We start from the raw sequence: 272007 nt of genomic DNA, 5'->3' as shown, positions 1-272007 counted from the left end.
GGCCTCACACTGGAGGCAGCAAGCGGGCCGCTCCGGCCTCTCCCCAGGGACTCACCCGAACCTGCTGCCCGCGGTCAGGGGCCAGGAGGGACGGGCGGACGGGGTCCTTCATCCTACAGATGCCGCGAAGCCTTCCCGCCTCGGCGCCGCGGGCATGGACAGCGAACACCGGCGGCTCAGGGCCCCAGGCACGAGGAGGAGGCGTCGGTCCCTGCGCCGAGGGGGGCCAGGCCCCAACACTTGGGGGGCGCGGCCTGAGCTATTTCCTGAGTCGGGCGATCGGGCGATGGGGTTCGGAGTCGCGTGGGTCCAGCGTGCAGCTGGCGACCTGGGCGGGGGCTCTGCTTCTCCGGGCCTCATTTCTCTCCCCCGAAAAATGATAGCTTGAGACTAAGCCAGCAGTTGTCAGGCGTGGACTCCGAGTCACTAGGGGGCTGGTGGGGGTGCTGGCCAGAGCCCGGGTTCCCAGGCCCCCCTGATCCAGGAGCCCCGGGGTCGGCCCAGACCTGTTCCCCAAGCCTGGGGCTCCGAGCGCAGCCGCTAGCCAGAGGGCTGGGGCCACCTGGGCTCCTGCTGCCCCGCTCTGCTCATTCGCCCCTGCGCGGGGGCGGGGGGGGGGTGGCCACGGGGCTGCACTCCCTGAGCCCCCACGCAGGCCCCGTTGCCCCGGAGTGGCCCCTGGAACAACCCCGAGCTGCTCAGGAGCCCGCGGCAGGCCCGGCCCCTCGCCCCACCCTCCGTGCGCTTGCTCTGCTCTTTGGGGACAACACACGTCTGTTCCCGTGTCTCCCCGTCTTGCCTTCCTCTCTCTGGCGCTCATCTCCGGGTCCTGGAGCTCCGACGTACCTCCACAGCGTCTGCCTTCCTCTGAGAAGGGTCCCCAGTGAGGCTCCCCGGCCCCCCCAGGGCAGCCCAACGCGCCCCGCTCCTTGCGCACAGGTGCGAGGAAAGAGGGTGGACACGGCGCCTTTCTGGTCATCACCTGTCTTACCTGCTCCTCCCTCTCTTCCATCCCCAGTCGGGTTTAGATTGATTTGTTCGGTTTATAAAGAGGCAAAAAAGCCAGAATAATCCCCAGGGAGGAGTCCTCTCAGTCCCAGCAGGAAGGACTGAGGTTAGCTGCTGGGAAGAACTTCCAAAGGGCCAAAGGGAGGAGCCAGGAGGGAGGCCGTGGGCTGGGGGCCTGGCCTCGGTCCACCGTGATGACGCTTTCCGCCTCTCTGGGTGCTGCTCCACACACCCCAAGTCCCTGTAGCGTCTGGGGTGATAGCAGGGTTCCCTGAGGTCATCGTGGCCGCCGGGGCAGGGCTGGGCCCTGGGCCCCCAATGCTGGGGCGCCCTCCTCCCGCGGCTCGGCCCTGTCCCTGCTCTGGGCCTCGTGCCCGGCCCCCAGCCATCCGGGTCGCGGGGACGGCGTCTGCGGGGCTGGGGGTGACAGGGCCGTGCCCGCCGCTGGCTGCAGGCTGGGCCTGTGCCCTGGGCGCCCCGCACCCCCCCTGCTCAGCCTGCCCGCGGCCACAAGGGGGCTCCTGGCCCAGGCGCTTCCTTCTCCCGGGGGAGCTGCGGGTTCCCAGCCGCCACCGAGCTTCAGAGGTGCCCCTGCTGCTGCCACCCTGGCTCCAGCGCCCCAGCCCTACGGGGCCCCCGGCGGGGCACAGCCGCTGCCTGTCACACTCCCGCCCAGACGGACCTCTCTGCTGTGTCAGGGAGTCTCCCCTCCATTCCTCCTGCTACTGGGGGAGGGCTGGGGCTCCAGGACCCCTTCTCCTGACCCCCAGGCCTTAAGTATTTATCCCGCTCCCCATCCTCTAACCCGTAGAGCTCACGTTCTGCTCGGCCTCACGGCTCAGGCCTGGACTGATGGCAGCGGGACAGATGTGAGCTAGACGTCAGGAGGGACTTCCCGACAGAGGGGCTTGAGCTTCTGACAGCGACTGCACACGGGGCACCTGCCTGTTTCTGGGGTGGAGCTCGGCTCTGTGGGGTCGCCTGTGATCCAGCACCCTAAGGCTCCCATCCTAGGGAGGGGGAGGGGAGGGCGCCGAGCTTCAGGGGCCCGAGGATGTTCGGGGCCTGTGGGTTCTGGGGATGAGGAAGAGGCCCGTGTGACCTTTCAAAAGGAGCCCTGAGCCCCCCTCCCGGGCTGCGGACGGGGCAGAGGGAAGGGCGACCTAACAGCGGCGGGCGCGTCGCTCCAGCGGCTCCGGAGCCCCTGGGAAGTCCTCAGGGTCAGACTGAGCATCGCGAGGCAAGGGCTCAGTGGGCGCAGGGCCCAGATGTCGTCTGCCTCTTGTCTGTCCTCAACGGAGAGGGCCCCGGGCCGGGGTCTTGGACTGCGCCCCACCTCCAGGAGGTGTGTGGCCCCTGCGTCTGCGGGGGAGGATGGTCCCTGCCTCCCAGGTGGGTGTTGCGAGGCAGCGTGTTGCGGGGCCCTCGGGTGGCACAGCGTGCCCAGCGGGAGCTTCCGTCCTCTGCCGCCCTCCCCAGCCTCACTCGTCCTTGGAGAAGGAGCCGTGCGCCCATTTCCCAGACGGGAAAGCAGGGCCAGGGGTGCAGGGGTGTTGGGAAGGCCCGAGGCCAGGGTCTCTGCTGGAGGATCCCTCCTCCTCCCCGCTGACTCTCCTCCCCGCTGCCCCCGCCCCACCTCTCTCGTTCCTTGTTTTGCTCTCCCTTCCTTCCTTCTTCCTCTGCTCCCCTTCAGTTCTGTTCCTCTGTTCCTCTGCCTTCTTCTCGTCCTTCCTTCGTTCAGTATTGTTAGGTGGAGGGGATTATTTAGAAAACCAAGCTGCGGGCAGCGCAGGTGGCTCAGCGGTTTAGGGCCACCTTCAGTCCAGGGCGTGACCCCGGGTCCTGGGATCGAGTCCTGCGTCGGGCTCCCTGCATGGACTCTGCTTCTCTCTCTGCCTCTCTCTCTCTCTCTCTGTATGTGTGTGTGTCTCTCGTGAATAAATAAATTAAATTTTAAAAAGGAAAACAAAAGGTGGTGATGAAACTGGGTCCGATTCAACAACGTGGGCTCTGGGGAAAGCGCCGAACAGGGCGGCTGGGCTGCGAGGAGCAGCGTGACAAGTCCTGCCCTCAAGGCTTAAGTGTGGTGTGTGTTGGGGGCGCTCACAGGAACAGCAGGGAAGGCTTCACGGAGGAGGCCACAGTTGAGCTGGGTTTTGAGGGATGGGCTGAAACCTTTCCCAGTTCATGAGGCGGTGGGAAGAAAGGTGCTCTTGCTGGAGGACCCCTGTGGGCACAGGCTTGTTGCTAAGAAAGGGCACAGAATGCAGGGAACTGCCAGTGATTTTGTGGGGTTGGATCCTGGGGAGCCTGTGGGAGACGGAAACCCCAATCCAGGAGAAGTTAAGCAACGATATGTAATGGTTCGCGCGCTGGACAGCAAGAGCTGGGGGGGCAGAACAGGGTCTTGCTCAGGACCAAATGAATGACAAGGGCGGGGTAGGACAGGGGACATTGAGAGGAGTGGCCTGTGCTCCCATTTTTCTCCCTACTTGCTGCCTCTCCTCCCTGGGAAGCTTATCTAACTGACCCTGGGCCTCGGCTGCCTCATCCGTAAAATGGGGAGAGTGATGCATCACTTACCCGAAGGTACGCAAGACAAAACAGTGTGGATTTTTTTTCTAAATTTATTTATTCCTGAGACACACACACACACACACACACAGAGCCAGAGACACAGGCAGAGAGAGAAGCAGGCTCCATGCAGGGAGCCCAATGCGGGACTCGATCCCGGGACCCTGGGGTCGCGACCTGGGCCGAAGGCAGCCGCTCAACCGCTGAGCCATTCAGGGATCCCAAGAGTGTGGATTCTTGAGGTGCCTTCCAGGCTTGAGAGCCGGAGTTTGGTGACCACTGTGGACTGGGTGCCCAAGGAAGTCTTCGTGGGGGAGGAAGGCCTGGAGCCCTGCCCTTAAAGAATGGCTGACGTTGAACCAAACAGAGAAGGGTGGCGAGGGCTGGGGAACCGCGGGGACAAGGTCAGAGGGGGACAGTGAGTCCGGAGGACACTTCGTGGCTGGTGCGTGGGGGTGGGACGCTGGGAGGAGAGGAGGTGCCCTGGGCGGGCAGGGAAGTGTCTTGCACTGGCAGGAGGTGCCTGAGGAAGACTCACCGCACTCCCACCCCCCTCTGCCCCCAGCCCTCTGGGGCCAGACTGAGCTAGAGGGAGCCTGGAATTGGAGGGACAAGGTGTGTGGGATGACTGGGGACCAGGGACATGCAGATGAGATGCAAACAGCATGCAAGCCAGCCATTCCCTGCTACACCCCTGCCTGAGGTCTGTTTGTGGGGGGTGAACTAGGGGAGGGTGGGGGCACCCGAGGGTCCTGTCGCCTCCCTGCCTTCCCCCTCCTGCGAGGGCCCTCCTGCCGCAGCACCTTGCTTGGCCTTCCCTGCTCTCTCTGGAGCAGGAGCCCCCCTGGAGCGGAGCCCTGCCCTCTGCCCATCCCTGCAGGACTGGCCCAGTCCCCCGGGAGCCCCCACACCTCGGGCAGTTGTCTGCTCCCCCGAGCGGTGTGGGGGGCAGGTCAGGAGGATGGCCCGAGGCCGAAGGGGCTGCTGGGACCACAGACAGTGGGACTGGGGGTCCCGGAGCCCGTGAGCACAGCGCCCCAGAGATCCTGAGAGACGCCATCCAGCAGAGACCCTGACTGACGGACGGACAGACAGCCGGAGCCGTCCTCGTGTGTCCAGCCTGAGACACCGCGCGGCCAGCTTCCCCTGGCCTGTCTGCCTGTCCCTGGCCGACGGTCCCTTTGTCTGTCTAGCTCTTTGTTTGTTTGTCTCTTTGTTTGCTCGTCTCTCCGGCTTCTCCTTCCCGCCCCCTCTGCTGTCTGTCTGTTGGTCCCGACCGCTCCGTCTGTCATCGGTCCGCCCTGTCCATCTCTCCAGCGAGACAAAACGGCTCGCTGGGGCTTGTGGGACCCCTGGGTCCTGGCCTCCTGGTCTCGGACAGGTTCTTCCTTTGCCCCCTCTGGGATTTGGGTGTCGGTTCCCTCCTTTCTGGGGTGGCCCCATCTTCTGCGTCCTATCCCATTTATGAGAATGAGGGGTGTGGGCGGGCAGGCCGTATTTAGGTGGCTCGGGGCACTGGAACAAAGCGTTTAATTCATCTGAGAGGCAATACTGCTTTTCAACCTGTAAGGATGAAGCGGGCAGAAAATAATGACTGCAGCACGAGGCACAGCGGTTAGATATTCAGAGGGACTTCCCAGAAGGACGGTGTGGGGAACATCAGAGCGCAGGCTGACAGATGTAGCAGCACCTCCAGGGTGTCCTGTGGGGGAGCCCCATGGAAGCAGGGGGGGCGGGCAACGTGACCCTTCAGGGCCGTGTGGTCTCAGAAAATGTCTTGCGATGCTGTAAGGGAGCAGGGCCTTGCCTGGGAGCCTGGCCCACCCGCGCCTGCCGGCCCCTGCCCTGGGTCCCCACCGGCATGACCTCCAGGCGGCTGCGGGGAGCCCCCGGGGACCCCCAGGGACAGGGGTGCGGGGGAAGTGCTCCTCGCCCCACCTCCGCCCTACTTCCCACCCCGTTCCCGAGCGCAGGACCCCCCCCATCCATGAGAGATGGCTGCTGGGGACGGAGTGATGTATGTAATGCAGATAAAATGTCAGCAATTCTAAATGGGTCCGGAGATGCAGCCGCGGAGGGGAGGAGGGGGAGGGGAGGGAGGGGAGGGAGGGGAGAGGAGGGGAGGGGAGAGGAGGGGAGGGGAGAGGAGGGAGGGAGGGAGGGGAGGGGAGGGGAGGGGAGCGGATGGGGAGGAGGGGAGGGGATGGGGAGGAGGGGAGGGGATGGGAGAGGAGGGGAGTGGGGAGGGGGAGAGGGGAGAGAAGGGGAGGGGGGAGGAGGGCGGGGAGGAGGGGAGGGCCCGCGGACGAGGGGCTGGGGGCTGCGGGGGGCAGGCGCCCCCTCGCCCGCGGAGGCCGGCGGTGGGCCGGCGGCTGGAGCCCAAATGAGATTTTGAAGAGGGGCGCGGGGGGCGGGCGCGGGGGGCGGGCGCGGCCGGGCCGCTGATGTATGGCGGTTTCATAACTTCCTCAGTATTAAAGGCAGGTTCATGGGGAGGGCAGCGCCATCAATCACGGGGCTGAATGGGCTGGGATTTGCCGAGCAGCGCTCGCTGTCTGCTGCGCCCGGCGCGGAGGGGGGCGGGGATGCCCCTCCCGAGCCCGCGGCCCCCCGGGAATGTGTCCTGGGGGTGGGGCGAGGGGGTCCCCGCGGGTCGCGCGGGGGCTGGGGGCGGGGGACCCCGCAGGGAGGAGGGAAAGGAGGGGGAGGCTTGTGGCCGGCGGGGGGAGGGGGGAGGGGGGAGGGGGGAGGGGCGGGGGTGCAGGGGCTGGGGGTGCCGGGTCGGGCCTGGGGCCGGGGGTGGGGGGAACCCTGGGGCCCGGATCGCGCCTTTGAACATGAAATTGGTCGCATGCAAATATGATGCAAATCGCATGCAGATGAGCCCCGGATTTCCCGGGTCCAGAGCTCAGGGTCCTGCTGCTGGGACTGAGACTGGGGCCGCCCCGCCTGCAGTGGCCCGCCCAGGGCCTGTTCCCTTATTACTGATGTCCTCAGACGGACGACTCAGGGCCTCCCTTGTTACGAGGTGAGGAAGCCAAGGTGAGGAGGGTCCCCCCGGCTCTGGGTGGGAGGCTGGGGCCACCCCAGGGGATGACAGGCCTAGTGACAGTGAGGGAGCTGCGGGCTGGGTGGGGGTCCGAGAGGCAGAGGCTCGGGAGCGAGGCAGGGCGATGGACAGGGATGTCCACAGCCTTGGGGACAGACTCGGAGCGGGTAAGGGGACGGTGCTGCGCGCACGTCCTTCCAGGTGCGCTCTTGTCATCCCCTCTCCCAGGTGAGGGGCGGAATGATCAGCCCAGGTCCTGAGGGGCCCGCTGGTAACTGCCGAGCCCCACTCGAGTTTCCTGGAAGCCGAGTGCCCCTTTGAACCCGCCGCAGGAGCATCCCCAAAGATCAACAAGCGAGCGGAGATTCAGGTCTTCAGCAGATGTTTATTGAGCACCTAGTAGGTGCAAGGCAGTGGGCCGATGCCAGGAGACAGGAGACAGTGCTGACCGCCCGAGACGCTCTAGGGGGGCCGCGAGCGTTGTAGCAGCGGGTGAAACCCTTAGCGCTTGGGGACCAGGTCACCAGGGAGGTGCAGGCCACAGGCGCGTGGGCCCCTGCGCAGCAGCAGCAGAGGATGAGCCGCGGAGCGAGCAGAGAGGTGTAGGGAAGGTCAGGCCGCAGTGGCAGGCTGAGGCTATGAGAGGGCGCAGCGGCCAGGCCAGGCGTGTCCGTGTCACCCGGAGGGGTAGGGCCGGTCACTCGTTCCATCATCGAGCCGGTCCACTCGCATCCCTTGCACATCAGAGCCTGCAGGGCTGTGCTGGTGGCTCCGGACGCAGAGCCCGGTGTGCCCCTCCCCCGGGGAGCTCCGCGGGCAGCAGTGTCCCCATCAGTACCTGGTGCCTGGGCCGTGCAGTCCGACCCTCAGCACTAGCGTGAGGTGCAGGGGACGGAGCCCGAGGCAGAGCTGAGGGTGCAGGTGCTGTGGGGGCGGCAGGCTCCTTACTGTCACCATCCTCGGGCTCTGCGGGTGGAACACAGAGGCCAAGGGGCCCGCGAGCCGCTGGGCGCCAACCTGGGGAGACAGGGAGCAGGCAGCGTGGGCGGAAGGGGGGCGGAAGGGGGGGCTGGGCTCAGAAGGGCCGTGAGGCCAGGAGGAGGCAAGTGAGGAGCCAGAGAGCCAAGGGCAGGAGAAGCAGGGCTCCGGGGCCTCAGGTCCCTGCCCTGCGGCTGGTCCCTGGTCCCCGGGGGCCGCGGGGCCGCAGGCTGTGTCTTGGGCCCCCTTCCCGCTTGGCCACGTGGCCCTCGTCCCAGCCTCATCTTGATTCCTCTTCCCAGTTGTTTGATTTGGCTCGAGCCGTGGGAGAGGCTCGCCCGGCTTCGCCACAGGCCTTGCTGCGGGCCTCGGGACCGTCCGGGCCCCTCGCTGGCTGCCCGTCCGACGGCTGTGGTCTCCTCGGGATAATTGCTCTGGACAACTCGAACACCACTCAGACGGATTGCCCGGCCTCCCGGCCCCGACATCTCCCACCAGTGCATCAAGCCAAATTACTCGGCACCCCCAGCCCCGGGCTCTGCTGAAATCCAATTAGCGAGGAGAGAGCGCGCCGGCCTGACAGCTCCTCCGATAATTGCTTCCCGAGTAAGCGATGCAAATCAGCCCACGCGGCCTGTCCTGCTCCTCTCTGGGGGACCCAGGCGTCCGGGCCCCGGGACACCCAGAACACCTGAGCTGGACTCACTTGGAAGCCGTCCCCCGCCTTCAGTCCGGTGGCCGTCAGCCCATAAGCTGGTCTGTGCTGCCTCGGGGCTGAGATGGGGCGTGGGGTGGTGAGGCCGATCTGGGGACCCCGGCCCCGCATTTCCATCTTGCCTGAGGCGGTGTCACTCTGCCCGTCATCTCAGCCCTTGAAGTAGCCTCTGTACCCATTTGCCAGGAAGGTAGAGGAAGGCGGGGACACAGGAGACAACCCTGTGTGGCCCAACCCGTCGCCCACAGCCACGGCTTCCTGGGTTCTCCTCCTCTGGGACGGACCCGGGAGGGGGATGTGTGGGGCCTGTGGGGAGCCTTTCTCCCTCTGTGGGTCACCTCCCCGCCAGGCCGGGGAACTGCACTGGGGCTTACGTCCCCACAGAGCCGGGATGGGGCTTCCAGATACGTCTGGAGGACTGGGAAGCCTGATGGCACCTTGAGATTCTGTTCCAAGGAGGACAGGCTTCGGGATGCAGTGGCCCTGGCTCACCCACCCATCAGGGACCTCTCTCAATTCCCGAAATCAGGGTCCTTTTAAGGGCCGGTTAGTACCTTTTTCTTAGTGCTTCTCCTTCCTACATCTTTACCTCAAGTTTGTTCTTTCTTACAAGATTTTATATATTTATTCCTGAGAGACACAGAGAGGGGCCGAGATCCAGGCAGAGGGAGAAGCAGGCTCCCTGCGGGGGAGCCCGACATGGGACTCGATCCCGGGACCCCAGGATCACGCCCTGAGCCAAAGGCAGACGCTCAGCCCTGAGCCCCCAGGCGTCCCTACCTCAAGTTCTTTCTCTGACCTCTCATCCAATCTCCTGCCGGTCTGGGGGACCCGAAGGGTACTTCCCTTGCAATCCTAAACGTCTGGCCCCGGGACCCGCCCATATGGGTCTCTGTCTCTGTGGAAACCTCCAGGGGTGTGTTGCCCAGTCTTGTCCTCGGTGCTTGTGTGTCCTACGGCTCTGCGGTCTGGACCCTGTGTTCTCAGGCTGGCGAGACCCTGACTCGTGGTCCCGACAGCAATACCTGACCTCTGTGGGGCACGCTTCTGAGCCGCCCCGGACTGAGCTCCTGTGTAACGAGGTCATTCAACTATCAGCAAAGCAGGGATGGATTACAGCGATTATCCCATTTTACAGCCGAGCTAACTGAGGCACAGAGGAGCTAAGTGACTTGCCCAAGGTCACTGCTAACAAGCGGCAAGGCCGGGATTCAAGTCCAGGCAGGCCGAGGCCCGAGAGCCCACTCCCGAGGCCTCTGCTACAGCCCCGCCTCTCCCGTGCTCTTTGGATGCTCGCAGGGCCGAGAGGGAAATGCCCAGGGTGGTGGAGCTGGGGGGTACGGCTACACTGAAAGGCACACGCCAGGAAGCCTTTGGGGTCCCCCAGGGCGCAGGCGGTCAGGGCTGGGGCCTGGGGGCACATGGGCCTCAGTTCCTCCAATGGCCAGCGCCGGCCTTCTGCTCTGGGGCCTGCAGGTGCACAGGGCCCCACCGCCGGCAGCCCGAGCGGGTCCGAGCCGAGCACCGGAGGCCCATAGATGGCGCTCGTGGCCCAACACAGCCTCGCCGCGCCCGGAAACCGAGGGGCACCGGCTGGCGGCTTAACCCCCTCGTGCCTGGGCCCCTGGGCTGGCGGCAGCACAGGGCCCTGCCCCAGGCCCCGCCGCCCCAGGCTCCGCGCAGGGCACGGGTCTGCCCCTGCCCCGGCCCCACAGGTTCTATCCGTGAAGCACAGCCAGCCAGCCTTTGGGGACACCTCCTGGGGGGGCAGGACACCTGCCCCAGCAGGTTGGGAGGGCCCCACCCTTGCTGACTTCCATCTCACGGCCTCTGCCTCTTGAAACTCTGGGTCTCCGTTTCTTTTTTCTATTTTTAAAGATTTTATTTATTCATGAGAGATGGGGGTGGGGGGCTAGAGAGAGACACAGGCAGAGGGAGAAGCAGGCTCCATGCAGGGAGCCGGCCGTGGGCCTCGATCCCGGGACCCTGGGGTCACACCCTGGGCTGAAGGCGGCGCTAAACCGCTGCGCCCCCCGGGCTGCCCACTCCTTACTGTCTTAAGAAGCAGTCTTGGGATGTGGAGGGGCTGCCACCATGAATAACTGGAAGTGGCTGGCAAGCAAGCGGCTGTGGGGTAGGGCGGGCAAGAGGGCGGTCCCAGGGATGGGGAGGCTCCTTGGGTTTTTAAGCAATAGGATGAAAACACAGTATGGTTCTCCCCCCACCCCAAATTTTTGTTCGGCAGCATACAAATGCATAGATCTATGAAGACAGAGGAGCCTGAGGGGACAGTCAGTTCTCGAAGCCTGGGATACTCTTATTCCAGACATTCCAGAGGAAGAAGCAGAGGCATGGGGATAGGTGTGCACAGAGCGAGACGGAGACACAGATACAGAGAGCGAGCTATACAGGAGAGTGCGGAGGGGCCCCTGGGTGGGCCAGTCAGCTAAGCCTCGGACCCTTCATCTCAGCGCAGGTCTCGATCTCAGGGTCGTGAGTTCCAGCCCCGTGTTGGGCTTCACACTGATAGTAAAGCCTACTTAAAAAATGAGTGGGAAATATCAGAAAGGGAGACAGAACATGAGAGACTCCTGACTCTGGGAAATGAACTAGGGGTGGAAGAGAGGGAGGAGGGAGGGCGGTGGGTGGGGGTGACTGGGTGACGGGCACTAAGGGGGGCACTTGATGGGATGAGCACTGGGTGTTATACTATATGTTGGCAAATTGAACACCAATAAAAAATAAGGGGGATCCCTGGGTGGTGCAGCGGTTTGGCGCCTGCCTTTGGCCCAGGGCGCGATCCTGGAGACCCGGGATCGAATCCCACATTGGGATCCTGGTGCATGGAGCCTGCTTCTCCCTCTGCCTGTGTCTCTGCCTCTCTCTCTCTCTGACTATCATAAATAAATAAAATTAAAAAAAAAATTAAAAGAAAAAAAAAAACGAATCAGGGCAGCCGGGGTGGCTCAGTGGTTTAGCGCCACCTTCAGCCCAGGGCGTGACCCCAGGGTCCTGGGATCGAGTCCCTGCATTGGGCTCCCTGCATGGAGCCTGCTTCTCCCTCGGCCTGTGTCTCTGCCTCTCTCTCTGTGTCTCTCATGAATGAATAAATAAATAAAATCTTTTTTAAAAAAACAAAGCCCCCCAAAATGAGAGAGTAGGAATAGAGATACATTCACATAGAGAGAGGCAAAGACCCAGAAAGGGAAAGAATCTGGCACGAACACAAGCTCAGGAAATAGCCCACTTTGTGAGGTGGATGATTAACTCTGTTCCCCAAGTCTGACAAAGGTGGGGGTGGTTTCTCACCTTTGGTGTCAGGGGGTCGCTGCTTACAGTTCCCTGAAGCTCATGCTGCTTTTGTCTGTGGTGGGGAGCAGGGGAAGCTGGGGAAGGGGGTAGCATCCTTGCTCTCTCACCTTTTCCTGTTCTAGGGTTCACCTGTTCACCCTTTACCACCTGTAGGGAGCCCCTGCTTCCTGATCTCAGGCATGGCTGTGCTGAGGTGTGCAGGGGGTGGGAGGAATCCAAAGGCAATTAGCCTTATGGGGTGTGAGGTGTAATGGAAACCTGAGAGGTAGGACACAGAAATATACCGAGATGCGGAACAAGATCAAAATCAGGAGGGGGACGGCTCTGGACATTGTTCTGACCTGGGGAGGTAGGAGGGTGCAGCCATGGGATTAGGAATGTTGGAGGGAGGTGTTGCGGACAGAGGATCGGGAGGGATGGGAGGCTATGGGCTAGGTAGGGCTAGGTAGGCTGAACCGCGGTGGAGGGGGGGGAGCAGTCAAGTGGGAGAGGCAGGGATGGAGACTTAAGCTGGGGCAGTGGCGGGAGACGCAACAGTCTTCAAGCATCACTAAAGAGTTGTTGGGGGATCCCAGAAGTGCCCCTGGGGATGTTCTAGACACCTGCTTGGGGGGCTGCCAAGGAGAGGTCTCCTGTCCGTGGGGCAGCAGAAGGACCAGAAACGGGTCTCTAACCATTGGTAAAGCCCTCAGGTGCGCTTCGAGACGAGGGTGGTTAAAGTCTCTCTCTCTCTTTTTTTTTTTTTTTTTTAAGATTTTATTTATTCATGATAGACACAGAGAGAGAAGCAGAGACACAGGCAGAGGGAGAAGCAGGCTCCGTGCAGCGAGCCCGACGCAGGACTCGATCCCAGGACTTGGGGTCACGCCCTGGGCCAAAGGCAGGCGCCAAACCGCTGAGCCACCTGGGGATCCCCGGTTAATGTCTCTCTCTCTTTTTTTTTTTTTTTTGTTTTGTTTTCGGTTAAAATCTCTTGATTCTTGGTCCCGTTGGCTACAGTCTCGATGCACTTTTGGAAGGGCCTTGCCCTCCGGGGCTGGAAGCCAGGGCCTCCGAGCCTTCCTGGGCCTGCGCTCTCTTAGGCTTCCCGGCTTCCGGCCCCGACGTAGCGGATGAACTACAATCCCCAGAGTCACTTAGGCCCCGTGCAGCACGCCTTCCGGGGATGGGAGTGTTTCCGGCGGAAGTGGCCGCGGCCGCGCCAATCGCCTTCGCCGAACAAAGCCGACTACGACTCCCAGTGTCCTCCGCGCCCGGGGGCGGGGAAGGGAACCGGAAGCCGGATGGAGAGCGGAACCTGGTGAGGAAGTGGGAGCCGGGGGTCGGGGGTCCCGGGGGCGGCGTCGCGCTTCGGCGCCGCTTGCTGCCTCGGGGGCTTGGCGGCGGCGGAGGGGGCGCCGCGGAGGGGCCTTCCCGGCGGGCGAGCCACGGCGTGGGCAGCCCCGCCCCGGTGCCCCGCGTCGCGCTCCGGCCCTGCGCGCTGGCGACGCCCCCGCACGGACCTCGTGTCGGCGTTCAAGGCTCCGGGCCTCGCGCGCCGCGCCGGGCTTCAGGCTCCTCCGGTTCCCGCCGGGGCCCCGCGCGCCTGGCCTGTGCCGTTCGTCCTGGGCTTCTCGCCCGTCCGGAGGCGCCTGCGGTGCCGACCATGGAACGGACCCGTTGAAACAAACAAACAACCAGACGAGGTAACAGTTGGTTGTAGGTGGATGGAACTTGTGATTTTCGTTCTATAGAGAGCAGAGGTAAAGGCTTGGCGGGAGAGGAGCGCAGAGGTGAGAGCAGGAGTAGAAGTGGATTCAGGGGCCGCCCGGACTGCGTCTCGCTCTCGCGGGGGCCCTGGAACCCGAGCCCCACACAGCCTTGCCGTCTGCAGCGCAGGTCGCTAAAGGTCAGAGGCGGGCTCAGCCTAGGACGAGAGCAGTCCCGGGGCTGGGGCAGCCCGGGCACCGACCTTGGCACTCGCCGGGAGAGGCAGAGCGGCCGAGACCTGGGAGTCCTCCAGGCCCCTTCTCGGCCCTCCCGGAGCCCCGGCGGCTCTGCTTAGCCGTCTGGACAGAGCAGCAGACTTCGCAGATCAGCCCCGAGAAGGCTTTCCTAAGACCGGCCCTGACGTTTTTTTTATTCTCTCCCACTTCCCCTAGGTTCGGATCCGAGATCGGGTTGATGGCTCAAGCTCCTTCCGTCCGCACGAGGGTCCCACCTGGGAGAAGATCCCGGCCCTAGGGGAGGCCCAGACACGATGGAGATCCACCCAGAGCCCGGGAAACCCTCAGACGACCAGAGTGCCAAGTGGGCAGCTGAGCCTTGAGTGAGCTCGGGCTCTAGAGTGCGTCAGGAAGGACTCCTTGGCAGAAGGTACTGTTTTTTTTTTTTTTTTTTTTTTAATGATTTTATTTATTTATGAGAGACACAGAGAGAGGCAGAGACACAAGCAGAGGGAGAAGGAGGCTCCACGCAGGGAGCCTGATGCAGGACTCGATCCCAGGACCCCGGGGTCACGCCCTGGGCCAAAGGCAGCCGCTCAACCGCTGAGCTCCCCAAGGCATCCTGGTAGAAGGTAGTTTTAAACAGGACTGGAAAAGGTAGGATGGACAGAGCGAGCAGGTGTTTGTTGGCTCCCTAATAAAAGGTACGACCTTGAAGATACAAAGGGAAGTTGAACAGGCTTCTGATCTGTCAAGTCGAGGCAGGGAGGCGAGGTGGTGTTCAGCCTGCATCAACCATGAGGATCACCTGAGGTCTCACAGCAGACCCACTCGCGCGTGCGGCACATGCCACCGTGTCCTAAGGGGGAAGGCGTTCCCCGTGGGATCATTGGAGCTGCGTCTCCAAGGGTGGGCATGGCTTGGGTGTATGGAGAGGCGGGGGAGTCACAGTCCCGGTTGACTCCAGGAATGTGTTTGGTTGGGTTTGAAGAAATGGCAGGTGCCAAGTTTGGGGACTTGGAGTAGGAAAAGCATTTTGAAAGCGCAAGTGGAATGCTCAGGCTGGAACACTGGGTTTGGCCGGGAGTTAGGAGGAGGACTGGAAGGCATGGTCTATGTAGACGATACAGCTTGCTGGAGTGCTCCCTCTGCCTCCTCCCCCCTCTTCTCTCTCCTGCTTCTCTACTCTCCCCCCAACCCCCACTTGCATGTAACATCTCATTCCATCCCTCACATTACTGTTATTGAGTGGATATTATCATTATTTAAAGATTTTATTTATTCACGAGAGGCAGAGGGAGAAGCAGGCTCCACACGGGGAGTCTGATGCGGGACTCGATCCCGAGTCTCCAGGATCAGGCTGTGGGCTGAAGGCGGCACTAAACTGCTGAGCCAGCCCCCGCCCTGGGCTGCCCTTGAGTGGATATTATTCCTAGTATTTAGATGAGAAAACCTGAGGCTCTGGCCACGGTTACATAGCTTGTAAGGGGCTGTCCTAAGTCCGGTAATCATCCTGCTGGCTGCTGAGAACTCTTGCATGTGGGCAAGAAGCTGGGCTGGGCCTGAGGGGGTTGTTGGAAGAGCAGGGCGGCTGACTGAACCGCCTCGGGCAGGATGAGGAGAGTGGTTAAGAGCCTAGCCTCGAGTTGGGTAGTTTGGGTTCAAATCCCAGCTTCATTACTTGCTAACTGCGTGACCCTGGGCAAGTTGCTTGATCTTTCTAAGCCTCAGTCTTCTCACCTGTAACATGGGAGCAATAATCCTTGCCTCATGGGGTTGTTACGAGGATCAATGAGGTGTAGCTGGCACAGAGCAATTGCTCACCACCTGGAAGCAATTGTAATTAGCCTTCTGTAATTAGTCTCTGGGCTCTGGCTGTGCACCTGCATCTCATTCTTCAGCACATTGGTTTCCAGGACACAGCCCATCCTGGCCGAGCTTGTTTCATTAAGGATGACATTAGAGTGCTGAGAGTTTGCCACCAGTAAATGTGTATTGAAAACCTCCCATGTGCTTGCCATGGCCTTGGAACTAGTGATTCAAGGCTTACGCCTGATGGAAAGGAGGTTTGGAGTGGGGGCTGGTGGGCCGTTCTCACCAGGTGACATAATAGGAGGAGGGACACTTGAGGAAGCGGGAAGTGGAAGGGGCCTTCACTAGCAAAACTGAGATGAGCGCAGCCAAACCTAGAGGGTGGAGGGTGACTGATGGTCTCCTCTGAGCCCAGGAGAGGGTAGCCCTGGCCAGCCTGGATCCCTCTCACTCTACAGCTGAGGGCTGATGGAGCCTCTGTCCGTCTCTTTTCCAGGTGACAGTCACGTGGCTGTGCCCTAGGCTTATCCAGTGGGGCCCCTCCATGAACCTGCAGGTGCCCTGATGGAGCCCCAGCCTTGCCTTCGAAGCTTGGCTGAGGGCTTCCTGGCGGAGGAGCTGCGGCTCAATAATGAACTGAGCCAACTGCAGTTCTCAGAGCCTGTGGGCATCATCTACAATCCTTTGGAGTATGCGTGGGAGCCACACCACAGCTACGTGACCCGCTACTGCCGGGGCCCCAAGGAAGTGCTCTTCCTGGGCATGAACCCCGGGCCCTTTGGCATGGCTCAGACTGGGGTAAAGGGCTTGGCTTCCCCTGGTGGGTGGAGTGGGAGGCTCCCAGGTGGGTGTGGGCTGTGTGCTGCGGGGAGGAGCATGTGCACGCCTGTGGACATGTTTGGGTACCGGCCCCCTGGTCCCCCCCCATACACATGCTGGCTCCTGCGGTCGCAGACACTCTCCTGGCCTTGCCGCCCATAGCTAACCGAGCACATTAACGGTAGTTCCGTTTCCCCTGTGAGCCGTCCTCTAATTGCCTCTGCGAGCTCTTCCTTCCGCCAGCCCCATCCTTACCTTGCCTTGCCGGATCTGCTCTGCCTACAGTGTGGTTGGGGTCGGGAGAGGGACCAGGAGTACTGGGTCCTCAGGTGGCTGGTTGACAGGCGAGGCCTTCAGCCCACCCGCTTCTGTTTCTTAGCTGAGGAGGGGTTCAAAACAGCGGGCTATGAGGCCTGCCTGCTTCCCTTTCAGATGGCAGGATGAGTGAATGCCCTCAGTGGGGATGCTGGGCCATGGGGGAGGGGGAGAGGCTTCAGGGCAGGAGGCTCAATCGCTTTTATTGACCCCAACTGGGGGATGAAAGGTGATCAATGATGATCGATGGAAGTGACGGCCTGAGGCTCGGGGCTGAGAGGGCACCCAGAGAGCAGTGGTCAGTCCTGTCCTTGTGGCTCCTCTAACCCCGGCTGTCTGCCTATCTCAGACCGTCTGTCTGTCCCCAGTACTACGCATCACAGCCTGTGTAGGGCTGGATATTCCCATGTACCCTCTGTACTTGGTCCCAAAGGCAAATGGGGGTAGAAGCAGCAAATAGATCCTCTGCACCACAGTCCACAATGAAAAATCGGAGAAAGATGGGCAGGATCAAACCAGAGGGCCAGAATCTTTGTCTCAGGCCTTTGGGTGAAGGGGTTGGGGGTGGGGTGTCCAGGCTGGATCTTCACAGAGGGTGTAGAGGGCTCAGCGGGTCCAGAACGCAGGCGACGTCTCCAGACTGAAACCCTCCTGTCTCTCCTTCCCGGCAGGTGCCCTTCGGGGAAGTGAACGTAGTCCGGGACTGGTTGGGCATTGGGGGGACTGTGTCGACCCCGGCCCAAGAGCACCCGAAGCGCCCAGTGCTGGGACTGGAGTGCCCTCAGTCAGAGGTGAGCGGTGCCCGGTTCTGGGGCTTTTTCCAGAACCTCTGTGGACAGCCCGAGGTCTTCTTCCGTCACTGTTTTGTCCACAATCTATGTCCTCTGCTCTTCTTGGACCCCAACGGGCGCAACCTCACCCCCGCCGAGCTGCCGGCCAAGCAGCGAGAGCAGCTTCTTAGGGTCTGTGACGCAGCGCTCTTCCGGCAGGTGCAGCTGCTGGAGGTGCGGCTGGTGGTGGGCGTGGGGCGGCTGGCGGAGCAGCGGGCGCGGAGGGCGCTGGCCGGCCTGCTGCCCGAGGTCAGGGTGGAGTGGCTCCTGCACCCCTCCCCCCGGAGCCCGCAGGCCAACAGGGGCTGGGAGGCAGCGGCCAAGGACAGACTGAGTGAGCTGGGGCTGCTGCCGCTGCTCACGAGGTGAGGGCCCCTGCGGCCCCACGTCACCCGGGAGCCGGCAGAGGACCGCAGGCCCCGGGCCGGAGCAGCCAGGCCCCTGGGCTCCCTGCTTGCTGGGACCTGCCGCCGCAGGTTTGACACTACTGCTTGCTCCCCCTTCCTTTGAGCGTTGTTGCCTCTGGTCCTGTGGTAAGAGCGGCACGGGGACTTGGCATCTGCTCACCTCACGGGTTCCTCGGGCGCCTCTGGTCGGTGACGGTGGCCTGAACAGTGACCTGTGGAGCCGTCTTTGCTGTGATGGAGACCCTGCCAGGACCCCCACCCGTCCTCACAGAACAGCCTCCTTCAAGCTGAGCCTTTTCCTCCGAGGGGCTGGAACAAAGCGAAAGACACGGATGTGAAGAGCGAACTTCTTACGGGAGACTGAGGCTGGATCAGAGGAAGAATTCAGCGTGGCGGGAGCCACGGGGCGGGCGGGCGGACACGGACCAGAAGACCTGGATTTTCATCTCGGCTTTGAGACTTTATAACTTTGGATAAACTGAGGAACCTCTCCAAGCTGAGGATCCTCGTCTGTAAGAGGGGGATCCCCGCTCCGTGGCGTTGGTGGGGATTAAGTGAGAAAACACTTGGAAGTGCCTTGGCGCAGTGCCTGGTGGGTGGGTGCTCCTTACACCTCTTGCTTTCTTGCCTCTTGGTGGGGGCATCACTACACCGCACTACAGAGGGCGCCCCCCACCCTGAAGCTCTTGCTGGGTGAGGGGCAGATCCTCCCCCTACCAGGGGTGGACCAATAACTATGAAAAACCCAGCCTCTGGTTTTTCAGCCCAAGCATTAAAAACTCCTCAACCTGGGCAGCTGGGTGGCTTGGTTCAGCGGCTGCCTTCAGCTCAGGTCGTGATCTTGGGCTCCCCACTCAATGGGGAGCCTGCTTCTCCTTCTTTCTTTGCCCCTCTCTCTTCTCTCTCTCTCTCATAAATAAAATCTTTAAAAGAAAAAACCCAGCTCCTAAACCCTTTTGTGTTGTCGTTTTCCCCCCTCCTGCATGTCTGGGATGGAAGTGGTAGCTTAGTTTTTCCCTTCTCTTACCTCTACTCCGTGTGCAAAGAGTTCCCCTGGGTATCTGGGGAGATGACGTAAACAGGCCTCTGATTGTTTTACCAGAGCCTAAGGGGCTCCGTGGGTCTGTCTGCTACTGGGGCCCTGTGGGGAGCAGGTGATGGGTGGATGGAGCCTGCGGTCTCCACCTAACTCATTTCTTAGGTCTGCTGGATGACTGGTTGGCGTGCCCTAAAACGGGGCTGGGAAGGTGAAGCAAACTGGTAATAGAGTGGGTCTTGGGACCCTCGTAATGAGGAACACATGGTTGGACTCCAGCTCCCAAGACAGGTCATCTTCAGCTTTCAGAATTCATAAGACTTTTAGTATAGGGGTGCCTGGCTGGCTCAGAGGAGCCTGAGACTGTAGATCTTGGGGTTTTGAGCTGGAGCCCCATGTGGGGTGTAGAAAAATATAAAAAGACTTTTTTTACTGTAAGTGTCCCCCATTTGTATAATAAAGAACTTGACTGGCTTTTGTCCTTGGTTCTTGGGAGGGAGTCTCTAAACTCTTGGAATTTCCCAAGTGATAGGAGTGTCTTTGTCGTTCACGGCAGGGGTGGGGGCCAGACCACACACCTGAGTGTGCTGACATTGGCTCTGGAGGAGGACTAGGACGACGCCAGAAAAGGCCAACCGTTTGATGAGCGGGTTGGGGCTCAGAGCCAGGTGGTATCAGCCCGAAGTGTGTGGGGTGGGGGAGGCAGGAGATTGAATTCCCCCATGTGGTCAGTGGTTTCAGTTGATAATACGCAATGAGAAACCCTAATGAAAATTGGACACGCAACCAGCCAGCGTGCATCTGTTGGGGCAGCCCGGGGGACTCAGCGGTTTAGCACCACCTTCGGCCCCGGGGCTTGATCCTGGAGTCCCAGGATAGAGTCCCGCGTGGGGCTCCCTGCATGGAGCCTGCTTCTCCCTCTGCCTGTGTCTCTGCCTCTCTCTGTGTCTCTCATGAATAAATAAAATCTTAAAAAAAAAAAAAAATGGCTTCAGTGAGCCTGTCGAACACAATGGCTGCAACAGCAGGGTGCTGTGTCCTTCCGGACGATACTAGAAGCTGGGTTTGGAGCCCTCTCAGCCCCTGCCCCTCGTATGTCTCGCTGGTCCTGGTTTGCATCCTGTGTGATGAAGCTGTGGTTCTAAGCGCGGAGTTCTGTGAGTCATTCTAGTGAATTGCTGAACCTGAAGCGGTCATGGGAACCCCTGAATTCGTAGCCAGTTGGAAGCACAGGTGGCCTGGGGACCCCTGAACTTGTAGCTGGCATCTGAAGTGGGAGCAGTTGTGTTGGGGACTGTGCCCTTAAACCTGCTTGGCAACTTTGCACCCCCACATGCCTTAGACCTCTTTCCTCCTGCTGCAGGGCTGTGGTGCTGAGCAGTCATCGCCCCGCGCCCATGCCCGGGGCACTAGGTTACACACCGAAGTAAGTGCACAGAGATAAAAGCCGTCGCTCCCCACTGCGTTTAGCTGAGGTAGAGAAAGCTCCCCGGAGGAGGTGGCACTGCAGGTGGCCGTAGACACCAGGAGCTTTGGAGAGCATCGTTATGGTCAAGGGGTGGCAAGTAGATTAGCACTGACTTTGCCCAGTTGGGAGAAAAAGCCAGGAGGTACGCTGGAGCCATCTTGCGAAGGATCTTAAATGCTAGACTCATCTTCGAGAATCTGAAGTCCAGTGGGGAAAGTGAGATGCATAGAACACACGCATTTAAAACATCCAGCGATGGGACACCCGGGTGGCTCAGCGGTTGAGTGCCCGCCTTCAGCCCAGGGCGTGATCCTGGAGACCCGGGATCGAGTCCCACGTCGGGCCCCCTGCATGGAGCCTGCTTCTCCCTCTGCCTGTGTCTCTGCCTCTCTCTCTCTCTCTCATGAATAAATAAATAAAATACTTAAAAAAAAAAAAAAACCCAGCGATGAACAAGTCGAAATGATGACAGCTGTTGGCGAGGATGCAGAGAAAGGGGAAGCTCCTCCACTGTTGGTGGAACGCAGGCCGGTGCAGCCACTGTGGAAAACAGTGCAGGGGTTCCTCAGTTGACCCTAGAGCTGCCTACGACCCAGCAATTGCCCTGCTGGGCATTCATCCCAAAGATACAGATGTGATCCGAAGGGGCACCTGCACCCCTGTGTGTAGCAGCAATGTCCCCAGTAGCCAAACTATGGAAAGAGCCCACATGTCCATCAACACGTGAGTGGATAGAGATGTGGTCTATATAAATATACAATGGAGCAGTACTCAGCCATAAAAAAATGGAATCTTGCCATTTGCAATGACATGGATGGAACTAAAGTGTCGTGTTAAGTGAAATAAAGACAATTATCTTACGATCTCACTCGTGGAATTTAAGAAACAAAACAGGATCATAAGGGAAGACAGGAAAAAGTAAAACAAGATGAAATCAGAGAGAGAGATAAACTATGAAGAACTCACAGGAGACCAACAGGGTCGCTGTGGGGGAGGTGAGGGGGGCACTAAGGAGGGCACCTGATGGAATGAGCACTGGGTGTTATATGAGCCTGATGAGTCACTGACCTCTACTTCTGAAACCAACATTACATTAGATATTAGTGAATTTAAATAAAAATAAATAGTGGAGGGGTAGGGCAGAGACCTTTTTTTAAGATTTATTTATTTATTCATGAGAGACACAGAGTCAGAGACACAGGCAGAGGGAGAAGCAGGCTCCATGTAGGGGGCCCGACGTGGGACTCGATCCCGGGACCTGAGGATCACACCCCAGTCTCAAGGCAGAAGCTCAACTGCCAAGTCACCCGGGCGTCCCTTTTTTTTTTTTTTTTTTTGAGAACTTTGTTTTTATGTAAACTAGTTGACTTAAAAAAATTAATTGATCTTATAAATAAAACACAGATCAACAGATGGGCATGAAGGGTCAGGCTCTGTAGAAGGCAGAGTGGGTGCAACGGGGTCAAGGAGGGAACGGGAGGCGATTACAGGGCAGGTGACCTGGTGGGACAGTATGGTCTAGGTGAAACCCTAAGACTGGGGGTTGAGAGTGGCGAGATGGGGTAGGGCCGGGCCTAGGGGGGCTGGAACGGTAGTGACCCGGACGGTGGTTTGAGACTTAGATGCCAGCAGAGCCACTGCTTCTAGTAGAGCTGTTGTTCTGAATTCTTGGGGCACGTCTTGCCAGCAAGAGGCCGCTGAGGGTGCTGCGCCTGCCTTTTCCTAAGGGCACCATGTTAGTCTGCGTAGCAAAATACCACAGACTGGGGAGCTTAACCAACACATTTATTTTTATTTATTTATTTATAGATTTTATTTATTCATGAGAGACACAGAGAGAGAGAGAGAGACAGGCAGAGACACAGGCAGAGGGAGAGGCAGGCTCCACGCAGGGAGCCCGACGACGTGGACTCGATCCAAGGACTCCGGGATCACGTCCTGGGCAGAAGGCGGCGCCAAACCGCTGGGCCACCTGGGCTGCCCCAAGCAACACATTTATCATCTCGGGTTCTTGAGGTTGGGAGTCCCCGATGCAGATGTCAGTAGGTGCAGTTTCTCCTGAGGCCTCTCTCCTTGGCTTGGGGACAGCTGCCCTCCCACCGTGTCCTCCCATGGCCTTTCTCCGTCGCTCCTCTTACAAGGACACCAGTCATTTTGGATTAGGGTTCCACCCCTATGACCTCATTTAACCTCAGTTACCTCTTTAAAGGCCACATTGGGGGATCCCTGGGTGGCGCAGCGGTTTAGCGCCTGTCTTTGGCCCAGGGCGTGATCCTGGAGACCCAGGATCGAATCCCACATCTGGCTCCTGGTGCATGGAGCCTGCTTCTCCCTCTGCCTGTGTCTTTGCCTCTCTCTCTCTCTTTCTCTGTGACTATCATAAATAAATGAAAATTAAAAAAAAAAAAATAAAGGCCACGTTGGGGGGTAGGGTTTTGACATACGAATTTGGGGGATTGGGAGACACAATTTGGCTCATAACGGGCATCTCATGCCACTGTTTTCCTGTCCCCACCAATGTGGGCCTCTAACAAAACAGGGTCCTCAGCAGGGCCCTTCCTCCAGTCTGGGGGCCGAGTGCTGGCCACCTGTGGGCCGCCGCTCTGCCCCTGTCCATTCTAGAGCAGGTTTTCAGGGCAAATGAGAGTCTTCAGGGAGGGGAAGCTCACAGTTTTCTACTGGGCTGAGGGGAATGGAGACTTGAACTGCTACAAAACAATACTGTGAGAAGTATTTTAAAGCCACAGTGAAGTCACTTGGGATCACCTAGAATTTTGTGGTCTGAAATAGGAGCCACGAGCCACGGGGGGGGCGAGGGGGGCTGCTTAAGTTAATGGGGCGCCTGGGTGGCTCATTCAGTTAAGCTTCTGACTTCTGCTCTGGTCGTGATCCCGGGGTCCTGGGATGGAGCCCCGCATCTGTCTGGGCTCCCCACCTGGGGCGGAGAGTCTTCTTCTCCCTCTGCCCCTCACCCCCCACGTGTGTGTGCATGCGCGCTCTCTCTCAAATAAAATCTTTTAAAAATTTAAGTTAATTTTTGGGCAGCCCTGGTGGCTCAGCGGTTTAGCGCCACCTTCAGCCCAGGGCGTGATCCTGGAGCCCCGGGATCGAGTCCCACGTCGGGCTCCCTGCGTGGATCCTGCTTCTCCCTCTGCCTGAGTCTCTGCCTCTCTCTCTCTCTCTCTCTCTGTCATGAGTAAATAAATAAAATCTTTAAAAAAATTTAAGTTAATTTTGAAGTAAAATTAGAAATTCAATTCCTCAGCCTCTAGCCATCAAGTGCTCGATAGCCACACATACACCACAGATAGGGAACATCGCATCATCGCAGAAAGTCCTATTGGGTAGCGCTGATCAGCAGATCAGTGGCTGACGACCCTGCCTGTGAATCAGGATTCACTTGTGGAGGTTTTAAAAAAGGCACGTGTCTGAGCTCCACTTGAAGAGCCTTTGATTTGGCAGGTCTGTAGGGCAGCCTGGTACCTATTTTTCTCTCTGTGCTACAGATGTGCAGCCAAGGTTATAAGGCAGGATTGCACTGGGTGCCTTGAAGGCAAGGAGGGGGTCCCTTAGATTCCTTTCCCCAGTATGTCACCCAACGCCTGCAGGTGTCAAGGAGTGCATGAGTCTCGCTTGCGAGATCTACCCCAAGTGCCCATCCAAGTAACACAAGTGTCCGCAGAGTTTGTTGCTTTAGTCCAGTGATGGTGGGAATTCTGGTTCAGAGGAGCAAAGGAGGCTTAGAAGTCCACCAGCTGCACACGCACAACCGTACACACACGTATACACAGTGATAGAGGCTAAGCTGTGCATGGGGTTGGGGTGATTCTGAGACTGAAGGATGGAGTGTGCTGAGAAGAAAAAGACTCTTCCTACTGTTTTGTTTTTCCTTACTGGAATAGAATGTTGCAAAAGAAGGGATGCCCAGGTGGCTCGGTGGTTGAGCGCCGCCTTCAGCCCAGGGTGTGATCCTGGAGACCCGGGATCGAGTCCCACATTGGGCTCCCTGCAGGGAGGCTGCTTCTCCCTGTGCCTGTGTCTCTGCCTCTCTCTCTCTCTCTCTCTCTCTCTCTCTGTGTGTCTCTCATGAATAAATAAATAAAATCTTTAAAAAAAGAAGATGGTGTAAAACAAGATTGAGTCTTGAGTTTGACCATTGTGTGGCCTTTCACATTCCTCTCTCAGTTCAACATTTATTAGTGTCCATCGTGTGCCAGTCCCCAAGCCAGGCACTGCAGGGGGTGACAGAGGTGAAGCAGATGATGCTTTGTCCTCACTGTACACTGTCCAGTGCTGGGCGATACACGCATCCCATGATACTATAATCAAAAGGAACGCGGGTTGTGAACCACGTCTAAGCCCAGCGCCCTGGGCACAGACCGAGGAAGCGACTAGCCCTCGGAGCGGGCGGGAGGCATGTGTGCCCGTAAGGGAGGGTGCTGGCCGCAGGGTTCCCGCATCACTTGCTGGCCTGCCACCTCCACTGAGTGGCTGTTTGTAAAAAGGGACCCCCGTGGCAGATCTCTAGCATTTCTCAGCCCCAACTGCAAGGGGCTGGGAAACAGGATGGGGGGCATGGAACTGGCTCGCTGAGGGCCGGGCGTGGCCCTCTGGGAGACTCTGATTCCATCTCTTGTTCCGTGAACCTCTGGGATGGAAAAATGCAGGAGGTTGTGTCAGGGGGTGTCCAGCGGCTAGAGCAAAAAAGACGGGAACCCCAGCCTGGGCATAGCTGGCCGAGAACACGAGTGGAACGAAGGGAATAGTGAGTGTGGCCCCAGCCCAGACTGAGTCTCAGCCCTTCACATGTTCTTGTTGAGGAGGGTGTAGGCCAGCTGTTTTGTTTTCTAATATTTCGTAATGTCCCAAAGAAGGAAATAGTTTCAACTGGAGTGTGAGACACTGAGGTTAGACGTGTGTGGACTTCCCAGCTATGGCCACCGGGTGATGCAGAGATCCACAGCTTTAGGGGAGGCTGAACTGCTTTCTCCTTCAGAGGCCTCAGTGCCAGCCTGGCCGCAGCCCAAGCTTACCAGTCAAGGCTGAGCTGTAATGTATTTGGGGGACGCTTTTGCTCCCTTTTTTCTCCCTCCCTGTTTTGACCCTTATTCTGTCTAAAACAAAACGTAACAAAATACCTGCAATAGACTGTTCCTGCATTTCTTCTCTCCCATTCTTCTCCCCCTAGATCCCATTCAAGGATCTCCGCCCGATGTCGGTCTCTGGGCCTGGCTTGCAGAGGGGGTGGCTGAGAGCCCAGAACAGTCCTTCACAGTGGCCTGTGCCAAGCCCGGTTGCCATTTCCATTTTCATTAATTGAAGCAGCTTGACCCTGATCATTTGAGGCCAGCAATTTCCTGTCTGCTGGTTGGGAGTGTGTGGAGGACACGCTCGGCAGGTCACTCTGTCCTTCCATCTACCTGGATGGTGCTAACTCCCAGTCCAGGCTGCAAAAATGGGTCCCCCGTGTTTGACAGGAGAGAAGCCCAGCCACACACTCGTGCCCAGCCTCCCCACCTGCGATCTCAACCGTTCTGTGTTTTTGGGAAGGCCTTCCTGGTGTCTACCTTCAAGGCTACCTGTTGTAACTGTGGCTCCCGTTTGTTTCTTGGTTCAGTTTTAAGAAATTTGGAGGCTGATGCAGTTGCCTCTCAGGCCCCCGTCGGGTGATGCTTTCCGCTGTGGCCTGAGAGAAGGAGGCGGCGGCAGGGGAAGGGTTTGCCTTCCAGCCCTGGAGACAGTGAAGAGGCTGCGGGTGTGAGAGTGAGCGTGCTTGGCGCCCTCCCTAGCTTTGAGGAAGGTCTGTGTGTCGCCCTGGGGGGTCCCCCGGTTAGCACCATCTTGTTCCCTGTGCGGTAGTGTCCCTCGGTGACAGCCGCTCCGGGGGGTAGGGGGATGGGCTCCCGCTGGAGTGTGGGTCTCGGGCGTGCCCCGCACACGCGGGGACTTTTGCGACCCACGGGATCTTTTTCGTCTCCGCATTTTTTAACCTGGGGGGTGCACTTGTGTACCCGGTGTGACCCCTTTCCGCCGCTGTCGCCTCTTTGTGTGGGCGCTTCCGTGCGTCTTCAGGGGACTCGTGTCTTTCTGAGTGTCCTCTGGCTCGGTTTGGCGGGGGGAGGAGCCCGGGCGCCGCGGAGCCGCCGGGGAGCCGCCGGGGCGGGGGGGGGGGCGCGGGGGGCGCCGCAATCTGTGGCTCGGAAAACAGATTTGCGGAGGAGGCGAGCAGCCCGGGCGCGCGGAGCGTGCGGGGCGGGGGCGCGGGCCGCTCTGGCCCCCAGCTCCTCCGCAATCCAATTAAATAACATTTAAATGCATAACCAGCCCGCGCGGCGGTGAGGCTGGAGATTGGAGCGGGCGCGCGGCGGCGGGCGGGCGGCGTTTTGTGGAGCTCAGCGATTCCGCCGCAATTTCCCCGCTCGGCGCGCGCCGTTTACGAGCCGCCCGCCCCGCTGCGCCGCCTCCGCCCGCCCCGCGTCCCCGCCCTCCCCCGCCCGCCCCGCTCCATCCGGCCCCATCCCCGCGCCGGCCCCCTCTCCGGCCCCCTCTCCGTCCCCCTCTCCATCCCCGCTCCATCCCCGCTCCATCCCCGCGCCATCCCAGCGCCGTCCCCTGCTCGGTCCCTGCACCTTCCCCCTCTCCATCCCCACTCTGTCACCACCCCATCCCTTGCTCCTTCCCTGCTCGGTCCTGCAACGTCCCCCTCTCCATCCCCGCTCGGTCCCCACTCAGTCCCCGCTCAGTCCCCCACGCCCTCCCCGCTCCATCTCCACTTGGTCCCCATGCCATCCGGCTCTATCCAGCCCCGCTCCATCCTCGCTGAGTACCCACTTGGTCCCCGCGCTGTCCCCCTCTCCATCCCTGCTGGTCCCCCGCCCTGTCCCCTGCTCAGTCCCTGCACCATCCCCCTCTCCATGCTCCATCCCTCGCTCCTCCCCCCTCGGTCCCCCCGCAGTGTCCCCCTCTCCATCCCTGGTCGGTCCCTCTGCCGTCCCCCTCTCCATCCCCACTCGGTCCCCACTCAGTCCCCCGCTCAGTCCCCCACACCCTCCCGCTCCATCTCCACTTGGTCCCCATGCCATCCGGCTCTATCCAGCCCCGCTCCATCCTCGCTTGGTCCCCACACCGTCCCCACTCCATCCCTGCTCCATTCCCCCCCTCCTGTCCCCACTACCTCCTGCTCCAGCCACTCCCCTGGCGCTGTGTGACTCCCTTTCTATGGCAGCTGTGGGTCGCCCTCCTGGGGCACCTCTGACTCCCACCCACACTCAGCCTCCGGCAGGCTGGCTGGGCTCTCCAGGCCGAGGCTCTGTTGCACCTCGAGTCTCCTTTTGCTTCCCCAGTTCTGCCTCTGACCCTGACTCCTGTTGGCCTGTGTGGGGGTCACCAGCCCCTGGGCTCCATTCTCTCACCTCCGGCCTCTGCAGCCCAAAGATCCCAGGACTCAGGGCTGCGGCTGGCCCCCCACCCCGGCCCCCACCCCCACCCCCACTATGGCCTCAGCCTCCAGCCTCCTAATGGGGTAGAGGACAGGTAGCACCAGGAGGAGCAGAGGAGGGAAGGGGAGCTGCAGGGGCCTTGTGGGGCCGGCTGACTGCAGGATGGTGGAAAGAGGTAGTGGTGAGTACGGAGCAGGAGTGACCGTCCCACCCTGGGAGAGGCCGCCAGGACTGCCACATGTGGCCTCAGGAGGCCCCAGAGTCCTGGAGGGAGAGGAGGTCATCACGGCTTGCGGCTCCTCCGAGGGTCCCTTGGGCGGTAGGGTCCTCCTGAGGACCGGAGCCGCAGGTCCCCTCTAGGGAGGCACACAGAGCGGCCACAAGAGCCGTCTTGTCTTGTCTCCTCTTCCTCTCCACTCCCTCTCATCCCGCTTGGGCCTCAGCATATGGAGCCTGCCATTTACCAGATGCTACGTGCCCCTGCGGATTTCTGGGAGAAGAGGGTTCCTGACAGGAGGAGCTGCAAGGGCGAAGGCCCTGAGGAGAGCGCGTCTGGCCTGTCGAGGAACAGTGATGGGGCTGGTGCACGGGAGCAGGGAGCGGAGGGAGACTAGGTGATGGTAAGGGGCCCAGACTGCGGGGACTAGTGAGTCACAGCAAGGCCTGGGACTTAGCTTTCACACTGAGGAAGATGGGAGTCGCTGCAGGGTTTTAAGCAGGGGGGTGATGTGATCTACCGTGTATTTCTACAGAAAATTCTTTTTTTAAAAAAAATAATTTACTTATTCATGAGAGACACACAGAGGCAGAGACACAGGCAGAGGGAGAAGCAGGCTCCATGCAGGGAGCCCAACATGGGACTCGATCACGGGACCCCGGGGTCATGCCCTGGGCCGAAGGCAGACGCGCACCCACTGAGCGCCCCAGGTGCTCCTCTACAGAAAATTCTTACTGCTCTGAGACTGGGTTGAACAACCAAGAGCAGGAGTAGGGAGGCCTGTTAGGAATCTACTGCTAGGGCAGCCCCAGTGGCGCAGTGGTTTAGCACCGCCTGCAGCCCGAGGTGTGATCCTGGAGACCCGGGGTTGAGTCCCACATCAGGTTCCCTGCATGGGGCCTGCTTCTCCCTCTTCCTGTGTCTCTGCCTCTCTCTCTCTCTCTGTGTGTCTATGAATAAATAAAATCTTTAAAAAAGAAAAAAAAAAGGAACCTACTGCTGCACCAGGTCAGAGATGAGGGTGGTGGGAGCCACCGACGTGGCAGTGGAGGTGACAACTACTCACATTCTGGTTACACTTGGCAGAGAGAGCCCGACAATTTGCTGATGGGCCAGATGGGGTGTGTGAGAGAGAGAACAGGGTCAGGGTGAGCCCCAGGGATTTGGCCTGCATGGCCCAAAGCGTGGAGTCCCCACCACGAACTGACGTGCAGACAAGGTCAGGGGGAACGGTTTCGGGAGGGGCCAGGGTGGGCATGTGAGGTCAGAGATGCCCGTAGGCAGCCCGGGTGGAGGTGTCTGGTAGGCAGATGGGTGCACAGGGCTGCAGTTCCACAGTAAGGTTAGGCTGCAGATACAAATTTGGGAGTCATCTGGGACACTGGATGAGATGCCCCGAGGGGTGAGCACAGATCGGAGATAGAGGACATCCAATGATCAAGTCCAGGCATTTCAGTATTTAAGAGTTGTGGATTTGGGAAAAAAAAAAAAAAAAAGAAAGAAAGAAAAGAAAATAGCCCCCAAATGCAGAGACATTGCAGCAAGAAAGATTTGGGGATGGGGTGGGGTGGGCAACGCCTCGCTGGCCTGTATCTAGCTATTCCCAGCTCACTCCCTGGGTCTCCACTTCATTCCCCTCCAAACTGCAACACCAACCTGCCTGAACACCCCCCCCCCCACCCTGCTCAGGGCTGGCCAGAGCCCCCGCAGCTCGGCATTCTGGTCTCAGAGCCAGGGAAGGAGAGTTGGGGTGAGTTCGCCCTTACTGCTTTGCCAGTAGGGAAACTGAGGCCCTGAGAGACAGTGTCTCGTCAAAGGTCCCGGTGTCAGAAGGTGGCTGGGGCCCCCGAGATGTAGCTGAGTGCTCTCTCTAGCCCCCGCCCCCGTGCTGCCTTTTGGACCACTTCTCTCTCTCTCTCTGTCTCTCTTTTTTTTTTTTTTTTAAAGGATTTTATCTATTTATTCATGAGAGACACAGAGAGAGGCAGAGACCCAGGCAGAGGGAGAAGCAGGCTCCATGCAGGAGCCCGAGGCGGACTCGATCCCGGGACCCCGGGGTCATGCCCTGGGCCCAAGGCAGATGCTCACCCGCTGAGCCCCCCAGGCGCCCCCTCTTTTGGATCACTTCCCAAGGAGCACCAACCGCCTACCGGGGCTGATTACCCCCGCTCCGTGCAGAACAGCCGCAGAGGACCCCGAGGGCCCCAGGAGAAACAGGAGGCAACCCCAAGAGGCTTGAATGAGGACCCGGCATAACTTTCCCGTTCTTCTCCTGTCTCTTCACTTCGATTCCTTAGGCTCCCCGGCATGGACTCTCTTCTTCCCCACTTGGTGCCTGGGTCTTGTCTTCCCTCCCCTTCCCTTCCCTTCCCTTCCCTTCCCTCCCCTCCCCTCCCCTCCCCTCCCCTTCCCTTCCCCTCCCCTCCCCTTCCCTTCCCCTCCCCTCCCCTTCCCCTCCCCCTCCCCCCCCCTTCCTTTCCCTTCCCCGCTGCTCCTACACCTTCCAGAAGTGTCCCCATCACCAGATCACTGTGGTAGCTCGGGCCCCACCCCTAAGGGGCCGTCACCTGTCACACTCAGTCTGTGAGCCAGTTCCAGCAGCCTCATCGCCATGTGTACCCCACATCCGACCGCATCTCCCGGTCTCCCCTGAGCGGTCCTAGCCGGATGCTCCTTGTCCCCAGATGCTCCTTGACCGCCAGGGCTCCTGCACAGCCGCCTCCTTGACCCTGCACATCCTCCACGCAGCCGTCTCTCGCCTGAAGTCCTCACCCCATCTCCCAAGTCCTTGGGCTGCTTCCTAGTCTCATGTCCTTCCAACGGGTCCCGCTGCCCGGTGTGACCACCCCCACCCCGGCTCCTGGGCTGGAGGGTGCAGGAGGGGCTGGGGCTGTCGTGCACAGAGCCCCGAGGACCGCTGTCGTGGGAGCCCATCTACCTGTTGTGCTGCTGTGGAGGGGCACGCACCGAGAGGTCAACGGGTAAGGTCGCAAGTGTCTCTGCGGTGGCCGGGGCACTCAGGGCTTTCGCCGTAGACCTGCTTCGCCTCATTTCCATCTTCTCTTCCATATGCGGCCTTCTCCCTCCTTCTCAGAGCTTCTTCCTGTCTGTTTCACCAACTGACTCTTTCCTCGGATTGAGGTTGAGAAGACTCTCTCGCCGACCTCAGGCTCTTGAGAGATTTGCCTGCTGAATGCACCCCTATTCCTGGCCCGGGCCTCCCTCCCCTCCAAGGCCCTGGCCAGGAACCCCCCGGGTGGGGGAAACACAGCTGCTGCCGTCCTCTCCAGCCTGAACACCCAGGTCTGCTCACGCCCCACTTTATCCCCAGTGCCTAGTGCAGCGCTTTGCACCCAGTGGGTGCTGGTTAAATACTGATTAAAAGGATAAAGGGATGGGGATCCCTGGGTGGCTCAGCGGTTTAGTGCCTGCCTTTGGCCCAGGGTATGGTCCTGGAGTCCTGGGATTGAGTCCCACATCGGGCTCCCAGCATGGAGCCTGCTTCTCCCTCTGCCTGTGTCTCTGCCCCCTCTCTGTCTCTGTCTCTGTATCTGTCTCTGTCTCTCTCTCTCTCTGTGTCTCTCACGAATAAATAAATAAAATAAAAAAGGATAAAGGAATGACTGAATCCGTGTCTTAAGTGTTCAGCTTCCCTGTTGGGCCCCTGGCCTGGCCTTCCTGGTGTCTTAAACTAGTGCTTTCAGACTCTAATGTGTGCGAGAACCATCTGGAGATCCTGGTAGGCTGGAGAATTGGATTGACCACATCTGGGCTGGGGCCTGAAAGTTGGCATTTCCAGCACGTTTCCAGGGATGCTGATGCTGCTGGTTCTCAGATCACATTTTGAGTAACGAGGCTCTTAGAGGAGGTGTCTCTCAGACAGAAGGAACACCCCACCTGCAATTGGAAAAGAGAATGATGAAGATTGAGAAAGACGGAGAGATAGTGAAAGAGGAGCTAAAGGGAGAAAGGAGCCCCGCCCCCCAGTTCAATGGCCCCCGAAGCCTCTCGGAAGCCGGCATCCCGACAGCCTCCAGGAGCGCAGCTGGCATCTCCCGCCGCAGCCTGTCTCCCGGGGGCCCCAGCCCCGACTTGGGGGTATCAGGCTCTGGGGACGGCTGCCACCTCCTGTCCCTGTCTCCTCACTTGCAAGTACCCCATGAGTCACAGGAAAGAAGGCTGGGAGAGAACGGTTTGGAGTGTTTGTTTGAACCCACAAACATCACCCAGATGACCTGTGAGCGCCAGGCACACGGTGAACGGAGGCCCAGCTAGAGGGGGGTGAGAGGAGCTGATCTGAGCGTGGCCTCGGAGGGAGATGGGGAAGGCTCTGAGGAGCATCTCGGAGCCCCAGGAGCTGGCGGGGAGGGCACTCGGGCAAAATGGGCTGGAAGCAGGATGGTTCAGGGCGTGTTCCTTGAACCAGGGGGCGACCAGCAGCAGGAAGAGGGGGAGGGAGGGAGGAGAAGTTGCAGGGGCTCTTTGGGTCTGCACTGAGTGGGGCTTTATTATTATTATTTTAAAGATTTTTATTTATTTGTCAGAGAGAGAGAGCCTAAGCAGGGGGAGCGGCGGGCAGAGGCAGAGGGAGAAGCAGGCTCCCCGCAGGGCCGGACCCTGGGCTCCTGACCTGAGCTGAAGGCAGATGCTTAATGGACTGAGCCCCGCCCCGCCCCGGGCGCCCCTAATTTGAGGAATCAGGGCTTTGATGTGAACGCAGGTTTGTTCTGCACACATTAGGGAGCAGGGGAGGGAGTTCGTGAGATGTGTGCATGGCAAGACGTGCTTCCAGGAAAGGCCCACGGGCAGGGACCCACCTCTGCGTGTCCTCCTGGCCGGCTGTCTGCACCCGCTGGAGGCTCAGGCAGGCTTGGAAGGCGGGGGGCTGGCACCTGGGTGTGGGAGGAGCTGGGGGTCGCCTCCCCTCCTCCAGTGTGGGGACAAGCTCGTTTTGTTATGTGGGAGGTTCCTGAACTCCTGCCTTACCTCCGGGTTCTCTTAAGCAGGAGGCCCTGATGAGGACAGACTGTGCTTCAGGAAAGGGAGAAGGAGGGAGATAAGGTCAGCTGCTTCTTTTTTTTTTAAAGATTTTATTTACTTATTCATGAGAGACACACAGAGAGAGGCAGAGACCCAAGCAGAGGGAGAAGCAGGCTCCATGCGGGGAGCCGGACGCGGGACTCGATCCCGGGACCCCGGGGTCACGCCCTGGGCCGAGGGCAGGTGCTCACCCACTGAGTCCCTCCGGCGCCGATAAGGTCTGTTTCCTCTGGGAGCTGAGCAGGTGGCGGCCAGGCGGGTGCACGCTGGTGAACGCCGGGGCCCACCCACGGGCCCAGGACTGCGGGTGCTCCGTGGCCTGTCAGCCCCTCCGCCGCCCCCGGAGTGTCTCAGGGCCTGGAGGGGCTGCCCCTGGGTGGGCCCATGTCGCCAGTGCCGTGTGCTTGGCAGCTTTCCTGCTCAGCAACCCCCAGCACTGTCCACGCGTCCGCCTTCTGAGAACCGACTTCCCGGCCTCGCGTGCCTGTGTTTCATGCACAGGCCTAGATGGCGTGGGCCCCCCTGCTGGCTGCCGGGGAAGGGGCAGCATTTCTGTGACTGTGGGCGGGGGCCGCACCCCTGCAAATCTGGAGGCCTCCCTAACGGGGACCGGGGGACCGTGTCTTTCCTCCCTGGGTGTCCCTGCCCTCCGTCGCTCGCTTCCTCGGGCTCGTTCCTCCCTCAGGCTGGAAACTATGCCAGCAGGGAGGGCAGGCTTGGTTTCCGAGGGGGAGCATGCGGTATTACTTGCATCTGATTTATTCTGGACCCGCCACCCTGCTGTGCCTAGGAGCAGGGGCAGCCAGGAGCGGGTCGATGGGCGGGCGGGGCCTGCGTGCCAAGGAGGCCACGCGGGAGTGGGAGCGGGGCGGGGACGGCTCGGACACCCCGCAGCCTTCTCTGGGCTCTGGGCCAAGCTCATGTGGGCCCTGCCTCTCCCTGGGCGGGTGTCCCGCCTGGAGCCCTCGGCTCAGTCCCGCAGCTCTCCTGGGGCCTTGTAGGGTGAAGAGCAAGGTCTGCGTCCTGGGTGTCATCACGGACACCCAGTGCGTGGCCGATGGACGTGGGAGGGGACTTCCGGGGCGGGTGAGGAGGTTGTAGGCCTCGACCTGGCTTTGTGCATCCTCTGCCGGCTGACTTAGGTTCCCCTGCGAAGCTTCGCCCCTAGGGGTCCTTTCCAGGGCCGCCCTCTCACCTCCCGGTTTCTCCTCCCTCACGCTCTCCTGGTGTGTTGCTGTCCCGTCACTCCGGGTCTGAGACGGTAGTCATCCCCCCGCTGGGGAGAAAAGTGGGGGGAAACAGCATCTCGGAAGACACTGTCACAGTTGACGTCAGCCGCCCTGTGATTCCCTTTTCCGGGGCTTTGGTGGGTCCCCAGATGAAGGGCTGCCCATCAGATGCAGTCGCGCTGGGTCCTGCTGGTCCCTGGGCGGTGGGGGGTGGTAGAGGGTGCGCAGAAACCCAGTTTGAGGTTTGGTGAGCAGGGACGATGGGAAGAGGGGACCGCAGGGGGAACGGAGGAGAGGCAGGATTCAGAGGGTCCAGCAGGGGCAGGAGAGATCGGAGGCGGGGCCAAGGCGGAGGGACGTGGGGTTCAGCTCGTGGTCTGTAAAGTGGGGCTCACGGGGCTGCGGCCAGAGGGTCAACAGGGGAAGTGCGTGTTCCGCTTGGTGCGGGTGGTGATGGTAAGTGGGGTGGTGCCGCCTGCATCCCAAGGCTTGTTGCGAGCCCCCGGCCTTGTGGACACTAAGGCTTCGCTGCTCTCAGTACGATTCCACTCGTGCGGTTCCTTCCACCGCTGACAAGGGGGAGCCCCAGAAGGAGGCCTGGGCCCCCGGGTTCCCTTTCCTCCCTCCCCTCCGCATCCCCTGGTGAGCGGAGCCCAAGCCCCCACCCGCCCTGCTGCCTCATGTGCCCTGCGGCCGGCAGGAGGGGTGCACGGGAGAGGGGGGCCAGGGGGAAGCCAAGCTGAAAGTGAGGGCAGGAAAATGGGGGGCAGTGGGGCCGCCTGGAGCCACGTTTCTGTGAGGAGCCGCCCCAGCTCTGGCTCGCTGCGTTTCCACGAGGGCTCTTCCTCCTTTGTCTCCCCGCCTGTGTCCTGGCCTCCTGTCTCCTCCCTCCTGCCCTGGCCCCTTCTCCTCATTCCCCGGACCCCCAGTTTGCCCCACGGTCCCTGCCGCCCCCTCTGGACACCTGCTCTGAGGTTCCATCCATTGTCCCTCCGGATGCGGCCCTGCAGGCCCTGCAGCCCCCTGGCCGCCATCCGTTCCTCTCCTGGATGCACCCCACCCCACCCACCCCGCCCCTCCCTTCCCCTCTCCTCCCCTCCCATAACCTCATCCCCCTGCCGTCCCCTTCCTCTCCCTCTGCCTCCAAGTCTCCCGGCTCGCCCGCCTGCTCCTATCTTCCTCTTCCATATTGGGGCTCCCTTTCTCCTTATTGACCCCTCTGCCCCCAGCCTTCACCCCTCTGCCCCCCCCCACCCGTTCTCTCCATGTCAGCTTCACTGCTTGGATTTAGGGCTCACTGCATGGTCCTCAATCACTTGCTGACATGATAGTGATCACAGGACTAAACTGTCAGGGGCACTTACTATGGACAAGGCAATTCCCGTACTGGGTCATCCTCTCAGTAGCCCTGTGACGTGCTCTTACGGTCCCCATTTTACAGATGAGGTCAGTCGGGCGTAGACAAGTTAAAGAACGTGCTGAGGGGCTCACCGGTGATACGCGCCAGGACTTGGATGCAAACCTGACCGGGGAGCCTGTGTCTTGACCACGGGAGTCAACGCAGGCCCTGGGAGACTGTTCTCACTCTCTCTCCTCTTGAGCTTAAGAGACCCCCTCGTTCTTTAAAGCTTATTTATGTATTTTAGGGCAGCCCGGGTGGCTCAGCGGTTTAGCACCGCCTTCGGCCCAGGATGTGATCCTGGGGTCCCGGGATCGAGTCCCACATCAGGCCCCCCACAGGGAGCCTGCTTCTCCCTCTGCCCGTGTCTCTGCCTCTCTCTGTGTCTTTCATGAATAAATAAATAAAATCTTAAAAAAAAGTCTATTTATGTATTTCTGAGAAAAAAGAGAGGGGGAGGGGCCGAGGGGGATGAAGAGACTCTCAAGCAGACTCCCTGCTGAGCGTGGAGCCCAGTGTGGGCCTCGATCCTGGGATCCTGAGGTCGCGACCTGAGCCGACATCTAGACGCCTAACCGACTGAGCCACCAGGCGCCCACGAGAACTTTTCTTTTCTTTTCTTTTCTTTTCTTTTCTTTTCTTTTCTTTTCTTTTCTTTTTTCTTTTCTTTTCTTTCTTTTCTTTTCTTTTCTTTTTTTCCTTTTTTCTTTTTTTAAAAAGATTTTATTTATTTATTTGACACAGAGAAGGGGAAAGAGGGAGGGAGAGAGCACAGGCAGGGGGAGCAGCAGGCCTCGCAGGGAGAAGCCAGTTCCCGCTGAGCAGGGACTTTCTTTGAGCAGCATCTTGGAAGCTCGGGCTTCCTCGGCTCGGCCCCTTCTCCTTTCTGTGCATGAGGCCAGATCTAATGTAACCTCAGGTGCTTATTCCAGGTGGCAGTGCTGGGGACAGCCCATGTCACCTCAGGTCATCACCATAATAACCGCAAGGCAGCCTCTCTTCTCATCCGCATTTTGCACTGGAGGAAACTGAGGCACGGGGAAGTGAGTAACGTGCCCACAGTCACACAGTCATGAGTGGCGAGGCCGGACTTGAGCCCAGGCCTTTGGCTCTCGAGACCCCGCCCCCTAAGCCGGGACCCTGCCCCACCTGGCCCTGGGGAGGCAGCCGTTGGTCCCCCCAGTGTTGCTGGCCCAGCCGCTCTGCGAGGATCCCCGTGCCCGGGCCGCAGCCTGTCTCCGTGGGCACTGCCCCCTGCCAGCAGCGCCGCGGCCCTAATGGGTGCCGGAGGGGATTTATTGGCTGCTGCCCCCAGGGAGCAGGGACAAGTGTTTTCCTCTCCAGCCCTGCTGGGCCGCCTCCGGGCCTGACAGCTCCCTCGTTCCGGCCCATCGCGGCAGCTGATTTACCTCGGTGGCCGGGATTTAGCTGCTGTCCTGGCTCCTACTATAAATCCCCCGGCAAGTAACGGAGCTCTGCATCACCGCGGCCGACAGGGAGCGGGTGGGAGCAGATGGCCTCGGCCGCGGTGCAGGGGGCGGTGCAGGGGGCAGGCACGGCGGGCGGCCACAAGGCCCCTGGGGCTCCCCCACCTGTCGAGGACCGGACTGCTGTGCTGGCGTCCCCCGCCCTCGGCCCGCGAGTCCGATCGCCGCTGCCCCACCTGACGCCTGTTGGTCCTGGCACCGCGGGAGCAGGAGAGAACTGGCTGCCGTCGCGGGCCGAGTAGGCCGCAAAGGGTTGGGCGCTGCTCGGCGCCCTGGGACCCTGTTTGGTGCATACGGACAGGACGGACGGAGGCTCTGCCCCAGTGGGAGCGCGGCTCCAAGAAACAGGCGGTGGCAAGACCTCCCCAGTGGGAAGCGGGACGACCCCAGGCTGTAGGTGACCTGAGTGGCCGCTACCGAGGCCTCCGCCAGACGGGCTTGAGTTGGGCTGCGTGAACCCCGAAGGGTAGAGGTGCTTCCCACAAGTGAAGGAGGGCGGGTTGGTAGCCGGTGGGCGGGCCCCCCAGCCGTCGCTCCCTGGGGCGGACTGGGGAGCACCCTGTGGCAGCTCGGCGTCCTCGCTGCAGGCGGCTCGGGTGGGGCTGGGGGGCCGTCCCTCTATCGGAGCCCCTTTCTCCCCTGGCTTCCTTGTGACCCCTCTTTCTCCGGGTCCCCCAACGTCTTCTCCCTGCGGCCCCTGCCCGGTGCCCCTGCTCCTTCCCACTCGCCCTGTCTTTCCCGGGGTGCCCTCTCTGTACCCAGAAAGCACTTCTCCCACTTGGCTGACCGGCCAGCGGCTCGGGCTCTGGTCCCACTCCCCGGACCTCCCTGAGCCTGGAGCCTGCCCCGGTGTCCGTGCCATTTTGTTCTCCTACTGCTCATCCATCTTCGCTGTCCCCCCGCCCGCCCCCCGCCCCGCTGCCTCCGCCTGGGAGATTACAGACACTGAATCAGCAGCCAGCTCCAGCGTTCTGCTGACGGGGGACTTTCTGCCTCTGAGGGCTCCTTGGTGGGATCAGGGCCCCTCCTGGAGCCCGGGGACTTGGGGTGAGGGGAGGAAGGCTGCGCAGGACGCTGGGTGGAGAGGGAGGGGTGTGGGCAGAAGGTAGGGGAGATGGGGGGACGGGGGAAAGGGGCACAGCCTGTGTGCAGAAGACAGAGGAAGGATGAAAACCCAGCGAGGGGGTGGGAGGGAAGCGGAGCGGGGAGAGAGGGCGAAGGGGGCAGGTGGCGGGGTGAGCCCTGCCCACCAGCCCGCAGAGCAGGCCCGGCTGGCTGTCCCCACTCCCGGAGCGCCCGCCCGGCCAGGACCCCTGGGACGGGGCTGCAGGGTGCAGGCGGGAGCCCACCGGCCCGGGTCCGGGGCTCCGCCTGGCGCCTCCCTCTCTCCCTCTCACGTGGTGGTTTGTACTTCATCTTGTTTGTGGGGCGGCTGGGCCTGCTCTCGGGGTTTAATGATCTGTGCCATTATTTATAGCTTTGCGCGCCGAGAAACACACTGAATTTATCGCTTGCTTCTATAAATAACCCTGGCAAACGGGTGCCCAGGGAGGAGGGCGGGAAGGGGAGGGAGAAGTGAAGAAAGGAGAGGTGGGGGGTAGGGCAGGCGAGGTCTCTGCGGAGCATGTCCCCAAAATGGGATGACGTGCGTGCTCAAGGACAGCAGCGGCCGGCAGGACGGTCCGGGTGCGGGTGTGTGTCTGAGGGCAGGTCGCCAGGCACAGGCCAGGGGCGCCCCGGGGGTGAGGAGGGTGATTTCCGGGGGGGGGGGGCGCCTGGTACATGTTGGCGGCAGTGAGGCTGCGAGGCCCGAGCAGCGGCTGCTGTATGGCCGGGCGTTGGGGGGACTGCGGGGGCCGGGCCGGGCTCAGGCCCCTTGCTCTGTGGCTGAGGCCGCGTTTCCCACGGAGGCCTCGGGAGCAGGCTGTGTGCACGTGTCCGAGGCAGGCTGCGCCGGCGGCGTCCTGTGGGGCACCAGGGCCACCTGCTCCGAGACCCAGAGGTCCGGGGCTTTGGGGCCTGGTGGCTGCAGAGGTGGGGGGCGCGGTGAGGCTGGGGGGCGAAGCCGGGTGCCTGCGGCTCACCGCGGCGCCTCCAGGACAAGGAGCGGCTCTGGGGACGAGGGCGCTGGCACCGCTCCTGCTCCTGCTCCTGCTCCTGCTCCTGCCCCGCCGCCCGCGCTCCTTCTGCTCGCAGCCGTTAGCTCCGGGAGGCGCTCCGCATCTCTAATGAGGACATTTGCATATATAACGAAGGCCCTTCACAGGTGTTGGAGAAGCTGCCCCTCCTCTCTTTTCCCTTTCTTCTCTCCTGCCAGCTGCCACCCTGACCTGGGGTTCTAGGGGTGCGGCGGGGGGGGGGGGCTCCTGCCACTCAGCTGGGAGAGGAGCGGCAGGGGTCCCAGGCACAGGCCAGTCATGGGGTTCCCCCCAGCAGAAGCTGCCAAGGCGAGCGCCCACTGTGGGTGCGCTCCGGTACCAGCTGCGTGGGCGCACGCGTGAGCCTCCCGCACTGCAGGAAGGTCGAGGTCCCCGTGCCGGCTCCGCCAAGTGTGCTGCAGCCTGTGGGGACGGCCCAGGAGGGCGCAAGCATGCAGAGCACGTCCCGGGCTGCCCCCCACGCGCCCTGCGCCGGGCTGCCAGCACGCGCTCCTTCACATCCACAGCCTGGCACCGAGGCAGGCAATTAGGGAAGATGCACCTGCACCAACACTTGTTCCGCCCAAACGCGGCCCCCTCCCCCGTCCCTCCTCCCTCCCTCCCCCCTTCCAACCCTAACCTTCCAGGGTGATTCTCAGGGGCCGCCCGCGCTTATCCAGGCCACGCCACTGCCTCCCCCAGACCTATGAAGCCCACACGAGGCCATCCTCCCGTACACAGACTGCGTTAGCAAGCAGGGGTGTCTCCTGGGGGCCCAAGTCCCCACAAGGTCACTCTCGGGCTATCCCCTCCAGCCCTCCGCTGGCCCAGCAGCCGAAGTGCCCGCGCCCCCCGCCGTTGGTCCTGCCCAGCCATGTGACCCTCCCCTCCCTGGCAGCTGCCCGGATGATGGATGCGCTGCCAGGCCGTACCTGTTGGGGGACAGGGACCGCACAGCTCCTAATTACCTCCTTCTCCAGCCGGGGTTGGGGGCTGGGCGCCTCCACGGCTTCCCCTCTCAATCCACCGGGGCCAAGGCTGGCATCCCGAGCTAGAGCCTGGCCTGAACGGCTCTGGGGTGATGGGGTGCTGGGCCCTAGCCTGGGGTTTGGGCTGGAGCGGGGGGGTGCTGCTTCCGGAAGGCTGATGAGGGGAAGGAAAGCACACTCTCGGTGACCTGGGAGGCTGCGATGGGACTTTGAATAAATGACCCTTCTCCAAGCCCTTCACACCGAGGGCGAGATTCAGGTTAAATGTGGAGGAGAACTTCCCGACTGTCTGGGATAAGATGCAGTCGAGCAAGAGACCGGAAGGCAGAAGTAGAGGTTTGGAAGCCTTCTCAGAAGGCAGGCAACTGAGACCAGCCTTTTCCGGCCTGCGGGAGGCTCTCGGGGGGTCACTGCAGAAGTAGGCCGCGTGACAGTGGTGCGGCTTGAGGAGAACGTGGAGAGGTTCTTGCAGCGGGGGTGGGGGTGGGTGACCCTGAAGTGGAAGCTCAAAGAGGTGGGCTCAAATCAACCAGCATGGGGGTGGGGGGGTGGGGGGGCGAGATGTCTGGGCTTGCTTGGGGACGGATGGGAAAGACCTGGGGATCCTACAAATGGCAGAGCTCCTCCAGCCTTCTCCGGTGGGCACCAGGACGTAAGGGGCAGCTGTGTGTCTTCAGCAATTCGCCAGGGCGGTGGGTGCCTGGAGATGGGCCAACAGACGGTCACAAATGGGTGGGGCCTCTACAAGATTTGTTCTGACTCTGAGACCCCAGGAGTCCCCAAATTAGGATTCTCCGTAGGTTTTTTTTTTTTTTTTAATTTTTATTTATTTATGATAGTCACACAGAGAGAAAGAGAGAGAGGCAGAGACACAGGCAGAGGGAGAAGCAGGCTCCATGCACCGGGAGCCCGATGTGGGACTCGATCCCAGGTCTCCAGGATCGCGCCCTAGGCCAAAGGCAGGCGCCAAACCGCTGCGCCACCCAGGGATCCCTCTCCGTAGGTTTTGAGAAGGGAAGCCAATGGGGCACCTGGCTGGCTCAGTCAGTAGAGCATGCGACCTCTGATGGTGGAGTCACGAGTTTGAGCCCCACGTCGGGTGTAGAGATTACTTACAAATAAATAAACAGGGGCACCTGGGGGGCTCGGCCAGTTAGGCATCTGACTCTTGGTTTCAGCTCGGATCATGATCTCCGGGTGGTGAGATGGCCCCGCGCGGGGCTCCACGCTCCGTGCAGTCTGCTCGAGACTCTGGGTCTCCGTCTCCCTCGGCCCTCCCCTCGCTCACTGTCTCTCTCCTTCCCTCTCAAATCAGTAAGTAAATAAACCTTTAAAAACGAGAAAGCAGTGCCTTAAAAAAAAAAAGAAAAAAGAATAAAATTTTAAAAATGAGTAAGAGAAGGGAAGCCAGGGAAGGTGGGCTGATTGCTGGTGGCTGCCGGGCCCCTCCTCCGGGGCCAGCGGACATGACGGCGTGGCGGTGATGATTGCCAGTCACTCTTCTGTGGGTCACAGAAATGACAGCCCCAGCGGGATTCATTAATCACAGTCCCCCCATCTTTGAGGTCCTCTTGGTTGAGGGAAGGGAGGTGGCCTGAGCTCCTTGGCTCCCAGGTGCCAAAGGAGGACAAAATTAACATTTTCCCTGTAAGGCAGGTGTCTGTCTCCCTTACGTCAGTCAGGGCCTAGTGAGCAGGAAGGCAAGGGGCATGTGGGCTCCCAATGCCCCCCGGGGACCCCTCTTCCCAATGGTCCCCCATCTCTACTGTCCCTCTGCCTTCTCTGAGTTTCCGTGGGCCTCAGGTGGTTGGCCTGTCCTCATCAGCGGTGCCCTCACACCTGTCCCCCACCTGACTCTCACTGCCCTTCTGGGCCCATGGGCTGCTGGATGGTCAGCCGTGGGTGCCCTTCACCACTGGCACGAGATCTGGGGGGACATGCCAGGTGAGGAGAGGCTCACTCTGCTCCGGGCTGTGCTCTCTGCTTCAAGGAGAGCTTTCTTCATGTGCACGCTGGGGTGCAACGCTCCTGCCCATTCAGGGCAGCTAGACGAGGGAGACAGAGGGGCGGGGAGCTGGTGATCCATCATCTCCCCCCTCAAGCAGACCAGGGTGGTTTTGTGGAACCAGACTTTCCTGATCTTAGCATCGCACTTAGGTGTATGTGGGGGGCATGTCTGTGCACGTGTGCACACTCACACCGTGCAACATGGGCACGCCCCTGCAGACCACACCCCGACACTCACAGTGAGGCTCTTGGTGTCGGAGCTTTCTTTCTTTCTTTCTTTCTTTCTTCTTTCTTTCTTTCTTTCTTTCTTTCTTTCTTTCTTTCTTTCTTTCTTTCAGATTCACTTGTCTACTTAAGATTGAGAGAGACACACACACACATAGCATGATTGGGGCAGAGGGAGAAACAGACCCCATGCTGAGCAGGAGCCCGACATGGGGCTCGACCCAGATCATGACCTGAGCTGAAGGCAGACGCCCAACCACCTGAGCCCCCCAGGCGCCCCCGTCTCAGGCTTTCTTTCAGGTGGTCTTCCCCAGAAACTGTTTCTAGGGTAAATCTTCAAATAAACCTCTTTGCGTGGGTTCCCCTCTGACCCCAGATGAAAACTTTTCATGACTCCTTGGTGCCCTCAGGGTGAGGCTCCGATCCCTAGCCTAGCATCCGAGGCCCTCTCTGATCTGGTGCTAACCTGACCTCCCAGCCTGGTCTCCCATAATCCTCCACCAGGAGTGTTTTCCTAAAAAAAATCATATACACTTACATTTCTCTTCCCGTGTGGATCAGGGGCCGTGCCGTCTTCCATCCACGGCTCTACTGGGTGAGGCTCACCTCCTCCAGGAGGCCTTTTTCACTGCCTCAGCTTTTACCGACTTCTTCCTTAGCTCGGTTTTCGACATCTGAAGAAATCTGCCTCTAGGTTGGCATGAGAGGCTGCTCTGTCCCCACGTGTGAGCCTCTCGGAGCAGAGCCTGTATTTATTCATCCTTAGTTCCCCTCTGCCAACATGGTGCTTGGCATCCGGGCACATAAGTGGCTGCGGACCTGGCTCTGGGGAACAGCATCCATCGGAATTGGATCATGTCCCTGCTCTTGCTCTTCTTGGCTGTTCAACCTCAAGCAAGCAGCATAGCTGCGCTGCTCACGATTCCTTTACCTCCTGCAGCCTTAGTTTATCTACATGGAAAATAGAATTAACGCTGGGACGCCTGTCCTCATCCTCACCACCACAAACACACCGAATCTTAGAGTATGGGGCTCTAACCCCCCTAGATAGGGGCACGGGAGGCCCCTTTCAGCACAGAGGGGCGGGGGTGGGTGGGTAACGAGCTCAATGGTGGCAGCAATTACACTCGGGTGTTTGGAGGGTCCTTGCTCCCTGGGAGAAAGCAGCTTGGCGTCAGGTCCAGACAGACAGCGTGGATTTAGGCCACTTCCTTTACCTCCTGCATCCTTGGTTTATCTATACGGAGAGCAGAGTTAATGTCACAGGCTGCTTTGGGCCATTGGAGAACCTTCAGCCGGTGGGAGCTTAATCCATGCCCGGTATGGGTAGGGGTGCAGTTATCTGGGGACCTGTGTCTGCGTCCCCTTCCCTTCTCCTTCCTCCTAGTCTGGGCTCTGCCCTGTTTCTTTTCTCCTTGATTATTGCCCGGGAGAACCTGCACCCACCTCTCCTCCAGTCGGCCTGAGTGGCTTGGCATCAGGCCTTGGTGGTGTCCCTGACCCGCGGCCACTGGCAAGGTCTGGGCTGCGAAACACCTCCGTGAGCTTCTAGGGAGCTCCTCTGGCCGAGTCTCCTGCACACATGCTGCTCTGCAGGAATCACGAGATTTCCCACCGCCCCAGATTCCCATAGTCCCAATTCCCCTGCCTCCGGGACATCCGGCCCCCATCTGACCTCTGGGATCTCTCCCAGCCTAGGCCATGTCCCCCTTGCCTCATTGCCCTTCCCTGGGAATACTGAGGCTGGAGTTGTCCGCAGAGGCCAGAAAAGTTCCTCAGAAGTATGAGGAAGGGGGAGGGGTCTTCAGTGAAGGGAGACCCCCTGTCCTATATTTCAGTCTCTGTCTCCTCTTTGCTTCCCATGGCACCCTAGGGGAGGGTTGGAGGAAGGCCCCAGTGTGCACCCCCGAGCCCCTATGCCCCAGCCTGCCAAGGACCTTAAAGGCAAGAGAAGGCAAGAGAGGCCTCTTTTGTAGGGAGCTGGAGGGTACCCGGGCATGTTCAGGGGACCCCGGGTCTGGCTTCCCAGGCCCTCTGCGCTCCGAGATCTCCAAGGACCTTGGGGGCCTCCAGACTTGGGAGCAACTGCTGTTTATGGTGTGTGGGGTTTATTCCTACCCCTGCCTCTCAGCCCCGGGCTCCTGAGGGAAGCGGGGGATGGACTGTGGGAAAACTGATGGAGAGGAACCAAGCGTCGCTTTGGGAGGATGTGGGTCGGTGCCTTCCCTCCCCGCCCTTGGACAGCTGGGAGGATCTAATAAGATCTAGCACTTTCTCCTAGGAAAGGAGGGCCTTAGAAAACCAAAGGGGACATCAGAGGGGAAACTGAGGAGAGAAGAGGCGTCAGCAGTTTGGGGGCGGGGGTGGGGGCTGGAGCTGCTAGAAGGCGGGGTAGAGAGCCAATAACAACATGCCAATCAGGGGAGCCCGGCTGACTCTTGATTTGGGGGTTATGCAGCCCTATGCTGGCTGCAGAGATTACTAAAAAACTTAAAAAAAAAAAAAAAAGAAAGAAAGAAAAAAACAGTGCCAGCCAGGACACAGAGATTGGCTTGGTCGTGAATGCCAGTGTCCTAGTATCTGGGTCACTGCGAATAAGTGTGTGAAGCCCTTGAGGCTGCGGCTGAGTCCCTATGTCCGTTTTTCTGCCTGGGCAGGCGTCTGCGGTGGGAGGCCCCGGGGCAGGGGGTGCCTGGGCAGAGCCACGCAGCACTTGCCCCGACCTGGGGCTCTCCCGGGCTGGCGCTCTCTGCTGTTAGTTTCCCAGCCACTCTTGATCTGATTAAAAAATATATACATACACACACATACACGCACACGCACACGCACACGCACATATGTATACACAGATTCACTCTCCGCTCTCCACAAGCTCCCATGCTCTCTCCAACCTCTCTTCCTTCTAAATAGTCATATGTGAACTCTGACCCTGGGAATCCGCTTGGGGGGAGCATTTTGGGAAAACATGATAGAGCCTCGTAAAGAACTCTGACAGCTTGCAAACAGCCTGCGCTAAATTGCCCCTTCAAGTCAAAATTAAAGCAAATGTCTGTTTTATGGCCGTGTTTTCTTGGGCTGCAGCTCTGGTGGGCGTGCGGGCCGCCGGAGTGGGGAAGCCTGCGGAGGGTGGAGGCTCTCGGGGTGGTTTGTGCCCGGGCTGGGGACCAGCCGTCCTCCGCGGAGCCCTCTGCTTGGCCGCCTGCAGCCCTCCCCCTCCACCCCTCCTGTCCTCAGAGAGTCCTTCTCCGGGGCCCCCTCGGCCCCCCGCTCCGGGGTGGTTGGGAGAGCTCTTGCTCTTTCTGGGGCACCAGCCGCCTAGAGGGCCGGTGGAGGAAGGCCTGAGATCATCCCGGCCCGGGGCTGGGCCTGGGGTCTGGACGTCCCCGGGGCCCCTGGTGGGCCTCGGGGTCACTGGCAGGCTCCAGATCGCCCCTGGCCTCGCGCTCTCTCCAGACCTCGTCCCCCTTCCTGTGTCGGGGTTGAGTGAAGGTGCTTTGAAGAGAAGTTCTAAGGCGCTGCTGCTGCTGCTGCTGCTGCTGCAGGAAACCGTCCTGGTCTTCTCTAATCCCTTCATTGTACAAACAAAGAAACTGAGGCCCCGAAGGGATGTGTTGGAGAAGATCCTTGAATTAGGTCAAAGGAAATCTGGCCTGGGCTTTGGTTTCCTCACCTGGACAAGGAAGTGCGTAATGATGACAGTAGCCGGTGGTTCTTGACCCCTGGATGTGCAGGTTGTCAGTGCTACGCATTCCCACGCGTCATCCCATTAAAGATTCAATCTCTCGGGGCGCCTGGGGGGCTCGGCGGTTGAGCGGCTGCCTTCGGCTCAGGGCTGGTCCCGGGTCCTGGGATCGAGTCCCGCATCGGGCTCCCTGCTGGAGCCTGCTTCTCTCTCTCTCTCTGTGTCTCTCATGAATAAATAAAATCTTCAAAAATATGTATTCCCATGAGAACACTCAGGTAAGGGAGGTTAAACGAGTTGGCTGAGGTCCTTTGGGGGCAACGGCAGACTCGGAAGCCTGGCAGGCCCCCTCCAGGCCCCGGCACCCGGTCAGTACTCGCGTGAGGACTGGATGCGGAGCAGTCAGCTGGGGAGTGGAGCCCAGCCCGTGACCCCTGGGCCGCCGCTCCGCTGCCCCGGGCTCCTGCTCAGCTGGGGGTGGTGAGGCCTCGGGCTGTCCGGAGGCCGCTGGGGTCCCCTGTCCTCGGGGTTGGGAGCTCGATGCGCAGCCCACACCCTGGATAAGGGGCCTTTGGGCCACCATGGGGCTTCTTGAAAGAGGCTTTGGAAGACCGAGAGGAGTTTCAGGTTCATTGTGAGGGACTCCGGGAAGTCGGAGGGGCCTTGCTCGGGGCAGCAGCCGCGCAGCGTCTCGGGAAAGGCCGTCCGTGCCCCTGCCCCTCAGGGAGATGGTGGGGTGGGCAGCCATCCTGGCTCAGCTTGCAAAGCCGGGCGTGACGCCCCCTCCCCGGTACACCACGTCCCTTCTACCCTGGTTGTTCCAGCCTCTTCCAGAGGCTTCGCTGCTCGAACTGGATGTTGGATCTGGCTTCCTCCTCAGAAGACAATTTATGGCGACATGTCGGAGACTCTGTTTTAATGAAGTTGCAAAAGTAGGTTAATGGGCTGTGGGTGTTTTTCATTCCCTCCCCCCTGCCCCGTCTCCACCCCTGGGCAGATGAATGATGCCTCTCCCCGCACGATGCAGAGTCGGGCTGAGGATCTCAGGCCCCGACTCCTGTGCTCACACATCCCTTCCGTGGCCCCCGCTGGAGCCGCAGCACGCTCCTCCCCGCAGCCGGCATCGCGCCCCACACGGCCAGCCCCGAGCCCTCCTGCTGCAGCCGTGGCCTGGAGATGCTCCGAAGCCTGCCCACAGCTGAGAGGCAGGAGCCGCAGGGCGAGGGCCGGGCCGGCTGTGGGACTCTGGGGAAGAAGGAAGCAAGAATTAGCTCGGCTAACGGGTTTCCTTCGGGTCAGAGAGGCCTGGAGGTAGGAGCTTAGCTCCGTGGACCTGGAGAACTGTGCACGCTGACGCTGATATTTTGGGGGAGGAACCGAGCTCCCGAGAGCCTCTCCTGTTGCTATTCCCGCCTCTCTAGGTCATCCCTGGTCTCCCTGGGCCGGGCCTGATACCGGGCTCCCCTCGCAAATGTTTGCCGAGTGAATAACGGACACGAGAGTGAGTGAGCCTCGGTCTCTGGGGCCAGAGCTCACCTGCGTTCTCGCTCCCCTGAAACAGCCCTGCCGCTTGGGGCTCTTCCCTTCCCACCTGTCTGTCCAGTGCTCGCCCCAGACTGCTCTCTTTGGGGAAGTTTTCCATGACTAAACTGCTAGAATAAATCTCCATTTATTTGTCTGGGTCTGGGATGAGGGTCTGTCATCCTGGAGAACACAGGTCCCCAGAGAGAAGGGTCTTTTCCCTCCAGACTCTCCCCTGCCTAAGCGACCCCCGGGCAGGGCTCTCGGGTTGGCGTTGGGCCCTGAGCCCCTTGTTCTTGAGGGCACACGCCCAGGGACCACCGAGCTGCATGGGCCCCTCTCTCTGGCCCTTCCTCCTGCAGAAAGCCACGGGTGTGCATAGTCTCTGGCCTGCAGTCACTCCCGAGGAGCGAGGACCCTTCCCACTCCCAGCCCCTTGCTGTCCACAAACGGGGTTTAGGGAGTGGGTTCAGGGAACACCAAAATGGGGTGGAGCAGGCCTTGCTGCCTTGCAATGAAGGTCAGATCATCGCCCTCAACGGGGCTTCCCGCAGGAGCATCTGAGCCTTCCAGGCCGGCCTCACTACCCCCCCGTCCCTTCCCTTCCCTGTTTCTTCCCTGACACAGACGGGACATGCTTCTGGAAGGCTCCAAGGACCTCCCTGGACCTTGCTGCACCCTCAGTTCTGCTGCAGGCTGAGGGCGAGGCGGGTGCACAGCGCTGGATGCGGGTTGGGGGAGCTCGGGGGTATCAGCCAGGGTCTGCTAGAGGGACCCAGCTGTGTGCCACCTCGTCACCACGTCCGAGGAGCTGGAGCAGGAGACCTGGAGGTTAGACGGTGGGAAGCCCGGCCTGAACCACTGGGGTCCAGCTTTACTCCGCGATGAGGATGTGACCTCCACTCAGTTGGAGCCAAGGGCCTCGGTCGCCTGAGATGCTGGGGAGGGGCCTGGGCGCCAGGGAAGCCCGGAAGCCATGGTCGTTTATGGCTGGTGAGGGAATCCTAGGGCTTGTAGGGGACGGGAATGCTGGGCTCCAGGGCCGTGGGAGCCGGGTACCGCCTGTGGTCGCACACCCGCCGGGCAGCTGCGGTTGGGCCCGAGGGGCGAGGGCTGTGGGGTGCGGCCGTGGCAGCTCGGGGAGGCGGGGGGCTCGCAGGTCCGTTCCCCTGGTGCATGAGACAGCAGGGCCACACCGGGAGCTGCCGTAGCTGGAGGGGCCGGTCAGAGCCGGGGAAACAGAGGAAAGCAGGGCCTAGGGCTTCCGTCGGGGGGCCTCACGGAGGGGAGAGCGGGCAGCAGGGTTGGCAAAGGGGGGACGGCGGAGTGGGGCCCTCACAGGAGTGGCCGAGCGGCAGGGGTGCGGGCCAGGTGAGGGCGGGGATGCGGGAGCCTCCGTGTGCAGCTGGCAGGTGTGCGACTCCAGGAGCCGGGCCTGGGGCAGGGCGCACGCGCTTCTGCTGTCTTCTTTGTCTGATCTTGGGGGGTAAGAACGTGGAGCGTTCTTGAGTTTTGCAGGAGCGTGTCTGCTGGGTGAGAGCACCGCTGGGGAGGGCACCCGATGTGGTGGCTTGGGGCCGCAGCCCCCCCGGGTGCGACGGGCGGCTCTGCGGGGCCAAGAGGCCTGGGACCCAGCTCTGCCCCAGCCCGGCCCCCGCGGCCTGTTTCCCCGCCTGCACCTGCGAGCTGAGGCCGTTGCCCTGGCCGGCCGCTCCGGCCCCTTCCCTCCATCTGCTACTTGCTTCATCCTTTCCAAAGTCCTTATAAGAATCGGCTGAGACCGTGGATACGGAGAAGCTTTGCCAAAATCTGAAGCATCCTCTCAAGGTGAGGGGCCGAGAGGCCGCCAGGGTGGCCGTGGGCCGCCGCCCAGCTGCGCGCTGGGGCCCCTGCAAGGTGGATGAGGGGAGCAGGCTCAGGCTCCACCACGCCGCCCCTGCCCCCTTCCCAACCCCGCCCCAGGCTCTGGGGACCCGGCCCTGCTGGGGATGGGGTGGGGCTCCCGGGGGGCAGGGGCACAGGGGGTGGGAGCCTCCCTTCCAAGTGGCTCTGAGCTGCGGCACAGCAATTACGCAGGAGGATTTATGTCCTTTTGCCTTTAATCGGAAACTCCGTGTCAAGAAGAAAAATTTGCACTGTCCTCCGGCCCGGCTTCCTGCTTTATCATTATTATTGGAGGAAGGTTGATTTGGAAACTTAAAGAAAAGTGGGGTTGGGGGTGGGAGCCACCAGGGAAGGGGAGTCATGGGGCAGATGGGTGCACTTCCTACTGCTGTCCTGGCTTGTCACTGGAGGGGGACACAGGGCAGGGCAGGGGCTGAAGGGCCCGGAGGGCAGGTGGGGAAAGACCAGAGAAGGACACTAGGGGAAAGGTGGGAGGAGGGGGCCCCCGGAGCTGGGGGGACACCCCGAGGGAGGGACAAGGTGGGCAACCACAAGGGGCCAGCTGGGTGGAAGGGACTGGGAGAGGAGGAAAGCAGGGCTGCGGGTGGACGAAAGAGGTGGCCAGGTGGTGGGGGGACGCTGCCCGGGAGGGGACAGCCAGGGCCTCTCGGGGAGGTGCTGTGGGAGGGAGAGAGCGTGGAGTCCCCGCAGAGGTCACAGGGTCGGGCGAGAGGGCGGCTGAGGGGGCGGCCAGAGGCTTAGCCCAGGCTCAGGGCTCTGGCTGTCAGGGCTACACCTGCTGACCTGCCCCACGAAGGCCATCAGGCCCCTGGGCCACCGGGACCGGCATCTCCTGGTCTCCTGGGTGGAGGGCCCTGGCCTCCCACAAAGCCGCAGGCCTCCCCTTCTACTCTGGGAGCTGCTTCTTGGGACGATGGGGTGTGGTGACTGGGGATGTGCTGAGGGACCCCCCTGGCTCTTGGGCCCGGCTGGGACTGCAACAGGAATGTCTGCAGGAGGGGCCCGCACTCCAGGAAGGACGGACACAAGCCCCGTCCTGGTGTCCCCCAGCTCTTGGATGGAAGCCCCCCGCCCCCCCGGCGTCTTACCCATCACCCCAGCCCCCCGTGGCCAGGAGTTCACGTTCAGGTGTGGAGCCAGTCCTGGCCCCGGCGACCTGTGCGCACCCCTGTGAACCTCAGCTTTTGCGCCGTGACGTGGTGACAGCAGGACGTACGTGGCAGGGTGCCGTCGGGGTAAGGAGCCCAGCACGCAGCGTAGGCCTGCAGAGCACACCAGGCCCAGCTGGGGTAGCGTCCCACCGAGGCAGCCCCTCCTGCTTACGAAGCCCTGACGAATGGGCGGTTCCCCGCTTGCTCTTGGTGACACGGAGGAGGGGGCGTCACCGTCCTCACTGCGGTGGGAGCCGCGCCCAGGCCCTGGGTGACTTGCCTCAAGCCCCGGGTACGTCCGGGGCAGCCAGGTGAGGGGGCCCCATCGCACTGCCCCAGGAGCTGGAAGACCTTGCCCTGGGCCTCCTTCCTCCCTGCACCCCCCGGAGGGTCCCGCACCCGGGGGCCTGGGGCCGAGCCCAGGTGCGGGCGGAGTGGCTCGGCTTCTGATCCTCCTGCAGCCCGGGCCGTGCCCACACTCCTGCACCTCCTCCTCAGCTCAACTAAGAGGTTTTACAGCCGTTTACGAGCAATTTCTGTCCATATATCACCGGAGATATATAGCCAGGCAAATATTAGGGACCCAAGCGGAGGTTTTAAGAGGCAAGTTTTACTGCTGCTGAAAGAAGGCGTGATGGACAGCCTGCGGAGACCCGCGTCCCTCCTGCCGGGCGGCCGGGCGGTGGCAGCAGGGACTGGGCTTCGGCCTGGAGGGCGGCCGCGGGATGTGAGCGTCCGGGCACCGGGGCGGCAGGAGGCGGCGACCCGGGCCGCCCGATCCTCAGGGAGCCCCGCCGTGGTCGTGGGGGGCCGTGTGCGAAGGGGCCTAAGGGTCCCAGCGGCCTGGCTTGGGGAGCCACCGGCCGCGAACCCCTGCGGAGGGCCCGGGCTGCGATGGGTTCCCCGCACAGAAACGGAAGTGGGTGCCAGGGCCCGGGCCGCGCCGCGTCTGGGTTGAAGCCCTGGAGCACTGGGGTGAAGGAGGGGAGCCCGGGGGGGCGGAGGGGAGCCCCTGGGCGAGGCGGCCTTGACCCCCGCCCGCCTGGCCCTGGCCCTGCCCCTGCCCCTGCGGGCTGCGGTCCGGGTGAGCTCGGGGCCAGGGGACCTGCTTGGCGTGCGGCATATGGTGGGAAGATGTCCCGGGGAATCCTCGCTCCTGATTTAAGCGGCTCCGACAGCTTTATGGCGCCTCCTCGAGTGAGCCCCCAACGTTGGCCGTTTAACTTTTTAGCGTCGTTTAACGCTTAGGCTCCGGCGGACAGGCAGGCCCCTCGGCCCCAGAGGCAGCGGCACTAAATCAGGACACTCTGAGGCCCCGATAAATAATTTTTACAGGGCACGCAGCCCATAGATCACCAGTGGGGGTGGGGGGAGAGCGGCCGTGATATTTCAAACGATTGTCATATGTGGCTACCCCGAGCTCGGATCCGGGTCGTCCGCGTGGCAGCCGGCTTCTAACCACAGTCGGCTCCAGGGCCTCCGCGTGGGGCGCGGGAGGAGCGGGGGGAGCCGGTGCCTGCAGGTGCCCCCCAGCCAGCGGCCCGGGAGCCACGCTCTGCGCAGCCTGCCCGTGGTCGATCCACGCCTCCTCTGGCACGGGGACGGCTGGAGGGCAGAGAGGGGCAGGAACAACTGTCACTTGCAGGCCGCCTTCCTGGTTCCCGGCAACGCCGAGCCTGAGGGCTCTGAGGGAACGGAGGGCTGGAGCGCCCCGGACCTGCAGGCAGCTCCGTCCTTCACACGTGTAGGGAAAGGGGCGGGGCTGCAGGGAGACTGGAACAGAGGGGCAGGGAGGGACGGGGCAGGGAGGGACGGGGCACAGAGCGAAGATGGAAAGGCACAGGAGCGCCCGAGACAGGCAGGGGAGGTGGGCAGCCACTACCCTGAGAGGACGCTCCACGACCGGGTCTTCTCCTGAGGCTGGCACCAAGCCCGAGCCACAGCGTGGGCCGCAGGTGTCCCCCGAGGGCCCCCAGCTGGCCCCGGGCCCACCTTCTCTGTGCCAGCACCACGCGGGCCCCGCCGGCCTTGCCCCTGCGCCCCTGCCCGCCCCCATGTGGGTGAGACCCTGGGACCCACAGGGACACGTAATCCATACGGGCTGGTTCATTCCCGTGTAAATCACGTCCTTTAGCTTCCTGAGAGCCTCCCGTGGGCCAGCCGCTCCCCCGCCGGCCCGCAGGGCTCCCCGCCACCCGTCCGTCGGGGCACCACCGTCTCTGCGCCGCACCCCTCCGGCTCCCCCGGCCCTCCACCGTCCGTCTGTCCCTCTGTGTGTCCCCTCTTCCCTCACTGGCAGCTCCGCGTCTCTGCTTCATCCTGGGAAGGGTCTTGAGGTGTGGGGCCAGCTCCCCTCTGTGTCCGTGAAGACGGACGCCACCCTAAGCACCCCCCAACCCCCGACGGCCCCTCTCCTGTCATTCTGGAAGAAGGGGCCTGGCGGTCTGAGCCCCTCGGGATAAAAGATGGGGGATAGTTTCCCTGTCCTATCTCTCCTTCTCCGTCCACAGCCCCAGTGGGAGTTGGGCCGGGTCTGTCTCTGGAGCAGACGGTTCGGGCCAGGCTCTCGTATGCCCGCAGGGGGATGACTGGAGGGGTTCAGGGAAGCAGAGGTCACAGGGAGGGATGAGGGCAGCGCGTGCGACAGCTGTGTCCCCGCGTAGATTCCACAGTAACGAGGAGCAGGAGGGGCGGAGGAGAAGAGGCGGGGAAACAGTCTCCACTGCCCTGAGTGCCCCAGAGCCCCCGCCGTCAGCCGCCCGGGAGACCCAGGTGGGCCTGTGGAGCGCCCGACCTCCCCACCGTGCCCCAGGCCAGGCCACGTACAGAGCCCCTCCCCGCCCCGCGGGAGCTCCCGTGGCCCATGGTTTCCCAGCACCCCTTCCCCTTGTCACGTCCCCTCCGGGGACCACTGTGAGTGCACGGAACAGGTGGGGCTGTTCCAGCTGCCGTGCAGCTGTGAGGATGCCTGACCGTGCCCCTGCCACCCCCCAGCAGGACAGAGGCTCTGACTCTAGTCCGAAAGCTGAGAAGGGTAGTGGGGGAGAGGGCCTGGAGGGGGCCGTGGGGAAGCTTACCGCTTGCCCCAGTTGTGCGAACATATGTGCGGGAGGGGAGGGGCTTGCAGGTGGCAAGGCCCAGCCTGAGAATGATGGAGTGTTTCTTAGTTCTCTGAGCTGGAGACATATGGGGCATATAAGACCAAGTGAAATGAGAAATTATTGCCTAAGACAGAGAGGATGTAGGGAAATAAGGGAAAATTCAAGCCAGGGGGAGCCAGTGCCACCCACCCCCATCACGGTCATGACCTGACCTGTCTGTGCTTGGCTGCATCAAAGTCTGAGGCAGGGGGGCCCGAGAACCGGCCGCACGGCCTCCAGGGGCAAAGCTGATCCCCCAAACGTGCATTTCCCTGATATTACCCAGAGCAAGGGGAGCCGGGAGGAGCGCTCCGTCTCTCCGGGTGGTTCAGCCCGCCTGGGCCGCTGGGGGACGCAGGGCTCCCACCCTCTCTTGCCTGCCCCGATCTCCTCTTCCTGCAAGGACGCCCCACGCCTCGTCTCTCCCGCACACTCCCCTCCCTCTAAAGTAGTCCATGTACCCAAACTCGTGGCCCACGCGAGTCCTTTCGGAGCCACTTGTAGGCTGGTGCCTCCGTCCCGCAGGGCTTGGGGGTCCATCCTCACCACCCACGCGGCCAGCGGAGGCCGTGACCTCCACCATGACGCAGGCGAGGCTCCAAGGAGGCGCCGCTCCAGGGGCATCCCGCTCTTTGAGGAAGGTGGCCGCCCTTCTGCTGATGGCAGAAGACAGAAGCATCTAGAAGGATGCCAAGGGGCCCCAGAGGGCCACTGAGTGTGACTGATGCACGTTCCCCGGGGGAGGCCACCTCCTGTGATAGCGAGCAGTGGCTGCGGCCGGACAGCGGGACGACCGTCTCCGGACTCCGCAGTCCAAGGAAAGATTTCCAGGTTTCAGTGAAGCTTCGGGGGGAGGGATGGTCTTGACCTTGTCGAGCCCTGAGGGAGCAGAGGGGTCTGTGCATCTGGAAAGGTTTACTTCGACCCTCGTAGGACTTGACCCCAAAGAGCGATGACCACTTCCTCTTTCCAGAGCCCTGACTCATCCACGCTCGCCCCCCCCCCCCCGCGTCCCCCCCCCCCAGCTCACAATTTCGTAGATGATTGTTCCTCAGCCAGAAATCTGGTTTTTGAACTCTCTCTCCCATTCTTTTCATGATCTGGGAATGAACCATCTTGGGGAACCAAATTCACCTGCATCTTACGCAGCCCGAAGAACCGCGGGGCGGGGCCGTTTCTAGCCGGTGACACAGCAAACCTACAAGGAGCCGGGAAGGCCCCTTATGGGAATGCCCGTCTTCTCTTCTTTGACCGTGAAGGGAAAGGATGTGATCCTGGGGGAAAGGGCAGGGCTGGTGGGAGCAGGGAGTGATGTCAGCCAGAGGAGCACCCCCGCCCAGCCGGCCCGCATCCAGACGTGCACATGATGGAAATGTCTTCGCAGCCAAGGGCCCCTCCCTCCCAAGGAGAAAATCCCACAAGTGGGGAACATCTGGATCAAACCACAGCCATGAAAGCGCAACATCAAACGAGGGTTTCCCAGCGACCCTCCCCACAGGCCCTGCTCCAAGAGAAATTGCAGATCTTCCTGCTTGAAGCTTTTAAGTGTCACAGAACCCGAGTTTGGGATCGCTCCTTATTCACCGGAGACAGATGTCCCTGAGTGAGCGTGGTTGGGTTTGATTACCCCCAGCGGGAGAGGGGGTGTGTGACCCGCTCCTGGCCGGGCAGGCCGGGCGGGGGGCTGCCTGGGATTGAAAGCCGTGGTGAGGGTGGTGAGGGGCTCCTTCAGGCTGGAGGCCGGGGAGAGACAGGGGACAGGTGGGCCGTTAAGACGCGCCTACATCAAAGGTCCCAGTAGGCGCCCTTCCCGGCACCGGCGCCTGCGGGGCAGGAAAGTGCTGGCTTCACCACATAACTCCACGCAGGATGGATCTCAGTCTGAGAACTTGTGGGGAATGTGGAGGGGGAGGGAGGGTGCTCCCCAGAGGGGAGGAAAGGGCAAAGGAGGCTTCTCGTTTCCAAAACAGCCTGCCCAGGCCCAGAAAGGTGGGGCCAGAGGCTGCCTCCCTCCCACGGGCCCCTGTGGAGGCAGATCTGTGGGGGCGGGGGGGGGGCTGCATTCTTCCAAGGTGGGGAGGACGGAGCGGCTGCAGCCGTGGGCACGTGGGCACGGGTCACAGGTGGCGGGTGAGGGGGCGCAGGGCCGTCTCCCCTAAGGCCGCAGACCGTGCGATTCAAGCCAGCAGGGCCGTCCCTTGCTATTGCCCGGTGTCCTTCCAGGCCCGGGCGGGTGGACTGCGGGGCAGATGGGTTTGGGAGCCCCCCCTACCAGTCCCCCAGAGCGGGCATCCCGGATCGGGTCAGAGTGGTCTGCCTAGGGGATGGCTGGGACAGTGTGCTGGGACGCGGACACCCCACGGCGACCTGGGTTTAAGCAGCCAGGGGGATGAAGGTGACCTCCCTTCCATTGGGAGGGGCAGGGGGAGCCGCGGCACCACTGGCTCAGCTCGAACTCGCCCCCATTTCAGGATGGCTTCCTGCCCGCCTTCCTGCCCTTCCCCAGAGGGGTTGGTGGTGCCCCATGGGGCCTGGGTACCCCGCCCCGGATCCTTCTCACGCTGCTGTGTAAAGATGCACTTGCAGCTTCCGGCCGCATCTACGCCAACTGGCTTGCGGGTGCGGACCTCCCACCCGGGCCTGGCACAGCGCCTGGCACGGCACGCAGCGAGGTTCCCCTGCGGGGGCCCCCTCCCCGGTGCCCAGTGTCGTGGGGAAACGAAGGGTAGCCCACGGGGGCATCCTGCTCCCAGCTGCCCTCCTCCGGGAGACTCCTGGGAGGATCCTAGGTGGCAGCTTTTTCTCCCACCTCTGAAATTTATCGTCCATAAAGTTTACCTTCGTTGTCATGTTTATTTTATCTTTTAAACTCTGGGATGGAGGGATCCCTGGCGGGCTCAGCGGTTGGGCCTTCAGCTCAGGGTGTGACCACGGGGTCCCAGGATCGAGTCCCACATCGGGCTCCCCACATGGTCCCTGCTTCTCCCTCTGCCTGTGTCTCGGCCTCTCTGTGTCTCTCATGAAAAAAATAAATAAAATCTTAAAAAAAATCTGGGATGGATGTGTCACATTTTTTCCTTCATTGTCTTAGTCTCACACCTCCAGGCGTTCTCTGGCCCTTCCCCTCCCGCGACCGGACCGCGGTGTCAAGGCAGGCTGGCTGTGGATTGGCCACCCCGCCCCAGGGCTGCGTCCCATCCGGGGCTCTGACGGCTGAGTGTCTGTGAGCCGCGGAGTTGGGGATGTCCTGGCACGACGGGGGGAACAGGACACACGAAGGGGCCCCCGTGCCAGTGAGGGGCGGACCCAGGTCTGAGGGCCTGCAGCCTGGGAGAAGGTGTGACGGGGGCTTTGCAGAGGGGACACAGGTCAGGAGGGTGTATTCAGAAAGACCGCGGGAGAGGAGAGGATGGAAGAGGCTGGAAGGGACAGAGGGAGGGCTCGGCGCAGGGGGAAGGGGTGTCCAGAGGGACAGGCTAACGAGGAGGGGACGCTAAAGCCACTTTGCCTGCTTCGGGGGCCCATGTGTGAGCCCCCAGGAGGGGCTGGGACGACTGTCCACATTCCTCTGCCCCTTGAGGATCTACCCACCCCTCGTTACCTGCTCCCGTCCCTCCCCAAACTCTAGGCCAGATGGGATCTGTGTCTCCCTGGGACTTCGAGGCCCAGCTCACCTGTGCTCAGGCACCGTGGCCCGATGCCAGGTTTGGGCCAGATCAGCTTTGCTCCATCCCCCCGAGGTGTTACCTGGGGCTGGAGCTGCCTTTGAAGTCGGGGAGAGAAGATTGGTGAGCTGCTGCTGAGCCTACAGCTCTGGGCCCGCAGAGAGGCAGGGAGGGTCTCCCCTTTGAGCCCTTCCTTGGGGGCTGAGGTGCTGACATATTAGTTGTCAGAAGGCAGGTGCTTCCCCCTGGCCGAGTCACCAGGCGCCCCGGGCTGCGGAGTGCCAGCAGGCGTGGTGCCCCCAGCCACCAGCAGGCGTGGTGCCCCCAGCCACCAGCAGGCGTGGTGCCCCCAGCCACCCCCACGTCCACCCCAAATTGTGTGATGGTGGCCGCTGTCCCGCCTTCTGGGGTTGGGGTTCCGTTCCCAGCTCAGACTGGCCAACCTGAGGCCTCGGGGCATTCAAGTGAGGCCTCGCCCGGAGCCCGGGATGTGGACAAAATGACCTCGGGAGGTAAGTCCTCACGAGCGGTGGGCGCTGGGAGACCCGAGCCTCTCCTGGAGCAGTAGGAGCACGCAGGGGCGTGCAGCCTCAGACTGGGGAGCGGGGGAAGCCGTGAGGTCGCCTGATAGCCCCACACGGAGAAGGACACCCCATGTGAGCACCAAGCGGGGCAGGGCTCCCGGTGGGGGTGAGGCGAGTCCGTACCAGTGTCTATACCCCAGTCTCCGGGCCTGGGGCTCTTGGGGGCGGGGAGCCCCGGCCACCACCGTGACACTTGTGCGCGGGAACTTGCTGGAATCTGAAATGGGATCCTGACCCAGATGGGCTCAGGAATTTGTTTCCTTTCCTTTTTCTCCTTCTTAGGGAAAGCTTAGTTCACTGTTGGGGATGAAAAATAACAACCAGATGAACGAGGGAAGGATCATCAGGAAAGATAAATAACACGCTCCAGATGTGGCTCCAGGGAGCGGCCTCGGAGTAGCCCCGGCTCCAAGCTGTCACCTTGCGGGGAGGGGCCCTCGGTCCAACGAGGCGGCGGCACCGCAGGTGTCTTCAGGGTGTGCGACTCCGTTTCTTGGAGGTCCTTATTGGTGACGAACCTTGCTGTTGGGGGATCCGTCCAGAAGTAATTCATAGTTCATAAGGGTTGTCTTGAGTATCCTGTAGACCAGTGATAGGGTCCATCGTAAAAGGGGACGCCGGAAGCGTTTAGTGAGTAGAGGCGCGTACGGAGTAATAAGTCCTGACACGACCCTGGCTAGTTCTCCTGTGTTTGTCTAAAAAGTGAATCACAGGTACATGTCCCGTGTTGTATCCTATATAATAAAATAATGTGGGGCAGCCCAGGTGGCTCAGTGGTTTAGCGCCGCCTTCGGCCCAGGGCATGATCCTGGGGACCCAGGATCGAGTCCCACATCCCCTGCATGGAGCCTGCTTCTCCCTCCGCCTGTGTCTCTGCCTCTCTCTCTACCTGTGTCTTTCATGAATAAATAAATAAAATCTTAAAAAAAAAAATAGAATCATGTATTACGATGTTGGAGGCTGTATGCTCACCACTTGCTCCTCCTGCTGCTACAGATGATTGCCCCGACGACGTTCATCGCATTTGCTTTTGCCCAGAAAAGGCGGGCATAGAGGCCTGGGGCCGACCCAAGGGGAGACTCCGTACAGTTGCTCAGGGAGAGGGTTTGGGTCCCCATCTGCACCCCTCTCTGGACTAGCTCTGTGTTCATCCTTCCAGAAGATTCGGCCAACGGGGCAGAGCGTGCTCAGCCCTTTAGCGTGGGGAAGATTACATTTCTTAGCCTGGTTGCCTGTCATTCACCTGCAAAAATCAGCACTGAAGTCTAGGGGAGGGAACCCGCTGGCTTGTGAATTCGGTAAAAATGCCTTTTTCACAAAAATAATGAATCTACACAGCGAACCTGTTTCCAGCGGTCAGGAGTTAACCCAAACGAGGACCTCCATAGCTGGAGAAGGGTCCATTCCTGGAGAAAGCCCCGGTACGCAGAGGGGGGCAGCAGGTCAGGGGTCAGGAACGCTGGCCCTCTCCAGGAGGGGCTTCTCTGTCCCTTGGGAGACACCCCGTTCCCTGGCTTGAGCTGGATGCGTGGAGGTGGCAGTGGGTGCGATCACCTGGGCTGGGGCGGCGGGAGGAGGGAATGACCTCCAGGAGGTCTAGCCAAGCAGAACGCTCAGCGCTCCTTCGCTGATAGACCGAGCTGCAAATCAGGAATTTATTAGGAGCTGAGACTCATTTTCCCACCCTTTATGGCCCTGACGACTCACAGCCAAACTCTGGCAAGGGGCTTCCTCATGGTTTTAATTAGACAATTAATTTTTTATTGGGTCGTTTGATTTCCGGAGCCGATTCCACTCTCCCTCTCATCCCCCACCTGCCTGCCAGCTGTGAACGGCCAAGGGGAGCCGGGGCGGGCTGGGGGCGTCAGGGAGGGGTGCAGAGAAAAAAGCCTCCTTCTCCCTTTGAGCTGATGTGGGAGCCAGTGGGTGGGGAGGGGGCCGTGGGCCTGGCTCCTGAGACACTATCCAGAGCTCCGAGCTGGGCTTGCAGGGCGGCACAAAGGCCTCCGCAGCTCCTCCCGGCTCGGCCGCTCTCGCTGGCGGGCTAATTAGTCACCGGGCTGGGGGGGCGGCTGCGGGGCGCGGGGAGCAGAGCCCGCAGGCAGGCGGCATCTCTGTGGTCCGTCGGGTGGTGCCTGGAGGCTGTTTACCCTCCACCAGGGGATTAGGAGCCTGTTTGAGTTAGAAGGGCAGGGAGAGGCCGGGGCTCTCCCCCCACCTGCTTGGAGCCTGGGGCGGGGCGCTGAGCCAGCAGGAGAAAAACAAGTGGGAGAAACGTGTGTCCAATCAATCTGCCGTATTGATCTCCCTGGCGGCCGGCGGCCGGCCTGCTCTTGAATGTTGAGCCTCTCCACTCCCGCTTTTCCCCTGCCACTGCCCCTGTGGTCACATAGGAACCTGGCTCAGAGAGGCGCGGAGAAGGAGAGAGGGAAGGGACGCGGGTTCTAGGGCTTTGGGCTGGGGTGCCCCCCTGTGCCACAGACGTTCTCTGGGAGCAGGGGTGTCCCCTCGCCATTCCCGACCATCCCCGCGCTCCCGCCTGGACGGGAAGGAAGGCTAGACTCAAGGAGGAACTTACCAACCGTCGGTGGCAGAAAGGAGCAGCCCCCTCTTTAGTTTCATGACTTGGCAAGGCCAACGTTTTATTGAGAGCCGCGTCGCTCAGAGGCCTTAAAATGGAATTGTGGGGAGTGAGAGGACTGTTTCCTCAGGTGTCCTGTTGGTGGGGACATTGTCACTTGTTGTTCCAGCATAAGGACTCCTGAAAGTGTGCAGACACACGCGCGCACACACACACGCTGACGTGGCCGCTTGGAACCAAACCGACAGGCATCTGTGGACCCGAAGTGGGCGCAGAGGAGGGTCTGGGGACAGGGCCCGGAAGACCAGGCCCGGAGGCGCCCCAGGAGCCCTGGGGAGGAGGGACGCGGCCCCGTGCGGGGTGGACCACCCAGCTCCGCCGCACGTCCCGCAGGGTCCACACCAGGAGACGTGTTGGTGCACATTCACCCCGCGTCGCGAGGGCCCGGAGACCCGAGGGCCCGCAGCCAGGTGAAGACCTCTGGATGGGAAGTTGCTCTGCAAACAGATGCTCTTTTTCCAGGAAGACTCACAGGGAGCGATCCCCCCTCTGCTCGGGTTTGAGGAGGCCCGTGTCAGCAGCGAGGGGACACCTGGGTGCCCCGTGACAGCCTACTGCCGCCCAAGCTGCGCGTGATGCTCCCGGAAGCCACGGAGTGGAGGCGATGTGTACGGGGTGGGGGGGCCCAGCAGGTCCCAGGTCCCCCAGGCACTCCTGCTTCCAGGCGCTTCTCCAGCCGGAAGTGCTGTGGTGGGGGGAGGTCGGGATCCACCCGTGGGGAGCGGGGAGGGGAAGGGAGGGCCGAGGAGAGAACGTGGGAGCCGAGAAAATGAAGGCCCCGCGAGGAGAGCAGGCTAACAGAGCCACACAAAGGGAGCAGAGAAGGCCCCGTGGGAGCCAGGGGACCCGCAGGCAGCCGGGGGCAGGGCACAGCCTGGGGAGGGTCAGTAGCCGAAACAACCGGCCGCAGGGAAGCAGCGCTTGGCTTGCCAGGCGGAGGACAGGGGTGGCCCTGGACCCCGCGCCTCCCAGCCCCCAAGCTTCCAGCACCGTCCTCTTGCCCTTTCCCTGAGCCCAGGGCGGAGACTGACGGGACTGCGGCTTCTCCGGGTCCTGGGTGGATTTGAATAATTAAGTCATCTGGATTCTTATGATTTACCATTTTCAATGATAAATAGACAGCGCCCAAGCCAGCCAGTTGGCAAAACTCTGGCTGCTAGTTATAATTTGTCAAGCTGCCAGCAGATTCATGTTTTATGCTAATGGAGAGAGACTCATTGACTGGGGGAGGCAGTGACCGGGTCAGCGCTTTCCTCAGGCACCCCAGGGGTCGGGAGGTCGGGGGAGAAAGGCCGAGGCTGGTATGGATTTTCTGTAAGGGTCAGGGTAATTTTATAATAATTCAGCGGGTACGCACGCTCTCGCATGCACGGAGGGTCACGTATGCAGAGGGATGTTCGGATCTGTGTGCAGCCTGCCCCCCACGCGGGCGTGCACACGCACCTGCTCCTGTGAGGCGGCTGGGCCCAGGGCGCTCCAGCCCGGTGCGGGAACGCTCGGACCCCCCCCACACCCCCCGGCAGCTGCAGTTCACCTGATGGGCACACGCTGTCACCTTCGGGCACATGATTCCGCCAAGGCGAACCCCAAGCCCGCTCAGCGCCCCAGAGAAGCGTGTCCCCCCGCGCGGCGACAGCGCACGCCTCGAGGACGGGAGGCGCCTCTGCAGGCCCCTTTGCTGACCACCCCGAGCGAACCGCTGGTTTCAGGGCTTTCCGGTCCGCCCATCCCACTGTAGGTTTCTGGCTCCCATTCTGATATTTTCCCAGGGGGGAAAACAAATGAACCCCAGGGCCGTCCTGTTTTTCAGCCAAGTGGGTCTGGGTAGCTGGCGGGGAGGACAGGGGCCCTGAGGCCAGGCGCAGGGAGGGCTGCAGTGAGAATCCGCTGAATCCAGACTTTCTTTTCCATTGATTTATTTGTGTATCTGTGCACACGCGCTGAGGCCTCACGGTGGCAGGAATTGCCGTTGACAGGACAAACTGAGGTAGAGGTGATGCTTTACACATAGTAGGTACGAAATGGATGCTAGAGGATGAACAGCTGGCACTGCTGACTTGGAGACGGAGAAAATTGCTCATTTCCCATCCATTCCTCTACCTCAACGAGCCTTTGTATCACCCCTGGCCAGAGACGAGGTGGGGGTCCGCGTGGACTTCTTACTCCTTTTTTTTTTTTTTTAAATTAAGTGCTATGCCTAGTGTGGCCTTGAACTCGTGACCCTGAGATCAAGAGCCCCATGCTCTACCAACGGAGCCAGCCAGGCGCCCCAAGACCGCCTATTCCTTGATGCAAGAAATCTGGGCCTTCGGTATGATTTAAAAAAAAAAAAACAACAAAATGCTAATTTCGTACCAATTGAAGCAATCTGGTCTCAACTCTGACCACCGGTGCCCTGCAAAATGGATCAATGAGCAAGGGAGAGGCGAGGCAGGCGCAGCTGCCCTCCCGCCCTCCCGCCCACCCGCCCAGGAGAGAATTTGAATTCACCAACAGTCACTTGTGAGCAGGGCTGGAAGCTGCGGCCGCTTACCAGCGGCGGCTTTAGGGTCTGCTGGGCGCGCAGGGATGGGCTCCGGGAAGGGGAGGGACATTTTACTTTGAAATCAAGTAAGAAAATCCCAGCACAGGGAGGTGAGCAGAGGCCGAGGCAGCAAGGAGAGCCCAGTGGCACGAGCGACTTGCGGCGTCGGCACCGGAAGGCGGCTGTGACGCTCGGGTCCGCGGAGGGCAGCAGGTTCCCCCCTTCCCTGCGGGGCCATTTGGGGCAAGGAAGCTCCTTGGAGCACAGTCTGCATCCCTTTCACCAGGGCCTGGAGCGCGAGGTCTCCCTTCTTCACCGGAGCGGACGCACAGGGCCGTGGGCCTGGCTCATGGGGTGCTCCCGGGGAGACAGCCAAGGGCCCGGAGCAGGCCAGCCTGTCCGTCGGTGGGAAGGGGGGCCCCTGCGCGGTCAGGCGTGGGGAGACAGGCTTTGTTTCTCCCCTAGCACGAGGCTCTGGCCTGCATCCCTGACCTCCCACCCCAGCGGCCAAGGCAAGGGGAGCCCCGTAGGCCTCACTCAGCCCAGGAGAGAATGGTCTTGGGGGCACCAGCAGCTCCGCCCCGGGCAGTCGGGCACATGGATGAGGTGGTAAAGATTTTCCGGGGTGCGCCCCGGGGATGTGACGGCTGATGGAGAAACCAGCTGACTCATCCTGCACCCGAGTAGCGAAGCTTCCTCCCTGTCTTGACCCCCGACTTCCCATCCCCACACCCGAGACCCGAGGCACCTCGTGTTAGCCTGCCAGAAGGTCTCGGAGCCAAGCCCTGGGGTACAAAGACAGGGCCCCCTGGGGTACAAAGACAGGGCGAGAGCCCGGCGTGGGCTCCGTGATACGGGAAGCAGAGCTCAGAGGGCACGGAAGAAGGAAGGAAGGGAACAAGGGGAGTAGAGGGAGAAAGATAAAGGGAGGGAAGCAGCGGCAGGAGGGGAGGGGTGCGGTGGGGTGAGGGGGGAGAAGCTGGAAGCCAAGGCCCCCCGAGAGGAACTGCAGGGTTCCCCGGGGACCCCGGAGCCAGCTGGTTGTCTGAGGGCCCTCCGGCCCATCCCCAAGGCCGTGCTGCCCTGGAAGGTCGGCCTGACCTCAGTGACTTTCCCCTTTCCATTATCGGGAAACAAAGGAGTCACCCAACTGGCTTTAAGCAACCCTCTGGAAAAAAGAAAAAAAAAGAAAGCACCCCCCGAATCAAGCCGGGCAGTGTCCCCGGAGCGTGAGCAGGGCCCAACAGGCCGCAGGCGCACCGCAGGCCCCGGCCGTTCTAGAGCCCCTCGCCAAACGCCCTCTTCGTGTTTACCGGAGGTCAGGGCCATACCCTAGGATCCACCTGCCCGGGTCGGAAATGTCCTCGTTCTCTTTCAAGAATGCGCGGCTTCCCTGGCTCCTCCGGCACCCCAAAACCTCACACCAAGCCTTTTACAGATTAGTCCAACCCTCTGTGGGGTGGAGAAGCCCCCGGCCCTGGAAGCAAGTTGTCTGGGGCGCGGAGACTTCTCTTCTCACCAACGAAGAAAATGAAGATGCCCTTCCTGTGGGTGGGGGAACCAGGCCCTCTCCTCACCCCTCTCTCACCTGCACAAATATGGGCAGGCCCACCCAAATTACGGAGGGCCCCCCAGCACACAGGACTCCCCTGACCTACGATCCACTGAGGCCCAAGGTCGCTGGAGGCGCCTGGGGGGGCAGGCGTGGAGGCTGAGGCCTCTAGGCCGCCGCCTCGGCTCCCTGTCCTGGTTTTGGAACCGGATCTGGACCTGCTGGGCCTCGAGGCGCGCGGGGCCAGGCCTGAGGCAGGTGTGGCCACAGAACAAGTCCTTCCCCAGGTCAGGCAGGTGCTTCCCGGAGAAGCCTCGGTGGTGAAGCTCCACCTCCGTCCCCGGGGTGGGGGGCAGCCGGTGGGGAGGCTTCGGCCCAGGTAGCCTGGGGTGGGCCAGTGGGGCGCCCAGGAGCCTGGGGACCCCAGCGAGGCCACAGCGGGCCTCCTTCCCCTCCTCCCTCCCTCCTCCAGTCGGGACCCCTGTTCTGTTAGCCCGGTTTCCTGCTCTCCTTTCTTTCCTCTTTCTGTCCTTTATTGCTCCTTTCTCCCCTTTTGCTTTCTTTCTGCCCCACCTTCCCGCTTCCTCTCCCTCCTCTCCGCCTTCCCTCTCTCCCTTCTGTTTCTCTTTTACTTTCTTCCCTCTCGCCTCTCCCTTCCTTTACTCCCTAGCTCCCCTTCCATCCCTTTGTATTCTCTTTCCTTCCCTTCTGTCCTTTCTCGTCTCCCCAAACAAATGAGCTCTGCTTCTTGCTCTTGTCCTTTATCAAACCGCCTTCACGGTCACCCCTCTCCCCCCACCCCACTCTCCGGGAGGCCCTCCGTCCTCCTAGCACTGAGGGTTTTGGAAATCTCTCCTTCCCTCGCCAGTCTTTTATCTTTGTCATTCTCAAATTTTCCAGTCCTTTGTGCTGTTTCCTCGACCTCTTTCTCTCTTCCTTTGTTTCTAAATCCTCTCTCTGCAACAGGCATCTAGCAAAATCCTGCCCCCTCCCCAGGTAGGGGCTCCTTCCTGGGCCAGGCCAGCCATCCTTCAGGCCATTCTTTGTCAACTTCCCTCCACTTGGGGGCCAATTTCAAGGGTCCAGGAATGGGGCTGTTCCCCCTAGTTGAGAAGTCAGGGCTGAGTCCATAGCTCCCCGCTATAGGCTCAGAGGAGCCTTACCAAACTGTCGTCTCTCCATCAATCCTAATAAAAAAGAGAGGGGAAGAGAAGGAAGGACGGAGTAAACGAGAGACAACCCTGCAGATCCTGGGAGGAGCATCGTGTGCATGTTGGGGAGGCAGGGGCATAAAGAGCTGGGTTCATCAAGAGGGTGGCAAATAGAAGCCCCAGTTGGCTTCCCCGGCAATTCTGGGATTAGGGTGGGATGAGATGTTCCTTCCATGCCCCTGCTCCGGGCTGGAGAGGTGTAGGGCCACAGAATGGGAGGAAAGAAAAGGGCTTAGTTTTGGGGTATTGATCACCTTCATGTCTGCCCCTGGACAGGTCCTTCTCAAGGCCCACAGTCCGGAGACCGTGTCCCTAGGCAGTGCCAGCCGTGGCTGCGGCCTCTTAAGCCTCTCAGCGGGGCGGGCCCAGCTCCGGGCTCCGGGCTCCGGGCTCCAGGAGGAGCAGGTGCCAGCAGAGAAAACCCTGGCGCCGCCAAACAAAGGCCTGGGCCGGCCAAGCGGCCTCTGGAGTTGGGACTGAGCGCCAGCCAGGGACACCAGAGCTGGGGTGAGGGTTGTCCCTCCTGGGATACACAACCCCTGCCGGCCTCTCCAAGAACTGGCCCAACTGTGCCTGCTGCCCCTGCCCGGCTGTTCCGTGCAGGACCCACGAACCTCAGGTGCCACCAAGACCGTCAGACCCAGGCCGGGCCTCCGGGTCCTGCATCCAGGGCTCCGGAGCCCCGCCCCGCCTGCCTGCTGACCCCACTCTCTACCGGGGAGGCCCAAGTTCAGCTGCGCCCTCTGAAACCACCCTCTGCCCTTGACTCCTTTTACGAGACCCATCTCTTCCTGGGGGGCGGGTAGGTGGGGGGCAATCTCAGCCCGGCCCCGGGTAGGGCCTCCTTTCCTTGCCCTCCCTCCAGTGCTGGAGAAAGAAAGAAGATTGTGCAGGGGGCGCTGGAGGTGGGGTTGGGGGCGGTGGGGGTGGGTGGGAGATGCATCTCTGGATCCTAAGGGGTTTAGGAGGAAAGAAGAAATTTGGGAGTTGTTCCCTCTCTGTGTCCTCCTAACCTAAACCAGTGAGAGGTCCGGGGGCAGGGGCTGAGGTGATCCAGAGCTGAGGCCCCCACCGTAACCCTGCCCCCGGCCTCCTCCCCCAGCCGGGGAGAGTGGGAAATGGCTATTTTCGGCTGCTACTTCTCGCCTGTCTGCCCAGACCCCTATGGGGATCTCCAAACGTCCCTAAGAGTTTGCTGGGTGGGCAGTTCGGGATGTCGATAATCCACCCTGAGGGGGTCACAGACTCGGGCATCCTTCCTTCAGTACCCGGAGCACAGCGCTCCCCCCCCTTAACCCTCAAACCCCGACCCTGCTCCCTGCTGGCTTCCCTCAAAAAACTTTTCTGAAGTTCCCGCAAGTTGCACTTGGAGAAGGAAGGAGTCACCCCAGCCTGTTCGGGGCTCAGGCCCCACTGCCTCCCGTCCTCCCCAGGTGCAGAAGCGACCCCTCTGCCACGGTGGTCCCCAGACCCGGGGAGGAAAGCCGCTCTGGACCCGCTTACCCGACAGACGCCTGCCCCAGCCCCAACGCCTCCGAGGGACGGAGGGCGCCTTGTGTCTGCGCAGGGGACAGGGATGCAGTAGGACAGACTGACGGAGGGAGGAGGGAGGAGGGACAGGGGCCTCGGGCTGCGCGCCCCTCCGGCTCACCTGCTCGGCGGCTCCTCTTGGTGGTATCTGCTCAAGTTTGTTCACCTGCTTCCAAGTGTCCCAGGAGGGCTGCAAAGTCGGGGGCGGCTGACAAGGTGCCCCCAGGGCGCAGGCGCTGATGCTGGGGATCCCCAGGGAAGCACCTTCCGCGCGTGGGCCGAGGCCGGATCCGGAGGGAGGCCCTGGAGCAGCGCCCGGCGGAGCGGGCGGAGAGGCTGCGGGGTGGGGGGGCTGAGGGGGCTGCGAGGATGGGCGCTGCGAGGACCCCCCCCCCCACCCCGCGCCCTGGCGACGCCTCCTGCCTCCTGCCTCCTGCGGTCCGTGCCCTCCCGGGAGTGCCCAGGCCCCTGCGTCCTCTCGGCCTCCTGGGGCGGCCACTCGGGCCCGGACGAGGCGGAGACGGGGAGGCCCTCCCGAGGGGGCGACGAGACCCCCGTCCTCAGCCCCTCCCCAGCCCCGCGCCCCCTCCCTGCCCGGAGCCCGGGGACAGACCGAGGACGGCAACTAGAAAGCCCATCGACTGGGACGAGGGACCACGTGGTGCGGGGCGGGCCAATGACCAGGACGCCCGGGATGAGCTAATAATGGAAGCAATTTGTAACTTTCAGTAGCGCCCGGGCCGGGTGGCGGGAGGGAGACGCGCCGGTCCCCGGTCCTCGCGGGCCTCCCCGGGCCTCCCCGGCCCCCGGCCTCCAGCCCGCCCGCCGCCCGCGCCCCGCTCCTCCCCAGCCCTCCTCGGTCCCCCCCGCCCCGGCCCTCCATCCCGCTCCTCTCCGGCCCTCCATCCTGCTCCATCCCTCTCCATCCCTCTCCTCCGCGACCCTCCATCCCTCTCCATCCCGCTCCATCCCTCTCCTCCCCGGCCCTCCAGCCCTCTCCATCCCTCTCCATCCCCCTCCTCCGCGACCCTCCATCCCTCTCCATCCCGCTCCTCCCCAGCCCTCCATCCCTCTCCATCCCTCTCCATCCCTCTCCATCCCTCTCCATCCCGCTCCATCCCGCTCCTCCCCGCCCTCCCCGCCCGGCCCGCTCCTCCGCCCGCCTGCCCGTCCGGACCGCGCCAGGTAAGCGGCCTCCGGCTGAGCCTCCCGCACCTGCAGGCCCAGCCCCTCGCTGCCCGGCGGCCACGCCAAGGCCGCTTTTGCTTGTCTCTTACTCGGAAAGGGTCCAGGCCTTGTACTCATTTACTTTTGGTATCATCTCTTTCCGATTTAGGGGAGGATTAGGTCCGTTTTTAAGATACCTTTCTGGGGGGGGGGGGGGACGGCGAGTGGTACTTCTGAGATCAATTTTATATTTTCTTCTTTTGGGGAGGAGCATTCTACTTACGGGGAGTTTACTTTTCTTTGGGGACGTCACACCTTCTGTTTTTGCAAGTTTCACTTCTCTGAAGGTGCCAGTTTCCCGCCTTTCTCCATCACATCCTCCTTTTTTTTTCCCATCCCATCTTCCAATTTCACTATTTTTTATTTTTTTTATTTTTATTTTTTTCAATTTCACTATTTTTAAGTAATCACTTAACAGATTGCAAGTTTCTTTCTTTCTTTTTTCCTTTCTCACTCATTTTTTATGCTATTGAATCTCCATGATTTTTTTTCTCTGTGTGAAACAGTTTTGTGTTGATTTCTCTCTCTCTCTCTCTCTTTTATTGTTGTTGGGTAAATTAATTTATTGTTTGGGAAACTCTATGGGGGTTTGTGTGAACAAGATGTCTTTGGATTAATTCCAATCATTCCTCTTGTAAAGAATAATTTCCTTTTAGTGTTTTATGCCTTACCCTCATTTTTGTTTATTTTAATCTCTCAGTTTTGTTCTATTTTACCTCCTTTTAAAACCTGACTTGTTCTTTAAATTTGATCTTTTGTATGTTAAGCCATTTTTAAAGTTTTTATTTTATAAACTTCACCATTTTATACATTTTCTTGACCTTCCCCAGCCCCCCTTGCACTCCTTTCTCCTCCATCTCTGGATGCTCACCTCCAACGTCCACAATTCCCAGCTTCAATTTTGACTCGCCCTCCCAGCCAAGGAGGGACACCTAGGAAGAAGAATGTCCTGCCTGGGTCAAAGCTACATTCAGAGCTCTAGTTCTGGGTACCTTTGGTAGGACCCCAGAGCCCGCAATATTAGAGAAAGCAGAATTTCTGTTTGACTTTTTTTAGTCTGGGGCTGAGCTCTTTCTCCTTGGCTTTATTCTGTGCAACTCTTCGGTACACAGAGTTGAATTTTTCATTCTCATCTTTTCTCTAAATTCTAAGAAAGTACAAGCAGATATTTTTTTTTTTCTCCCCTAAACGTAAGCTGCTAGCTCAGTGTGTACGCCTGTTGGGTTTCTTACCTTCTGGAAGAAGATTCCCAGGAGAAACACAATGTTTAGTCCTCTCTTTTACTTGGGACTAAGGTGGAGGTGGCAGGGATTAGGGCACCCCATTTTGATCTCAACCTTGGCTTGAATGAACACAAAGAAGGAGGAGTGAGCTGGCCTGGGGACTTGATCACTTCTGGTCATTGTAGTCTGGTTTAGCATAGTCTGGGGTAAATCTCGGCTCTGAGGAAATCCCCCCCCTTTTTTTTAGCATTACTGTGAAGTAAACCCTCAAAATAGTGTGATAGGGTTGAGCCTCTTTGGATTCATTGCAGGCACAAAAATCAAATTACAAGAGTAACCTGTTCCCCAGAGATCCACCTCCTGTGACTTTGTCCTCTTCTCTGAGAGAAGCAGAACCCAACTCAGCAGAAGTAAAACTGCCACCGCCCCTCCCCTCTGACTTCCCCAGCTCTGTTGTCACATTGACATTCTGGGCACATTTGGCCCAGCCCCCGTCCCCACGTCTCCCAAGTATGAATCTAAATTACTATTAATAAGGGGCCGCTCCAAGTTAATTGGCATTAAAAGAATTCATTTCAATTTGTTAATATTAAATGAACGCTCTGCACTTTAGCTCCCTTCTTCCCCCTGGATTCCCAGATGAGTGATGGGAAGTGGGGGCGGGGGAGTTGAATGAGGATTTTATTTCTGACTCTCCAACCGTGCCATTGTGGGGCCTCCCGTGGGGGCTCAAGAGCTAGGCGCAGTGGGGGCCTGATTGGGGGGATGTCCCATGGTCTTTTTTTTTTTTTTGTGAAATTCATCTGATTCTGTGGGAGCTGAAGGAGATGGATCAAAATGTTTGTAGGTTGTAGTGGGGGAGAGGGGGGAGTGTTGGGGGTTGAGATTGAGGGCAGGGGGGGAAGGAAAGGGACAGAAGTGAATGGAATGGTGGGGGCTGTGGGGGGGTAAAGCAGAGCTGTGAAGAGGGTGCTAAAGCCCATCCAGAGAAGGAGGAGCTGGGGTGCGGGTGGGAGACGTGGGGCAAAGCAGCTGGAGTCTGAAGCTGTCTAGCTGTGTGACTTCAGGCAAGTTGCCTGACTTTTCTCTGCCTTAACTTTCTCTTTTTTTTTTTAAAGATTTATTTATTCATTCATGAGAGACATAGAAAGAGGCAGAGATACAGGCAGAGGGAGAAGCAGGCGCCATGCAGGGAGCCCCATGTGGGACCCGATCCCCGGACCCCAGGATCACACCCTGGGCCAAAGGCAGGCGCCAAACTGCTGAGCCACCCAGGGCTTCCCCTGCCTTAACTTTCTTGATCTGTAAACCTGGGATCATTTGAACAGTAGCCACTTCAGGGGGTTATTTGGGCTTAAATGAAAGACACGTGATGCTTTCCAAGTGCTCGGCAAACAGCAGCTACGGGCGGTGCTAGCTCTTATTCCAGCCCGGAGGCTGAGAGCCTGGATTCTGGAGCGGGAAGGCCTGGTTCTGAATCTCAGCCCTGCCTCGGGCTGGCCGCATGATCTCGCGCAAGTGACTTAACCTCTCCAGACTACAGTTTCCTCATCTGCAAGATGGAGTTAGTGGTCCTAGTGAGTCTGTGTTAAGTGCCTAGAACAATGGCAACGGCGTGGGCAGCATTATGTACACAGTAGTTATTAATGTCGCTTTTTTGATCCGAGAAGGTTGGAGCCAGAGGCATGGAACCTCGTAGGGGTTAAGAGCTCAATGAGTTCTCTAAGACCCGGGTCAGATCAATTCCCCCCCATCCCTGGGTTTGGTCCAACAACTGGGGCAAACGTGGTGAGAGTAGAAGAGTGAGCCCCTGACACCCAGCGGGCTGGGGTGCCTGAGTTCTTTCTTGGCCTCTGCTGTGGCTCTTGGGTTGGCGGTCCCTCTCCGTGCCCAGACTTTAAGGGTCACTTCTTCCCACCCCCCGACCCGCTCCCTGCCCCGTGAGGGCCTTGGTGGGGGAATTACCTTCTTGGTCCAGTACCTCCCTTTGGTAGAGAGTCAGTCCCTGGAGTGTGGGCTGGGGGTGTGGAGGAGAGCACAGGAAACTGATGTTCCCTAGGTCCCCTCAAGCTATGAGCCAGCCCCCACATACCCAGCCCCTCCGGAGGGGTCCAAAGAGAGGTGACTTGCCAGAGTCATAAAACTGGAAAGTGGCAAAGTGGGAATCTGGACTCTCATCTGCCTCATGACTAATCTGAACCCCCTTCCATTGCCGCACACTGTCCGAGGTGGGGGGTCGGGCTCTCTGAAGGGAGAGACAGGACACTTGGAAAGTTGTGGAAAGGCGGAGGCCTTGGGGCAGTGAGAAGATGGGGGTGGGGAGTGGCCAAGTGGGGACGTTTCAGTTAGGGAGGCCTTGCTGGAGGTGGGAAGCATAGATCACGGTTCGGGGGGGAAGGGTGTGAGGGTGGGAGGTAGAGAAGAGGGTGCGAGTGGTACGCTGGGGCGAGAGGGCGAGACGTGGAGGGCGAGAAAGGACCATGCAAAGGCTGGGTGAGGCCCCGGGGACACGGACCAGGCTGGCTTTGCCGACACCCAAGTAAAAGCAGTTCCCATTTCTTGAGGGCCTCCTCTGTGCCGGCCCGGATGTCCTAGACGGGTGTGTCCTATGTGATCCTTACAACGACCCTGACAAATTAGCTTCTTATTCCTACTTCTGGAAAAGTCCTTTGCGGCTCAGAGAGCTTCCCCCTTTCAGGTCACACATTTGGTGGCTGGGTTCTCCTGGCCCCAAAACTTAGCCTGCGCTGGCTGCAAAGCAGGGCCTCCCTGCCTGGGTCTCGCCTTCCCTTCCCACTGCACCCCGACACCTGTAGTCACACTTAGTGGCTGGAGACAAGGGCTAGAGAGCAGGACAAGACCACGAGGAAGTGGCAGGTGGGCAGCGGGGGCTAAAGCCCGTCTCACATCTTTGTGAAGAAGATGGGTACAAGGGTGTTCTCTCTGGAGCGAGGCCTCCAAGTCACTGTCCTGTGACGGCTGTGATGGCCGTGGGAACCCGGCGACCTCGCAGAGATCACCTTGTTTCCTGGACTGTGGCCTCTGTTTCCCCTCCTTTGGGAGGGGAAGAGGAAGAGGGTGGCACAGGTGAGGGTCTGAGCCGTGGATTAAGACTGCCAGTTGGGGGCACCCGGGGGCTCGGTCGGCTAAGTGTCTGCCTTCGGCTCAGGTCATGATCCCGGAGTCCTGGGATCGAGCCCCACGTCAGGCTCCCCGCTCAGCGGGGAGTCTGCTTCTCCCTCTCCCTCTGCCCCCCCCCTCTGTTCATGCTCCCTCTCTCATGCTCTCAAATAAAAAAATATTTAAAATATAAAGAAAGACTGCTAGTTGTTCGATAAAAGCCCCTTCTCTCATTGCTGCTTGAGGGCAGAGGGGCTCCCAGCTAGACACCCCATTTCCCAGCCGCCCCCGCGGCCAGATGTGGCCACAGGGGATTGGGAGCCAATAATGTCACCAGAGCCTTGAGACGTTGGATGGGTTCTCCTTTCCGTGACTGGACCAGCTCGCCCAGACCGACCTCTGACCTCGCGGCCCAGGAGGAATCCCGGGGAGGAGGCTGCGACTGGCCCAGCCGAGCCACCGAGCTGCCGCGGCCCAACTGTTACCTGAGAAATAAACGCGGTTCTCTCTCTCCGCGATGTTTCGGGGCCTTTTTGTTACGGCAGCAGCGTCGCCTTCCTCCGTCCTGCGGTGACCTCTCACCCGGCGGTGCCCACCGCCCGCGCCGTTACATGGGGTCACGGACTAGGCCGGAGGGTGCCGTTCGCCGGGTGCCAGGGGTCACGCCTGTTGGCTGATACAGTCCTCGGGGCAGGGCCCGGCCGGAATCCCTGCTTTTCTACTTTACCGTGAGGAACCTGAGTAGTCCTCGCGCTGTGGTCCCGCCCGGCCTGAGCTCTCCGCTGTGGGGCAGGTCCCCTCCTGCAGACCGAGAAAGAAGGGGACCCTGGAGATGCTCTGACGCGGCCCGAACCCGTCACAGTGGCGCGGAGCCCGGGGCGTCTGTCGCCCCGACCTTGCCCTCAACCCCGGAAGCTTGGCTCACAGCCGTGCCCGAGCGGGTGCTGCTGCAGACTGTGTGCGAGCAGGAGCCCGTGGCTAAAACCAGTTCAAACCCCCTGAAGAGGGGATCCCTGGGGGGCGCAGCCGTTTAGCGCCTGCTTCGGCCCAGGGCGTGATCCTGGAGTCCCGGGATCGAGTCCCCCGTCGGGCTCCCCGTGTGGAGCCTGCTTCTCCCTCTGCCTGTGTCTCTGCCTCTCTCTCTCTCTATCATGAATAAATAAATAAAATCTTTAAAAAAAAAAAAAAAACGCCCCTGATGAGCTTAATCCTCGCCCCTTCCACTATGGATGAGGCTCAGGGGGAGAGGGAGTGACTCACCTCTCCCAAACTCGCCACATACTTAAGTTTTTCTGTAATTTCCTGAGATTCCAAGATGAATTCTCCTCCCTCCATATCAGTGGCCTCAACAAGCCGCAGGGAATGAAGTAACCCAAGCCAGGCAGGGCCCTGTGTCTCACCTGACCCTGTCTCCCTAACTGCCCCGGGGCCCCTCCTGTTGGATGTCTGCCTGGGGACCGCCCCCGCCCCCGCCCCCGGGCCTGCACCTTTTCTCCCGCCGCCTCCTCACCCAGATGGTCAAACACGCAGAGGGAAAGGGCAGCAGGGGCCGGAGCCAAGATCTCTGACTCCTTCGAGTCGTTCCACATTTATATCTCCCTCCTCCTCCGGGGCCCCTTCGGAGTAGCCCACCAGGGAGGAGAAGGGGGAAAACTATCATAAATTTCCCCTATTTATACAAGAAGACAGAATGTTTCTTGTGCCAGAAAAAACACAGAGAGGGAGCTGTCAGGGGAGAAGAGACCCAGCCCCACTCCTTCGGGGGCCAATTCATCTTCCCGAGTCGTGGTTTGGGGGCCACATAGCTCTGGCCTGAGCCGGCGGGGGGGGGGGGCAGCCTGACAGGGCTTGGGCTGTGTTTCTGACCTCGACCCTCCTGCCCCACCTCAAGGCCCCTTCCCCTTCTCATGCTCTCTCGCTCAACAAGCTCCTTGAGAGAGAATTCACATTCCCTGTGACTTGCATTCACAGCGTGTAACCACTGGTTTTATTTTATTATTATTATTGCTATTTTTAACCGCTGGTTTTTATTATTTATTTATTTATTTATTTATTTATTTATTTATTTAAACCACTGGTTTTAGTATGTTCACCGAAACGTGCAACTATCAGCACAGCCGAGAACACTGTCCTTACCTCAAGAGGAGGCCCGTGGCCTTCAGTTATCGCTGCCCCCCAACCCCCCCGAGCCCTGAGCAACCACTAATCTGCCTTCTGCACCTGTAGCTTTCCCTGCTCCGGATGTTCCTAGGAAGGGGATCCTAATGTGGGGCCTTTGTGCCTGGCTGATTCCACCCAGCATCGTGTTTGCAAGGGCCATCCACGCTGCAGGGTGCATGCACACTTCGTGTCTCGTGCCTTTTTACGGCTGCGTGAGGCTCCACTGTGCGGACGGGAGACATTTTGTTCATCACGCATCAGCTGTTGGATACTTGGGTTGTTCCCCCTCCTGGATATTATGGTTCTCTCCTGTCTCTGACAGCCTGGATCACAGAAGAGGGCTGTGGGCACCAGTGACTGTGTCCTACATGTGGCACCACCCTACACCCACGAAAGCAGGGGCTCAGGTCATGGCTTGTGCTAATTACATAGGACTAAGCTAGATTTTTCCTCCCTCTGTTAGTTACCGAGAGGGGGCTACTCTTTCCATTCTCTAGCAATTCTTTTTTAATTTTTAATTTTATTATTATTTTTTAAATATTTTATTTATTTATTCATAGAGACACACAGAGAGAGGCAGAGACACAGGCAGAGGGAGAAGCAGGCTCCCTGCAGGGAGCCGGTGCAGGGACTCGATCCCAGGACCCCGGGGTCACGCCCTGGGCTGAAGGCGGAGCTAAACCGCTGAGCCACCTGGGCTGCCCCATTTTTAATTTTTAAAAATTTTTATTTATGTTTAAATTTTTAAAATATTTTATTTATTTATTTATTCATGAGTCACAGAGAGAGAGAGAGGCAGAGACACAGGCAGAGGGAGAAGCAGGCTCCCTGCAAGGAGCCTGACGTGGGATCCCGAGATCATAATTCTCTTTTTAAAAAAAAAATATTTTCTTTATTTGAGACAGAGAGGGAGAGGAGTGCAAAATGGGGGCAGAGGGGCAGGAAGAGGGAGCGGGAACGAATCTCAAGCAGATTCCGCCCTGAACACGGAGCCCAACAGAGGGCTCAATCCCAGGACCCCGAGACCATGAGCTGAGCCTCAATGACCGAGCCACCCAGGCGCCCCTATCAACTCCTTTTTTATCGTTGTTATTTTGGACACTTGCTGTACTGTCAGGCTGGGGCCTCAGCCCGTCTCTGGGTCTTTCAGAGACACCGAAGTGGGTGAATGGACGCCTCGTCACTGGGGAAGGGTTCCTTGGGTCTGGTCCCCCACGGCCCTCCGGTGTCTCTCAGCTGAAGGAAGGTCGGTGGAGGCTCCAGGTCAAGGGGAGGTTTTGGAGGCACGACTGCGGCCGGAACACAGGCCTCCCACCCCTACCTCCTTGCCTGACCCTCTTCAGTGTCGCTTTGCGCCCCACGCGTTCACGCGTCTAGCAAGTCTTCATTAAGCTCCCAGAGAACTCCCCAGACACGGCCCCTGCCCTCGTGGACCTTGCGGTGCTGGTGGCGACAGAGAGCTACAAGTGAGCGAAATCGAGTTGTGCCAATTCTGCAACATTTGCGGACTGAATGAGCCAATGCACGGTTTGCACTTAGGATGCGCTCCGCAAAGACACTGTAAACACCCGGGTTGTGAGTCACTTTGTGCTGCCTCCACCTTTCCTGGAGCGATGTTGCCGCATGTGTCCATCACTCGGAGCGGGTGGCGCATGGATAACGCAGAAGGAGAGCTAAGATAGCTACCAGTTACGGGACTAGCCACGCGCGCAGGGATTTATGGATATCACTGACTTTCACCCTTTTAATTAGGGTGGAATGATCCCCATTTTGAGGATGAGAGAAACCGAGACTCCAAGAGGTTAAGTAATGATCCGAAATCCCACAGGCAGCAGTGAGTGGCAGGACGTTTGTGCTGGACTCTGGGGTGGGCTTTGTTTTCATTCCAGGTCTCCACGACCTAGACAAACATCTCCTTCGCAGTCCCTGGCACAGAGGAACTGGCCACCCTCGGCTGTCCTGCCCCTGCTCGGCCCGGGCCCTGCTCCACAGAAAGCAGGCAGAGGCTGTGTCCGCTGGCTGGGTGGGGGGCCCGCCTTTCCCCCCTGGCCTTGCTACGTGGGAGGGGCCCGTGGGAGGCCTGGATGTTGTCAACCAAGGACGTGGACAGGCCAAAGGGCCGATGACGTTGACAAGAAGGGGACCTCAACACGGCAGATAATCAGCAGTTGACGACCGACAGCCTCCCTCCCGGCCTCCCGCCAATCAGGCCGCTTACGTGGCCTTGATGACAAATAACAGACTTTCCCACCTTATGATTTTCACCTGCGTTAGTTCCCTTTTCACAACGAGCCTGAGAGGCATCCACGGCTGGCCTTGTTCCAGAGAAAGAAAGTTCGTGGGGCTTGAACCCAAGGGTCCCGCTCATTTTAGGTAATGGAATTTTCGCGGGGCTCCCTGTGGGCTCCCTGTGGGCCCCGTACGCCGCGGAACACTTCCCGACTGGGACTCGGCTATCTTCTCCACCGGATGAAGCAGGCATTGGTATTATCCTCGTCTTTTTGAAGGTGGGGAAACTGAGGCACAGTCCTGGAGCCCCTGCGCAAGGTGGGGCAGCCGGCACGTGGAGCGGGGGGGGGCAGGGGCCAGCTGCCGGCGCGCCCGAGCACGGTCCCGGCCCCAGGTGGCCCTGGCGCAGCCACTACGCCGGGAGCTCTGGCCTGTTTTCTGGTGGCCCCCCTCCCGCCCCCGCCCCCCTCAGTCTTTATGGCCCATTGGAAAAAGCGAGCCAGAGCCGTGGCTCCCAGGGTGACGATCCTTCAGCGCCTCCTTGGCACTGTCATCTCGCCTCCGCCTCCTGCCAAAGGCTCCAGCCGGGAAGCTGCAGCCCGTTGGCCACGGCCGGAGATTTCTCGGGAGGGGGCGCGGGCGGGGAGGCGCTGTCCCCCTGCTCCCTCACCCACAGCTGCCGGGGAGCCGCCGCCTGAGAGCAGGTGCTATGGGAGCAGGGGTTTGGACACACGCGTGGGCCGTGCGGCCGGAGCCGGGCGTGGACGCTTGCGATCCGAGCTGTCGGACGGCCCGGGGCGCGGGCCAGAATCGGCTTGTTCACTCTGTCGCACCCGCGGATCTAATCCCGGGCCCAGAGGCGCCGGCCGGGCTCCAGGACCGCGGGACAGAATTCCCGCCCTCCGGGGGCTGGCGGTGGGGACAGCGGAGGCAGGACCAGGGTGACAGTGACCGATCCTAAATGCTGGAGCTGCAGGGCCGGTCTCCGGCCCCTTGACATCACTGGCACCCCCGCCCGGAGGTTGCCCCCATCACCCGTGCCTGCCTCGGGGGCTCTTGACGGTGGCCCGGGCAGCCCGCTGTCCTTTGCCTCCTTTCCGCCCGGGTCACTACCTTCCTTGTGAAGGTGAAGTCACACAAGGAGTCTTAACTTTCCTTCCCTGTCGCTTGCCGCTTGGCTGCAGGTGGGGAGACGGGGCTTCACTGTCATGTGGGGGTCCTGGGTGACATGGGGGTTATCTGGCCTGCCCCTGTGCTGTCTTAGCTGCGTGACCCCGAAGGCTGCCCCGCGAGGCTGCATGGCCCCGGCCCCTGGCCCCTCGCTGTTGGTTAGGATTGGCCCGCGGGGTCCCGGCAGGGAGGGACGGAGGAGCCAGCTTCTTTCCCAGCCCCTGCTGTCTGCCCTCTTTCCTGCCCGCCTGGAAGTCGTGGCGGGGGTTTGGGTCCCTCTGCGGCCACCACTTTGCTGGGCAGCCCCTCTCTCGTGAGCCCAACACGCATCAGGCTCTGGTGGCGCTGCTTCTGTTTCCTGCCCCTGGGGGCTCTCTGGTGCCTCGTCAGCCCTTGCTGGTCCCCCCAATCCTGACTGTCTTGAGAACTATCATGTCATTAAGCTCTCTGAAGCGTTTTGGGATCCCTGGGGGCTCAGCAGTTGACCGCCTGCCTTCAGCTCAGGGCTTAACCCCAGGGTCCTGGGATCGAGTCCTACGTCAGGCTCCCCGCATGGAGCCTGCTTCTCCCTCTGCCTGGGTCTCTGCCTCTCCCTGTGTCTCTCATGAATAAATAAATAAAATCTTAAAAAAAAGAGAGAGAGAGAGAGAGAAGCCCTTTTGAATGTGTCATTCGTCTGCTGCTGGAGCTCTGCTGGCTCACCTGCGTGCGGAGGACGGTGCGGCCTGGAGATTACCTGTCTTCTCCACGCACGTCGCCCTCCACAGGGGAAGAGCAATGAATGAGGGACAAGCCTCTGCTAAGGTCATTGACTGAGGGGTGAGGAATCACTGCCTCTACTTCCCCGGAAAGCAGAAGCCAGAGGCCGCGCAGGCGGGACGGCGGGAAGGCCGAGGTCGGGCCTCGGGAAGGAAAGGGCCCGGCGCCGAGGGCCTGTGCAGGCCGCTCCGCCTGCTGTCTCCTGAAGGCTTCCGAGCCCGGCCGTCACCCCCGCACGGACCTCACCGGGGACGGGTCTATGGCTCAGAGAGGGCAGAGGGAGCGGATGGGGGCTCACCCCGTCCCCATCACCCTGGCAGTCAAAGAGAAGCCCCACCGTGCGGTCGGTCATGTGGTCAAGAGGCTGGAGGGCGACAGACAGATCGTGGCCTGGGGGCAGCACAGCGCCCGGAATCTGGAGCCGGCCCACAGATGGGAATCCTGGGTCCGCCTGTTACTAGCGCTGTGACATGAGACTTGGCCTCTCTGGGCCTCAGTTTCCCTACCTGTAAAAACGGGGCTGATGATAACAGCAACCTGCACCTCGGAGGGTCGTGGGGGCAGTGAGGTGAGTGGGCGGTGGGGCCCCAGGAGCAGCCCTGGCGCACACTGAGCACCCTGTGTCGGGGCTGCAAACGGGGCCTGTGCCTCTTCCCCGTCCCCGCCCCCTTCTTATTGCTCCCCTCCCCTGCCTTCCTTCCAAGGTCCTGAAAAAGGGTGAGCGACACCAGGGAGCCCCTTGACAGGTCTGCTGCTCCTCGAGCCCTCCGTGGGCACGAGCGGCCTGGCCGAGGCCTCGCCATCTCAGGAAGGGTGACGAGGCCTGGGGCATCCGGTTGGATCACCCACCCCAGGTCCCCGTGCCCCGTGGGCTCAGCCTCGATGTGTGCAGAAGGGCCTCTTCCCCCAGCCGCCTCAACTCCCCGGAGCGGCAGGGGGCCCGGGAGCTCTTGGTAACAGCACATTAAGCCCCTGTTTGTGGGAACTTTAATTTAAACACAAATTAGAGACGGCAAATGGCTCTGGCAGCCACATAGGCCATCCCGGGAGAGCAAGGAGTAAGCCAAGAGAGTCAGCCGAGGTAAGGCCCGAACCTACAGTCCCGCAGGTTCCCGGAAGCCCGAACAGGTGAAGGCTGGACATCCTGAATGAAGGGCCCAGGAGCCCCGCGCCCCTGCGGCCCTGCTCGAGCCCCACGCCAGCCCCCTTCTCCGACATTCTCTGGATGTCCTCTGAGCAAAGCTCCAGCCCTCCCTCCCTGCCCCCTCCCCGCTGTTCTGGAGACCTCGGTTCCTTCACTTGTCTTAGCCTCTTCCGTAATCTACTCTTCTGAGAAAGTCCTGCTGGTTGTCTAACCTCCCACTGCTCTGCTGCGATGGAGCAGAGTCCCTCCCGCTGAGAGGTGTTGGGGAGTTTCTGCTCTGAGAAGGCGGTGGAGCCGGAGATCCAGGGCTTCCTCCCTGGGTGCGCTTGTGAGAGACGCTCTCTCAGCTCCAGTGAGCGTGAGCGTGAGCGTGAGCGTGAGCGTGAGCGCTGGCTTTCCCCGGGGGAGTTTGAGGATCGAAGGCCCCAGGCAATGGTCTAGTGTCCTGTGACCCAGGAGTTCTCTGCTGCTCCAGGTGCCCGGGGAGGCGGGGGCGGGGGGTAGGGCAGCCCCGCTATCCCTGGGGGGAAGGGTCTCCGGCTCGGTGTTCACCCCGCCACACGGCCCAGGCCGCGAGAGGCTGTCAAGGCCTGCGGAGCCTGCTCGGTGGGACTGCGGCTGCTGAGCTGTTGTCACTGTCCTCTGGTGTCATACGTGCCCTGTGCCACAGCACCTGGAGCGTGGCTGAGGGATGCCAGCCCCCAGGACGGCGGGGCTCCATCGGGCGGCCTTGAGAACTCCAGCCCGTCTTCCTGGGGCTGAACGTGGGGGCAGAGGGGACAGGCCGCGGCTCTGCCCCAAAGCCCCACGGGACGGGAAGCCGCCGTCCTGCCGAGGGCCAGAGGGCACGCCTTGGCGACGGCAACGGGGAAGACGGGCCGGGCCGACCACTGCAGAACTTTCAGGCTCGGGGCTGGGGCGGACGATGCCTCCAGAGGTCGCCCCAAAGGGGAGCCCCATGGCCTCTGGTGTCGGAGGCCGTCTGCGGGCCTGGGACGCCTGGACGGGTGAGGGCTGTGACCCCGAGGGCCACCGCCAGCCTGCCACTCAGGAGTCAGAAGGTCCCTGTGCTGGCACACAGGGTCCGTGGCATTTTTTCTGGCCCAAGGCCGTCAGACAGAGGTGGGCAGCTGCCGCCGGGGCCCGGGGCCCAGCTGTGTGCCCCCGTCGCCTGCGTGCCCCCTGTCGCGAGCCCGGCTGCCCCTGGAGCACAGGCCTGCCCGCCATCTGGGCCACTCAGAGCAGAGCCCGCTGCCAGGGGCGAGCGCGTGATTTATGGCCCAGCTCGGCAGCCTGGGCCGCGGGCCGAACCTCGACCTCCGCCTGGCAGCGAGGCGCGCCTCTTAAAGGGCCAGTGCCCGGCAGCGCGGGCGGGCGGGGGTGCCAGCGGCGGGCGGGGGTGCCCTGGAGGAAGAGTGTCCTACCCGCCAGGCGCCGGCTGACGTCAGGGCCCCTCGGCCCCGCAGCAGGCACCTTCCCTTGCAGGCTTAGCCCGGGCGTCCCAGGGGTCTGATGTCAGTCCCTCCAGGGAGAGGGCACGCTCCGCGAGGGCGGGGGTCAGGGCCGCCGCGGGCACCCCGGGAGTGCAGCGCCCAGCACCTGCCCGGCCCGCAGCAGGGGCCCCGCGAGGATCTACCGGGCCTAGAAGAGTAAAGCAGCAAAGGGCCTTGCCCATGAGGAGCGGGGAGGACCACGTGCCTTCCTGCTGCCCGCCGTGGGCTCCGTGGGCTCCGAGACCCCGCGGCCTCTCCCTCCAGGCCCCTGCCCACCCCCGCCCTGTCATCTGGGACCAGCAGGGCCAATCTGTCGCCCAGATGCTCTCGCCTCCCTCCTCTCCTTGGGTCGTGTCTCCAAAGTCCTTCATGCAACGTTCTCGTCCTCCCATCATCCTCCCACAAGAAGCTTTCCCTGGCTGCCTTTGGCCTCCGCTCCCCACTCAGATGTTCTTTCCCCCATCGCTTCTCAGCATGGAAGTGCTTCATTCATTCATTCATTCGTTCATTCATTCATTCAGCAATATTTCCTGAGTACATACTACGTGCTAGCCACGGGGGGCTGAGAATTCATGAATGATCAGGGCAGGCATGATCCCTGCACCCAGGGACCCCCCACTTCAGGCGGTGGGGCAGACCAAAAGCAGTAAGCAAACGTGGAAGTGCAAATCATGGTCCCCGCTCGAAGAGGGCTGAGGTAAGCGAGGGCCGGGGCCGGTGGGGACCCGTTAGGTTGCGTGGTGGGAGGCTTCTCTGAGGAAGTAACACTTGAAGGGCAAGAAGGAGCTCGAGAAGGAAGGGGGAGCAGCACTCCACAAGTGGCTCAGTCTCCTGGGTGGGCACAGTGGCATCTCCGGAGGGAGACGGAGTTCTGGACTAAACGCCCCCGGCTCTTCCAAGTTCTGAAACTCCTACGCCTTCAGTCCGTGGCAACGCTGTCTAAGATCCTTGGAGCTGCAGCCTGGGCTCCCCAGGGAGCTCACTACACAAACCAGGTTCCACTCCAGGTCTACTGAGTCAGACTCTGCGTTTTAAAAAAAACTCCCCAGGGTGTGTATGCACCGTGACGTCTGGGCAGCACCGGTCTAGGTAACACCGCAGAGGCAGAGCAGTGTGGGGACATCATCGAGGAGGGAGGGGCGGGAGGTGGTGGTGGTTGCCCCACGGTTAGTTGAACCCGAGATGGGGTGTGAGAGTGTGGGCGGGTTTACGTGGGGCGTGTGTGTGTGTGTGTGTGTGTGTGTCCAGCGCTGGTGACCGTGAGCTATCTGAGGCTTGACACCTCCTGGCCCTTTCCCACACCTGGGAAAATATGCCTTGACCCCACTGTGACGACACCCCCTTCCCCCTGCAGCTGCAAGTCAAGCGAAGCCTGCCGGCGTCTGGGTGGTGAGGACCCCTCTGAAGCAGGCAAGGCGAGGAGATCCCTCGCTCCTGACCTCCGGCAATCCATTTATCTGACCTGAGCCTCATAAACGCGTCCTGATGAGCCCAATCGCTTGCTAATGGTTATGAGCTGAGACCTGGGGATTTATGGCTGCGGCCTCAGTGCATGGACTGGAGCGGGGCTGTGTGCAGAACAGGCTCTGCGTGGCTTCAGTCCATGACAGCCTGTGCCCAGGACCCCGGTGGGGACACCCCCGTGCCTTCACCTGGGGCAGAGCGCATTGCCCTGGGTAGGAAGACGTGGGTTGAAGAGAGAAAAGACTTCCGACTGCAGATATCCCAGGGATGAAGGGTCAGTGTCTGGGAAGCTGGCTCAGCCTGGTTGTGTGTGTGTGTGTGTGTGTGTGTGTGTGTGTGTGTGTGTGTGTGTTGAGGGCGGGGGAGTGGAATTGGAGCCCACCAAGCCAGGGTTCAAATCCTGGGTCTGTCACCAGTGTGACCTTGGACAAATCACTAAATCTTCCTGAGCCCCATTTTTCTCATCTGTCGCTGGGAACTGTAGACCGGCCCCATAGGTAATGTTTGCAAAAGGGACTTCAAATACTAACCGTGTGTATTTAAGGAGGGCCAGACACTGCCACTAACTGGGATTCCCGCATCGGCTGTCACCAAGGGCCTCCCCCACGAGCCCTTCCTGGGCCTCGGTTGCCCCGTAGGCATTAAGAGGGGGCGACATCTGATGTCTGTTGGCCCCTTCCAGCTCTCATGTTTTGTGATTCAAGGAGGCCTTGGGTTGAAAAATGGAGAGTTGGGAGAGGAAGGGCCTCAGGCCGGCCCTACAGAGGGGGGCCCTGCAGCTCCGGTCCGGGATGGACAGATGGACAGGCGGGGGGCTGGAAGCTGAGCCAGAGGAGCCGCTGCCCCAAGGCTGCCTTCTCCTGAGGCCCACTCCCGGCCAGGTGCTGGGCGCCGCGCTGGGGAAGTCGGGGCGAGAGGGGCAGCCCGGGTGGCTACGGATGGAAATGCCTGAGCCGCTCCTGCTTTGTGCACAGGTAGGTCTTCAGAGAACCCTCCCCCACCCAGAGCACACTACAGGCTCGTGTGGGGGTGTGCACACATATGTGCATGCGCACGCACGCTCACGCTCACAGCAGGAACTTTGAGGCTGACTTGATTGGGGAGTGAGCCAAACAGAGTAGGGGACACCCCCAACCCCGCCCCTGCCCCCAGGGGGAATCTAAGGATCTAAGGATTCTTTTTTTTTCTTTTTTTTTTTTTAAGATTTTATTTACTTATTCATGAGAGACAGAGGGAGAGAGAGGCAGAGACCCAGGCAGAGGGAGAAGCAGGCTCCATGCAGGGAGCCCAACGCCGGACTCGATCCCGGGACCCCAGGATCACGCCCTGGGCTCAAGGCCGACACCCAACCGCTGGGCCCCCCAGGCGTCGAGAACGTAAGGATTCTTACAGCACAGTGCGAGCCCGGGCCTCAGCAGACCTCCCACCCCCTCGCTCCATTCTGGAACATCCTGGAGCCGAGCTTGGAGCACCGAGGGAGACAGACACGACCCCCAGTGCAGCCTCATGGATCTGCCCCCTTCCATGCTCTGTCCCACCCTCCCCCATGCGCTTGCAGGGAAACCCTGGGGACGTCCAGGGACCCGGACAACACCCAATTCAATGACTTTTACTGAGCACATGTTACGTTCCTGGCCCTGAGCCAGGAGCAAGGGCTGCGAAGGGACATTAAACCTGATCCCTGTTCCCACGATGTCATAGGCTAGTAGGTGGACAGACTTGAAACAGTAATGACCGCACAATGCGCTAAGGGACAGTCGTCTAAGGACAACAGGTAGTTCATCTCTTTGGGAGAGAAAGGCATACAATGAAGATATTTTTTGAGCTGCTGACTAAGCTTTTTGTGGAAAGCTGAGACCGTACAGGTACAGTAAACCCTTGTGTCCTCATCACCAGGCGCACGGATGATCACCCGGCCGTCGGACTTGGTGTGACGATGCTCCCGCCACGCGCAGGACCCCATTACTTTGGATGGTGTGGCTGGAGGGACAGCGGTGGCCCTTGTGGACAAGCGCTGGGCGGTCGTGGTGGCGGAGGGGAGGGCAAGGCCCAGAGGCGGCCGAGGAGCCTGGCGGGGCGGGGCGGATGGCGTGTCCTTGGCGCGCACCTTGGCTCCTGAGCCACCTTTCCCCAGGTGACTTGTCACTGTTTATGGAACTGGAAGTGTCTGGAGGCCAGCCTTCCCCGCCCGAGCCAGCGAGAGCAGGCCCAGGAGAGGGGGCGAGGCGGGGCAGCCCGGGGCCGCGGGGGGCGCGGGGGCGCGGGGCGGGGGCGCGGGGGGCCTGGGGGGCTGGGGGGGCGCGGGCCAGGCGCACAGCCCCGCCGCCCGGAGCAGCCGGGCCCTCGCCCCGCGGCGGCGCGGCCTTAAATATTACCCCGGAGTTTTCAATTATCTCTTCTTAATGGATTTGCAGGGACTCTTTCATCAAGCGCGGGGTGGCTGGGTGTGGGGGTGCGGGGAGCGCGCGCGCGGGCTGGAACTGGGAAAATGGCCCATATTTCAATATTAAAGCCCTTTACGATCGTCAGCAGCATGAAAGATGCTGCAAATAAAACGGAGCGGCCCGCGCCAGCCTCTCCATCTCGCGAGTTTTAATTAACGCTGAGGGGGAGGCGGCGGGCGGGTCGGAGCCGGGCCAGGGGCGGCGGGGCCGGGGCGTGGGCGGGACGGGAGGGGGAGCTGCGAGGGCCCCCCGTGTGCCTGCAGGGCGGCGGCTCCGGGAGTGGGAGCGCAGGGCAGGGGCGTCCGGCGGGCGCGGCTGCCCAGCGCGGAGGGCGCCCCCCGCCCCCCCGTCCCCCCCCCGCGCCCCCGTGTGCCCCCCTGCGCCCAAGGCCCCCATGCCCCCCGTACACCCCCCTGCGCCCCCCCCGTGCGCCCCCCTGCGCCCAAGGCCCCCCGCGCCCCGCTGACCCCCGTGCGCCCCCCCCACGCCCCCTGCGCCCAAGGCCCCCACGCCCCCCCGTGCGCCCCGCCCTGCGCCCCCCTGCGCCCAAGGCCCCCGTGCCCCCCCCGTGCGCCCCCCGTGCGCCCCCTGCGCCCCACCCTGCGCCCCCCTGCACCCAAGGCCCCCGCGACCCCCCGTTCGCCCCCCTGCGCCCAAGGCCCCCCGCGCCCCGCGACCCCCGTGCGCCCCCCCTACGCCCCCTGTGCCCAAGGCCCCCACGCCCCCCCCCCGTGCGCCCCCCTGCGCCCCGCCCTGCGCCCCCCTGCGCCCAAGGCCCCTGCGCCCCCCCTGTACCCCCCTGCGCCCAAGGCCCCCACGCCCCCCCGTTCGCCCCCCTGCGCCTCGCCCTGCGCCCCCCCTGCGCCCAAGGCCCCCACAACCCCCCCGTGCGTCCCCCTGCGCCCCGCCCTGCGCCGCCCTGCGCCCAAGACCCCCACACCCCCCCGTGCGGCCCCCTGCGCCCTGCCCTGCGCCCCCCTGCGCCTAAGGCCCCCCGCGCCCGCCTGCCCCCCCGTGCGCCCCCCCTGTGCCCAAGGCCCCCCCGTGCGCCCCCCCCCCGAGCCCCCCTGCGCCCAAGGCCGCTGTGCCCCGCGCCCCCGTGTGCCCCGTCCTGCGCCCCCCCAAGGCCCCGCCCCCCTCCGCCCCCCCCCCCAGTCAAGCACCGGCTCTCCAGGCTCCAGGCGCTCAGGCGCCGCCCCTGTGCCCTGGCAGCGCCCGCCGACAGCTTGTGCCGGAGCCGCAGGCCCCTCGGGCAGCAGGAAGGACGGGCGGCTGCCCGCTCCTGGACGCCCCGGGGCCACCTGTACCCTGGGCGCAGGCCCCTGTCCACCCCCAGCCCTGCCGCCCCGCGCCCCCGCCCGCCCCCACGGCACCCGCTGCTCTCCCGGGTCAGGCTCGCGGGCCCTTCTCCCCGCACCCACGCGGCAGGGCATAACCTCCTCGGCCGCCAAGGATCTGGGGATCTCAGTGGACCACAATCCAGAGCTAAGTCAACCAGTTACCGCTCAGGGTTTAAGCCAAGGACTTTGGGCCAAACCCCAGAAAGTGGAGGAATAGAAAAACAAGGCAGGTAAAAGGCATAGTCCCCGTTGCTGTATACCCACAGGTGCCCGCTGGGTCCCGAAGTGTTTGGCAGAAGTCACATTCCCTCTCATCGTGCTAAAGAGCTTACGGAACCAAGATGACCCACTGTGTGTTAGGGCAACAAAAGAAAAATCCTCCTCTGCTCTCCTTTTGCTACGTACTTTTTCTTCCTGTCAATTTGTGATCATCATCTATCAATCCTGCTTTTATTTTTTTATTTGCTTTTAAAAAAGATTTTATTTATTCATAAGACACAAAGAGAGAGAGAGAGAGGCAGAGACACAGGCGGAGGGAGAAGCAGGCTCCATGCAGGGAGCCCCACACGGGACTCGATCTCTGGACTCCAGGATCAGGCCCTGGGCTGAAGGCAGACACTCAACCGCTGAGTCCCCCAGGCGTCCCACTTTTTTTCTTTTTTCTTTTCTTTTCTTTTCTTCTTTTCTTTTCTTTTCTTTTCTTTTCTTTTCTTTTTTCTTTTCTTTTTTTTTCTTTTTTTCTTTTCTTTTCTTTTCTTTTTTTTTTTTTTTTGAGAGGGAGAGAGGGGAAGTGGGCAGAGGGAGAGGGAGACAGAGAATCTTAAGCGGCTCCGCGCCCAATGGGAGCCGATCTTATGACAGTGACATCATGACCTGAACAGAAATCAGGAGTCAGTTGCTTAACCGACTGAGCCTCCCAGGAGCCTGTGAATCCTGCTTTTAAAATAGCACATGCTTGGGATCCCTGGGTGGCTCAGCGGTTGAGCGTCTGCCTTTGGCCCATAGTGTGACCCCAGGGTCCTGGGATCGAGTCCCTCATCAGGCTCCCTGCTGGAGCCTGCTTCCCCCCTCTGCCTGTGTCTCTGCCTCTCATGAATAAACAAATAAAATTTTTAAAATAGTACATGTGTGGACACCTGGCTGGCTCCGTGGGTAGAGCAGGTGACTCCTGATCTCAGGGTGGCAAGTTTGAGCCCCACACTGGAGGTAGAGTTCACTTAAATAAAACAGTGCGTGTTTATACAGTATGGTGAGGAGGACAGAGCTGACACTGAACAGCAGAGGGAATAAGTATGAACTACAAGAGCTACTGGGAAATAGCATAATGGGAGACGGGGCTGAAAATTAAAACATACTTAGCTTAATCAAGGAAGGCTTCCTGGAGGAGACCTGATTTGGAAGTAGAATGGCGATATGAACTTGGGAAGAAAGTTCCAGAAGGGGGAAACACTGGTCCTGAAGTAAGGCAGATCCTGTGTTTTATTTTGGGTCGAGGAACAGGTGCATCCAGTTAAAACACACTTTCTCTGAAAATAGGTTAAGAAGAAACGAGACCCGGGCGGGAGAGGGAAGACTTCAGGGTCAACAAGGGGATCTTCGATAATGCTGGCGCCTAAAGTGGGCGGGAGGGGGCCCGGAGGCACCCCCTCCTCCAAGGGGTCCTCCCGTGCTTGGGATGGGCTACGGGAGAGGGGCCTGGACCCAGGGGCCCAGCCACCACCTTCTGCTGCACCATGAGAAGGTTCAGGCGTCTGGTCACCGGAGGGAGACAGGTCTCCCCAGCTTCGGCCACCAGCCCTGACACAGTCGGGGGAGAAGGGAGAGAGGCGACGGAAGGGGACACACAGAGGTCCCAGCCTGCAAACTGCACCAGATATGTGCCAAGCACCGTATGGGCACTGAGGGCCCAGGAGTGATCGCGGCCCAGCCCCTGGCAACACGATGCTCGCAGTCCCTGGGGGAGACCACCCGCTCATTCAGGAAGGGTGCCGAGCACTCGCGGGGCGGCGGGCCGCAGGCACTAGGGATGCCGACCAGGCGGTGTCCGCTCCCCCCCTGGGACCCCCCTCTGCTGCAGAGGATAGGGCCGCAGCGGGCAGTGGGATTCAGGGTGCTGAGCGCTGCGCAGGGGACGGGACAGCTGCCGTGGCCGGGGGCACGGGGGCGGGGGCTGTTCTGGAAGGCTGGAGGCCGGAGGGCTTTGTGCAGGGTCTTACTCCTTCTGCACCCACCTTACTGATAACGGTTTTGAAACTAAACACGAGGGACCCCTGGGTGCCTCAGAGGTTTAGCACCTGCCTTTGGCCCAAGGTGTGCCCCCGGGGTCCTGGGATCGAGTCCCACGTCAGGCTCCCTGCATGGAGCCTGCTTCTCCTTCTGCCTGTGTCTCTGCCTCTCATGAATAAATAAATAAAATCAAAAGAAAGAAAGAAAGAAAGAAAGAAAGAAAGAAAGAAAGAAAGAAAGAAAGAAAGAAAGAAAGAAAGAAAGAAAGAAAGAAAGAAAAAAGAAAAGAAAGAAAGATAGATTAAACTCGAGTTCCAATAAAAAGAAAAGGCCGCAACCATGGTGGATATCATGGAGCTGCCCACGTCGCGCGTCAAGGCCAGATGCTAGCTCAGTTCATCGACAGGCCGGTCGGCTTCGTGGGGAGGCTGGAGAAGACTCATCCCACTGGAAAAATGTTTATTCTTTCAGATGGAGAAGGAAAAAAATGGAACTATTGAGTTGATGGAGCCCCTTGTAGAAGAAATCTCTGGAATCGTGGAGTAGCTGGAAGAGTAACGGCCACGGCAGCCCTTATGTCCGGTTTAAGGAAGGTGACCGTCCTTCCCACCTGGGCCTTTACAACGAAGCAGTGAAAATTACCCGTAAGTTTCCTCAGTTTTGTCCTTTGGGGGTTGTGCAATAGGATTGATCTTGATGAGCAGCACATTGAGGACTGTCATAGGAGACCCCTGATATTTTTTTTAAATTTATGATAGTCACAGAGAGAGAGAGAGAGAGAGTCAGAGACACAGGCAGAGGGAGAAGCAGGCTCCATGCACCGGGAGCCGACGTGGGATTCGATCCCGGGTCTCCAGGATCGCGCCCTGGGCCAAAGGCAGACGCCAAACCGCTGCGCCACCCAGGGATCCCAAACCCCTGATATTTGAGGGAGATTTCTGTGATTTTTAATATTTGACTTGTTCTCTTTTTTATTTCATTTACCTAACCTTGCAAGATATTGCAGTGTCCCACTTTTGATGAAACCTGTCTGTATATTGAAACTTAAGTCCTGGGCAGCCCCGGGGTGCTCAGTGGTTTGGTCGCCGCCTTCAGCCCAGGGCATGATCCTGGATCCTAGTCCCGCGTCAGGCTCCCTGCGAGGAGCCTGCTTCTCCCTCTGCCTGTGTCTCTGTCTGTCTGTCTCTCTCTCTATGTTTCTCATGAATAAATAAATAAAATTAAAAAAATAATAATAACCTTTAAAAAAAAAGTAACTTAAGTCCTCTTAAAGAATCATGTCAAAAAAAAAATAATAAAGAATCATGTCTCCAGGAATATGGTCAGATCAGACTCAAGAACAAAGCCGTCGCCTTGAATTTAGTTTTCTGTTTTATTAATAAAAGCTGAAATGGTAAGAAAAAGGAAAAGAAAAACAAATAAGAAGAAACCAGTGATCTGTTCTGGCTGAAGCTGAATCCGAAGCAGGACGAGAAAGAATTGTCCCTGCCGGACTATGTCCACCTCCCCGGTCCTCCCAGCTCCCTATACTGGCCGTCCCCTCCTCCCCACTGGAGCCGAGTCTGGAAGGGCAGGGGCGAAGCAGCACAGCAGCAGGGGCATTCGGGGGAAGAGCCGGGGCAAAGGGCTGCAGGCAAGAGGGCCTGTGGTCTCCTTGGGGAGCCAGGGGTCCTCGGTGTGGACAGAAGGGGTTGGGACAAGCTGGTGAAGGGCCAGTTTGTCAGGCTCAGGGGGTGGGGACGGTGCGGGACCCCTGACATATTTACGGTTTAAATTTCGATCGTTTTTTCTGTAATACAGAAAATAGAATAGTGTCACGCTCTTGTCCCCGCTGTCCAGACTTAAAGTTTTATTAACCTATTATTGACCTTTTGTCAACTTTGCTCTAAAGTTTTAAAAATAGGGACCCCTGGGTGGCTCAGCGATTTAGCACCTGCCTTCGGCCCAGGGCGCGATCCTGGAGACCCGGGATCGAGTCCCACGTCGGGCTCCCGGCATGGAGCCTGCTGCTCCCTCTGCCTGTGTCTCCGCCTCTCTCTCTCTCTGTGTGTGTCTCATGAATAAATGAGAGACAGAGAGAGAGAGGCAGAGACACAGGCAGAGGGAGAAGCAGGCTCCACGCAGGAAGCCCGACGTGGAACTCGATCCCGGGTCTCCAGGGTCGCACCCTGGGCCAAAGGCAGTGCTAAACCACTGAGCCACCCAGGCTGCCCAGAAATAAAGTTTTAAAAATAGAATAAACAGATCATTACAGATAAAACAGGAGCTCCGTTCTCTCCTCCCCAGTACCATTCTCCTCCTTCCCAGACGTACCACCATGCGGATTTGGGGTCGTTTGGCCAGTCTCTGTTTTCGAGCTTTGGCCACATACATATGCCCATGAATATATCATATTATATCTCTTCAGTGTTTTTTTTTTAAAGCTGTTCAACTATTATAATTCACATCTTGATTTTTTGCACCTCACAGTTCTTAAAGATTTTATGTATTTATTTGAGAGACAGAGAAGAGAGCATGAGGAGGGGGAAGGGCAGAGGGAGGAGCAGGCTCCTCGCTGAGCAGGGAGCCCCATGCGGGCTCCATCCCAGGACCTTGGGATCATGACCTGAGCTGGAGACAGACACATTACCGACTGAGCCACCCAGGCGCCCCTCACTCCACATTTTTAAAAAATCTTCATTTGAGGTTTCTGGCAAAGCACCGGTAAGGGTAGATCTGGGTTCGTAAGATCGCTCTGCCTACCAAGTGGAGATTCCAGGTGACAGCGGGGACTGAGGATGGGGAGAGTGGACAGCGAGGTCACAGGTGTAGAGTCTGCACCGAGGTCACAGATGGCAAGCCTGGGGGGTGGGGGCAGGAGTTCGTTTTGTCCGCGCTGCTCTTCGGCACCATGAACGGGCCTTGGCTTATTGAAGATGAGCCAGTACTTGGCTCAGAGAGGGTGATGGCAGGGGAGGAATCCAGGCATCCCAGACTCGCCGTCCGGTGTGACTCGTGGGCTGAAGGTGCTGGTATCCAAGATAGGAGAAGCTGGATTGCAGGGAAGGGTGAATCCAGAAGCTCCTGGGCCAGAGGACACGGGGGCTGCATTGCACGGAAGGGGTCGAGGCCAGGGAGCAGACCACACTGTCAGGCTGGGGGCTACGAAGGTTTTGGAGGGACAGAGACCGGAGGCGGGAAGGTCCAGCCGTGCTGGGGGCAAGGGGGCAGTTGAAGACCAAGCCAAGGGGGAAGGCCGGGGGCAGGGCCCAGCTTCTGCGTTACCCATGACCGCCTGGCCGCCTGGGTGTGGTGGGTTCCCTCAGCCCATTAGCCGAGGCGGAGGAGGAAGGAGGTGTAAGAAGCGATTCTAGAATCATACAGACTTTGTCAGATGCCCACACTCCCAACTTTGCTCCCACTCCGTATCCATCAACGGATGGACGGCAGGGTACCCACCGCCGCTTCCTAGGGACTTACTCTTGGCCGAAGCCAATCTCTCTGTTCAGGGAAGGATGTGAAATACAACCTGCCTTCCTGCTCTAAAACCCAGAGCTCCGGTCATCACCTCAAAAGGCTGCCCTCTGCCAAGCCACTGCCACCCCTTCACCCTCGCCCCGCCGCCCCTACCCGGGCCCAGCCTCCCCCCACCCCCTGCTGCCAACTCACCTGTAAACAGCTCCCCACCTGCTGTCTGTGCTGTCCTCCTGTCCCTCTGACACTCTGCCCTCCCCTGCAAGCTGGCCCCTCCCCTCCCGTCCCCTCCCCTCCCGTCCCCTCCTCTTCCCTCCCTTCCCCTCCCCTGCCCCCTCCTCCCCATACCCCAACCTCGACTTCCTGAACTCAGCTCAGCAGGCAGCTTACAGTTTCATTTTTTTTTTTAAAGATTTTATTTATTCATGAGACACAGAGGGAGAAGCAGGCTCCATGCGAGGAGCCGGATGCGGGACTCGATCCCCGGACCCCGGGGTCCCGCCCTGGTCCGAAGGCAGACGCTCAACCGCCGAGCCCCCTGGGCGCTCCTCGCAGCTTCCTTCTCACCCCTCCTTGTCTCTCTGTGCAGCCCTCCCTGAGCCTGCCATAGCTGGGCCTCAGGGTTCTTGGGGTCCTGGGTATGACTGATGACATGTCCCTACGTCACCCAGGAGTTCTGGGGCAGGAGGGCCTTACCCAGTGCCACTCTTTGGGGGGGGACCAGAGTGTCGCTGTCGTTTTGTCTGGCAGAGCAAGGCGCTTCCTTCCCTCAGAAAAGGAGCTGTTACGGGCCTAAGTCGCCCGACTCCCTTTCCTGGGATTACTTGCAATTTGGATTTGTTCTTTATTCAAGGAATTTTAAGTATCACGGAGAAACGGAGTAGGTAGTGGGGAAAACTCTTGGAAGAGCCGGCCAGGATCCGGGCACCCCACTTCCCCACGAGCCTGCTGCTTGAAGGGGTGCTGGGACCCACCGGGGAGGGAGGCCCTTTGTCCTCCGGATCCAAACCCTAGAGTCATCCAAGGACCAACCTATTGATCCTCAGACCAGGCTGTGACCGGTCCCCTCGCACCGGGGCCTTGGGAAGGCTTCTGACTTTTATCAGGGCCGCGTGGCCTGCGCAACGGCGCCTCCCCGGCCCCCACGGGGTCCCCCGGGTGGCTGCAGCAGGTGGAGAGAACACGGCCGCCCCGTCACCGGACGTGCCCAGCGAACCAGGTTTCTTCCCTGGTGGGGACACTCCTCAGCCGTTTTCCCTCCTTTCACTGACTGGGCTGGTTTCTCCGCAATCATCACACGTTAGCTGTGCCACTAGGAGGACAGCAAGGCTCCGGGGGCGCCGGGGTGGCGCGCTCGGATCAGCGTCTGACTCCGGGTTTCAGCTCAGGCTGTGATCTCAGCGTCGAGATGGAGCCCCGCGGCCGCTCCGGGGTCAGGGTGGGGTCTGCTTAAGACTTTCCCTCCCTCTGCACCCCCCTCAAATAAATCTAAAAAATAAAAAATATTTTAAAGAAGAAAGTGAAACTTTAGAGAGACCAGAGCTAGGGAAGGAAGGTGAGCTCCGGAGGGCCGTGGTGGCCCCATGGCCTAGGCCTACGGGTGGCCCCTGGATGCCCTCGGAGCGTGGCAGCCCGAGCCCTGGGCAGCCCCACGCTGCGCCCACGGCGGCACCTACAGAGGAGGACGCAGGTGAGGAGACGCAGGGTCAAGGCCTGAATGGTCGGGCTCCTTCCGCGGCCCTAAAACCTAAAGGAGCTAAGTGACAGGAAGCCTTGGGGTCTTTCCCTGAGAGTCCGAGCAATTGTGCCACGCTCTGTAGCCGGCTGGAACGTGCACCCTTCCCGCGCTTGATGATTAGTGGTCCGCTGGTGGTTATTAAACAGGACGGAATCAGGAACAAGTGGGTGTAAAGTCACGCCGAATGCTTCATGTCGTGAATGCTAAACTTGAGGGTTAAACACGGGGAGGTGGGGGCGGCAGTGTGGTTTGTACGTTTTGCTTTTAAAGAGTGTCGGGGTCAGAAATCTGGCCCTGGCCCAGGCTCCGTCCCTCACACAAAGATTCTCGAACTTTTCTGCCAAAGTCCCTTTGATGTCAGAGAGAGGAGAAGGAATGGGACCCAGTGATCTGGGGACTTATCTTAAAGGGCCCTGGCCAAGGACCCAATTCTTTTGAGGCCTAAAGGTTAGCGCCATTTTTTGGGGGGTTTAGCTCTAAAATTATGCAGACTTGGCATTTTATTAATAGTGTATCTAGTGTGTGTTAATATAAAAATGATGTCTTAGGGATGCCTGGGTGGCTCAGTGGTTGAGCATCTGCCTTCAGCTCGGTCATGATCTTGGAGTCCCAGGATCGAGTCCCACCTCGGGCTCCCTGCATGGAGCCTGCTTCTCCCTCTGCCTGTGTCTCTGCCTCTCTCTCTGTGTCTCATGAATAAATAAATAAAATATTTTAAAAAATGATGTTTTAAGGTATTTGCCATCAAAACCTCTGTGGTACTCAGAGGGGCTTGTTACGGATCCTGTGACACCTACACTATGCAGCCCCCGTCGTGTGGCCCCAGGACCCCTGCACTGCAGGTGAGCATTGTCAGTGTGTGGTTCCCTGGTTGGATTTTTTTTAGTTCTTTAAACTTCTCTGCCACTGTCCCCGGTTTTATCTCTAATAACTACCATTTAGTGAGCACTTACTATGTGCCAGGCTCCCTGCCAAATGCTCTCTGTGCCTTGTCGTTTAAGCTGTCACAGCCCCCGGAAACTCAGAGACGCGAAGTGGCTTGTCTCAGGTCACACAGCTGTCAAGAGGCAAAGGGACTGACTATTCCAACAGCAGCTGTTTGACTCCAGGCCGACCCCCCGCTGCCTCTGGGGTCAAGGCTGGCGCCCCTGGCTGAGTAGAAGCCTCCCCGGGAAGGAGATTGTAGTGGTACACCGAGAGAGAGCATGGGTGTACTAGGAAGTGTGGGAAAAGCTCGGGTTGGGTCTGGCTGTAGGTTCTCGAGGGAACTCTTTGGCCTCTGGGTTCTCAGCTGTAAAAAAGGTTGAGAAGGTCTGTAAGAGGGACTGGAATGAAGATGAACCTTAGAGCCAGCACCTTAAACCCCTCTCCTGCTCTCCCGCTCGCCCGCTGTACCACTTAGGTGGTTTCCTAGACCTCAAAGCCTTTCTTTCCTCCCTTCCATTTTTCTCTTTCTTTCTTTCTTTCTTTCTTTCTTTCTTTCTTTCTTTCTTTCTTTCTTTCTTTCTTTCTTTCTTTCTTTCTTTCTTTCTTTTTTTTAGGCTCCATGTCTAGCATGGAGCCCAATGTGGGGCTTGAACTCACAACCCTGAGATCAAGACCTGAGTTGAGATCAAGAGTTGGATGCTTGATCGACTGAGCCACCCAGGCGCCCCTGTTTCCTCCTTTCTAGAATATATAAAATCATAGTCACCTACAGGGCCACTATGGGGGTTGAAAATAACATGTGCAAAGCATCCGGAACAGAGTTTGGCAGGTAGCAGTCGCTCAAGAACTGCTTCCCGTTGGTAGCGATCCTTGTAATAGCAGCATCAGCAGTGGTGCCCATATTCAGAAATCATCATTAGTAAAATGAGGGAAACGTGTGAGAGCAAAACCATGAAGGATGGCCAGAGCTTAAAAAGACGACACTGGAGAAGGGGTTACCTTAATCCGTCCCGAAATAGTTGAGCTGGTTGGAGGCCTGCAGCTCCCTTTCATTGAGAAAACTCCAACAGGAGGCAAAACCAGAGAATGAGCCATAGTTCTTGTTTGTTTATTTATTATTTTATTTATTTATGATTTTATTTATTTATGAGACACAGAGAGAGAGAGAGGCAGAGACTCAGGCAGAGGGAGAAGCAGGCTCCATGCAGGGGGCCTGATGTGGGACTCGATCCTGGGACCCCGGGGTCACGCCCTGGGCTAAAGGCGGATGTTCAACCACGGAGCACCCCCAGGCGCCCAAGATCTTATTTTTCACGTTCTTTTTCCTCTTTTCCATGATCCCCAAATGAGCATTCCTCCAACACGTCCCCGCCTGCACTGACGCCCGGCGCCCAGGACACTGCCGCTGTGGGAAGTCCTTCCCGGAGGAGAGACACCGAGCATCTCCTGGAAGGGGATGGGGCGGGGCGGGTGCAGATGGGAGCAGCCAGTTTGGTGGACGGAGCCAGTCCCTGCGTGGAGAGAGACGCTCGTGGTCCCGGCTTACACGCTGGCTAGGTCCAACTCTGAGAGGGCCGGTGAGCCCAGCTTCCTCCTTTAGGCCAGCGTCCAGCAAGACCCCCCTCCCGCATCTCGGTGAGCTTGTGTGGCCCCGCAGGTGCTTCCCCAGGTCTCAGTGAAAGGGACTTTCTCTGAGGGGCTGCCGGGCCCTGACCAAAGGCCACCCCTCCGTTTCCTTGTTGGGCCCTCGCAGCCCAGCCTGGAGGGAGCTTCCCAGAGCGAGTGGGGCTTCCTGAGTGGCCAAGATGCTGTGGGGGGTGGGATCGGCTGTCTTCCCCTGGGCCGTTTCCCCCGAAGCCGGCGTCCCAGGCACCTCTCCCAGTTTGGAAAGCAGATTATTTATGGTTTATTTTTGACACCAGATCATCGCTGCCCAAGTTTCATCAATTTGTCACTGTTTTTATTGTCAGCAATTGCCCATAACTGGAGCACATTTAAAATGTCATTGATCTTGGTATTACAGTGTCATAATCTGACAGTAATAGGTGTAGCCAGCACAGGAAGCCCAGGCCCTGAGATTGATGGCGTTCAGCACACCAATTATACTCTGTCCATCTAAGTGATAAAAGAGTACGTAGGAGGCATTCAATAGATAAATTAGATATCGCTCCCAATTATGTCCCTTTATTTTATGGAGTCATATGTTCCCCTTAGAACTTTTTTTCTTCATTTGGCTTGTAAAGGGAGCATTACTTGGCCCCCAAAGATGAGGGCTGCTCCCCCGCCTGTCCCACCTTAGGCCTCACCCTCATCCCTCTCTACCTTCTAGAAGTCTCTCGCCCAGGGCTTTCCCTGAACTCACCTCAGAGGTGCCTGGCACGCAGTGGGTGGGCACAGGATGGGGGTGCAGGTGCCCCAGTGTCCAGGGAGGGTTGGAGCAGGCCTTTGGGAAGGACCTGGAAGGCTGGATGGTGCTTTACGCTGGTGTGACGCTGGCCAGTAAGTGAGATGGGTCACATCCTCCAGCCCCAGACCAGCAGAGCCTTCTAATGAGGACAACTGGCGAATTGCTGAGGCTGGGGGGAGCATGGTCGGAGAGCTGTCAGCCCTCAGCAAGTGCATCCGCCCAGCCCCCGGCCTCCCCTCCGTGGGGCCTGAGTGCAGCCCCTTCAAACCTCTAGCGAGCAGAAGCCCTGGAGCCGCCTGTACCTGCATTCCATCCAGATGCCTTCCCCGGCTCGACCCCCAGCACCACCCCGCGGGGAGGGTGCCGTGGCTCTCCCTGGGAGGCCGCGGGCTCCCTGCCGGGGGACAAGCCCAGGAGCAGCTCGTTTCCAAGAGGAAGGAAGTGCCTGGCCAGAAACGAGAGGCAGGGAGTCGAGGTACCCGGCTCATAAACCCCGTAAACCCCGCCGACAGCCGTGACCCGGTCCAGACCCCCGTCCTCCAAACTCCACGTCCCCCTGCAGCCGAAAGGACCCGCACAAAAGGCCGAGACATCAGGTGGCACACAGCGTTCCAGGCCGTTTATTGAGCTTTGCAAGAGGAAGTGTCCACGGGCCGGGCTGCTCCCCACCGCCCGTTGCCATCTCGGCCTTATAAATAATCCTGGCACTAAGTGCCCTGTTACACCGAGGGGAAGTTGTTCTTACAGCGTGAAACCTGAGAATATGGGTCGGGGAGGCGGGGTGGGGGGCAGGGGACAGAGACGGGGAGCATCGCCCGGAGGCTCCTCAAGTACACCCCGAGCTGGTGATAGATGAATTTCTGGGGCAGCGGATGGCATTTCAAGTGAAATGTTTATAGGAAACGAGTGTGATTTAAACATCGTCTTGGCCGATAAACACCAGCCAGACGGGGGGAGAGGGCAAGGCGAGGGGCGCAGGAATCAAAGGCCCGGAGGCCCCGGTGTTAAGTAGCTGTCTGAAGCTCCGCTCAAACACACACAGCAGCTTTGGGCTTGACATGTTTGTGAGAGCTGGTTAGGATTTCCTCGAGGGCGGCTCGGAGAGGACTGGAGCGGCCCAGCTGAGCGCCCTCAACGACTGACTGTCCGTCGCGCCCTCTGGAGCCTGGGCCCGGCCTGCCGCCAGCCTGCCCTGCCCTCAGCCTCTGCCCCGGGTGCTGGGCCACGTCCTGCAGCGGGAACAGAGAAAACACAGAACCTAGAAAAAAAGAGAGAAAGTGAAGGGAGCCAAGGGACGAAAGCCGAGGAAGAGAAACCGTCACCGAATCCAGAATCCAAGTCCTTGTCCCCAGGGCCACCGCTGCCACCGGGCCCAGGCCCCTCGCCTCTCACGTGCACCTGCGCATAACCCCTCCGCGAGTCTCCCCGCAGCTTCCCTTGCCCCACGCAAATGATTCCCAATACATAAGGCAGAAGGACCATTTAAAACTTGAGTCCCGGCATGTCGTTCCTCCCTGCTTTACTCAGAGTGAGTGAAGATCAAAGTCCTTAAGACAGCATAGACGTCCCTGCACCACGTGGCCCCTGTCATCCTCTCCCACTCTCCTCGCCCATTCCACTCCGGCCACGTTGGCCTCCAGACACCACAAACTCGCTGGCCCGTGGCTGCCCCAGGACCTTTGCACCACCTGTTCCCTGCACTTGGAAAACTCTTCCCCAAAATATCCACGGGGCTTCTTTACCCCTTCACCTCTAAGTCTTTGTTCAGATGTACATTCTCAGTGAGACCTCGCTGACCACCGTACTTAGAGTTGCAGACTTCTCAGGGCACCTGGGTGTCTGTCAGTTAAGTGACAGACAACGTTTGGTTTGGTTTCAGCTCAGGTCATGATCTCCAGGTCTGGAGACTGACCCCTGGGTCAGGCTCCGTGCTCAGACAGCAGTCTGCTTTCCCTCTCCCTCTGCCTCTCCCCTAGCTTGCACACACACTCTCTCTCTGAAATAAATCAATGAATCTTTATTTTTATTTTTTTAAAGATTTTTATCTATTTATTTATGAGAGACACAGAGAGAGGCAAAGACATGGGGAGAGGGAGGAGCAGGCTCCATGCAGGGAGCCCAATGCAGAACTCATCCCGGGACCCAGGGTCACAGCCTGGGCCCAAGGCATCACCCCAAGTGGGGAGATGTATTGCCAAAGGGGCTGGCCTGGACTTACTCCGACTCTGGGAGAAGACCCGGCTCTAGGTCGGGATTTCATCATCTCCACGGCCGAAGTATACTTGGGGCCAATAATATGAAGGGGATGTGCCAGGCAAGCGTGAAGCAGTTGGAAATGCGGGCTGGACTGGGAATCCAGCGCCTTCAGGTTGGGGGGGCGGCTGGCGGTGTCTGTAGGGCACGGGAGGGAGCCCAGTCCACCGAGGGCAGAATAATGTCCCGGCTGCACCCGAAGTGGCAGCCAGGCCTCCAGGAAGACTTCCCAAGGGCGCCGCAGGTAGTAGAGGGAAGGGGCGGAGAGTGGGAGCCGGAGCAGGCTGGCAGCCAGGCCACGGCGGAGTGCCCGCGGGGCTGTGGGACCCCGCACGTGGGTAGCACCCAAGACCCGAGCCCCGAGCAGCCTCCAGCCTCCGGCCTGTCCTAATACATAAGGCAGAAGGACCTTATGGGGTGCCCCTGGCCAGCTCCCCGGGGTGGCAGGCCACACTGTACCGTACCACAGGCGCCACCAGTACCTTCACCACTTCCCCTCAAAATCTCGGCGCGCAGCTCAGCTCCGTGGGGACATCAGGGGACGGCAGGGGGCAAGTCGGGGGAAGCAGAAGCTATCTTTGGAGGCGGATGCAAGATAGAGGTTAATGCAGTAACGGAGACAGGACCCAGGTGGCCCGGGAGCCCCGAGGATGGGAGGGAGACTTACTTGTCACTGCACAACTTTTGGTGCCTTTTGAGTTTTCAACCATGTTACATGTATTTTCTATTTAAAAAACATAAGATGATTAAAATCAGGCAAAACCAGTAACAACGATAACCTCACAGGATAGATCTAGGGAAAGGGACCCCGATGCCCACCATCGCTGGCCTGAGGACAACGACCTGGCCCTTCGGGCCCATGTGCACCCTCCTCCTCACCTGGTATCTTCATGCCCTAGAGCTCAGAGAGGGCTGTGGCTGGTCTGACGTCACACAGCACTAGGGGCTAGTGGAGGTCTGCGGCCAGGTGTCCAGACTCTCAGGGTCAGCTTTCTGTCCTGGTCCTCCGCGCTCTGTTCGCCCCTTGGTCTGTCTGTGTTACTGGCAGGGCTGTGCCCCTGCTACAGGTCACCCTTCAAAGGCATCTTAAAGGTGCACGGCCGGGCACCTGGGGGGCTCGGTGGTTGAGCGCCGCCTTCAGCCCAGGGCGTGACCCTGGGGTCCTGGGATCGTGTCCCGCATCGGGCTCCCCACGTGGAGCCTGCTTCTCCCTCTGCCTGTGTCTCTGCCTCTCTCTGTGTCTCATGAAAAAATAAATAAAACCTTCAAAAATGAAATAAAAGGTGCATGGTCTTAAATGCCATCCTTTTCCGGGAGTCTTTACGGAGCTCTCCTCTCCCCCCCCGCCCCCCCCACAGCGCCTGTCTGCCTTCCCTTCCTGCCTCCCTCCTCTCCACCTCCCTCGACCACCAAAGCGGCTCTCCACTGCAATCTGGCCCTGCCTCTGACAAGACAAGTGACCTTGAGCAAGTCATTTAACCTTTCCGTGCCTCTGTTTCTTCATCTATAATCGAGGATCGTGACCTTCCTCCCACGGCTCTTCATTCATCCATTTGTACAGCAAGCATGTGCTCTGCGCCAGGCGCCGCCCCCAGCGCACAGGATCACACGAGACACTGCGTGTGGAATCAGCGCAGAGACCCAGGGACTGACGCCAAGGCCTCCCTCCTTGGATGCTGTGCTGTGCTGGGCGCTCCGTCCCCCCCCTCCATGCCCTTGGAAGAATTTCTGGTCGCCTCCCAACCTCTCAGCTTCCAGCACCGCTCCTGATACCCTCCTCCGGATAAAGCGTCAGGAGCTGTGGAAACAGCCAGGCTTTTCCACTTGACTAGATCCTGAGGGCATCACTTTGCTGCTCGCAAGAAGGAATAATGCTGAAATTCGTCTGGACATTGAGGAGCATCTTGCCCTCTGGGGGCCCCCTCCCCAAGAATCTGCTCCTGTCCTGCCCTATTCAGGTCTCGCCCTTCCCTGAGCCCCACACCACCTGCGGACCGGTACAGGAGCTGAGGTCCTGGGATTGGAAACTCACAATTTCCTGCCTCTAAATATAACCTGGGCTGGGTATGAAAGCTAGTTCCTTCGTTGTTGCCTTTTTTTTTTTTTAAGATTTATTTACTAGAGAGAGAGAGAACGAGCAGGAGGGGCAGAAGAAGAGGGAGAGAGAATCTCAAGCAGACTCTGTGCCCGAGGTGGGCTCCACCTCACGACCCTGATATCAGGACCTGAGCCAAATCCGAGAGTTGGATGCTTAACCAACTGCCACCCAGGCACCCCCAGTCCCTTCTTTAAAACAACTACCACAACCCTGAGCATACAGGAGCTTGTTTCAGATAGAGGAAAGAGACGTTTCCAGAGCTCCTGGAGGGAGCTCGTCCCCACTCCCTGCCTGGCCATTGAGGACTGGGTGAGTGTGACTGGGAGGGAAAGGTGTTTGTAGAAAAAGATGCACGGCTTTGACCTTGGTCCTGACAAAATCCCAAGTCAAGTCAAAGTGATGATGATGGATGATGGGGAAGGAGGGACCAAGTTTAGACATAAGGAGGCGCTTCCTGTTTGCAGGGAACAGGCTTAAGGGGAGAGGTTGTGGGGGATTAGAGGGAACCACTCAGTTCCCCCAGAGGCAGGAGGAAGGAGATGATCCAGGGCTGCAAAGGTTTTGGGGATTCCAGGATGTTGCAAAGCTGGCAGGACCTGGGGGAAGCCAGGGAGGTGCCAGGCCATCTGTGTCTAGAGCACCCCCTGGACAGGGACCAGGTTCTCCGGAGCTGCTAACATGCCAGCACGAAGCCCCACACAAGGCTCTGGAAAATCTGGGTGAGGAGCACAGGTGCCTCCCTGGAGGATGACGCAGCCTCAGGGAAGTGCAGCTGCTTCAGAGCACCAGCAGGAGTGGCCCGAAGCACATCCTGCACAGACCTCCACGCTGGCTTGCTCTCACCCCTGTGATGTGCGGGGTTAACCCCCCTCCACCCCCCCCACCCACCCCCGTCCACCCCAGAAGACTAACTGGGCCCAGCTTTCAGTCCAGCTCCTAGGCCACGGGAGGCAAGACAAGGTGGCCAAACCTTCAAGCACCTGTCTCAGCACCTGTCTCAGCCCCTGGGGAGTCCTGCAAGAAGGAGGGGACTCTTCTATGGAGCTGCCATGGCCTCCAGGGTCCAAGTGGAAGGGCAGAGGGCAAGGGGAGTTGAGTACCCAGAAGAAGTGGGGCTCCCAGACCCCCCTGCGCCCAGGAAAGACCGCAGCTTCCAGAGGGCAGGCAGGTTGGCATCCTTGAGGCCAGCACAGAGCAGACCCTTGGAGCCCCTGCGCTGAGTGAGCCTGGGGGCCACACTAAGCCACCCCGCAGCTGCAGTGGGGGGCTGAGAAGGCCGTCTCAGCCTGCGCCTCAGTTTCTCCCTCCGTAAAGTGACTAAAGTGACGGCGCAGCGTAGCTTATCTCCAAGATTCCCTCCAACCCCTTTGGTTGCTTTCCCAAATTCTCTCTTCCTGCATCCTCTTTTCTCCCCCTGGAAACCCTTCTCTCCAAGCACCCCATTCTCTGCACCCCCTGTTCAGCGCCAGCCAGCTCACTCCTGCCCCCCCTTATACGTATTTATCCCTCTGTCACTCCCTGCATGGCCCCCTCCCGGGAGCAGCGCCCCCCCCACCGATGCTGGGTTGGGGGAGGGGGGGAAGAGGGGAGCAGGGGGGTTTGCAGGGAAGAGGGGAGCGGGAAGCAGGGGGATGGGGGAGGGATGCAGGGAGGGAGCAGGGGATGGAGGGATGGGGGGAGCTGGGTGGGGAGGAGGGGAGGCGGATACGGGAAGCGGGGGGTGAGGGAGGGGAGAGGGCGGGGCAGGGAGAAGGGGAGGGGGGCGGAGCAGGGAGGAGGGGAGGGGAGAGAAGAGGGGAGGGGGAGGGGAGAAAAAGAGGGGAGGGGAGCTGAGGCAAGGGGTGGGGGGCAGGGGCGAGGGGATGGGAGGGGCGGGGGGAGAGGAGATGGGGTGGGGGGTGCGGGGTCGAGGGGAGGGGAGGGGAGGGGCGGGGCGGGGGCGAGGTGATGGGAGGGGCGAGGGGAGAGGAGATGGGGTGCGGGGGGGGGGGTGCGGGGGCGAGGGGAGGGGCGGGGCGGGGGAGGGGAGAGGGGTGCAGGGGGGAGGGGAGAAGGGGAGCCGGCCGCCCGCCCGGCTAATGCGATCTGGCGGGGCGGGGCGGGGCGGGGCGGGCGGGCGGCGGGCAGTCTGGGCCGGCGGCGCTGATGGATGGTCCCTGACAGTAATCGCCGACTGAGGACGCGCCGGAGCTCCCGGCCCCCCTGCACCGCGCCGCCGGCCGGCTGGGCTCCCAGGCGGGGCCTTCCCTGCCCTCTGTCCCTCTGCACCCCGGTTTGTGTTGGGGAATCGTCCGCAGGTCCTGCGCCGCCTCTGATGCCGAGCCAGCTACTGGCGCGGCGCCCGCAGCCTCAGTTTCCCCTTCTGTATCATGGGAAATCAGGCTCTAAGCCCGGATGGAGACTGTTAGCAGCCGAGGCAAAATACTGAGGAAAATGAGGGACGCCCGGGGGGCTCAGCGGTTGAGCACCTGCCTGCCTTCGGCCCAGGGCGTGACCCCGGGGTCGTGGGATCGAGTCCCGCGTCGGGCTCCCTGCGTGGAGCCTGCTTCTCCCTCTGCCTGTGTCTCTGCCTCTGTGTGTGTGTGTGTGTGTTTCATGAACAAATAAATAAAACCTTTTAAAAATAACTAACTAAATAAAATCTTTTTAAAAAGTCTTTTTAGTTAAAAAAATACTGAGGAAAATTACCCCCTCCCCGAAGCCGAAATCGATTCCCACTTTCAGCTCCCAGGCCCAGGGCTGGCCGGGCCCTGCTGAGCGACTGGGCGGAAACCCCACACCCAGTACATGTTGACGCACCCACGTGTGTCGTAATGTTTTGGGGGGTGACGGGGGACATGGCAGGGTCAGTGTTGACTCGGGGTCTTTAAAGAGAGGCCCTTGCAGCCAGGTATTTCTCCAGGGAGGTGACTGCCCCAGCCCGACTCCTGCTGGCTCCGGTGAGGCCTGCCCACTGCCGAAACCTCACCCCACCGCCTTCGGGTCCCCTCCACCCCTCCATCCGGGGCTAGGCTGACTTAGGGCTGGAGGAGAGGATCCCTCCTGAGGACACGTTCTGGGACAATTGGCCAACCCCCTCGCCCGCTTCCGGGCTACGGAGTTCTGAGGCTCCTCCACCCCAAGGGGTCCCCCATGGGTGCTGGCCCCGCAGAGGGGCCGGGGCAAGGATCCAGAGCCGATTACAATTCTGAGAGCACACCCAGACGCCTCCTCACTCCCTTTTAACCTTTCTCTCTCTCATCAGAAGCCAAATTGAGTTAGTCTTGAGTTTTGATTTAATTCCCGAAATGGAGTCATAATCTGTTTAGTGTCCTTTTTCCCAAGTCCTGGGGACTGAAGTGTGGGGGGGGAGGGACAGTTAATGAGAGAGTTGCTCTGTGGCCTGCGGAGAACCCTCGCCCGCACTTGGCCTCCAACACCCCCACAGGGCAGGAGCCACCGCGGCCCAGAGCCACCGGTGGCTCCGTGGTGACGGTGATGGTGATGAGGAGGAGGGGGCCGGGGCGCCTGCTGATGCTTGCTGGGCGCCCACCGTGTGCCAGGCCTGGGCTGGGCCCTGCGCGTGCATCCCTCGCAGTGACCTCCTGGCTGGGTACCCTGAAGAGTTCCAATTTACAGCTGGAGAAACTGAGACCGTCGATGTGGGTAGCTTACGCGCACCTGCGGCGAGATGGGAAGCCACGAGCCCAACTGTAACACCACACAGCCTGTGCGCGCCCCCCCCCCACTTCGCTGGGGAACCCCCGAAGCGCTACAGGCCCCAGCCCCCTCATTTGCATAAACAAACAATAAATAGGGACACTAATACTCTCCCTTCAGGGCTCTGGCAGTGATTAGATGAGATATGCACGCATCATATTCCAGGTAGCATTCAGTTGCTTAAGTGCCCTAAACCCTGGGGGGGCAGGGGAAGGGCTGCCCTGCAATGGGGTGACTGTTTATTATAGATGTTCCCGCTCATAACCCCGAGAACGTGCCCCGACAAGGACTCCTACAAGGAAAAGACTGCCGTGCCTGTTTCCCGGACGGAGACACTGAGTTTCAGGTGCGTTAAGTACACTGCCTAGGCCAACCGGTTCATGAATGGCAGAGCGGGCTTCCGCCAAACAGCGGGCCCTTGGGCTCCCAGGTGGTAGGGATGGATGCGGGCCGGGGTCACCAGAGACCGCCTCCCCTGGGGAAGGTCGGGGCTGAGCCCCAGCCCGCATCCATCCCTACCACCTGGGACCCAATTTCTGCAGGTGAGCAATGTTTCCTTAAAGGAACAGGAGGCAAGTAAATAGAGGAGCAGTAGAGACAGGGTCTCCCTCCCCCAAAGCCAAGGTGGGGCCTCCCTCCCCTCCCTCCCTTCCCTCCCCTCCCTCCCCTGGTTCCTGACGCTCAAGTTTGCGGCCATTAAATAGAAGAGGAGAAAGTTTGAACCAGGCATGAAATATTTATCAGTTAATTACAATATGCAGATTCTGTTCCTGGGGGTGATTTATCTTTTTGGAAATATAGGAAAAGATCCTGGAAACTTGTATCCTAATTGCTTGGCCTATTATTGTAGCAACCAGGTAGAAATTCCATTTACTATGTAACTACAAATTTTCCTCCTGGCTGCCTCTGCCGCTGCCACTGGTGGTCCGGGGCCCTCCGCTGTTCTGAGGGGAGAGGGGGCCCCAGAGAGGTCAGTTTGTGCACTCCCCTGTCTCCTCTGGGGGCGGCCCCTCTCAAAATCCTAGCAGTGCTGAGGAATGAAAAGGACGAGTCTCTAAAATTCCGAGGTGTCCAGAGAAGCCAATGGGCCCCCCGCCCCCCGCGGGGCCGAGGAGGGACCCCCACTGCACTGCAAGGCAGCTCTGGGCTGAGCATCCTTCCCCCCCTGCTCTTTGCTGGCACACTACGGGAGGGCAGGGTGGCGGTGTCACCTCCTGGGGCCCACACTTCAACCCCAGGCCGCACGTTAGCATCACCTGAGGAGTCTTTCCAACTCCAGATGCCTGGGCGCTGCTCCAGACCAACCAAATTAGAGCCTCCGGAGCCGGGAGCCTGGCATCGGTATTTTTTAAAGCTCTCCATGGGGTTCCCACGTGCAGCCAAAGAGGAGACCGGCCAGGCTGCCCGGTAAAGGGGCCGCTTACCTGCAAGGCTGTGTAAGCTTTGCCCCTCCCTTCCAGGTGGTGGAGGGGCAATCCCTGCGCTTTTATTGGAATCTGAAGAGCATCCTTTATTCCCCTTACAGGAAGCTTCTCATATTAATAACCACCATTTATCAAGGCCCTGCTGAATGCTCGGATCTATGCAAATAAAATTTAATCCGATCCACACAACAACTCGTAAGGTCAGTGGGTAGGTCCACTCCACGGGTGGCTCGGAGAGGTTAAGCAGTCTGCCCACGGCTGCACAGACTAGCAAGGGACAGGTCTGGGATCCGAATTCAAAGCCCGTGCTTTCCCCACTGGGCTGCACGGCCTCTCTGCCTCTCCGCTTCCCAAGGCTGGAAGGGAAGAGCTTCAAAGCTAGTGAGGGTAGGGCCTGGGGAACGTCCTTGGGGAGGGCAGGGCAGGGGAACGGAGCGTGTGGGATGGAGCAGGGGGACGGGTGAGGGGGTGAGGGGATGGGAAGAGGCACCAGGAGGAGGGTGTGGGGAGGGAACCGGGCGGAGGCCAGGCGAAAGCTGGGGGACGGGTTCAGGAGTGGGAGCTGGCATTCAGGACGCAGGGCAAGGTGAGTGGTGCCCACGGAGGGAGGGCTGGGGAGCTGGGGGAGGGCCGTGTCGGGGGAGGGGTCTTTGTGAGGCCGCAGCCGGGAGGAATGCCCGCCATGAATACTAAGGGCAAGAAGAAGAGAAAGGGCCAGAGGGGGCTGGGTGATGTTTAGCTGCTGGGGTGATTAATGGGGGTGAACGGAGGGTGAAACTCAAACCCTTCGAACGGAGATGGTGGGGAACGGTTGTCCAAGAACAACAGCGCACTGTTTCATGGAGAAAGCCAATGTCCAGAGGAGGGGCGGGTGGGGAGGTCGCCAGGCACAGTTGCTCCTTCCCTTTTTCCCAAGGTCTCTTTATTTGCCATCAAACAGTAAATTAAAATATGCTTGCCAACTCCAGGGGGCTCTCTGGATGGGCTTCCTACCTGCCTTCCGGCCTGGGGGAGAACTGGGGTGCTGGAGCCACTGGGGCAGGGGGAGCGAGTGCGGTGGGGAAGGCGGTGGAGGTGAGCGCACCGCTCCCCGTGCGCGGGCCCTGGCTCCCTCGGACCAGACAGGCGCGGAGAGGCAAGGGGGTGGGTCCCCAAATGTCCTAGGAGAGGTGGCTGGTGTCCTCAGAGCCAAGTTCTGAGAGCAGTCCCAGCCTCCACCCGGAGGGGGAAGGGCTCCATCTCCAGGAGGCAGAGTTGAGGGAAGGAGGAGGGAGGGCCCTGGATTGGGGTGTTGATCTGGCTTTGAGGAACAGAGGGAAAACTCTCGGGAAGCAGGGGTTTTGAGGCCCCCCTCATTTTCTACTTCTGGCTGCCTCTCTAGACACAGCTGTGGGAGCTGCCGCTGCCTCCCCGTCCGGTGGGCATTTTCAGAGGGCAGGGAAGGAGGGAAGAGGGGATGAGGATGAAGAGAGTGTCTCAGCGCAGGGGGACACAGGGGGACGCAGGGGGACGGGAGCTGCAGGCAGGGATTCAGATGGAAATGATCTCACAGGATACAGTTTTCTCCCTCTCTAGGCCCTTACAGATGTGAAAAGACCGGCAGATCCCACGTCCCCACCCCCCAGCATCCCAGAGTGTGGTGTGTCTTGAAGCCTTTGCCTCCCCAAGGGAGTGGGGCTTGGGGAGAGGGGGTCAGGAAAGGCGCCAGGTATGCACTGGGGTCTCCAGAGGGAGGAGACCAGCATCTCCGAGGGCAGGGTGGGGGGCCCACTCCGGATCCCAGATCACTTGGATTCTTGGGCCTGGGAGTCCTGCCACGAGGCCTGAAGTCCTGTCTCCCCCCCAGGGCTTGGCCAAGCTGCTTCCCTCACGGGAGTCTCACTAGCACTCCTCGCGCCCCCCCTTCTAGGGGCCAAGCCTGCAAAGCACTTTGAAACCTGCAGTTGGCAGAAGCTGGTTTATTGAATGCAAATACCCTTTGGGGACGCACATACCCGACTGGTAGTGAGGCATCCAACCGGTCCACAGAGGACCTGAATTCAAGGGCTGCCTTCCAGGGCACCAGGCCTCAGTTTGCTTATTCTGAGGGCAGGGGCTAACAGAGGCTGCCCTGCGCTTCACAGAGGAGAAGGAAATAAATGAGCCCGCTGGAGAGCAATGGTCACAATCAAGTCTTAATTATGAATTAATAATTCATAATTATTCCAGACTTGCAGATAAGCACAAGCCTGCTGAAATTATTTCCCAGGGAGGAATTCAGTTGGAGGGGGTGCGAAGGGGACTTCATTGCAGCCATTACTTCTAGAGGCCCTTTTAAGTTCATTCTTTTGCTTCCCAACCAGACCGTGGATGGGGTTCATTAGCTTCCTTGGCTAATTCCTCCTAACAGCCACCCCCAAGCTTCTAAACACAGGGCCACTCTCCTCTGTTCTTCCTGAGGCCAGAACCTGGACTCTGGATTTCTGGGGCCTCTCTGTTCCCTGCTGCCTGTTCTGTGGGGCGCCCTGCGTTAGGAGCTGGCACTGGGTGTCCTGGAGAGATGGGTGGCCTGTCTTTCTGGTTCTTCTCCCTCCACCTCCCCCATTGTCTTGGGATTGCCTAGGAGCCCTCATCTTATGGTGGGAGGAGGCCTTCCAGCTCCAGGCGGGAAGAGCAACAGGGAGCGCCCCTTCTAGCGTGGATGCCGTTAGTTCCAGGATCTGGATTTGAGGGGCCGACTCTGATCTCGGGAGCAGACCTCCAAATGGCATCAGTCCTGGCAGTGGGACCTAGACAGGCCTACGCAGGCACGCCCAGCACCAGATCCAGCTCTCTGCTGCTCTCCTCCTCAGCACCCATAATCCTAAGTTCCCACTTCAATGCATTTTAAAATATTCTAAAGGAAACTCAAAGAGCCACTCAGACCCTCACAGCTCAGGAGATCTCTCTCTCGGGCATCTGAAAGGGAAGGGAGATTCTTGTGCTTCCAGATACTCAATGCTGTGGACCACAGGGGCCTTATCTCCTGGCCGCGAGGAGATCTTTGACCACCACCTCTGCTTTCAAAATGCCAGAAGGAAGAAGGAGCAAGTGGCCAGTGGCCAAGGGGATCTGGCTTTAGAAAGAATTTTCAGTCCCAATGCTATGGTTTTCCCATCAGCCTCAGCAGTTGCATCAAATCTGCGTGTCAGGTGACACCTCAGGATGGAGGGAGTTGGAACAACTGGGATCTAAGGCCCTCTCTTCCACACCTGTGGGCACGCGGGTGCACTTGAGAGCCTGCTCCCGGGCTAGGTGGGCGGTCAGTGCAGCACACCTGGTGGGCACCTGGTGCCATGGGGACCCCATATTCGCCCTTCACTCCAGCTCCTTCCTGGGCTCTGCTTCAGTCTCAAGAGGAGGACCACTGAGGTGGGATCCAAATTGTCCAGATAAGTAATTGTGGCAGCAGCACTTGTGTTTTTTAGAATGCCGCCCCTCGGCCTCCGGAGATCATTGATCCCTTCCCTAGCTCCTCCTATTCTCCACGGCCTTCCCAACGTCCTCACCCCAAAAATCCCGACCGCAGGGGGACCAACTTTCCTGACCCACCACTTCCCCCACCTGCAACTCCGTCCCCTCCCCCCAAATGTGCTCTCTTCTGAGTCTCCGCTCTTCGCTTCTTAAAAAAAAAAAAAAAAAAAAAAAAAAAAAACCGAAGAAGAAGGAATTTTCAATAGTCCCACTTGTCAAGCGAAGACCATCTTTTAACCTTCAACAGCAGCGAAAGCCGTGTGAACTCTCGGTGAACCAAGATTGAAGCCATAAATCACGCGTACAAAGGCGGCTGCGAGGCTGGCGCGGGCTCTGCACCTTTAACGCTTTCTGGGGCTGACAGGCGGCGGCCCCGCTAAAGTTCACAGCGCGGGGAGGGCCGCCCCCTCCCCTGCCCCCTGCACCCCCAGCCCGCTCGCCCTGTTTAAATAGGCGGCGGCATCCACACGGACACAATAATTTAGCTTGTCTTTGGCATTTGCTCCGGGACCCCAAGAGAGGGACCGTCCACTCCCCCCTTTCTCTCCAGGACTGGCGTCTTTCATCTCTGTCTACACGGCCCGATTACACAGATCTTTGGGGTTCCAAGAGGCTCGGAGTCGCTGGGACCAGGAAGACCTGGCTGAAACGTGCTGTATAATTAGAAAGGATTTTCTTTCTTTCTTCATTTTTTTTTTTGGTTCCCTTTTATCCTTTTCCTTTTCTCCCCCTTTCTCCTAATAAAATCTTTTGTTTTAAATTCTATGCGTCTGTTTAGCAGAGGGCTGGAGCTAACGTCCCGGACGGGCAGCAGCCGGGTGGGGGACGGCCCAGCTGCGGCCCTGCAGAAACCTCCGGGCCTCCCGCTCCCGCCGGCCGCTTCCTTTCCTTGGCCTTCGGCCTCCTCCTCCTCCTCCCATCGGTTTTGTTTTCTTTTCCCTCCCCCCACCGCCTCCTCTTCGGTTTAATTAAAGTTTAGCGACTCCACTTGCCTTTTCTCTTCTCTCTTCCAAAGCGGAAACCAGACGGCCCAAGCGTCCCCGTGGCCCAAGCGGCCCCAGCACGGTCCTGGCCTGCAGCCCTGCAGCCCTCAGGGCCTCCCCCTGGCCCGCGGCCTCCCTCCACCGCCCAAAGCCTCCGGGCGGTCCCCAGCCCCTCCACCATCCTGCAGGTCCGCGGCCACGGGCCAGGAGTCCCTGAATGACCGGGGCTGGAATAGGGGTGTCTGTCTTCCCCTAAACCCACCCCCCAGACTCGCTCCAGAAAGTTTGGAGGGTGGGTACACCCCAAATCTAGCAACCTGCTCCCCAAAACTCATGGCTGACTAATATGATATGACAAAAGCCGATGATGGATTTGGTATATGTTAATTCACAATGCCCTTTCCTCCAGAATTTAACTATAAGTTAATACACACCGGAAACCACGCGCATACACGCTCGTTAATGGGCTTAGGTATTAGCGAGTCCTAACGATGCATACAAATGTGCTCTGCGCTCTGTAGGCCCCTCAAGATTTATGGGCCTTGAGCTCTCTGAAGCTGTAAACAAGGAGAAAAAAAAGAGAAAGAGAGAGAGAGACTGGGGGAAAGAGACAGAGGCCTGACTCACCCCTCCAGGTTGTGGGAGAGAAGGGAGCTTTGCAAGTGGGTTCTTATGTATTTTGCTTTCCTTACAAGCTGGTTGTGCGTGGGTCTGGGCATTGGGCTGGGGCTGGGGCTGGGGCGGTGGTTGCCTGAACGCTGGTGTGCGTGGGCAGCGTGTTGTTTGCCAGCCGGGGTGGAAGGCCGCCTGCATCCTGTGAATGGCTGTGCAGGGCCTGCATCCAGCAGGCATCTGTGGGCATTTACCTGGAGTGTGTGCACTGTGCTAGGGGTGTGTGTGTGTGTGTGTGGGAGAGAGAGAGAGAGAGAGAAAGAGAGAGACAAGCAGGCCTCCCTCCGGGCCTGGCTGCTGTCCCCTGAACCCCGTGAACAAATCTCTACCAACAATCATAATAACAATAAATAATAAATAACAATAAAACAGTAGTTAACAGTCCCTCCCTAGCAGGATAACAATAAAATGCAAGAGGAGAGATTTTGAGGAGGGGCCAGGGGACCGAGTCACCATCACAGCATCTGAGGGGAAGACAAGGGAGGGAGGAGGCAAGTTAGCTTCTTCCTATATGCCCTGGGGGCGCCGGGTTTGGGAACCCCTGTCCGCCCGGGTCCTCCGGCCAGAGGAGGAGAGGGAGAGCCAGGAGGCCGCTCCGCCTGCTGCTTTTTCGCCGGCTTTGGCTTTGTGCGATCAGGGCAGGGCTCCCACATGTGGGGGTGATTAGTGGCTTTGGGGAGTCTCTGGAGCCCCCGTTTTGAAGAGGAGGGCGAGCGAACAGGGTGAGGCGAGGGGGCAGAGGGGGGTGAGGCGGTGGCCGAGCGGGTCGGCCCCTCTGGGGACACAGGTGCCGGGCGGCCGCGCGGGTCGGACGGAAGCAGGAAAGCACATACGGCCCCGGGAGCCGGAGAGCAGGGCCGGGTTTCCGGTAGGCCCGGGCAGGTTCCCTTTCTAGGGGCTTTTCAAACACACAAGCAAAGAAAAACGACAACGACAGCAACAACAACAAGACAACAAAAAAACCCAAAGAGCAAAAGAAGGAGAAGAAGGAAGGAGGGGTTGAGGCGCTGAATTGTCCTTGGTGCGCTTGGAGCCAGCGGATTTCCAGAAAGGAAGAGGAGACCGCGATCCCGGATCCCTCCACGTTCGCCTCATTCTCTCCAGGTACAATTTTCTGATAATCCCACTAATGCACTTCTTGTGGCGGGGGTGGGGCGGGGAGGCAGGTGTGCAGGGAGAGGGCGCTGGCCGCACACTACGCCGCCCGCCGAAGTTTCGGGTCCAACGAAATCCCCCTCTTTAAAAACAATTGTATCCAAAAAAAGAAAAAAGAAGGAAAGAAAGAAAAAGAAAAAGCAATAAAGAAAGACAGAAAGAAGAAAGGAAAAAGAAAGAAAGAAGAAAGAAAACAACAGAAGAAAGACCGCCGCAATCCCGAAAAGAAAGAGAAAGGAAGGAAAAGAAATAAAAGAAGAAGAAAGAAAAGAAAAAAGAAATCAAAGCGTAAATATAACAACACAAATTAGCCAACTTTTTTAGAAGAGAAAGGAAAGGGGGCGAAATGACCATAACAAACAGGCGTGAGAACTTTTAAAAGATTTAAGTCACAAACCTTTTCAGAGGTTTTGGTTCTTTTTCAACAGCCGGTGCCCGTCTGGGCTGCAAGGGCCGGAGGAGTACACTTCCCCGGGTCACCTCGGAGCCCGAGCCGGAGCCGGGCACAGATTCAAAGGGGACCCGGCGGCCTGGCCTTGAGGACCCGCGGGCTGGGGCGGGCGGGGGAGCGCGAATAAAGTAAAATTCCTCGGCCGGAGGCGAGCAGAGCGGCGCGAGGGGACAGGCCGCCCCGGGCGCTGGGCCTCCCGCCCTGCCGCCGGCTCCCCGCTGCCGGGCTCCCCGCTGCCGGGCCTGGGACGGGCCGAGGGACTCAAGCCACGCTCCCCCTTTCTGTCCCCCAGGCCCGTGCGCCTGCCCGAGCGAGCTCCCAGCCCCCGGAGAGGGCTGCTGGGGCTCCTGGGCCCTCTCCCCGAGCCCGGCGGCCTCCAGCCCTCCTTGGGGGAATGTCAGGGCCCGGACACCTCTGCACCCTGGCCTAGGTGAGCCTGCTCACTTCGGGGACATCTAGGAGGAGGAGGAGGAGGAGGAGGAGGAAGGCCGGCTTAGAGCCGTGTTTCCACCTAGTTCTCCTGATGCCTTCACATCTGGAGACTTTATTTATAACCCCCACATAACTCTCTCTGTTTGGAGGCACCGGTGGCTCTATTGACAGACTGATGTCTGGGAAATATCGCTCTATCTCTAACCATACCTAAATGTGCTGTGCTTGTATTTGCAGATTTATGCTTGAGGAAAATATAATTATTTCCATTGTATTTGTGCATATACAACAGTTACAGAAGCAGATTTATATACGAGAAAAAATACGACTCTCTTATAGCCATCCAGTTTTATGGACATTTGATATCCTGACAGATTTATATCTCTGAGCAGCTATATAGATAAATGTATATCGCTGGAATTATGTATCAGGAGATATATACTTATTGATTGTGATATAGGGTAGTTAGAGCATTCACTTGGAGCCATATATGGCCATGGAGATATTTCTATATTATTATCACTATATATAGGCATATCTATTTATAACTACATAGTTATAAAAATAGACATAAGTAATTATAGTCCTATACGTACACGCTGCTATCTCTCCGCGGAGTTATAGACACTTGTGAATATAACTCTGTAGAGATATCTGTATGTATATAAGGGTGTAATTACCTCGTGATGTGTGTGTATGGGGGCTTAGGCCAGTCTATCTCCGTGCAGACATATTTATATGTAGGGGCTGAGAGACATTTGTTCACGGAAATGTTTCCAGGGAACCAACTGGAAAGCAGGATCTGGCCATCTAGGAAATCAGCTAGCAGAGATCTCCACTTACGGGGGGAGGGAGTTACCAAAGGGTAAACACAACATAGGAAGCCTCAAGGAGAGGAGACAAATGGAAGGTGCCCGGGGCATAGCTGGGGCACCCATCCGGAGATGGGGTGCGGGTTTGGGGAGGGCAGGTGGCCACGGGCGGGCGAGGGGCTCAAGGAAGGGGAGGCAGTGAACAGTAAGTACCACAACCCGGAGATCCGCTCCAGCTCTCCACGAGGGAGCAGGCCGCTGGAGGTCAGCCGCCACCTCGGCCCTACTGCGTTCTCGGCACTTCTCTTGAACCCTGGTTTTGGGTAGGTAGGCCTCAGAGGTGAAGAGGCTTAGGGACCGGGCAGGGACAGGGCGGCTTTCACTGCTGCTGCTCTCTGGTTAGAGGACCAGGAAAGCCAGGTGCTGTGGCCAAACAAAGCTTGCTTTCACCTGGGCCTCCTGAGCCCCTGGAGGGCTGTGTGGTGGGAGCCTGGTGGATCCAGAGGTGAATTTTCAAGTGTTGGGCTTGTTCTGGTGGGAGTTTCCGGAGGCCTTCCTCAGCCCCATTCTTTGACGCCCTGGGCCTCAGGGACCTATATCTGCACCACTGTGCCACTCCTGCTCTGTGGCTCCCGGCTTGGGGTTCCCTTCCTTCTGGGTACAGAAGGCTCGACCTTCCAGCTCCCTAACAGCACAGCCATGGGCCTTTATGGAGGACCTGACTTTAATAAGTGGGGAACATGGATTGGCACCTCTGGATCTCATCCCCCCCACCCCCGCCCCACGCCCCGGTTTACATACATCTACCTGGCTCTCCTACCGGCCTCCTTCCAGGCATCACTGGGCCCAGGATCCACAAGCCTTCCTTGGCCACCAACCATCCCGGAAGAAAAGACATTTTTCTCCTGGCCCCAGTTCATTCATTCTTTCTTTCCTTCTTTTAAACCAGGGAGTCACAGACCCCTTTGCTCAATGGTTTGTTTGTGGGAGTTTCCCTGCACTCAGTGTCAGTGGCCGGCAGGGCTTCCAAGTTCTCTAGGATGCTGGGACGGGAGTGAAGACCCCTGGGCTGTGGTTAAATGCCAACTGCCACCACCCCCCGCACACCCCTGCACATGGGATCGGAGCTTCTCCAAGACAGGGACTCTGCCGCCGGCTACAGAGGGGTGGCCTGATAGGCGTTGAAGTACAGAATGGCAACCAGTGCAACAGCTTTGGACAGAGGCAGTCTCCCCTTCTGCGGCCACCCTGCGGGCCAGCAGGCACCTGGGCACCGTGACTGGAGCCAGGCCCAGAGCCCGTGTCTGCTGGAGGCAGTGGGCTCTGGTGGGGCCAGTGGTTAGTGCCCAGCAGAGAGCACCCGAGCTGAGACGGGGGAGTGGGGGGTGGCATGAGGCTCCAGAGCCAGGCCCTGCCTCCCCGGAGTACCTCGGCACCCCCTCACCAGCCTCCTGGCTCCCCAGACCCCTGAGTACATGAAAACCAACCCAGAGCGGGACCTGGCGAGGAAGGAGCTGCCTGTCAGCCTGAGGGGCCCAAGAGGAACCACCACTTGGTCCATTAAGAAATACATAAATAAAACAAAAATAAATCAGCCTGAGACAGCCACCCTGGCGGAGGGAAAGGCCTTGTTATGCCTCAGCCGGGCTCCAGGGTTACTACCAAATGCATCAGAATGACTGAATATTTTAAAAAAAATTTTCTTAAACGTTAAAAAGCTCACAAATTTTCTGATTCAGTAATATCTCCTAATCAGGTCATTTTGCATAGTTCTTTTATAAACTGTCATCATTCCCTGTGGATTTGGTGCCTGTAGAACGGGTCCCGGAGTTTGGGGACAGGTGGGTCACCGTCAGCAGATGGGCGAAGATAGGCAGTTGCCCTGCGAGGGTCTGGTTTTGTAGGAAGGGTGGGCTTGGGGCAGGGAAGATTCTCCCAGATTTGACTCCCTTTTAACATGAGAGCCTTTAGGGGTGAGCCTTTGGGGGGCAGTCTGCCGTGCGTCTGGGTGAGGGTCCAAGGTCCAGAGAGGGGGCTCAGTCACACCGGGACCCCAGCCCCTTCCTCCCCAGGGTGTCTAATCCCATGGGGATGGCGGTGCCTTGCCGAAAGGAACACCCAGAGGGAGAACGGGGCCCACATTCATACGTTTGCCTGAGCAGGAGCCCGGGCAGGCGGGGCGGGGTCGCCCCAGTACACCCCGGAGCCCGCAGGTCAGCTCCTGGCTGTCCTGGGCCAGAAGCCGGGAAGGAGACATGCTGGCCGGACTGCCGGTGATCCTGGGGAGTCCTGGGTGCCTTCCTCTGGGGTGTCAGGGCTCCTAGCCGCTTCCAGGCCCAGAGCCCCTTTGAGAAGCAGATGGAGGCGGTCCGCCCCCTCCCCACCAGACTTCCGATACCGATACCTCGGGGCCCAGTATCCCCGATTTAGGCACCCCTTCTCCCTGCGCCCCGTCTCCAGCTGCCTCCCCTTCCGCGCCCTCCCTGGGTGCCTTTGCCTGGGAGTCAGGCGGTTCCCCTGCCCTTGTCCTCCTCTGCCCTTCACTACAGTAGGCAGCAGGCAGAGGCCTCGCGTGGGCCGTGGGCCGCAGGCCGTGGGCCGAGCTGACCTGCTCCCCGCAGAGACCAGGACAGTGGCTGCTCCCGAGGCCTGCTCTCCCTGCCCTGCTTCCCACCACTCTCGGGGGCTGGGGGGAGCCCGGGGGTGTTGGCAGCCTGCAGGCCCGGCTGTGGGGGGACCAATTCCCATCTCTGGTGGAAACTCAGACGCAAGGAGCAAGTTGCAATTGCTATAATAATAGTCATAATAATAACAATAATAATTTATTTAGCATATCATTAGATGTGTATTTACTGTCTTCCCTCTGCTTTTTTACAAGTGTCTCCTAAGGAATTCTCACAACACCCGGGGGAAACAATAATCGGCTAATTACCACCCTTCAGCTTCCCCTCCTCCCCCCATCCACCGAGTCCCCCTCTCAGAGAGGAGCATGTGCGCAGCCCCTCCCTGTGCTGACACCTGTTCGGCTCAGCCTCCCCTTTCCCAATTCTCCTCGCCCACTCTCAGCCTTCTCCCGCCCTGTTCAGGAACCTTCCCCCTCATCTGGGGGGGAAACGGTTGGGGAGGAGAGTAGCTGAGCCCCAGCAAGTTCTAAGGATTCATACCGTTTCCCTGACATTACAGCGATGTTGAGGGTGGTGTGGACGGAACCCAGCCCTTACTTCTCTGATCGCTCCTCCGGGGGCAGAAATCGCCTGCACAGGGTTTAGAGGCACACGGGTCAGGGAGGGGACGGGTATGCCGCGATGCCAGGACATCCGAGGCAGGTGTAGAGGTATGGCCCGTCCTGCAGATGTAACATGCACACCAGGGGCTTCCAGGTGGTTCAGGCCAGGCCTTAGAGGCCGTAGCCTCTTTTGGCACTGAAGAAAAGAAAGGAAAAGAAGGAAAGAAGGAAGGAAGGAAGGAAGGAAGGAAGGAAGGAAGGAAGGCATGTGCACGCGTGTATATATGTCTATAAATGTACACATGCCTATATATTCACGCGTGTATTTTTTCCAGAGAGGATCATCATGACGATGCTTATCCTTCTTAGAACATTCATTTCTTTTCGCTTTTAAAGAAAAATTCATACCTTCTCAGAGATCATAATGAAAACACAAACCAAACACGTGTTTTCGGGTGACAGATTCTGAGTGGTCTCTCGGACCACCCGAAGAGCCCCCTGGAGTCCCAGTTGCTCACCTCCTCAGCCCCAACCCAGGACAGAGAACTACAGCCGGCATCACGACAGTCCTGACCACAGACAGGGCCACTTGGCCGGTCGTGGAGATCCTGGACGTTGCAGCTCAGACTACGCAGACTCCGAGCTCTCCACCTCCCTGTCCAAGCACACACAGTCGCTCCTGGGAAGAAGCCAGTCCAGGCTGGAGAACACAAGAGCCAGGTAGAGTCACTATAAAGATGAACTGAATATAAAGAGTCAATATAGGGGGACGCTTGGGGGGCTCAGAGGTTAAGCATCTGCCCTCAGCTCAGGGCGTGATCCTGGGGTCCGGGGATCGAGTCCCACATTGGGCTCCCCTCATGGAGCCTGCTTCTCCCTCTGCCTGTGTCTGTGTGTCTCTCATGAATAAATAAATAAAATCTTTTATTTTAAGAGTCAATATAAAGAGTTAGAATTGAATCTGCTTCTTAGCTCTCTAAACCATAGGTGCATAGTCGACATTTTTGGTGGATCCCATAACCTATTTGGTGTCTTTTCCTCTTTCCCTAGTCCTCAAGCTTTTCTGTCGCTGTCTGCCTCTGGCCCTTTCATGTCCCCAGTCCTATCGAAACGTACTTGTCTTGAGCCCCACTCTAATCTGTCTACTGGGTAACAACCAGATTGCCAGATTAGGAAGACACCAATGTGTTGGCATGCACATTCTCCAGGGACACCGGACTTCTTGGTGTAGGCCTTCAGGAGCCATTGCCCAAATGGAAGGAAATAGCCATAATGATGGAATTTCCGACCCATGGCAGGCGGCATGATATAGATCTGTGTGAGCGAAGTTTATGATTTTTCTTAATCCCTATCACGGAGGCAGCCATCCATCGTGTCTGTGGATAAAGCTATCCGGGCCCCAAACCTAAGGCTTCCAGGCTGCTTAGAGGAATCCAGAACACTTTCTGCACCTTTTATGACCAGATCTTGGGAGATAAAATTAAGTTTAGGAAATAAACTGGATTCATCCGGGTAAAAAGAACATTATGCACGAACTGTCAGGATGTGGGCTTCTGGTTTGTTCTGAACACGGTGGCCGTTCATTCCACGACTTGGTTCTGATTTATGGATAGTGCCTCAAAGCCCCCTCAATACTCATAAATATAATCGCTTCCGTTTATAGACAATGACTATATGCCAGGTGCTTTACACAAAATTTGATGAGGAAATGTAATTTCAGAAAGGTTAAGTCACCTGCCCAAGGTCACAAAGCCAGGTTTGAACCAGGTTTCCCCATCTGCTACGTTCTAACACTTCCAAGTCATGCCTCCTGGGTTAGATAAACAGCAGATAATCATGGAAATGAAACTGACTTTTTTTTTTTTTCCCTGAAATAGTTTTACATCCTGTGGACATACAGACAGGGGCCTACTTCTTCAGTGGCTTCTACAGTGGCCAATCCAAGGGCACGTACACTTGGCATCTTCATCTCTCTGAATTCAGTTTTCCTGGCAGCCCCTGTGATCTCTCACATAATGACTACCCTCACCACCTGGAGTCCACCCCTTTCCTGAAACTAGAAATATTCCCATAGTTTGGGCCTCGGGGTTCTAGAGGAGTCCTTGAGTTCCCACTTCCCCAAGCACAGTCTACCTTTCTCGCAAGGGTCAGCCAACGTGACTCTGAGAAGTATCTAGAGATTAATCTTCAGAACCCCTCACTCCCTGAGCTTCCCCCACCAAGCGCTGCCTTTCTGGTTCTATCCGTGTTTGATGAAGTATCCCAGCGGTGCTTTTGTATTTGAAAGGATGTGATCTGCAGAGGACTGCACTTAACACCATGTGCTCTAATGGTGGGACTCACGGCATTTCCCTGGCGAGGTAATTGGGGAGGGGGAAACAGAGTCTTCCCAGGGGCTTTAAACTGCATCACTGCATAAGGCTGATCCTGCATCTCATTATCCATTAACTTCAGACGAAAGCTATAAAATGGGATCCCTTTATTCTGATATTTGAAACTAAGCAGATAGGGGGCTAATTTCTCCGCTTTTACCTGACCGCTGGCATCAGGCAAATACCCTCCCATTGTCTTGCCCCATCTTGTCTCTGCCTGCCTCCTCTCTGGGTCAGGGTCCCTAAGGGAAACAGCTCCCCGTGGTGTGCCGGCAGGGGCTCTGCGGAAAAGGTTGAGTTGTCAAATGAGGAGACACCACAGCTAACACCCCCTCTTCCCCACCCCCCACCAACTCTGGAATGAAGATGGAGAGTTTTCTGTGCCTGGTTTGGTTCACGGAGACACATAGTCCATCATTTGATTTTCTACAAAGAGTATTCCTTCCCTGCCCCCCAGCATCCTCTAGTTTTTGCTCAGAGCTGGAAGGATCTTAGTGATGACCTAATCGAACCACTTCACTGTGAAGGAAGGGAAACTGAGGCTCAGACAGAGACCAGAACCCAGGGATTTTGATCCCTAAGCTGTGCTGCATCTGGCTCTCTTTGCACTTCAGCTGGATACTTTTTAAATTGCCCCCTCTGGATGCCAGGATCCAAGCTGGCTTTTCACGCAGAGAGCACAGGCAGCAGCGACCACCAGAGTGATGTAGGCCCTCCTGCTTGGTGGCGGCCACTTCTGGGCACAGGCTCCATCGTGTCCACACTATGCTCCATAATCCCACCGGAGCCCACCTGTGCTTTCTGTGAAGTTGGGGGACTCTGTGCTCCCCCTTTTCTACACCAGCCCCTAGAGCTGGCCAGGGCCTGGAGAGGGGCTGAAGATCTCAGGCAGGAAGCAAAGGGGTAAGCACAACTTTGTTGCCTCTGATTTCCCCATCCCTCCAGCCTCACATGAGGAAAGAGGTTGTCCCTGAGAGAGAAGTTTCCTTAATATGCTGTAAAGCCTTCTCCAAGCTTCAAAGGAAAAAACAAGAACCCTGTCTTCTTGTCCAATTCTGAGGACTGAAGGTCAGGGATGGGGGGGTGAGCTTAATTAGCACAAGGAATGCTGATCATACATAAGAAGGAACTTGCCAGTACACCCCCCCGCCCCGCCCTGTCCCCAGTCTTCAGACGACTGTCAACTCTGAATGCACCACGTGAATTCTCATCCCCTGGTCCAGGCAAGTCAACCTCACAGGTTCCTTCCAGGCCGAAGATTCTGGTTACTTGTCCCAGCATTTGCTGGTCCGTCTAATCCTAGATTCCTCGGGCAGTGCTCACTCAGGGCCCCCGGGCCTTGGCCCAGAAACATCTTTAAGTCTCATGTTGGCCCTAAACAATGTCCACATCCCTAAGAAACAAAACGAAATTGAACCAGTTCAGGGACAGAACTGAACTGTCCACTGCTGTGTGCACAACAGCGCTGGACTGGGAGTCCTGGGGTCGGCTACAGGCTGGATCACCCTCCTCCCCAAATTCGTGTGTTGACGGCCTAGTCCCCAGGACCTCGGCGCGCCGGCATGTGGAGATGGGCCCTTTGATGAGCAGCAGAGGTAAGGCGCGGTCACACGGCTGGGCCCTAGTCCAGCCGGACGGGTCTGCTGGTAGGAGGAGGACACGAGGACATGGACACCGAGGAGAGGCCACCCGAAGCCAGGACCTCGTGGGCAGACCATCTACGAGCCGAGGACAGAGGGACCCCCAAAGAAACCAACCCTGCCCACACCTTGATCTTGGACTCCTAAACCTCCAAAACCGCGAAAAAATAAATTTCTATTGTTTAAGCCGCCTGGTCTGTGGTGCGTGATTACGGCGACCCTAGCGGATCCCATGGTGTCTGAGTGTGCCGCAGCCCTTTTTCCTCTGCGTGATCTTGGGCATTTAAAACTGTCCAAGCCTCGGTTTCCACATGAGCTCGAAGGTCCCTTCCACATGAGCCTGTGACTCGGTGCAGAGGGAAACCCCGGTTATACTCCACAGGTGTACCTCCTCGCCAGTGATGTCGGCTGTAAACGGGCACAGGGCCAGACACACGTCCTCATCCAGTCACACACACAGCCCTGCACCATGGCTCTAGCCTTCCGAAAGACGTACAGCCGCTTACCCAGCCCGTCCCCTACCCTAAATGCCAGTGCAGATTCAGCTTTCAGTGCAAGCGTATTTGGGTCCCCCGGGTCCGATGCTGTGGCTGCTGCTGCATCTCACCAAAATTGGTTGAAACGAGGACATTTGAGTCAGTTGACTGGTTTGGGTGAACATAGTGCCAAAGAGCCCCACTGGTTTATCTCTGCTTAATCGATGGATTTTATTTTTAAACTGTCGGATTCTGGCCACCGTTTTTGATTCAGCCACCACCCTGTGGCCACGCAGGGCCTAGCCAAGCACCATCTGATCCGCTCAGCAGCATCACCTTATTCTTTGAATGGATTGGGAAGTTCATTAAAAAGAGTCAAACCCATACCCGACAATTGACGCAGCCTCACTCAGGCCCAGAGAAAGCACTCTCGGGCCACGTCTATAAGATGCCAAGACACACACGTGGGTTAACCAATTCGGCGAGAAATCAGCCCACTCATACCTGTAGGACAGTGTCGGCAAAGCAATGTTCTCCTGTCGGTCTCGGCTGACTTACAGTCTGGACACGGCCAGTGTCCTCCCCCTTCTCGCTGAGCAGACTTCTTAGGGCAGAGGAACGTGTGTCCATATGGACCCTCACGTCATACATACAACACCACAGTACTCCTAGCCTTGTCTTTTGAGAGAGAACTGGGGGACAGAGAACTTATGCTGTCAGGGGCAGTGGGACGACCTTGGGATGACTTTCTCTGGTGCATATCTGCAAGAATGTGACACAGATTGTAGCTTTGGCTGATGTGTGACGCATTGGATGGGACGAGAGGGAAGGAGCCAGCTACAATGGACCTTGGCCGTGTTAACTGGTCGTGAGTGAAAGTGGCATAATGTGTGTTTGCACGTGTCCAGGCTTTTGTATTTGGCTCTTTGTGGTTTTGTTCTAGAACTTTGTTTGGATCCCTGCATGTCCACATCGGTCTGAGTGTGTTTGGATCTGCGTCTCTGTGTTTTCCCACATGGCTAAGTTTGCTGATATGTACTTGTACGTTTGCATCTGTCTCTGAGGGTTTGCATGTGTTTGTACACGGCCTGAGTATGGGCAGGTGGATTTGCCTGAGCCTCTGCGGGCATCTGCTCTCGGGTTTCTGTAGGAGGATGCTATTACGTGTCTGCAGGCCTTTGGAGATCAGTAACTCTAGTGAGACTTCAGATGCTGTGAAGTCTGTGCCTGGCAACCCAAGGATGAAATCTGATGCTGGAGAATGGTTGGGCAGGCCCTCTGCTCAGCTTCCTTCTGGCTCAACAACTATTTTCTTCCAAAATGAGATCTGCACAGTCTTCCAAGGGCCCCTTCTGACCGCCTCCACCAGCTCTAGACCTCCAGGGTCCCCTGTCAGCCCATTTTTAATGGACCTACTGAGTTGAGGGGAGTGTCTGGAGTTGAACTAGGATTTTAAGATGGAAATAAAAAAGAAAAGTTCATCCTTTCCTCCCCATTCTACTCATTTTCCCTTATTGATATTCATCAACTCAGCATGAGGCACAAGGGAGTCAGCCTCTCTGCATTGGCAAAGACCTTTCTCCACTCTTTAAAATCTAACAAGTTTTACTAAAAAATTTTTAGGTGGGTATGATAATAATATTGTGGTTATGTCATAAAAAAGAGTATCTTTTAGAGGTGTTCGTTGAAATGTTCATAGGAGAAATGATAGGACGCCTGAGATTTTGTTTCAAAATATATGAGGTAGTGTTGGGTTCCTTGTAGATCAAATTCTATTGGCCATGGGTAAGATCATTGTTAAAGTGAGGTGACGGATATATGAATGTTTGATTATATTGTTTTCTCTACTATTGTGTTTGGACTTTTCGATAGTGAAAAAAAAGAATCATGTTCACTCAGGCACTATGTCCCCAGAGATGAAGCTGAGACTGTTTCCCCCATTATAAGGATGAGGAAGTGGAGGCTCTCACAGGGTAAGGGACTTGCTTACCGAGCAGAAAGCTCGGAGTGGAATTCAGGCAGCCTGACTTCCGACCGAAGGTTCTTCTCAGTGGATCCTGCATAAACATGAGTCTCACACAGCCATAAAATATAGAATTTGTGAATAAATACCTATCAGATTAATGAAATAACTGAGACTCCAGTTGCTCATACATTTGCATGGGGCTTGCCCAGACAAGTATATGGACACCCAAGAGCTCTACATTTGCATCTATGGAGACAGATACACACCTTGGTTCACACAGCTATGCTTTCCTTGGTTGTACACTTGTAGATCACTTATTCTGAAAACATGTTAGACATGATGCTCGGGTGAAGAAAAGAAGGGGATGTCAGATTGTTACTCCTGTTGCGTGTGCGCATGTGAAGATCTGGGCAATATACACACCCTCGGTGAGAAGGTACCAACAGGAGATCTGGAGGGAAGGCTTGTTCCTGACAATGGACAGATCAAGCCCAGGACTACAGACACATGGAGAGCTTGGTGAGGAGGGAAAAAACACTGTCAGGCTGGTGCCTTGTGCCTCTTGACAAAACTATAACTTTAGACGCAGGTGCAAGGTAGTTTTCTCCTCCACACATAGTTATGTTCAGATAAATACAACCATCATACATTCTTCCATAAAGAATTTATGCATGGCACACACCCACCTCCCATACGCATGATACAGCCATGTCTCTAGAGAGGAATTCTTTTTTTTTTTTTTTTGAGAGGGATTCTGAGTGGGTAAATACAGGTCTAGGAGTCAGAGGACAGGGGTTCTAGTCTACTGTCCACCATTTGCTAAGCATGTCGTCTTCAGCATGTCACATCACCCACTTTGGCTCTGTTTCCCCTCCTCAAAAACAAGACTGATAGGATCCCTGGGTGGCGCAGCGGTTTGGCGCCTGCCTTTGGCCCAGGGCGCGATCCTGGGGACCTGGGATCGAATCCCACATCAGGCTCCCGGTGCATGGAGCCTGCTTCTCCCTCTGCCTGTGTCTCTGTCTCTCTCTCTCTCTCTCTCTGTGACTATCATAAATAAATAAAATTAAAAAAAAAAACAAGACTGATATTAATAGCTAAACTGCCCATCTCAAACAGGGCTAAACTTAGCAAGGTCATTTCATCTATAAATTTGTATTTTATTCTACGTTTTCATACTAAAAAATGATGAGTACGTATCTACGACATACATAACATATATGTATGTCTATGTATCTATCTTTCTATCTGTTAATCTATCTATGGAACAGAAAAATTGGATAAATTGCCTAAGATAACACATTCCGGGTACAACACGGAATAGTGAAATGATGGTAGGTTCTGGAGTTAGAGGCACCGCCAATGATCCAATGTATGGAGTGGCTTCTGCTGGTTAGTTCAATTGGTTCTTAAGATATAGTCCAAGGATTCCCTGGGGGTTCTTGAAGACCCTTTAAGGGGCTCCACGAGAGGTCCTTCCTCTCCCAACTACTTATCTGCAGGAGGCTATGTACTTCACGTAGTTCAACCAAAACAGCGTATTGCCACAAATTGAATGCAGAATCCATTCGTCTTCTATTAAGCTAGACATTAAATGTGAAACAGTGACATTTTTCTCACTAAACTGTTTTGGAAAATAGAGTTATTTTTCCTGAAAAGTTGGTTATGTTAAAATGTAATGGATTCGTAATTATTGTTTTCAAAGATTTTTTTAGAAGGTTTCAGTTTTAATTTGTAATAAGGTAAATATTGATAGGTATAACCCATATTTGCAAAGTTCTTTGAGATTTTAATAACTGTTAAGAGTGTAAGGGGACCCTGAGACCAAAAGATTTGAGAACCACTGGGTCGCAGCCTGCTGAGGAGGACAAGAACCTGCCAAGGCCAAGTGAGGAGCAAAGCCCAGGTTACTGGAGGTCCTGCTTGCGCTCAGGCTGGCACGGCCCCGTGGCCTTGGCGTGCTCCCTGCTAACCTCAGCCCATCCTGATGGCCGGTGCCTCCGTGAGCAAAGAACTACAGGGGTTCAGGGCACCCACTCTGGAGTCAGGCAAGCCTGACTGGAATACTGGCTCTGCCTGGGGAGGGGGGGGCCTGTCACTAGCCTCCTGGGCCTCTCTCAGCTTCCTCTAGTGTAAAACGCAGACACACAACGACGTCCTCACAGTGTTATTGTAAGGCTCCATGAAGTAGAAATTTAGCACAGTGCCTGGTCTATAGTAAGCGCTTAAGAAAATGCCTGTTATTGTTACTGGAAAGAAAAAGGAGGAGGGGGGGGGAGGAAGAAGAAGAAGGAGAACAACAACAACAACAGCAACGGCAAAACAGCCTATTGAAAGCCTACTGTATGCCGGGCACTACTCTAAGTGCTTTTCATACATCAATCCACGTCCTCCTCCACCGCCACGGCCACGGCCACCGCCACCGCCACCGCCACCGCCACCGCCACCGCCACGGCCACGTAAGGCAGCTGCCGGCCCTCGGAGAGTCCTCTGCTATCGCTGCTGCTGGTGTGATGGTGCCCGTGGTTTCCCAGGTCCTGCCTATGGGCAGAGCACTGCGGGCTGGAGGGTTAGATAAATGTTTGTGGTTTGGGTTTAACTTGGAAAAAGTGAAAGTATTAAATGAGGAATCTAATCTTCCAGAGGCCTCTGGCTCCGCCTCCTTCTGCAGTCACCCTGGGCCCAAGGGGCCCAAGGAGCCAAGTCGCAGGATGGAGGGTGAGTCCTCAGGCCACACGGTCTTCAGGAAAGCGGCAAGCCTTGGAGAGCAGCGTGTGGAGAGGGAACAGCGGGAGCCTGTTATCAGGGACATGAGTGATAAGTCGAAGAGCCTATTTCACAGGCGCCCTAGCCGGGACGGTATTTGCTGTCATGCGTTACCTCTACTCACACGCACACGCGTGCACGAGTGCACACACGTGCACACACACGCGCACACGCCCTCAGCAAAGTCACCGACCCACGCAGATGTGAACAGAATGCGGAGAGAAAGGGCCGCGTGAAGTCACAGGCCTGAGGGAGGGATTCTCCCCGCCTGCCCTCTTCCATCCTGACTGATTAGCAAAGATGCCCTAACAAAACACAGACTCCTGTCTCCTGTATCTCTCTTAGGTCAGGTTCCCCCAGAGAACATCCTGGCTGGGATAGGTCTAGCCAGGCAGTGGAAGGGCAGGGACTAGTTGGGCTGCCTCTCATTGCCATGGAAACTGAGTGGCGAGCCACGGGGAGCATGAATCTGGGGCTCTTGGCCAACCACTGGTCTTCAAGGACAGGAGAGGGAGCAGGATGCCAGGCAGGGCTAACTCTCAGGATGGAGCTGGAGGAAAGGGAGGGAGCAGAGGACTTACTCTTCTACCAATTTTCAACGGGGCCCAGGGGGGCGGGGCAGGGGGGGGCACTAACTAGGGCAAGGACCTTAGGATGGTCCTGGTGCTCTGGGATGGAAAGTGGGTTCTTGCTAAAGACAGGCCTACCAGCCAGAGTTCAAGAGTCTTGGCCTGAATTATCTGGACTCAGACCGAACTGGAATAAGCGAGGAAAAGACAGTCTATTGTTTACCCTGACTGGCTTTACCACCCTCTCCTGAAGCTTTGGAGACCACTTATTTCTGGATATGTTTCTTCTTTATTTTGGAGAAGAGAGAGAAAGGAGGCCCTCTAATGTGCACAGTGTGGACACTGTCTGGGTCTCCCCTGTTTGGGTGATGGAATTCTCCGAGGGGTCGAGGGGCATTCTAATTGCTCAGAAAATGACTTTGCCATCAAGGGAAGGGGCAGGCTCTCCTGCCAAGGCCATCTCCCCTCTATAGTCAGGATATGAAGATATGTTCAAACTCTGGAGCCCAATAGAGCCCCCAGAGAACTGAGGCAATTACCTAAGTACTTCTGCACCAAACCCTTCGACCTCAGGTTCCTCGCCTTCACCTGAATCTAATGGGTAACTGTCCCAGTGGGAGAAGAGACTGGTCCCTGGGGGCCAAGACTCAAACTCTGCAATTCCGGGGCCCTCTCCAGCTGGGAGAATGAAATGTAAGTGATGGGGGCAGGGGTGGGGGTTCTCAAGGGTTGGCCTCACAGGTCTCTGGGCCCTGGGGCAGCAGAGCAGGCTAGAAGCCAGAGGCCCTCCATTTGGGGGCTTCTTTGACTCCCAGAAGTGGAGGGAGGAGGCAAAGGAGGAAAGGAGGGTGTGGGGGGAGGGGCGGGCAGGAACAGATGCTTTCAGATCTAAAGAAATAATTTGAGGGGGAAAGGCAGGATCAAACGGAGGAAGAGGAGGGGGAGATGGGGGGAAAGGAAAGAGAACAAAGGTATAGTGGGGATTGGAGCCTCTTTGGTGGAGGAGATAAAGGGGAATCCGAGTGAGTTGGCTAAGCTGACATCTGCCCGGCTGTAAAACCTTGTTCTATTTGCTGCTGGCTCTGGAGTGGCCGGTCCCATCCTCCTGAGGTGGCCTGGACTGGAGGCTCAGCCAGGAACCTTTGAACCTCAGCTGTGCCGCCCAGATTGCTGACCCCCCCATTTTGGTTCCCCTTCTCTGCTTTCTCGGTTGGAGGGAGGTTCTGGGAGGAGCGCTGGGGCTGGGGCTGGTCCCAGAGGATTGCTGCGGAGGAGAAGGGCAGAGGAGCAAGGATGTGAGGAAATGGAGCACAGAAAGCAGTAGAAGTGCCAGTCGGAGACCCCAAAACGGCCAAGCCCAAGCGAAGACAGGGCTACAGGCAGTCGCATTGCAAAATGGGTCGAAATGGAAGAAAGGTTTCCGGGTTGTAGGGGGTGGGGGTCATCCCTCCACCTCACCTCTGCGCTTGGCCAGGCAAGAGAGGGCTGAGGTGGGGAGCTGGGGAAAGGCAGGAGCAAACGGACGTGGGGAACACTCCATACCTCCCCCATTTTCTCCTCTTACCAAACTGCCTGCCTTTTTTTTTTTTTTAATTGCCTCCAGCTAGAACCAACCGCTCTTCTGCAACCTTATTTTCCAAGGTCTGTTCTGGCAAGTGCAGAGACTCCACGTGTACAAAGTTGCGAACACTGTGCTACTGCCCAAAGGGACAGTCACAAATAAGAGCCAGGCGCTCCCTGGGATGGGGAGAGAGCAAGGAGCCCGAACACACTGCTTGGGGGACAACTCCCAGGTTCCGCACCCCCCACTCACGCCCCCGCCCACCCCCCCCCCCCCCCCCCCCCCCCCCGGACAGCCCAGTCCCGTCCCTGCCCCGCAGGTTAGAGAGCACATTCCCCCTTTTACAACAGCCCTGATCCTAATCTGGTGCCCAGAGACAAAGGCCCGGGCAAGAGGGAAGCAATTCTTCCTAAGATTTGGGGTGGAGGTGCGGGGAGGACCGTCCTGGCCCGGAATTCTCGGAATTCTCGTGATGGAGGAGACCACTTGCTGGTGGGTGGGCCGCCTGGGGTGCTTCTCCTCTCTGCGCCCCACAAAAATCCTGGGAGGGTCCCACTCCCCGGCTCGGTGACTGGGCAGAGAACGGGGTTTTCATTCCTAAAGAAAATGAAGTCTGATTTGGTGGCGGTAACGGTGGGATGTTGGGGGGCCGAGGAGGAGCTGAGGCTGTGCTTGGTTTTCCATGCAAAAAAAAAAAAAAAAAAAAGTGGACTAGGGCAGAGAAAAGGGAGCCGGGCTCCCAGGAGCGAGGGAGCCCAGGGGTGGAGCGGAGTTCACCGCGCTGTGAACCCGCCCGGCCGGTCAGCAGCCTGCGCCCCCCCCAGGGCCCTATTGTCCGCGGCCGGGCCGGGGTCGTGACCCAGCTACAGGCGATGCGGCGCCCGGTCGGCCCGGCTGGAGCACCCCGGAGCCCCGGAGCCCTGGAGCCCGGGCGCCCCTCACCTTTGCCCGGGCTGGGCCCGCCGTCGCCAGCCTCAGGGCCCGATCGCTCCAGAAGGGAGCCGGGAGGGAGCCCGGAGGGAGCCGGGAGGGAGCCGGGCCGAGCCGCCGCCCTGTGCCCGGTCCCGAAGACCCCGGCCTCCCGCGCCGCTCCCAGGCTTCTCCCCGGAAGTTCACGCTGACGCCCTCTCCCACCTGGGAGGACTGGGTCAGAAAGGAGGAGAGAGCCGAGGTGGCACTTCTTCAGGCTGGACCCGTACCCCATCGAGGCTGGAAGAGGAGACCCTAGGGGACCCTACATCTTGGGAAAGCGGCGATGGCTGATGGGGCCTGGACATTCCAAACAGCCCTGTCGGTTTGTTGGCCTCTGTAACCTATTCGCCCTCAGCCGTGGGAGATCCTCCCTGCCCAGCCTCCTCTTCCCTGCCTCCTAATTTATCAGCCAGCGCATCTGCAGGGCTGGGAAGCAGGGAGATGGGGCGGCCCAGGCCCTTGCCCTGTTTGCGCGGATGTGGGCTCTGCTTCCCGATGCGCCCTCGGTGTAAAGAAGCTACGGAGCTGACCCCAGAGAGGAGAGAAGACAAATTCCGGGGAGTAGAGGCAGAGCCAGGCCTGAGAAGGGGCTCCTGGGCCTGGGGGGCAGAGGAGCAAACCTTGGTTTCCCTCTGCTACCAAATGCAAAAGGCATCCCAGCTTCTGGAGCTACACAGATTTTAAGGTGGCTGAGGGACCTCCTCAGGCCTCTGGTTCAGACAGTGGACAAGGCCATTCCTGATTCTCAAGAGGCAACGAAAACTCCCATAGCCCAGAACAGCCCCGCGCTGCAGAGAAACACGCAAATGGGGCTGCGCATGTGGGGCGCAGGGAAAGCGGGCCAAGTTAGGGGGAGAGGGGTGATCAGTTCTATCGGAAAGATTGGTCACAGGCAGAGACTTTTTTCCTACCAAATCCCCCAAATATTTATTTTGGGCTCCTGCCCATCTAGATAAATCAAGCTAACAGATTAGGAAGTTCATAAAATTGTATTCTTAGATAATGATATCCAGAGAGGTAATAAATACTCCCTCTGCTCTGGTGGCCGCTGGACTTGGGGGATCCTCCGTCTCTTTTCCCAAGCCTGGGAAGGGCCTCTTAGCATTAGCTCTCTGAAGGTGGGGCACCAGATAACAGCTGTGGAAAACTAGGAGAAGCAGCTTTGTGAGGGCAATCCCATGCTCCCCCAGGACCAGGCAGAAGGCAGAGGTGGGCTGGCCAGTACCCTGCTCCTCCCGTCACAGCGTCAGTCTGAAGGGCCCCCTCCAGAGTCCGCTTCCCTAACCTTGGACAAGCAAATGGTGCCTAGGAGACGGTACCCTGGTCCCAAGCTCTGGAGAACCCCTTGCTTTATCTTCCACTCCCCCAAACACACACATACACATACATCTCACAGCAGCAAGGCAGCTTTGAGCTGCAATCCCCTAAGTCCATGCACGAAGACAAAAAAAAAAAAACAAAAAAACAAAAAAGCTGATGCACAGATTACAGAGAAAACTTTGTAGGAAACTTCACACAAGCAGCAGAAAGGCGCCCTCAGAGAACTCGAGTTCCCCAGTCCTTCCCCCACCGAGGCTCCCTTTCCCTCCACACCTTCTCCTTCCTGAGCCCAGCACCTTCACTCCCCAGGTGCAGGACTCGGCACTGAAACTCCATCCCCCCCAGCAGAAGCCCTCTGCTCCTGAGTGGACTTCCCGCCTTCCGTCCCCAATCCGTCCCCAAGCCCGGGAGTTCAGCTACGCATTGAATGGCAAGCAGAGGCAGGAGTTGAAACTGCTGTGCTCCTCGCCCTGGGCAGATCCAGTGCTAACTACTTACATGGCAGGGGGACTTGTGACCTGTGGGCATCTCCTGGTGCTGGGAGAGGAGGACCTTGGACGGCTGGCGGCTGGCGTTGCCGCGTGCACCCCGTCTTCTTTTAACTTAGCCATTGCAGAGAGGTCCAACCGCCAGCAGGCACTCAGCGCCCGGCCTCTCCCATGACTCTGGGCAAGAAATCCCCAGCCCTGCAAAAGCAGTGGCATCCTCTGTGGAGGCCAGGGGCTGAGCAAGGGCTGGCTTGGGAGGGTCGGAGGTGGGGGTGGGGGAGAGGTCAGAGGCGCTGCGGAATATAAAGGCGATGGGAGAGAAAATGCTGTGTCCTCCCCGTGAACCTGGCTGCGTCCTCCCCGCCCCCCCACCAGCCTTTCCCCTCTGCTCAACCCAACTTCCATAAAAGCTCGGCCCTCGGCTTCCCAGGGAGGCTGTGGCAGCATGGCGTGGAGCGGGAGCGGCGGGGACCCAGGCTGCTGGAGCTGGGGCCCCCCACTCACCACCCCGCCCTCTCAGGCACCCTGATCCCATCCTGGGTGGTCAGGCCCAAGGAAAGGAGAGCTCAGGCCAAAGAGAGATTGGAACCCACTGGAGGGAAGGCCAGAGGCCAGAATCTTCAATGTAAGGGGGTTTAGTTTTGTTTCATTTGTCAAGAATTGTGGATTTCTGATGTTTCCCCTTGTCAGACCAGGAGGGACAGAGAGCAACTCTGTGCGTACGTGTGAGAGGAGGAGGGAGAAACTGAAGCCCCGAAGAAGGCAGAGGAAAGAACTGTCCCGATGATCCTGCTGCTTCCCTGAGCTAGAGCGTCCCTTCGGCAAGTTCAGGGAGAAGCTTAGGAAAGAAAAGAGAATTTTTCTCCTCCTCGCTTGCTTTCGTCTCTTCCGCCCTTGGGAAGAGATGGAGATAAATTCCTCTGAAACCAAAGGAGCGAAGTTAGAAAAGACTATGGATCTCAAGTTCCTTTTCTTTCTCTTCCCCTCTTTTCCCATTTAAACTTCCTTACAGGGTTGAAAAGACCCCCCAAGTCCACCCCTCAGGCTTCCCTTCCCTTTTCCCAAGCACAATTAGACCCCCTTGTCCTGCCCCAAAGTCAATTGCCTCAAGATGATAGGAGCTACAGTCAGATTTGGCCTCTAATTCACTTGATTACATAAAATAACTCCAGATAATTGTGGATCCCACTTCCTCACTCTGTAGGCAGCGTGTTTTGCTGTCTCCAGGGCACCATTGAGGGAGGAGAAAGTAGACCTCCAGGGCCAAGTGATTCCCCCCAAAACACACACACACACATATGCACACACACGCGCACCCACACGCACTCCACTCCAAGGACCAGCCAGCAAGTGGTTCGAGAGGAAATAAATCCAAACACACTGAACAACAGATTTTCACGACTGGTCCCATTGTTACCTTCCACCCCAGAATTTGGGGAGAGAGGCGAGGAGTATCCCCAGCTCCTCCACAACTCGCACATCTCTTCTCCCTCCCTCTTCTACTCCTGGTTGCCCTCTATTCTGCAATTTGAATGAATTGTCCAAGAAGCTCAACCAAGTTCCCACCCTGACCTCCTCCCAACAAACAAGCAAAAATTTGAGCAGGCCTGGCTTAGGGCCTGGTCTTCAGGATCAGGATTATCTGGGAGCCTTTGGCTTAAATTAATGATTCAGGTAATCCATGCCAGTTGCTGTTGTTTATTTGTTTGTTTGTTTCTCTCCCCTTGTTTTTAATCCCCAAGGAAACGATTGGAAAAATTTTTTTTGGTGTTTTGGGGGCTTTCTGGTTTTTTTTTTTTTTAACAGCCGGAGAGCCTTGTTCCAGCTTTACCCAAGCCTTGTCAGAACCTGGGAGGTTATAGGAAGAGGGGTGGTCCCTGCCTCTCCCTGTGTCTTTTCTCAACACCTGGCAGGTCCCCGATAAAAGTTAGGGGGAAAAAAAAAATCAAAGTTGTTCATTATCTCCAGGCAGCAGGCTTTGAGGCCTACCCATGCAAGGGGGCCTCCCAGGCCTCTGGCCTCCACTTCACCCTTCTTTCCAAGTCTAAACAAACAGAGAAGCCACCCTGACAGGTCACTTTGCTGCTCCAGAATCACCAGCTCAAAATCTTCCTCCTTTTAAGAAGCACATGCATGTGGAAGGGGCATCTTCCTTAATCCCTCCTCCCAAAAGAGTCCTAAAAGGTGAAAACTCCTCTCTCCCACTCCCTAAACTTGCCTTCTTGTCTGCAAATCAGGCAGGCCTACTCAGCTGAGAGAAAAGAGAAGAGGGGAGAGAGAAATCAACAAAAAGAAGACACTGTGCCTAAGTACAGAAGAGTGGGACCCTCCCAGCCCCACCGTAAGTCCCCCCATGGGAGTCTGGCCTCTCTGCAGACTCTGGGAAGGGACCCGAGAAACCAGCACTAATCTTCCACAACCCCTTCTTTTGAGGATCCCCTGCCCCAAATCCCCTTGCTGGTTCGCCTAAGGACACTGGAAAAGGAGCTGAGAGTCAAGATTTGTGTGTTTGCTTAGAGTAAACTTAGGCAACTATGGAGAAGGTGGGATGTTAGCAGGCCAGAAGGAGGAGGGGGATAAAAAGAAACCATCAGACATTGACGTAAAACTAATTCACATCCACTGGTTTATTATTGATCACGGGGCATTTCACATCGACACTAAAATTCTTTATTGCAAGTTTTACAATAATCAAGTAAATTCAGTCCAAAAACACAATAACCACGATGGTGGGGTGGGGGTTCTACCTATAGACCGCCTCTCTGAACTGAAAGTTCATTTTTATTTTCTTTTGGCTCCTTAAACTGAACAGCTCTGAGAGGCTCTTCAGATGCATTTAGCTTTGTCTGCTGTCGTCCCCCCTCTCCTCCCAGCCCCCCCCAACAATAATACAAAAGAACTTCATAGCTTTGTTCTCCTTAAAATGACTTCCCCCTCACTAACCTCCCCTGGTGCATTTTCAATGCAAAAGGCCTAAGGAAAGGGGGGGGGGGGAGGAGGAGGAGGAGAAGGATGAGAATTGGCTTAAAAATCGCTCTTTCCTTTTTTCTTTTCCTCATTTCCCCTGAAATTCACCCAAACCAGACCATCGCACCTTGCAATATATAATTTTTGCAGCTTTTTCCTTAAAAAATAAATAACCCCCCAAAACGGCCTTAAAAAAACAAAACAAAACAGAAAAACAGAAAAACCAAACCCCAGCAGGTACCATGCTAAGACAACATCACATGCTTAAAAGGGTCCTTAACAGTGGAAAGGGAGAGAAGGGCAGAGGGCTTGTTTATCTGTTTCGTCAGTTTGGAATTGACAAGGGATGAGGTGGGAGGAAGAGAGGAAAAGAACCAAAAAATATATATATATTAAATTCTATAAATAAGAGTCAATTTGTGTGTGAGGGGAGGACGGGGGCGCGGGGAGGGGGCAGGGTGTGAGTTATGTTTTATAACCTGGTAATGTCCTCTGCCCGCTGCTGCTCCGGCGGCGTGGCGCTCTGGGAGTGGTCTTCAGAAGTGCCCGGGGTGGCTGCCGAGAGGGTGCTGGGCGCAGCGCCGGCCGGGGGCGCTGACCTGACTTTGGTGTTGGGGAGTCGGTGGTCCTTCTTCCATTTCATGCGCCGGTTTTGAAACCAGATTTTGATCTGCCTCTCAGAGAGGCACAGCGAGTGGGCGATCTCGATCCTTCTCCTTCGGGTCAGGTAGCGATTGTAATGAAACTCTTTCTCTAATTCCAGGACTTGCTGCCGGGTGTAGGCTGTCCTCGAGCGCTTGGGTTCCCCTCCGTTATAATTGGGGTTCACTGGCGGGGGGGGGAGGAGGAGGAGGAGGGGAAAAGCAAATAGTGGGGTTCAGAGGCAGCAGGCTCCCGCCCCCCCACCCTCACCCCATCCTCAGCTCTGTGGAACGGGAGGAGGGGGTGGTGGAAATAAAGTCATCAAGCTAAATGGGTTATAAAGAAGTTGAAGGGAGCTGGAGACTTTGTAGTGTAATAAGAGGGGAATCCTCATTGTAACGACACTGAATTATTTATGCGCCCTTAGAAAGCGAGCATAGTTTTCACACATACATAACAGATCGTAGCACATGGCTCGGACTGCCCAGAGTAGCTAAGCCATAAAATTTATGGGGGATGTAATTACCCATTCTCGCTCGTAAATCCAGTTCAATTGTGCTAACCCAGAGTCGCTCCTGGAGAGAGAGGGGGAAGGAGAGAAAGGAGGACGGGGCCGGAGGGGGCCGGGGAGGGTGGGGAGCGCTGGGGAAGAGGGGAGGGAGGGGGAGAGCAAAAAGCAAAGTTGCCTACCCGTGCTAACGTGGATTTTTTTCATCCATGGGTAGACTATGGGTTGCTTGCTGGCGGCGCTGGAGGGATGGTCAGGGGCTGGCTGGCTGCAGGCTGGCGGGGCTGGGGACGGGGAGGCGGAGGCGCCCGAGAGAGGCGCCGGCTCGCAGAGCGGCTGGGATTTCTCGGGGTGGTGGTGGCCCGCCTGGGCCGGCCCGTGGCCTCGCGAACTGCCCGGCCCCTGGAGACTGGTGCAGCTATACTGGCGCTCGGGGTAGCTAGGGCGCGGAGGCGGTGGTGGGTACAGCTCCTGGTGGTGATGCTGGAATCCCGATTCCCTGGTCCGGCCGTAATATTCCGGACTGTGTTCAGGGATGTAGCTATTTTGCGAATATTCTTCGCATGGAGGAAATTTCGGATCGATGTAGTTAGAGTCCATCAAATACGAGCTCATGATCATTAATTTCTGGAGTGGAAAATAATTTTTCTCGCTTTGTCGTTTTTCTGCTCCATAAAGCCCTCCTACTAGCTAGCGACCCTGTAAAGTTACTTTCACCATGTGACTCCGCCGGCCAATCACACGGAGCAACCCAGTCCCCGGATAAGGAACCGAATCGCTTTATTCAAAATGTATCCAATTTTTTTTGTGTGTGGTGGTGGTGGTGGTGGTGCTGGGGGTGGTGGGGGTGGTGGTGTGGGGTGAGCCGGCGGGGGCGGCGGTGCCCCCAGCGCGCACCCCACCAACTGACAACCCTCCCCTGCAAAAGGAGATGGGAAGCGCCCGGCGCCCTTGCAAAGCCTGGGCACCGGGAGGCTGTCGGGAGGCTGCGGCTCAGCGCCCTCGCAGGGGCTCCCCGTGGGCCTCCGGCGGGCCCCCTGGGCCTGGCTCCTGAGCTTTTCCAGAGGTCTCCATTCATGGCGATCCCGTCTCAGTCTGTGTAGGTCACCGGGCAGCGCCCCTCTTTTGCAGGAAGAGGAAGTTGAATGAGGAGGACTGGAGTGGAGGTTGGATGGGGAGGGGCCCAGGCTGAGCCCAGGAGGCTGGAGAGCCTGGGGTGCCCCCCATCCAAGGATACCAGAGTCCAGCCCCCTTCCCCAAACACACTCACCCAACCCTCTGGCCTTGGGGCCGGCGAGGCAGGGTCCCAGCTGGACCGGGCAGGTAGAGGCAGCGGGATGCAAATGATTCTGACGTCATTTCTGGAGGTCTGGGGCTTGAGCCCCCGCTGAAGAGAGACAGGAAGTGGTTGGCAAGAGCGGAGTTCGGCAGCGGGCCCTCCCCCCTGGTACCCGCGGACCCCCTGCGCCAGCCCCGAGGACACTCTCCCAGGCTCGCTGCTCGTCCGCGGCGGCCCGTCTGGCCTGCTGCCTCCTGACAACTACCTCCGGGCCTGGCTCCCGAGGCCCCGGGGCAAGGCGGCCCGTGCCAGGAGTCGGTGCCCGGTGACCGTGCCCGGCCAAGGCCCTGGGAGCTCTTCTTCCTTCATCCCCACGGAGGGCCCGACCTACTCGGAGGGAGGCCTGTGTGGGCAGAGCCTGCTTCCGGCCAGGGACCGTAGCCACGTAACACATGTGTTTACATGTAAACACACATTCCCGAGGGCCAGCTCCAGGCTGCTTTCCAAAAGCTGAGGGGTGAGCTCACCAAGCTGGGGAGGCTGGGCAGGCCCGGGGGTCTCCAGGCCATCCCTCCCCGCTCCCCTCCCTCGGCCGCCCACCCACACCAATACCCTGATGGTGGGGTGGCGGGGCCAGGGAGGAGGCCAAAAAGGGCTGCTTTTTCTGAGCACCCCCCCCCCCCGCCCCACGGCGGCCGGGGGTGGCCACGCCGTGCCACGGATCCCAATTAGCTGATCCCATAACTCAGAGTTGGGGGGCGGCGGAGGGGAGAGCCCAGGGAGGAAGCTGGGTCCCCTTGTTGTACTTGATAACAATTATAGTTTAAAATCATAGCTTGCCGGGGCTTGGCTATATTTTACTTGATAACAATAAAAGTGACACATAAAGTTAACTGTTTATGTTTTATTTATTAGACTAAATCTGCCAGCGGTGGTAGGAGCGCTTGCCTCGTCGCTCCAGCTTTTATAGGGCTGTAAAACGTCATAAATCAGTCTCGCGGAATCGCCCGCACTCTTTGTGTCGCGGCGGCGCAGGGCTGGCGGCCGCTGGCTGCCTGCACCCTCCTTTCCACGAAAAGTCGTAATGTGATTTTTTTCCCTCTGATTTTATTATTATGATCGCCGCCGTGATTAGTCAATCTACCTTTAATTCGCCGCCCTACGCTGCCTCCTCCCAGCCCAGCCTGGTTGACACTTGAATAAGTACCTTTTAAAACGGCATAACAACTATTTGAGGGTTTAATTAGAACATCTGCAATTAAGGGAATGAGGAGGGGAAAGGGAAAAAAATAATAAAGCCCTCTTGAGAGGGAGACTGAAGGCGGGAGATTCCCCACCTGTCTTTCACCACCTTAGGGATGCAGGAGAGGGGGTCCCCACGTCCAAATTGGGGCTCACCCCGAGGGCAGGGAGGAGAGCCGCCTGGGCCCGCGGGCCGCTCGCTAGTCTCCAGTGCGGGGTCCCTCCTCACCCCAGGCTCCCGGCGTGGGGCACCGCCCCCCAGACCCGAGCCCCAGGAGGACGGTGCCCTGCCCCCTACCACCGGGCGGGTGAGGGAACTGGAACTCCCTGGAGGACCACCATCTCCCAGAGGAGAGCCCCAGCCCATTCCTGCCTGGGACCGCCTGCCTCTGAGCACTGGCCAGTTTGGTTGCAAGAGGACCGTGAAACTGGGAGGAGGAGAAGGCTGCTGCTCCATTGCTAGTGGTTTGGAGCCTGGGAGGGTTTTATCTGTTGTGATTATTGGGGGCAGGGGTGGGTTAATTACAAGTTGCTGGAAGAGGGCAAGGGGAAACCTAAGCTGAACGCCGCCTACCTAAAGAGTCAGGAGCGCAGCCCCAGGCCGTCCCCCAGGGAGAGCCAAGGCTCCGGGGAGCTCAGGTAGGGTGGGGGCAGGGTGGCTGAGGCAGGAGGAGCCTTCCAGCCCCACCCCCAGCCTCCCTTCCAGGCCAACACCTGGATCGGGCTGCCCCACCCATTCCGGGCCCAGAATATTCTCTTCCCCGCCCTGGCAAGGTGAGGTCTTGGCCTGGCTCCTCCGCTCCCAGCCCTCACTCTCACCTTGTATCTGCCCTGCCCCCTGCCACAACCCTCTTTTCTTCCATCTCCTCGCCTTCTTGGGCTTGTCAAGGAGTTTTTCCCAAGGCGTCGCCCATCCCACGCCCCTGCTCCCCGGGATTCTGAGCTCCTGCAGGTGGGTCAAGGAGCGGGAGCAGGAAACCCACTTTGGGCCAGTATGTGTAAGTAGCTACAGAGTTCAGCTGCCTCCAGCTGAATGTCAAGCCTGCCTTTGGTTATCACAGCTAACAAACATGCACGCATACATGCTATTCATACTTATTAACACATTAAATGCCTCCTTATGAGGCCATAAATAGGTGGGGTTCTCATTCCAGGTTTGCACAGCTCATTCAACGTGCGCCTCCAGAAAGTGAAATCTGGGAGATTCCCCCCATGTACCCACATTCATCTACATCATTTGCAAAAAAAGAAAAAAAACTCTCTTTGGGTGCCTATACCTTCATAGCAAGGAAGTCGCCTATCACAAGGGGCAAATAGCAAGCCAGCCAGTCTCTACCACACACACACATGCAAACATTTCACCTGGATATTATTACAAGCACAGAAATAAAATCCCTCTGGAGAGCTCCTGCACTTAGCATTGGCTTAATGTTGGGGGGGGGGCACTAAAGCAGCTCTTCCGTGAGGAGTCCCTGTATCTGGTCCTGTCTCCTTTTGTGCTTTGCCCTCCTGCTCCTGCCTTGCCAGCCCAAGGATCTCCAGCCCCGCTCTGCCCTCCACCTCTCTCTGCCCCAATTTTATTTTTTATTTTTTCTGACCACCCTTTGCCAGCCTCCAAACGCTCTCTGAATGCCACCCTCCCCACCTCCTTTCTAAATCTCGATCTGGTTTCTCTTTCGGAAACATGTTTCAGTACAAAGCGCTTCCCTTCTGACACCGCTGAAGAAAAATATGTGTCCATTGTGTGCGAGGCCTTATTGTGCCCGGATTACCATACTGACCGTTGGATAACCCATATTCCTCCCCTCCCCAGTAACAAGCTGCCGGCTGAGGGACCTCGGCGGCTCCACACATTCTGTGCTGCATTAAAACCTCACCTCTTAGACTCCCTGGATTTTCCTAGGGAGAAAAATAAATGGGAGAACCAACTCAGGATTTGGAGGGCAAAGAGAAGGAAAATGAGGGTCACTCCTTTTTCCCACTCTCAGAAGTGCAGGATTTTGTGTGTGTGTGTGTGTGTATGTGGTTTTTGTTATTGTTGTCTTAGAGATTAAAAATCGCAACACATCTCTTTCCTCTTCCTCAAATAAATTGACTTTTAGATGGTATGCCGCCAAGTAATTCATTTCATTTTTATTTTTTTCTCTGAGCAACTTGAAAATCCCAAACTAAAGCAAGACTCTCATCCCATTTTTTGCCGTGTGTGTATGTATATATGTGTTTTTTTGTCCCTTTCTAACGCCAGCAGGCAGAAGTAATGTATGCAAAAGAATATGCAAATGCTTAATTGATTTTTTCTTAAATCTCTTGTCAGTAAAAGTAATGAATTGGTCTAAAATGATTTTAATAACCCGGACGTGTCACCAGAAAATACTAAACCTTTTTTTTTTCTCCTGGAATCGCTTATAGTCTCAAAAAAAAAAAAAAGCAATCATGGAATGTTAATTTGCCCCCCTTTAAAATATTAAAGATGAATTTCTCTTGTTTGTTCGGAGACCATAGGCAAGGTCCTCTCCTGGATTTCCCCCTCCTTGCCTCGCCTTCCTTGGAATTCAATTTTCCTCAAATCTCGTTTAAAGTGGCTTTTTAAAAAGTGGCCGCATTTTAATATTGGTTAGACAGAGTGACCTGCATTTCACCTCGGGTGTTTGACTTGTTCCAATAGGTCACTGCCATGGGGTTATTGATGGGGAAACTCCATTGAAATTTGTCTCTTCGCAAATGGCCTTTAGATCTTCCAGCGAGTTCAATAACTAGTTATAATGTGGAAGGGGAAAAATGAAGGCCCTGAGCTAACGAATTTGATGTTTCATTTTTATGCTGGAGAAATTGTTAGTTAGAGGTTGGGTTCCCCACCCCCTTCCTGGTTCATCCTGGCCTCACTGACCCCCACTCTCATTCAAGGCTGCTGGATTATGTCCCCTTTAAAACTTGAGCTGGGGTGTCCCTTTCTGCCTTTGATGCAAGCTTTAATTCTTCTGATTATTAATATTGTTGTTGCTGCTGCTGAAAATTCTGACTTGAAGCTGTAGGAAGCTTGCCCTGCTGGAGATTTGTAACCTAAACTTTCCTGTTTGGGGTGGGGGAAGGATTTTTACTTTTTTAAAGGAGGTGAAATGCAGTTTTGAAAGTTCTAGGAATTAGGCTGGCTTTAGGGTAGCTACGGAAGGCTCCCTGGCCTGGTGCTCCCAGGATTAAGGAAATGATAGGAGGCAGGGAACCCTTTGGGGGCTTGATGAGGGCACCTCAAAATGGTCCAGTCTGTTCTTGGCCTCTGAGCTACCAGAGACCCGTGGGACCAGGCACCCAGGACCAAGGAAAGCAGAGACTGGGAAAGGCTAAGGATGGAGGGATAATTCCACCGAGCAGGCAAGAGAATCCTGGGTGTCTCATCGAGGGTCAGAGACATCATTCCTGGAGCCTTGGATCGGTAGCTGCTTGCTTCATGAGAAGGGCGCACCAGGAAAGCCCACCGCCCCCCAAGACGGTGCATTTCAGTGAACTGCAGAGAACAGAGGGAAATAATGGGGGCGGCGGGGGGTGGGGGGGCGGGTGATGGAGATTTTATAAGATTCCCTGATTTTCCAGAGCCCTCAAGTAGTAAGAGAGGAGTGGGCAGGGGAAGGGAGGGAAGGTCTTTATTTTATTCTTCCCAACAACGACCAAGTTGGGGCCCGCTTGACTTCTCCAGAAAACCGTTTTTGGAGAAAGGACTGCGGAGAGCTCGGTCTCCCCGGGCTGACCCAGCCGTAGGACATCATCACCATTATCAACCTCTGTAACAACCGGGGCATCATCCCCCCCCCCCTCCAAACAGCTCCCAGCGAGCCTCCTTTCCTTCTTCCAGGAACAGTTCCTTCTCCTTCCCCACTTCCCCACCCAAAGGGGCCCGGTTTGTTCAGCCCCAAGTTTCTCCTTTAATAAAACCCACCTGCCTCCTGAGCCCCTTCCCAGCCTTGGCCCGCAGATGGGAGTCATTCTAAAGGCTTGCCTGACTCCCAGGTTGGGGCATTGAGGGGCATCGAGGGGCATCGAGGCCCAGGCCACCAGGTAAGAGCCTGAACCCCGGGGTGCCCCCTCCCTCCCCCCCCCCCACGCCCAGAGGCAGCCTCTCGGTGCCCCCTGGGCTGTCGCAGAAACTTCCCTGGACGCATCCCGGGCAGCGCGGGGTTAGGGAAGCAGCCGAACTGCGCGCTCCCCGACTCGGTGAGGCTGGAGGGCCGCGAGGGGGGCTTGGGGCGACCCCACCGCGGTCCGCCCTGAGCCTGCCCGCAGCCGCGCGGGGTCTGGCCGCCGCCTGCGCACCCGGCCCAGCCTCGGGCCTCGCCCTCTCCCCGGCTTAGTTACGTGATTGATTTTCGCTTCGGCCGCGTCGGGACGCCTCTGCCTCCGCCTGCTCAACCTTTCGGCTCCGTCGGTGTGTGCGGGCGGGTCCCCCGCGGGCGTCCTGCGCGGCGGCCCTGGCCGGGTCTGCACCCCGGGCGGTGCTCCCCGCTCGCTCCGCGCTCCTCCGCTGCACGCCCGGCCCGGGAGCTCCCGCCGCGGGCCTGGGCCTCCTCTTCTCCCGCCCGCCCGGGGCGCGCCCCAGGTCACGCCGGGGACCGGCTGCGGCTGCGGGGCGCTCGGGCCGCGACCCCGCGGGGCCGGCCGCAGCCTTGGGGGCCGCCTGCCTCCCCGCCCGGCCCGGAGGCCTGCGCGCTGGGCACCTGCGCCCCCGGGATGCGCGGGGCGGCCCCTGGGCCAGGGCCCGGAGGTGAGGCCAGGGCCGCGCAGGGGGAAGGGGCTGCGACCTGGGCCAGGGAGGAGCCGGCGTGGGGAGAGCGAGGGGACCGCGCGGCCTAGGACGGGGAGCCCTGCGCCCTGCGCCCCGCGCCCTGCGCCCCGGCTCCCTCCCCCAGGCCGCCGGCCTTCCCGCGGCCTCGCCCGTCGGTGCCCAACCACTAAACACTCCTCCGATTACTCCCCACGCCCTGCTCATCCTTTGCCCCCTTCCAACGAGGCGAGCAAGGATAAAATACTATTAGTATTTTAAGATATTTCTCCCCCCTGGGGAGAGGAGGGACTTGGGACCGGCTTTCTCCCTGGGGAAGAAGTTCCCTGAAACTTGAGTTGGTCGCCACCTGTCCCCCCTACGCCCTCCGACCCCCGGCACCCCGCCCCCCCCCCCCCCCCACGCAGCAATGTTGCCGGGTAAATAAGAGTCCGCCCGCCCGGCTATTAGGATTCTGGAGACGTTGGCATCTGTAGCAATCATTAGTCAAAGCCGCGGAAGCCAAAGGAGCCGAGGAGTTGGACAGAAAAAATCTTGGAAATGATATACAGGAGCCGCGGAGGCATCAATCCAGGCCGATAAGAGCGCGGCTGCAGGGAGCGCGGCGGCCGCTTAATTGGGCCCCGAGCCCGGGAACAATCGGGGAGGGGGCACGTCGGGTCGGGCAGTGACCCTGGCACCGCCTGGGCACCCTACAAAAATAGCCGGGGACTTCAACACCCTTTCCCCCCAAATCCAAAGGCCCAGTTGGGGTTGGGAAGGACTCCTCATGCCTCTCTCCACCTGAGAGCCAAGAGGAGCCCAACGGAAGGGTTCCTCCCCTTCTTCTCTCCCCTTCCCCTTTGTGGCTGTCTTGAGGGGTGCTGCAGGATGGGGAGCCTGGCTGGGACTTCGGGTCACAGAGACAGCCTGGAGAGAGCTGCTGTGGTTCCTGGATGGGGCAGATGACTCAGTTGGACTAGATTTGGACAGAATCGCTCCCTTCAATAAGCAAAACATCCAAAAGATACTTGTTCTCCATCCCCACTTGCCTGATGTCTCTATTGATCACAGAGATAGACAGAGATGCATTAAGGTTAAATCCTTCCAGAGGGAGATCTATGCCCCTACACACAGATATACGTGTTATGGAACCATCCCCAAACATATGCTGAAAAGTTTAAGTTCGCTGCAAAACTGCAAAGACCATAAAGATCTCCAAATACGTAGCTTCGATATGTAGTTATTTTATGGGTTGAGGTCCTTGCATAAATCTAGATAAAATTTTCAAAGTAGAGATTGAGCAGCACACACATAGTTCTTTCCATTCGAGAAAACAACCCCAAATATTCATCTAGGTGTTTAGAGAGAGCTGTACCGATACCTCCCAGCGTATACATCCAACCACTACAGAACGATAGGTAATGCGCACACAGGAATTCGACAGAGGACTGGTACGTTCACTGTGGATCTATAAATCTAAAGATCTATACACCTGCATTTAAATGTGGAGTAGAGAGTGATATAAAACATGCATCCTGTTATATAGACATAGATGGGTCCATAAATACATTTTCACATGTGTAGCTATTGGGCTGCTCAGCTCTCTATAACGATATGTGTATTTGCATTGAGACCTAGGAACGAGGGAGATTCTCTAGTGCCGTTTGGGATGTCCCAGCCCAGACTTCTCTGAGAAACAAATGAGGGTAGACTAGAGCCTGCGCAAGTGCTAAGAGGCCCAAGAACTCATGTAATCTATGGCCTCATTTCCAGCATATGGGGGCATTTCTCCTGCGATGGACAGGAGCCCTGATCCCTGGGCCTGAAAGCATCCCTGACTCGGAGGTAGAGAGCTCTTTACTTCCTGTTCCCTTTGGCTCCCTGGCCCAAGGCTGGGGGTGGAGGGACCCGTCGGAGGTTGAGGTGTTTTTAGGGAAGGCTCATTAACATTACAAAATGGAGCCATTCAGGTAAAATGCGATTTTGTTTGGAGACAGCTCAGTTACTGCATTACTGGGAGCTGTGAGAAGGCTGTGGGCTTTCACACACACACACACACACACACACACCTGGAACTTAACTACACAAAACCCAGTCACAGACTATGGAAAGTTTCTTCCATTCATTCGGTGCTAGATGGGTTCTTCTATATGCCTCACTCCCAATGCCTCTTCTCAAGAGCTCTCTATACACCTGAAGTCCCATCTTTCCAAGACAGGGCTTGGGGCTCAGGAAAGGGGTCACAGGGGAATAGCAGACCCAGAAGTCATGGTGGGGTGTCCAGGAATCATAGTATTAACCACCAGGCTCAGAAGCTGATTGCCTTCTATGTTAGTTCCTTTTTAATTGAGGGGTGGGGGGATGGGGTAGGGACCAAGCTCTCTGTAGGCAAAAAGAAAAATGAAAGGTTGCATGGTTTTTAAATCTGGAACTTTGAGAGGGAAAAAAAAAATCACCAATGAGCCTTTTTCTTATTGGAGGCATAGGATTTAGAAAGCCTTGGACTTCCTTTTATATTTCTCCTTTGGTTTACTGGGGAAAGGGAGGTAAGGAGGGCCCCCAGGTGGGCTTGGGGAAGTGCAATCCAATCTAGCTGGCCAGCTTGGGGGAGAGTGATTTACAAAGCAAAACCTCAGATGCTACTTCCTGAGAAGTCACCAGATCAAAACAGCCTCCTCTAGGCTTTTATGACCCTGTCTCTACTCCCAACAGGAAAAGCACCCTCAATAAAACCTCAGCCCACGCCCCTATCCTCCACCCAGAGGAGGGGAGAGACACAATCTAAAATGAGGGACCTGACCCTTATTCCCTTCATTCACACCACACACACACACACACACACACACACACACACACACACTGGATTTTCCAGAAAGTTGACTTTTTAAAAAAGTATTTACTAGATGAAAATTTCCCAGCACTGAGCAAAGAACCAGCCCTGAGTTTGAGTTTGAGCCTAGAATAGCAAGTAAAAAAAGGATTTGATCAGACAAGGGTCTGGTCTCACGGTCCCACATTGCTTCCCCTCTACACACAACCCAACAGGCCAACAGGACACTAAAGGTCATCAGGAGCCCGGCTGCCACCATCTGTGGGGGCTACTCCAGGGTCTAGGTTTTCCAGGGAGGCAGAAGAGGGGAAACTTAACAGTTATCCAGGGCTTCAGGGGGCAGGGTGGGCTGGGAGGACAAATGGTCTCCAGGCTGAACCATGAGAAGAATGAGGCAGGACAACGAATGGGAAGTTGGTTGAAGTCAGCTGGTTTACTGTACTCTGCCTGGGGTAGAGGCACCCTACTGTACCGGGGCACGTGTATGTACTTCCCTGCGTTCCAGTGGGGTGCTCAGGGCCAGGGACTGGGAGATGTAAGGATCTTTCAAGGACAGAACCCAGCCTGCCCTACCCCTCTGAGGGCTGGGACACCCGCAGTACGGAAGGAACACCAGGTAACGGCGCCCACACATTCCACCCAGCCCGTGTGCAGCTGCAGGTCATGGTAGAACTTTCTCTGTATAGGTGCCAAGTGTAGAGAAGAAGCTGCCTTCCTGCATACGTCTTCTATTCAACTTTTCATTGTAGATCTTAAGGCCTGGAGATCACTGTAGATCTTAAGGTCCTCAGGGGCTGAACAAGGTCCTGGATTACCTTGCCCAACTTTCCCAAGTCCCAAACTGCATCCCATCCCACTCCCATCTCTCTCTCTCTCTCTCTCTCTCTCACACACACACACACAGACACACACACACATACACACACAGAGTGAATCCTCCTAGGTATTTCTATTTTCCTTTTGCCCCTTAGGAATGGCAGAGGAAGAGGAATCCCAGAGTTCTGTAGGGCTCAAGGGCAAAGAGATCTCTATCACTCCAGTTCCTCAGTTCAGACACCTTGAGCTTCTGGGGCCCTATCAAAGCAACTAGGGGATATATACAGATACACTATTCTGGGTTACCAAGGACCCAATAAAAGGGAATGTGATTTTCTTGGCCCTCCAGCAGTCTAGTTCCTTCCTTAAATTGAATCTCTAACCCAGAAAGCCTTAGCTTGGGGGTCTTAAATCCAGATTGTCTCTCTTCTCCACCTCAAAGAGCTCCAGGGTCTCCAGTCCCACCAACAGGAGGCTCAGAGTAATTCATGCACCCCCAGCCAAAGAAAACAGAATTGAAACCTAGGACAAGGACGTTTCAGCTCAAAAACTGAGCCCAAAGCAATTGTACACAGAAAGGGAGAGTCAAAGAGACAGATAAAGTTCACAGGGGTATTAGGAGGAAGTGAGGCAATACAATCTCTTCCCAGTGCCTGTTTGGATAGGAGCAAGCTCCCATTTTCTTTTTCCACCTTTCATGAGACCTGGAAGCTCCAGTGTGAGAGACCCATGCTGGAGGAGAAAGTTGGTCTCAAAGACCAGCACACCACCTACCAGGTCCTTTGATGAATAATAAGCTGCGTGCTTTAATTCTAACTCATGAAAGAGGTCAGTGATGCGGTGTGGTGGAAGTTGACTTGGGAAGTGGGGGACTCCATGTCTCTGAGGAGAGCTGCCCTTCCTCTGACTTCTCATCCTCCGTCTTCCCATCTGTTCTATGGCATTGTCCCCAAATCAGGCCCACCCGGAAGACCAACAAGCAGAGGAGTGCTGACAAAGCCCAGCTTCAACTGGGTTATTCCTTCCACCCCTGTAACCTTGATGCCCCCAAAGAGAGTTTGGAGGTCTGGGTGGCACAGGCCATCAGAGCTCCTAACCCTCAAATCAGCTCAAAGAGGGCAGATCAAGAGAAGGGGAGGGAAGGGGAACTTAACCATAAAATTAACCATGGAACAAAGTCCTGGAGACTGGAGGATACCAGAAGGAGAAATGTTTGGGTCTGGACCCACGAGTGGATTGGCTCAGGGACCAGCCCAAGTGTTCAGGAAACACAAGCACTCTGTCCTACATGCACAGTTTCTGTGTCATCAGAGGCCCTGGTTCAGAAATAGTTTCTCACACACTGCTTATTCTGACTTGACCCACGTAAACACAAACCCAGAAATCCATACCTTTGGTGGCTGTGCCCTTGGATAGCTAGCTATTGGCCAGAACACAGGATCATCACGTAGTTGTTTATTATTATTATTATTATTATTATTAAAAAGAATGCAAAGGAAAAAGATTTAAATTCATCAACTGCTTATAACATATCTAGGGAGGATCCTGATTTTCTGTGCTCACTTCTTTTTTCCAAATCCCTTTTTCAACTGGCTCAAAGTTATTCAACGAACTAAAGGTACCAAACACAACTTTAAAAAAGTCTCCGCTTCTGCTCCCTTCTCCAACCACATCAGAGGTCCTTTGATAAACGGCTCCTGGGCACTTCCAGAAGGATAAATCAAAAAGAGGTCTTTTTTAATCGCTCCCAGCTGACCCCCAGGAGGCTCAGAAAAGAATGCAAACTGGTACAAGGTAAGTGTTTAGGCAATAATCACGGTCAGAATTTGAATTCAGGGCTGGAGTTCATATCCACTCCTACTGTACACCCTAATCTAGAGTCCACACCTATAAAGCCCGGTGAATTGGGTAGGATCTGACCCGCGAATATGGGAATGATCCAGAGGACACCCCCACAACGTCAAGTCCCTGTGCAAATGAGACCGACCTCGAAGCACGTTGTTAGAACTGGTGGATGCAAGCCAAAGACGCCCCAGAAGCAGTTCAGGGACAAAGGGAGGGGCCAGGATATTCTCAGCATCGCTCTTCCCCTAGGTATCTGAGATAGGGCGGACCCAGGAGCTCAAGGGGGTGGTGAGGGAGGGAAGGAGGAAGAGCAGTTGAGGGGAAGGGCGACACAGAGACCCGAGTACTTTTTGGCTGATTGGATGGTGTGGGCCATGTGACCCTGCTTAGAGCATTTCTGATTGGTTATTTGACCTCTTCTAGGGTTAAAGACCTAGGAACAAAATTAAAAGCTTCCCGGGTTGACTGGGGCACCTTGGCACTTGATTGATCGCCCATCTCCCGCTCCAGGAAGACCCCAAAATCGAGTGCAGGGAGTGGGGTGGAGAACCAAGAGTCTCAGATCCAATTTATATTTGTCTCTCTTCCATTTGTAGATTTGTCCTACAAAACGTTAAAAAAAAAAAGGAACAAGAAGAAAAACTGGCCCACACAAATTATTTGTGAGGAAGGATGATCTATTATCACTGGGGTAGGAAGAAGGGGTGATATTTAAAGGGAACTTTTGAGCCTAAGAAATAGAATAGGAGATGAGGAAGTCCTAGAACCCCTAAGAGACACTCACCCGGCTCCCCCAGAGGAAGGGGCTGGGGCTGCGATTTGGCCAAGAGGCCAGGAAGGCCGCCTTTGCCTGGGTGTGGGGCGCCGGCCGGAAGTCCTTGAAGACCAGTACACTCGCTCCCTGAAGCCCTGGGGAGGCTGGGGGGGGGGGCAAGGAAAACCCCTCTAACCCCCCTCCCCAGGCTTGAATGCAAGCCCCTCCGCACAGACGGGTGGGGAGCTCGGAGTGAGGGTGAGAGAGCAGAACCTGCGAGGTCACTTTTTGACTGGGCTACTGGGGAGATCGTCTGGGATCCTCCCGCTTCCCAGGGACATAAAGGTGTGGAGGGGACCCCGGAGGCCCAGAGCGCCTGCCTCGGGAGTCCTCACGCAGGGGTGCAGAGCTGGGGAAGGCCGCCGCTCTGCCAGTCCTGGGTCGCGGCTCCCCTTCCCCTCCCCAGTCGGCCTGGGCTCCCCGCCCCTTCCTCGGTGCCTGGGGCGCGGCACTGCGTCCTCTCCCTCCCCGTCCGGTCCCCGTCGTCCCCCAGACTCCCTCTGGGAGGTGCAGGCCAGCTCCCTGCCCTGCCCCCGCTGTCCGCCCCCTTCCCCGGGCCTGGAGCGGTCCCCACCGGCATCCCTCCCACGGGGTCCCCGAGGTCCCCCGGGTCAGCCCTTCAGGGAGCCGGGTTTCTACTGTGGCGCTGTCCCGGCGCAGCTCCGGGTGACCGTGGGGAGGGGTAGGCACTGGCAGGTGTGGAGGACACGTGCCTCCGGCTCCCGACGCCTCCACCGCTTCTTCCCAGAAACCTTTAGGGAAGCCCAGCTGGGGTGGCCGCAGAACTCGGCGCCCAGACGGGCCCCACAGCCCCTCTCCCCCCAGGGCTGGGGCTAGCCTGGCCTGCCTCCACTCTCCCACCGTTACACTCTACTCACCTCGGGGATGGCCAGGCCTCCGGGGCCTACTTTTATCTCAGGCAAGGGCTAGGGAAAGACCCTAGCAAAGACCCAACAACTAGGGGGAGGTGGCTTGAAAGCGCACTGGCCCACTCCGACCCCAGACTACAGACGCTGGGACAGATGTCCTGTCCCCCCAGGCCTGCTGGGGAGGAAAGGGAAAGGCTTGGAGACTCTCTGGGCTCCGCCAGCCACCTCTAAGACGCTTCTGCCGTCGCAGGTCGCAGCCTGTGGGCTCAGAAGTCCCAAAGCCTGCCTTCCTGGCCTCCCTCTCCAGCTGCCTCACCTGCCTGGACGCGGAGCCGCTGGCCCAAGGGCTGACCCGGGCCCTCCAGCCCAGGGAGGGCCCCAGACGCACTTTGCACTTGCGCCCAGAGTTACACACACTCCTACAGACTCCGCACAGCCAGGTGTCTGCCGCAGTCTTTCTTCCCAACTGAGGAGGGAGAGGGGGCCAGGGAGACCTGGCCAAGCTCTAAAGGACCCAGGCCTCTCTCCACCGCAGTTGCCTTGCAGCTGGAGGGAATAAAGGGCAGGGAGGGGAGGGCCGGCCACAGGAGACAGCTCCCGGCCGAACCTCCCAGCGGCTCCTACTCCTCTCCCACCCTAGCCTGGGAATGCCGGGGCGGCCTCCTTCCCCTCCCCTTAATGAGTGGGAACTGCCTTCTATCACGGGGAGGGGGGATTAGGTAAACGGGAGAAAGGGTCAGAGAGAGAGAAAATTAACTTACAGCGTTCGCCTGGGATTCATTTGCGAAGATGTAACCTCTCACCATCATCCCCAGCGCCGTAATCCCCTCTAACTGCCGGGCCCTCTGTCCTAGCATTAAACCTCACCAGCAGCTGCGTGGCTGGACAGTTAAGATTATATATGATGTAAATATATTGTGGGTTTGTCAGCTCTCCCTACACCATAAAACTTGGTTTAATGACATCACGTGGTCCCCCAAGAGCCACTCACGGGCTTGCCTTCGGGCCATTCACATAAATAACCTCCAAAAGTTTCAAACTCCTAAATTCACATAGAAGCCGTGCGTATTTCTCTAATGCTCAGTTACACTAAAAAGCCCTTGTGCTGCTCCTTGCCCCACCCCCAGACCCCCCTTGCAGGGTGGGGAGGGGGGAGAGGGTGGATCCTTATTTATTTATTTACTTACTTATTTCCATAAGGACCTGTCGCCTTCGAGGTCGTGTTGATATTTTTTCCTCCTATTTTTTTTTCCTCCTCTCTCCTCTAATTGCTCAGAGTGGGTCGTGTCCCCCTCTTCCCACTCCCCCGGGAAGGTAAGTCACGCTTCTTCCCCTTTTTTTTTCTGGCTGCCAGAGGGGGTGGGCTTCAGGGCAAAGTGGGGAGGCAGGCTCCCTGGTCTCTGCTGGGGACCCAGAAGCCCCTCCACTAACTTTCCCAGAGCAATGCCAAATCCTGGCGCTTGGGGATTGTTCCAGGAGGCTGGCTGGTGGGAGATCCACCCCAGGCTTCGAAGCAGAAGCCTCCGCGCAGGGAGCAAGCCAGGGTCTGGGCCGCACCTAGTCCCCACGTAGGGGAGGGTGTCCGAGGCCTCTGGCTGGGCGGTGGCAGCTGACGCTGCAGCAGAGCCTGGGGCCTGGGGCAGGCCTGCAGGCTGACAGGAGGGGCGGGGGCAGGCTGGCGTGGCGGCGTCCGCCCAAGTCTGGCCAAGTTGAGTCAACCGTCCAGCTCCTGCAGGGACAGAGGCCTTAGCGCTGCAGCAAGGAGGCCTTTAGTGCACGGCGGGCTGCTGGGCCCGCGACGGCTCCGAGCAACCCTGCCCCGGCCCTGGCAAAGCCCCGGTGCGTCCCCTGGGGAGGAAGCTGGGGCCTCGGCAGCCAGGGATGCTGGAGCGCGGGATGGCGGGCGCCACGGCCTCTTTCTTAGTTAACTGTTACCCACTGGAGACGCCAGTGCTTCTCCACGCTTCACCGCTCGCCCAATAGTTTTGCTCAGCATGGAGAAAAAATTAAAATAACTCCCTGAAGAAAATTACACATTTTATTTGCAGGGAGAGCGAGAGCGAGGGATTGAGAGGGGAGCCGGGTCGGTGCTAGGCCGGCGGACTGCCGGGTGCCAGTCAGGCACAGACCCCACAGGCGCCCCAACCTGGCCTGAGTGCCGTGCGAGGGAAGGGTGTCGCGATGGGCACAGATCAATAAACATGTGTTGAGACCTCCTACATGCGAGGCACGGGGTGAGGACAGACTCTCGGGTTTAAAAAAAATGACAGATGGATAGCTTAGGCAGTGGGATGCAGAGAAGTCAGTCCTTATAATAAATCCTAGGAGCATCAGCATTAATAATCATAAATATTCCCCTTGCCCCTCCCCAGAGTCTCTCTGCTCCCTCTCCCTCTTGGCTTCAAGAGCAGCCTCCTAGCCCAGCTCCTGAACCGCACCCTCCCCCAGTGTGGGGGGCCTAGGCTTGGCTCCAGGAAATCACCCCGTTGTGGGAGGCGGGAGAGGAAATGCAGTAAAGTTTTATGGACCCTTCCCACATTTGTTTCTCCTATAAAGTACTTCCTCCCCCATCCCATCCCAGGAGCCTGGAGCAGAGCAGAGCGTGGGCCTCAGCCAGCCTCGGCACCACCTGAATTATCTGCCTCCCCCCCCTTCCCTTTAGCCCACCCTCCCCCTCCACACAAAATCCCAGAGAGTGAGACAAATGATGGCAAACAGACAGGACTCAGGCACCAGTCTATGCAGCTCCTTGCCCAGCTAATTGTCCTGCATAGCCTTAGGCCCTAGAAGTGAGGGGAACAGTCTGAACGTTTCTTGCCAGGCAGGTACACTGTGGGTTGCCCTCCTTCCTCCCATCTCCCCCAGTATCATAAAAGGCAGAGACACACCTTCTCCAGCTCCCCAGACCCCTTCACCAAGCAGCACCAACTCTTTCTGGGACCAAATGGCAGCCTTCCCTCTATGTCCAGCAAGGTCCCTCAAAGACCACCTAGCCCTGGGAGAGATCTTCAGAGGCCCAGAAGGGCCCGAGTCTGAGAACCAAGGAGCCCCCCGTCCCTGCAGATTAGCCCTGGCATGCAATGGGGCTGGTGCCAGTCTAGAGGCCTCAGATCTACCCAGCCAAGGTGGGAATGGGGCGCAGAGGCCTGAAAGCCCCGGAGAGCCACAGCACGGGAAGAGCCAGTCCACACAAGCTAGATGCCCCCACCCCCACCCCTTTTCCCACAAAGGCCATTCTGGGAACCAGGGATCTGGAAAGGAGGTCAAATTCACCTCCCTGCCCTCAATCCCTCTAGAAGTCCCTAAAAATTCTTTTTTTTACAAAGAGGCCGAGAGGCTGTGGGCCTCTCCTATGTCCCATAGCCCATTTAGACGCTTTTACCCAATACATGCCCCCAACAGAGAGGACCGCTGCGTCTTTGGTCCTGTTCTCTCTTTGTCTTTATTTGATATGACAAAATATAGTTTCAGGAAAGACCTGGAGTCAATAAATAGTTGGACAACAGCGATGGGGCAGGAGGGCACAGAGTCGTGGCAGGGACTAGTGGGCAGCCAGGAGCCTCTGGGACTGCTTGCTGGGGTCCAGTGGCAGGGAACCCCCAGAGCTGAGCTAGCTGGTGAGCTGAGGCGGGGGGCCTGAGAGGGCATGCAGAGGGCGCAGGCTGGAGACGTTACGGGGCTGAGGGGTGGCTGAGAAGGTTTGGAGAGCCTAGGGCAACCGGGGGGGCCCTAGGCGGGCCTTCAGTCATCTCCCCCCTTTCATATGCAAATCATTTAAAGACCGAACGTGGAGTTTAGTCGCTACACGGAAGCACCCCGAGTCCGGCGCCGACCCGGCCAAGCACAACCACTCTCGCCGGCCTAAGCCGGGAACAAAGGGCAGGGGAGGCCGAGGGGTCGGGCCGCGGGGCCTGGGGCGCCCGGGGCCCCCCTTCACGCGGCCGGGCGGCGCCGGGGGGAAGCCGGAGAGGCCGCCCGGCCCTGGGCCTTCGCGGCAGCCCCGGCACCGCAGGCCTGCGGAGCTCGCCCTGAGCCCGGGCCGGGCCGCCAGGACGCAGGGAGCCCGGGCCGCCCCGCCGGGCCCTGGGCTGGGCGAGGGGCGAGGGTGCGGGAAGCCGGGGGAAGCGCTTTTGTCTGCGGGGCCGAGCCGGTGCCCGGCCGCCCGGCCGTGCCCCAGACACAGACAGAGGAAACCCGAGGAGGAAAGGCGCGGGGAGGAAAGCGGGCTCGGGGCGCTGTGTGCGGGGCCCCCCCGCCTCTAGAGAGCCTCTTTGCTTTTCATTTTGGAATCTTTCTTCCACTTCATCCTGCGGTTCTGGAACCAGATCTTGATCTGTCTCTCGTTGAGACACAAGTTGTTGGCGATCTCGATGCGCCTGCGGCGAGTGAGGTAGCGGTTAAAGTGGAATTCTTTTTCCAGTTCCAGAGTCTGGTAGCGCGTGTAACTGGTTCGGGACCGCTTGCCGTCCGTCTCTGGAATAGAAGCCCCCCCAAGCCAGGGAGGGGTGAATAGGGAGCAGCGCCCCAGCGGCCCGCCCCGGCCCAGGCCCCCACCCCGGCCGCAGGGAGCCCGGAGCGGCCGGCACAGGCCCCGCGGGCCGCAGGCGGGCCCGGCCCATCGCAGCCCGGCGCAGCCCGGTGCAGCCCGGCCCGGCCCGCCCGGGAGAGGCGCCTCGGCCCGGCAGGAACTTTGCACCGCAGCCTTCACTCTGCAGCCGTAGGGGCTGAGGGCTGGGGGGAGAGGGAGACCCGGGCTCGGACCGAACAATAAGCACCCTCGAGACCGAGCTCCGGGGACCCCCCTCCCGCCCCTCCCGAGTCGCTGGAAGCCTCCGGAGCGGCCCAGGCCGGGCGCCGGCTGCACGGGGGAGGGAGGGAGGGAGCCTCGGGGGGGATCCCCGCTCTGCAGCCCCGCGCTCCTCACCCTTCAGATCCCTCTATTTTTTTAACTCCCTCCCTCTCCCCCAAAAATTGAATATTGCCTTTTATACACGTTTTGTTCCTATGATCCAATTATGTCGTCGTAAATTTGGGCGCACACAGCCTCTAAGCCTTTTAGTGGACAGTTTTACGAGCCATTGATGCCTGGATCGTAAAATTTATGGCCGCAGGTTTTTTTTTCTTTATTTGCCCCGCATGGCCTATAAAACCCAGGCGGACCCGAGCGCGCAAAATGAAGTCCTAAAGTTTACCGTGGCTCATGTGCAGTTTGGTCATCCACGGGTAAATCTGTGGCGGGGCCGGTGGCTGGCTCCGGGCGGCGGGCTGCCCTGTCTGCGCCTGCTCCTCTTTGATCTCCCCAGTGCTCCTAGCTCGCTCCTCCGGCGCTGGGCGAGCCGCCTTCTGACTGTACATCCCGGGGTTCAGAGGAGCCGCTTCGTCTCTGCCCAGAGCGTGTCCCGGAGCGGCCGCGGCGCTGCAGGCGGGGCGGTCGGGGTGAGCCCGGGGGCTGGCTGCCATGTCTACCCCGTGGAGAGAGTTGGAAGGCGCAGGCGGTGGGAAAGTGATGCTTAAGTCCAATCCACCGTAGCAGTACCTGGATGCCTGCACCTCTGCGGCCGATCCATAGTTCCCACAAGTTTGCATGTTATAGGCAGGGATATTGGGGCTCTGCTTATAGAATGAATTGGCTACGTAGGAGCTCATGGCGGGGAGGGCCCAAAAAAAAAATTTTCTGCACCCTTTTTGATTAAGGGTGATTTGTGACTCTTTGAAGTTGAGGGGTTTTTTGTTCTCCAAAGTGCACAATTTATAGGTGGAGATATCTCTTTCTTTATCCTATGCGCTCTTCCCAAATAAGGGAGCCTTAAATAGAGTCACGTGACTCGAGCGGCCACTCATAAATTTGGCTTGATGACCTCCGGGAGGTTAGTGATGGAAGCCGGCGAAACGCATCTTGATATGTTGGCAAAGCCCAACCAAGGGGGGAGAGGGAGTGAGAGAGAAAGAGAGAGAGAGGGAGAGAGAGAGAGAGAGAGAGAGAAGGGGGAGAAAAAAATGGTTCTTGGAATTGGGGGGTAGCCGGGACAACGAGCCCACAGCGACACCCGGTGCCTACTTGGGGGGATTGCAGCCTGGCTTGTGTGCCCGCCTTCAGACCGCTGGATTTTCTACCCTGTAGAGAAGGCTGGTTGCTGCTGCTGCTGCTGCTGCTGCTGCAACAAACCCTTGAAATGGCCTTTTAAATTGTCTTTAATTTTAAGGAAAGATGAGGTCTTGCTTAGGGTGCAAGCACTAGCGGATAGCCCCGTCCTCCCCACACCCAGAGTCTTTCGATCTTCAAGAATGGCTGAGGAAAAGGAGATTTTAGGGGTGTGTGTCTGTGTGTGTGTGTGTGTGTGTGTGTGTTGGGGGGGAGTGTGCCCAGGTTGGAGATCCCACGGGATTTATCCCAGGTTCTCCCAACCAAGGGTGGAGGGCCCCTCTCCTTGGAGGCCCCAAGGCCCTGCTACTGCTGAGGAGGTGACTGTCAGCGTGGGGAAGGGAACCCAGTCCCTGGGGAGGTGGACAAGATGACAAGATGCCTGCCAGGGGAGGGGGGTCCTGAGTGAGCAGAACTGGATGGGCGGGGAGGAGGGTCAGGAAGCTGAGAGTGCTGGGAAGTCTGGGATGAGCCTGGAGGTGAGGATGTGTAGGGGGAGCTGAGTAGACCTCAGCATCCTGGGACCCCAGAGTGGCACCTAGTGAGAGAGTGTGTGTGTGTGTGTGTAGCATCAGACACAATGGGCTTGGAGGACTGCTCTGCATGCCTGTGTGTGACCCTCACGTGGTACCTCTGCCACATATTTGGGATAGAAAATAGATGTTCGTTGAGGGCATGCAGAAGCAAGCCTGAAGCCTCCACGGGTATCATATGAGCAGGGCAGAGGCCCTTTTTGGTATCATATGAGCAGGGCAGAGGCCCTGTTTTGTGCCCTTTTTGGAAAAGGCCTCTGGAACAGGTTTTCAGGGACCCAGATACAGAAGGTCCACAGGAGAGCAATTTCCGAGCTGTCTGAAGGCGTGGGAAGGACCTGGCTTGGGGGGGGGGGGGTGCAGGAGGTGGGCAGGGCCGCAGCCTGGGCCACCTTGGCAGCCCGAGGCCAGGGGCTCCGCAGCCTCCCGCCCCCGTCCCGACCCCCTCCCCTAGCCCCACGTCTCAGTCTTTCCTGCCTGCCTCTCCCCAGGAAATCCCCGCCCCTGCCCGGAGAAGCCCCCTCCTGCCCCCCCGCCGGCGGAGGCGCTGGAGGGGGCGCTGGCGGGGATCTGGAAGGTCTGGAAAACTCTGGCGGATTGTTTCCCTGCGGGAGAGCCCCTCCTCGCTCCCCCCGGCCCACTCGGGTTTCTCCGGCTGGGCCGAAGGAGACCAGGCCCGAGCTGGGCGAGGTCGGGGTCCGGCTGCGCCCCCGCCGCCGGGCCGGGGAGGCTGGGGAGGCGGAGGAGCGAGGGGCCCGACCCGGGCCGGGCCCTGGGAAGGAGGGATTTTGTCCCAGGCCTGCCAGGCGCCCCAGCGCAGGCTCAGTTTCCAGGCTTTCTCTCCCGACATGTCCCCGCGTCGCTCGGGCCGCGCCGAAGGGCTCGGAGCCGCGCTCTTCCCGGCCCTCGGCTCCCGCCGCCTCCGCCACGGCTCGCAACAGTCGGCCTGGCGCGGGCCGGGGGCTGCTCGCCGCGGGGCGCGGGCCCGAGCGGGTTCCCTCCTGGCCCTGGGGGCGCGGGGCTCACCCGCCCAGGACCCCAGGCCTCCCCGGGCAGGAAGGAAGGCCTGTGCCGGGCTGCAGACCCAGGCGAGCAGCCCAGGCCTCCCCCACCCCCAGCGAGATCCTTTGCGGCCTTTTTTGCGGGGTGAGTGCGCTGCTCCGCGGGGAAGCCCCCCAGCGCGTCCCCGAGCCCGGGGAGGCCCGGCCTGCGCCCCTGCGCCCCTGCAGGCCTGCGCCCCCGCCGCCTCCCGGGAGAGGCGAGCGCAGGGGGCTGGGGGCTTGCAGGCGGCGGCGGACGCGGAGCCTGCTCCAACTTTCGCCCCGGGCCGGCGCACGAGCGAATTAACAGAAATCCCCGATATCCACTTTTAAAAATAATATCAGTTTTATTAAATATTCGAGAACGGATCCAGAGGTCGGATTTATACAGGAGGGTAACACGAGGGGATTTTTTTTTAATTTATTTCTTTTTTCTCCTACCGGCTAAACAAACGTCATTCACTTTTTTTTCCTCCCTTTTTGTGATTTTCCCTCTTTTTTTTTTTGTTTTGTTTTGTTTTTTTTTGTTTTGTTTTCCCCCTTTTAGGATGGGCTTGGAACACGGAACGGTGCTAAACATAAATATAAATACAGAGACCACAAATACAGCTAAAAATATTCACACAGAAACGGTCACAGTTTGTAATATGCCATAATGACCCCCCCAGGATTCTTTAAATACAATTTGCCTGGGCCGGGCACTTGCTGGGGCAGAGGGGCCGGGCAGGGGCTGCGGGGAGGCCCTGGGGGTTGCTGCGGGGCCACGACGCGCCCTCCTTGGGCCTCCCGGCCTTCGCGGCTGCCAGGCCGGGCCCTGAGGCCCGGGAGCGGAGGCCTTGGCCCGGGAGCTGCTCTCCGCGCAGGGGCGGGGGTGGGGGCGCCGAGGGGGTGGGGGGCCGAGTCCTCGTTTGGAGGGCCATCTGTGGAGTGTGAAGCGAGGTTCAGGGACGAGCCCCCAAGGCCTGGGCGGGGGGAAGGGGCCTGCAGACGAGCCGAGAACGAGCTAGCGAGGGAGCAAGGAGGAGGAGGAGGAGGAGAAGGAGGAGGAGGAGGAGGCGCGTGGTCAAAGAGTTTGTGCGGCGAGGGAGGGGGTCCAGAGTTGACTTTCAGGTCCATATCTGAGTCCCTAATTTTGTTTTAGGGACCCCAAACACATCAATTGTGCCAGTGATAAATACAGAGTGTGTGATTAGCAGGGAATTGGAGGGGGGGGGTTGCAGGGGAGAAGGAGGGAGAGGGGGCGGCGGGGACAGTCCTGGTCACTCTTTCTGCTTCTCCTCTTCTGTCTCTTCCCGCTTTTCCTCTTTTCCGCCCAGGCTGTCGGCCGCGGCCCCTCCGCCGCCCCCCGAGAGCGTGGACGTGAGGTTGGACTCCTTTTTCCACTTCATCCGCCGGTTCTGGAACCAGATTTTGATCTGGCGCTCGGTGAGGCAGAGCGCGTTGGCGATCTCGATGCGCCGGCGCCGCGTTAGGTAGCGGTTGAAGTGGAACTCCTTCTCCAGTTCCAGGGTCTGGTACCGCGAGTAGATCTGGCGGCCGCGCCTCCGGTCCGCTCCGTAGCCGACCCCTAGAGATCCGGGCACAGAACACACTGAGAACCGTCAGCAAGGCGTCCTCCGTGGGCGGCCGCGCCTGGCAAGGTCCTGACCCGCCCAGCGTGGCCAGCGGCTCCCGGGCCCCGGGCTCCAGCCTTCTCCCTCTTGCCCTGCCCCACCCCCACTGGGGGCACAGCCAGGGTCCCAACTCCATCCAGTCCCCCCTACGCTGGTGGGTGAGTGTCCCAAAGAAAGGGGAGGCAGGGAGGGGGGGAGGCGGGGAGGGAGGGGGGGCAAGAACCAGGCAGAAAGCTGGAAGTCTAAAAACTGGGTTTGGAAAAACCCCCAACAGTGGGGAATGAGGGCCCCATTGCTCAACAACTGGGCGCCCCCACCTCCCCCAGCGCCCCAGCTCCCTGCAAACTTCTCCCCACTTCTCTGCCCCCTCCCTGCTCCTCAGCCTGACTTGGGGGGGCTCCCCCACCCCGCCCCCGCCCCTGGCCCCCTGCCCCGTCCCTGCCCCCTCGGCCTGCCTGGGAGCCCTCCAATCCGCCAGGGCCCGAGGGGGCCAGGCCCCTGCGAGCGAGCGAGCCTCAGCGAGCGGGAGGCGAGCAGAGGGGCAGAAGAGGGGGCCCTGTCTCGGCGTCGGCGAGGAGACGAGCGTGATTGTTTTTATGGGGCCATAAAAAACTCTCTCCGCCCGTTCTTCTAGGGAAGCCGGTCATAAAGCCAGTTCAGTTTATTTAATTTATATCTCGGAGCTGTAAAACTCACCACTGTGCGAATTCATTCGCTGCATCCAGGGGTAAATCTGGATACTGGCTTTCTGGTCCTGGGGCGCAGTCCTGCCCTGCTCAGAACTAAAATCCTGAGCGATTGAGGTCTGTGTGTTATGTCCTAAGGTGTTTTGTCTGCAGTTTGAGAGCATGTCTTTCTCCTGGTAAAAGGAATTAGATCCATAGTCATACGGCCCCCGGCTGGAACTGAACACGACATTCTCCTGTGGCGAATAAAAGGGAGTCGAGTAGATCCGGTTCTGGGCAACGGCTGCTCCATAGGTCGAGAAATGCCTCACTGGATCATAGGCGGTGGAATTGAGGGCGACGTTGGGGAGGACGTCCTGGCCCCCGGCGAGGTGGCAGGATAAGGAAGGGTTAGTGAAGTAGGAATTCATCCCTTTGCCTTTACCTGGTCGGGCTATGATTTCTTTAATATTTATTTCTGTCTCCAGTTTGTACTCGGAACTAGATGGTTATAGGGACGGCTCCAATCCAGGACAGACAAAATGACAAAGTCAGCTGACCCCCTTCCAGCCAATCGCAAGCCAGATGTCAAGAAGGGGGAAAAAAATCGCTTCTGCTTCTGTTGATTCCCTAGTTGAGACTAAGTGTGTGCTTTGAAAGTAAGACTTGGATTTCTTTTTTAAAAACATATATGTTAGGGAACTGATCTGGAGGTGAAGGACGGTAAGCAGGCATCAGCAGGGCCTTGGGGCCCGAGGAAGAAGAGCTGCACTGCTGGGAGATCTCTCAGTCCCAGCTAACTTTGCTGTGCTGTGGCCAGAGCCAGGTCTGGAGAAATCCCTCTATTTCCAATCTGATTTCATCTTTTCTATCTCCCCCACCCCTTCTAAAATTATGTCCTGATTTCTCCATGGGAAGAGCCCCTTCCCAGCTCAGGGGAAATCCCCAGAAATCCTACAGGAAATCCTAGCTTGACCCTCCATGGAGTGAGTTCTCATCACTAGATCAGTATTTTTCCCCCCAATAATTAAAAAAAAATCAAAAGTACACAGAAACTGCACAAAACGTGGTGCTCAGAGGAAGGAGAGCGTGGCTGACAGTCTGAGGTGTCAGGGGGGATATGGGGAGCAAGCAGGTCTGAGGGGGAATGATGAGACCTCAGGGTACAGTGGCAGAGCTGAAGGGGGCAGAGGGGCCATGTATTTGCTCCCTCTTCCTCTTAGCCCCCTTCTGCCCCTCAGAACACCCTTTTTGGGGGAAACCCTTGCAGCATTTCTGCCAAAAAGGGAACATGTATAAAAATACAATAGGAAAGAGAGAGAAAGAAGTAAAAGGTGGGAGAGAGAGAGAGAAAGGAAGAAAGGAAGGAAGAAGAAAGAACTCTGAGAGTCTTTCTAGACACATCAACTCCTGTTTATGTTGGTGAGAATTTATGATTTGGAGCCAGCGAGGGCTGGTGGGGTGATTCACATAGGATCCAGGCAGAGAGGGAAGGCTGGTGGGGCTCTGAAGGGCAGTTAGCGTCCTGCAGGCTCAAGCCCCTGCACAAGGCAGGAGCCCCCAGCCAAGGGAGGCACCCCTGGACCTGAGCCCTGGGGCTGGGGAGAGTCCAGCAAGGGGCTCCTGGGGAGCTCTCGTTCCAGGGCCAGCCTCACCTGGTGCAGCCGGGCCTCCCAGCAGCCCCTACCCCCCATTTTCTCTCCACCTTGGGGCCGAGAAAAGGGAAGAGAAGGGTAGGAAAAGGCAGCTGAGTTCGAGGCTCTGAGGCAGTGGGCGGACTGAAGCTGCGGAAGGTGTGCAGATGGGGTTTTTCTCCTGATTAACCCAAACTTGATTTGATATCGGGACATAGGCTGAGAATGCTCTGAGTTGACAAAGAGGGGGCGGTGGGGCTAGCGACGGGAGCAGGGCAAGCTCATATTTTCTCTTCACCATTTTGGGGGGGGGGGCTGGCTATAACAAGAACCCGGATGTCGCCGGATTTTATGATCTTTTCCTTCTGTGTAACAAAGCGGAGTAATCAATGGGTAGCAATAAAGCCATAAACGGGACTACGCTGGGAAAAAACTCGTTTATTCATCTTCTGTAACGTTAAGGTTTCCCTGGAGTGTCGCTAGGGGGGAAAAATAAAGTTTCGAACCCAAAAGCAGACAGTGTGTAGGAGCTGGTGGAGACAACATGTTAGCTAATACATGAACCTCGTTAGGGGATTGAAGAGTCTTCCTGCCGGACAATTTGTGTTGGCTTTTAAAAGTGCAGCCCCAATCCTTCAGAAAGGAGGGGAAATTGTTGGTATTTAAGAGGGTGGGGGGAAAGACCCCTGTAATTATCAAGGTTCCCCCTCTTTGGACCATACTTTCTTCTGCTCAAGGAGATAAAAGTGAAAGGGTAGAGGAGGGTTCCAAGTTAAGAAAGAAATTTTGAGATGAGTTGTCTCGTTTGGGGGTGACATGGCAGGTACATAAACACAGACACCAGCGTGACTTGCTTTTTGCTCTAGAATCCAGCTGTCTTCGAATTCATGGCATGCCTGGACAGAGGCTTTCAACAGCTGGCTGGGGCTCCAGGCCCCCTGGAGGGCAAGAGGTAGAGCGAGAAATAACTGGGGGGGAGAGGGGGCGAGACCCAGGGGGCTGAGCTAAGAAACAGGTCGGCGCACCCCTGGACCCTGGACACAAGTAGCCGCTCTGAGTCCCCAGCCTCTTCTCTGCCCTAAGGGTAGCAGAGTAACACGTAGAGCAGGCCGGAAGAGAGAGTAAATTCCCTCCATCCCCCCCCCCCATTTCAGAGAGATTGCTACAGGGATAAATCATGTCAGTGATATTTCCTTCAAGATATTAAATTGTTGCAATGTACAACAAATTGAATGATGGAAGATAGGATGTCTTAATGAGGTTTCACTTTCAGTGAGTGTTGATTTTCTATGTATTTTTAAAATCTCTTTCGTGGGGGGTGGGGGAAGGAAGGACCCTGGGAGAAAGAAGGGGCTTCTGGGGAAGCATGTGCTGCAGCTCCCCAGCAAGGATGCCTGGGTTTCCTTGAGCCCCTCCTAAACAAAGTCTGGAGGGGCAAGGGGCCCCCAAAGTTGGGGATAGTCTCCTTTGGGGCCTAAAAGTAGTGGGCGCGGGGGTGGGCGACCTGAGGAGCAGAATGTAAGTCTCAGCCCCGGAAAGTTAAGTGTTTTATTACGTCCCTAAACAGAGGGCAGAGACTGAAAGGTCTCGCCGATTTATAATGAACAGAAACCAGCTGCTGGGGGAAAGAGGCAGAAATGCTGGAAGGGGGAGAGAAGAGGAAGCAGAAATACAAATAAATTCCCCCACTACTTAAAGATTTTCGGCAAAATTAATTCCCAACATACTCTTCCCCCATCACCTTCCATCCTGAGAAAAGGAGCCTCCTTCTTTCAGTCTGGTCTTTAATTATGCAGCTGAAATTTGCTGGAAGGATTCGCTCCAAGGGGGGAGAGCAGGTCAGATGAACCCGATCTTCCCTCCATTGGATTATATTTTCCTTTTCTCATTTTATGTTAATTTTATCTTTTTGGCGAAAGAACGGCTGTCTATGGGGGGATAGCTGGGACTTGGGTTTTTCTAAATATATTTATATTTTCCTGTTAAATTTGTCTGAAAACAATTATGGAAACTCATCAGCAGAAGCAAGAACAGATGTTTTATTAAAACTGCAGTTGAGCTCTGTAAATATGCACAAGTTCTGGGAAGGGGGGGACTTGTTCTTTGTTTCTATAAAACAAGCCTAGAGCAATCAGAGAACACCCCCATCAGGCCCGCAGGTCTCCGAGTTGCTCTGCCCCTTGGGCCTCCGGAATCAGGCATTCCGAGGGGGTTTGGCGGCAGAGCAGATTTTCGCTTTCGGAGCTGTAATTAGTGGATTCGAAAACAGAATTCAAAAAACACAGAAGAGGAATAAAGGGGGAAAGTTGCCGCTCGCTGCTCCAGTCCCCCCATCTCCTCAGCCCCAAACACATGCTTCTCATGAGCGCTAATTACAGGAGTGGAACTTGCTGCAGGCGCCACGGGCCTGCTTGGGGGGCAGTCACTGGCCTGGAGTCCCCAAGGCTAAGGGGTGCTTTGGAGGCTGCGCACTCGAAGGTCTCGCAGAATGAGTCAAGCGCTCCTACCCCAGCCTTAACCTGCTCCAGGGCAGGGGCTGGGGGCCTGTGTAGCTCTGAACGGGGGAGCGGGTGGGTGTGCCTGGACTCTGGCTGGGAAGGGGTTCGTGGGCAGGCCTCACCTTGCCTGCCTTTCCTCTCCACCCTGCCCTGGGAAACATAGTACTTTCTTGAGGAAGGGGATCTGCAGCGAGGAGGAGGAGATCTGGAATTTTTGCTGGGGGACAGTCTTTTCCAGAGGTCCTGGCTAGTGGGTGTTTTGCTAGTCTTCTCTCTTTCCCTAGATCCCCCAACTCTGCGCAGATGTCTGTGACTCACCCAGCCTTGCACACAGATACACACACTCCACTCCTGCCTGCCGGCGCCACCAACCACAGCTCGGCGCCTCCGGAGGCTGCTCAAGGACCTGGACACCGGAGCCGCAGGACTCGGCGCTCTCGGCCTGGGCGCTTGGCTGCCTGGAAGCCACAGCAGCCGCCTGACTCACCCCTGCCAATTCTTGATTTTGAGAGCAGGGGAAGGGCGGTTGCCCAACCAGCACCCTTTGCGCCACTGGGCAGGGGCTGAAATCCCTCTTGCGGAGAAAGCCCAGTTTCAATAATTGTTCAGCTCACCTTACAGTCGCACTGTTTGGTTAAGGCTTTGCTGTTCTAGAGCTATTGCTCGGGTGGCCCGACTGGCTTATGAGTAGACACCTTTTTAACTTAAAAAATTAAAAAACTAAATCCTACTCCAAATGCCCAGTGATTTGTGTAGGAGTTCCTTTGATCTCCATAGAACCCGGAGTTAAAGGAGTGCAAGGAGAGTCTCCAAGTCCGCCAGAGAACCTGAATGCGGGGAACTGGGTCTGCTTGGGGACACCAAAGCATAGCTCACCTCCAGCTTCTCACAGGAAGGGTGGGGGACGCCTCCCCACACACACACACTGCATTCCAAAACAGAATGTTTCTCCTAAGTCTCAAAGTTCAGGCTTGGAGGCGCTTGCAGAAAGGTGAAATCTGACACATCCAACCCGGAAATGCATCCCATTTGGGGGTGCTGATATTCCGGGGACAAGGCCCAGGCTGGCCAGCTGAATGGAGTTGGGGGTCAGCAGGGAGGGGCGAAGGGGGATGAGGCCAGATGGGGCACATCAGGCGCCTGAGAACTAACTGCCCCAAACACCTTTCAGGCCTGGGCTGGCAAATTCTCTTTTGAGCCAAGAGGTTGCGAGGCTGCCCAAGCTGCTTCTGCTTTATGTGCAATTAAACAGAGAAGGAAGGTACGTGGAGAGGCTCTGCTAACTCACGTCATATTTTCTCTCCTCCTTCTCTCTTTCCAGACTTCCGCCTGACCTTTCTTTACCACCACTCCACTTGGGGCTGCTACCCTCAGCAGACACAGACTCCCACCATGGCAGTTGTTTAGCTTCTCAATTCACTTCACTAACCGGAGCTTGAAAAGTAAAGCAGACCCCAAGCGTCTCTGTACCATCCCACTCAGCCCTGAGCGCCTCTGGGCTCCCTTTGGAAGAAGTCTTTTCTGGCTTTGGGGGGCCTGGTCCCCACGCACCCCATCTCTGTCCCAAGGAAGAGAGGGCACGCCAGAGAGCCTTCGGACACGCGGTACCTTATCCCCACTGGGAATGGGGAGGGAACTCAGATGCTGAGTGACATTTCAGGGAGGAGAAGCAAGTGGCCCTGGTTGGCCAAGGAGGAAAAATGAAGAACGAGGAGAATAATATTTAGAATATTTCTGGCCCCCAGAATGGGGCCAAAGGACCCCCAACTTCCTGGCTTTTCTTACAGCCCTCCACATAAGCACTGTGGACCCACTTTGGAGGTTTATGAGAATTGTAAAATTCAGGAGCACAGCATTTATGACGTCACAGTGAGTTGTCATGAGGAAATTGTAAATGTCATAGAAGTTATATACAGGAGGAGTTCTGTGGGGGGGAGGGTGCCCTGCCACTCCGCACTTCTTTTCCTTTCCCCCATTATCCCCCCTGGCCTAAGTTCTCCCACTTGCAAATAAAATGTTATTATGCTCTGGAACAATAAGCCAACAGTGAAACATCGTCCTCATTTCCCTATAAATAATTTTATCCTTTATTGTTTGGGGATCTGAGAGAACCATTTAATCTGCGCTGGCGAAAAGAGAGAGAGAGAGATGGGGAGGGGGGAATTAATTTCAGAAACGAGAATATTACTTACTTCGATGATACTCTTTTAGATTTGATAGCCGGGAGCAAAATTAGAGGCGAACAGCGGCCTCTCCGACTCTACACCTGGCGGGCCTGGAGATTTATAGGATCTTTAGCGAAGGGGCAATTTAATTTTGTAGGATTTGCTTAAATTCACTGCTATTTTGGGGGGCCGAGGAGAAGGGAGGGTGCGGGGGGGGGGGAACGACATGCTTTATCTAGTTTTATGAATCTGCCACCATTACCCTGATTTAAAACCCAACAACCTGTGTCTCAGAAAACTCCTGCAGAAAGGCGTGGAGGAGTTGGGGCGAGGGGGCCTCGGCTTCGACTGTGGCCCCCTCGGCCAGGCAGTTGCCAGGGGGAAGGAAGAAAAGCCCGGGGCGAGGGGAAGGCGGCTCGGAGTCTCTCCAGCACCAGGACACCCGGAGGTTTATGGTGTCCCCATAATTCCCCACCCCTATAAACAGCTGCCCTGTTCCAGGACGCTGGCGCTTCCTCCCCCGGGGAAGGGAGAGCGAGGGCGGAGGCGGCGGAGCAGGGTGCCGGGAAGGGGAGGGAGCTCGGGCAGCGCCGCACTTTGTTCTCCTGGGTGAGTTTGCTGGTTTGGCGGGTTTCCGACGCAGGGTGGCAGCAGACAAAACAAGTAAACAACCCACAGACACAATAAACAGGGGGCGGCCGCCACCGAGCCGGAGGCCGCGGGCCGCCGAGGGGCACCGCCCGGGGCCAGCTCACCCCAGCACCCCGGAGGCCGCCCCCAGGCCCGGCGGGCCGAGGTCGAAGGGGCCTGGAGCGACCTGGCGGCCCAGGCAGTGCTGCAGCCGCACCGGCCGGCCCGGCCCGCGTCCCCTCACCGCTCTGCTCCGACGGTACCGGGCCCTGCGCCCCACCGGCGGCGGGAGAGGCCCGGGGGAGGCTGGAGCCCGGCCGCCCCGCCAGCCACCCCGGCCGCAGCCTCCTCCCCGGCCGCTTGCGACGCGGGACAACTGAAACAGGCGCCACCAGTCCCCAGATCCGGGGCTCTGGGGACGCCTAGAGGGCCCCTCAGCGGCCCCCACAGTCACGCAGGCGAACCTGGGGTGCGGAGTGGGAGCCAGACCTTCTCCGCACCCCTGCCCCTTCTGTCTCGCCTTCTGCACCAGCCTCTCCAAGCGGCTGCCTCGGCCTCGGCCCAGAGGCCACCTTCCTGACCACTCAGATCCCCTTCACTGTCCCAGCCACATTCGAGCGCCAGGGCCTAGCCAGCCGCGCAGAACTGCGCAGAGACCCACCTCACCCACAGAGTTCCCCACAAAACTCACTGGCAACACAACAGGGCTCCCCTGGTAAACGGCCTCTGAGCTGGGGAAGTTTGGGGTTTGGGTTGGGGGGTGGGTGGAGAGAAAGCAGAAGGGATTCACTATTGCCCCAGCCCAGCTGCTTGGACAGTGAAGGCAAGAAGGTCCGAGAAAGCCTTCGTGGCATCCGTTGGTTCCTGCAACCCGCATACTCCGATTCCAGCACACACGCGCGCGCACACACACACGTTTCCAGGAGAGCGTGCCCAGAGAGGGTCTGCTGGGTGCACCCACTGCCTCCCTGAGCCCAATCCCAACTAACAAAATTTTGCATGCACATAAAACGGTGTTTGAGCGAGGACAAGCATGGTGCTATACAATTAACCACCGAGGAAATATGAGTCTGTATATATTCACGCATAAGTCGGAGTCTGTACATTTGAGCCCGGACATAATAAGTGTATAAAGCTACGAAGCCTGGTTTTGGAACACAACAGCCACCCCAACCAGGCCGCCTTCTCCAAACAAGGGTGCATTCTTTGTAGGGATCACAACTGTCAGACCAGGGAGAGAAAGGGTCTGCTCTGCCCGTTTGCCCTTCGCTTAGGAACTGGCGCGTGGACTGCAGCCCGTGGCAGGGCTGACAAAGCCTTCAAGGGGCAGGCCTGAGGTGCCCAAAGAGTGGACTCCGAGGGGAAACGCCGGGGGCCCTGGGCTCCAGGGAGCGTCGCCAGAACGTGACCCACAGATTCAGTGCTTCTGGCCAGCTTTAGTCCTGGGCGTGCAGAGTCCTCCGGCCAGATTCTATTCTCAGCGGCCCTGGCTATTATTAGATACTCACACCAGGGCTTTCCTGCACTAACGACCACGTTTACAGGGAATCTGGCCTACGAGGAGGCTGGCGGGTGCCACTGATGGCCTCTCTTGTGCTCCTGTGTGAGCACCAGAGTGGGGGAGAAGGAAGGAAAAGAAAATCGAAAGTAAGGAGGGAAGGAAGGGGCTGGCGTTCAGGGCTGGATTTATCCCCTGGCCGGACTAGAAAACTGCTGCCAGGCTTTCTCTGCGTCCCTCTGCCTCGTGAGGAGGATCTTGGGGGGTGAAGGACATGGGGGACCGCAGGACCCTAGCCAGGAAGGGACAGAAGATCAATCGAGAAAAATATTATGCAAGGACACCTCAGGATGATGCCGTTAACCCGTCACCCATGAACCCTAGCACCCTGAAATCTGGCCGGCAGCCGCCTCTTTAGCTGCCTGTGGGCCCAGATCAATACCCCAGCCTTAGCCAGGCCCACCCCTCCAAAGGGAGGGGGCTCCTCTACTATCCCAGGTGAATCCCCACTGTCCTGAGTGGCCTTCCGAACTGTTTTCCCGAGAGGGGGGGGTGTGAACAAAGGAGGCTCGTGGCCCCCCCACCCAGTCGGGCCGGCCATCTGCAGGGGTGGGGGGTGGGGGGCAGACAAAATACAGGCGAAAGAGAGAAATAGAGGCCTCACCGGTCGGCGGTTCCCACACTACGCCAGGAGAGAGGCTCCCACGTCCAGGCCTCCGCGTGGGGTGGGGGCCTCCTCGGGCCCCCGCCCGCCCCCTGCCCTGCGCGGGGCCCCGGGGCCGCGTGGCTGCCGGGCGGCCGGCCTGGGCGCGGAGCGGCGGAGCGCGCGGCAGCCGAGCAGGCAGGCGGCTGGGCCCATTTGGGGAAAGCCAAGCGCTTTTCTCGATCGTAAACAAGGAACGAAATTAGCCCCTCGGCAGACGCCTCTGCCGACACACAAGTCCTCGTGGGGGGGGAGTGGAAGGGGGAGAGAAAATGCCATTTCTTCCCCCGAGAGAATACCTCGGAGGCCTTTATGTCGGATGCGAGACGGGACTTTTGGGGGGGCAGGGGAGGAGGGAAGGGGCTGCGGGGGAGGGGAGGGGAGGGGAGAGTCCCCGTCCCCTCGGACCCCGAGGGCTTTGATTTGAATGCAGTCGGATCGTGTTTTTAAGAATTTGATAAAAACAGGTTCCCTCTCCCAGCGCCGACCCCCGGGGCGACGGGTCAGGGTTGAAACAGGAAATCGAGGAGCGCTCCCCTCCCCCACGCGGCTCGGCGGAGGAGCGCGGCCGCCCCGGAGGACCGCGGCGGGGGCAGCGCCCGGCCCGCGACCCTGGGCGCCCGGGGCACGCGCGCCCCCCCGCCCCCGGCTCGGGGCGTGTCCGCCCGGGCGTGGAAGCGGTTGCGCGTGCGGCGCCCTTTGCGAACGGAAGCTCACCCGCACGGGGGGCGGCCTCGGACCCAGGCCAGGGAGCAGGGCGGGGTCATCTATCACGCGGCTACACAGTCAGGGCCACGTACATTTGGAAGAAATTAAGCCACTGTGTTATGAAACCATATGTGTCGGGTTAAGACCATACAACACGCCATTAGCACCAATTATTAGGAAGATCCCGAGCGCCCGGGACCCTCCGGGCCGCCCCGTTCTGACGTCCCCGCCCCTCGGGCCAGGCACGCCTGGGGTGCTCCCTGCCTCGGCTCGCCAGCGAGGCCCGGGCCTGCCCGCAGCCAGCGGGGCCTGCCCAGGCCGGTCCCCGTCCCCGTCCCCGTCCCCGTCCCGTGCCCCGGTGGGCACCGCGGGCAGGGCGGCGGCGGCTGGGGTGGGGGGCGCTGCGCCGGGCGGAGAAGGCGCGTCGGCCCCGCTCTCCCAGCACAAGATGGCTTTGGAGCCCCGCGGCCCCCGCCCCCGCCGCAGTGCAGGCCACCTCCCTGCCTTCCGCCCGCTCCGGGGGGGCGGGGGGCGGGAGCCGGGGCGGGCAGGCGCACCCTCCTCCGCTGACGCGCACCAGCCAACGGCCTCCCCCCTAATTGCCAATTAACAGGCCCCGCCGCCCGCCTCGCTGCGCGCTCTTCCTGCTCCGCCGCCCGCTCCGGGCCCGCACTGCGCATGTGTGAGCTCGGCCGCCGCGCTCTCCGGGAGGGAGGGGGCCGCGGGCCCGGCGGGGGCCGTGCGAAGTTTGTTTGGGGCTGGGGGGGCCGGCTTTGCTCGGGGGGCCATGGTTAGGGCCTACAGTGCTCGCTCGGGCCCTGCAGCCTGAGCTTCCGGGCCCCTCCGTCCCGGTCCCATTAGCCGGGAGGCCGCGGGTCCCTCCTAGGTAAGGACGGGGTGGGCACCACGCAGCGGGTCGGCGCCCTAGACCCCGGCCTTGAGCCCCTCGGGCGCGGGCCTTGAGCCCCCCGACCCCAGCTGGGGCGCACGGTGACATCAGGACACCGGCTGGCAGCCCGGCCCCCACCCCCCACCCCACCCCACCCCACCCCACCCCCACTTTTCCTCCCCTTGCTGGCCCGCACGCCCCCCTCTCGCCAGCCCCCCTCTCCTCTCTAACCGAGACGAGCCGCTGCTGTCCTTATCTCGAAACCGCCACCCAGCTACGGACCATTAGTTACATATTTGAACCAATAAGGAAACACTTACCGGGCGCTGCTGTCACTCTCCCTCTCCCTCTCTCTCTCTGCCTCTCTCTCTCTCCCACTCTCTCTGTCTCGTCTTCCCTCATTCTGTGCCGCTGCCGAGCCTGTCTCAGCTCCACACATACATAGGCACTTTATATAAATTTAAAAATTAAAAAAAAAAGGAGAGAATAGTCCCAATGATCGAAAAGCCAAATAAAATTAAGGGGAGTTGCAAGAAGGGGGCAGGAGGGAGAGGCTGGGAGAGGGGAGGGGCGGAGGCTCTGCAGCTCGCGGCTCCACTCCTGCTCCCGCAGCCTCCTGCCCCTTGGGGGGCCCGGGCATCGGGAGGGAGAGAGAGGCGCCCCCAACTCCTGCCCCTTCCCCCATCCCCCTCCCCAGGTGCCCCCAGCTTCCGGCAACTCCACCTGGGAGGGAAAAAAAATTAAATGCGGGGAGAAAATAATTATTAATCAGATTAATAAAAAATAAAATAATACTGGTAATGAAGGGAGCGGCCGCGCAGGTTTCCCTGGCAATGGTTAGGCTCTTACGGGGAGGACTGTTCTGCGGAGCGCTCCGAACGGACAAACCACAATAAAAAGTTCACGTTCATGGATGGAATCCACATGACTTCTTGTGGCCAATCCAACTTGTGAGTCGATCGTAAACTTTTATTACTCAGCTGTAAATTTTCTGCAAACAACCGGGAATGCGATGCATTTGTGTAGCGTGTGCAAATGGGCGCCGCGGTCGCCATGTTTACCCAATTCTCCGGGAGAGGGAGCCCCCCGCCCCGCCCGCGCCCCCCGCGCCCCCCGCGCGCCCCGCGCGCCCCGCGCCCACTGCCACGGCCCGGCCGCCGCTCGCGCGGGAAGGGCGCGGGGGCGCCGGGGACGCGGGCCGGCTCTGGCTCTCCCGCGCGGGCCGCCCGCCTCCCTCCGCCGCGCCGAATCCTAAATATTTCCCCTAATAAGTGGGGTATCAGGGTGGGATGCGGGGGAACCCGAGCTCTGCACCGGGCGCAGGGGCGCAGGCGGGGTGCGCTCCCTCCTCCCGCCTTTTTCCTTGCAGGGGAGCTAGTCCGTCCCCGCGGGGAGCCCCGGCGGCCCCCCACTCTGCCCCCCGCTCTGCCCCGCGGGAACCGGAGGGCCGCGCCGCTGGAGGCCCCGTAGCCGGCCGCGGGCCGAGGTCTGCAGCTGCGGGGCTGGGATGCGCCCTGGGCCGCTGCGCAGGCCGGCAGGGGTGAGGGCTGCGAGCAGCCTCCACCCCCCCAAAGTGCCCATCACCCCCACGCTCCCTTCTCCGAGAAAAGGACCATTGCCCCCTCTCCAGGACCATCCCCAGCGTCAGGTCTCCTCGGCTCCTAGGTTCAGATGGCAGTTACTCCCAATCTGTCTAGAATTACAAATAAAACCAAGGCCCAGGATCTTGGTTCCTACTTCTTTCCCCCTTTCGGGTGCAAGGTGGTTTGAAGCCTTTTCTGTCTTGGCAGGTGACCCACACCCGCCTGCTGTTTTCAGAAAAATTCTGCTGCCTGGCTCACCGGGACGCACCTTGGGGAGCCCCCCCTCACAAAGAAACTTATCCTTCCCCTAATTCCGCCTTCTGTGCTAAATTCCCAGCACCAGAGATGTCCCCCACCTTTCTCCAGACCCCTGATTTTGGCGATGAGTTCAATGTAGGGAAACCCAGAATAAATCCCCCCCCCCCATAGAGACTATTTGCCAACAACGAGTCGCAGCTCAGCCGAGTCGCAGCCCAACACTCCCCACCAGCCCGAGATCTGAAGGCCCAAAGCTCTCCCCTGAATCCCGCACGGAGCTGGCAAGGGGACTTCCATGGCTGGGTGCCCCACCCCAACCAATAGGGGGTCCCTCATCCCCTCCCCAAACTTCCTCCCTCAGTAAGGGAAGCAGTTCCCTCCGCCGGATGCAGAGACCTAGTTTCTTTTACAAACCCACCCATAAATTTTATAACAGGTAGTTAAAAATTACGACAAGGGAGCTCTGGCCCAGCTTCTCACAATGGGCCGCTGGGAGAATGGGACAGCGCTGCGGGCTGCTCACCGGAAATTTTACTGATCGTCTGTGGCACAACCTGTCCCGAGTTCGGTCTAATTGGGGCGAGGTAACTTTCTGCGGGCGGCAGGCAGCCTGTGGGGCATCCCATCTGAGGAAGATGAGGCTGGGGGAGGCCAGTCCGCTCTCCCATCCTAGGGTCCCCCACAAAGCCCTTCAGAGCACTCACTACCTCCCTCATCCCCAGGTCCCCTGCAGGCCCGCACCTCCCTTGGCCTCTGCAATGAAGTGGGGAGGGAGATAAAATGCCGAGAACTAAAAAAAAAAAAAAAATCCAGAGAAACGAATTTGCCCCCCAACTTAATAGCTGCATTATCCCGTCTCTACGGTTGAGATTAGAATAATAAATTCAAGGCGAAATGAGCGAGATGCTTCAACTCAGCATTTTGAAAGATACTATTTTTCACAAATCACAAATAGCTTTCGGAAGCCACTTTGATTGGCTAATAAAAAAGTAAAGAATGGGAGAAAGTCCTATCTGCTGCAGCCGAATGGTCCCCATTCCGGTAATGGGACGGCGGGAGCATTTGGGAGGACGCGTTTCTAAAGAGAGCGCATCCCGCTCGCAATTAAGTTCCCCCATAAAACGGGTTTTACCTCCTTTTCTCTCCAAACGAGAAAAAAGAGGCGGTGGGCAGAAAGGGTGGGGGAGCGGGTGCTGCTGGAAGGGGCGGCGGGAGCTCTCTCGGTCTGGCCCACCCGAGGCTTCGCATCTCTAGCGATGCCGGGCGCCAGACGCACCCCGCCCTCCGACGCCGGGCTCGGGGCCACGGGCATTGCTGAGCAGGGCCAGGGATGAATGGGGCGCTGGGTGTGGGGGAAATTCGGCGAGATCCTTCGGAGCCACTTAGCGTAGGGTTCAAGCAACTTGGCTACGGCGGGGCCAGCGATGTTTATTAATAGCAATCATAATTCCACAATAAAAAATGAAACGGCCCGCGGCCGACCCTCGGAGTCTGGCAGGGATGCCCGTGGGAAGGCCTGAGGTCGGAGCCAAATGCTCTCTTCGGGCCTCCCCGGCGGGTAGCCCGTGCCTCCTGCAGCAAACGGGGCTACCTGGCTGGCGCAGAGGCTCGCAGCAGGGACCCCAGGTTTCCAAAGACCCCCCACCCCTACCCCCAGAGCCGTTCAAAGCTGTTCCCGGCTGCCTGCAGCCTAAGCTCGGAAATCCGCAGCCTCTCTCGGCCCCCATCAAGGATGCCTGACCCAATCCTGTATTCATGACCACTTTTTGAGGGAGTCAGGGACCCAGATGCAGGTGAAATTACACAAAATAAGAGTCAGCCTGGGTCTAAGTCTGGGAAAATCACTGATCAGAGGGAGAGGGAGAGATAGAGAGAGAGGAAAAGAGATCTGGCCTCAAAAATATTTCAGTCTTTGGGGAATCTGGTTTTATAGACCAGAAGATCCCATCTCCTTCCCTTTCCCCCTTCTCCTGACTGAGTCAGATGACTTGTATCTCTGGAATTTGGGATTATTTGACCAGAATCTCACTGGCATAAACAGATTTCCCTGGCTAGGACCCTCCAGGGAGGAGTGAGAGACCCCTTTGCCCCCTGAGTCCCTGAGGCTTCAACCCCTTATTTGAGGAGTCCAATGAAGACTCCCTTCACCCTGCTGTGGCTGGGACGGAGGGCCCGCCACTGAGCAGGCCCATCCTCCTCGCCCCCAGGCCAATGGCCCACACTACCAGGGCAGGGCAGGCTGCCCAATTGCCAAGGTGAAGCCGGGAGCCGGCTTGAAACAGCCAGGACAGAGGCTGGAGTAGATGCTGGCGGCCTGGGTGACAGTGATGGCTCTGTGCTGACGGAATCTGAATTTCAGAACATGGACCCAGGCTGCTAGGTGTACCAACTCACTCACCTTCCCCTTTCCTTTCCCCCAGGCTCAAGCTCCCTCGCCCCCCACCCTTGGCCATCTTCCCCAGCCAAGTCCTCCAGGCTGCCTTGAGCCTCACCTTCCTCCCACCCTGGTCACTGTTCTAGTGCTGGGTGCTGCGTGCTGGGTGCTGGGTGCCCAGGGTTGACCGTGAGGGACTGTGGAGCTCAGAAAGAACCCCACTGCCTCATCCTCAGCCCCTGGAAGAAAGAGGCCTGACTGTGGGAGGGACGTGGGGGCAGATTCTTTGTCTGGGCCCAGCCCAAGGCCAAGGAAGAGGAAGGTGAGCAAGTGGGGAGACGCTTTCTTCCCACTGGGATCCTGGCATCTAGATGTTTTGCCCATTTTGTTTGGAGCCAAGGTTCTCCCAAGAGCACCCGGGAGCCTGCTGCCCTTCCTCCTCCCCCTCTGCACCTCCCCCACCTTTCACCTGCCCTTCTTCCCTCCCTCCCTCCCCAGGCCTGCCCTCTCAACTCCTAGGCGCCTCCACGTGAGTTCCCCACCTCAAAGTCAGATCAGTGGCGGAGCCCTTCTCCACAGTGCTGGGGAAAGGGGATAAGGAGGGAAGGAGGAGTAGAGGATTGGGGGTGGGAGGGGGGCTTTGGAGAAAAAGCAAGTCATTCCAGCCTCAAATATTTTTTTCTCCTTTTTTTTTTTTATTATGACTCACGTATACAATACAAAGTACTTGGACCAGGAACAGGGCTGCCGGGACACAAAATCTACATTCATAGCTGGACATAAAGACGAATGACCAAAAATTATTATTATAGATATATTTTAACGTTTTTTTTTTCTTTCGAGCACATTGCATAAACAGAGAATTCAAGACAGAGTTAACTATACATTCAGTGCAATTTAGTTCTACTCTACTGGGGTTAGAAGCACAATAAAAGCGCACAGGACCGGCGGGCTAGGCAGTCTCAGTTGTTGGGTTTTTCTTAGTGAAATAAGCAGCAACAAACAACAACAAAACCGCATTACGAATACTCTCAAAGCAGGATTTCTTTCTATAGGTAGTGATAAAATACGTTGGAGGTTTCTCTCTTTTTTTTTTTGAATTTTAATTTTTTCTCTTTTTTTTCTTGCATATTAGGATTTTTTAAAATTTCTTTTTTATTTTTTTCAAGATTATTGCAGGTTCCCTTTAGGTAGTATGTTAAAGATTTATTATCAGTATTATTATTATTATCATTCGTATTCATGATTATGGTGATTTCTGAGCACTAATACTAGTACAGCTCAGAGGAAGCTGGGCCCAACAACAGAAATCAGACAGCGAAAGGGAGGAAGGCATGGGCCCGAGTGACCATGGGATGGCTAGGTAGGATTTTAGCGGCGACTGCAGGCTCCTATCTACCCTGTGGGGAGAGGGGGAGGGGAGAGACCTGCATCTCCTTCAGGTTTCCATCAGGTTTCTAGAGAAAGTCAAGGGGGGGGAGTCTTTCTAAGTGGGGGAGCCCCAGAGAGGGAGAAGGGATATTCCTTGCTATCATTTTGAAAAAATTTCTTTAAACATCTCCCTTTCCTTGCCTGCCTTCCCTCACTTTTCTTTCTTTTGCAAAGAAGGAAATCTAATACACTAATCCTAGCATAAAAACAAAGCCACAAGTCTTCTTCTGCATTTTGAGAGGGCTCCCCTCTAAAATAAATACCAGAGAAGCAGGGAGGTGGGAGTGTGGCAAGAAAGGGGTGAGAGAGGGGCAAAGAGGCCAGGTCTCAGACCTTAAAATCCAGGCAGGACTCCGAAGGGTGGGGGTAGGGACAAGTGTGTGTGTTGGGGCAAGGACTGAGACAGAGTCCGAACTTTTCGCTGTGTCTCGGTCTCCCCCCCCCCCTCAAGCCCCCAAACAAATAAAGATCGAGGGAAGTCCAAAGGTAATAAAACCAGAGCTGCAAGTATCTGACAGGTAGTTAGAGTTGTGAGTGTCATTCTATTCTCTATAAAAGCAAATGACAGTCGTAAACTTCTCAATTTATCCGCTACCATAAAACGAAACTTCAAGGGAGTTGCTAAGGGAGGGGGGGGGGGGATCTCTCTCTTTTTTGCTTAGTCCTTGTTTTCTTCCTTTTCCTCCTCTTCTTTCTCCTCTTCCTCGTTTCCTTCTTCCTCCACCTTCTCTTCATCTCGGGCTCCGGGCAGTTTATCCTTGTTGTTCTCCTTTTTCCACTTCATCCTTCGGTTCTGGAACCAGATCTTCACTTGTCTCTCAGTCAGTCCCAGGGCATGAGAGACTTCAATCCGGCGCTTTCGTGTCAAATAAGGATTAAAGAGAAACTCCTTTTCTAGTTCCAAGGTCTGATACCGGCTGTAAGTTTGCCTTCCGCTGCGCCGCCCCGGAGCTGGACAGAATAGAACCCCAATCTGGTTATGTCTGGGAGGGGGCTTGGCTTTCCCCTGACACTCTTTCTCCCCTAAAGTTCCCCCCCCTTCCATGGTCTCCCCAGTTCCCCTCCCTCCCTCCTGAAGACAAGGCAGGAGCAGGGAAGCAGGCAAGGGCAGGAAAGTTTGGGGGCTTGTTTTGGTTTAGCTTCACCTTGGGAGGTGGGGTGGGGGTGGGGGCAGGGACTGGGGTCTATCAGGAAACCCGGGGATGGCAGGGGCCCGGAGGAGCACTGCAGAGTCCCCCACCCACCCCAGGCCTGCAGTCTCAGGAAACTGGCCCTTGCAGCTTTGTTTACAAGTGCAGAGTGGCATTTGGTGAGCAGGGCTGGGGACAGAGTCTGTTTCCAAAAGAAAGGAAAAAGGTCTGGGGGTGAAGAAGAGGGGCTCTGCTCACTGCCCCCTCCTCGATCTGCCTGCCTAGTGCCTTGCCAGGAAGAAAAATAATTGATCTCCTGGAATGTATCACTGCTTGGCCTGATTGCTAACTGGAGACCAGCAAATAAATCACGGGCCATCCCCGCTGGAACTTGTCGCTTTCTCGCTTCCCCTTTTACTTCGAAATTGGGCCAGGAGGGGCCACCCCTGGAGGGGCTCATGGCCTGAGCCACTCTGAAGGTGTCAGGCAAAGCCCACAAACCTTTGACTGGGGACAGCTCGGCTTGGGTCCTCTGGACCCCTGAGCCCTCTAATCTGCATGGCCCCTCTCCTCCCCTGCCCTCTCTTCTCTCCTCCCTGGCTCCCTCTCTTCTCTCCAACTGCGGGAAGTAAAGCAAAGTTGGGGTGGTGGCCTTGAGGCTAGTTGTCTGCGAGGGGGCGGTGGGTACCCCCAGAGAGCCGGGGCACCTGTCCTTGGGGGTCCTGTCACCCTGAGGTCCAGGTAGGGGAGGGAAACAGAGGTCCCCCTTGTCCCCAAGACAGCCTGGCCACTGTTGTGGGGACTGAGGCTTTCTGCCTTGTGGAGAGGCTGCTTTGCTCCAGAGGCTGATAGCCTCAGGGTGCTCGGGCCCCTGGCCAGCCGCCTCCCCAACTCCGACCTCAGAGGTGGCCAGAGGCGGGGACGGAGAGGGAGACAGGCAGACAAACAGCCGGCCCCGGAGGTGGGAGGTGGGAGGTGGGAGGTGGAGGGCAGGATCGGAAAGCCTCTGCGCCCGGCCACCACCTTCACCCCCGGCGCCCGCGGACCCCAGGCGAGCCCCGAGCCCCACCCCCAGCTGACCCTCCCCACCTCCAGAAACCCACTCGGGCCGGGGGTGGGGCCGGAGAGACCCCAAAGCCAGGAGGGGAGAGGACGAGGGCAGACAAGAAAGGAGGCGAGGGAGGGGGGGAAGACCCCGGAGCGCGGGCGACCGAGGGGGAAAGAGAAAAGGCTTCTCACCGTGGGGTCTCATCCATGGAAACATGAGGCTGGGAGACGAGTTTTGATTTAAGTGGCCTTGTCCTTCGCTACTGTTAGTGTTGGCGGAGGATTTACAGTCGGGATATTGCACCACGCTCGCCTCTTGCTGGGCCCCATAAAGGGACTGTCTGGGGAGCGCCTCGTAGCCATAGAATTTGGAGGCGTCTCCGTGGCAGCTCAGCGAGCACGGGTTCTGCTGGTAGCCCGGGCTGGAGATGCCCGAGGCGCCGTGGTGGAAGAAGTCCTGGACGTGGTGCGAGGCGTGCTGGAAGCCGGGCGCCGAGCCGCCGGGCCCGTACACGAGCGCGGGGCTGCGGCCCACGCCCTGCGGGAAGCGGCAGTCGTAGTAGGCCGGCTCCAGGGACTCGCCGCCTTTGTACTTGGAGAACAGGGGGTTGACGAAGTAGGAGCTCATGCTGGGCACATGAACCCGCCGCCCCTCCCCTGCGGCCGCCGCTCCCGCCCGGCCCGCGCCCGCGCCCCCGCGCCCCCCGCGCCCTCCGCGCCCTCCGCGCCCCGCACCGGGCTGGGCTCCGCGGGCCGCGCTGCGCTCCGGGCTCGGCGTGCAGCTCGCGCTCCCGCACTTGGCGCCTCGCTCTAACAGCCCGGGCGAATTCCTCCGGCTCCGGCGGCGGCGGCGCTTACACGCGATTCGCGTTCATCAATCCACGACATGAAGACAGGCGAGAGGGAGAGAGAGAGGGAGAGGGAGAGGAGGGAGAGCGAGCGAGAGCGAGAGCGAGAGCGAGAGGGAGAGGGAGAGGGAGAGGGAGAGGCAGAGCCGGCGGGGCTTGAGGGGTTCAGGGCTGGGGGACCGCGAGGAAGGGGAGGGGAGGGGAGGGCGCGAGGGCGGGGGTGTGGTGTGGGGGGAGCCAGCCCCGGCTCGGGCGGGGGCGGCCTCTCCAAGGTGCGCGCTCACAGCCCAAGGTGCCTCTCCCCAGCCCCCTCCCGCCTCGCCTGCCCTCGGACCCAGACACCTGAGCCCGCGGGTCAACTCAGGTTACCTCAACAGGTACGAGACCCTCCCCCTCCCCCTCCCCCTCCCCCGCCGCCGGGCGTGCCGGAGCAGGGCCCCTATCCCCAGAGATGGGCTCCCCAGGGGGTCCTCAGGTCTGGGACTCCCAAGGGGCGAGCGCAGCAGCACAGCAGCCCCCCTCCCTGCAGCCCTAAGGGGGGTCTCCTGCCCCTCCTGCCCCCACCCCTAAGACTCGGTGCCTGCCTGCTGTGGGCAGAGGAGGCGGGCGGAGGTGGGGGCGCTCACACGCCCCTTCACACACGGGCTCCTGCCTCCAAGCTTGGCCAGGGGTGCTGACAGCAAAGCAGTGGATGGGGACAGAGGACAGGGCAGCCGGCGGGTCCCCAGCCTTTGGCTGGGCTGATCCGGGCTGCTCCCTCTCGGGGACTATTCCTATCTGCAGCAGGCCTCTTACTCGTCCCCGCGTACTCTAACCCCATAGGAAATGCCAGCTGGGCCTGGAGGGGCCCCTTGGCTCCGCCGCACCCCCTGCTTCCCCAGGCAGGCTGCCCAGGCCGGGATGTGGATGGGAACTGTCAACAGACACTCTTTAAATATTTACCCACAGTTTCTCTAGGGGGTTCCTCGCCCATCCCCGAGAGACTAGGTGAATTCAAGGTAATTCTAACGGATAAAAGAACCTCAGTCCATCAACACCCTTCTCTGGCCATAAGTGTGCACGGTTATGTGGGGCTTAACACAGACAGAGGGAAAAAGGAGAAAGTGAGGGAGCTGTGAATACTACGTGTGCTGTGTGCATACGAATGAGAAAGAGGAATTAGAGAATGATTTTTTCCGGTCCTCCCCTTCCACGGTGGCTGAGGCCGTTACACACAGGGCAGTAGTGGGGCACATTCAGGATACACACGTCCTGGATGGGCTACCTTCCACCCTGAGACGGCGTCGCATGCAGACTCCCCCAACTGTCATGCATGCCTGGAAGCACCCCTCTCCCCTCACGGGCACCGTGCACCCAGGCACGCAGGGAAATAATACCTGACGGACACGCCTGCGTCTTTAGCTTTTTGCATCACGAAAAATTTTGCTGCCTATTTTCTTTCCACATCCTGGGCTTTCAGGTTTGGATGAGGAAGGAGGCTGTTAGAAAACCACATCTTTCCTTCCCCATCAGGAGCCCAGCCCTGGGGATGGATGAAGGAATGGCAGGGCAGGAAAGTATGGTGTAGAACAACACCACCCCCCTGCCCCCGCCCATGCCCAGTCCCTATATCATCTAAATAATCTCTGGGAAAATGGCCCCTGTCAGTCAAATTCACAAAGGAGATTCAAGGGTGCCTCAGCAAAAGACACTTCCAGGATCCCTTGAATTTGGAGGAACCCACCTCCACCTGACTTAGGGTCTGCCCAAACTCTGCAACGTCCAGAACTCTGGCCCTGGAGCAGCAGGAGGGGAGGGCCAGAGGAGGGCTGCGCCAGGGCTGCAGGCCTCCCTGGGGTCCAGGACAGCTGGGAGGGGGCATGTGGGGGGGGGGAGGGGGCCTCCTCCACCAGCACAGCAGGCTCCAGCCTTGCTTCCAGCCCCTGCCTTCTCTGATCCTCCTCTGCTCAGAGTACCAAGCTGAACCCGATAGGCTCTGGGCTCCCAGCATCTGGGTCACTGGGGACTGTCATAAATATTTTCCCTTCCCTGCCTGGAAAGAGGAGGCTCGGCAGGCCAGACCCGCTGTGGGGCCTGCGCCTTATCTTTTAGAGGGTGTGTGTGGGGGGGATATCTCGACATTTTATGGTCCAGCGAAAACCCTGCCACAGAGCTATTCTTACAGGCCTTTGTGTCTTGGAATGCGACTGTCCCGAGTGTGCCGCCACCACCGTCTGCTCTGAGAGCCCACCAGTCCTGAATCCCCCGGCTGGACTCGATTTCCCCCCCTCCTTTTTTTGTTTGTTTTGTTTTGGGAAGGGTGTCCCTTGCCTTTTCTTGTTTTTTTTTTTTTTCATTTGATTCTCCTTTTCATGATTATGATTATGATTATTTTTTTTTCTTTTCCACGTGTCTGGTTGATGCGGCTCCGGGAGCTTGGAGATGGAGGAACCCCGAGCAGCCACCCTCGCCGGGGCGTCCCCGGCCTCCCCGGGCCTGCTCCGCCCTCCTCGGTACCACGGATTTCGGTTCGTCTGTCCGGGTCATCCTGCCTTCTTGTGTCAATCACGCGCGGCCTGCTCGGCGCTTATCGCCTTCCTTATCGCCTTCGCCAGCGGCGGGTTTCGACGCCCGCGCTCCCGAGCCCCTGGAGCCTGCGGCCCGAGCCGGGGCCCGTGTCCCGCCGCCACGCGCGATTTGTTTGCACCTCGCAGGTGAGAGGATGGCTTTGCTCGCAGCGGCGGGCCGGGCCGGGCCGGGCCGGGCGCGGGGCCTCCTCGGCGGCTCGCGGGCGCCGGCCTCCGATGTCAGCGCGGCCGGGCCGCCCGGGCCCCGCCGCCGCCTCTAACATTGAGCAACAGCGCCACCTCGCGTCCGCTCGCCCCCACGCAGCGCGGCCCCGCCAGGGCCCGCGGCCGGGGCGAGCAGGTCCCCGCCTTGGCCCCCAAGGTGGGAGGTCAGAGGCAGGAGTCTCCAAGCGGGCGCGCCACGGGGGGGGGGTCCCCAGTAGGGAGCTCCCCCGGGGACCGCCGTCCTTTTAGCTTCCCAAGGTCTCCAGATAAGCCTTGTCAACGGTTTCACGCTCTTTTCTCTTTTTGTCACCCTCCCTTCCCGCATCGAGAGACGCTGTGCCAAGGAGCTGCCGCGATCTGCCCCCTACTCAGGCGCATTTCTGGGCTCGGAACACCTCAGCTCAAGCAGATGCACGCCCCGAGGCTCCCGAGGCCTCCACCCGCGGCGCGCACCCTAAACTCCTCGCTCCTCTTACCCTGCCGCTGGCTCCGCACCGCCTATTCCGCCGTCTGCAGGACTTTGGGGTGGGACTCTGACTTCTCCCGACTGTTGGCCCCCTGGTTTGTAGCCCATCCCTCTCTCTCTCCCTCTCTCTCTCTCACTCACGCACTCTCTCTCTCTCTCTCCACCTCTCTCTCCCAGCCAGTGAGGTCCTGTTCTCCGTGGGCCATAGACAAAACATTCCTATAATCCGATTTCAAAGGAAAGAGTGTCCACCTTATTTAAACCATAAAACAATTAAGCCCAGACGTCTAGCCAGCTCCGCGCTGCTGTTTTGTTCAGCCCCATTCAGAATCCAGCGTAGGGAGACAAACAGCGCCATAAAAGTGGCATTTCGGGGCTGCGGAAATGTACCTATCCTCTGCCTTCCCAAGTGGAACAACCTTTAGGGTTTTGTGATTCTGACAAAGGAGCAGAGGAGAGGTGGGAGGGAAGATTAGGGCAGGAGGGCGTTTGCTAGCCCCTCTCCCCACCCCACCCCAGCTTTCGTTTCTTTCTCGGGATGTGTGCTGTGTTGTGGTTTTAGTTCACAAATTGTAATAAATAAAAAATGGAATCCAATCCTGACCTGCAGGCCGGAGGCTGAGCTGGAACCGAACAGTGGGCTGGGGCCGGGTGGGCCTGTTCTGGATCCCACGCTCTCGCCAGGGCCCTTGGAGCCCCGAGCTCTGCGGCCCTCCTTCCTGCCCCAAGCAGGGCCGGCTTGGGCGGGCGGGCGGCTGCAGGAAGCAGGCCGCGCTGATGGACAAGGGGAGGCGACAGGGCCTTGGAGCAGGGGCGGGGTAGAAGCCCGGAAACGCCGCCTCGGAGCCTGGGCTGGGAGAAAAGCCTGAGTCCCCGCAGTCAGGAGGCAGTCAGGACCCGGGGGGGAATGGGTCCTGGAGCGGAACTGAGGCCAGGGCCCCAGGAGAGCAAAATGGCCAAGGGGGTGGGGTGTGTGAGGACCGAGAAAAGAGAATAAAGTACTGGCAAAGCACCTTGCGAAAGGGCCAAGAAAACAACTGCTTCTGGAATCAGGGAGGAGGTCTCTGCAGTGGGCAAGAGGAGAAGGTGCTTCAGCCACTGGGAAAACCAGTGTTTGCGACTTTTGACCGTCCCCCTCAAAGATCATCCCAGCAAAACGTCCCTGCCTTCCAGCCTTCCTCTAGCCCCCGAAATTGGCCTGCTGAATGGAAGGAGGGGGTAGGAGATTCAAATGATGGGGAAGGGGCTGGTCCCTCCAAGTGCCTCACCAATCCTGGAAGGCCATGCGATGGAGGAAGCTCCAGAAAGACTGGGATCCCCAGTTATTTTCTTTTACGGTGGTATTCCCCAAGTACTCAGAACAACACCCTGCATCCCTCGCCAGAATGGGCAGCCTGAGATATTAAAGCGCTATATTTCAAGCCGTCTGAGTTTAATAGTTTCCAGATTGGGGGATTTCCGAGAAAGGGGGCGCCGGGCCGAGGCATACCCAGCAGCTTGTGTCTGCTTCTGATTATCGGATGAAAACTGCCGGGGCTGGGGCAGGCGCTCGGGGTGCAGTGCAACTGACCAACGGGCTGTGGCACACACCCGGCCCCTACCCTTGAGCCTGGGGTCCCACCACCGCCAGGGAACACCCCACTCTGGGCTAATCCCTGACCAGCTGCCTTAGGCCTTGGCCATGTCATCCCCCAGAAAGGCTGCAGCCACTCAGCAAGCATCACCCTGTTACCCCCAAACCAACATGCAAACTAAATACCAGACAGGGAGAGAGACAGAGAGAGAGACAGAGAGAGACAGAGAGAGAGGGGGGCGGAGGAGAAAAGAGAACTAGGAGGAGAGCGAAGAGAAAAGCTGAGAATGCACAGAGAAGTTGAAACTAAACCTAATGAGGATTGTACTGCTTTTGCCATCTTTCTCCTTCCTCCCTCTCCCTTCCTTCCTTCTTCTTCCTCCTCTCCCTGCTTCCTTCTCCCCTTCCCTCTACCTTCCTCTCTCTGTCCCTCTCCCCCTTCCTTTACTCGGAACACAGTCCCCAGAGACTCTTCTGCTCCCTGAGGCCTGCTCAGCCTTCTTCCTCACCACTCACCGCTCACCGCACTCCCTCCCTCCCTCCCAGCCATCCCTCGAAGCACCAATGCAGGCAGGCAAGAATCCAGCCCGGGCCCTCACCCAGCACCCAACTTTCATCTTCACCTATCTCTTCCCTCCGATCTCGTGTACTCATAAATTATTACAATTAATTACAGCCAGGGAAAACCATTCATGCCATGCCCCCACCCCCCTGGACTCCAACGAGCTACCAGGAAGCTCTCAGGCAGCCGCCCCGGCAGACACAGGCTGCGACCGGGCCTCAGCAGCCTCCACCCCACCCCTGGAGCCCTCACGCCCACCCCACGCTGCCTGGAGAGCGGCGGCAGGCACTTGCCCTTCCGAGGAGGCCGAGGGAGCCCCTTCCCTGGCCCCGGCTTTCCCCAAAGGATCTGAGCACTTGCCTCCTCCACGACAGCAGCCTGGGAGCCACAGGGAGGAGAAATAACGAGAACTGGATGCGGTTGGGTTTCTGGTTTTTTAAGTGACTTCGATATATTAACACAGAGCTGCTCTACCATAACAAACAGAAGCACGTTACAGGACGGCGGCTGGGGATGAGGAGAGACACTGCTATGTACACGCCCGCCCGAGGCGCCGGCCTGCGCCGACCCGGCCTCGGCACCGTCCGGGCCCTCGGCCCTCAGCTCCTGGGCTGGCAATTGTTACTGTGTATGTGTGGGTGTCTTTGCTTTTGTGTGTGTGTGTACAAAATCTGCACGCGGAGCACCCCAGGCCCGGGGAGGGACGGCCCGGATCAAATACGATACAGAAAAAAAAAATAGAAATATAGCGATTCAAGTACTGGCTTCTCTGAAGAAAGGAGGGGAAAAATCACATTTGTGTGTGTTATTTATTTCAGTCGTGCTGGGAGAAGAGAACGCGGTTTCTCTCTCCTCCTCCTCCTCCTCTTCTTCCTCCTCCTCCTCCTCCTCCTCCTCCTCCTTCTCCTCCTTGCTGGGTAGAACTAACTCTAAAACACCAATTTCTCAACACTGAACCCTCCCCAATTGCAAGAGTTTTCCTTTTCCCCTTCCTTTTTTTTTTTTTCTTTTTAAGCTGATTGGCTTTTCTCTCTCTTGCTCTTTTCCTTTCCTTTTCGTGCTCTCTCCCGCCTGGGTTGGGGTATTTTTGTGGGGTTTTTTGTTTCTCCCTTGGCTGTGCCGAGGCAGCAGGCTGGGGCAGGGTTTAGGATTGCTCCTTGTCGGTCTTCTCTTTATTCATCTTTTTCATCTTCATCCTCCGGTTCTGAAACCAGATTTTGACCTGCCGCTCGGTGAGGTTGAGAACCCGGGCCACCTCGTACCGACGGTCCCTGGTTAAATACATATTGAAGAGAAACTCCTTCTCCAGTTCCAGCGTCTGGTACTTGGTGTAAGGGCAGCGCTTCTTCCTCGTGGATCGGGCGTGGATCCAGTTGGCCACGGGGTTGCCTGGAGGGCCAAACACAGGCAGGGGTCAGTGGAGCCCCCTTTCCAGCCCAGGATCCCCCCCACCGCCACCCCTACCCCTAGGCTGAGCCAGGCGCCCCAGATGCAATGAGTGAACCTGAATTTGGACACGTTTTGCTTTTGCAATTTTCTCCCTGACTCCTCTTGCCTGCTGCCCCCTCCCCATCTTCCCCCTCTTCCATTCCTAGCACCTCAAACTCTAGGAAATCAAAGCTATCAAAGCCCCTACAGTCTGGTCGTCAGCTTCAAGAGTAGTAATTCGAGAATATGCTCATAAAAAGTCCAAATTCCCAACCGTTTCATAGGCCCATAAACGCTTCTCTCTCTTGTTTTTTATTTTTATAGCGAGGTCTCTCTCCTCCCCACTTCCCTCCTCCTCTGCCCCCTCCCATCCTCCCTGCCCACGACCAAGTCCTGAAATTTCAGCAGATCTGTTTCCTGACCCTGAGAGTCCCTGAGCCCCTCACTACCCTCTGCAGCGCCCGTCTCCGCTCCCTCTCGGAGTTCAACCCTGCTGAGGCGAATTCTCAGAGTGATGCTAGGATGGGGAAAGCCTTTCTCCTCTCCCTAGAGAGCTGCTGGCCTTGGGACAGGCTCCCCCATATCTGAGCCTCCCTGTTTGGCTCCCAGTGCCCCCCTCCTGCCAGCCCCAGGACAGGCTTTGCAGGAGCCAAGCCTCCAATTTCAGGTTTATGGGAGTAGCTGAGGGCAAGGAGGGAAGCCTTCAGAGGGGTATAATTAGGCCCTGGCCCCTTATGGGGCTGCAGGAAAGGATTTCCTGCAGCCCCCTCCTGGGACTCCCCCAGACACTTCCTCACACTCAGGGGCTGCACCCCCTCCCCTGCTGGTTCCCCTTCTCTCCCCTTTCTCTGGCCCAGCAGCTCCCACCTGCCCCCCCCCCCAACCTACCCCTGCCCTTCTTTGCAATACTCAGAAGGCTCCAGTCTCCTTGATGGGAGTGTGTGTGTGTGTGTGTGTGTCTGTGTGTGTGTATATACATACATATATATAATTCCCTAATCTGAGGATGTGACTCTCCTCCTCCAGTCCTCATCCCTGAGCCCGGTTCTCAACCCTCTTTCCTGCAGACCCTCAGAAGAGGGCTCTCAAGTTTAAGGAGACTGGGACCCCACTTCTCTTCCCCAACTCTGCAAGTCCTGATCTCTCCCAAGTTCCCAGGCTGTGAAATCCCCGCAGACCCCCTCACCTAGTGCTCCTGAGGGGTGGGGAGGAGAAGAAGTCCAGGCAAGGCACCTTCTGTGTCATGGATCCCTAGTGGGGCCAGAACCTACCACCCCCCTCCCACGCTGGCAGGCGGGGAGGCAGGGGTGATCTCTCTCCCTGGGGTATTTCCTCTGTGTCCCCAGTGTCCTCCTCCTCGTTTCTCCCCTAATCCCATCTCAAAGCGTGAAATGACCCTCACCCCTGCCCCTTCCCCATCTCCATGCCATCTCCATCTCCATCCCCATCCCCATCCGCTCCATCCCCTTCCTCATCTCCTTGTCTGCATTTCTAGGAAAGTAGGGACTGAGCCAAGATAAATAAATAAATAATAATAATGATAAAGGAAAAAAAAAAAAAGAAAAGAAAAGAAAAAGAAAAGAAAAGGGGGCAGCCTGGGCTGGGGGTGGAGTGTGCGCGCGCAGGGGGGGCCTCATCAAAGCAGCTCCGGGGACGGGCCCCCCTCGGCCCTCTCCCAGCCTGGCTCCCCGGGCTCCCCCGAGGTAATTCGCTTTTATGGAGCGCTCGCCCCCGCTCTCCCGCGCTCCCTGCGCCGCCGCGGCCGCGAGGGGCTGTAATCCGGCTCCCCCCCGCCCCCAGCCCCGCCCGCCCGCGCCGGTTGTAAAGGGCGATTGCTCCCAACTTACTGGGGTCCAGGTCGGCCTTCTCCTCTTTGTGCTTGCTGCCGGCGAGGGCGTCCGCCTCGGGCGAGGGCAGCGCCTGCGGGGCGCGGTCGCGCAGCTCCCCGGGCGAGCCGTACATGTAGTCCGGGTAGCTGCGGCCGTCGCCCGGGCCGCAGTCGGCGCGGCGCCCGGGGTAGGCGTCCGGCTTGAGCGCGTAGGGGCGGCCGCCGGCCGGGAAGCTGGGGAAGGAGACGGCGCCCGACAGCGGCTCGAGCCAAGTCCGCATGTAGCGCGCGTCGGCGCCGAGGTGGGGCTGGGGGCCGTACGGGTGGTACACCACGGACGACTGCGAGGGCACGGGCGCCCACGACGTGCTGAACACCGCGGGCTTGGGCGCGAAGCTACAGGACGGAAAGTCGCTACAGTCGGGCACCAAGCCGCTGGGTCTGGCGGCGGCGGGGTGAGCCCCGGTGGCCGGGAACCTGGACGCTAGCAGCTCCTCATTGTCGTGGGAGATGAGCGAGTCCACGTAATAGTTACTGATGGGCCCCGTCGCCGACATCGTAACGGGGTTTTACATACATAAGATTATTGTATGAACTGTATATGTACTTTTTATCTGCTCACAGAACAATCAAGGCAGGTAATTATTTTTCCAGCCTTTTCCCCGCAGCTCATTGGCTCCCCGGCCCCCACGTGATCGTATTTACCCAAAAATACGGCGCGGATCAATGCGCAGGGGCTTTTTTTTTTTTTTTTTTCTTGCCTTTTTTTTTTTTTTTTTCCCCCTCTTCCCTTCTCCTGCCTTCTCCCACCCCCTTCTCTCTGCTGATCCCCGCGACCCCTGCGTTTTCCTGGGGGTCCGGAGCCGCGGACCCAGCGCGCCGGGCACCCCCCCCCCCCAGCTCAGGGACAGCCCGGCCCTCCCCGCCCGCACCCCTGCCCCTGCCCCTGCCCCTGCCCGCCCGCACGCGCAGGGCCTCCCGCACCCCTGCGCCCCGCGCCCCCGAGCGCTCGCCGGCGGGGCGGGGCGGCGCTGCGGGCCCCCGAGGCCAGGGCGCCCGGACCCCCGGGGCCGAGCCGCGCGCCGCAGCCCGCAGGGGCGGAGAGGCCGAGGTAGGTGGAGGAACTATTTCTTGACGTAATCCGTCTCTGTCGGCCCGACGCGCCCGCAGTCTCCGCGCGAGCCGAGATCAGCGATTGTCAGTTCGGAACGTGGCTTTTAAAAATGCGTTTTTAAATACTGTGTATGTATGTATTTCTTCCAGGAGCAGCAGCAGCGAGGGAGGGAGGGTGGGAGGGGACTGGGGAAGCTGGGGTGGAGGGAGGGAAGGAGGGAAAGGGGAGCGTCCTCCTGCCACTGGCCAACTCGGCCCCCCGAATCCGGGGCAGGGCAGCCTGGGGAAGGGGGTCTGCGCGTGGGAGGGGTGGGACCCCGGGACCTCACACACCTTCATCATCAGAAGCCCTCTCTTTGCTTTGGCACAGATACGCACGCTCCTTTATTTTAAATTTATTGTCTGTATCTATTTATCTTTCTTTGCCAGCTTGGAGCAGTGGAGGAGAGACCAGCACAAGTTCACTGGGGCGTCCCCATCCCGTCTTCCTGCTCGCCCTCCTTTGCCCCCCAACTCCATCTCTGCGACACCCCGCGCCCCCCCCCCCCCAAAAAAGAAGTCACTCCAGGGCTCTGTCTGCAGAGAGCCAGGGTGAGCGCGGGCAAGGCAAGAGAGAGAGACAGAGAGAGCGACCTCGGTCGTGGGCAAGTAGCTTGTTTTTACGTCCTTCAATAAAATTTTTATGAGGATCATTTGATTGTTCATAAATGTGTCTTTCATTAAATAAAATTGTAGGCTGTTTTTGGAACGGGAAAAGAGCAACCGAGGGATGGGAGAAAGCCATTTCTTTGGGGTCGGACGCAGGAATTCCGGAGGGGGCAGTGTGATTGTAGGGAAGATCAGACAACTTGGATTCCTCCCCCCCCCCCAATAAGTTGGTTGCTACCCTCCTCCTTGAATTTGGGGGTCTGTCCCCCGGCCCCCTGCTTCCGGTCAGACTGCCCCATGGAGGGTTAGGAAAGGTGGGCTTTGGGCAAGCAGGAAATTGCCAGTGTGGGTGCAGGAGAGGGGGCAGGGAGGATGGCTGGGGGGTAGAGAGAAGGGCAGGTGGTGTCCCCCAGAGACACGATGCACCCCAGGCACGGCAGAGTGAGTCTGAAGCAGGGGATGCAATTTCAGGGTCAGGACAGAAGAGTCCCAGCTTGTGCTCTGGGAAATAGGCTGGAGCTGAGGCTGAGACACAGGTTCTGAGGCAGCAGGGAAGGACAAGGGTTCCCAGACAGGAGCCGCCTGCCCTGCTTTCCCACTCCTGTCCCCAGGAGGGGACCAAACGCTGGGGGTGGGGGTGGAGGATGGTGCTCCCCCGCACCTCTGTCGACCTGCCTCCTCCGAGGTGTGCAGAAGGGCTAGAGAGAGGTGTCCCAGAGAGTGCATCATGTGTGTTGTGGTGCAGGGGGGGAGGAAAGTTGGCAGGGCGGGGGAGGGTAGATGTGCAGTCCGCAGCACTGGCCCCATCTTTCCAGGTCCCCTCCCCAGTCCCTGCTCCTCCCCCTCTCCGGTTCTTTCCCTTTCGGTCTAGCGGGGCTGGGATTTCGACGCGCACGGGGGTGTGTGAGAAGTGCCCGGCTGGGGAGAGACGACCCGGGGCCTCAGCCTCCTCGCCCTCAGCTCTGATTGTCTTCCCCTCCCCCGGACAGGACTGGTGTGGAAAATCCAAATTACAGCAAGAAACAGAATATCTCTTTGGCCTTGATGGAGTCGGGTTAGCTGTCAATCAGATATTCGCCCTCACTAGTTCAAGGAAAAGGCAGGAGCTTCCCTCCCGTCCCCCTGCCGAGGCTTTCTCCAGCACCCCCAGCACCACCAGCACCTCCCCCAGCCCTGGCGGCTGGGGGACCCCGCCTGGCTCCTGGGCGGCTGCTGGCAGCAGTGAGCAGAGACGTGTAGCCTTCAGCGGGCCCGGGGCCAGACAGAGACCTAGAGGACACCAGGGGACAGAGCCTGAGAGAGACTGAGCCTGAGACACAACAACTGAGACACGGCGCCAGGCCCATGGAGAGGAAGGAAGGAGGGAAAGAGAGAAGAAAACGGAGGATCGAGATAAAAAGAAAAGGAGAGGGGAGAATTAAAGGAAAGAGGGGGCAAGAGGAAAAGAGATGGGCGAGCAGGGAGAGGAAGGCGTGCGGGGAGGAGAGGGAGGAAGGGCGGCGACAGGCCGACAGGCCGGGGACGCGGACGGGGCAGGGGCGCGCCGGGAGCAGCCGTGGCATTGTGCAGCCCGCTGGCTGCCGGCCTTTGCCGCGGGACCGGCTCGGGCGCGGCGGCCACTTCTGTCCGGACACAAAGGAGGAAGAGGCCTCCTCTCCGGCCCCTCCCGGGCGACCCGCCGGGGTGGGCACACTGGGCCTCCGGAGGATGCAGAGCCCCGTCTCGGCCCAGGCAGCCACCCCGGCTGCGTCCGGGGGCTGAGCCACGCTCTAGTCAGGGAGCCAGGGAGACCCGAGGAGGAAGCAGGAGGTCTCACGCCCGCTCCTCCTCTGGCGTCTTCGCCAGTGCACAGGGCCCATCTGCCCCGACCTCAGTTTTCCTAGAAGAAAGGCGCCCCTGAGGACCCTTCCCCGTGGGCCTCTGCATTCCGGGAGAGCCCCTCTGACACCGGGCCGCAAGCAGAAGCCCCTTCCTCTCCTGGCCCCGGTGGCCACTTCCTCCTCTGGGACTCCCCAGCTGCCTGCCCACCCTCCCTGCCCACGCAGCACAGGCGGCGGCAGCGGGCGGCCGATCCCGGCCCCGGCTCCCTGCTGCCGTCAAAGTCCCCGTGAAACTGAGGGGAGATTGTCGCCTTGGTTCCAGAGCGCGAACTCAGACCCTCCCCACTCAGGCACAGACACAGCTGTGGATCAGGAAGCAGGCCTCGCCCACAGCCCCCTCCCCACCAGGGCCCGGGTTTGCCTAGGCCCTGCACAGAGCAGCAGCCGCGAGGAGGGGGGCTGGAAGAGGCTGGGAGTCCCTGAGTTCACCAGGCCCAGGTCCCCGGGGCCTCACAGCTGCATGTGGGCTGTACCCCTTGGCTCTGCATGTGGGGGAGGAGGGGTGGCAGGTCAGGGCTCTGAAGCTGAACTTCAGGCTCCCCCCCCACCCCAAATCCAGGCCTCCAGACCTAGGAGCATAAAGGATGCAGGGGCTGGTCTTTCCAGGTTCATCCACTCCTGCTGATCCTCCTGCCGGATTCCCAGACTCCCTCCCCGCCCCCCCCACCCCACCCCAGCACTCCCTTCCATCTTCCTCGGCACCGGTGGGGCCAACCCCAGGCCCTGGAGGACACTGGGAGTCCCTGTTGGCGAGGGGGGGAAACCCCAGCTTCAGCCAGCAGCCCTGCCTTCGCTCCGGTTCTCAGAGCCTGCCTCCGACCCCCCAAAAGAATTCACTGGGCACAGGAGAGCCCCCCACGGGGGAGGGGCACCCTCACTGCAGCACCTCAGACCCGCCCAGCTACCACCACAACCCAGCTAGCAGCACCCCGGGAAGGACAGACAGACAGACAGGTTAGAGGCGTCCCCTCCCCTCGCCCTGCGGCCTCCCTCTCAGTGATTTAAATTCCCTCCGGTTCAATCCACACCGTCAAGTTCGGATTAAATTTAAAACAGGCTTTCCCGGCGCCCCCGCGGCGCAGGCGGGAGGGGAGCCCGCTCCGGCTCGGCTGCACCAGCACCGCCCGCGCCGGCCGAGCAGGCCGCGCTCCGTTTGCTTTCATTTTCCTTCTCCCCTGCAACGGGCTCGCTTCACCCCTCCGCTGCCCTCTCCCCGTCCCGCCCCCTCCCCGGGTCCCCGCTACTTTCCCCCCTTCTCGCTCCCGATGCCTCTTTGTTGGGGAAACGCACCCACCCGCGACTCGTCCCGGCCTGGGCCTGCGCTGCGCGCAGAGGCTGCGCCGCCCGGGCCGCCGCGAGGGGACCGCGGACGCCCCCCAGGTGGGTACCGGGCCCCGGGCGGCGGCGGGCCCCGCGGCCTGTGAACGTGGCCCTCCCAACGCCACGGCCTGCTCGCCCGCCGCCAGCGGGGCTACTTCCGGCGCCCCGGCCCGCCCCGCTGGCCCAGCCCGGGGAGTGGCCGGGAGGCGGCGGCCCCGCGCGGGGTGCTCGCGGGCCCCGGGCCGCCCCGCGCCGCGCGCCCGGCCACCTGGCCTTTGTGTGCCGAGCGCGTCGCCGGGAAATCTGCGGTGACTTTGGCGGCCGGGCCGACGGAGCCGAGGTGGCGAACCGAGACACAATGCGCGCCCGAAGTGCAGCCCGGGGCGCGGGCGGCGGGCCGCCCCCCCGCCCTCCCCGCCCTCCCCGCCGGCCCGGGGCTGTCTGGCCGCGGCCCCGGGGCGCCCCGGGACCCCGCGCGGGCGGAGGCGAGCGGGGCGCCGGCCTCCAGCGGCCCCGGGAGCGCCCCGGGGGCGCGCGGCCGGGACCCCGCGGCCCGGAGCGCACAGGCCGCCGAGAGCCCCGAGCGCCAGGGCCCCCGCCCAGAGCCAAGGGTGTGGGGCGTCGCAGCCCGGACGCAGACAGGCTGGCAGCGCGAGTGCGAGCGGAAAATCAAATACAGGTTCAACACCCCGGGCCTCCCCGCGGCCGGCGCCGGCCTCCCTACCTTCGCGCCCCCGGGGCTGGGCGCAGCCCGGCAGCCTCGGTGCCTCCGGCGCGGTCCAGTCCCGCCTCGGAAGCGCCGCCGTTACCTGCTCCTCGGCTCCCCACGGCCACAGATGCAGGGCGGCCGCCGGGGGAGGGAAGCCGCGGCCACCGCAGCCGCCGCTGCCCGCCCTCCTTCCCTCCCTCCCTCCCTCCTTCTCGCCCTCCCTCCCTCTCTCCCTCCCTCGCGCTGCCGCTCGCGGGGCCCTCCCGCGGGCAACCTGTTCTGGACCAAATCCAGGTATCTCCGAAAGAGAGAGACACACAGAGACGAGGAGCTCCGGGGCGGAAAAGCAAGGAAGGAAGACCCCCACCCGCGCCCACTTTGCGGGCTCCGACCGCGGGCCGGCTCCGCGCGGACGCCGCAGGGGCGAGGGGTGCGGGGCCTGCTGCCTCCCCGCGCCCCGCGCGCTCCACGCTGGGGCCGCCGCGCCCGGCCGCGCACACGCCAAGCGGACCCCGAGGCCCTTGCTCGCGGCTGCACATCCGGTTGCCCGCCTCGCCGCCCGCCTGCCCCGGAGCGCGCCCTGCTCCGCCGCGGCCCAAGTCCACACGCGATCCTCCCGGTCCGCGCTCCCGCCGGCCGACACCCCCGCGCGCCCCGCGCGCCCCTGCCCGGGCCCCGCACACACAAAGCCGGGGCCCCCCCGCAGCCCCCAGGCCCCAGCCGCCGCTGCCCTTCACCTGTTCCCGGGAAAGGCTGCGTCTCCGAGCCGAGGCAAGGCCGTGGGCCGGGCAGGAGGGAGCCGGGGTCCCGCCGGGGAGGCCGCGGAGGCTCGCCGGGCCGGCCGGAGCCCCCGCCGCCCGCGAGCCGTCTCGGAGCCCGAGGCTCTCCTTGGCGAGCTCTCGCCTGCCTCGTCCTCCGGCTCCCGCAAGTCTTAAACACTCACACGCCGGGAGTTCAGCTCTATAAATCCTGCTCCTCTTTCCCATATCATAATTAAAAAAAACCAGTAGGGGAGGTTTTAACTTTTATTGCGATTTCTGGAGTTGGGCTGCGGAGCATATATTAAGTTTACGCTTATGCGCTCTCGGCGGGGAGGGTCCTTTAAGAAATAAAAATCCATCTTAATATCCGCAGACGAGAGAGATAATTTTTTCCCTCCTCTTCACGCTGTTTCTTCTGAAGACTCCCTTCCAGCGAAGCGAATAAATAATCACCGTCGCCTTAGCCATCATCTACGGTCCCAGGGCCCCAGGGTGGACTCTGGCCACCAGGACTGGCCCTCACCTTGGCCCGATGAGAACTCACCCCATTCCCCGGGATCTGGGGAGGGGGACACCCCAGACTCGTGGCTCTGTGGCCACCCTCCCCTAAGCCCACCGACTTTAAAACGGAAATGGGGGCAGAGAGAGACCCAGAGCGCAAAAGTCGTTCATTGGTGAATTTCGGCCCATCAGGGACACTCTCTCCAGCCAGGCACTCCTGAGCACCCCGCCCCTGCCTGGGACTCCCTTCACTTCAACTGGCCCTGTGCTTCTGACAGCTTGAGAACTCAGAGACGGCGGCGAGGGGCTCCCAAACCAGGGGAGCCCCTGCCTGCTTCGCACCAGCTGGCCTCCCTCTCTGAAAACCTCCCTATTTCCCCGGGAGCCATGGAGAGGTTGGAGCACTTCCCTTCAAGGGAAGGGATTATTTTCCCCCACGAAAGGCTGGGGAGGGGGCGGTTAGACAGAAAGACAGACTAACAAATTCAGCTAGGGAGAACAAAGTCTCTATTCCCATTTTCTCTGCTAGCCTCCTTGGGGTCAAAAGAAATCTCTTTGTGAGAGAGAGAGAGAGAGAGAGAGAGAGAGAGAAATACACGAAGAACGCACGTAAAAATATACTGGGGATTTGAGAGAGTCTGGAGGAGACAGAGATATAGAAACAGAGACCCCCACTCGTCTCCAAGGTTAGCTATATCTCCCACCCCCCCAGTCATAGAACTCCGTGTATCTATTTTGGTACAGGGACATAATTTTGTTCCCCTCTCAAAGTTTAAAACGCTTTAATATTCATAATAATTCCAAAGTAAGAGAACCAAGAGCCAGTCCTTCTCCTTTTGGCTTTCTCTTTCCCAGTCTCCCCGAGAACAGGGGTGTATCTCCCCATTCTCCCCGGCCCCCCTCCCATTTTTCTCCGCAGGGAGAGAAGCCTCTTTTGAGAGCCTTCTCTCGAGCAACCAGGGCCAGAACTGAGGAACCAGGTGGGGAAAGGAGGCGAAGACGCTTTGCAAAGTTTCACATTGCTCAGATCCTCCTTTACTCCATTACGCTCCCCTCCTCCCCCTGGCACAGCCACCAGCCTTCCCAACAATATGGTAATGGTGGGCGCTGGCAGCCTCCGTTCACCCAGACACTTCCACACAGCGCGAGCACCAGCAGCTGCCTGACAGCCACAGACACCACAGACCCAGGCCTACGGGCCACAGACAGCTAGACAGAGGCTGGAGCCAGGTTCCTGCCCTGACGCTTCCCAGTAGGGTGGGGGGGGGTCTACTTGGACTTGATGGCTCTCCTCTAACCTACAAACACGCTAAATCTGCCCTTCTCGCGGGGATGGAGCTGTAGAAAGGGAAGGGGAGGTGGCTGAGCTGGCACTCAGAGTTCCCTGACTCTCAGGAGCCCCCCAGGCACCCCACTTTTCTAAGGGACCACTCCAGCCCCAGCCGACTGGGGGCAGATTTTTGTCTCTGGAGGTGGCAGGTGAGAAAAGCTGGCCCCTTCAGAGACTCGCTTCTCGCCCCGAGCTCTTCTCTCTCTTACTGATCCTGCCCCACCCTGCTGCCCAACTGAGCGGGCCCACCAGGCCACCTCTTACTCCAATTCCTCAATTTCCTTGGAATTGGCTAGACTTTCTTTGTCTGTCTCCATCAGCTGGGTCCAGGAAACAATAGCTGCGGGAACAACTCCTCTCCCTCAGTCACGGGGACTGGGACAGGCTGAGGAGTGGACAGTATAAAGCGGGGCTCCCCAGACTTGTCCTGCGGCCCCACGCACAGCTTGCCCTCCTCAGTCTGTACCCATTTTGCCCTATCTGGGAGGAGGCCGGCCAAGGGGCAGTGCCCCTGGGGAGGGAAGGAGCGGGGTAGGTGGGTTGGGGCCCTCGACGAAAACCGACTGATGTAACTCAGGCAGTTTCTTGTTGCCGAGTTCAAAACTCAATCCCAACAACATGAAACTACCTAAGCCACAGATCAGCTGAGCGAGCAGGGCGGGAGATTCGGCTTTGCATCTATCGGGAGGAGAAGGGAAGGGGGTTGCGGAAGGAAGAAATTCAGCCCCGTCCCCCTTTCCGCCCCCACAACCTCCCTAAGGACCAGAGTAGACTTTGGGTGGCTGGGTGGGTAGGGGGCTCTGACTGCCTCCTCAGCCTCTGGTCTGAGCACATTGCTCAGGGAAACTCTGGTGAAATGGGACCTCCAGCCGCCAAACCCCCGCCCCGCCCCCCGCCCCGCAGCGGAGCTATTCCCCTGCCTCCGGCCCTGGCCCTGGGGGAAGCCGGAGCGCCCTTCCACTCTTGAGCTGGGTCCCCCGGCTCGCCCAGCTGGCTCTCCCGTGCCCTCCTCCTGGGTCCCCTCTGAGCCTCTCCCTCTCGCAGCTCTGCTCGGCTTCCCTGCCTCTATGGGTGGCCGACCCACGGCGCCCGAGCTCCAGAGCCTCTTCCAATCAGGCCACTTGCCTGGCAAAGCCCCACGGCCAGGGAGCGTGGGGACCGAGAGCCTGAACAAGGCTCGCATCCAAACCAGCACAGAGCAGGAAACCTAAGCCCCCAGCTCCAGCCCTCCCCGAGCCTACCCTCCCTCTGCTTCCCCCAGCAGACGACCAGACTGAGCCACATCTACATCCATGTGTCGACCTCGAGGCGACCCTAAGTGCCCGCGGAGAGAAAGAAGCCAAAAACCACCAATTTACCCCTTTAACCGCCGAAGCCCACGGCCGCGGGTCGGGGAGGGGAGGAGCGGGAGCTCCCGGCCACTGCCCTCCGCTTCGAGCGGCCACGAGGCGAGCCTGGGCTCTCGGCAAGCCCGGATGCCCGCAACACCTTCGTCCCCGTCGTGCCCGCTGCACGCCGGGCACCTGGGGACGCCGCCAGTCCCCACTCCAGCGCCAAGAGAAGAACAAGAAACCGCTTCTCTTACCTTGTCGCCGCCTCCTCCTCCTGCCTCTGCCTGTGCTTCTGCTGCTGCTGTCGAGGGGGGGTGGCTGGGCTCCTCGTCCCCCTCCGGCGGTTAAGTTTATTCCTCTCTTTGGATAGGTGGGGGGCTCTTGGGGTTCCCCCGGCAGCGGTGGGGTGCGCCTGGCCCAGCACCCCAGGCAATCAGATCCGTCTGCTCCTCAAGATTGCAGTTTGCTCTCTGCCTCTTCCCTCCTCCAGTCACCTTTAAATGCATCTTTTACTGCAGCACCACATTATATTTGCAGATCATAAAATCCACCTCTCGCGCGCACCAAGACCGTCCTGACATTACTGTTTTATGACCTTGACTTATTGTGGTCACCTGGATAATATTTAAATCAACGTTATGGTCTCTCACTTACATTAAACCCGCCAAGAGACATTCTAGAAAGGCTCTAGGAGATGAGTCAAACACAAAACACACACATCCACACACTCAGCCTCTTTTGGGGTGGGGGTGTTGCTAAAAAACACTTGAAAACAAAAAACCACCCATTTGAGGATTACGATTCTGGAAATTTATTAGGATTTTCTTCTCCATTAAGGAAGCTACATGCAAAAGATACAACATACAGAATATCTTTAAATAACACAACTCCCAGACAGGGACAGGGTGATATTTGGCGGGGGGGGGGGGGGCAGTCTGTCTTTGCTTCACTATGTTCTAGCTTTAATTTTTAAATTTTTTTTTGTATTCCTCTGGATGGAATTTCTGAGGTGTCAGTGGCGGGGGGGATGTGGGGGCTGCTGGGAGGATGGGAGAAAAGCAGAAAGCAGTACAAATACGAGACTTCAAGCAGATTCTCAGAGCGACTGGGAGGTAAAGACACGGAGAGGGTTTGGTGGAGGCGCTGGGCGCTACGACAAACACATAAACACTAGCCGAACTTTCCAAAACGTCTATTATGCTAAGGAGGAAATGCAGCAAGGAAGGAGCGATCCTGACTGTGCTCTGCGAGATTACAGACCTTCTCTGGTTGATTTCTTTTTTTTTTTTTTCCCTCTTTTTCCCCCTTGACCGGGTGGATTCGACCTTAACTTTGCATGGAGGACAGGATGGTGTGCGTGAGTGCGTGGGTGAGTGAGGGGTTGACACACACACCAGCCACACTCCCACCCTCATCTATGCGGGCACACCACACCCCACGCCCCGGCACCCCATTTCTCATGCTTTAGGTGGATGCATCTTCGCGGCACGAACCATAGGTCCCTTGGAAGGAGAGTCTGAGGTCTTTGCCTTTTTTTGCAGGCGCGTTGCATTTATACTCGGGGAGGAAAAAAAAAAATATACCACCAGGCACAAAGGGAGGAGGGGCGGGGAAAGGAAGGAGCGGGGGGCGGGGGCGGGGGAGGGGAGGCCGCGCGCTCAGGTGAAATTAAAATTGGAGGTCAGTTCCCGGATCCGATTCTCTCGGTTCATTTTCTTGAGTTTCATTCTGCGATTTTGAAACCAGATTTTGACTTGTCTGTCTGTAAGGTTAATGGTCTTGCTAATCTCCAGGCGGCGCTCTCGCGTCAAATACATATTGAACAGAAATTCTTTCTCCAATTCCAGCGTCTGGTGTTTAGTATAGGGGCACCTCTTCTTCCTTCCGCTCTTTGCTGTCAGCCAATTTCCTGTGGTGTTTTCTGCCTTTATCTCCTCTGTTAAAAATAACATTATTTACATAAGTATCCCTGGAAGAGGCAAAGCCTCGCAGCCGCTGCAGCCTCTGGCAGCCTGCTGGGGGGGCGGCTGGGGGAGCACGGGGAGCTGCTCTCGCCCCACAGGCCTGGCTGCTGGGTCCTCTGGGGCTCAGGGCTCTTAGGATTTCTTTGGATGGCCTAGGCTTCCACGGGGGAAGACAGAAAGTTCCTGCCTCCGAAGCATTTATGAATTAAATGACCCAAATCCACCTTGACCTAGCAGATTCTGAGTACTCCCACTCTCCCTCAGCTTACTGACCCTGGCGGGCGCTCTCCACCTCACCAGGCCCTCCCTCCTCTCTGTTCCAATCCAGTTCTGGAAAAATCCAACTAGAAGGAAGAGCACTTCCCAGGCCCCAGACAGGGGGTTGCGGAGTCCACCCCGCTGCCTAGAGCAATTCCCAGAGAGCTTTGACCCCTCTCAACTCAGCAGCGGAGGGACAGAGGGACTTCGCCTTAGTCCCCGTGGCCAGAGGCCATTGCAGCTGTCCCTGTTCCAGACCCCCAGCCCTTGTTCCCACCTGAAGTGCCACAGAGCAACTCTGCCCCTTTCAATCTCCCGTTGCCAGCTCTTCCTCTCCTGGCCATTTCCCCCAGGTGTGAGTAGCTGAAGCAGGGTTGCTCGTGCAGGCAGCAGAGGTCAGGGGCAACAGCTCTGGGGCATGCTGAAGGGTCCTCAGACAACTGCCCTAGCCATAGGACCTAAGGTCAAGGGAGAGAGATACCCTGAGGAAATGCAGCCTCCTGGAAATCTCCATCTAGCCTAGATAGCTATGTGTGCCTGTATGTACACGTCCATTCCTGTAGAGGTACGCACTCCTACACAAATGTACACACACACACACACAGATGTGCACATGTGTCTATTCATACAAGGAGATGCCACAGATACAGTGTGTATCCCCCATTATCTTAGTGACAGCTTCTCTCCCTGGTGCACAGTCTTGGTGCAATGGACCAGCTTTGCTCCTCAAGCAGCAGAAGAGACCTTGGCCATCTTTTCTAGCAAAAAACCCCCCAGAGTCCAGAGACCCAAGAAGGGCACCCAGCGAAGGGGGCTGCTGATAGCTCTGTGCTCTATCTTCCCCCCTTTGCCAAATGGAACTGCCCAATTCCTGGATCTTATCTTGATGGGGAATGAGGCAGGGGCCCTTGGGGAACCGAGAGGCACCAGAAAAAAAATGCAAACTTGGGGCTGTAGTTCAAGGGATCTGAAGGTCCTTACTTCTGCTCCTGCCTCTGCACCTGCAGCCTCTTGCCAGATTGTTTCAGGGCTCTCCACATCTAACCCTGTCTTATTTATTTTCTTATTGGGGTTATTGGGTTTGGGGGGAAGGAAGAAATTACAAATGGGGAAGTCTGGCCAAAAGCCCTCTTGCCTCTGGCCTGGTTGAGACACCGTATGGGAGGGGGCGGTAAGAGGGGATGTGGAGGCTTGAAGGGCACAGGCTGACTGAGAGGGATTAGTTGGGGTGGAAGGGCTTAGGTGGTAGTGGGGAGGGAGGGGAGAAAGGGGAGCCTACAGGAATGGGGGCAGTTGGAGCTAGGAGGTGGGCTTGTTAACCTTGACTTTGCTTTTGGTGGGGCCGGGATCCAGCTTTTCCTACTCTAAGATTGTATCCCAACAGAGCTCAGGGTCTGGGGAGAGGGCACAAAATTAAGCCCTCCTGCCTGCCGCACATGTGCCAGAGGGAAGCCTTGGTGGGTGTGAGTACCTCACTCTCTCCTTGAGCCTCATGAACACACCCCCGGGCTCCTCTGGCTGGGGTCTCTGTGGGCTGGTTTGCCAAGGCCACCTTTGCAGAGGAGACCCAAGAGGGCAAGGCGCTGTCCTTGCCCCTTGCCCGCCAAAACAGTGCGCGCGCGTGTGTGTGAGCGGGCATGCGTGAGTGTGCGCGAAGCATGCGAGAGGCGTGTGTGTGAGTGTGACACAGGTCGCCGCCAGGCATGCGTGTGCGCCGCATCCATATACAAAGCGCCACAAGACTCTGAGGATCCAGGCCGCCCCCAGTCTGCTCAGCTCTCAGGATCTCATCTGCCTCTACAACCAGTGAGCCCCACTTCCAAGCAGCCTCCCGCAGCCAGAGCCACGGGGGTGGGGGCGTGGGGACACACGTTTACTCCTCTCCTCCCAGTTGGGCCTTTTGCTGATGCTTTCCGCTCCAACTTTTCGGAGGAAAGCCGGTCCCCTCAGGCCCCTTCCACTGCTCCCGTGTCTGGCACATTCTTTCTCCAGGTGTCAGAGACCCGTCCTGGAGGCCCCCGGTTCCTGCAGCAGAGATGCATCTCGAACCCTGAGCTTGAACTCTTGGCCAGGCTTTCCCCCTCCAACCAAAATCACCGTGAGATAAATCCGACTAACGCAACACTCCCTTTCGGGAGAAAACCGCTTGCCACGCACACAGAAATCGCCCAACCACTCATTTGTGGGCTGCCTTTGGAGAAACAATGGGGGAAAAATACATTTTGTTGATTGAACTAGGAACAGAAAAGGAAAAAGGAAAAAAGACAACCTTTAGCAGGGGGAGACCAGAAACTTGCACCACGCCAGACGCCCTGTGCCAGGGGCAGCCCCAAGCCGCGCCCGGGGAGGGAGGACGGGCCGCAGCCCTTCACCTCCACTCCTCGGGCCCTGCCCCGGGCCGAGCCCGCGGCGCACGCACCAGAGCCCCGGGCAGCGAGCCGCGCTGCGAGGGGAGCGACGTTCACCTGGGAGAGCGCAGCCGGCAGCCCCGCGGCATCCTCGCTCTGCCCCGCCTCGCCTCCCCCGTCCCCGGCCCGGCATCGCCATTTTAAGCTTTTTGCAAAAGCCTCCGACCCGCCCGGGCTCGGCAGCCCCCGCGGCCCCGCGCCCAGCGAGCGCAGCCCGGGCGGCCGCAGCGGGCGCAGCGTCCCGGGCTCGGCGCCCCCGGCCCCCGGCCCCCGGCCCCCGGCCCCGGCCCCGGCCCCGGCCCCGCCAGGCCGCCGCTCCCCTTCCCGGGCGCGGGGCCCGGCGCTGGGGCGCATCCATCCCGGGCCCGTCCGGCCTCCGCGCGCCCCCGGCCCGCCCCGCCCCGCCCCGCCCGGGCCCGGGAGAGCCGGCCGGGGCCGCGGGCCGCGCAGCCTTACCTTTCGCCTCGTTGTCCGAGGTGTCCGGGCTGGAGTCCGCCGCCCGGGCGCGCTCCTTGTCGCCCTCCAGGGGGCTGCCCTTGGGGCCCGCCAGGCTCTGCTCCGTCTTGATCTCCCCGGGGCTAGGGGTCTGGCTGTCGGACTTGGGGGTCTCGGGGAAACTCACTTTGCCCCCGAGCTGGGGCGACTCCAGGTGCTCGGCGCGCGGGTGCAGGCTGGCCCGCGGCTCGAAGGGGGCCTCGAAGTCGTTGGCCCCGGCGCAGTGGGGCGGCTTGTCCAGCGCGGAGTAGCTGGGGCTGGCGCGGTAGTAGCTGGGCACGGGCACCTCGTGCTCCCCGAGGCAGGACTCCTGCAGGGGGTGGGCGTAGAGGGCTGCCTCGGGGCCACTTTTCGCCCGCTTCTCCGCGCTGTACATGCAGCAGACATTCTCCTCCTTGACACTAGGTGGGTAGGAGCAGGAGGACAGCGGCCTGCCAACAGGTTGCTCCAGGCGGTAGGCGGCCTTGGGGTCGCCCCAGGAGTCCAGCTGCGAGAGGTAGGACGGGTAGGTGTTGAGGGCGAGGTTGGGGCTGCCGCCCTCGTCCCTCTTGGAGAGCGAGGGCGCGAGCCCGCAGCCCCGCATCACCCCGCAGTTGAAGTCACTCCCAGGCTGCATGTACATGCCTGCGCCCCGGCCGTAGCGCTCTGCTCCGCCCGGCGCGGCCCCGGGCTCCGCGAACGAGTTGGGAGTCACATTGCGAGGGCATGTCATTTTCAGAGAGAGGGGTTTTTAAGGAGCAACACTACGGCGGAGGAGCTGACATCTTTTTTTTTTCCCCCATCCGGGGGGGGGGCGGCTGGAGGGGCGGCTGGAGGGGCGGGAGGGGAGCGGGGGGGCACCAGCCCCATAATTATCCGCGCACTTCGGGCCTCGCCATGTGACGGCTAGACCAATGGGATTTGAAAATGGCCTTGATGATTCAGACGGCCGTGACGTCAGCGGGGTCAAGTTGTCGGCGGGCGGAGCGCGCAGCGTGGAGCAACAGCGCCACCTAGCAGCCGCCGCGGGGTAGGGGCGCCCGAGCCCTTCCCGCGAACAAAGGAAGCGCCCCCGGGGCGGCGGGGGCGGCGGGGGCCGGGGCGCGGGGGGGCGCTGGGGAGAACCGGGTTTGTTTACCCGGGAACCAGCCTGCACCGCCTGGGGACGGTGGGGCGGAGAGGGGGGAGAGGCAGGACAGAGGGAGCGGGCAAGGCCAGTCGGTGCTCAAAACAGTCAAATTCAAATTAAAAGGTCAAGACACGATTCAGGTACTTCTTCCCCTTCTCCCTGCCTCTTCTTTCCCTCTCCTCGGCCCGAGCCTCCCCGCTCCTTCCCTGGGGATGGGTGTGCGGCGAGGCCTGGGGTGCGGCGGGGAGGGCTCCAGTGGGCAGAGGAAGGCAGGAAAAGTTCAGGAATTCCCCCAACAGAACTAAACTTTCTGCTCTGGCGCGCCCCGGTTCGCCGGGCTGGGCCCGGGAGCTCAGTTTGGGGGAACCTCCCTTGGTGGGAGCTGCGCGAGCTGCAGGCTGCCTGTGGGCATCTCCAGGGCCTGGGTGGGCCTGGGAGGGGGTCACCATCACTTCAAGGCTGCTGGAGGAGGGTAAAGGGGGTTCCCGGGGGCATCTAGGGGTCCGCAGGGTGGAGGGAGCCACGGGCTCCAGGACCGTCCGGGAGTGCGGACCGGGCCGGCGGGCTGGGCGGCTCCTGGGTCACCGCCTCTGGGGCTGCAGAGCCTTTGGCCTTGGAGTCGGTTCCAGGCCGGGCCGGGGCCGGGCCGTTTCGCTCCAGGCCTTGGCGGCTCCCGCTTTCCAGTTGACCTTGCCCCCACTAACACAGGGAATATTCCCAGAGAGGAAGAGGGAACCTGCAGGCCCTGCGCTGGTTTTGTGGGAGTCACGTATCACACGGGGAAACCAGGACAGCACAGGCGACAACATCCGACCCAGAGAAGTGTCCCTTCCAGGGCGAGTGAGCTGCGGCTGCTGCTGGTTGCGTTTGCATTTTTGAGCGGAGAAGAGGAACCAGCCTGTTTTTGTGGGTTTCATTTCTTCTTCTTCTTCTTCTTCTTCTTTTTTTTTAAATAAAGGAAAACGAGAAATAAGGGGGCAGGTATGTTTTAGACAGTTCTTTCCGCTTCTCCATCGCCTTTCTCCCAAAGCGAACTAAAGCTCTCCACCCCTTCCTCAGGAAACGGAATCTGGAAAATAACTTGCCTTTCCGGTCGCCCCGCATTTTCCCCGGGACGAAGCCTGGGGTTTCCATTTTCCAAAGGGCCGGAGCCTGGCGGGGAGAGGCCCTGGGCTCAGGGCGCCCTGGCGCGGGTGGAGGAGTGCGGAGGCCCGATCGCTCCTAGAGGAGGCCCAAGCCCGCGGCGGCTAGAAAAGGACCTCGGCAGGAAACCCGCCGGCCTCGCTCATCCCGGGGGCAGGAGAGGAGGCACCGGGGGTCCCCGGACCCGGGAATCCTGGAAGAAGACGAGTACCGTGGGACTCGCTTGCAGGGCCGGCCAGGGGAGCTCAGAAATGGTTTTGTGTTTTCATTTGCAGGGGTTGCCGCGGGCTCGGCACAGGGGTGGGCCGGGGCAAGGTTAGGCTGTTTAGGCCCCAGACAAGCCCTGGGACAGCCCGGGCGGCAGTCAATCCAGGGAGCCATTTGTCCCACCCCGCGGGAAACGGCGGAGACTTTATGGCCACTCTGTTTGTATTATCTGCATAAGTCTTTCCCCACCAGTTTGATCGAAACTGTTCGCTTTTACGAGGACCCAACGAAAATTCCCCGTCATATTTATCAGCCGGGGATAAAAATTTAGTATGGGAACTGATATTTCCTCATTTATGGGGCGATGAAATTAAAGACCAAAGCAATTGAGAATTATATGGCTTTGGGGGGTTCCCTCCCCCCCTCTTTCACATCTCCTTTATTTTGCCGCCTGGCGTGCCTGTCCGTGGAGTTTGGCGTCGCAGTCCCCTGCCCTTGCCCCCTGTTTGGGGGTCTGCTGGGCCCTCTCCTCCACACCCAGGTACCGCTTGGCCAACCCTAGCTTCTCCTGGCTTTTCTCTCCGTGTCAAGAGCTGGGGGCTGGGACAGAGCTCCCGGAGCCCCTGCCGGGCCAGGATGGGGTCTGGTTGGGGTGGTGGAAGGCTGCCAGGAGCCTCGCAGGGGAAGGATCCGAGCCCAGCCCGGGAGGGGGCGAGGGAGGTGGCGGAGGGCGAAGAAGACAAACTCCAGATTACCTCTCAAACCAGCAAGCCCCAAGACCGGACCTGGGGAGCCAACTGGAGAGGAGCAGAGTCGCTCGCCTCGGGACCTGCCTCTCCCTACCAGCCCGACCCCCATCCCAAACTCACCCCTCGCCTCAGCCCTGGGAGGGGTTGGGGCCGCTTCAGAATTCCTGCCGTTCTCCACGGGAATCATCCCCCCCGGGGAGAGGGAGCCTCCCGCCTTGGCTCTCACCTCCTCACAAGAACGAATAGTGTTTAAAGTTGAAATAATTAGAAGTATGATAAACACGGCCCATTAATGAAAAAAGGAATCAAATTCATCAGCCTAAGTGGGACCCCCGGTGGGACAAATGTTTGCCTCTAATTACGCAGGATAAACGCAACCCCCGAGCTGTTAAACGAGACCCCGAGCGGGGCGGGCCGACGCAGACTTGCCTCACTTGTTGGGGTTTTGCAGACTTTGGGATTCTGGGCCAGAGGGGGGGAGGGAAAGGAAGACGAGAGGATGAGGACGGGGCGAGGGAAGCGTTAGAGCGGGTCCAGGAAGGTACAGTCGGACGTGGGTCCCAGCCCTGCCCCCTTGGGCTCGGTCTTTCCCGAGGCCACGAGCAAAGGCCGCTTCCGTCCTATTGTCCGGGCCTGGCGTTCAAAGGCACTCGGGCTGCCACGACCAGGCACCCACCGGTCCTGCCCCACAGAGCCCAGACCCTCAGGCCTGTCCCCTGGGGGCGCTGGATGGGGTCAAGAGAGGTCTGTGTGGCTCTGCTCACCCAGCTAACCCGTTTCCCCAACTTTCTTGGAGCGCCGAGAGACCTGTGCCCATGCCTGACCCCGGGGCTCCCCCTTCTTGCCTCAACTTGGGGCTGTGAGAATCCAGGGGGGCAGACCAGAGCGGCGGAGCTCAGGCTGTGCCTACACCTCGACCAATCGCACCCACCCTCCCGAGAGCCCTGGCACTCTGCACTTTTTCTCAGCATCCAGAACCTGGAAGGGCAGCAGGGACCGGGCCTGGGCCTCCTGCTGCCAGTGGCTCCGTGAGCCAGGGAGCGGAGGAGGATGCTCCTCGATGGCTCCTTGCATGTTCCAGGAAGATCCGTGGTTCCAGAGGGCAGGCCGAGGGCTGGGGCACTAGGGGTCCCCATGTGAAAACAGAAGAAGAAAACATGTAGTGCTCGTCGCACAGAAAGGAACCGCCGCCTGTCTTCCTGGCTCTGGCCCTCAAAGTGCCTGTGGAAACACCCCGATTTTTCCAAGGAAAATTAGGAGCTTTTCCCCCAAAAGGTGAAGGACATCATCCGGGACCTTCCAAGGGTGAAGTGAGCAAAGGAAGAGCGACTCTCTCCTTGGGGTAAAACAATAAAATAAAATAATAATCAAGTTGGTGTACTCAAATCTCTTCAAGTGAAATGGAAACCAAAATCACACCAGTGGGGAAAATTGCAGGCTTTTTTCCTCTTGTTTTGGGGGCCCAGGGAAATCATTCTCATCCCAAAACTTGGGGGAGAAATTCGTTTTTCTCCTTTGCTAACAGCGGGCTCCGCCAGGGCTGAGTTGGGAGCAGGGCAGCACCAGGCAAACTGCTAATGCCCAGAAGCCCCAGAGAGAGATTTTCAAACAGGTACCAGGGAGACCTGGGAGACCCAGGACGCTGGGAGGGCCCTCTGGTCTACTCCGGGTCGCGCAGCCACCCTGGCAGCCGGGCCGTCAGAGTCCCTCTCGCATCTGGACGCTGCACACTTTTGCACACGGATGCTGTGGAATTTACCGTTTATGTACACTTGTCTAACTTGTGCTTAATTGCGTGCACCCCGCCACAAATATTCACCTTTACCTAACAAAACAGCGTTCCCCCGCAATCCCCGCATCCTGAAGCCTGAGAACCTGAGCCAGCACAACTGCATTCTTGCCCTGCCTGCCGGAGACCGGCCAGTTATTTAACTTTGCCTCCTGAATCGAAACCAGACAGCAGCAAACACTTCTTCGGAAAGAAGCTTTGAGACAAGGAGACAGATGGGAAGATGTCTTGGGGGGGTGGGTAGCCTTGCCCCTCACTTTAGGGATTTGCTCCCAAGTGGCCCCAGTGGATTGGGTTTCCAGTGGGGAGTCAGGGCTGTGGCTGGGCCGGCTTGCTCCGAGAAACCGCTCCTTCCTTACCGGCTAAATTCCTTCTCGAAGATCCGTTTTGCATCTTTTCCCCCTTTTTTCTCTCCTTCTTTCTCTCTCTCTCTCTCTCTTCCTTCCTTCCTTTCTTTTTCTTCATCCTTCTTTCGCTTTGTTTCTCTTTCTCTTTTTTCTTCTCTTCTTTTCTCCTGCAATTCGTTTTTTCCTTCATTTTCTATCCCCTGATCTTTTTCTTCATTCATTGGTTTCCTTCGTTTCCTTCTTCTCTTTTTCCTTATTACACAAGTTATTCTTTGCTCTTTTCTCTCCTCCTCAAAGCTTTCCTTCCGCCTTGACTTTCAGTCTCCCCCAGCCCCAGGCTTTCTTGTTCCTCCCTGTCTTGCAGGGCTCGGGGAGGGGAAAGCACCAGGCTGGGGGGCATCTCTCCCCAGCCTCACTGCTCGGGCTTGGAGTTGACCTTCCCCTGCCTTCAGCCTTAACAACTAGGCTCCCCACAAGGCGAAGTGTAGGGCCGCGGGCGGCGGCGGCGGCCAGGCCTCAGCAGTCGCCATTAGAGGGAAGGAGGAGCGGGCCGGGACCTTCCCGTTTCTTCTGACGGCTCCCTGGAGCGCCGGCCCCAGGGCTCAGGTACCTTCGGTTCCATTGCCTCCGAGGAGCCGCGTCCACCAGGCCTGGCTTTGGAGAATTCGCTCTACGGTTGTCCTGACCTCCAGAGCTGCACGTTGAAATGGCCTCAGTCTGAGCCCAGCTGGCATCCCCAAGGCTGGAGTCAGGCGGGATGAAGGAGCGGGCTGTCAGGCCCAGGTGGGCGTCGGGATCCGAGGGGTCACCCGTGGGCTAAGCAACCCAAAGCCACGGCCCCACACTGGCACCTTTGTTCTCTGAGCCCCCGGACTGCAGCCCGCCGGCCCTCCTCCTTCGGTCTTGCAACCTCTGGAACCTCTGGGCAGGAATTTCTTGGCGTTTTGAATTCTGTCTTTCTTCAACCCCATTGTGGACTTGGCCAGAAATAGGGACGCAAGGCTGTGTATGTGGACTCTCCCAAACTGGCGGTCTGAGTCAAGGGTATGGGTCTCTACTTTGTGTAGTGGGTTAAGGGAGTGTTTGGGGCAGTGTGTGGACAGAGAGAGAGAGAGAGAGAGAGGGAGAGAGAGAGGGAGAGACAGATGCCTGCAGGAGAACAAGAGGGAGTGATGGGGAAGGTCTGGTCCTGCTGACATTGCCCAACTTTGGGGGGTCTGTAAGGGTGTGCCTCAAGAGCAGAGAAGTCGGGACTGTCTGGCAGGCCTGTAGCCCCCGTGAGCTGGTAACCCCCCAAAGCTCGGTCCAAGGTGGGCCTCAGGAAAAGACTGACTCCAGCCTCCAGCCTGGTTTCGCCTTGGGCGGAGAGAGGCAGCTTCACACACCTCCTCCTCCCCCCACTGGGGCCCCAGAACCTCTCTCCTCGCAACCTCCTAAAGATCCCGAGACTTCATTCCACGGCAAGACCAAAACTTGAGGTTTTTTGAAAAGGGAGGAGGAATCTTGTAAAAGTTTTATGCCAAACAAAGTTATAAAAACTTCCCGGGCGTTGCCTTTTCCAAAGGTTTATATGAATAATAAAGAGTGTAGTCGCGTGCACGGGGCTCTGGCGGGCTCTGAGCAGGGAGGGTTCAGCAAACAGTGTCATCCAGCCCCGGGGCACCAGGAAACCCCAGGGACTGCCCCCTTGAGGGAATAGTGGCCCAGAAACGAATGGCCCAACAGATTCCCGAGAGGGGCGGGGAGAGGGAAGGGGTGGCGCCCTTGACTTCCTTGAAGTTCAAAGTTCTTCTTGGCTCTGGTGAGAAAATGCCCCTCTGCCTTCAGCCCACTCGAGAAATCGCCCCCGGAGCCCTTCTCCCTCCGACTGACCGGGCTCTAGGCTTCCCCAGGTCTGCTCCCCGGTCAGACACCTGGTCTGTAACTTTGCAGCTCGCCGCCGCTCAGCGCCCGTCCTCCCTCTGGGACCGCGGGCCCCGGCCTGCTCTCGGCGCCGGCCTAGCCGGCTTCCGAAGGGCCCCTGCAGCCCCATTCCTCGGCGGCCGGGGTCGGAGGGACAAAGAAACCCCAGACACAAGGCTGGCCCCAACCCATTTCTCCTTTCAAGTCCCCAAGGTTCCCTGTACCCCTAAAGCCCATGGTGAGAGGGGGAGGGCCCGGAGTGCTCTCTCTCAGCCCACACCACTTAATACCCTTGTAAACTCCCACGTGCGCTATAAACTTGGATTTTTACAACCAACATTCCTCCTTAGCTCCGAGAAACTTTGAACTCGGCCTCGGGTTTATTTACTGGGGGGGGGGGGGGGGGGGGGCTGGGGAGCCGGGAGCTGAGAAAAGCTGGAAGAGAAGAGGGGAAAATGCGGGGCAAGAGGGTAATGGCGTGGGGGTCTGGGGTGTGCTGGGGGAGCCAAGACCATCCACGGTGGGTTTGTTTACTATTTAGAGCGGAAGCATTTTCTAACACAGGCCAGACTGGGTCGTTAAGGGCGAAATGAAACTGGGTTTAGAGGCGCGGGGGGTGCTTTATGGCGGCGTCTAGACGGAGATCTTTTGTTCCCGGGCAGCGCCTCGGCTGGAGGGGATTACCCGGGAGGCTGAGCCCCAGAGCCCCGAGCCCGAGGGGGGCTGGACATCCCAGGGGCCAGAAGACGGGTTTGTTTGGGGGACAGACACCCCTTTTTCTCTTTTTAGAGGGTCGCCAAGGCCTGGCAGGTTCCCGGGCCGGGTCACAGAAGCCTTTGTTGTTCTCTCCCTACGCCCCGGCCTCCCTCCCGAAATTCCTTCTGGGCCCCGGATCTTTTCTGAGCCGCGTATGGCAGGGCGAGTGGTAGCTGTAGGTTTTAAATATTTTTCTCCTAAATCAGAATCCATTTGGACATTAATATTTTGCTCTATAGACAGGTTTGCTCTATAGAGTTATCTCCGTCTTCTAGGAAACACGGCCAGCGTGCCAACATTCCCTGCTAGGACTCGGGGATAAATAGCCTCGGACCGGGACAGGTCTTGCGCGTGCACAGGCACACGCACACGCACACGCAGAGCACCCTCAGCCTCATCATTGCTGACACTCAGCAACACTGCCAGCGGCTACACACCACAGAGGACGTGAGCCCTCAATGTGCATGTGGTCAGGTTTGCTCTACGGAGAGCGTGCATGGAAGATCCACCTCCCGGGCACGGCACGTAGGTACAGCAGCCTCCATACCTGTGGGGGGCCCCTCAGGGAGCCGTGGGGCTGCATATACACCCTAGCTTTCAGATATTGCCTCAAGACTCCCACCTACAAATAAATTACAGCTCCAGATGCCTAAGCTGCCCGGATCCCTGTCATCAAAAACAACGACGGAGCCCGGATGCGATTGTCCATGATGGGGTGTTTGTCCATCCGTCCCCAGAACCATATTGACAAAAACATTTTCTTTGAATTGCATAAGAACAGTTCCAAAGAGAGGGAAAGGATGAGAGAATTGGTTCCAAATCTTTGCCCCTAAATAACGAATGAATTTGGAACAGAGACTGCCAGAGTGCCCTCGCTGAAATCGCTTGAAAGGACTATGGTTATCTTTATACAGAAAACAAAAACAAAAACAAAAAACAAAAGCAAAAAGCACCATGCTGCAAATATAGGTAGGTACGGTGAATGTCCCCATGGGTCACCCCCTTATCCGGTGCCCCACCTCATGCCAACCCCTCACAAAACAAATCTCTGGGGGGTTCTACTCTGGGAGACCCAGCGTATAAACATCAGGGTGGCCCCAATCTAGCATCTTGTTGTGTCTGGAGGAGCCTGGCCATTTGTGCTTGAGGGGAAGGGGCCCAGCCCCACCTTCCCACCCTCAGGGGCCAGCCTTGGTGAGGAAAGGCAAGGGGCTGGTCTCCTCTCCTCTCCCCTCCCTCCTTCAAAAGTGTATATAAAAATTCCAATACAGTCTTCTCATAGAGAGAAAAAAAAACTGAAAGCCCTACCCTCAACCCTGCACATTTACTGCAACAGACGGAGACATCTGGCGAGAGGGCGGTGGAGCCAAGAAACTTCCTATAAATTTAAATTCGATGATGGTTACAATTAACTCCACAACAAACGTGTACTTAAACGGAAAGCGTTGCTGGGCGTTTGGACGCTGCGCAAGCTGCACGTGAGAAAGGGGAGCTTTAAGAGTAGCCGTGGAATGTCCTGGGCCGGAGAGCAGCAGGAAGCTACGGCTCCTGCCCCTGCCAGCAGAGAGGGTACAGGCCCACCAGCTTGGGCCTACCTCACCTTCACAGCCTGCCCTCACCAGCTGGGCCCTACCCACCATCCTTCTCCTCCGCCTTGGGAGCACTGAGGATTTTAAGAGGAGAAGGGCTAATAAAAGGGTCAAATAAAATCATAATATTGAACAGAATGAAATATCTTTATTTGCCACCAAAAAAAAAAAATTCACAGCAATCCCTCTGGGACGGGAGCAAGGTGGGGATTGCACACGTACACGCGCACTCACGCTCATGGAGAGAGATGGGTGATTTGACTCTCATTCCAGGCGAGTCTCCCCCCCCCCAACCCCCAACCCATCCCCTCTGGGTAGAAAGAAACGCTTGTGAAATTTATTTACAAAAATTCAGGCCCCAGCATGGGGGAGGCGTCCAATCCCACCTCCCTCCTGCCTCCTCCACCCTAATCGTTTTTTTTTTTTTTAAAAAAAAAAAAAAGAAGGGAGGTAACAACTGCATAGACTATAGCTATAAATCCATGGAGTGGGGCACGGCTTGGAAATAGGTTAGGAAACCTTAATGCACCAGTTAAGAAATTTCAAAGGAGGGCTCTACACGTTCACAAGGAGAACAACTAGGCTCAGGCAGGGCCTGGGCGCAGACGGAGGTAGGACACGGACTTTGCACACCTAACACCAGGTCGAAGGTACAGAAATTTCACAGCAAGGCAGGATCACATTTAGCTGCCCCCCAGCAGCGGGGGGTAGGTGGGGCAGGGGTGGGGAGCCCAGGAAGTCCCCCCTGGCAGACACCGTGTCTTAGCAGAGATCTTCTCACTGGGCAAGGGAAGGCTTTCGGTCCCAGGATTGCTCGCTCAGGCACCCACTACCCTCGCCCCCGCCCAACCCGAGCAGCAAGACAGTGTCGCGAGGTGTGTTTTCTTTTTAAATAAAGAGTCTTGGCCTTGGCGCCAACCACGTCCACTCGCCGTGGGTTAGACACTTCCCTTCACCCTCTTTCCAGGCCCGTCCCTGTCCCACAGCGAGTCGGATGGAAGGTGAAGGAGGTTCCAGAGAGAAGCGCGGGCGCCAGCAGTGGGGGCCAGCCCTGGCCACAGTCCAGTTTTCCACCCGCGGAAAGAAGGCGAGTTAGAAAATAAAAAATAAAAATAAAATAAAATAATTTCTCCCCTTTCTTCCCCCCCACCCCACCCGGCCCCCGCCCCCAGAAGGGCCCGGTCTGCGGTTACAGCAGAGGATTTCCCGAGAAATACTGCAGCCGGTCTCTGCTCAGTTTTTTTTCTTTCATCCTTCTGTTCTGAAACCAAATTTTCACTTGTCGGTCCGTCAGGTTCAGCATCCGGGACAGCTGCAGCCGCTTCTCTTTGTTGATATACACGTTGAAGAAAAACTCTCGCTCCAGTTCCCGGATCTGGAATTTCGAATAGGGGCAGCGCTTCTTGCGGGTGCGGGGGGCGTCTGGAGGGGAGGGAGGGGAGGGGGCGATGCGAGGAGAGGGGAGAGAGACACGTGAGACCCGGGCCGCCCCGCTCCCAGCCCGCCGCGGCCGCCCTCCCGCCGGGCCTGCCTGCAGACGGCGCCCGGGCCCGGGGCTGGCGCAGGCCCCGGACCCCCCGCCGGCCGGGCCCGCGGGGTCGCCGCCCCTCCCCGGGCCCCGGGGCGCGGGGGGGCGCCGGCCAGGTGCGCCTTGGGGCTCGGCCCGGCGCTGCGCGGCCTCCCGGGGGCGCTGGGAGCCCCCGCCCCGGCTTTGCGGGGCGCAGTGGAGAGGGGCGCGCGGGCCGAGCGCGCAGGCACCGAGGCCTCCCGAGAGCCGCGCGCGGGGCCCCGGAGCCCGGCGGGCCGCGCCTTCCACGCTCCCGGGCTGGGCCGGCGCCGCGAGGCCGCGGGGCGCGGGGAGGCTGAGCCCCGGGCCGGGCCGCAGCCGCCTCTCCCCAGCGCCCCCCTCCCCGTCGCCCCGGGGGGCTCCGCGCGGGCCCCGGAACGCACCCTCGGCCCGTTGCAAAAAAAAGCAGCTTTTCAGAGCAGCCCAGCCGCCCCGGTCTCAGGTTCTGCTCCATTGCTTCTCCCCCCACCACCACTCCCCCTCTCCGAGTTTCTCCCCGTCTCTCCCTCGCCCTCCCCTTCCTCCCCCTCCACCCCTCCCCTCCGTCCCACCCCACCCCCGGCAGCCCGGCTCCCCATCCTTCCTTCAACGCTCCTCTAAGTTCACGATCAAAGTTAATATCGCTCGCGATGGTGGCGCTTTTAAAAAATTTCACAGACCGAGGGAGAGATAGCGGGGAAGGGGGGGGGGCTCATTCACCCGGCTTTTCCAAAGCGCCCTTTTCCCTCCCTCCCCACCCCTTCTCCATCGTAAAAAGTCGAGTCGTTGGGAGAGAGGGCTTTGTAGGTTATAATAAAATCCTTTGAATGCTTATAAAACTCCACATAAAACCGGACTGACCCAAAACACGAGGCCGCCCCGCTCCGCGCTCCGCGCTCCCCGCTCCCCGCGCCTCCCCCCTCCCCGCGCCCGCCCGGCCGCCGCTACCTACTGGGGGCGGCTCCCTTGGCCGGCTCCTTGGCCGCCGCCGAGTGGGCTGAACCGGACGAGCTGGGGTTCGTGCTCTCCTCCTCGGCCTCGGCCTCGGCCCCCGCGTCCGCCCGGGGCGCCAGTCCCGAGGCCGGGGTCGCCTCGGGCTCCCCCTTGGCCTCGCCCTTGCCGGGGCAGGGGGGCTCGGCGGGCGCGTCGCCGCCGCCGCAGTAGGCGTTGTCGAAGAAGCGGTCGAAGGCTTGGGGCAGGACGCTGTTCTTGCTGACCGAGGAGTAGAAGCCGGCGGGGGCCGCGTGCGGGGCGCTGGGGTGGTGGTGGCCGCCGTAGGAGCCTTCGTTTTTCATGAGGATCTCGGTGACCGTGGAAGGAGGCAGGCACTCGCGGTGCATGAGCTCGTCGGCCGCCGCATAGCAGGAGGAGTAGCTGTTCCGGGGGTGCCACTTGCCGGAGGGCTCCAGGCCGTAGGAGACCTCGCGGACCGGGGGCACCTGGGCGGAGTAGGGGTAGGAGAGCTGGCGAGAGGGGGCCTGGGGCAGGAAGGAGGAGACCGTGGAGAACTCGGGCACGTAGTAAGTGCAACTGGGCAGATAGAGGTTGGAGGCGCAGCTCCCTCGCTCGCCGAAATCAGCGCCCCTCTCCTTGCGCGACGGCGAGCAGAAGTTGCCCAGGTTGACCGAGTTAAACATCGTTCTCCTCTCCTGCCGGCTCCAGATGGAGGTTTTGGACCCGATCTGGCGAGGGGGGAAAATTTTGGGAAGGCGAGATGACGCGTTATCCGTCTTAGTCTCTCTCCCCGAGCACGTGATCCAAAGTAGATATTGTCATATATCAGTTCGGAGCACTTCGCAGACGTAGGAGGGGTTCTCTCTTAGGTAAGATGGGGACGTTCAGGCGATTGGTTTGCAAACACCGCAGAAACATTATGAAAATCAATTGCAGATTTGTATTCGTTTTTCTCTCGTCACTCCCCTCCTCTCCATTCCACAGAGCGAGCAAAGGAGGAGAGAGAGAGAGAGGGTTGGGGTGGGGTGGGCGGTGGGATGGGCGGGGGCGGTGGCTGGGAGGGGGTAATTGTATTTTTTTTTCCCCTAGCTGCTGCTCTTCCTCTTCTCCCCCCACCCTCACCCCAGGATTAGGAGTAGGAGGTGGGTCTTGCCCACGTCTGCAGGTGGGGGGGTCTTGCCTCCTCCGGGAGATGAACCCAAGACCGAGGTGGGGATGAAGTCCTCCTTCCCCACCGCCTGGTTCAGCCGGAGATGTGAATCCTTCCCCCTCAACTCTCAGGGACTCTTACCCCGCCAACCCGCAGAGGGCCAGTGCCTGTTTACAAGAGTTTGAAGAAGTCCATCCTTTTCTTGGCCAGGGCTGTATGTCAAGACTCCTTTTTCTCTTTTGGAGAGACTCCTCAGAAGAGTGTGTGAAGTTTTCCAAAGGTGAGGCAGCCCAGCAGCAAGCCAAGTGTCCCAACTTTGTCTGGCTTGCTGTGCTGCCTGCGGCTAGGGACTCAGATTAGTCATAAACGAGTGGTAAGCAGTGCGCCAGCCGCCCAGCCGGTGCCTGGCGAAGTCTGGGAAAAACCTTCTCTAATGTTGTGTTAAATATTTAGTATGAGAGAGTGGCCCTGGGTGAATATTTCATGCCTGCCTTTATTGTCAATCAATGTGCAGAAAGCTACATCCACTGTGGATTTTTAAATCTCAAACCCCACAGATAAAGATCAGAATGAGAGCCATGTATTCTCTCTGTCCGGGGGGTCCTTTGGGTTGGGGGCTCAAGCCTCAGCTTGGGGGCTGAAAAGATGCCCAGAGTCAGGGTTCAGGAAGTATATGAAGGGAGGGGGTAGGTGGGTGGGTGCTGGGTTTGGGGCTCCTATCCCTGAATGATTTGGGGGCTGGGAGGTGGGCAGTGGGGCCAGGTGTGGGTCTGCTGGACAGACTAGCAGGGCAGGGGAAGGGAGCTGAGGAACCTGGGTGGGCTGGGCAGGGCAGGGCCAGGGACCACTCCCTCATGGAGGCCCTCAGCCCTGTTCCCAGGTGGCTGGAGGCAAGGCCTTGGTGCCTCTTTCCCGTTTCTTAGCCCTGGCCTGCCCTCCTCCCGGTCCACCAGCCTCCTACATAGCTGTGGCCCAAGAGGTGGACTCAGAGGAGCTGCCCTCCTTCGCCTCCCATCCCTCTGGGCACTGTGGGACACATCTAGGCAGCTGAGAATCACTTTATTGAAAGGTTCTGGACTGGATCCAAGGGGCCGAAGCACTCCCCACAAGCAGAAAGCAACCTTGGATCCAAGGAGGAGCTGCCAGGGCGTGATTTGTTCAGGTAGGAGGGGAGGACTGAAACCCACAAGGACTCAGGGAAAGCCAGAAATGGCCCAGACCCTCTTTGACCCCCTAACTCTTGGTTAAAATTGATTTCTACTTTAAAAATATTATTTGGATTTGATTTTCCTTGCCGAGCTTGCCGAGATACAGAGGCCCCCAAACCAGATGGAGAAGACACAAAAAATCAGATCGTGTCCCCAAATAAGACTCCCCAAATCCATTCCTTCTCAACCCTCCTGCCTCCCCAAAGGTGCTCAGCCTTTAGAGCATCGCCTGGAGTGGAGTCACGCTGGTCATGGGTCCCCTTCTTGGGGTAGCTCTGAAATACCCAGGGATAGGCCTCCAGCATCCTCAGCCCCATCAGCTTCCTGAGCCCTTTAGTCCCGGCCTGATCTTAAATGGGGGCAAAGAAGAACTAGATTGGGACTTTGCTCAAGTGTGGGGCTTCTCCGTCAGTGAGAAGCTGCAGGAAGAAAAATCTGTTGCTTTTCCTCCTTCCTCTACCTCCTTTTATAGGGTGACCTGGGGCTAGCGTTTTTAATTATAATGATGGGGAACTATGGACTATGGCTTTTATAGGGTTCGTCCTGACCTCATTAAACGCAAGTTTATTGGAGGCAGAATGTTCCCCAAACAGTGATAGGAACCAGCAAGAGGGAAGTGAGAGGTACCCCTATCCCTTGCAGAGGTGGGGATGAGGGCACAGAGTCTCGGGCTTCAGCTTTCCCCAGTTCCCCCCAGGGCCCTGCTTCTTTTTCCATCCTGGCCTCCAGGGCGTTGTGGGGCCTAAGCCCCCAGGCAAATTCTCTGCTGCCCGGGCCGACAGTGGGGAGGGGATACGCTTCCTGTGAGGAGCCAGCTGTGGGTCTGAGCACTTGAATTTGACCACCAAAGTTTATTCCAGGGCCACCATAAAAGTGAGCCAGGCGGCTGCAAGGAGCCACTGGCGGCTTTATTTCCTTGAAACAAAAAAGAAGGCAAGAAAGAATGTCAGAGAAGTTGATGTCCAGGAGACTCTAGGGTCTCTCAACAGAGGCTTCTGAGAATTAATATTCTTCCCCCAAAAAACAAGGCATGAAGTTCAGGGTTTGTTTGTTGTTGTTGTTGTTTTTTTTTTTCTAGTTTTGGTCTGACTTTTAATTTTTCAACAACTTTTTAAAATCCCAGCACTTGGAGATTGCTGCTGGGGTCAAGGAAAGAAGGCTCTGGCCACTGAGGTCAGCAAGGCAGTGATGGGCAGAAATGCCCACGCTGCGGGCTGGCCACTTCCCCGCGCAGCCCTAGGTCCGGGACCACTCCAAAGCATAGGCTGAGTGGCTAGTCCCAGGCCGCACCCCAGGGCATCAGTGCATCCCACCCACAACTGAGGCTCAACTATGGTCCCAAGTCAGCTCCCAAGAACCCTGGCAAGTCCTTGTCCCTGGCCGGAGGTGGCTTCCCCTCCCCCATCTCTCGGGTGCCTGTGGCCCTTCCACAATCCTGGCGCCCCGATTTTCACCTGAAATCCTCCCGGTAGCCCTTGGTGCCTCGGTCAGCACCTCCAGCCTGCCCGCCCGCCCGCCAGCAGCTGCTGTGCCACTCTGGCCAGGACCTCTACAGACTCGGGGGCTCCCTTCCACACGCCCACACCAGAGGCAGCTTCAGAAGGGGGCAGTATCTGCTGAGTTCTGAATCCCCGCACGGGAGACCCCACACGCTGCACTGGCTGGCCCTGCAGCTTGTCCACTCCGATCTAGAGAGCAGATTAGGGCGTGGGGCACGGGGCCCACCCCAGAGACCATCACCGGGAGGGGAAGCGAGGGAGGAGAAAGAGGGCCCTTGAGAGCTCCGATGGGCTCGGACTCTAAGTTCAGTCCGCTGTGGGGTCAGTGCAAGGTAAGCAGCCGGCGCTGGAGCCTTGGCCGCCAGACGAGCACTCCAGAAATCGGCTCGCACCTTCTCCTGCCGGTCTCTCCCCCAGAGCAACACCCCAGCTTTACCAACCCCTCTGGCGCTCGGGGATTTTCAGGCCAGCAGTTCCCGCGCACCCGGGACGCATCCCACCCCAGCCGAAGAGCTGGGGGATTGCACTGCCGGGGCTCGGCCCCCACCTCTCCTCGGCCGGCCGCCGTCACCCCAAGCCCAAGGGCCCAAGTGAGGTCACCCGAGCCCCCCCCAGCTGAAAGGGGAGGGAGAAGGGCAGCTTCTCCGCCCCCCCCGCAGCCCCACCCACCTTCCTCCCCCGAGGGATTGTCCCAGGAGGCTAGCAACGCGACCCCGTTTCTCCCCATAAAAGTCCCATTTTACGAGCCAGTTTCACTGGGCCCCTCACCAAATGCTCTAAAACGAAGGAAATGTCTTAAAAGCAGTCTGAATTGGAGCCGCTCCCATTGGACCTTGGTGCCCAAACCCAGTTGCGGCGGCGCGGAGCTGCCTCTCTGGGCGGGATGGCCCTGGGGCCACCCGAGCCGGCGTCCCCGCCGCCCCAGGCCCAGGCCGCCTGCCCGAGCCGCCATTCCCCGGCTTTAGCGCCTGCTCAGGCTCGGACCCAGTCCGCGCAGATCAAAGTGAGCTCGCGGCATTTTTATGAGATGAACTTCAGTGGCTCTTTACTTGTAATCAGACGCCTGGGTCGAAAATGCAAAAGGGAACAGCCCATCAATCCAAAAAGGAAAAGGAGGGGGAGAGAGAGGAGAGAGAGAGAGAGAGACACACACACACACACAGAGCACTAGGGAGAAGAGGGGGACAGGGGGACTGGGGTGAACAAATTCAGGTGACACATAGCAGGAAGATTCTGGTCACCACCACCAAAAAAGAGACCCTGTGCCTGCAGCAAGAGCGGTCTGTGGGTCTGTCCCAGCCTCCAGGCCCCGCCATCTGCCTGTACACTTCGCCCCAGTTTCCGGGGGGCCGGGAAACCTGACTCGCCTGCGTGCTGAAGCCCGATCCGAAAGCTTCCACAGTGTGGACGCGCCATGTGGGGCGAGTGTGGCCGCCTCCACTCTCTTGCCCCAGCGGGGAAGTCGCCTTCTGCTCATGATTTAAAAGAGTATTTTGCTGCTTTTCTCTCTGCGGTCTCCGCGGCTCTCTCGTCACTACAGCCAGAAGTTGAGTTACAGGAAGATTCACCAGAGATTTATCGCCTGGCTCCAAACTTGGAGAGCCCCGTTGTCATAAACAGCCGTCTATTGTCTAGACTTTTATCTCCGGGTATGGATCGTGCATTATGGAGGCTCAGGGGACCCGGGTCTGGCTCTGTGGGGTGTTCGTGCAGCCGAGTGTTTGTCCCTTGCCCCCAAGGGTCGCTGCGGGTAGGTTTGGGGAAGTGCACAAGTGTGTGTGTGCTCCTGGAGCTGGGCAGGTACACCTGAGTGGCCAAGTGGGGAGGCCCCGGGTGGGGAGGCTCTCTGCGTGCCTGGGAACCTTCTGCTGCATGTACTTGTGTGTTGGGTGAGAATTTGTCACGGTGTGCTTTGTTTCTGGGGCATTTTAAGTGTTCCTGTCTGGGATTTTGCAGGTTTTATGAACCTGCATCCGCTTGGCCTGTTTATGTCCCTTCCAAGCAGATCATCTGGTGTTTTTCAATATTGGAGCCCATTGTGTGTGTGTGTGTGTGTGTGTGTGTGTGTGTGGCTTCTCTAAGGAACTGGATTTGGGTGATACCTTCTAGTCTTGCTCCCCAGATTCCTCCACTTACCCCACCTCACACCTCAGCCTCTGCCTTCCCCAGAGTGTCTGACCCTGCCCTACTCCCTGAAAGTCCAGAAATCTCCCAAGCAGCTACCAATTCTCTGTCACAGGCACAGAACACATTTTTGCAGGATGAGGTCTGGGTATCTCTGTCTTTCCCACAGTAGGGGGAAATGCCCCAGCTCAGAAACTCCTTCCTTTCCGGGGCTCCCCTTCCCAGAGCTGAGGGGGACATCAGAAAGCGCCTCCCCAGTTCATTCTGACCTTTTAAAATATTCTCCACACAACTCTAGATAATACCAAAGCGGGCCTCCCGCTCCCTCCCTGGGGCTTTCTGGCAGCAAATGTCCTCACCCTGGCCACCCCCTTAAGGCCCCTTGAGCTCAGGCAGTAGGACATCTGCCCAGATTAAATGTCTGTGGGGGAGACACCCATCACCTTAGATCTCAGGGTCAGATGCTGTTTTTCTAAGCCTGGGTCCTTTAATGCCATCAGAAATAATCAAGTCCTCCCCCTTTGTTTTTCATTATCAGAATGCAGGGCGGGAGGCTCTGGGCACTGAGGTCTGGGAGCGGCACTGACAGCCCCAGGGCTCCTCGCTGCTCCTACCTGGGTGTCAGGTCCTACTGCAGGTCCCTATAGCCCTTAGGCACCTTAGCCAGGTAGGTAAAGTGGGAGAGGACTGGTCCTCGAGGCCGGTTTCCACTTGAGAAGGGAGGAGGTGACAAAATTCGGGTTTTGCGGAGTTTCAGATTGAACCAGAAGTCCCCAGAATGGCTTTCTGAGCATCCCACCCTGACCCTGCCATTAGAGTTCCCACTTAAAAAACCACGATTAGGCCTAAGAAGGGCTCCGTGGGCACAGAGCAGGAGAAAACAAGCTGTCAGGTCCAGGAAAAAGAGGTGAGTCCGTCACAGACCCCCTTGGCTGGATTGTCTCCCTCCGTCCCCCGCTGTCCCCCTCGCCCCCAGTGCCACCCTGCAGGGACAGGATCCAGGATGGCGCTCCGGGATCCTTCCTCTGGCGCCCGCCCCGCCGCCCCCAGGTCGCCGCTGTCCCCGGGTCGCCGCTGCCCTGCGGGTCCGGAACTCCCTCTCCCTGCGGCTGGCCGGCTGCGGCACTGCCGTCCTCGGGGCCTCCCTGCCTCCTGCGGTCCTCGCCTCTCCCCCCACTTCTCAGGCCCACGGATTTGAGATTCGCTTGTGTCTGGGCACCCCAGGCCCGGGCTCCAGGTCGCGGCCGCCGCCCGTCCTTGGGCCTCCCTTCTCCCGCACCGCCTGCGCCGCCTCCTTTGCTGGCTGCCGGCTTCCAGCGCTTCTCTCTCACTTGCCTGCTTCTCCCCCTTCTCTTCGCCTCTGGAGCTGAGAAATAAATAAATCCAAGGCTCCCACCTCGCCAGCCCTCCCCACTGGCGCTGCCTCACTTCTCCTCCTTACCGAGTTTACCGCCTGGTTTTCAGAAGGAAATCTTAATAGACATTTAGGCTGTAAATGAACTTTTCTTTGAGATGGCTAATTTTCTTTCCAATTCTTACGTTCCTGCTCCTTTCGTGGTGGAATGGAACAAATTTAGAAGTCAGCAGTAGGGGAGGGGGGTGTGGAGAGACAGATCCCAGAGTTACAGACGGTGGCGAGAGACAGGGAAGACCGGGAGGGAGATACGGAGAGCAGAAGAGGTGTCGGGTTGGGAGAGGAGGGAGAGAGGGAGGGAGGGAGAGAAGGAGGGAGGGAGAGAAGGAGGGAGGGAGCCCCAGCTGGCGGGAGCGGAGCCAGAGAGAGAGAGAAAAGGAGAGAAAAGTTTCCCGGAGTCTTCATTAGTTGACTTCTCTGTCCGCTGCTTCCCCCAGCCGGCCGAGCGCACCTCCAATAAAGGAAGAGGGTCTTTATTTTTTCTAAAAGGCCCCAAAGAGTCCAGTGTTTACGAGACTAGAAATGCTACGGCCACGTCCTGGCAGAAAGAAAGGCTGAAATGGAGGACCGACGCCTTCCTTATAAGGTACGATGCTAACTTGACCTTCACTTTGTCGTGGCGCCCCCCGCCCACCCAGACTGCTGCAGGCGGCCTGGCCGAGCGAGCCGCGGCCTCGGTCTCCCTCCTTCCTCTCCTGCTCTTTGTAACATCCTTTTAAAATGACCCCCCTTTTTTCTTCTTTTTATTTCCTCTTCTTCCTTTTCTACCTTTTCCATTATATTTCCTTCCTGTATTCCCTGTGGGTTCTCCTCCTGCCCCTTTTCTTTCACTGATTCCTTTTATTCTTGCCTTCCTGCTTCATGGTTTCCCCTGACCCTCTCTTGCCTGGCTCTCTATCACAATCTCTCTCTCTCTCCCTCCCTCTCTCCCTCCCTCCCTTCCCCCACCCCCTAGGCTTCTGGCTTCTGGTCTTCTGAATCCCAGAAACAAGGAAACATATTTTCAGGGTTTCCCCCCCCCATCCCCATCCCAACCAGCCTCCACAAGTCCTAGCCTGGCTTCTGCCCCCATCCAGGTGTCCCTGGGGGAGAGGTCCAGGAAAGAAAACCGGATTGGGATCAAAGGGGGCTTCATTCTGGACCCAATGCCCACTTGGGGATGACAATGAACTTGGTTTTGGTAAGACCCTGTCTTCCTCTCACCGGCCTAAACTGCCGAGTCTCTGTGACCCTGGCAGTCTTGAACTGAGGGTGAAGCCCTTCATCATGGGGGAACGGAGACTACTGCCCCTGAGACTGTGGGGGAGGTTTAAGTACCAAATTGCTGTTTGCCCTTCTCCGAGCTGCCAACCCCTGAAAATGTAGAGCTTTCCCTTAAGATATCTGGAGAGAGAATTTAGACAATTGGGGATTTCTGGAGATTCATAACCATAGGAAAGGAAAGACTACCAGGCCTCTCTACTTTGCCTCTCGTTGCCTTCCAGGCTCCAACAGAGCCTCCGACATTGACTCTAATCATATCTTGTGTGGCTATAAAATAAATGATATTATCGACACCCCTATAATTATCTATTATTCACTTACTTGTGATAATTACAATACTAGATGAGGCAGGTCTATACAGACAAAGTAAAATCAAACAAATATTTTGAAAAATGAAACTGGATCCCTGAGGCCTTATTAATCTCTAAGCACCTATAAGCTCCTGCCTAGGACCCTCTTGGCTCAGGAGTAGCCATCTTCTAAGTCATAGGGTGACCCTGGGAGACCCCCCTTTTCCTCCATATCCCATGTAGCTCCCTCCTCCTCCTCTGCACAGCGGAGAGGATGAGACAATAAAAGGGAAATGCTTTCTCTCTTTTCCCCACAATTATCCGGATAATTGCATGAATTCTTCCTTGAATACTGCTGTGTGGTCAGGATTAGGATTTCAGCAGGAAGTGCAGGGGACAGGATTCCAAATGGGGGAAGTTGAGAGGGTCCAGCGTTGCTACATTCCCAGACTTTATAGTTCTGTCTAGTGTTACATTGTTTCTTCAGGCAAAGATCTTTGTTCGCCTTCAGTCATATTTCTCCCTTCCCCCTCCCTTTCTTTCTCGCTCCCTCCCCCCCTTTTTTGGTCCCTTTAAAGGAAACCCAGATCATCTTGTGCTCTTAATAGATGACTATAAAAGTAAAATTAATTCCCCCCTGCCCTTTAATACCAATATCTCTTCGTTAAGTATGCACATTGGTGAGAATAAACAGAATTAAGTGTTGCAACCCAAACCAGCAATTATATCCAGGGTTGGCTTTTTTTTTTTTTTTCATGGGGTCTGGCTTATCTGGGGGTGTTAACTCTGCCACAAGATAACCAGGGGTTATTTGTATTATTATTTTTTTTACAAGCTCATTGGGGCCTGAGCCAGCACCAACCTGGTGGAAAAAGCAACGACGAAGCCAGAGAGGGAAGAGAGCGCCAGACATGAAAAGGAAGCAGGCGCAGTAATGCAAGGAAAGGAGGCGGCAGCAGGTCCCGGAACAGCCAGACAGGCACTCACAGAAAGAGGTGGACATATTTTTATTAAAAAACATCTCTTTTAAAATTTGGGGCTCCACGAGGAAGAGGGAAAATTCTGAGGAGTGGAGCGGAGAGGGAATGAGCTGGGTGCCAGCACCAAGGCGCCAGAGGGGAGAAGACTGGGTGAAGGCGAGCGGAGCGGGGACTCCGCTGCCCCCCGTGGCGGGCGCCCCAAGGCCGGGCCGGCGCCCCGCCGCCTTATCAGCTGCATCTTTATGAGGACGCTTGTTAACAAGGCCGGGCCAGCCGCGCTCATCTATCTCAGCCTCGCGCTCAGCCAAGCAGCGGCCGGCGCGGGCACTGGCCAGGCTCTAATTAATTGATTCCTTTGGACAGTAAAATATGGCAGTGTCTACACGGAACCCATAAACAATATCTCGGCGGGGTGTGAGTGCATTGTCTTTCAAAGAATTTTTCCATAGGCGTGTGTCAGGTACTCTCGGAGTTTTAGCTCCTAAGGAAAGACCCAAGTGGGACTAATTTCCCGGGGCGGAAACAGAGTTAGCTCAGTGTCAGAAAATGTTTTAAGCTATTATTGCTTCTCTGAAAGTGCTAGGAGTGGATCTTGTTGAGAAGAACTTGGGTTATGGGCCAACCCGCTCCTGCTGCCTGTGTAGACCTGGCCAACATTAAGGATGCTAAGGTGGGGCTGAGGAGCTGGGTGGGCCGGAATCCTCTCCCTGGTTGGCCCAAGGGAGTGGGGCTGCTCTGGGGTTTGAGAGGGTCCTAGAAGGCGAGGTCCAGCCTTTATTTCATGCCATCTTTCTCCACTGGAGATTTTTTTAAAGAATCAATTTTTTTAAAAATTCACTTGATCTTAGCCAAAAGGCCGAGAGGCGATCAATTTTTAAAAATTTAAACAAACTTCAGCTTTCAGGAACCCAGAGTGCCGGGCATACACCTGGAGTTTGCCTTTACCCCAGCCTGCCTGTTACACAACTTCCCAGGCCGGCACTTCCCTCTTCCCTCTCCCTCTTTCTTAACTGGCAGCCTAGAGTGACTCTCTAATATATTTACCTTAGGTCTAGAAGAACAAGTCCTGAGACACAGGGGTAACCTAATTATATAATGCTCCTTCCATACAGGCCGTGATTATCCTGCTGCAAACAGGACTTGGGATTCTAAATATAGACCCTGACTTCAACAAGAGATGTGTCAGAGACATGGAGATGGGAGACCACTTATATAAATAATCAGTGTGGACGGAGAAGGGGTTTTTAAAAGATGGAAATAATAGAAAAACAGAAAGAAAAGAGGCTCAGCCGATGGAGATTGTCATTGCCAATGCCTGAACTTCCTCCTGCTACTGTTTGTAAGATAGCCAAATAAATGTGTATTATAAATACAAAAACACGTGAGCTCAAAGAATGTATTCAATGTATTTGGTACACGCACACTACGCAAACAAACTAACTTACACAACATATTTTTTCATACACTGGGTAGATATTCACTTTGTGCATCTATGTAATAATATGATATTTATTCACTTTGTGCATCATATGTAATAAGATGATGTATTTTCCTTGTTCGGTGGACACGATTTGGATGCATTTTCCATGCACAATTTCATACGCCCTATGGAGTGCATACATCCACGCAGCTAAATAGATGCAGGACTGTATAGTCGCCGTGCAGCACATATATATGCAAGTGTGCTGTTCATGCAAATGAACCTTTCCATGTGGTGTTTATCCATGCTGTGTGTAACCTTTTCCCAGAAGGTTGCTTTCCCGTACAAATAAAAGTGCTTCTGTATGTATGTTTTGTAGAGAAAGAGATTTTCGGTGCCCGTATGGACATGTGCTATAGAGATCTGTGTGCACTTTAGACTGCTAGAAGAGGCTGGTTGTGCCGGCAGTACCAAGTGTGCATTTCCCGAAGCATCTTCCCGGCGCCCCGCACACGGACTACGCGTCTTTCATCGTTCGCAGGGAGCTTTCCTCCCGGACGTGGTCCACTCCGGGCGGTGGAAGCTGCCCAAGCCGGGGCTCGGCTCCGCGGCCCCGGGAGTGGCTCGGGCTCAGAGCGCAGCTGCTCGGCGGCGGTGCCGGGCTCCCCGCGCGGCACAGGCCCCGAGGCTCCGCGCGCGCCCAGCGGAGGGGCCCCGCGGTCCTCCCAGGCCTCCCGCACCCTCGCGGGGCGCCCGGGGCCGGGCCGGGCCGGCGGGGCGGGGCTCGGCGGCCTCCGCGGCTGTGGCCAGCAGGGGTCATCCCGTCCCCGGCGGGGCCCGCGGCCCTGGGCTGGGCCCGAGCTGCCGGCGGCAGGGGCAGGGGCTGCGAGGCGCGCGGGGTCTCCCCTCCGCGGGGCCCAGCGGCGCACGGGAGCCGGAGCCGGGGCGGGGGCCGGGCCGGGCCGGGCGAGGTGGGCCGACCTCGCGGCGCCCTGTGCGCGGGGCCTGGCCGCGGAGGTGCTCCGGCGCCGCCTCCGCCAGCGGCCGCCGCGCCTTTGTCTGGGGCCTCCCGGAGCGGCGGGCGCGGCGCGGGCTGCGGCTGCGGGTGCGGCTGCGGGTGCGGGGCTGGGGCGACGCTTCCCCGCGGGCAGCCCCGTCTGCACCGAGGCCGGCGCGGGAGGGCGGATGCGCGGCTGCGGGACCCGGCGCCTGCGGCCCTCCGCGCGCTCAGCCAGCCGGAGCCTGCGGCGCCTCCATGCGCCCGCGGCGCGGACCGGCTCGGGGGCTCGGGGCTCGGGGCTCGGGGCTCGGGGCTCGGGGTGCGGTTCCCGAGCCGGCCCGGGGCCGGAAAGCCGCTGCTGCCTTCCTGGTAATGGCGGGGAGGATGGGCAGGGGCTCCGGCCTGTCGGGAACCAGGATCCCGGGGGGTTGCTTTGTTCGGAGACGGGGCCGCGGTCCCTGCTCCGCCCCGGGTCTGAGCCATCGATCGCGCGCCGGGCTTCCGGCTGCATTAGCATCCCCGGGACCCAGCGGCCCGCACCCCTCCCCGCCGCCCGCCCGCTCCACAGCGGCCCTAAATACCCTGCTGTGTCTGTGCGGCCCGGAGTGGAGTGGCACTGGGTGGAGAACCGGGCCGGATACGCAGCTCATCTGGGGGGTATAAGCTGGCAGATACAAAACAGCGGAATCCTTGTCTGCCCGAATTATCCAGATAATCCTCTCCATTCCATGCTCCTCTAGACTCCATTAGAGACACGGGATTCTTTGTTTTAAAGTCCGTGGAGTAAATTGCAGTTTGAGGGCTTGAACCAAATAGTTGCAAAATAGATAGGATGCCTGCCCAGATGCAGAGTTCAGCCTTGGCCTGAGTACTTGAGTTGAGGCTCCAATCACGACATTCTCTTTGGCCCAGAGACCCAAAGATATGTTTTCAACCATTAGCAGGAGGTTATAGTGTCTTTCCTTCTCTGACAGTCTGCCCAGTTATTGAGTTTTGGGACCTATGTGGACACCACCCAACAAGGTACTGCCTCTCTCTCAGATTCTGCAGTGTCTCTGGGAATAAATCAAGGGAATAAACTAAAGACCAGTTACTCCTGACCTCCTTAAATTTCCTCCTTTTTTTTTTTTTTAAGCCAGAAATGCCTTCACTGTTAATTCTTCCTGTACAGATCTGTCTTAAGAAGAGGGTAGTCTCTGGCCTGGATTCACTGGGATTCAACTCCTCCCCCCCCCCACCTTAATTCAGACCTGGGCATGGCCACCCAGTCCTCCTGAGTGCCAGAAGCTATCCTGTCCCCAACTTTGCCTGTTTTCTGGGGGGGGGGGGGAGAGGGGCTTTGTATGAGTGACCCCCAGAGCTTGGGATCTCTGTCCTGCCCAAACCCCTCAGCTACACAAGACAAGCTGTGTGTTAGAAGCAAATGGAGAACGGGATTCAATCTAAATTTGTTAGTTTTTCTACTTGCAGGAGTAAGGAAAGGAAGGGAGAGGGAGAAGGATTTCAAGGCAGGAGGTGTGGCTTGGACGCTGGGCTCAGTGGGGGCCCCTGCTATTCCAAAGCAGGCCCAGGAGGGTGGAGGGGGAATCTGGAGGAGACTCCCTGATTGGAGCCAGGCTGTGAGAAAGGAAAACTCAGGGACCAGAGGCACAAGGGTGGAGGCAGAGGGAGGATGTCCCATCCAGAAGGAAGGGGTGAAGGGAAGGTGCAGAGGTCTCATAGGCTCTGCTGGAACCCAGACTCTGGCTTCCACCCAGGCCTCTCTCTGGCAAGGCCCAAAGGGAGCTGCTGGCTGAGAGGTGAAGCCTATTTCACCAGCTCCAAGGGGTCTTCAGTCCCCTACCCGGTTATTTTGCATGCACAAAATGTGCTCTCAGAGTGAAGCCATGGGGTTAGACCATGGCGCTGAAGTGTGCTTCCACGAGCCCCTGCCCCATGTCCCAGGGCACTCTTGCCATTGCTGCTCCAACCTGCTGCAGCCTCTACCCTGGTTTCACTTCTCAGAGATCCTGCAGCTCAGGCTTCCTCTTTCTGGCCCTGAAGGTAGACACCCTCTGGGCTGTCTACAGTATTTTTATGGCCCCATGACTCCTCAGCAATCCCTCTCCTCCCCCCCAATCTATCCCCCAATTTTCTCTCTGCTAGTAATTGCTTGGGACTAGAGATGGCAGCTCATCAACAGATCTTGGTTGCTCGTATATTTTTGTTGCCCCTGCACCGTTCTTCCTTTATCATTATACATTTATTATTTTTATTATTCACCTGAGCTGGAGACAGTAAAGTGGGGGAACAGCTAGGAATGGGGATCCCATTCTTTCTGAGCAGAGGAGACCACGCGTGGGGACCCAGTTTAAAATTCTTTCTCAAAAAAAATCACATCGTCATCCAGTCATGTTTTAATTATTATTATTAATATTAATATGATGAAGCAACTCTGTACAAGGACTATATAAAGGGAAAACGTGCTAAAGACAGACATTTGAATAGGAGGGCACACTACAGAGAGCTGGGAAGGGCATCTACCCACAGAGTCTACACTAGGTACGAGCAACGGACACAGAGAACTGGACACGGATTGACAGAGAAGCTCACGGAAGTCAGTTTAAAGCGACAGGAAGAAGAATATTGCATATCTTTGTACCCCCACCCCTTTTTATAGTGTTCTGGTCTCTTCCTCCACTAAGCTGTGGGAGTCAGGCTGGAGTGGTGAAGCTCGAATCCAGCACCCCAGAGCCCACAAGGTCACAGGAGGGGCTGCATAAAGGGGTACATGGGCGACCAGGCAAAGGGGAGATGCCTCATACCCAGGGCCAGCCCACAGGGGATTGTGCAGACAGCTGGAATGGTGCTGATGTCTGAGAACTTGTACACAGGTGAAACATTTATGTCAGTGGGGAAGGTGTCAGGTGCCCAGTGGGGGATGAGGGCAAGTGATTGTATGGCCATTCTGCAGGGCTGTATTTGGGGCTGTACAAGAGGGTGCCTGCTTCCAAGTACAGTCAGGGGAGTGGCATAGGCCCCGGGGGAGTGGAGCTGGGCTCAGCTGTGCTGTGTCTGCCCATGCCTCTGCACAACCCTGTACAGGGACCTGAAGCTGCGTGCTGGTGGGAGGGTGGGAGGCTCTGGGGGCTGCCATTCCAGGGTGTGTTAGGGAGACTCTTCCCCGGCAGGGAGAACTCCAAGCTAGCAGGCCAGTTCACACCGTCCATGCTGGGCTTAGCTCGAATCAGTCTCCTGCTTCTCACCTTCTTCCTCCTGGCAAGGGTGGGTCAGCAGATGGGAGGTAGAGGGACTCTCACCCAGAGGGATAAACAGGGGGTGCAGGAGGGCGCCGCACGTCTTCACTGCCCTCTCTCCTAAGCCAGCCTAGATCTACTGGGCTGGGGCTGGGGCTGGGGTCTGAAGGGCGCTATGGGTAAAGGCCCTGGGCTGAAGAAGCCACTCTGGCTTCCAGCCGGTTCTGGGGATGTGCCCCTCCTTTGGCTCTGGTCCTGGTACTCTGTGGCTCGCCGGCCTGGAGGCAGTGGATCCTGAGACAAAGGGCGACGTTGGGGGGCGGCTAGAGTGGGGGGGTGAAAGAGAGAAAGGAGTTGGGCGGGGGGGGGGGCATCAGCGCCCCCCTCCTTCATTGTCACCAGCCTGGGAAAGCCGGGCTGAGCAGGGGCCTCCGTAGCCGGTAGCCCCTTTAGGGGCAGATTCTCCTCCTGCCTCGTAAATTATGCCGGGCCAGCCTCGGCCGTGACCGTGAACGCCAGCGGGAAGGGGGGATCGGCCGAGCCGCGCGGCTGCCAACAACTCTCCCGGCCAATCAACGGTGCGCCTCGCAGCCCCTTTCCCGGCCTCCCGGGCCTCCTGGAGGGCCGGGTGGGGGTCCCTGGGGGGCCGCTACACCGGACACCGGATCGGCCCAGCTCCCAGTCTCACGCTCCCGGCTTCGGGCCGCAGCCGCCAGGGCGGCAGGAAGAGTGGAGGGAGGCACACCTGTGAGCGCGGCGCAGGGCCCAGGGGAGAGGGGCCCAGACTCTTCCTGCAGCCTGCCCCAGAGGGGCCGGGAGGCTGACGCTCGCCCCGTCCGCAGCCAGGTCACCAGCCGCCTGTCTGCGCCTGTGGGGTGTCCAGGCCTAGGGGACCAGACCCCTGTGGACTCGAGCATCGCCGATCACTCTGTTCTCCCGAACCGGACTTCCTCTAGGTTCCCGCACTTCCTCCTGCCCTCCCGGAGCTGCCCTAACCCCTTCCGGTCTCCCCACCGATCCTCCACTCTCGCTCCCTCCTCTCCTAACCCCAACTGTTGGGAGTTTGGGGAGCCTTGGTTCCACTGTCCCCACCTCTGCCCACTGCTGGCTGACTCAAGACCCTGGAAGGAGAGTTGTGGGAGGGAGGAGGGTGCGTGGATTGCCTTTCCTCCAGGTCCTCAGCCAGAGGCCCGATGCCCCAGTCCCACTGCAGAGCAGCCTCTCCCCAGCACCTCAGCCTTCGCTGACCCTATCCCCTGTCTGCAGCTGCGGGCTTCCTCTTTCCCTGGCTGGGCTGGGACCTGGCAGGGCCTGCTGGGGGGTGTGTGGGAGGGAACCACAAACAAAACAGACAAGAGGATGTCCAGGGAGCGCCTGCCAGAGATGCCTGGCGTTCTAAGCGGGGACTGTGTCCCAGGCAGCGCCCCCCTTGCTCTCTGCCAGAGACAGGCTCAGTCCGGGGCGGGTGCCCGTGTCTTGCCCTCTAAAAGAAGGAGAGAGCTTGCTCCCTCAACAGAAGTCTTTTCTTTTTCATTCTCCGGTTCTGAAACCAGATCTTGACCTGCTGGTCACTAAGATTCAAGCGGTCTGAGAGTTCCCTCCGGCGCTGCCGTGTGATGAACTCGTTCACCAGAAACTCCCCCTCCAGCTCCGCCAGCTGCAACTTCGAATAGGGCTTGCGCTTCTTCCGGGAGCGGCTGTGGATCGGGTACCAGGGCGCGCCTGGGTGGAGACGAACCGGCAGGGTTGGCCAGAGGACCAAGAGGTGACAAGCCCAGTGCCCTCGGTCCTTCCCCGGCCCTTCTCTTGGCCTACAGCCCAATCCCAGGCCCTCGCTCTCCTAGCTCATCCTCCTCCTCCTACACACCCTCATCCCCGTCCACTCCTGCCCCCCTCATCACTCCATTCCTCCCCTTTCACCCCTCCCTCCTTGCCTCCTCAACCCTGTATTCCTGAGCCTTCAGAGTCCCGATCCCCTCCCTTCTCCCCAAACCTCTCCTCCCGGATATCCTGGCCCCTTCCTTTCACATCCTCCGGGATAGGCTCCCTGATGAGCTGGGACAGACAGGAGGGAGGCGGGCAGAGTAAACCCGCCTTGCTGGCATTTCTTAAAAGCAAACAAACAAACAAACAAAAAAAAAGTAGGCAACGGAGCCTGTGCAAAGGCCGGAGAGAGCAGGGTCCTCCCCCCAACACACCCCCAGGCCTGGAGAAGCCTGGGTCAGAATCCCCTTCTCCGGAGCTCCCTGCCCCTTGCAGCCTGCAGCAGCTCCTGCGGGAGGGGGGTTGGATAGGGAGCTCTCCGCAGCTCTTTTATGGGGGCATTTACACGTTTACAGGCGCCCCCCCCCCTGCGCCTTCCTAAAGGACGCGCCCCTCGCCGCGCTGTCACCCAGCTCGGTCCTGCACTGCGCGCCCCGCGAGCCGTCGGGTCTGCGGCGCCTGGAGAGCGGGCCCGGGTCCTTACCGCTGGCCGAGAGCCCGCCGCCGGGGTGTAAGGGCGACGCCAAGCCGCCCGGGTCGCCCGCGCCGGCGCCCTTGGGGCCCTCGTTGAGCAGGGACGAGCTGGAGTCGGATTCCAGGGACTGGCACGAGGGCGGGTCGTGCGCGGCTCCCGCGTCGCCGCCGCCGGCCGCGTAGTCGTACTTGAACCCGAGCGCGGGCGGCCCCGACGGCTCCAGCGGCAGCAGCGCGGCCCCCGGGCCGACCCCCGGGCCCGTCTCGCGGCCGCGCTCCTCGCGCTTCAGGCCCCCGCCGCCCTCGGCGCACGGCTCGCGGTAGTAGCCCTTGCTGTCCTCCACTCGCGCCAGCTCGCACGTGCGGCCGAAGGGCGGGTTGAGCGACACGGGGCTGCCGAGGTAGGGCTGCGCGTAGCCATTGCAGGGCTCCGCCGACGGCCAGGGCAGCGAGCACACGTTGTCGCGGCGCGGGTAGGACAGCGACGGCAGCCCCGGCAGCTGCGCCCCGGACGCGCGGAAGTTGGGGAAGTAGAACGTGTCCCCCGTGTGGATGTTCACCAGCGGCCCCACAAACCCGGGATTCAGGAGATTATGCTCGCCCATTTCCGCGGGGCCCGACCGGCAGCTTCTACTTTATTGCTATCTGACATTAAACATAGTTAAACCTGCACCGGCCACCCATTGGCCATCCAGCTCACGTGGGCGCCGCCGCCGGGGGGATGGGTGGGGACAGCGAGGCCCCCCCACCCCGCACCGGCTCCAGCTCCCCCCTTCCCCACTGGGGTGGGGGTGGGGGGACCAAACACCAAACAGACCCTGGATTCTGTTTTTTTTTTTTTTTTTTTTTTAAATATCATATAAAACCCAATGCAGAATGCAGAGACTAAGCCAACCGCCCGACGCCCGACCCGGGCAAGAGGGAGAAAAGCCACACCAAAAACACCCGCACATAGGCACTCCTGCACCATGCACCCCCCTCCCCAGATGTATTATCTTCTCGCCAACAGCTGGCCAAGCACAGCCTGTCCCTCTTTAATTAGCTCCTTTATTAACTAAAACCGTTGGAATTTACAATATCTCCCCAATAAATTACTATTAGATATTGTGTCATATAAAGTTTACTGGCTGTTTAAGGAGACGGATGAGCCCTTTGGCTCAGGGTTTATTTACAGTAGAGGCGAAGTAGGGGTAAGGACAGGTTTCCCTGACACTGTCTTTCCCAGCCCTGCCCGCTGCTGTGCTCCTCTTCCTCAGCTCTTCCTCCTCAGGAATTTTGGTAGACACTCTGGGGGTCCTTCCTGGAGGAGAGGACCACGGGAGAATTGCTAATGCTGGCTATTCCTCCCCCTACCTCCGGATCTGGGAGCCATCCCAGCCTCACGCTTCCACTCACGGTTAGAGGAGGGTTGCAGAAAGGAGGCAGAAGAAGCCTAGAAAAGGAGGCACCCGGCTCTATGTGGACCTGACTACCTGCTCTTGAAAATCTGAGGGCCTGAGCTACTCCTCCCCGTGACTTCCGTGGGTCGGATGGGCTTCCGGGGAGCCTTCCAGAGTCTTTGCAGCAAGAGGCTCTGGGACCCCAGCAGAGCTTGGCTGGCCCGAGCGACTCCTGACTCCCACTGCAAAAGAGACCCCCCCCCCCACGCCCCAGAACCAGCCCAGCCTGCCGCTGGGACCACCAGAGAGCCATGCCAATGCCAGTAGGTGTGCTGGGAATGAGGGGGACGACTCCGGAGAATTATCTTGTTGGGGTTTAAAATTATATTTATGGTGCTAACCTCAGCAACTCCTTCCAGAGAAGGCTGAGAACCCAGCGCTGGCCATTGATGAGGTTACTGGACATCTGAAGACCACAATCGGATCTCAACCAAGTCCACAGAACACAGATAATCAGATTAAAGTGAAAACCACAACAACGCCTTCAAAAGTGTGTGTATTCTAATGATGTCTGGTAGACAAAGTACTCGGATTTCTATTTGATTGTTTCCGGCTCCTATACAATTCACGGCTTTGAGTAACACAAGGTAAAATAGACAGTTAGCAACAGCTAAGACATTTAGCAAACAGCTAAATGCAGGGAAACACTGGAAGATCTAGAGAGATTTGGAGAAACCGAGAGCCTCGGCGAGAATATGGCAGAAAGAAACCCTTGTAGGTGAAAGTTAAGTATCTGAGAATGAGCCGAAGCTACAAAAGCAGACCGAAGCCGGAGATTCTCATCTCCCTTTCTCTCTCTCTCTCCTCTGCAGGACTCGGCAGAGAGAACCGCAGATTCTTCGAATTCCACAGCTCGCCAGGCGATTTCATATCCCACCCAGAACCGCTCCCTCGGACGGAGAGGAGTCCGCGCCAGCGAGCGTCGCCCTGCCCGCGGAGCCCCAGGCTCGCAGCGCGGCTCCCGGCCCTGCCCGCGTCCCCTTCCCCACGCGGCTGCCCTGCGCGGACTGCCTGGCCACGGCCCTCCCGCCCCCGGAGCCCGCCCCGCCAGCCCGGCCCACTTGCCGAACCGAGGCTGAGCGGTGAGATGCCAGCACCGCGCAGTCACCTGCGGTCAGAACGGCGCGAGCCCCGGGCGGGAGACCGCCTGGATTGTCCTTTTTTGTGCCTAATTGATGATGGGGCTCCGCGGCTGCAGAAGGGAGCGTCCCTGAGCTGCAAATTCCACGTCACAGCATCTCCAACATCCTATTTATGCCCTTTTCGAGATGCATTAATGAGCACCACTAAAATTTTAATTTTAAAAAAATTTATTTGGGGGTTATTTGGGTCATAAAGATAAACAGGGTGTGACTTGAATATTGTTGTTTTCAAACAGAACGCTGCGCGGGCAGCCAGGTCTCAGGCCTCCAGGCCTCGGAGCTCGGCCGCTATTGTTGGTGTGAGGGATGCCGAGCTGAGCTGTGCAGTCACCACCAGTCCTTGCGGGGTAGAGGCTTCTTCCCATCCTCTTCGCCCTCCCAGATGACTCCAGGCTCCCGGAAAGGGGACCCCGGGAGGAAGGTCCCAGCCTCTCCCCTTCTCCCTTTGGCCAGAAGACCTCAGGCCCCAGCGTCGCACGCTGCCCTCCGGCCAGGCCGCCGAGCACACGGAGCGGCAGCCACCGGCGGCAGATGCGGCGCTGGGGACAGAAACACAGGGAGGGCTTCCTTCGTCCAGGCACGCAGTTTCTCCCCGTCCCACCTGGCCCGCCTTGAAGGCCATTTCCCCCGGTTTCCGCTCTGCGGGCAAGGGCACACGCACAAACCCCTCTGCGCTGCGCAGCTGACCCTGACGCCCCTTGGGAGAGCTGCCGAGAACCAGCAGCAACCAGCAGCATCCCGTTGTCCAGCTCCTCCAAGCCCATTGTGAGCCTCGCGGTTTTCAGGATCCTGGTGAGGAACCCAGGCAATCAGAGTGCACCACCGCGGATCTATCCCCTTCTAGGGCACCCCACCTTCCTTAACCCGGGCTCCCACAAATCGGCCCCAGAGCGCTGCGCCTGGCCTGGGTCCCCGGGGCCGGCGGGAGGCTCTGGTGCGAAGCTTCAAATTTACCCCCAGCCACGGGGGGAGCTGCATGCCCCGTACCAATGGGGGCTTCGGGAGGGGACCGCGGGGGACCTGCCACCCAGAGCTCTGGGCAGCCGCGCCTGGCCGACTTTTATCCGCCCGCACTTCGCAGTCCGCGCGCACCCGGTGCTCGGCCAGGCCCAGGCTCCGGACCAGCTGAACGCTGCGGGCGGCCCCTCTCCCGCACATTCATCAGGCCCCGGGGTTAGAAGAGGCGGCCTGCCCCGTGGCCCCGCCAGCTGCAGCTGGCCTGGCCCACCGAGCCCCACTCATTAACTCAGGGGTTAATTAAAACCGAAGGCTGGGATGCGGCCGAGGCTTCCCTTGAGCACCCCAGGCAGCCCTGGTGCTCCCGTGCACCCACCGGCCGGCTCGCCCGCACCTCCGTCCGTGCCTGCATCCCCGCTGCAGCCTCTGCGGGGGCCTCGAGTCCGCGCCACGCCGTGCTGCAGGAGTTAACTAGAACCCCATGCCCGCCCGGGTGGCTGGGGCCAGGCAGCTGCGGGAGGCTCAGGCCACCGCCGCGGCTTCGAGCTGCCTGGAGCTGCGCCCCTGCCGCCCCCAGGTCAGGACTGTTGGGTGCGGTGCCGCCTTCTCCACGCTCAGTCAAGAGGCCTCGGCGGCCCGGTTCAAGGTCACTGCCTAGTTTGCAGAAAGCGGTTCTGCCACGTATGCAAATGTGACAGGGCCCGGGTCCCCGGTGGGCCGGAAGTAGGGACTGAGGGGCGTGGGGAGGGTGGATGACCTCGCGTTCGGCAAGGAAGGTCTGGCCCCCTCCCGACCCTCCCGAACTCTCTATTCCCTTCTTTGGAGGGAGCTCAGACTTGGTACAGCATCTTTGGTGGGTTCAGACAAGTCTGAGGGGTGGAGGTAGGGGTGCCACGTCTCCTTTTTCTTCCCCTCACTATCTCCTCCAGGGTTGGAGCCCACCTGGCTCCCAGCCACCTCTCCGGAGGAGCAGGACTTAGGGAGGAAGATTGGGAGACCCCTTCTCCAGGTGCTGCTTTTCAGGCATCTGCAGACTGGGGCGGGGGGCATTAAAGGCTCCCGGGGGAGAGGGGTCCAGTCAGGCTCTCAGGCTCACCCCAGTGGCCTGGGGTCAGCAGCAGCCTTACCTCCTCCAACCCCTCTGCAGCATCTCGGGGCCCCTCCCTCCAAAGACCCCAGCCTGATCGCCACTCGGGAAATGGGAAGGGGTGTGGGGGGGCGAGGGGGGTCACCGGCAGGCACGTCTGGGAGTCCATCTCTCCACCTCTCACCTGAGCATGCCTTAATGTACCTTAATGGGCCCCCTTCCCCCATTTTCCCTGTCCTTTCGGCGCACTAATAGTTAAAGTTTCGCGGCCCTGACATTTCCCCCCCTCCACCAGCAGAGGATCTCCTCGGCCTAGTGAATTACTGAGTGTCAGGAAAGGTGTGGGGACCCAGTTAAAAAAAAAAAAAAAAAAAAAAAGCCAGCAACCACTCTCATCAGACGCCACACCCACAGCCGCCTGCACCGTATCCGGGAGCCCGCGGCCTGGTCTCCGCGACCTCGAGGCGGGATGGGGTGAGGACTACCCGGTGCCCTCTGCCCCACAGCCGGGGCTCACGGTGACCACGGCCTCCGGCCAGGCCTGGCACTGGGGAGAGGCTGAGATCTATTTGGGGTCTGGGCCAAAGACCCAAATGGGTCTGCCCATCCCATCCAGCGCTTCCCGAATCCAAGGCCCCAGTCCCGGGGCGGGGGACACGGGTGCCTGGGGGGGCGCGTGGGGATGGGAGGATGCGCTGCTAACCTGGGGCCGGGCTGGGCTGGGAGAGCGGGGCTCCACTTACCTTTGGAGACAGAAGAGGTTCCGAAGGGTGCGGGGCGGGGTTTCTCAGCTCTGGAAACCGTCGGGGTGCCCCCTCCCCAGGGCGGCCGGAGGCCGGCGGCTGGCTCCGAGGAGGGCGGGGCGGCGGAGGCGGAGGCAGCGGCCAGCGGTAGGCGCGCGGGAGCCGAGTTGCAGAACATCTCTGGAGAGGCCGCCTTTTATGGGCGTTATTAGCGCCCCTGTCTAGACTGGAGCCGACACCTCCTCTGTGTGTAAACAGAGGCGGCGGGCCCTGGCGGGAAGGGGGCCGGCGCGGCAAGGGGCGAGCGGCCCTCCCCTTCTCTGGCCACCGGAAGATCAAGGCCTTTTCCACCGGCCCCCCTTCCCTGTGCGCCCTGTGATGTCAAGGTCAGAAAGACCTAGTCACGGTCAAGGCTAAAAGAGGAAGAGCCTGGTTGGTTGCAGAAGGCTCTGGCCCCCTCCTCCTCCCAGAAGCCCCTGGCTCCCCAGGGCCCCTCAATCCTCCACCAGCGCAGGTCTGGATGCACATCTGCCTGAACCAGCCCTTGCAGTTTTTTGAGGGGTGGGCTCCCGACACCGTCCAGGTCGGCGCAGGTGGATCCCAGGGTGGGGAGCTCGCTTTCGAATGGGGTGGGGGGACCTGCCGCAGGGTCCCAGCTCCAATCCTCGGAGAGAGGGAGAATGTCCCAGGGACTGCCCCTGCCTCCCACCCGCACCGGCCTGCTGCCCCAGCCGCCTGTGGATCGGCCTCAGGAGCAGATGGTCTGGAGACGGTCGTGGAGGGATCTCCCCGAGAACTGCGGACCTTGCTCCCTCAGGTGGGTTCTCGGCTGTGGGACTACAGGCTGAAAGGCCCACGGTGCTGGCCCCAGGTCTGGGAACTAATATGCGGGTGGGGAGGGGTTTCTCCCCAAGCCCAGGAAAACTGAGCCTTCCCTGGCAGCTTGGTAGAGTGACCTCCAGGTGGAGAGTCCTGTGAGGCTCCAGCCAGCCAGGTCGCTCAGTCCTGGCCTGCGGAGTGGTGGGGGGAGGCAGAGGGAGTCGGGGAGTGACACTGGATTATGAGAAAGATCACAGGAGCCCTGGGCCCGGAGGAGGGAGGCTGTTTCCAGGGGAAGCCTCTGAGCCCTCAACCCTCCGCACCTCTTGTATATCCTCGCACCCTCACCTACAGTGGAGCCTCACTCTCACACCAACGCTAGACTGGCCTTGGAAGGAAAGGCTTCTTACAGATTGGAATGAAGAAAAGAAAACATAGTCTACACCCCGAGATGACAATATTGCTACCTGCTTGCACACACACACACACACACACACACACATGCAGGAAAGGCTGAGGAAATTCTCCACTGGTCGAAAGCTCTGCACACATGCACGCACACACACACAAACTCGCGCGCACGCATTCGATTGTGCACATGCCCACGTACACCTCCACAGGAATGTCTTCAGAGTCCCCCAAAGAGAACACCGACTCCTGGAGGAAGGAAAGGTCAACACACGGGGGAAGAATCCTCCATTTCCCCATCTTTGCCTCCGCGGAATACACGCTCGCACAATACCTGCTCACACAGGAGTTTTCCTTCTCACGCTTGCTTCCTCTTATGGGAGAGGCAGCTCCAAAATTGATCCAGACACGATAATCCTCCAAACCCATCCAGGCATATTTAATCCAGCGTGAGAGACGGTCCTGAACACCTCTGGCACACTGGGGCTCCCAGGCGCGCTCGAGGGATTGCCGTCTTTGCTTGGGTTTTCAGTGTCCCAATGCAACCCCAATGAGCCTGCTTGAGCTTTCTCCTTTTTTCCATCGCCCCCTTCTGGGGCCTTAGGGAGGGTCTCTCTGTGTGGGGAAGCTCACTCAGTAGAGCCTGGTGAGTTTGTGTGCAGAGGTGGAGAGAGCCCTGGGAGAGCTCTAGACTCTCTTTCCCTACGGTCTCCAACTTCCACTGTATCGACAGCTGTCATGGGACTAAGCCAGCGCACCCTCAAGTCAACAGGGATGGGGCCCATATCCAGGGAGCCCCAGGCTTCTTGTCTGCTCAATTCCTCTGTCTGACACACGCATATAATTTTCAATTCTTTCCATCTCAGAAGAGATTCAGGGTTTTGGTTTTGGGAAGAGGTTAAGGTGGCAGGTGGTGAGAGAAGAGAACATGGAATTAAGAATGAACCTTATTCTTGGGAGGCTCACCTACATCCCCCCAAACTCCCACTTCCCAGCATGTGATTCTTTGAGAGTTAACCCAGAGTTGAAATGGAGTAGAACAGGACTGGCAGCCACATCAGTAGCAGAGCCTCTACAGAGGGTGAATTCTTCAGGCTCTTTGTCTCTTCAGACAACATGGTGTGTGTGTGTGTGTGTGTGTGTGTGTGTGTGTGTGTGTGCTTCACCCCCAGAAATGTTTATTTAAGTAAAATTGTAAGAACCTCAGCCATCGGGCAAAGGGAGGTCGGAGAGCTCTGATTTCCAACCCAATGCCTCCAGTCTTTCTGTGTCTCAGGAGAGGAAAAATATTATATATAAATAAAAATTGCTGCAGTAAAGATTTAATCTGAGATAACATTGTTTTAGGCTATATTGCTTTTTAAAAGTCTCTTAACCTGACAACTTAACGATCTCATTAACTCCGCCAGATAGGGAGATAGGCACGGATGGACGCGACAGGGAAAACAAATTAATGGCAGAGTCTACATGGCTCCTGACGGCCTAGAAGACTGTGGTCCCCAGGAATGCTGGAAAATAAAGGTGGGATTGGCTTATGAACTGGGGGGCCAAGGGGTCCTAGCGGCCTGACATCTCTGCATAAATTGGTGAGAAAGAAAAGAGAGCAGCCTAGGAGTGCTGAGCTTGCGGCTACCCCCCCACCTCCCCACCCCCCTATCCCCCCCCCACCACCGCCAGCAGAACAGGCTGTGCGGACCCTTGCCTAGCTCCAGGCCTGCACTGGCTGGAGAGACTGCGGACCCTCAGGGGGCAGCAGGGCCCCAGAAGCCTAAGATTAGCTCCCTGGCGCTGCCGCTGGTGCTGCGATCACCATAGCCTCCAGCTCTAGCTGGTGCTGCCTTCTCAGCTCCTAAATCCAGATCTGAGCCCCAACTGTTAAGTGAAGTCAACAGGCAGTGTACTGTTCTCACTCACCTGTTCCAGGCCTTCCCAGTCGCTGATTGCATCCTTCTATCCCCAACACACACTCGTCTATTTCGAGGGAGTTTTCTCCTTTCGAGATCACATCCACAACCCAAATAACTCACTTTGAAAACTTGAGTGGAACGAAATATGAGTTTGGAATTTACCCAGCTGGAGGTGATGTCTACACGCTTCCCCTTGCCCATTCTGGCTGTGTTGGGGCATCAAAGGTGGCCCCGGTGAGCCAGTGAACAGAAGGGTCTGCAGAAGGAATCTGAGTCATAAAATCAAGGCAAAAAAAAAAAAGATTTTATTTTAAAAACAGGTCTGTGGGGTTGTTTTTTTCTTTTTGCATTCAGTACATTGTCATTCAGACATCACAATACTATATACAGATACACAACATTTTAAAAAAGCCTATTTCTGATGAACATTTCAAAAGAACACTGTTTTGTAATGCACCAGTGGGAAGGGAGAAGGGAGAGGGACCTCCCCCCTCGGCAGCAAGTTGGCCTTCGAGGAGGGAAATGTTAGGCAGCGTCTACATTAGCTGGTTAATTGGGGGCTGGTTATTTTGGCCTCCTGGAAGAAAACTGCTTTCCTCTGGACAATCGGTAGAAGTGAAAGTGTGAGGCTCTCTCAGCGATTGCCTCCGCGGAGGAGCAACTGGGGAGGGGCTCTGCCGGGGACCCACTCTCCATCCCCTTGGAAGAGAAGTTCGTCCTTTCCTTAGAAAAACGTTCTGCTTCTGTGCCTGGCCTGATCCCCGGGAGGGAGAGGGATGGAGGGAAGGAAGGAGAAGGGGGAAGATATTTAGCAGCGTGGTTGGAGTTTCCATCCTCCTTGGATTTCTGCAGGGGACTGAGAGAGCAGAGCCCAGGAGGAGACCGTGGGGCAGAGTCAGCTCCTCCAGAGAAATTCAGTTTCCTGGTTGAGGTGGGGATAGGCAGCTCCTCCACCAATTCCAGCTTTTGTTGAAACAGGAAAGAAAGAAAACCTATGCGCTGTGTGTACTCCAGTCACAATGCCGGATCCCTAACAATTATCATTAATATTAACGTGACTTTTAAAATATGCACAGAGAATCTTAACCGGGAAATCTTGCCTAACTAAGGAGTGCGGGCGGGACAGGGAGCGGGACGAGGAAGGGGAAGGCCGAAGCCACTGAGCTCGGCCAGGTCTGCGCTGGGCCCCACCCTCAGGAGGGTCACCAACTGCCTGGCAAAGGATGAGGCAAGAATGGGGTCATTTGGGGTCCCCCAGCCCTGCTTTGGTTGGAATGATCGGGCGTTTCGCTCCCTGCCTCTCAGCTTTCTGGCGAGGCGGGGGATGAGGGCAAAGGGGAGTGCAGGCTCCCAGCCTTCCTCCCACAGCCCACCCAGCCCCACCCCCGAAGCTCTCTAGAAGCTCTCTAGGCCTCATAGGTCCCATCTGCATGGCGGTGGGGGGCTGAGGATGGGGTGGGGAGTGGGGGGCTGCAGAGCTCGCCCTCCGAGCCTCTCTGCCTCCCATGGCGCAGTTACTCTTTCTTGTTAACATTAAATATTCGTCTGCACCGGCGAAGTGTCCTTCGTTGGGTTCGGTTATGGTACAAAGCGGCGACATAAATAGACGGGGCAGGTGGCCAGCCGGTTGGTCAGGTGGAGTGGAGATGAGGCGCTTTCGATTTGCTGACCACCTTCTTCTCTTTGACCCGTCGGTTCTGGAACCAGATGGTGACCTGGCGCTCGGAGAGGTTCGTGGTGGCAGAGATGCGCCGGCGCTTCTCTTTGGTGATGAACTTGCTGGCAGCGTACTCCTTTTCTAGCTCCTTCAGCTGCACCTTGGTGTAGGGCACGCGTTTCTTGCGCCCGCGCCGGTAGCTGCTCACCTCGGGCTGTAGGGGAACCACATCTGGGGGGAGAAAGGAGGTGGGTGGCAGGAAGTGAGTCCCGTGCCTGGACCCTAGACAGCCGGGCTGTGTGCCCCAGGCTGCACCATTGTGTAGGGTCAAGGTTCTGGCACGGACTTTGCACATCTGTTATTAGCAAGGCCACACTAGAGTGTTGCCTCTTGTGCAAACTTAATTTATTTTATTTATTTATTTTTCTTGTGCAAAATTTAAAAGATGGGGGCACCAAGAATTTGGGAATCCAGATAAGTGATATTTTAATGAAATGTTAAAGAAATCAAAATGAATGCAAAAAAATCCATGATAAACAAAATAACAAATTTTAAAATTCCGTAGTACTGATTTGTCCTTTTGCCTCAGGCTCCAAGATAGTTCTGCACAGCATTTGTTATTAGAATCCTGGAGCCTTAAAAGGGTCCTACAAACTTCATCCTGGTCTAAGGGCCTAGAGGATTGCAAGTATTCAGGAAAATTCCTCCTTCCTGCAGTTAGATCCCTTGGGCATTTATTAGTATAAACTGTGCCCCATTATCAGGAGAAGGTGTCCTGTCCTCATGTTTAAGGGAGGGCATGGCAAGAAGGGAGAGAGCTCCAGGGGGTGCACACCACTGAGTGAGGCCTGATGCCTTTGGTCACTGCCTCTGCCCTAGGAAGCTGAGACCTGTACCAACAGCCAGAGAAGAGAAGTGTCCAGGTGAAGCCAGCCTGCTTGGGAGCTGAGCATTCTACGCATGCAACGTGAGCCACTTAACGGCATCCAAGTTGGGAAGTCTTGGATGCAAGATGTAGAGATTCAGGTCCCTGGAAGTCGAGTCCACACCCCGGGTCTGCCTACCAAAGGAGGTACTAGGAGAGCTCTTCTTGGGTTAAATCCGGCTATTTACATAAGTCTTCCACAATAAGAATAAAGTGCCTCTCCTTGCCCCCACAAGTGTCCACTCACCAAAACAGAGCAAATTCTGCTCCAACCCCCTCTCCTCTCCATTCCTCCAACGCTGCGAGAAACTTTCTCTATGGCATACAGGAACCCTAGCCACCCTAAACACCTTGCTATCCCAACTACTACTCGGTCAATCTCTTCAGACTCTGTGATTTTCACAGGAACTAAGAACCAATATATGTCCCTTATATCCCTCTTCCATTCCACCCTCACCTCTGTTAATAAAGAGGTCATAGCAACACTTCCAAAGGGAAGCGGGGAATTAGGGAGATTATCTGAATAATTCACCCCTCAATTTTTAAAAATGTGATTGTTAGACTTCTTCAGGCAGAAGCTAATGCTGAGGACCAGATATTTGGGGTCCCCCTTCATTCTTACTGCCCTTTGGAAGTAGAGAGGCAGTCCGGAATGCAGACACAAGGCTCTTCCTGAAATGCTTGTTCTCACCCCACCCTCATAAAACACCTTCCCTACACCCGTTCCCATTGGATCTGCTCTCACCCAGGAATACTTGTCTATACAGGCTGGAAAGAGAAGAGGTCACAATCAAATGCAGTAGGAAATAAAGTGCTCAGGAAGATTATGTGTAAGAGAGGGGGTTCCAATGGCCTGGTCTGGCTGTCTTCATGATGACAGTTTCTCAGGAAAATTGTTGGACTTGTCACTTTTCTCTGCCTGTGTAGGAATAGGCCAAGGTTTTTTTGTTGTTTTGTTTTTTTTAATCTGAAAAACAAAACAGCTTTACTTTAACAGAGAAGATCCTTTACATTAAAAAGAATTTTTCTGTACAAGATATTTTTTTAATGACTCTCAGTTCTCAAATTTGTTTTACTCTTACAGATGTAGCTATGATTCAGGAGATTGGTGACTCTGGGACAAGAGTAAAACAAAGAGGGTAAGTAGTGATACCATGAGCTACTTGGGTGTTTTATTATTATTATTATTTAAATCCTCAGAACATTTTTTCAGGCTTATTTTATTAAACCCAATTTACAAGATGAGGAATCTGAAGCTCAAAGTGGGTAAAATTACTTGAGTGACAGGGCTAGATTTTAAACCAAGATTTTCTGACTCAATGTAATGACACAGTAAGTTCTGAAATGGAAATAGGCTATCTGGTACAATCCAGCTCTGAAATACCTCTTTTTCCCTGGAGAGCGAAATGAATTAAAGTGGGTTTTGGTTCCTGGATTAACGAACTAATTGTCCCTGACTTTCTATCTCACTTTCTGGAAATGGTCACAGTTTCCTACCCGATTTTGGATCCTCTAAACTCCAACTCTAAATTTCCAATGAGATTTAATCAACATAATCCTTAAAATTGTGCTTTAAAAAGCAGATACGTGGTCTAAACTAGTTATTTTTCTCTATAGGATGCCAAGGATTGACTTGCCCAAGTTTTTAATGGATCTGACCAAAATGTTGGTTGTTTTGGCCTCCTGGGAATCCACCTCTAGTCTTGCCTTCTCAAAGAAGCCCCCTTTCATTGTCTGCTGTCTTTTCTGGAAAGGAATTGGGATCTACAGATGTAGGAACATCTGGAAGCTCAGACCTCGAGCTGTGTCTCTACTGCCTAAAGTAAATAGGGGATTTGGTTATTAATTTTACAATCAAGCCTTCCCTAATGTCCCTCCAGAGCACACACACAAACCACTTCATAGCTGGGGACCTAATAGACATCTTTGAGAGTTGAATAAAAATCAGATCAATGCTCAGCTGTAGGCTTCTCTTGGGGTCCTCGGTACAAGTTCCCACAGCCCACTTGCTCTTTACCACTCACTCCTACAACAGGGCTCTGCGTGCTGAAGAGGACTTGGTCTAGCTAGAAATCCTAGCTGCTCTTCTCAACCAAAATCCAAAGGCTAGTCAGTAGGGATTCCAACATGGCCCAAAGAACCCACTATTTCATTCTATTGATCTCCCTGTGCCCCCCACCCCCACCCCATGCTCTGATTCTCTCTTGGAATTTCTGATTCTCTCTTGGAATTTTTGTCTCTCTCTGTGGAAAAAAAAAAAGTGCCTACACTCACCAGAGAAAGGAAAAAAAAAAAAGAGCAATGAAACAAGGGTCTGTATAATTGGGGGAAAGAAGAAGCCACAACACATCTCGGCCCTAATTATCTGGATCTTTCTGAACAATTGCCTCCATATCCCACACCAGCCCAGACTGCCATAGTGAGGTTTCTCAGAGCCAGAGGCGCTAAAGAGAGACAGTAGTGTTTATGCCCAGATGCTGCCGAACAAACCACAATTGCATAGACAGAGTTATCTGGAAATCTCACTACTTCTAAAAGATCCCTGTGTGGGTAGAAAGATGTAGGGTGTCTGAAGATAATTTCTTTTTCATCTGCTTTTTGCCTGGACATCTGTACTCACTGAGATATACCAGCCTGATTCGGTTTCCACACAGGGAGCCTGTGAGCATATAGCTGCTGAAACATAGTGGGTTTTATATATCCACTTCCATGCCGTAATTTGCAAGTGTATTAAATCTCAATTGGGCTATATTTTTTTATTTCAAAGTTACTTTTCTCTAGGAGATTATGATCAAAAAGTGTTTATTTTTAGCAGGCTTTTTTTCCCCCCTGGGTATCTCTAAGATGTTCATTTTGCTCAAAGATATTTCTGAGCTGCTTTCCAATCTTTCACCCACCAACTCGCTCCACATACATACACAGAGATGCCAGGGCAGCTCCTTCTCTTTATCTCTCCACACTAAACCCATTGCCCATTGCTCTAGTCCTGTGTCTCTGCCCACAGTGGGCCCGGTGGGCATCTGCTCCCCTGCCCTTCAGTCCCTTAGCATTGCCTACCAGCTAGCTCTCCCTCCTCCAGGAATTCCTGCTGGACTTGTGTCTTCTAAGGAGTTTTCGGTCTGGGTGAGATGGAGAACGAAAGGGCCATCTGTCTCTAATACGTTGCTGTATACTTCCATGTGAATTGTCTGTCTTCTAGAAATGTATTATCATGTGTTTCCTATTAGGTAGTTAATTAACAGAAATTATATAAAAATATTATTGCCAATTCAGAGCAACCAATACCAGATACCTTATACTAAAATGGTATCATCCTGGAATCCTCTGGTGGCCAGAAATGGGGTGCCTAGTGTGGGTCCCACCCTGATATTCGGTTGTGTTATACTAAGTAATCTCATATTTGCAAGAATGCTATTTTCTACACTTTCTAACATCATTCAGGGATTTCTCACCATCTGCCCTTGCCCCAATCCCGGATGCAGAGGAATTTCAGGCCCACCCTTAGCAGGTCTTCAGACCTCTAATCCCCAGTGAAAATGTCCCTGGGCTCACACTTAGAGCTGGGGGGCCCTGTGGACGGTCTGAGGAGACATCTGTGGCTTCCATGCCCCCCACCAGGACGCCTGTAGGCATTAGGATGGAGCTAGTCAGCCCTCTCCCACCGAGCTCTGCTTAAAGCCAGAGCAGACGGAGGCTCTAGCTTTGTAACCACTCAGCACTGTGCTGTATCCAAAGCTCCTGATGTGATTTTGACAAACCTGAGACTGATCTTTCTCCCCTGGGGAGCGGTGAGGATTACAGGGTCCCCTCTGGTTTAGAATCAGCCTCATTTGGAAAAGGAACAGGACATGGGTGAATTCCCACCCCCTATTCCACAGGCAGAGACTTAGGCGTCCCTAGCCTGGGCCTGGATCCCGGCTGTATCCAGAACAGGTCTTCGGTCCCCCACTTCTCATCCTCATTCCCCCTTTTCTGTGGTCGAGGCATAGAAAACTCTCTTTCCCCCCACCCAACATCTGGGGGTGGGGGTGGAGGAGCTGGCAGTGGGAACACCCACAGGATTTGAGCTCAGGATACCAGCGAAGCAAAGAAAATTTTGTAGGGCAGGAGAGGGATGCAAACTCCCTTCTCTCCACGTCCTCTCCGGAGATTTTAGTTCTGCTCCTTTAAGGACCAGGAAACTCAGGGGGGCCAAATCCTTAAAAATAAACCAAGAACAGAAAAACAGTCTACATGTCTTTAGAGCCCCCCCTATTCAAATCACAAAAACAAGACAAAAACAACAACAACAAAAAAACCTGTCTGGTGCATGCACGATCTTGAAAATTCGGGCAGGAGAGTTCTTATCCCCCCCCCCCCCCCCCATTCTTCGATTCTTCGGTGGGTTGTTTTGTCCTGGTGGCCAGAAAGGAGGTGCCAGGGCAGCTCCCTCTCTTGATCTCTGCAGGCCACACTGTGCGTCCGCTCGCTGCCCACTGCTCTAGACCCGCGCGTCCGCCCGCGGTGGGCCCGGCGGGCGTCTGCTCCCGGCCCTTCAGCCCGCCCCATCCCCCGTCCTGGCTGCAGGCGGGCGCGGGGCGCCCAGGGCCGCGCGGGAGGCGGAGGCGGGCGCGCGGGCGCCTGTGATTGCTTCACCCTCGGCCGGCAGCTCCGGGGAACGTGTCGGAGCAGATTTCTTCCCCGCGCATTCCTCGGCGCAGCTCGCCCGGCCGGCTCCCTCGGCCCAGCCGAGCCCCAGACGGCGGGGGTGGCTGCGGCGCGGAGCCCCGGGGCAGGCGGGGCGGGGAGGCGCGGCGCGCGGCGGCGCCCGGGCCCCCGGCTTACCTGGGAAGGGGGACTTCCAGAGGTGCGCGGACTGCGACTGCTCCTTGGAGCAGTACACCTGACTGTCCCAGCCGTTGGAGAGCGCCCAGTGCTGGTAGCCTTCGACGGGGATGAGCGCGTCGTGGCGCGGCTCCGGGTGCCCGCTGATGCCGGGCACCACCGACACGTCCAGGTAGCCGGGCACCGCCTGGTAGGAGCTGGCGAAGCTGGGGTAGAAGGCGAACTCCTTGGCCCTGGAGGACAGGTCGTCCCCGGGCAGGGCGCCCGACGGCTCCGCGTACTTGTCGCCCGGGTGGTAGGCGCAGGGCTTCTGCTGCAGGTTCACGTTGTGCGACAGGCGGCAGCCGTAGTAGCTGCCCCCGAACGGGTAGCCGTAGCCCAGGGTGGCGCTGGACGAGGTGGGGGGCGCCGGCGGCGGGGCGCACTGGCGCGCCGCCTCCGGGGCCGGGATGTCCGTGTAGACGGCGCCCTGCGGGGCGCCCAGGGGGGCGGGCGGGCGGCCCAGCACGGGGTGCGGGAGCAGGTCGCGGCAGTGGCTGGCCGGGCAGCCGCTGCCCAGCCCGTCCATGCTGGGGGCCTTGCCGGGGCTCGCTCCGCTGCAGCCGCCCCCCGCGCCGCCCGCGCCGCCGCCGCCGCCGCCGCCGCCCTCCGCCGCGCTGTCCTCATAGACGTACATAAGGCTCTCCGGCCAGCGCGGATGCAGGAGCAGCGAAGTCGTCATGACATGGTCTGCGCGAGCTTTTTAAAAACTCCACTTGCCAGAGGCAGCGAGCTAGGGAGACACCTCGCTCCCTCTCCCCTCCCTCCTCCTCCTCCTCCTCCCCTCCCCTCCCCCTCCCCCTCCCCTCCCCTCCCCCTCCGCCCGGGGCCTGCACCTCCCTCCCGCCGCTCCCCGTACGCATGCGGACACTCCTCATTAAGAAATCCGCCGCCTCCCGCGCGGCCCCCCCGCCCCGCCCCTCCCGCGCCCACGTGACGCGGCCCCCGCACGTGACTCCGGGGCCGGGCCTCCTGGGGTTCCCACCCCTCGCGGCGGGGCGGGGCCGAAGGGATCAGGCCTCTGCTGATTGGCTCTCAGGAGGGGCCGAGAGGAGGGAGCTGGGAGATTTAAAGGGACAGGGCGCCGCCCCCCTGGCAGGCCCCGGGAGGGAGGGGGAGGGAGGAGGGAGGAGGGGGGAGGCTGAATTTGGCCGACGCAAAGGGGTCTGGAGCGACTAGGACTGTTCCTGGGCGCCTCCCTCTAGGTTTAGGTTTAGATTGTCTATGGGAGAGACTGATCTCTCCCCCCACCCCACCCCCCCCCCAAAAAAAAAAAAAAAGATCTCGCTGTGGCTGGATTGGGGTTGGGGCTAAGGGTAGCGGGGAGACTGGATTTTTATTTTTTCCCCTCTTAATAAAGCAGGCGGAAGCGCGCGGTCAAGGCGCGGGGTTCTCGCCCTGGCATAATCCCCTGGAGCTCACGGATGGAAGGAACCCGCCGCGCAGCGAGAGACCTGGATGCCCAGGATTGCATCTGCATTTCCGACTTTTTAGCCACTTTCCTCAAAGCCCCAGTTGTCCGAGAGGGAGCCTTTCGGCTGGCTCCTGCACCTCCACCGCAGGGCAGACAGGGCTAAGAGGATGTGATAGCCCCAAATCACACACACACACACACACACACACACACACACCACTACACGGAGAGGGTAGAGGGATGCTCTTCAGTGAAAAGTGGAGAAAGAATAAAAGGAGGAAAAGGAGGGCAAAGGGAATAGGCTGATGTTTCAATATGCAATAGAAATCAACCGCCTCGGAGTGAGATTTTCAAAGGAAAGGGCGGGAGATGGGGGGGTGGGATTCGGTCTAGGCAAGCTCACAAGCCCTTGATGCGAGCAAGAGCAAGCGCCCTCACATCGGTGTACAAAAGGAAACGTGGAACGAGAGAGAGTCGGCGGAGCTGCCCCTTTGGAGGGACCTTTCCAGGCGCAACTCTGTAAGACCCCAGAAGGACCGACCTAGCCTCGCGGCCCGCCTCCGCCCTCCGCAGTCCCGAGAGCCGGCCTGAGAGGGCCCCGGGGCAGAACCAGGATCAACACAGTTCTCTAACTTTAGCTCCCACAGCTTTCTTGGGGTCACTCCCTTTTACTGCGGAGTGTCTTCATGCTTTAAAATTGCCCCATATTTCAAAGAAAAAAAAATTAACACCAACTTACCGATTTTTGAAAAAGCCCCCCCCCCCTTCTCCTTACCAATCTCCAGACTTGGGTTTCTTATGTCCAGTTTAGCTCATTAATAGAGTCACCCCTTTCCAGAGCACATCTCCATGGAATTGAGCCAAATTCCCTTTCAGCACAGGGCCTCCCTGAGGAGAAGAGGTAATAAAGAGAGAGAGAGGAAAAAAAGAGGGGAGAGGGGCTGCTGCGTCTCCCTCTGTCCTGCCACCGCCACAGATTTTAAATGCTGGGTGCTCCTGTCCAGACCACGCGCAGGCTAGTCCGGACCCACTGGATCCCTCAACCCTGGGAGCAAACCCGGGTCTGTACGGAGACGTGACCCACTGGCCGCCTCCCTTCTCCCCGTATGGGGAAGGTGGTATTTGACAATGGAGAGCGCCCAGCGTCGGGGAGTTAGGATAAGAAATGAGTAATCTTTATCAGTGCGATGTTCATCTGGAAGGATGGACCTCAGCGCAGAGTCTGAAAAGCAGGCAGGCTTTGGGCTGGGTGGAAAGTGGGAGGAAAATACAACAGGAAGGTTTGAAACATAAAGCCCTCTTAGCTTGAAAGTGTGTTGGGGGCGATGATGGTGGAGGGAGAAGAGATGAACCAGGGGAAGGTGGGGTCTTGCTGGGAGACGGCTTTTGGCTTGGAAACTGGCTACCCTGCCTCAGAGTCCAAGGTCAAGGTAAGACAAGGAGAGCAAACACGGGGCTGGCCAGTCCAGGCTGGGTCCTGTGACCTTGGCCTGGCTGGTGGGGGTGGGTGGCGCGGAGGTCTGAGGTTTTCCAGCCGCAGGTGTAGAGGTGGTGCAGAGGCCCTGGCTTCTCCTACGGCGAAGTCCTGGGTCTGCGTGGAGACCCCGGGAGATGCGTGGACCGGGCTCTGTGGGGCCGCCGGGAGAAACAAAGGGCCTGAACGGCCCACCCCATTCCTAGGGCTCCCTCCCCAGCCCAGGAATGCTCTTGCCTGACGCCTGACGTGTCTTCCGTGGACCCCGGACCCAGCCTTTGGGAGTAGGGGTCAGAACGGTGGGAAGGATCTGGGTGCAGGGCGGCCCAGCAATAAATAAAATTAATAGTATGTTCTTTTCCAGGTTTATGTAAGGACATTAACTATTCCTATTGCAATGAGATATAGATTTAATTAACCCGGCAATTTTACAATTCCATTTATTAGGGGCACGATGCGGCCAAAATTTAGCTACAAGAGGAGAGGGAACCAAAGCCTCCTTCATCAAGAAGACCAGCCAGCGAAGATGTAGCCCCCCACCCCCCACGCACCCACCAAGAGACTTGGGGGTGTGGGAAGCCTGGAGGAGGGGAAGGTTCAGGGCCAAGGGCATTAAAAGCGTCTGGAGACTGTCCGCATACTCTGAACGATTCCCGGCTCTTTCTCTGGGCTTCCCAGGACATTCCGCGCCTGAAACTGGCTCCTGGACGGGGGCGCGGCGGTGTGGGCAGCAAAGCCTGGGTGGTTAATTAACTTTAAGCCTGGGGTCGCTTCTCTCTCCTCCCCCCCCCCCCAAAATGTGGATCTCGCTGAGACACAAATAAAACCAAATTAAACACTCCAGGAGAATATGCACCACTGCAAACATAGTAATTACATCTCCGAGGCGCTCCTGCCCCGGAAAGCCGGGCGCTGAGACCCGGCCGGCGCTCGCCCCCCGCGCCCTGCCGCCCCAAGCCCCAAGCCCCAAGCCCGCCGGGCTGTGGTGCGGCCGCTGGAGCTCCACCGCCGAGCAAGTTCAGAGGAGAGCAGGGCAACGAAGAGGAGGGTGCTCCTCGGCTCTCGCTGAGCTGCTGGTGTGGGAGGAAAGACGCAGCATTTCATTATATCAAAGGAAAATGGAAAATCGCTCCTGGGCCCCATGGGGAAAACCGGGCTCAGCTCCGGTCCCTGCTCAAAAGGGACACGGGCAGCCCTGCCGGCGGGGCCACTCTGTCCTTGGCTTTGCTCGGGACCCAGTTGCAGGCTAAGTTCAGCTACGAAATATTTCTTTTCTGTGTCCAACCTACAAAGGGGATGTTCAGCGTGCTTTTGCACAGAAAGTGTATGCACACACTTGGCGTGTGTGTGTGTGTGTGTGTGTGTGTGTGTGTTCGCTCCTGGCCTGTGGATTTGGGACCCTGTGCGGGCTGCAGCACTGTTCGGGCACATGCCCTTGTGAACACAACCCAGTGCGTTCTTGAAGATACGCAGCCCCGCGCCGAAGTCCTCTATATGCAAATAAAGATCTCTGCTGGTCTGTTTATCCCTCTGTACACACACTTAATTTGCACGCTCATCTTATCTACCTACACATCCCCCAGGAAAGTACTAGGGAAATGAAGAGGCGGGTGTCTGCCTTGCTGAGGGTGAGGGGTGGAACTCCTGGCCCTCTGCGTTAAAGACAAAGTCAGAGGTATAGGTTAGCAGCGTCTGCCGCAGAGGGGTGCAAGCCTGATGAACGTGTTTGAGGGCTGGGTGTGCCTTAAACCCAAGGCTAGGGAGAAGGATGAGAGGAATGAAGTTGGTGTGTTCGCCACTCCCAGGTTCCTCTCTCTGGAAATTAAGCATCAATTCCTCTGTTTTCCCTACAATTTCCTCTGTTTCCTTCAGATTCTCCAGGATTTGGGGAGGGGGGAAGAGCTCGAAGCCCTTAAGCTCCTGCCCCCCCTTTTTTATGGGAGAAATTCCAGTTTAAAAAAAGGGAGGAGGTGGGTTGAGGCGGCCGGAGAACAAAGAGCCTCACCACCATGGGGTCTGGATTCTGGCCCAGACTTGGGGCCTTGGTGGGCGGGCATAGTTTGGGGGGCCCTTTCCTGTCCAGGGCACGGGCTGCAGAATGGAAAAGGAGATTTGTGGATGACAGAGGACATAGGGCTTGAGCTATCCAGGAAAGAAAGGGCTGTTTGGGTTAGAGAGGCCATATACAGGAAAGGTTTGGGGGTTCAGGGAAGGCCTAGGAGAGGACAGCCCTGAGAGTGTGTCTGAGTGAAAGAGCCTCCCACACACTCAATGCAAATTCTTGGTAGGTTGTGAAAGTGATATAGGTGAAAAGGAAAGAAAAGTGGCTGATCCTGGGGCTCCCTGGCCTAGCCCGGTCTCCTCCTCTCCTCCACCCCCCACCCAGCTCTGGAAGGTTGGGGATGACCCAAGGAGTGTGGAGACTCAGATGCCACCTCCCAGCCACCTGGATCTTTCGGGAACCAGCTCTACTTTATTTTGTCCTCCCCCACTGCCTGGCCTCAGAAAAGGGCCACCCAGAAGTCTCCTCCCAGCCTGGGAACTCACCTCCTGGACAGTGGCTGCCATCCCGGCGTCTTCCACCTTTATTGTTCTCCCTCCCTGGGGCCCCAGCTTGAGGGAAGATGGGACCAGGATGGCTGAGGCATCACTTTGCTCCTAGTGTCAGAGTTTTCACTCTCAAACCCAAACTTGCCTTCCTCCAGACCCCATTCACTTCCCTCTTTTAAGACATCAGGGAAATCCACTCCCTTCTGCTGTCACTTAGGACTTGCGGTGCAGGCTGAGGGTCTGGGGAGCTACATCACACTTCCCTCTCTGGTTCTGCAGGGATCCACACAGGGGTTCAGGTTCGGGCTGTCATCACCAATCTTTTCCTGGGTATTCTCCTCCCCTGCCTGGTGGTGCACTGCGTTGGGCGGCGGGGAGATCAGCCCCTGCCATAGAGAACTCTCAGGAAGCCTCCTCCAGTGGCTTCCAGGGTCCCTACCCCAGCCCTCTTTCTTCTACTGCTTCCCCGCCTCGCCCTCCCAGCCTGGCCAAGCTCCTAACCGAGGCCCCTTCCCAGCCTCCTCATCTTCTCCTTCTCCCCCAGCAACATCCCTTTCTAATCTCATCCCTCCTGCCCCCTTGTCTCTCTTGGCAACATCTCAGCCGGTCGCTTGCCCTCTCCTCACCCTCCACTGACAAAAGAAATTCAGAGAATTAACATGGAGCTCAGAAATTACCAAGTACCTTCTGCCCCTTTTTGCCTCCCTGGAGCCCCTACCCCTACCCTCTCTTCTGCTGTGGGTGAGAGCCCTCTGTTCCCCTCCCCTCCCCTCAAAACACCTCCCCCTTTTAGGAAGCCCTTCAAAAACAGACAAATAAAATCTCTCCTGGGTTTAGGGCCTGTCTGAGAGGGAAGTCCAAGTTCATTTTCAAGTTAGACAAGGCAGTGAGGGGGGTGGGGAAGAGGTGGAGGAGTGTTTGCTGGGAGCTGGGTTTGGCTTTCTTGTAGCAGAGATCTAACAAAGGCCCCTTTTGGTCAGAAAGCCAACAAACTGAATGCTTGGAAAAGGCATTTATCACTTTCGATCATTTCCTCCATCTTTTAAAGTTTAGATTTGGGGCTCCTAGAAAGGAGGCTGATCTTTCTCTCCCTCCCTTTCAGACTTCTAGTTAGTTACTTTAAAGGAAGATACGGAAAATAACGTTCTCAGGACCCCAAGCCATCACTCTTCTGTATCAAAGAGGACTGTTTAACCTGTCCCAAAGAATGACTAAATGTGAAAGAGCTGAAGTGCTAGACATTTCACTTCTAACTAGATGAGAGACACCCCCCCCCCTTAATGCCACCATGATGCGGGGAACTGGAATTTGGTGGAGCCCTAAGGGGCAGATGGTGAAGGATATATGTACGTTTCATCATGAAGAAGGAGGGAAATGACACAGCCTAGTTCTCCACATGACCAGACACCCTCAGAAGTCACAGAAGAAGACACAGTCTAATCATTCTAATTTGAGAATAATCAGGCACAAGCAACTAAGGGATCTTCAGAAGATGCTTTATCGAAAGAAAGAAAATTTAGTTTCCCCATCTCAAAAAAAAAAAAAAAAAAAAAAAAAAGGAGGGAAGTGAAGACCCAAGATTCAACTAAAGTTGGAGGGGGAATAAACCTCTCTTTGTTAAAATAGCCAACCTGGCTTGGGAGCTGTGGGGCAGAAAGGCAGGAGGGGGTTTGTTTGTCTTGATACTTGGAACAGGATTCCAACTGGTGGTAATTAATTCAATCTTCCTTAAAAGATACGATTTGGTGCAGTTTTAGTGACTGGTGGGAAACTATCCCTCTGATATCCTTGGGGAGGGACTTTCCCTCCCTCCCTGCCTCCTCCCTCTCACCCAAATTTCCCTTCCCCAGGGAGTACTTAGGAACACTATTTTCCCTCAGCTGTGGTGTTGCCTTGTGCATGCAGCAAAGTGGATGAAAGATGAAGAACCAGAAAGGAGGAGGGGGGACATCTATTTTTTCTCTTCCTAAAGATTACCACACTCACTTGCATAGTCAGAAAAGAATTTAACTTAGATAAGAAGAAATATCTTTTGAGGCACAAAGACCACCGCAGGCTCCTCACACTTGATGGGCTTCCGCATTTCTAGGGAGCACAATTGTTGAGTCCCAGCTTTCGGACACCACTGGAGTCAGTGCCCATGCTGAGGAACATGTGTTGCGAGGGGTGTGTATTGTGCTTGTCTAGCCTGGAGACATTTACGGTTGGTCATGACAGGGGTGCTGGTTGGAGCAGACTGGTAGAGTGGGTAGGGGTGAAAGGAAAGGAAATATTTTTAGGATCTGAGCTTAGGGAGACTCTGTGAACCCACCAACTCCAGCTGTCTCCAGAGGTGGCCTTCTCTCCTTCTACTAAGCACTATAAGTCAATGGATGTGAGAGACCGTCCTCAAGTTTTGCAGATGTTCTATTCCTAAGGCATGGGGAGGGGGGAACTTATGCAATTCCTCGCCTACTCCGCAGCCTCAGGAAAATCCTATTCTGCTAGGATCCGCATTGTGATTTAAAATACTGGTAACTCTCTTTTCAGTGCTTGGCTTATTCAAGAATTTCCCTCCAAAGAAGTAATATAGATTTATTTCTCTCTCATCTATTACAGACCTATCATCTCTAGACAAATAAGTATATAATCTATGCTTTGCTGGTTGTTAAGGGAACTTTAGATAAATATTTACACAGGATATGTGCCCTCAGATACCCATATCCAGATAATTAAGTAATCTTTGCAAACATTTAAAAAAATATTTCCCTTGAATACGAAACACTGTCATGTTTCACTTTTAAATTGCCAAGCCTTGCATCGTCTTTACGCCCATGCCGATAGGCGTGTGTGGGGATGGGTGCACCTACGGTGGGGATGGGTGCACCTACAGTGGGGATGGGTGCACCTACAGTTCTGGGGATGAAGATACACATTAGCACAGACGTGTTTATTCATTCACCTCCACCGGTGGTTTTCTCCGATGCAGTTAGCTATTGAGTAGAAAAGGTGTTCAGGCATACGTAAGACAGAGATGCTTGTTACAAGTTTATTTTTTCGAGAGAATAAAGACACCAGGTCTGAGGATATCCAGGAGCATCTCCGATCCACCTCCCCCCCTCCCCAAGCGGTCGCTTAGCGGAATTAGGCGCCTTCGGGAAACCAGGTTGTCCTCTCGCCAAGCTCGCGGGCATCTCGGCTTTGACGCCGGTTCTTCAGCGCAGTTTTGTTTCCCTGCACGGATTTTTAGGAGCTTCGGGTCACTCCCGGAGCCTGGGTGGCGAGGCCCCGCAGCCTGGGCAGCCCCCGCCGGCCCGGGCCGGGAGCCGGGCGCCAGCCTCTGCCCCCTCCGTGCTCTCGGGGAGGCTCCCAGCCCTGGGACGGGGCCTCGGTGTCCGCCCGCAGGCTCCGGGGATGCTGCGGTGCTACGTGCAGCGGCGATGGCGCATCCGGCCTCCCTAGCTCCGACGCCGCCGCAGCTGGGCGAAGGCCGCCTGCACACGGGACAGCGACTGGCCGACAGGGGAGGACCGCGGGACGAGCCGCACCCGCACCCGCACCCGCTCCACGCCCCGCGGCCCCGCCGGGTCCCGCAGCCCCGCGGAGGCGCGCGTGCGCTCGGGGCCCCGAGGCTGGGCGCACAGGTGGGCACACTCACGTGTGGGGGAGAGCAGACCGGAGGGCCCAGGGCTCTGGGCGCGGGGGAGGCGCGGTCCCCGACTAGGGTGTGCCCGAGGGCGCCCCAGAAGGGGGTCTGGGAACCAGGTCCCCGTGCTTGGTGGGGGGGGGGGCGCCGGTGCATCTCTGCAGGGTCACCTCCCGATTGCAGATTTCCTCTGACAACCACCCCTGCCGAGACCGCAGGTCAGCCCCTTTCCCTCCCTTCTCACTGCCGGTCCCTTCTTCCTGTAGAAAAGGGCACCTCCCAAATGAGAAAGGGGGAAAAAAATTATTTTCTGTTCCCTCTCTCCAGTCTTGGGATAGGGAGGTGGTTTTAAAAAATTCATGCACCCACTAAGAAAATGTGTGAGAGAATTCTTGGCTCAAAATTTTTAAAATGGGGGGAAGTAGGTAGGAAGGGCCGAAGGACAGAGGCAGCGAACCCTATGGGAAAAGACTTCTGCAAAGCTGGGTAGATCCTCACTGGCGTAAAGATAAAGGAGAAAAAGCAAATTATTCACATGATAGAAATCTCAGTATGAATTTCGGTGTGGCTACGTATCTGTTGTCATTTGCTGCATGTGGCATGGTCATGTTTTGTGTAGAAACTCAGGATGACAACCCAGTTGGGCATATTTCAAATGTACGTCTAATTCTGGTGCACGGTGAGTCTACAAATTTCCTATATTAAATCTTTTTGTTTAGAATACTTGGTGCTTTAAAGAGTAGGCACAGGATCATACACAGCGGCGAATTTCTCTCTTCGGACATTGCCAGTAAGAAAGTGGCATCAAAACTCAGCATCACCCTTGAAAAAAAGTTTATCAAATGTAGTTTATCCAGGGAGGAAGAAAGCCCAGTCCCACCCCAGCCCCTGCCTCCAAAGTAACTGCTCCCTTGCTCTCAGGGTACCAGCTCTCTGGGTGCAGCCACTGGAGCCCAGTTCCTGGCTAGGTCCAGAGACACCCCCTTGGTCTGGGTGCTAGCGGGTCAGCGCTCACTCCTCAGGCTCCTACTCAGCAGGGGTTCCTCAGATGCTCTCCCCAGCCTGGAAGATGACTCGGAACTTGCCAGTTGGAGTAATGCCCCTGATTCGCTCTGCAAGTGCATATTCACCTAAGGATTAGGTGGAGGGGGCTGGTCCTGCCAGCTTCAATCACCCTGGAAAAAAGCTAGAGCCCACGTATTATTCCCACATAAAGAAATATGTTTTCCATCCATATAAGTAGAAACCCCTTGTCCTCCAACACACACACACACACACACACACACACACACACACACACACATTTTGGTAACCATCTAGCACTGTTTTACCAACATCCTTCCAGGAACCGATGCCCCAGAAAGGCAGACTCTGTCCTTTTACGCCAGAAAAAAAAAAAAAAAAAAAGTGCACAGAGGACCTATTTCACCCTCTCGCTCACAGCTCACACTCCACCGTTGTTCTATTAGGTCCCCCCCCCCTTTTTTTCCCTCTCCAGCAAGAATGAGTCTCCAGAAGCAACCAAAATTCTCCTTTTCCTGAATTACTCAACTAATCAAAAGGTAGGGGAGAGGAAGAGGTGCCTGCGTTTTCCCAGGATTTCGCCGCGATGGTGTTTTGGAGTGCTGGGATACCGGCCGCCCACTTCCACGGAGAACCTTGCGGCCCGCCCCGCACCGTGGCCCTCCAGAAGGAGATCCGCGCTGTAGGAGCAAGGAACGTATTTGTCAGAAGTTCAAAATCTGCTTTGTTACAAACCCCTAGTTCAGAGAAGCAGCCCCCTCACCTCCTCCCTGGTCCCCAACCAGGATTCAGCAGCTTCAGTTTTAAGCATCAAAGCTGGGGGAGGGGAGGAGAGTCCCCCTTCTCAAGGCCAGAAGGGCTTCTTTGGGGGCTCGTGCTCTCGGGGACGGAGCCAGCTCGGAGGTGCATGATGTGTGCATGGGTTGGGGTGGGGTGGGGTGGGGTGGGCTCATAATCTGGCTCCAGGTCTGTAGTTGGGGTGTCAGTTGCTAATTTCCTTTCCTTCCTCCCAGGGCCGCTCGGGGAGCTCGGAGCGTTGCCTTCCCGTCGAGCTCCCGGCAGCCGACGGCCTCCTCCGGCGGGGAGCAGGCGCGGGGAGCTAAGGGCGAGCGGGGCGCCGCGGGGTCTGGGGGCGCGCGCGGCTCGGGGCACCGGGCGAGGCCGCGGGCGCGTGCAGGGCTCGCAGAGCAGCGCGGGGCTCCCAGCTGGGGCGCGGCCACCGAGTTTGCTCAACCTGCGCCAAACGAAATCTGCCCCAGGCAGAGCCCCAGCGCCCAGACCGCGGGGCGCCCGCCCGTCCACCTCTTGGGGGCTTGGGAGGGGATGGACTTAAGGCGGGGGGCGCATCCCGGGGTGGGGAGAAACTGGATTTCTCGAACATCCCCAGCGGCACTTGGTTGGTGCTGGCGCCGCACTGGGGCCGCCTCCGCGCACCGCCTCCCGCCCTTCCCCGGAGCTGGGCCCGCGGCCACGTCTCCGCGTGGGGGGACCCCACATCGCTCCCCGAAGCCGCCTTTGGGGAGGGGCGGCCCGGTCTGCAGGCGGAGTCGGAGCCGGGCCGCGAGGGCCCGGGGCGCGGAGGGTGGCGGCGAAGTGAGCGACCGCTGACGCCCGGGACCCCCGAAGGCCGCCGCGCACCCCAGAGCCGCTCCCGCCGAGGGCACGGAGGGCTGGCGGGGGTGGGGAGCCGTCCCGCCCCGCGGCGCCCGCGCGAACGCAGCGATCCCTCCCCAAGCCCCGCTCCTTCACCCGGGAGGCCTTGAGCGCCCGGGCCCTGGGGTGAGCCGGGCCCCTCCCCTCCCCCGGGGAGGTTTTCCAGCGTGGGGCCCAGCTCCTCTCCCAACCCGGCGGGGAGGGGCGCAGGGTCAAAGTCCCGGGAGACCCGACACGTACCCGAGAAGGTGCACCCGCCGCAGAGCCGGGCGCCCGCGCTGGAACAGCGAGCTGCAGGCCCGGGGCAGAGGTGCCCGAGCACACTGAGCTGGGGGGACCTTGCCTTCAGTGATGGGGCCTGCAAGCTACTTGCTCCCACCTCGACTGAGACTCCAGGGGGAGGAGATTGTTGGTTTTTTTTTTTTTTTTTTTTTTTGCAAATCTTCAAACTCCTCTTGCGATGACCTCATCCCTGCCAGATGTGTCTTCTGACCCTACCAAAATGGGGCACTTAGAAAAATTAAATTCAGTTTTGTAATTAACGTAAAATATGATTTTGTTTAGAGTTGAAGGGCCACGCGATTCCTCTGCATTCACTGGATTTTACTGGCTTCTCTGTCCAGTGGCGATTTTTACTGGAGATTCTTTTCGGTAGCGAAAAGGGTGGTATTGTTTTTTTTTTTTTTTTTTTTCTTTTAAAAAGACTATTTCCAGGCTCCTCGAGATCTAGGGGTTTCAGGGGCATCTTTTCATTACTCAAGAGGCCGGAAGTTCCACGAGTGGGCGGGGGATGGAACTAGTCTGTTGCAAGTGGAAGGTCTCAGTAGGCAAGGTACACCAGCCTCGTCCATCTTCATGACCCTGCTTGTGGTTACTTCTGTTCTTTCAAGACAGTCCTCTCAATTTCCCCCCCATTCCTTCTTTACTCTCCCCCATTCATCAAGACACACTAAGAAAAGCCTCTTTGGGGAGTGATGATCTTCCTTTTTTTTTTTTTTATGATCTATCTTCCTTTTGAAGAAAAAAGTATTCTCACAGTTGCGGTTGAACCATTGGTTCTCCATGAGGCTTTTCTAAGTGGGTCTCTCTAGCAACTGCTCCAAATCTGAGTTCTTCGCCTAGGTTCACCGCTGGACTACATTCCCCAGCTTTCTTTGCAGTTTGATGTGGTCATGTGACTGAGTTCTAGTCAATGGAATGTATATGCCATTTCCTGGCCAAAGCTTTTAACAAGTGGATGTGTCCCCATCCCCCTCTCCCAGCTCTCTGTCTCCTTCTTTAGTTTGAATGCCAGCCTCTAGGCTCTAGGGAATAGTGGACACTCACAGAGGAAGAGCCTGGACCCCTGAATCAGATGTAGAGAAGAGCTTTCCACTGACAAGAAGCATTTGCCTAGGACTGTACCTAAGGGATAAATAACGTTCTATTGTGTCTGAGCCACTGTGCATTTTGGAGTGTATTATTGCCACCCAGCCCATTCTTAAATAACAGACCCTTTAACAGACAAAATGCAACTTGATTTTTATCTTCCATCACCCTTTATATATGTCAGTGGATGCTAGGTAATCTTTTTGACCCTTGGATTAAAACCCTAGGCGGCCCCAAGACTTTTCTGCTCGCTCTTAGGTAACAGATAGTCCTGTAACCACTTCAAGTCACATACACAATTTCAAATCCGTAGTTAGAATGTCCAGTCCAATGTGTCTTCAAGATTCTGAGTTTGATTTAATGTGAAATCTCCCCTCCCTAACTCCAGTTTGCTTCAGCCCAGATGCCTGTAGAGTGGGGGGAAAGGGGTGATTTGGGCTCCTCTGTTTCTCTTTTTTTTTTTCCAAAAATTTTTATTTTTAAATAATCTCTACACCTAGCTCAGGGCTCAAACTCATAGCCCAGAGGCCAAGAGTCACATGGTGTACCGACTGAGCCAACCAGGTGCCTCTTGCTTTCCTATTTCTTTCATTTAAAAAAAGTATTATTTACTGAGCATGGAGCCCAGATGGATCTGGATTCCAGGACCCGAGATCAAGAGCTGAACTGAAGTTACACTCTCAACTAACTGAGCCACCCAGGCGCCCCAACCTTCTCTATTTTTTTTTAAGATTTTATTTATTCACGACAGACACACACACACACAGAGAGAAAGACAGAGACAGAGACAGAGAGACAGAGAGACAAAGAGGCAGAGAGAGAAGCAGGCTCCATGCAGGGAGGCCGACATGGGACTCGATCCTGGGTCTCCAGGATCACACCCTGGGCTGAAGGCGATGCTAAACCGCTGGGCCACCGGGGCTGCCCAAACTTCTCTATTTCTTAACCTGTTTCTCTTCCTTTATCCTCAGCTGCTGTTTCAGACCTAATAGCAGTTGGAGAGATGGAGGGAGTAGGGGATGGGCTCAAGCAATGTTTTTGTGAGTTGGAATTGTGGAGATAAACCAATTATAACAGGGCAACTGTAGTGGAAACTATATCACCAAATGAAGAAGAACTTCAGCAATTACTTAATCTGACATATAAACAAGAGAGTGTAGATCTAGATGATCTAGGATTTTAAGTGGATTTTCAGAATTATTTGGTTTCATACATTTCCATATCTAAATACAGAATCACTGTTTGCTTCACTAGACTGTAGAAATGGCTCCATTTGGTCCCTTGCAAAGGTATGAAGCATTTTCTCCAAAGGTAATGAGGATATATCGCTTTGAATTGGCTCAAAATCCCCCTCCCCCCAGCTTCCATCATCTTCCCATGATACATGTAACTAGACTCACCCTCAAGAAATATATTTGCATTTTTTGGCCCCTTTCAACACTAGGAACTGGGCAATCTCCTTCCTGCAGTTCTGTTTTGCCTTCTGCTTCTTCTTTTATGGAAAGGACAGCAGCTGTCTGATACTAGGATGCCTGCCAGACTCTTTGGCACTTTTGAGATACTGGCATCTCTCTTTATTACCACTGCCAAGCCACACAGGCCAGCTTTGGGGTCACCAGGTGAGGAGAAAACCCATCCAGCCACAGCATGCCAAATGGAGAAAAGAAGTATTAATGATGCAGCTAACTTTGTCCATGGACACTGCTAGACTACAAAATTTTAGGGCTATCTACCAGCTGATAGATAACCTCAAGGGGTTATTCCTTCATTTGGTCAGTTCCAAACATCTAGATATATGGAGGCAAGTGGTTGGATTAACTGGATGACAATTTCCTCCTGCTTACAACCAGTCGCCTGGCATTACATAGGCCTGTGGTAAGTGTGTGTGCTATTGGCTGGCACCAGCACTATGTAAGCCTGAGTTGGGAGAAGGGCTGTAGATTGGGATGTGGGTAGACAAAAAGCATTGAAGTCTGTGGGTGAGACTAATCTAAACTCGGAAATCTGCTTACCATTGTGATCTAGGAAGGGTTGGGGATGTCTACATTTAGTTAACAGCTAAATCAGTCTGGAAATTACCCTGGTCTTTGCAGATAACATAGATTGTGTTAAATATTGAATTATTCATCATGAGTGATTGCTTGGCCCACTTTCTTTGGATTATGTCCCATCTTCTACCTCAGTTTTTCAAGTGTACAGCAGGTTATGCTCACCATCATCCACTTTCTAGGAGCAGTTGAAGTAGGAAAGGTCTGACATTAGAAAGGAGAGCTTGTGGTTCCATATAATGAAGGTGACAGTGAGGCCTGTTATATAATGGAATGAGAATTGAAGGGTCTGACATCTATTGCCCTCTGAATACCAGATCTGAGCAAAAATGTATGGAGCTAGGCCAGAGACAGGGGCATGTCCAAGATGACCTCTCAAAGCTACCTTCCTCTCTTTTTTCTTTTTTCTTTTTCTTTTTTTTCTTTTTTTCTTTTCTTTTCTTTTCTTTTCTTTTTTTTTTTTTTGCCTTTGGCTTCTATAATTTTCTGACAACAGCTGTACCTGTAAAATGTGTCAAATTCAGTAGCAGGGTCAGGGACTGCTGTCATTTGGCAGACTTCAACAACATGACCCTGGCAAAGACTTTGGAATAAAAACATCAGGAAAATAAACACTCAATGCTCCATAGCCAGAGGACCGGCTGGGAGCTGTCAGGTTGAAATACTAGTCTATTTGGGAAGGGAAAGAACAGGAGCAAGGCCTCCGACACTCCTCTGCCTTCTAGAAAATACCCCTCTAGCAGCAGAGCTGATGCCAAACACATCAAATTAATTAAGAAAAGAGATAGGAGCAGTATCAAGGCTGAGCTTTTACTCCAGCCCGTCTGTCAATAAACACCTTCTCAGGAAGAAGGTACTTCCTGCAGGGGGGAGGGGGCCACCACAGAACAAGACATCAGGCCAATCCCTGCCTGTGGGGAGTCTGTCCCATCTGTGGAGGGAGATGGGACAGAGACTCCAGACCCAGAAAGAAAGGTGAGAAGACTGAGAGACAAGAGAGGAGAGGGACATCCCTTCAGGGGAGGAGGAGTAGGGGCTGCTGGGGGTGGGGGGGTGGGTGCAGGAGGAATCAGAAAAGAGAGTGATCCCCAAGGAGAGGAGATGGCTCAGAGTTGGGAAGGAGAATGAAGTGCAGTTGAGGGCAGAAGTAGGAAGAAACTTATGTCCCATGTTGAGCAATGGCTTGTGCAGTTTAGAGCCTGGAGAAGATAAGGCATGTGTTGGTGGAGAAATTGTGCATCAGGGAGTCATGGGAGAAAAGGCTGGGAAGCAGATGAATTACAAAGCTAGCAGGAGAAGATGAAGCAAACATGAATTTCTGGGGAAAGGTGTCTGTGACAAAATTCTTGACAAGGGAGGAGGCTTTTTCTCTACCTATCTTTTAGAAAAGAGGCAAAATCTAAGCAAATGAGGGTGATGCAGTCATCTCTGGTCAGTTGTATGACGCAAACACAGAAAAAGCAGGTTGCCTCATTGGTACCAGTCTGAAGTGGCAATAATATCTGCCAGCTATCACAAGAGAATCCAGGAAAGAGCCAGGGATGGTGTTGTGGCACGTGCCTCTCCATGTGTCCGTGGCGTGTGCCTATGTGTGTGTGTTTAAGGCTGCATAGACATGTCTTTATGTGTTCTGATTGTGTTTCTTCTTGAACTCTTTATTTTTTGAAAGATTTTATTTATTTATTCTTGAGAGAAACACACATAGAGAGAGAGAGGCAGAGACACAGGCAGAGGGAGAAGCAGGCTCCATGCAGGGAGCCCGATGTGGGACTCGGTCCCGGACTCCAGGATCACGCCCTGGGCTGAAGGCAGATGCTCAACCACTGAGCCCCCCCGGGATCCCATTGAACATTTTAGAATAGTATGCAGGACAGCCACCAACAATAGACATTAGACATCAGATTAGTAGGTGGACAGATGGATAAGCTCTGAGCAGTACACATCCCATGGAGGAAAGTGTAGCACTAGCCCCTCTGCCCCATACACACCTACGCATACACACAGAGAAATGTTGAATGACATTGATTTACATATTAGAAATGCACATATACAAAAAGATATGCCATTTCAGATATGGATAAAGACACAAGTGCTGTTGAGTGACTGCTATTCATTTCGCAGGCATACTATAAAAAAGACTAAGAGAACAGTAGACCTAAGATAGTGTTTATTTTTTATTTATTTTTAATTTTTAATTTTTATTTATTTATGATAGTCACACAGAGAGAGAGAGGCAGAGACATAGGCATAGGGAGAAGTAGGCTCCATGCACTGGGAGCCCAACGTAGGATTCGATCCCGGGTCTCCAGGGTTGCGCCCTGGGCCAAAGGCAGGCGCTAAACCGCTGCGCCACACAGGGATCCCTAAGATAGTGTTTAAATCATCCTATTTTTGTCTATAAGAAACAGGAACAGCTAACCAATGACTTCAAGCCATATAATAACCTTTTTCTGAAAGAATTACAGGAAATTAGTCCAATATCTACCCCGCACTAGCATGGTACTGGAGAGACAACTGCACTAAATCCTGCAGGAGTCAAAGGATATGACTATTAGTCCACATCTGTCTCTTAATAGCAGAATAACCTTTGGTAAGTCATTTTCTCTCTGACTCTGTTTTTTCACCTATTAAATGTGAAAAATGTTTACAAAATCTAAGATTCCGGGCAGCCCAGGTGGCCCAGCGGTTTAGCACCACCTTCAGCCCAGGGCCTGATCCTGGAGTCTCAGGATCAAGTCCCACGTCGGGCTCCCTGCATGGAGCCTGCTTCTCCCTCTGCCTGTGTCTCTGCCTCTCTCTCTCTTTCTGTGTCTCGAATGAACGAATAAATAAAATCTTTTAAAAAATCTAAGATTCCTTCTACTGTAGTCTTAGAATATTGCATATTATATTCACACACACACACACACACACACACACACAATCTTTTTTAAGTGCCTAGAATGTTGGGTGGAGAATGAATTAGAAGATAACCACAGTTGACTACAAAATGCCCAAACAACTTTTCAGTTCTGTTCTCTAATGACAAAATTCCAAATATATTTTCTTTTTTTCTGACATTGTAAAGACTGAAATTGACTTTGACTTAAATTTTCAACTTTCCAAAGCTGGTTGGTGTCATACAGACAATAAACCTGAGCATGAACAGGTCTATAGTCACTTGTTCTACACAAATGTTGGAAATGGGTTCTTTGATTTGATTACAGAGTTACACAATGTCAAAAAAATGAGATGATTTAGCCAAGTCAATGAAAAAAAAAAATCAGTCACCCTGGTCATTTGGCATTGGGTAGTCAAAAGAATTCTTTTTAACATTTTAAGCAGATCCAGTCTTTGTGTTATGGATGAGTGCCCATCTCCACTATAATCCTTCTTCTCTCCGATCTCTCTCTGCCTTCACCCTCAATACCCAGCATATAGGATTTGCTCCCATGTCCTGGAGCAGCCATGTTCTGAAAGTTTATTAGTATACCAGTATACCTTAATGTGCCACGTATGTGTACATGTTGAAGAACAGACAGACAGGCAAATAATAGCAGGCTCTGTTTTGAAGGCTCCTAGTAGAGCACCAGTACTTACAAAACTGTTTCATTGGGGAAAAAAAAAATCTACAGCTGGTAAACTTCATCCTGAATGTCAACAAGGAGCTGATCCCATAACACAACAGCCTGAGATAACCTGTATCACAAAGCCAAGCCTGGCTGTGATTACTTAGCATTTATATAGCACTTTATCTGGACCCTGCATGTCAGCATCATTAAGGGTAGATAACTCACCAGGAGTTACAGCCAAGAAAAAAAATTCATGACCAAAAAGGAAGAAAGAAGGGAAAGCTTAAAGTAGCAGTGGTTCCAGAGGGGCTTGTGATTACTCAGAAGTGGGGAGGGGCAATGATGCTATTTATAGAGGACAAGGAAAGCTCTTTAGTTTCTCCCTAGTGAACAGGAATGACGAAGATACTAGAGAGAAGACTTAAGGAAGACTTAAGGAAGAAAAACCCTGCCAGGAGACTTGCTAAGCCCGAGTTTTACTAAAAGAATTTATAGTTTGTCTTCTATAGCACCTTGAATCCCGGGAAATTATCATCTAGCAAATATTGTGAGTAATAGTTGGAGGGTGTTTCTGTCTGGAAGCAAAGGATGGACAAGACGCTCTTTTTAAGTATATTCCAAGCCCAGAAGTCTATTTTTTTTTTTAATAGAATATTCAGGGATGCCTGGATGGCTCAGCGGTTGAGCGCCTGCCTTCGGCCCAGGGCGTGATCCTGGAGTCCCGGGATCGAGTTCTGCATTGGGCTCCCTGCATGGAGCCTGCTTCTCCCTCTGCCTGTGTCTCTGCCTCTCTCTCTCTGTGTCTCTCATGAGTAAATAAATAAAATCTTTTTAAAAAAAAATAGAATATTCAGAAATTCATCAAAGTTCCATTGTGGCATTTTTATAAAGTACAAATAACTCAAATCTTCAGCTATAATAGATAAGAATGTAATGATTCAATTAGCTGTAAATATGAGAATGTCACTGTAGTATCAGGAGATTGAAAACAAGGCTGCCTAACTGTGGTTCAGTGGGAACGGCATGGGTTTGGAAACAAAAAAACTTGACTGAAATTTGGTTCTACCACTTGTTATCTCTGTGAACTTAGGAAAATGATTAACCTCTTTGAGCCTTAATTTTCTCTCTTGTTAAATGGAAATTTTTTAGTACATATTGATGAGATGGACTTTTGATTTTAGCATTAAGAATGATTTATTATAAAGCACCTAGAGGAGCACTTGGATGGCTCAGTTTGTGTTTGACTTCTGCTCAGGTCATGATCTCAGGGCCCTGGGATAGAGGCTGGTGTGGAGCCCCACGTGGAGCCCCAGGTCAGCTCTGCATTTATTTTATTTATTTATTTATTTATTTATTTATTTATTTATTTATTTTTAAATTTTTATTTATTTATTATTTAGTCACAGAGAGAGAGAGAGAGAGAGAGAGAGAGAGAGGCAGAGACACAGGCAGAGGGAGAAGCAGGCTCCATGCACCGGGAGCCTGACGTGGGATTCGATCCTGGGTCTCCAGGATCGCGCCCCAGGCCAAAGGCAGGCGCTAAACCACTGCGCCACCCAGGGATCCCCAGCTCTGCATTTAGCAGGGAATCTGCATCTCCCTTGCCCTCTGCACCACACCCCTGCCCCACTCATGTGCACTCTTTCTCTCAACTAAATAAATAAAATCTTTTTTTTAGAAAAAAAGAGAAATGATTTTTTCAAACCCACCTAAAAATATTGGATAAAATATAAAATATTCTTTTATTTATTTATTTTAATATTTTTATTTTTAAGTAATCTCCATATCCAACATGGAGCCCAGGCTCTCTCCCAACATGGGGGAGATCAAGAGTCCCATGCTCTATAGACTGAGCCAGTCAGTCACCCCTAAAATATTCTTTTCTTTTCTTTCTTTCGTTTTTTTTTTTTTTTTTTTAAGATTTTATTTGTTTATTCATGAGAGACACACAGAGAGAGGCAGAGACATAGGCAGAGGGAGAAGCGGGCCCTCTCTGGAGAGCCTGATGTGGAACTTGATCCCAGGATCCTGGGATCATGACCTGATCCAAAGGCAGACGCTCAAACGCTGAGCCACTCAGGTGCCCCTAAAATATTCTTTTACATATATAACTAAGTTTGATAGAAAGAGAACAATCTCTTAAGGGGACAAAAATAAGAGCTGAAAAACCTGAATAGTAAATGTGAGAGCTGATCCTGGATATGCCTTACAGTGTTTTTGAGAGTGGTTATTGATTTTGTTAACCAAAGGTTTTGTTTTGTTTTGTTTGAAGACTCAACATTAATCAGAATAATTTTTAAATGTTATAACTACATGAATACAATTTTTATTTTATTTTTTTCAATATTTTATTTTTAAATAACCACTACACCCAATGTGGGGCTCTAACCCACAACCTCAAGAACAAAAGCCGCATGCTCCATGGACTGAGGCAGCCAGGCACCCCATTAATACAAACTTTATTTTATCTTTATTTTTTTATTTTTTAAGATTTATTTATTTGACAGAGAGAGAGCACAAGCAGGGGGAGTGGCAGGCAGAGGAAGAAGCAGGCTCCCCACCAAGCAGGGAACCTGATACTGGGCTGGATCCCAGGACCCTGGGATCATGATCCGAGTGGAAGGCAGTTGCTCAATGGACTGAGCCACCCAGGCACCCCCCCTTATTTTATTTTTTAAAAGATTTTATTCATTTATTTGACAGAGAGAGAGAGAGAGAGAGAGAGCACACAAGTATGGGGGGAGTGACAGGCAGAGGCAGAAGGAGAAGTAGGTTTCCTGACATGGGGCTTGATTCTAGGACCCTGAGATCATGATCTGAGCCACCCAGGTACATGATTACAAACTTTAGATTGGTTTCTTTATTCCTTCCAATGTGATATTTTTAACTGGAGTAGGTAATTTGTATTCCATTCTGTTTCTTCAGTCAATACATCTCCTCACTTAAAAAAAAAATTTATTCATGAGAGACACAGAGAGAGGCAGAGACACAGGCAGAGGGAGAAGCAGGTTCCTCACAGGGAGCCCAATGTGGGACTCGATCCCAGGA

General features: G+C 57.7%; 10 protein-coding genes, 8 long non-coding RNA genes, 2 other non-coding genes and 1 pseudogene across 35 annotated transcripts; 8 read left to right on the top strand and 13 right to left on the bottom strand.

Moving 5' to 3' along the window:
• The first annotated feature begins 12781 nt into the window (after positions 1-12781).
• SMUG1 (single-strand-selective monofunctional uracil-DNA glycosylase 1) lies at positions 12782-19254 on the top strand. 3 transcript variants are annotated; one of them, XM_038577842.1, is made up of 5 exons: positions 12945-13321; positions 13778-13991; positions 15870-16171; positions 17179-17298; positions 17497-19254. In XM_038577842.1, exons 3-5 carry the CDS (start codon positions 15938-15940, stop codon positions 17704-17706), a joined length of 564 nt encoding a protein of 187 aa, XP_038433770.1. In that variant the 5' UTR covers positions 12945-13321; positions 13778-13991; positions 15870-15937; the 3' UTR covers positions 17707-19254. The 3 variants fall into 3 exon arrangements, with proteins under 3 accessions (XP_038433769.1, XP_038433770.1, XP_038433768.1); XM_038577841.1 differs by lacking the exon at positions 12945-13321 and adding an exon at positions 12782-12936 and having other exon boundaries at positions 17179-19254; XM_038577840.1 differs by having other exon boundaries at positions 17179-19254.
• A 43352-nt stretch (positions 19255-62606) lies between these two features.
• On the bottom strand, positions 62607-67891 carry LOC111092898. Of its 3 annotated transcripts, none has more exons than XR_005380191.1 (4): positions 67646-67891; positions 63198-65970; positions 63063-63102; positions 62607-62830 (listed from the first exon to the last, which is right to left on the bottom strand). It is a non-coding gene; the product is annotated as an uncharacterized LOC111092898 (long non-coding RNA). The 3 variants fall into 3 exon arrangements; XR_005380192.1 differs by having other exon boundaries at positions 62607-62763; XR_005380193.1 differs by having other exon boundaries at positions 62607-62759.
• Positions 67892-89862: 21971 nt separating this feature from the next.
• Positions 89863-90208, top strand: LOC100856029 (annotated as a pseudogene).
• Positions 90209-98645: 8437 nt separating this feature from the next.
• On the bottom strand, positions 98646-114720 carry LOC102152903. Its single transcript, XR_005380187.1, has 2 exons — positions 114222-114720; positions 98646-99306 (listed from the first exon to the last, which is right to left on the bottom strand). It is a non-coding gene; the product is annotated as an uncharacterized LOC102152903 (long non-coding RNA).
• Positions 112442-122943, top strand: LOC111092800. Its single transcript, XR_005380190.1, has 3 exons — positions 112442-113773; positions 119208-119465; positions 120623-122943. It is a non-coding gene; the product is annotated as an uncharacterized LOC111092800 (long non-coding RNA).
• Positions 122944-135478: 12535 nt separating this feature from the next.
• Positions 135479-195272, bottom strand: HOXC4 (homeobox C4). 7 transcript variants are annotated; one of them, XM_038577827.1, is made up of 5 exons: positions 173008-173083; positions 172479-172606; positions 138263-138379; positions 137175-138114; positions 135479-136670 (listed from the first exon to the last, which is right to left on the bottom strand). In XM_038577827.1, exons 4-5 carry the CDS (start codon positions 137611-137613, stop codon positions 136315-136317), a joined length of 795 nt encoding a protein of 264 aa, XP_038433755.1. In that variant the 5' UTR covers positions 137614-138114; positions 138263-138379; positions 172479-172606; positions 173008-173083; the 3' UTR covers positions 135479-136314. The 7 variants fall into 7 exon arrangements, with proteins under 7 accessions (XP_038433755.1, XP_038433759.1, XP_038433757.1 ...); XM_038577831.1 differs by lacking the exons at positions 172479-172606; positions 173008-173083 and adding an exon at positions 195143-195272 and having other exon boundaries at positions 137175-137619; XM_038577829.1 differs by lacking the exons at positions 172479-172606; positions 173008-173083 and adding an exon at positions 195143-195270.
• HOXC5 (homeobox C5) lies at positions 155509-172593 on the bottom strand. Its single transcript, XM_038577839.1, has 3 exons — positions 172479-172593; positions 156633-157335; positions 155509-155913 (listed from the first exon to the last, which is right to left on the bottom strand). Exons 2-3 carry the CDS (start codon positions 157084-157086, stop codon positions 155699-155701), a joined length of 669 nt encoding a protein of 222 aa, XP_038433767.1. The 5' UTR covers positions 157087-157335; positions 172479-172593; the 3' UTR covers positions 155509-155698.
• MIR615 (microRNA mir-615) lies at positions 156174-156258 on the bottom strand. Its single transcript, NR_049508.1, has one exon. It is a non-coding gene; the product is annotated as a microRNA mir-615 (primary transcript).
• Positions 159478-172618, bottom strand: HOXC6 (homeobox C6). Of its 3 annotated transcripts, none has more exons than XM_038577838.1 (3): positions 170523-170640; positions 161465-161810; positions 159478-160722 (listed from the first exon to the last, which is right to left on the bottom strand). In XM_038577838.1, the coding sequence occupies exons 2-3, from the start codon at positions 161616-161618 to the stop codon at positions 160415-160417; spliced, it is 462 nt and encodes a 153-aa protein (XP_038433766.1). In that variant the 5' UTR covers positions 161619-161810; positions 170523-170640; the 3' UTR covers positions 159478-160414. The 3 variants fall into 3 exon arrangements, with proteins under 3 accessions (XP_038433766.1, XP_038433764.1, XP_038433765.1); XM_038577837.1 differs by lacking the exon at positions 170523-170640 and adding an exon at positions 172479-172618 and having other exon boundaries at positions 159619-160722; XM_038577836.1 differs by lacking the exon at positions 170523-170640 and having other exon boundaries at positions 161465-165865.
• LOC119877654 lies at positions 160493-167030 on the top strand. The gene is made up of 3 exons (XR_005380188.1): positions 160493-160926; positions 165850-166556; positions 166887-167030. It is a non-coding gene; the product is annotated as an uncharacterized LOC119877654 (long non-coding RNA).
• HOXC8 (homeobox C8) lies at positions 177210-180663 on the bottom strand. Its single transcript, XM_038577835.1, has 2 exons — positions 180174-180663; positions 177210-178755 (listed from the first exon to the last, which is right to left on the bottom strand). The coding sequence occupies exons 1-2, from the start codon at positions 180607-180609 to the stop codon at positions 178463-178465; spliced, it is 729 nt and encodes a 242-aa protein (XP_038433763.1). The 5' UTR covers positions 180610-180663; the 3' UTR covers positions 177210-178462.
• HOXC9 (homeobox C9) lies at positions 186617-190343 on the bottom strand. Its single transcript, XM_038577834.1, has 2 exons — positions 189477-190343; positions 186617-187590 (listed from the first exon to the last, which is right to left on the bottom strand). Exons 1-2 carry the CDS (start codon positions 190012-190014, stop codon positions 187346-187348), a joined length of 783 nt encoding a protein of 260 aa, XP_038433762.1. The 5' UTR covers positions 190015-190343; the 3' UTR covers positions 186617-187345.
• LOC102152945 lies at positions 190510-191117 on the top strand. Its single transcript, XR_005380189.1, has 2 exons — positions 190510-190699; positions 191000-191117. It is a non-coding gene; the product is annotated as an uncharacterized LOC102152945 (long non-coding RNA).
• Positions 195273-198291: 3019 nt separating the features above from the next.
• MIR196A-2 (microRNA mir-196a-2) lies at positions 198292-198350 on the bottom strand. Its single transcript, NR_049295.1, has one exon. It is a non-coding gene; the product is annotated as a microRNA mir-196a-2 (primary transcript).
• Positions 198351-200663: 2313 nt separating this feature from the next.
• HOXC10 (homeobox C10) lies at positions 200664-204984 on the bottom strand. The gene is made up of 2 exons (XM_038577833.1): positions 204137-204984; positions 200664-200986 (listed from the first exon to the last, which is right to left on the bottom strand). The coding sequence occupies exons 1-2, from the start codon at positions 204885-204887 to the stop codon at positions 200709-200711; spliced, it is 1029 nt and encodes a 342-aa protein (XP_038433761.1). The 5' UTR covers positions 204888-204984; the 3' UTR covers positions 200664-200708.
• A 302-nt stretch (positions 204985-205286) lies between these two features.
• On the top strand, positions 205287-207817 carry LOC111092797. The gene is made up of 3 exons (XR_005379682.1): positions 205287-205423; positions 205992-206189; positions 206343-207817. It is a non-coding gene; the product is annotated as an uncharacterized LOC111092797 (long non-coding RNA).
• A 7129-nt stretch (positions 207818-214946) lies between these two features.
• HOXC11 (homeobox C11) lies at positions 214947-216955 on the bottom strand. 2 transcript variants are annotated; one of them, XM_038576190.1, is made up of 2 exons: positions 216264-216955; positions 214947-215187 (listed from the first exon to the last, which is right to left on the bottom strand). In XM_038576190.1, exons 1-2 carry the CDS (start codon positions 216946-216948, stop codon positions 214955-214957), a joined length of 918 nt encoding a protein of 305 aa, XP_038432118.1. In that variant the 5' UTR covers positions 216949-216955; the 3' UTR covers positions 214947-214954. The 2 variants fall into 2 exon arrangements, 1 of the variants encoding a protein (XP_038432118.1); XR_005379681.1 differs by lacking the exon at positions 216264-216955 and adding an exon at positions 215716-215806 and having other exon boundaries at positions 215087-215187.
• Positions 216956-224067: 7112 nt separating this feature from the next.
• Positions 224068-227585, top strand: HOTAIR (HOX transcript antisense RNA). Its single transcript, NR_131937.1, is given in 3 exon segments — positions 224068-224246; positions 226049-226208; positions 227306-227585. It is a non-coding gene; the product is annotated as an HOX transcript antisense RNA (long non-coding RNA).
• Positions 227586-232272: 4687 nt separating this feature from the next.
• Positions 232273-234911, bottom strand: HOXC12 (homeobox C12). 2 transcript variants are annotated; one of them, XM_038576189.1, is made up of 2 exons: positions 234317-234911; positions 232273-233571 (listed from the first exon to the last, which is right to left on the bottom strand). In XM_038576189.1, exons 1-2 carry the CDS (start codon positions 234909-234911, stop codon positions 233333-233335), a joined length of 834 nt encoding a protein of 277 aa, XP_038432117.1. In that variant the 3' UTR covers positions 232273-233332. The 2 variants fall into 2 exon arrangements, 1 of the variants encoding a protein (XP_038432117.1); XR_005379680.1 differs by lacking the exon at positions 234317-234911 and adding an exon at positions 233843-233985 and having other exon boundaries at positions 233443-233571.
• An 8218-nt stretch (positions 234912-243129) lies between these two features.
• On the bottom strand, positions 243130-251011 carry HOXC13 (homeobox C13). 2 transcript variants are annotated; one of them, XR_005380184.1, is made up of 3 exons: positions 247415-247520; positions 246136-246357; positions 244559-244696 (listed from the first exon to the last, which is right to left on the bottom strand). XR_005380184.1 is itself a non-coding variant. In XM_038577825.1 (2 exons), exons 1-2 carry the CDS (start codon positions 250933-250935, stop codon positions 244440-244442), a joined length of 978 nt encoding a protein of 325 aa, XP_038433753.1. In that variant the 5' UTR covers positions 250936-251011; the 3' UTR covers positions 243130-244439. The 2 variants fall into 2 exon arrangements, 1 of the variants encoding a protein (XP_038433753.1); XM_038577825.1 differs by lacking the exons at positions 246136-246357; positions 247415-247520 and adding an exon at positions 250215-251011 and having other exon boundaries at positions 243130-244696.
• Positions 250171-253962, top strand: LOC119866356. The gene is made up of 3 exons (XR_005380185.1): positions 250171-250386; positions 251614-252186; positions 253589-253962. It is a non-coding gene; the product is annotated as an uncharacterized LOC119866356 (long non-coding RNA).
• The last annotated feature ends 18045 nt before the right edge of the window (positions 253963-272007 follow it).

This window comes from Canis lupus, chromosome 27 (assembly GCF_011100685.1).
Source record: "Canis lupus familiaris isolate Mischka breed German Shepherd chromosome 27, alternate assembly UU_Cfam_GSD_1.0, whole genome shotgun sequence".
NCBI classification, from domain to species: Eukaryota; Metazoa; Chordata; class Mammalia; order Carnivora; family Canidae; genus Canis; species Canis lupus.
This window is presented reverse-complemented; position numbering and strand designations above follow the sequence as displayed.

Coding starts and splice junctions, on each gene's coding strand:
- SMUG1 (XM_038577841.1), top strand. CDS start 15,938: ATGGAGCCCCAGCCTTGCCTTCGAAGCTTGGCTGAGGGCTTCCTGGCG. Junction 16,172..17,178: donor TTGGCATGGCTCAGACTGGG/GTAAAGGGCTTG, acceptor CCTTCCCGGCAG/GTGCCCTTCGGGGAAGTGAA.
- HOXC4 (XM_038577826.1), bottom strand. CDS start 138,725: ATGTGTTACGTGGCTACGGTCCCTGGCCGGAAGCAGGCTCTGCCCACA. Junction 137,620..138,262: donor CCCCAAGGCCAGAGGGTTGG/GTGAGTGTGTTT, acceptor TTTCCACTCCAG/AAATTAATGATCATGAGCTC. Junction 136,671..137,174: donor AAAAATCCACGTTAGCACGG/GTAGGCAACTTT, acceptor CCCCCCCGCCAG/TGAACCCCAATTATAACGGA.
- HOXC5 (XM_038577839.1), bottom strand. CDS start 157,086: ATGAGCTCCTACGTAGCCAATTCATTCTATAAGCAGAGCCCCAATATC. Junction 155,914..156,632: donor CAAACTGCACATGAGCCACG/GTAAACTTTAGG, acceptor CTTCTATTCCAG/AGACGGACGGCAAGCGGTCC.
- HOXC6 (XM_038577836.1), bottom strand. CDS start 161,864: ATGAATTCCTACTTCACTAACCCTTCCTTATCCTGCCACCTCGCCGGG. Junction 160,723..161,464: donor GCGAATGAATTCGCACAGTG/GTGAGTTTTACA, acceptor CCGGATCTCTAG/GGGTCGGCTACGGAGCGGAC.
- HOXC8 (XM_038577835.1), bottom strand. CDS start 180,609: ATGAGCTCCTACTTCGTCAACCCCCTGTTCTCCAAGTACAAAGGCGGC. Junction 178,756..180,173: donor TCCATGGATGAGACCCCACG/GTGAGAAGCCTT, acceptor TATTCTGTCCAG/CTCCGGGGCGGCGCAGCGGA.
- HOXC9 (XM_038577834.1), bottom strand. CDS start 190,014: ATGTCGGCGACGGGGCCCATCAGTAACTATTACGTGGACTCGCTCATC. Junction 187,591..189,476: donor GAAGGCCGACCTGGACCCCA/GTAAGTTGGGAG, acceptor TTGGCCCTCCAG/GCAACCCCGTGGCCAACTGG.
- HOXC10 (XM_038577833.1), bottom strand. CDS start 204,887: ATGACATGCCCTCGCAATGTGACTCCCAACTCGTTCGCGGAGCCCGGG. Junction 200,987..204,136: donor CTCGGACAACGAGGCGAAAG/GTAAGGCTGCGC, acceptor TATTTTTAACAG/AGGAGATAAAGGCAGAAAAC.
- HOXC11 (XM_038576190.1), bottom strand. CDS start 216,948: ATGTTTAACTCGGTCAACCTGGGCAACTTCTGCTCGCCGTCGCGCAAG. Junction 215,188..216,263: donor GGCCAAGGGAGCCGCCCCCA/GTAGGTAGCGGC, acceptor CCTCCCCTCCAG/ACGCCCCCCGCACCCGCAAG.
- HOXC12 (XM_038576189.1), bottom strand. CDS start 234,911: ATGGGCGAGCATAATCTCCTGAATCCCGGGTTTGTGGGGCCGCTGGTG. Junction 233,572..234,316: donor CGGCGGGCTCTCGGCCAGCG/GTAAGGACCCGG, acceptor GTCTCCACCCAG/GCGCGCCCTGGTACCCGATC.
- HOXC13 (XM_038577825.1), bottom strand. CDS start 250,935: ATGACGACTTCGCTGCTCCTGCATCCGCGCTGGCCGGAGAGCCTTATG. Junction 244,697..250,214: donor CTGGAAGTCCCCCTTCCCAG/GTAAGCCGGGGG, acceptor TTCTCCCCCCAG/ATGTGGTTCCCCTACAGCCC.